The sequence below is a fragment of the Aythya marila genome (assembly GCF_965140915.1).
Source record: "Aythya marila genome assembly, chromosome: 20".
In the NCBI taxonomy this organism is placed as follows: Eukaryota; Metazoa; Chordata; class Aves; order Anseriformes; family Anatidae; genus Aythya; species Aythya marila.
This window is the reverse complement of record NC_139061.1, coordinates 5,230,234-5,510,441: the sequence shown is the minus strand read 5'-3', so window position 1 is coordinate 5,510,441 and position 280,208 is coordinate 5,230,234. Positions and strand designations below refer to the sequence as shown.

General features: G+C 49.0%; 9 protein-coding genes across 23 annotated transcripts; 4 read left to right on the top strand and 5 right to left on the bottom strand.

Annotated features, from left to right (window-relative positions):
* The first annotated feature begins 83,853 nt into the window (after positions 1-83,853).
* On the top strand, positions 83,854-99,108 carry LIG3 (DNA ligase 3). Of its 2 annotated transcripts, XM_082776116.1 has the most exons (19): positions 83,854-84,508; positions 85,008-85,145; positions 86,004-86,201; positions 86,644-86,795; positions 87,640-87,806; positions 88,466-88,543; positions 88,658-88,826; positions 89,483-89,638; positions 90,118-90,249; positions 91,046-91,125; positions 91,563-91,650; positions 91,830-91,907; positions 92,565-92,688; positions 93,091-93,233; positions 94,079-94,153; positions 94,803-94,949; positions 96,030-96,204; positions 97,100-97,191; positions 98,052-99,108. In XM_082776116.1, exons 1-19 carry the CDS (start codon positions 83,992-83,994, stop codon positions 98,283-98,285), a joined length of 2,943 nt encoding a protein of 980 aa, XP_082632242.1. In that variant the 5' UTR covers positions 83,854-83,991; the 3' UTR covers positions 98,286-99,108. The 2 variants fall into 2 exon arrangements, 1 of the variants encoding a protein (XP_082632242.1); XR_014318850.1 differs by lacking the exons at positions 97,100-97,191; positions 98,052-99,108 and adding an exon at positions 95,568-95,664 and having other exon boundaries at positions 96,030-96,162.
* Positions 99,109-101,285: 2,177 nt separating this feature from the next.
* Positions 101,286-132,122, bottom strand: RFFL (ring finger and FYVE like domain containing E3 ubiquitin protein ligase). 7 transcript variants are annotated; one of them, XM_082776123.1, is made up of 7 exons: positions 132,036-132,122; positions 112,196-112,386; positions 106,453-106,857; positions 104,410-104,493; positions 103,775-103,982; positions 102,430-102,453; positions 101,286-102,152 (listed from the first exon to the last, which is right to left on the bottom strand). In XM_082776123.1, exons 2-7 carry the CDS (start codon positions 112,379-112,381, stop codon positions 101,971-101,973), a joined length of 1,089 nt encoding a protein of 362 aa, XP_082632249.1. In that variant the 5' UTR covers positions 112,382-112,386; positions 132,036-132,122; the 3' UTR covers positions 101,286-101,970. The 7 variants fall into 7 exon arrangements, with proteins under 7 accessions (XP_082632249.1, XP_082632250.1, XP_082632251.1 ...); XM_082776124.1 differs by lacking the exon at positions 132,036-132,122 and adding an exon at positions 131,494-131,517; XM_082776125.1 differs by lacking the exon at positions 132,036-132,122 and adding an exon at positions 131,442-131,457.
* A 595-nt stretch (positions 132,123-132,717) lies between these two features.
* RAD51D (RAD51 paralog D) lies at positions 132,718-139,325 on the bottom strand. Of its 2 annotated transcripts, XM_082776142.1 has the most exons (11): positions 139,219-139,325; positions 138,943-139,057; positions 138,733-138,794; positions 138,472-138,590; positions 137,678-137,759; positions 137,108-137,242; positions 136,579-136,674; positions 136,373-136,463; positions 135,406-135,476; positions 134,337-134,504; positions 132,718-133,678 (listed from the first exon to the last, which is right to left on the bottom strand). In XM_082776142.1, exons 2-11 carry the CDS (start codon positions 139,022-139,024, stop codon positions 133,595-133,597), a joined length of 990 nt encoding a protein of 329 aa, XP_082632268.1. In that variant the 5' UTR covers positions 139,025-139,057; positions 139,219-139,325; the 3' UTR covers positions 132,718-133,594. The 2 variants fall into 2 exon arrangements, with proteins under 2 accessions (XP_082632268.1, XP_082632267.1); XM_082776141.1 differs by lacking the exons at positions 137,678-137,759; positions 139,219-139,325 and having other exon boundaries at positions 138,943-139,212.
* Positions 139,326-141,330: 2,005 nt separating this feature from the next.
* On the top strand, positions 141,331-152,816 carry UNC45B (unc-45 myosin chaperone B). The gene is made up of 20 exons (XM_082776094.1): positions 141,331-141,514; positions 141,754-141,915; positions 142,448-142,484; positions 142,634-142,809; positions 143,336-143,425; positions 143,681-143,848; positions 145,005-145,173; positions 145,333-145,503; positions 146,314-146,485; positions 147,016-147,316; positions 147,711-147,805; positions 148,218-148,359; positions 148,790-148,930; positions 149,117-149,244; positions 149,528-149,594; positions 149,963-150,076; positions 150,183-150,298; positions 150,704-150,821; positions 150,930-151,085; positions 151,989-152,816. Exons 2-20 carry the CDS (start codon positions 141,754-141,756, stop codon positions 152,253-152,255), a joined length of 2,790 nt encoding a protein of 929 aa, XP_082632220.1. The 5' UTR covers positions 141,331-141,514; the 3' UTR covers positions 152,256-152,816.
* Positions 152,817-153,178: 362 nt separating this feature from the next.
* LOC309885753 (schlafen family member 13-like) lies at positions 153,179-161,077 on the bottom strand. 2 transcript variants are annotated; one of them, XM_082776022.1, is made up of 6 exons: positions 160,947-161,077; positions 160,023-160,201; positions 157,628-158,727; positions 156,644-156,772; positions 155,159-155,885; positions 153,179-154,872 (listed from the first exon to the last, which is right to left on the bottom strand). In XM_082776022.1, the coding sequence occupies exons 3-6, from the start codon at positions 158,718-158,720 to the stop codon at positions 154,041-154,043; spliced, it is 2,781 nt and encodes a 926-aa protein (XP_082632148.1). In that variant the 5' UTR covers positions 158,721-158,727; positions 160,023-160,201; positions 160,947-161,077; the 3' UTR covers positions 153,179-154,040. The 2 variants fall into 2 exon arrangements, with proteins under 2 accessions (XP_082632148.1, XP_082632147.1); XM_082776021.1 differs by having other exon boundaries at positions 160,080-160,201.
* Positions 161,078-164,769: 3,692 nt separating this feature from the next.
* AP2B1 (adaptor related protein complex 2 subunit beta 1) lies at positions 164,770-243,349 on the top strand. Of its 4 annotated transcripts, none has more exons than XM_082776287.1 (22): positions 164,770-164,830; positions 173,660-173,717; positions 175,815-175,920; positions 176,680-176,815; positions 178,533-178,778; positions 190,211-190,401; positions 192,540-192,761; positions 193,681-193,801; positions 195,993-196,088; positions 200,381-200,496; positions 201,626-201,791; positions 202,328-202,426; positions 205,412-205,671; positions 209,654-209,846; positions 219,167-219,208; positions 221,021-221,167; positions 222,438-222,583; positions 225,210-225,339; positions 233,390-233,474; positions 234,239-234,325; positions 241,623-241,777; positions 242,848-243,349. In XM_082776287.1, exons 2-22 carry the CDS (start codon positions 173,681-173,683, stop codon positions 242,920-242,922), a joined length of 2,856 nt encoding a protein of 951 aa, XP_082632413.1. In that variant the 5' UTR covers positions 164,770-164,830; positions 173,660-173,680; the 3' UTR covers positions 242,923-243,349. The 4 variants fall into 4 exon arrangements, with proteins under 4 accessions (XP_082632413.1, XP_082632412.1, XP_082632415.1 ...); XM_082776286.1 differs by lacking the exon at positions 164,770-164,830 and adding an exon at positions 170,594-170,618; XM_082776288.1 differs by lacking the exon at positions 164,770-164,830 and adding an exon at positions 172,913-172,931.
* PEX12 (peroxisomal biogenesis factor 12) lies at positions 166,913-170,462 on the bottom strand. The gene is made up of 3 exons (XM_082776338.1): positions 170,303-170,462; positions 168,872-169,416; positions 166,913-168,277 (listed from the first exon to the last, which is right to left on the bottom strand). Exons 1-3 carry the CDS (start codon positions 170,435-170,437, stop codon positions 167,878-167,880), a joined length of 1,080 nt encoding a protein of 359 aa, XP_082632464.1. The 5' UTR covers positions 170,438-170,462; the 3' UTR covers positions 166,913-167,877.
* A 4,469-nt stretch (positions 243,350-247,818) lies between the features above and the next one.
* Positions 247,819-254,892, top strand: RASL10B (RAS like family 10 member B). Of its 3 annotated transcripts, none has more exons than XM_082776011.1 (4): positions 247,819-248,069; positions 250,214-250,546; positions 252,969-253,013; positions 253,252-254,892. In XM_082776011.1, the coding sequence occupies exons 2-4, from the start codon at positions 250,331-250,333 to the stop codon at positions 253,645-253,647; spliced, it is 657 nt and encodes a 218-aa protein (XP_082632137.1). In that variant the 5' UTR covers positions 247,819-248,069; positions 250,214-250,330; the 3' UTR covers positions 253,648-254,892. The 3 variants fall into 3 exon arrangements, with proteins under 3 accessions (XP_082632137.1, XP_082632139.1, XP_082632138.1); XM_082776013.1 differs by having other exon boundaries at positions 252,889-253,013; positions 253,252-253,649; XM_082776012.1 differs by lacking the exon at positions 247,819-248,069 and adding an exon at positions 249,683-250,003.
* Positions 254,893-262,666: 7,774 nt separating this feature from the next.
* MMP28 (matrix metallopeptidase 28) lies at positions 262,667-274,953 on the bottom strand. Its single transcript, XM_082776602.1, has 8 exons — positions 274,826-274,953; positions 269,776-269,855; positions 269,251-269,399; positions 266,922-267,143; positions 266,255-266,500; positions 265,754-265,903; positions 265,335-265,502; positions 262,667-264,140 (listed from the first exon to the last, which is right to left on the bottom strand). The coding sequence occupies exons 1-8, from the start codon at positions 274,913-274,915 to the stop codon at positions 263,746-263,748; spliced, it is 1,500 nt and encodes a 499-aa protein (XP_082632728.1). The 5' UTR covers positions 274,916-274,953; the 3' UTR covers positions 262,667-263,745.
* Between the last annotated feature and the right edge of the window lie 5,255 nt (positions 274,954-280,208).

Genomic DNA, 280,208 nt, shown 5'->3' with positions numbered 1-280,208 from the left:
AGGGATTGCAGTGGGATGCAAGCAGCTCGTTGCAGGGTGAGTGCTGAGGCTGGAAACCACGTGCGTGTCAGTGACCCGAGGACAGGGAAACACATCATCATTTTGCAAAGGTGTACCTGGGGCAAAGGGGGCACTAGGTCTGGCTGCGTGGTCTGACAGAGGGATGGGAAGGGTTTTTAATCAGACCTCAGCACACAGAAAGCAGAAATGGACCATATTTTTGGAAGAAAGAGAAAAGCTGTAGAAAGCCAGATCTTTGGGGATACTACCCCTCTCCCAGGTGTGAGAAAGGTCATTTCTTTTTGTTTCTGAAATGTCAAACCTTTTTATTGCAGCAGTTCCTAAAAACACCTCAGTGCTTCACTTTGAGGCAGCCATCCTCAGTGTTCCTGAACTGCCCAAGGAAGGTTCCATGGAGAGAAATCTTCTTAAGACTTCCGATCTTGGCTCAAATGAAAGGTTTGTGCTTTGAACCCCAAACAAAAAGTGTTGCTCTCCTTGTGTCCAACAGGAGCCAGTTCCTTTATTATTATTTTTTGACTCCTGAAGTACCTCCTAACCCCGTTGCAAAGGTAAAAGCAAAGACAGAGATCGGGATTTAGTGGAAACTTGGCTCTGTGGCCTCTAATGCAAATCATACATGCGATGAGGAGCAGCAGCTGAGCGCTCAGGCCAGGTGGCCAGCAGATACCACCACTTTCCACAGGCTGAAATTTCCCTGCCCCCTGTATGTGATTCATCCTCCTGGAGCCACCCCTCTAACTCCCTGCCTTCCACTCCTGCACTCCAGGAGCCAGCCCCCAGCTGACCACCGGGACCCCTGCACCCCTGGGGCTGGGTGGCACAAAGCCCTCCCGCTGGAGCGAGTTGAGTGAACCAACCTGCACAGGCAGCCTTCAGGATACTGGGATTTAATATTTTTGTTCTTTTTATAATCATGCCCTCGGTTTATTCACTTGAGAAACACGGAAAGACAAAGCAATAAGACAAGCTGCTTGGGGAACCGGTCACATCCTGACTTGTTACGTTGTCCTGCTTTGGCTTTTATGCACTGCAGCTCTGCTCTTTCATGTCCATCTTAAAATGCTTGTGCTGAATCTCTATTAAAAAGCATCAGCTCTAAATGGAGCATTAGGAGAAAAGCTGCTGCCTGCAGCTGGCAGGGACTGCAGCCCGGCTTGTTTCTGCCTGCAGGGTCTGTGCCTGCTCCTCTGGTGGACAGAAATCCCTGCAGCCTGGCATGGAAGAGCTTCTGGAAGGGAGCAGGTGGATGGCAGTCTGGGATGAGCTGGCACCCAGAAGTCAAAGGAGGTGGACCAGATAAATGCAGCATCTAACGAGGGAGAAGTGAAGGACGGAAGGCAACTCGAGTGCATCTCACCTCCAGCAACTTGGGGAAGGCTCTTCCAGACCTCCACTTCCCTTGCTGGTAATGGAAGGGAACGGTAATTCTCCTGCCTTCTCAGGAGGTTACGGGAAAGCTATCTTGCATCACGATAGTGGAATTGGTTTCAGTTCCTGCTTTTATATCTCCCCTGCAGGAAGGGCGTTCTGCACTGTTTTTTGCAATATTCACACCACATAACTTTCCATGAAAAGGGTGGTTTTTTTGCTCAAGGCTCCTTTTAAGTCATTAAATCGATCAGCAGGAGCTGAATTTAAGAGCTCCACATCATTCCCTGAAGAAATCTCTCTCTAGCCTAGATGTCAAACACCTATGGTGAGTGGTACAAACACCCCTTCCCTCTAAGAGCCACCCATCTGCTTCAGGTGGAAGGAGAACACAGAGCAGAAATGCCGAGCCGTTCTGCAGACCCATGCTGCATGGCGGGATGGGTTTCCCCACACAAGGATTATTTCTCCCAAGACAAAAGAGTTGGGGAAGCAGCCCCATGATCTGGTAAGAAACGAGAATCAGCCCTGCCTGCTTGGACTGGGATTGCTCTTCACAAGCACCGTAGGGGCCTGGCAATTACACCTAAAGGCAAATCCCCTAGCGTGGGCAAGGCTTTGCACGCTGCCCAACGATGCCAGCAGGGCAGGGCCAGCCCTGGTGTTCAACTGGTCCTTCCCCGTGCTGCAGAGGAGGCTGCTGGCTGCTGCTGGCATGCAGCAGGCACCCAGGGAGGCTGTTGCAGCTGCTTGGCAAGGCAGAGCCACACCACATCCAAGCTCAGGACGGACGTGAGGAAAGAAACTGTCTCCTGCTGCAGCAGCAGTAAAAGTCCTTCGTAATTGTTAAAGCCAGACGGAAACTAATTTTTCTCTCTAATTTTTTTTTTTTTTTTTTTTTTTACAGCCTCTCATCCTCTCCCTTCCTTCCCTGGCTGGTAAAAGACTACAAGGCTGAGAAAAGCCAATTGCAATTAAATGTTTCACTCCTAAATGAACGGCTTGGTTTGTAAACAACAATAGCGACAAAAAAAAAAAAAAAATGCAGCTCTCAGCAAAAGCAGCCCAGCTTTCTTTGCAAAATATCCCAGGTCTCCAATGAGAAAATTGCTCATCCCAACATCATTCTGAACTCTCCGGGGGTGCTCCTTTGCCCCTCCAAACCCTCATCACCCCAGATTTAGAGCCTGTCAAAGGTAGTATGAAGAAGTGGATGAGGCACGGAGACACACTAGCCTGGAAGCTGTTCTTCTGTAAAAGCACTGCAAACCTGCTCCTTTAGATAAATAAATAGCACGTCCCCTGTGAGACATCATCTGCAAAGCACTATCGTACGATGCCTCCACAGTCATAATTCCCCATGTCCTTATTGCCCGACAGCCTCCATAAAGAGCCGGCAGGTTTATGTGCCACTTAAAACCAACCTATTACCAGCAGCAAACTTCTTTCAACAAGTTCCTGTGTGCTTTGACTCAAAAGCAAAAGAATCGCATCCCAGTGTGACGAGTCAGCACTGCTCAGGCACCCTGCTAGGTCCCCTGAGACAGGGGGTTACCGGTCCCCGAAGGCAGCATGAGCCTCCAGCGCTGTGGCTTGGGGCAGTCACACAGAGCTGAGTACAGTTACACTGGAAGATTGAACCCAGCACGCACAATTTATATACTGCAAGACATAAATGATGCTTCCCTATAGGCTATGCATGAAGGGAAGCAGGTTTTCTGGAGATGGAAACAGACACTGCTATCAATGCGGTAAATGGATGTTGCATCCCTCCAGGATTTGATTCAGTGGGCACGTTCAGGGACTGCTGTGTCTGAGGGCCACGAGGGATGCCTGTGTGGCTTGCAGCCCTACAGACGCAGGTTTCAACCTTTGGCTGGGATGAAAGTGGAGGAGCTGAACTGATTTTCATGGTTCTTTGCAGCAGCTGGCAAATACAAGCAGGTCCTGCAATATGCAGGGATCTCTGAACAGGAAGGGGAAAAGGAACCTCGAATCTCCTGAACCTTTCCAGCCTTCCCATATAGGTCTGCAGTCAAACACAGTGGTTTTTATTTTAAGGTACTGAGATATGTTTTTTTCCTAACAAATGAAATTAAAACACAAAACACAGGGGCAAGCCAGTCGCCCCAAACTGCCCCATCTGCTTCATGATCAGATTTTATGTGACAAAGGCTAACATACTTGTTTCATTTTTAAAGAGCATATGGTTTGATTTTTAAAAGCTCAGCCACTCACCACCAGGGCCAGCCTTCCAGGAAAGCCTGATGCACAGCAGCTCCTCTGGTGACACATGGGAGTTTTTGAAAGAGCTCAGCACCCAAGCTGCCCATCTGAAGTCCCTGGAAAAGCTGTCCTTGTTTGGGAGAGCTGAACAGCAGAGAAGCAAGCTGCCTCAAGCTGTGGGAATGTAATCCATCTACCTAAAAGCAAGGAAGATTTTAAACCACAAGAAAAAAAAAAGTCAAAAATACAATAAAACACAAAGGGGAGGAAAAAGAAAGGCATGAAAGGGTTGAATAAATTTCCCCTTTGGTTTTAGACTACTAACACCATAAACGCTACTGAATAAATCACCAACAGACCAGAGAGCTGAAATAATGCAGGGGAAAACCTGACTTCCCATTCATCACACTCCCCCTGACATATAATAAATGCTTCTCATTCAACCAAAATGAATTAGCATAGTCGACACAGCACGCTTACATACCCATGCCCACAGATTACTCTGTTCTTTGCTCTCTGACTGAAGCCTCCTTTCCCATTGCCTCCTGCCTTTTGCCACTTTCCTGCAGGGAAAGCAAAACAGCCTCACCTAGACCGAGGGGTCCTCGCTGCCACCAGTCCCCAGGACACCAGGGGCTCACTGCTTGTGTCTGGAGCACCTGTAAGCCCCAGTGAGTAGGATCTATAAAGTCAAGTATGAAAATATAGGCCACGAGAGATGCTCGTCACCTCTTCCCCTCCCACCCTTTCTCAGGGATCTGTCAGCTTAGCAGCAGAACTGGCAATGGCATTTCAGAGTACCATGACAGCATTTCAGCCCCCAGGTGGTGATGGCTCTCTGGCACACTACCTTGCAAGAGCCAAAGATGAGGCCCTCACTTGGCACCACAATTTACAGGTCTAAGAGAGCCCTGAGAGGCGTGAGTGTGCATTTGTGGGGTGGCATTGCCACCACACAACCCACAGGGATCCCTTCAGACTGACTGCACGCAAGCTGCAGTCCTGGCACCAGCCTGGAAGGACGTTCAGGAGCTTGGGACACAGCAGGAGAGTTACAGGAAGCCACGTTTATCCAACAGGATGGCACCTGCATGGATGTTATCACAGAAACATTGCTATTCTGTGATGGAAACTGGCTCCAGTCAGCATGGATCTAACTTTGGCTACAGAAGGGCAGACACCGGGGGGCAACACTGGGGCTGAGACACGATGGGCAACCTCTGTCGGCAGAGGCTCTGTCCCTGGACCACCCGTGTGCAGGCACAGGGGGTAGGGGTGCACTGGGAAGTGTCCCTCTGGTCTCTGCATGGCCAGAGCCAAAGGAGAGAGCCTGTGCTGGGAAATGAGCCCAGTCCACAGCAAACTGCACGTGGCAGGGGCAGGTGGGGGGCAGCCGTGGGCTGAAGTCACAGGGCCACGGTAAAGCCAAGTGGGAACAACCTTTGGCAACGCTTTTTAGGTTTGATAACACCACTGGAGGATTAAAGCCACTTCAGGAGGAAATATCATGCCAGGTCTGAGTGATTGCCCAGAGTAAGGCTAGAGTGATGTGAAAATGGGTGATAAATATTAAGAGACGGAGATGAGAGATGTATAATGGAACGTCTGACAAAACCTTAATTAGAGTCTTGTATATACTCTGAGAAAATATATTTAGCCGATAGCAGCACTGGGGGTTTGAAGCTTTCTACAATGTGCTTAGGTTTAAAATAAACATTTATTTTAAGCACAAGTAAGTCATTCAACTAGCTAGTTTAAAGTCAAGGTAGGTGAACAGCTAACAGTAAATGATCTACTACATGCATTTATTCAAGCTTCTTTTTAGCCTGGATTTCCTAAGGGGGGGAAAAAAGAAGAAAAAGAAAAAAAGAAAGCAGTCTGTTATTGCTTTGTGTTAGTCATTTCCTCCTAATAACTCTTGAATCTCCTGGCCAATTTCTCAGATTCACCACAGGAATAAAGGGCTTGGAAATGCTACATTCCTCCAAGAGTGCTGGAAACGAGTGGCTGATGATCCCCACTCATGGAACAGCTGCTAGAAAATCCAGATCAGACGCTCGCAGGTTTCTTACTCATCTTTGCTTGTTTATAACTCTCCTGAATCCTAACACAAATAGCTGCTCCCACAGAAAGGCCAGCACTGATCCTAGATGAATTGGGTCAAGATGTTATTTTCATGACGGTTTCTCGTGGCTCCTTCTCCCCCTCGCGCTTGAATATTTAAAGCCAGCAGCTCCTAGGAGTGATCCTTGACTCCAATATTTCCCACATACCCAAATACTTTCCCCCAACAACCTTTGCTGTAAATTATCCATACCGCTAGCTCTCCCCATCACAGCCTCTGCAGACAAAAAGGAGGGAGCTCTGCGTGTAACTGGTCCCTGCTCTGAATCACGGGGTCGGATTTGTCTCTTCAATATCAGACAGCAGCATCAAATGGTTCGTATAATGGCTTCAACAGCTCCTCACCCATCCCTGCCTCTGAAATGACCCACAGTGCGGTCCATGTCACGACAGTGGATGTGGGATCTCCCTCAAAGAGCAGTCAGCCAAAGGAGCCAGGCTCCACTCTGGGCAAAAAAAAAAAAAATACCCTCAATAGTTTATTGCCCTGGATGAATTCATCTCCCGGAGGGATGAGCAAGGGCTTTGGGGTGCAAGTGCCCACTCCTGCAATGCTGAGCATGGGCAGGAAGTGCTGGGTAGGACTTGAGAGACATCTTGTCCGTTCCCCTTGCTCCAAGGCAGGAGTCTAACACCTCGCTTGTTTCTGTCAGAGCTGTCTATTCTGTTCTAAAATACCTCTGGTGACAGAGCTGCCACAGCGCCCTTACGTGTCCTCGTCCTGTCATTCACGGTGTCACCTGCTGCCAGGGTCCTGTAAGACTAACGGTGTTTGTCCTAGGGAATGAGTCAATCCATGATGGGGTTTTCAGTCCTCTAGTTTGTCAGGAAAGGTCACACTCAATTTGCCTGCCCATGCTGCTCCACCTATGATTTCCTCCAGGCTATGAGCTCTCAGAGCCCAACCATGTCCACCATGGGCCCCAACTACTCCTTTTGAGTTCCCTCCAGACTTTCAGGACTTTTATGGATGCCTGGAGAGACCACCGTGCTCCTCTGCACACCACCAAAGCAGCTAAGGCAGGGAATTCCCTTCTCTCCTTCCCCACAAAGCCTCTCACCCAGCCCCTTGATGCAACAGGTTTTGCAAGAGGTCCTCCCAAAGCTCGGGGCCTGGGGAGATGCCCAGGGCACTCAGCCACACGCTGGTGTTCAGCGGGGCCACCAGCAGCACAGGCAGCTCGGGAGTGCGGAGAGCTTGGGATTGATTGCGTTGTCACCTTTGCCTACTGCTCCTTGGTTGCCAACCAGCAGAAGGGATGTCCTGCTTTGCATAATGCTTGTACTGCGAATATTATTAACCTCATATATCACCGGGGAGTGCGCACAGCTCCCGTTCGCAGGGAGCACTAGGGCCAGCCCTATTCAATCTACTTCCATAAACAGTAACAAGGACCATTTAATAAGCAGGAGGCAGCTGGTGTCTTCAGAGGTTAGGCTTTTGTGTTGATTTTTTTCTCTTTTACGAAAGACAAATAGGCCCAGGAAATTTTTTGCTCTGGATTTACATCTTGTCGACCTCTCATAAACTAAGCAGGGTCAAGCATTGGTCAGTACTTGGGCGGGAGATCTCAAGGGAAAACAAAATCCACAGTACATTAGGAAGAGAAATGCTTGTGACTTGGCTTTTCAGTGAGTAATGCTACGCTCCTTGAGCCAACGCTGAATCCCCATCGCAGGCAGGGTTAAGAAGGCAATCACAGCTGCAGAAGGCTCCTTCTTCCTATGGGACGTGAGGGCGGGCTGGGCTGGCACCTTCAAAGGAACCAAAGGGAGGAACCAGAATTACACAACAGTCGAGCCTCCTTTGAGGGCCTGTATGAAAATACCAGCCCCGATCATAAACCCTCCTGTCTCTTTCCAACAGCAGGTATTAGCTGAGGGATAACTGTTTAATACCTCAAGCAAAAGGCATTCTAGCCCGCTTCCTCCTCTAAATCCGGGCAGCAAATCTGTTTGAATTCAGTATGTTTGCTCCCCCTACTGAACTGTCCCACACGCTCAATGTATGTTTTTCAACAGTTCCCCAACTACCTCTCCTGCACTGGCTGCATTTCCCTGGTGAGTAAAACGATTTCTATGTTCAGTAGCCTGTAAAGCACTTCAAAATCTTTCAGATGAAAGGCCCTCATTGAAAAGTGTATAATAAGATTTCATTATTGTATCATTTATTCTCATTATCGCTAATAGCAGTGGTTGTATAAAATGTTCTTCCTGTGATCAGGACTGACTACCTAGCAAACAGCCCAGCCTGCAGAAGCTAAGGACAAAGAAGGCATTGGGGAATAGGCATCCAGAGTTCACTTGGCTGTTTGCAGCCCATACATCCTCTCCGCTTCTTTGAAGATTTTAATTAGAAACCTACAGAACAGTGTTGCTGGACCTGGGAGAGATCCAGAGGTATAAAGGACAACAAGCAAACTGCGAGCCTCCCTTCGTCACAGGCGTAAGGCTTTTTAGAACTGAAACGCACGAGGTGCTCACAAAGGGGGCTAGAGACCAAGCAGTGCTGAGGTCTGGGGACACACGGTGTGCTTGGCAAGGAAAAGGGGAAGGTTTGGATAAAGCAGACTCTGTTTTCAGGGGACAGGTTGCCAACAGGCCCTGCAATGAGCAAACAGGCTATCTACCCTCTCGGGGGGCTGGGAAGGCGGGGGGGACAGCGTTTCAGTGGGAACTTGAGGGTGTACGAAAAAGAAGATTCCTGATTTAGCATCTCAAACAGACCAGAAAGAAAACTGGGGAACAAAGCGTGGAGAGGAAATGCAAAAAGAAAAGAGGTGTGAAAGAGAATGAAAAGCACTGCTAACTCGCTCTGACCTAGGCAGCAGTGTTCAAAGCTGTAGAACTCATTGCCCTAAATAAATAAATGAACTAAGGGCAGGATTTATAAGCAAGAGAGATACAAGGAACAGCTGGTCGAAAGGCGTTCAGATGGGTAATGGAAAGTATTTACAATGTTGGCCAAGCAACTTGACAGGCAAGAGAAGCCTAGTCATCAGTTAGGGCAAGAAATAAAAGAGGTGACAGCTGTAAGATCTCCTACTGCCTAGAGAGCTTGAGAATGAGGGATTTCTGCACCACTCCTGCTCTTCCCCTGCGTGCCCCAGATGCTGTAACTTTGGTGACCTGTATTTCCATTCAGACACTCGGAGCCTTACACGTCAAATGGTGCAGTGACAAAGAAGGGAACTTCTTCATCCAGGGGCTGCAGAAACAGATGGGCAGGACGGCATCTCGGACCTTTGTCATTGCAGGATGATGAAGTAAAATTGCAGGATGATGACCAGTAAAAAGCAATTAGGGCTGGATTTGATGCTGAAGCCTGGGGACCCTTCAGGCAGTTAAAATGTTTGGAGATAATCCAGTATGAATGGAGAAGCCAGTCTTCAGATTGAAGGGTAAAAAAGACAGGAGAAGTGACAGCATGTCCAAGGGCACAATAAACGGACAAGAGCAGTTCTGTGGAACAGCATATTTAGTGAGATCAACAGGAAAACTAATATCCAATTTCACTAGTTGCTGAAAATTTGTTTTACTTGAAAATTAAGTGGTAGCAAAGAGCATGGGTTGTGTTTTTGTTCCAGGTCACTGATGATCTCCAAATGAAAGAGGAAACCATCAGACTTAGGCTTGGGTGATACAGGGATTTCTTATCAATTTCCCCTTCACCAGAATCATTCAAAGAAAACCCACTTTCAAGGCTTAGCTCCAGCTCAAGTAGCCAGATGAAAGGCACCATTTACAAGGCATCCCCACCATTACCCAGATAAGATCTGGTTCTCAGGGACTCGGAGAAAGTGGAGGATGCTGGCAGGTGTCCTCCTTCCAGCGTGACAGATCTGAGCACCCCAACGGAAATATAATAAAAAATATTCTCAAGGTGTCAGAGCTGTTCATCAGAACTGCTCTGATTATCTAGCATTACTGAACAGCAGCTACTTTGTCCCTTTGATCACGGCTGGTCTTCAAGTCATGGATGAATTAAATTTTTAACAGCCTGTGTGACAGCTCAGGACAGCTGTTGTGTCAAAATGGTCCTGAAGGCCCCCATATACCTCGGAGCAGTCAGCAGATACAGGGCTGCAGCAGTGGGGAGTTAGCAGCATCCTTGGCTCATCTCCAGAGAACTGCAGCCAAAAGCTGTGCGGCTGGAAGAAGCACGACCTTGCAGCCCCAGAGATGGATCTAAGCAGAACAGGAAGATTTTAACCCCAGGACTTGTGTTTTTCCAGAATGCACAGTATTATTTTCTGGACTGATACACTGCCAAAAGAAGTTCTTGCAGGACTCACCCAGTATTTCTTCCATCGTGCGTGTCTCCATACAGTCCTGGACCATGTGAGCTCAGGGCCACCAGAAACAATTTCAAGGCTGTAAGTCACATGGAAGAACTAGCACGGTGCCTAAATCCCTACTCACACATGAAGAAACGCTGCACTGCACAAGCAAAAAAACACCCTGCTTTGTGCAAGCAAGGAGTTGTCTGGCTTATACTGCTAACTCTGCTCCATAGGCACACCACACGTTGGAAATGTCTGGTGCTGAACGTTCGATGTTGAGCCTTGGGGTGCTGAGCTTTGGAGAAGTCCAAGGGAAGGAAGCACAGGTGGTTGGGGAGGATTTGTGAAGCTGACAATCTCCTGAAATCCCTTCAGTACCTGCTGCTTGACAGCTCTGCGATTCTGAATATGGTTTTCTGGCTCACCCTCAAAAACTGAACAAATGACAGTGACTTTGGTTACAAAACAGCAGCTCTTTAATTGCAACAAGGGCCCCTGCTAATTTAGCAGAAACCTTTTTAGCTCATATAACTGCTCTGCTAATGAAATCACAGACATCACCACTTCTGGCTCCCCATGGTAAAACCTCTGTCCTTTCCAGGGAGTGAATCTCACCATAGCTTCAGACGGAAGTTTTAATGGGCTTTAGCAGCCTTCGAGAGAAAGCGCTTGAAGGACAAAATAAATCATCTGTCTTACTGTACTGTCATAAAATCCCCCTTCCCCTTAATATTCTTCTTGCATCACCTTCTAGTTCTGCCACCATCCCTCCTTCAAAGCTCAGACTTAACTTGGAAAAGCATCTCTATCCAAGCGGAACAATAAAGATCCCCAAAGTTTCCGTATTTCAGGTGCAGGATTCAGGAGATCAAAATAACCCCAAAGCTCTAATCAACAAACTCATCTTTCCTAATACCACGAGGTGTGTTTAGCAAAACCCTCTTCCTCTCCTCATCTTAAAGCTCTGATGCTTGGGTGGCACACTGGGTTATTTTGAATTGGCTTTGCAAAGGTTGCAGACTTTCATGACGGAGGAAGGAAGGTCTCCAGCCAACACAGAGTCAGCACAGCCAGGTGTTTAACAGTGTTCTGCACAGGTCCTCTTCAGGACAAGTCTTCAGAAGGATCTCACTGGGCTGCTCCTAGACCTCGAGTGTTGCAAGGCAAAGGAAAAGCTGCAGATATCCTGGGTGGTCCCTGCCAGACTGTAGCAAAGGCAAGAATAAGGCAGCAAAGCCGCCTCTGCTTCCCAGCTTTTCTTCCAGCACCAACAACAGAGTTAAACTGGATCCTAAGTGTTGATTCATATTTCCAAACACTTTCTAACCATTGCAAAGAAGTGCTTAAGGGCTTGGCTGTATTTATGCTTTTGCTTGTCTTTAATAAAAGCTGTATTTATAATGCATGATTAATTATTTTGCACAAGCCTCCCTTTTATGGGAACCTGTGAAATGTAAGTGATTTTTAATACCACCTCGCAGACATGACGCCTTCTTCCCACCCCCATTACCATTAATCCACGTTGTAGAAAGATGTAACATTTGTCACTGGTTTATTATGAAGTGCAATGTTGCGAGTTATTTATGAGCTTGCTATTTATTGAAATATTTGCGGGTAGTTTTAGCACTTCAACTCTAGGGTGAGAATCAGCCATGTTTTACCCACTGCCTGGCAAAACCCGCTCCTGTTTAACCACTTCACTGCCACTCTCTGGCCGAGCCATCACAGCACATCTCCCAGGGCTGTGTTTTAGGGCAGCCTCTCAGCCTTGTGACTGCCAAGGGACTGGACAAGCAAGCTCAGTTATGTCTTGTTCTCATTAGGTGGAAGGGGATGGTTGAGAAGGTCCCAGGGGCCATAATGGACAGAAACAGGCAAGGAACGGACATATTACTGGACTGGAAAGAAGGCAGTCTGGGTGTCTAGCAGCATAGAAGTGAAGCAGCTGGCCAGACAGATCAAGCCAGTCCACTACTCAGTGTCTAATAGCCAACAAACCCAAGGAAGAGCACTAGAACATGACAAACACGCAGCGACCCTTCCCCAGAGCATTGCCCTGCTCTCAGCAACCTGCCACACAGGAACTTTCCAGGTGAGAGTTTTGCATCTGTCTTTAACAGCTCCAAGAGATTCTTCTTCCTTGGCTTTGCCCAATTCCTCCCCAAATCCACATAAGATTTTTTTTGTACCACAATGCCCTGATGGCTAGGAGTACTGCAGCTTAAATTCCACATTGCATAAATATTTCCTTTTGCTTGGTTTGACCCTACCATCACCTCTTTTCACTTGAAGCCTCCCTGTATATCTCAAAGTGCCTCTGTACCCTAAGTCCAACAGGACAATCCTCACCTCCATTCAAGCCTAAAGCTGCTGGATATGTCAAACAGATGAAGAAGGAGGGTATGATGTGATGATTAGGAGACAGCAGTAACAGCAGTCAAAGAGCATCTGTAGGCCCCAGTGTTCCTGTCACTGTAGATCAACTCTCTCCCAGCTCATGCTCTGTTCTGACCTGGGTGTGCTTTGTGCCTAATCGCAAGAGAGCCCCTAAAACTGCTGTGACTTGTCTCTCATGCCTAGCTGGGATCTCTGTCAGCTCCTGGCTAGCACAACCCAGGAGATCAAGAGGCCAGGAAGCCCTAAGTGGTCTGTACAGAGCCACTCTCAGGAGAATGTCAGTGTTGCTTGGCCTTGCAAGTTGCTGTGTCTGTCTCTGTTGGGAGCAGTACAATGTGGGGAACCAAATTTAAGCAAAAACCTGGAATAAAATTGTTCTGTGGCAGCCTAGCCCCATGTCTGAAAGTACACACTGAATTTAACTAGATGTGAACGCAGTGTCATTGCTGGGGGCCTTGGTTAAAGTAGCTGGCCTCTATGTTTTCAGCTACTGCTTCTTAAAAGCTTAGGGTAGCTTGACTATGCCAGCAGTGAGCATGCTCATATAGCCATATGGCCATAGTCTTAACCTCTGTTGCCCTTCTCAGCTTCCCACTTGAGCACAAAAATGAAAAGTGCAAGACCTAGAGCGCTTACCCCACCCCAACCAGTCCCATGAGAGCAGATGTGAACAAGAAGAACCAAAAACGTACTTCTGACACCTTGTGAAACTCTGTCTTCTGCTCTGAACGTGCTCTGCTGTCTTTCATCACCCATCTGACCTTAGCATTGAAGGATTAACACTTTAGGAAAATGGCCACATAGGAAAATCAAGAGCAACACTAATCACTGCTTCTTTTCAATAGCCCAAATAATACATAACTGTAGTGTATAGCAAACAGCTGCTTCAGCCAGAACAGCTAGTCCTAGGAAGGCAGTCCCTGTTTTTTTTCCTCTATACTGCATATTGTTTCAATAAGAGAAAAGAGAGAACAGGAACCAGCACACAGCACTATGGCTGTTCATAAAGGAATACAAATGAATCCCTTTCATGTAAAAGTGCAGAGAAAAAAAAAAAGAAAAAGAAAAAAACATATAGAAGTGTTTGGCTGCTGGGTTTAGACATGCGAGCCCTGGACAATTAACCAGTCAGTTACCCTGCACCATCCAAGCCACACTCATCATCTACAGAGACACCCCTAGACCATGACAAACAGGGAACGAACTCCTGTTACTCCATGACGAATGGAAGAAATTCATCAAATCTCGCACTGCCAACAAAGTGTGCTGAGCAAAGAGACCTCATGCTTACGGCTGAATGCTCAAAAGACAACTGTCAACTTACGGACAAGGCTCTGAGACAGACCACGAGCTCAGGTCCCCAGTCACACAGCAGATGGTGGTCAGCCAGAAGCAGCTCAGCAGAAAACGTCATGGAAAGCAGAACATTGCCTTTACCGAGCTCAGGGACAGGGCTTCTGGTTTGCCGTTTGCTTTTTAGCAATTGCAGCTACCAAAGTTGTCAGTTTGCAGCACCTGAAATGTCTCGCTGAAAACTGTTTACAACACTTAGCACTTTGTGCTGAGATCACTTGCTGCAATGAAAGCCTGTATTTCATTGAAAAGAGCAGCACTTTGCAGGCACAGATTTATTTTGCTCCAACACTCGGAGCTCCCTGGTGCTAGCTGGATACAGAGATGCTGCACAGGTACGCAGTTTGCTGCAGGTAGAGCATTTGAAGAGTGTGAATTAGAGGCACACGAAGTATATTTGAAATGTTTAGCAGCCAGATGGAAGGCATTTCCTCTTGTTCCATACATTTTTATTCTAATCCTGCTCTCTGTGTACGTGTTTCTGTTGTGCTAGCTACAGTCAGATTTCCATACAACATCTTTTCCAGCAGAAAACACTATTTCATCAGAATAAGCCAACTTGATTTTGACAAAATTTCCATGTTTTATGAGCAGTCTGCTCACTGAAAGCATTTTCTAAAATCAAAACAAATCTTGGAACTTTGAAGTTTGCCTTACAACTCTTTATTATAAATAACTTGTGGGGTAAGGAACCACACTCCTACTGCATTTTGAGAGCAAAGCACAGTCACCTGTAATTTCTGAACACTAAATGCTCCGAAATGCTGTGGCAGGGCATTTTGATATGGCTCAGTGATTGCTCCAAAAAGAAAGTGAGACAGAAAATCACTCAAGGTCTTTTAACTAGCTTTTAGCAGACCTGTTCCCACTTGATCCAGCTGTTTCCAAGACCCCCTTCAAAGGGTCGAACAGGATGAAGCCTTCACTCACTAGTATTTTATACTGCACCACACACCAGGCCTGATTCTGCTGATGTAAAGCCAGGGTAACTTTAAATCATCAGAGCTAGTACAGATCTACCAAGGCATGAATGCAGAAAGAAGACTTTTGATTCTGGCTCTGACAGCAGAGCCTCCAGTTGGGGTTGAGTGAAGCAAGGGTTTTCTACGGTGAAAGTAAGGGTCAGCTTCTCTGCACCAAAAGGTGGGTGTCAGTTCTGCTTCCGCTGTTCCATCCCAGTCACTTTTCCTGTCACACCGTGTCTCAGTTTCCCTCCACATCACAGCTCACTGCCCCAGCTTGCTGGTGTAGCCGAGGTCCCAAGCCAAACCACCAGCTCCAGGGGCTCTTTCCCCATTTCTCCTAGGAGCCCAAGTGGAGAGGCAGGACAGGGAGCCAGGCACACTGCCACACTTCAGAGCTTCTGAGACATTTTTTTGCCAGCCAAGGACAGACTGTATTATTTAGGAGCTGGTCAGACTGGGGTGATGGGGTGAACAGCTTTGCAAAGAACAAACAGGATAATAAACCCATCTTAATGCCTATAAAGGAACACAATCTGACCTTATCTATATGCAAATTGTGGTGCCTTCTTCCTTCTCTTTGAGGGCGGGTAAGCTGGCTATAATGTGCCTGGTAACACCAGTGCATTTGCATTCCACCAGATGCTGTTAGGAACTTCTCTCTGCTTTGTTCAGTGACTTAGGCTGTACTTAAAAAAAAACATAGAAAAAAAAATCACAAAACAGTCCCTTCTGATTAGAAAGCAGTTCCATTTGGCTGCCACCTGTTACAGATTCACCAGAGCCTCAGGAAACTTTCAGACACCAGCAGTTCCCATACCCTTTATCAGCAGCATTTGCCTCCTTGTTCTTTGTCACCGAGCTGTATTTGCAGGGAAACCAGCCTCTGGTGCTGAGGAATCCATCTGTTCCTGCTGTTCCCTCCTCACCTGAAAAGTCAGACAGCCCTGCTTACAGTGTTTTGGGTGCCTGTGAGTTAAAAACACCTGAGAAGTTAGAGACTGGGAGGGAAAAAAAAAAAAAAAAAAAAGAAAAAAAGAAAAAAGCAAAAGCGAACACTGGATCTGCCCGTACCAACTACTATTTTTTCCATGATTCTGCAGAAATCAGCCTGTTCACATAGGCATATGCTTATCAACCCACAGTAAAATCCATTTCCTTCATAACTCTGCATAGCTCCCTTGTACACCACCACTTTCCTAATTTATCTGAAGCTACTCAAGCTCCTGCTGAGGACCCACTGCCCTGTCCCAAACGCCACCAGGGCTGTAATCGTGCTTGCTCCTATCTCAAGCAGCCTGCAGTTACACGAAGTTTGGATGAACTTCCAAATCCGAGGCATTCTGCTCCTCCAGTGCCTGACACCAGTCTTAGGCACCGGTCCACAGTTTTCAGGGGAAGAAATTAAAGACAAAGAGTAGCTACATTTTTGTAAGAAAAAAAAATAATAATAATATTGTTTTTATGCAAATAGCCTTAAACTTCGGATAGGAGCAAGAGAAAAAAAAGGGGGAAAAATCCATTTAAAAACCTTTCTGCCTCTATTCTTTTTTCCTCTTTATGTTTTCAATGTGGCTTTAGTGGCTCTTTAAAGATGTACTACAAAGCTTTTAATAAAAGCCAGAATGAAAGGCAGAATCCTCTTTAAGATCCTAAATCAGTCTTGCAATACGTGTCTAGACTCACACGTTGCTAATACATTAACTTTTTAGGAGTGAGATATTGTAACACCCAGTAATCCCTTCAGCTTCTGCTAAATTCCCTGTCAAGAAAGCTGTGTGTTTCTGTTTAGATGGGAAGCAGCAACATTAACAATGACCCCTTCCAGAGAACATTTAATAGGCAAGTAGATCACTCAAAGTACATTTCATTTCTGCCTCTCATTCATTTAGCAGTCCTTTCCACCACTCTGTGAGCACTGAGGGTATGATTGCCTTGCATCAAGCAACCACTGCGCTTGCTGAACAAAATATACAGGAGTTTGGTCCTAACGTTGGGAGCAATATGCTGGTTTTGGCATTGATCCCACCAAATCTAGGGTTACACGTTTCCAGCAATAGCTGCTCCATCTCCACCAAGCACTAACAATTTCCTCTGGTCACAACTACCCAGTTTCTCTTCCCCAGGAATTCAATTTTCCGTGCTGTTGGCTTCAAAAACGTGAGAGCAAGCAAGCTCCTGTCAGCCACAGTAAGCATGTGCTTCTACAGCTTGCAGTTATGAGTCACAGATTTTTGCGTGAGACAGAAATTGGTGGTTTGCTTCCTGGCCTAAATGTGGCATCTACAAGTTGTCTGCTGAGCAAAGGTAACAAGCAAGCTCTAAGTGAAGTGGGGATTTTTTTCTTAAAAAATCCAACGTTCCTTAGTCCCAAGCAGTGGCCTTACTGCATCTATTTTCGGTGGAAACGCTAACCCGCTGATTCTTTGACTGGAGAATGCCAAGGGCAAAAACAACAGGTCATTGAAAAATCACCTGGTTTGTCTGGAGCTACAAAAATAAGCCGGTTTTGAACTCAGATCTCCTGAGACCCAGCTCCGTGCCCTGCCTCCCCATCTCCTGCGCAACCACAGGCAAATCACTTCATCTCACCCAGCTGCGAAGTGAGGATAAGAAGTGCTTTGTTCACCCAGGCTTGTTTGACTTTGCCGTGCAGACTGCAGGCCCTGCAGGGCACGAGCTCTCTGTCTTCCCACGTATGTAGAACAGCCATTTTTTGAAATAACCAGCCAATGCACCACATGAATTTGTGAGCCCCAAAGATGTGAGAGAGAGGTATTTGGAAACACAACAGAGCAAGTGTGTTGCTATCCTGTGATGCTTGCAGCCTTTGGATGCAGAATCAGCTTCTAACCTGCACAATGCTGCGAGCAACTGCCCCAGCAGTCACAAACCTCAGGAGCCTCAGGCAAGCTGCAGCTAAATTTAGATCCTCTCTTCCGTGCTTCAGCTGGAGTTTTCACAGATAGATTATATTCCCCCAGTGCAGTCAGTGTGCTCAGAGGGATCCCTTGTTTCTCTAGTTAGTTATTACCCTCCTGCAGGGAGAAGGGGCCCTGTTTGCACTAGGAATGCCAGACAAGCTGTTCTGAGCAAAACGCTGAATGCCAAGTCTCTTCATCAATGTGTCAAGGCTAGAAACTCCTCTGAGTGACAGGGACTCTGAGGAACCACACACAGCGGTCACCTCTGCTGCCGCTGCTGAGAGAAGCCTTTGCAGGGCAAAGGGAAGGGCCCAGGAGAGCAGAAATCCTGATCCAGCAATGGGAGAACTCCCCAGGCCCTCTGGGGTGTTGTGGAAAATTGCCTTCCCTCCCCAGGGTCACTCCAGCCATTCGTAATCCACACACACACACAACCCAATCCTTTCCTCAAGGTCTGCCAGCAGCGTTGCTTTCTGGAGGACTCAAAATTATCAAACAAAATACTTGTCCCTTACCAGATCAAGAAGAGCTCGATGATACTGAAACATCTTTGCCCTGGGGCCACTTGATGCTTGCTTTAACTGTGTTACCCCATTAAGGATGATATGATTTAAGTCTGACTGTCTGGTTTGCATGGTGATTAATAGCAGCTGGTTAGCCATATTCCTTGGATATTAGCGGCAGAGCTTTCCTCTGTTGATTTCTCACTGCTCCTAACAAGACGAAGGACTCCAGTCTCAGCTAACAGAGAAGTCTGACTATTAGCAGAGATGAAACGGTCAAAAAAGGAAAAAGATAACCCTGAATCATGGCTAAGCAGCCAGACACCAATTAGATGCATTGCTTCTCAGGATCACCATGCACATCACTTTACCCAGGTTTGAACCTAAGCTGTGAAACAACATTTCAAAGACAATTAAAACATCATAAGCAATCATGTGTGAATACTCCTAAATGCAGCTACTAAATAAGATACAACGACAGATCAGCAACAGGAGAAATCATAGTTTAATCTAACCCTTAATGGTTGTTTATTATCTAAATGATTACCCCAATTTAGAACTAGCCACTTGTTACAGGCTGGAACTATATCACAGCTTTTTCCACGTTGAATTCAAGGCTCAGTGGAGACGGTATTCCACAAGTTCATGGTCAGTGAACATAGGATGGAGACTTACAGACTGAACACACTTGATCCTACTAGACCCTCCTATGCCCACTAAGTGATTTGGATGGAAGGCCACTGGTGTATCCTGAAAACTGGTTAATATCAGAGCCTCAGAGTGAAAAAGCTTCATCTGGCCCCAGGACTGCTGCAGAACTGACAGAAGCATGTAAACAAGCACTACCCAGAGGCAGAAGGGTGGCTGTCTCTGAGAAAGGACCGAAGGAGCCCAGGTTCTGTGGGATGCTGGCAATGGGTTCAAGAAGGTAGAGTAGTAGAGGAACTGCTGGATGGGAGCGAGGCACATTTGGTGAAGAAACAGTGAAAAACATTCACCGGGATAGTCAGGGTACCATCAGTACAAGCTAGTACAAGCTCTCCACTCCCGGCTGGCAGATGGAAGCCCATGCAGCTGTCAGACATCTCCAACCAGTCCTACAGCCCCTGGGACAACCAGGGTGGCTTCTCTGCCCTCAGACGTATACACACAAGGCCCTACTCAGTGATGGAGTTCATTAGCTTCAATTTAGCTGCAACAAAGACATAAGCAGAGAAGCACAGCAATGGCTCTAGCAGGTCTGGCCAGTTCTGGAGTCTTGCTCTCTAATTATGGCCACGAGCACCGGCCTGGGAGGGGCTATATGGCAGTGCCTCATTTTATATTAGAGCAGGTAAGGGCAAAATAGCAAAGGGTCTGATCTTACATCCAGACCCCCCAGTAATAGGAGAGTAATTCAGTGGAAAAAAAAGGGCGGTGTTCACCCACCTTTCACCCTCCTCTAATATTCTCTGTCTTCCCAGACAACTCATTCTGTTCTCTCAGGGATAAGTCAACATCTTGTTCAGCTATTTTTTCTCATATTCAGCTGCCAGGGTGGACTCCTGTATTTGCAGCTAGTTCCCCTGACGGTCTGAAACTTACTCAATTACCAAATCCTTAGGTCTTGGACTCTGCTGCTTGCTTCTTCAGAGGGAACCCCATCGTTCTTCCCTCAGGGCCCCTGACCTGACACACATTTCTTCTTAGTGAAGCTCACTTCATTAACCGAGCGGTACCTAACTCCCACTTTATTGCTTCCATCCGCTTTATTGCTTCCGTCTTTGCTTCTTTGGCTTTAAGGTTTTCTAACGCAAAGGGTTTTATCAAAGCAGATAGTCTGCAGCTGATGTTAGTGCTGCAACAAAACGGTCGACTAATTGCCCAGCCATGTGGAATTAAGCTTTCCAGCTCAGACCTGTCCAGCAGTGTCTCTGCACAAAGCAAAGTCAGCTCCTCCATGTCATTGTCTTGATGTTGGCCTGAGTCTGAGATGGGGGGGGCTGAGCACTGTTGTCTGTTGGTGGAAGAGAGGTAGAAGGCAGACGCATCTCATTTGCATGAGTAACCACCCACCATGCCAGGCCAAATATTGTCATTGTTTCCATTAAAATATTCATTTGTGCTTGGAAAGAAAAGATTAAATTGAGTTGCCTTTACTGCGCAGATAGAGGGAGAAGCAAATTATATTTGTTGTGTCTTCTGCAATGGATTCATGCTCCCCATGCCACAGTGGTACACCACTAACTCATTGTTCTTGGACACAGACAGGACAAGCTGGGATGCCAAACAGTCCCAGCCGGTCTGTTTTTGCAATATACCTCACAACAGAAGTCAATGGATTGTTTTCCACTCAGGTTTGTCTCCCCAAAGGAAAACAGTTAAAATGTAATATTCTGGTTTTGTTTTGTTTTTTAATGTCAAGAGTGATTTATATTAGGGAATAAGTCTGGAAAGGCACTGGTTTCTTTTTTATGGTCATACATCCAGGGAGCTGAGCAAGCACTGGTGCAGGCAGTGGTTGAGGCAGTGAGGTTGCTCCCACAGCCAGCAGTCCTGCAGCATGGCAGACACCTGGAGCTGCTTCCAGGCCACTCCAGCCTGAGGCAGTCACTGTGGGGTTCGTGTATGCTGCCTTTATCCTCTCAAGCAAGTGGGTGGCATACACATTAAAATCTCTGTCCCCATCTCCTGTTTCAGAAAGTTAAGGTACAGATGTGTGGAGGAATGGAAACTAATGTCTTGTATTTAGCACTAACTACCAGGGAGGGCTACCCATGTATGTTTTCATTTTGTTTCCCCTCCCTTGTTAATACAGAATCCCAGTAGTCGTATACTACCTACAGGGATACTCCAGACCCTAAACTGATCTAATCCATGCATCCTACATCAGTCAAGATGACCTCAGGAGGTCTCAATGGTTTGTTTCAGCCCCCTGAATTCCAAAGCCCCTTCCATGGAGCTGATCACCACTACAAAAGTTGTTCAGCCTCTGCTTCCTTCCGAGAGGGAAGGTAGGTGATCTGTGTGTTTATTTGGAGTCAGAGGTTGTTTTTTTTTGGTAGGTACATCTGACAGGATCCAAGAGACATTCTCACTACTCAGCACAGAAGGTGGAGAACTTTCCATCAATCTTTTGGTTGTGGGGGAGTTCAGCATAAATCCTAGCTTATGGCATGAGCTGTAAGATGCTCCACCTCAAGGCCAGTGTCACATGTGGCACTGTGACCCCTGCCCTTACTGTGCATATTAGCATGTCCTGCGTTGCCTTTCTAAATGGCTACTAAGAACTAAAGGACATCTGAAACTGCTGTACAGCAAGAAGCACAAGTTTGCCGGTACGTGACTTGCAATGCATTCTGACAATCACATAATTATAGCTACAATCCATTCACCCAGCCAGAGACAAGAGGTGGAATTGTTTAAGAGAATTCTCTTGCTGAGGATTGTTGCAGCCACCCGTGATACCACAACGCGACTCCCGGTGCCAGCAGAGGGCCTGGGGGTGCTCAGGAATAGCTGCTGGTGTTCACAAACAACTAAAACATCACCAAGCACAAGTGAGGGGCAGATGCCCATGGATGAGACCCTCTCTGATGGCACTGGGCTGTCAGAGGAATGTCTCTGAGCTAAGTCCTCAACCTAGGTACCTCTTAGGAAAATAGAAGGAAAACCAGCACTTAATATGAGCTTCTAGGAGCTAAATGTCAGGTTTATTGCCAATTGTTTTTCTTGGTCTCATGCTTTCCTTCCTGCTGCACTCCCAGTATTGCTGGGAGAACTGTAACCCTTTCACTTACTGGAAAAGGTTGCTTTGCCCTTTTCCCCAGCAACTGCAGCAAGAACAAGGCAATGTAAAGCCCATATAACTCTCTGGGCAGCCTCAGCCCATGGCCAGTTTGGAACGCTCAAGATTCAGAAGATGCTTTCAATGAAGGGAGCCAGGTGAGTTGAAAGATAGGCAGGATCAACCGTCAGGACATAGGGAGAAGTGACACACACCTCTATTCTGGAAGTATGAAGAACAGCGTGCTGCAGTCTCTACTGGCAGAGCAGACAGACAGACTTCTGCAGTGCAGCGTGAAATGGGAAAGCTGAATATTAACATGTAGCATTTGGACACTGAGGGGACAGGATCTTCAGTTTGTCTCATCAGAAGGTTCTTAAAAGCTAAAATCTGCTTTGCAAATGACACACAAGTACAAATTGTAGACAGGGTGACAGTCTATTGCACAGACTCCTGTGGTGCCAAAGGATCTTAGCCACTTCTCAGGGTCTTCGTTTTTTTAGATGTGTTCTAGATACCCCAGGTGTGAGCTCAGACAACAACAAGAAGACCGGGACTGATATGAACTTGAACATGATTCAAACTGCATGGGAGGCCAGCCTGGAAAGTAAGGGGAGAGAAAGCTGCTGAGCTGATGAACTCTGAGTAGCCCATGTTGCTAAGGAGACGCATTACAGCATCCTTTAGCTGGAATTTCCTAAGTGATGAAGGGCTCCATGCCCAGGAACATCACTGCAGCTCAGCCCAGAAGGGATATAGATACCAATAACCAAGGTCAGATCATCATCTGCCAGGCTGGAGCAGAATCTCCCAGCCAACTGGACACAGCAGAGCAAGCCTTCAGATGGCATCAAACCCAATCAAGAACACCAGTTTGTTACGGTCCCTCTGCTAGATGGCTTCAGAGCAGAATGTAGTCATATGGCATCTTCTTTAGTGCTGAAGGTCACAAGTTCAAGTCCTTGGCAGCTTGGTTATCACTCCTGGAGATAGGATGGAGATGATGGTAGAAGGGGTGTGCACAAGGCAGCACTGGCCAGATGGTGGGGCAGTTTTATGTGACATTTCCACTGGCACAGCACACTGTGAATCTGTAAGGCTTCTTCCACCTCCTTCATGGCTGTACACAGCTGGTTACTAATGCTGCTGCCAGATCAGCTTCTCAGAGGATTTGCTTATCTCCTGCAGTGGATGCTTTGTGAAAGGCTGACAGCTTTTAGGATTGCAAATGGAGACTTCCAGGATGAAGACAAAAGGTAGAATCAGGCTGAAATGTTCCCCTCTTTACACAGCAACTTCAGATCTCCCCCATCAGAAGCAGGAGATTATGGATTGACGGACAACACCCCCCTCACAAGCTTCAGTGGTGCCTCAGAGGGCAATTCTCCCAGGGGACACACCACACCTATGACCAAAGTCTGCCTCAATTGCCCCTCAGCCTGTAGTCAATATGCTCATGATTGAAAAGAAAAGCACTGGGGGACAGGGCTACTGTGTGCAACAAGTCAGCCATGAGGACATGTAGCAAAGGCTGCCTCCCATCTGACCTGTGCCACCCTGGGCTCTCCCAGGTGAAAAACTTCTGGGCCACACTGCCTCTCTGCAGCAGTACCCAACAGCCCTGGAGAGGGGCTGGACCCCTCGTGGAGCTGCACAAACACAACAAACAGGCATCTCTCCAAGCTGGTGGTTGCCAAACTCTGCCTCACGACTCCAAGCAGGAGACTAAACTGCCATCCGCTTTTCCTGGGCTTAGTTGGGTGCTACAGATCACTCGCACTTCATCTCACCCCGAGGTGATGCTTCAGTACACCCAGCATGGAGGCTTTGCCAGCCAAAGGGCATGAGGACTTCATCCCTACCAATCCCAGCCCCCTCCCAGATGCCTCAATCACTGACTTCCACAAGCAGAGAAGCCAACAAACCACAGGTGGGCCACAGGTAAAGTGCTCTGGAACTTGGCAGCTGCTAGGAAAGGAGGGTTCCCCTGGATGTCTTTAAAAAGTACTCTTAATGAGGACGGCCTCAGCATTACAAAATGCAGTATTTTCGTGTTGTTGGTTCCTATTTCATCTATTATTTACAGGAAAAGACCTATCTGAGAAAAGAAAAAAAAAAAAGCACTCTTCTGAACTCTTTCCATGACTGACTCAGCAATTCAGTTTTTGTGCTGGCTACTTTTTTTGCTTCTCTTCTTTTTATTGCTAATTTCTTCAATTTTCCACTTAAAATCCTTAAGCAGATTTTTCCTGTCTTTGACTTTTATCTCATTTTCTTTTCTTTTCTTTTCTTTTCTTTTTTTTTTTTTTTTTTTTTTTAATTAAAACCAGCTTTTTTTTAATTAAAACCAGGTCAAGGAAACATTCTTTCCCCCATCTTCCTCTCCCTCCACAGAGCTTCTCCCACTGTAATCCTGCTGGACCCTCTGTCAGTCTCGGCATACTGCCACCACGAGAGCAAGCCTTCAGCATGGAAAAGGTGATCCTGATGCACCCCTGGGTGTTGGCTGCTGACAGATCCCAAAGCAGATCCTAGCTGCACAGGGGTGTCTTACGCTGGTCACTCCCAGAGGAACTCTGCTTTGGCTGTGACCCCGCTCCAGGTCTCATCTGAGCTGGATGGTAGCTGTAACGTGTTGGAGTAAATCTCTTTAACACGTAACAGCATAAACGCTTCGTGCTCCTTTTTCACATCTGCAGGACTAGACAGAATCAAACCCTTGTGGGAGAGACCTCCTAGTCCAAAAGGATGTCTATACTTCGTGGAAGGACAAATTTAACACGAGGCATGAGCCTTTCCATTTCCACTACCCATTCTGCCCTGGCACAGCCATTTAGATGACTGGGAGGAAAGCAAAATCACTGTCAGGATGGCTCAGCTGGCATTTGCTACGATCCTAATGAGGCCCAGTTTCACGCCTACTCTGACACGGCCTAAAGTGTTGCTGCAGAGACTGTTAGCGGAAGGGAGAGTGCAAATGCCTCAGGAAAACATGTGCAAGCTGAGATGCCAGTAGCTACAAATCAAACTGGCACAAATCTGGGTAATGATACTAATTTCAAGTGAGTTGCTCCCTGTTCACATTAGAATGAGCCAGCTCATGGTAAGACTTTTTACAGGTAGTTGCAGAAAAATGAAGAAAGAATCTACATTGGTAATTACCTTCTTTGCCTAATCCTGGCCTGCTGTAGAGACCCACCACATCTTGGGAAAGGAGGGAACAAAGGGTTACACAGTTCATTTATAAACTGAAGTATCAGTGGTGTTCATTCACTTGTTCCCACTACTGAATTAGCTACTGTTTCACAGCAAGACCCATATTTTTCAGCTCCATTTAATGCTTAGCAGGATCACGTTGCATTGAGGTCACAGAAACGACTGCCATGTGTTGGAGAGGGAGACCCATGTTAGTTTTAGTTGGCTGTCGTGTGTACCTGTATCATCCTAGCTGCTGCAGTGGAGAAAGCCACACAGACTAAAATTGATCTTGCTTTTCCTAACATCTCTGAAATCCTGCTGCTGCTGCAGTGAGATTACTACCGCTAGAACATTGGAACAGGAAAACATACAGGCAGAAAGAGCAGTTAGGTCAGCACAAACATCTATGTAGCTATCTCTGACAGCAGCCCAAAATAGGTACATGGAAAAACTGTAAGAATTAATAGCAAGTATATATATTTTTTCCCCAGATAGTCTCTCAGACCCCAACCTTTTTGTCTCAGGGACGTTCAGAGTTGGATATCACTTCCACATGTTTAGTATTCCCGAGCAGACTTCTCTTCCATTAATCAGCCTCATATCCCCTCTGCATTGTGTAAATCAGGCCACAGCAAGGAGTTTCTCAGTTAAACTACCAGTGCAAGGAACAACCTCCTCTTGTTTCTTTTGATCCTGTGACCCACAACTGGATGCTTCACTTGGTGTTTTCTTGTTCAGGAAGCAGTAGTGCACATTCAGTCCCTCCCCATCCTCTCAGGCCTCTCAGGACTTCCCAGACCTTTCTCTTACATGCCTGCAATCAGCAGTCTTTCGGATGAAGGTGTCCCGTCACTCCTTACCCTGAGGCCATCACAGACTTTTGATCATTTCTGTCACCCTCCTCTGAACCTCTCCCAGTTTTGCTAGATCCTTTGTGAAACTAGAAGACCAAAAATGCACAGTGCAGGTGGGCTGCCAAAGTTAACTCAGCAGTAGTTGCCACATCCCTGCTGTGTACTGCAATCATTTCTAGCACAGCTCCTGATGTGTCTTTACTGAGAAGAGAAGGTATGAAAGTGGAGGATCTCTGCCAACTGCTGCTATTCGGGAAAAGGGGATGAGCGAGATCTTCCTAAGCAAAGGCTGAAAAATCAGTGTCCCAGACACAAAATGTTCCCGTGCAGTCCTGGGCCCATCCCCAGACTCCATCATTTGGTGGCAGGAGAGAAAAAAAGGAGACAGAAAAGGATTAGCTATGCTCCACAGAGTAACCAGTGTGATCCAATTAGTGGCCTGTGCTACAAACATGGCCACAGCTAAGATGTGAAGCCAATTGAACCCTGTCATCGCTCGCTTTTCCTAACAGCTGCCAGGTCTGGACTCCTCAGCACAGCTGTCCATCACTTAGTTCCCCACCAGGCACAACTGAGCGTAAAATCCTGGCCAGAAAGAGAAGCACAATCATTCAGCAGGCACCACAAGCAGCAAGGAGCAGATGGACAAAACCAAGCCTTTCCTCCCACCCCCTTTCCACAGCAGACAAGTGCACACACACTGACAGGCGGCCGTGCAACAGCGGTGCAGAGCAGGCACTTGGCTACCAGTCTCCTGTGTAGCCCACTGCCTTCAGCTCCCCCTCTCACCCTACCGCCTCTGCAGCACTTGGTGGGAAGTTGGTGTTCGGCCAGATGCGAGAGGCTCTCAGAAGAGAATCAGACACACAGCATTATCAGCTGACATCCGCAGGCTTATCTAGTCGCTTTGTAAAGCTCCTCAACTCAGGGCAACCTCCACCTTTTTGATTTCTAAAAGCCTGATGCTAAGTAATTGTTTAATATCTCCACAGCATTCGCTCCCCTTTATCTTGGAATCCCTGCTGTAATTCACTGACGGAGCTGTCTTTTCTCTTTTCTCTTTCTCTATTCCATCGTGTATGTACTTGAATATGCTTTCATTGTAAGCAGAGATACTTGCTGCTAATTGATGCTTATTATTCCTTTTAAGCCTGTAATTGCTTTTGTCTAAATTTATTTCTTTCTCTCCCCCCACCTCCCCCAAATGCCTAAAATTTGGTTTTCTCTTCTGATCAGCCCAAATCTTGGTGTTAGAAAGATTATTTGAACGTGTGCCAAAGGTTTTACTGTTGGTTTGACATACTGGCTTTTCACATCTGTGGAGTTTACTTCAACTTCTTGAATGTTTACAGGCAAACTGGGTGGCCTGCAACTGGTAATCTCTCAACTGTCTTCATGAGGACAGATTTTAGGTGTCAGCTTCCACGCAGACTTTAGATTAGAAAGCTACAAAGGCTCCTTAGATTATCTCATTTCTTTCTTACACAGCAAAGGATTCTGAGTCAATTCTCTCAGTGGATGACAAAACAAATGGAATAAAACACAGTTCTGTTCAGAACTGACAGAGCACCAGTTCTTTCTGATGATCTCTGTTACTTCTTCCGCAAGCGTTGCTGGACTGACCCAAAGGAGTTTCCAGCCCATCACTCCCTGCAGGACTGCTCTCCCCTTCATACACACCTTTCCAGAGCTCACCACGAAGACTATTCATATCCACCCTCACATGAGACAGGGCCACAGGCTTGTTTGGGCACCAACTCTGCACAGGGAAGAAACCTGATCAGACAGGCAACACACCACGGTTTGCCATCTCAGACTTATGCTGTTCTTGGCAGCTGATTCAAGTACCATGAGAAATGAACCCTGCCAGCTGGCATTCACCTCTGCTGGGTAAGGGCAGTCCTCTTACCTTCCTTTGCTCATCACCAAGCAGCAAGGACTTGCACCCAGGATGCTGTCCTAGAGTCACAAGGGAAAACAGGACTTCTATTTGGGCTGCTGAAAACATGAGAGATCTTCTCACCTCCATCACCCAGTGATGTCCAGAAAGGCCAAACAGTTTTGGGAGGCAGTGCTTGTAATGCCAGCTTGAGGACTGACCACCTTGTGCCATTTTTAGGAAGCTTATGTGCCTTTGTTTTCTCTTCCCCTTCACTTCAGCTGTGACTGCTCCAGCTGTGTTTATGCTATCTTACTCCTATAAAGTTCTACAAACCCTATGGAGGTCTCCAGATTTGCTCCTTAGCACAGCTACCATGCTGTATGTACTTGTTATTTAGGGGGTAAACCTCACCAGATGCTTTGAAGCACACAAGTCATTCTTCCCAGCCTATTCGATTCCCTGCAGCCAGCATGAGAGCTACCCCGACTGCCTGGACGGGATGTGAAGTAAAGCCTTCCCAGCAGTAAGACTCCACTCTCCATCTGGGCTTGCCTCCAGTAACTGAAAATAAGAGGAAGGGCTGCAGAAGTTCTGGAAGGAATGGTGGAGATGATGTGCATGGTAAATCTTCGACTGGCTTTATAGGGTTGAGCTCTGACTGAACATCTCCCATTGGGAAAGAGGGACACGGCTGAACTCAGACCCATTCAGCAGCACTCCTATCTACAGCAGAGGTTTGCCATCAGAATGGTTTACTGCAGTGCTTTAAATACTTCCCTCCTGGGAACACCATCTACCTGATTTTGCTATCTCAGCACCAGGACAACACAGCCCACCCAGATCTCCATGGGAAGGAAGCAGGAGTAACCACGATTGTGCCTGGACTTGGGTAGAACCTGTTGAGCAGCTGAATCTATGCCATTTTAGACAATCAGCCACCAGCACAGACATCACGTAAATATTCCCCACATCTCAAAGTACCAAGGAGGAACAAGAGCACTTACTATCACACAAGAACATTTACTGCAGAGAGTTTGCTGCATTTCATTTTAAACAAGTTTCTTTTGCAGCTCTAGTGACCTGGGGAGCCCAGAATATGAACATTAACAAAAGAAACAAATAAATAACGCATTCCAATTACACCTTTAATAAGATGCAATGTGCTAGAAGTCTATGTGGATGCAACAGCAATTTCTAATTAAAAACATGTAATTAATTATTAACATGAAAAAGTTCTAGTATTATTCCAGTGCGTTCAAATCCAAGTGTGCTATCAGTGTATTCAAGATAATGACTGCTAATGCTTTGGGGTGTTTTCCTGTTTATTACTATTCTTATCAAGGGAAAAGGTTATTTTTTCAGACAGCTACACTGCCATCAATAGGAGGCCATTAGGAGTTGCTCTGATGGCAAATCACCCCCACTTGCTAAAATGACCTCCTGCACAACAACCTCATCCTTTTTTAAAGGACTGTGTCTGCCCTCTGTTCCGAGTGATACCTCCTTCAAACCCTCTCAGACTCCTTCGTGGGCTGCAGTCAACAGACCAAGGACCCTGCAGGTGGAGGAAGCCCTTTCAGCCAGCAGCATCCACTGAACAGCTCAGAGGAGTCCAAGAGTGGCTGGGGGACAGGAGCTCTCCCAGCCAGCTGGTGAGACTATCACCAGCCCAAGACCAGCATGAGTCATGCTGAGTGAGAATTTGCTTCTTATCAGCTACCTTTTCATGGAAAGAAGACACCAAATTTAAACCAAGCCAAACCCAGTAAGATACAGACACCAGAGGTAAGGAAGAAGATTGGTCATGTAATCAGTAAAGAAATCTGCAATTTAGGCCCGTCCACAAAGCTCCACTACCTGGCAGTAATTAGGATGTTTACCCTTGGAGTATGAATCTGGGAGCAGAGAGTCAAGTAGATTCTTCTGACTTGTATAAAATGTGTATGAAAAAATAAATATGGTGGGTTTAGGATGCTAGAACAGAAAACTGCCTCAGGAGAGGCCTGAGGCAATGAAAGTTTGGAGTAAGACATCAAGAGCTTTACGTTTAATTGTAGGGGGGCAGATTTGGCCCTCGTGGAAGTGAGCAATTTCAAACCAAAAAAGAGCATAGCTTGGTGGATCAAAGATTGCGTTGAGCTTAGGAAACCAAAGCTGATTTTTCAGCTCTCACGAGTAATCTGGCTTCTCTCTCTGCTTTTGCTCCAAGTGTAATGGAACAATGTTCTCCCTCACTATTCACACAGCACAGTGCCTGGCAGCTTGGTCCATAACATAGAGGGTATTAATAGAGGAACTACACTTCTGTATTTAGCTCCCAGTTTTGGATGGAGATGAAAATGAGCTGAACTATGAATCCAGCTAACAATGGACAAAAACTCCCTGGGTGGAAGTCTGAGGGATGACAATCCTCAAAATGCCTGAAGAGTTTTCCTGCCAGCTGAACGGCTTTTCTGAAAGAAAAAGGATAGCTTTAGGGAAAAAAAAAAAAAAAAAAAAAAAAAAAAAAAAAGAGAGAGAAACGTAAGCAGAAAGAAAGGCTGTGAGTAAAGAAGCTGAAAAAAAAAGCTGAGGGAGTCTCTTCTCCCCTTTCCTATCTAGCCTTCTAGACCAACACACACCACTAAAGAGCAAGGCAAAACTGTAGCAGCTTGCCTGGGAAAGATCAGTTGGCATAATAATACTTGGAAGCCACTAAGAAGCCTGTCAAAACTATACACAGTAAAAAAGCAGAAGTAAAGGAGGAAACTCAACGTGCCCTTTATTGATTATGGTTCTGTTCATCCTGTATCTCTACTTTTGGGGTCAGGTGGACACGTGATCTGGAGAACTCCTGGAAATGCCTTAAGCTGAGAGCTTGAGCTCACGAGGCATAAACGAGCCATCCCGAGCCTCCTTCCTTTCCTTCGGCTACGGAGGAATAACAAATCATTTGTTTTCCAGTATTTGGGTCTGAGTCTCTGGGCCAGGTTTAGCAGTGATTAATGTGAGAGTGTACGTGACAACCAAAGTGCTAATGAGTAGGACTTCTAATGAATTAGCTACCCTAGCAAGCAAGCGGAGGAAAATTAAAAAGCAAATGACAGGAATACGTAAGACAAAAAAAATGCAATCTCTGAAAAAAGCTTCCGTATCTCCTCTCCTGTGATGAAGAAATATGCACAGCAGAAACGCACCAAAAAAAAAAAAAAGAGAGATACCTGAAGGTACCCCCAAAGGAACATTACTTTAGGTAAGAACATGTTTTCTATAGCAGTTCGGTATTAAGTTCATAGAAATCCAAGCATTTAAACCTTTACACGTTTGCCCTCCCTAGACACTGCCAAACATATCACAAGCCTAGGTGAGCTCGATGCCCCCCCTAGGGAGCTTGCAGGGCTCACCAGTGTGCTCTAGCTCCCCGAGAAGTCTCCTAGGAAACTCTTGAGGCCTCCCAAGGGGCCCTGGACCACCCTTGTATGAACTGCAACATTCCTGGAAATCCCCAGTGCACCACTGGGTGCGCTATGGGCCTCCAGCTCACACCTAGAGGCTGCACACTGAATGCCAGCTCAGTATGGGTCATCCTATAAATTCGTAGGGCTCACCAGTGAGACTGAATAAAACATAGGGGCACTGCCGGGCTCTCCAGTGTCTCCTATCAAAAAGTGCTCTCAATGGAAGCCTTTGGGTAAACCTGAACTCCCCTGGGGAGCCTTTACACAACCTAACACTCAACAGGACTCTGTACTTTCTCTCTCTCAAGTCTTAACCTTCACCCCAATTATCAGCCTCTTCAGCCAGAGTCCACAGAATTCTCTGATTCTATGCACTGAACACTCCCCAGTGCACACTACAGGCCTCCCATCGCCCCCTGCTCTATTCTGTTGCCTCCAAAGTTGTACCAGCCCCCCCCCCAGTGCCCTCTAGTTCCACCTGAACAGCTTCCAGTGCTCCCCTGTATCTTCCAGCATGTCCTGGAGTTTTCCCAGTGTAGCCTTGAGGCTTCTCACGGCCCTCTTGTGTGCTCTACCTTCTGGAAGCCTCACACGGCCTCCTTCTGTATTCTAGAGCCCCCTGAATGCTTCCCAGGACTCTCTGGTGCTCTCTAGAGTACCCTACAGACATCTTAATGACCCTTGGTGTGCTCTTGTACTCCCTTGAGGTCTCCCAATCCTCCCAGTGCACTCCCAGGCACAGAAACTGCAGGAGAGCAAGGCTAGCTTTACACCAGCAGAAAATACAGCCAGGAACAGAGTCCAAGCCACGGTAGTGGGTGTTTACAGCACGGCTACCTTTGGCTTGCTAGTGGCACTTAAACTGCAACCAGTTTGGTTTGCTTGTATTTTTGAACCTGTACATAATCACCTTCACCTCTGCTGCCTGGTACCTGTCATTCAATTTTGGCACATGAGATAAATCCGAATGTTTCATCATTGTAAAAAGGGAACGCACAAAGCAAAGCATGAACTGGTTTAAATAAATACTTCTCTTAGATGCCTCAGATCTACTTGTTTTTAAGAAGCTTTACTTATTTCGAAAGCAAGGTTCCTTCTCCCCATCTTCTCTTACCACATGTGGCAACCACTCAAAAACACAAGGAGAAAAAAAGCAGCTATGTTTAACAGAACATAAACAAGCAGTTGCCAGTTCCCCCTGTGCAAACTAAAGTCTGTGAGGGATTTCAGAGGGAAGCAGGGATGTACGGGGTCGGCAGGTGCTCAGAGCAGCACTAACACGTTCTGACACCCTCGCTTCTGTCTCCCATATGACTGTCTTGCTTTACACTGAGATTTAAACCACTCAGGCCATTCCCCACATGAAGAGACACTAACATGCGTGGCTCTCAAGCTTTCCAAAGGGCCCTGAGCTTCTGTGCAGAGGCACCTCACCACAAAGAGCTCATTTGGGATCTATCACCTTGATCGAGACAGGATGGGCTCGATGGAAAGCATCCCCATGTGCCTTGAGGGAGATGCAAACCGATGAGCTTTGCTGGGGTCCCACTACCTTTGGGGATAAACCAAGGAGAAAGGGATGAGGAGATGGTAAGTAAAAGGAGATTTCTGCTCATCCTTCTCATTTTTGTCCCTGAATAAGACTGAGTGGCTATGAAGGAAGCAGTCATCACAAGCCGCATACATTACAGCAAGAACACGCAAGTCCACGGTATGTTCATTATAACAACCCATATCACAAGCAGCAGTAGAGTTTATTAGTGCAGGTACATAGATACATGAAAGAAAAGCCTTTCTTCATACCCATGGGCCTCACCATCCAAACAATTCCCCCTTTTCCGAGTACAGTGTTCTTAAGACGATTTAAACCCTTGTCATTTGTTATGCACCATTATAATCCGCTTCTTTAACTCTGCATTATTGGCAGGGATTTGAAGTCTGAGCATGCAGCACAGACTGCAATCCCTTGCTAAGAGACCTGGCTATGTATTGAGTAAAGACAGCAGAGCTGCTTGGCCCACGCGTGGCTACGAAGAGCCCAGTTTGGTGACCTGGACCAGGAGATAGAGAGCTGGGACCATGCACGGTCCCCAAAGGAAGCAGCAGCTCCACACTGCTGGAGCCAGCCCTTCCCATGGCACTGTGGTGTCACAGCTCCTGGGAGACAGCGTGGGCCCAGCTCGTTAAAAAGTCCTGTTTGATTACTTCTGAAAATGAATAATTTTTTTCCCAAGAAAAAAAAAAAAAAAAAACACAAACTGACAGCAGTACAGTGTCCATGCCTTGCTGCTGGGCTTGCAGCAGGGAAGGAAGGACAAATGCAAAAAGTATCTTCGTGCATTCCTGTCCGTCCTGATTTGGCTTAGAAATCAGTCCAAGTCATTAAGGGCCAAGCAGCAGTACTTAGTCTACCTGTGCTACTCGGATAGGTACTCACCAGAGGTAAGAGAGCAGTATATTGTTTCTTTTTAGCAGTTGTTTTTATTTCCTTTTAATGAAAGCAAATTTTTAACACACACAAGCCCAAAGTTTCCTATGCAAACAAACAAAACACTGGGCTCTGAGTCTACAGACGCTTGTGTGTACAATGAGGCTCGCACTGTTGACAAAGGTGTTGGAAGGGGAGTTTCCCAAAGAAGCTATGCATGCTGTCTTTGATTCTGCATTTATGATTTATACTCAAGCTATCTAGATGCTTTCCTGGAAAGATCTCAAGCAACACACTACTGGTCATTTCCTGTTACCGCAATACTGTGATATGAGTGGATCTGACTTTGTAATCTCAGCACTGTTAATACTGATTAAAAACAAATTATTTCATATTTATATCAACACTGGCAGCAGAGTCTCTCTTGTCCTTCAGTATTAGCAAGCAAAGCTCTGAAGCAGCTGATGGCCAGAGAAGCAGATGATCTCCCTGGAGAAGATAAAGCAAAGAAGCCCCCTACGAAGGAGGTCTGGTAGGAGGGCAGAATTGCTCCTGAAGACATCAGTTTTTCAGGGCGGACAGTATTTGAACTCCTGCAGAGCTTATCTGTGCCTGTTGCTCACTCCTCTCCCAAGGTGCCTTATCCTTTGGATGCAGTCATCACTGTAACACCCCGGTACCACGCGCAGCGGATTACAGTAATTAAAAAGTCTGCCACGCTCTTTGCTGGACTAGGTAGCAAGGCACAGAGATGCTGTCACATACAATTCAGTCTAGAGCGAAGTGATTGCTGTCTACAAAACTAACACAACAATATGAAAGGTGCTTTGTGCAGGCTAGGGATTATCTCCTACTACTCAAATCCAGCGCAATTTGTTCAAATCCCCAGACCTTCTCTTCTTAGCATATCCTGGGCTATTTACATTATATTTAGGAAAACAAAAATTGTCCTGCAAAAGCCAAATAAAATCCCAATTCCAGTGTAATTACAATACCAGGTTAAAAACAAAACAAGGGATTTTATACCAGCATTGGTGTATGCTACTCTTGATTGCAGCCCTGTCGTGTTAGATGCTAAACAAATGTGGAGTAAGACATCCCTTGTCTCAGCGGCACAGACATCTCCTAGATCTTTTAATCCTCCCTTTGACGAGACACAATGCAGCTTGACTGGAAGCCCTGGGATTTAAAGTCCTGCAGAGGGGCCTAGCCAGTAAGAGCAACAGAAGGGCCCAGATACCACCTATAAAGCAATTCATTACTGAGGAAATACTTTTAAATTGCTTGGTTGAACTGGTTTAGGATATTTCAAGTTTACAGAAGAAAAATAATTTTCAGAGAATAAAACTGCTGGGAAGTGATATCATTTTACCAACCAGGAGAAGTCCAGCAAAACATCCAGTCAAATAGATTCCTAAAGAGAATCGTAATTTTTTCAGAGCTGTCATTTTTCTCCTTAGAAAGCAGATTATGGATGAAAAAAATACGCGAGCATGTTTCTAATTATACGAAAGACGGAAAGGCTGTATTTTGACCATTCTGAGATTTAACATTCCCTGAGAAGTCACTATCTCCTGTCATCGCTGCTTCACCGGTAACAGTGAGAGCTAACTAAAATGTAAGAATTGTGTTTCTGAAAGAGTTATCATTTCTTCCACTGAAATTTTGATTTAAAAAGATATTACACATTTCAAAGCTGGGAACAGTTCTAATAACCTTTCCCCTACTCTATTTTGTTAAATAGATAATTCTTCAAGCCAGTGACTTCTGTCTATGTACAGACTTTAGCACAAGAGAATTCCAATTTCCAATAGCAAATTAATGTTCCAGAAGTAATTAGAAAAAGTTTTGTTTTTTTAAATCCTGATTTAGGATTGTATGCTGCTAGAGAAGCTTCAACACAATCAAGAACAAACTGCATCTTATTCCTCAAAAGAAGCCCAACAGCAGAATTTTTGTCCACCCCAAGGTCAGTGGCTCTCTAATTACAAAAGGCTGCCTGTACTACAGACAGCCCAGTAAGCCAGCTAACCCAGCCTAACCCCCAAACAGCCTGAACTCTGCCCAGGGTGACGGCAGTCCCTTGCTTTCTGTAGCTGTGGAGGGAACTGAAACGCAGATCACAAAGATCTGCTGCATGCTTCTCTGGGACACAAGCACAAGGCCCTCGGGGGACACTGCTCTTTCCATGCTGTGCCCACCCCACACCTTCCCCTCCCAGAGAGGGTCCTGCATCACTTGAAACCCAACCTCTGCTCCCAGTGACCAGGGAGGCCCTGTGCCCAGGGTGGGACAAGAGCCAGCCTTCAGAAGGTTGGCATTTCACCAGGCCCTAGTAAGTGGCTGTTTTCCTCAGGTGGCAGAGGAAGCTAAGGTACACACAAGCAAAACGGATAACCGAGCAAAATACACAGACCACTCTGCGGGAAGGGGAGCTGAAGGGATTACTTTGTCTCCTTGTTCCCAGCCGTTGTCAGCTCAGCTTTGGTCTGGGGGTAAAGAGAGGTTGTTCCAATCCCATTAGGTGGTGTTTTGCTCAGCTCGGTGCTGGTAGGTTTCCTTACGCTCAGCACTCAGTGGCAGTCACATCATCACAAGCCAGAACACCGTGGAGCTCGAAACCAAGGAAAAGGGCAGGGAGATCTAGGAGAAATGAAGAGGTCTGATGAGGTGCAACATTATCAACTCCTGTTGTGCACACTCCAGACAGAACAGTCTTTGACATACGATCTCCGGGCACCTCACTTGGTTGACTTGACAAATGACTCTCTCCGATTCTTAGAGGGGAAGAAAAATAATAAAAAAAACTACCCTTGGGTCATGCTACCCATCCAACTTATAGAAATCATTTATCATTTATCTGATAGCTTAAGCATATCTGCATAATAAGTTAAACGCAACCAGAGAAGCTCTCTATATTTCACAAATCCTTAGCAATGCATTTTTTAATAGAAAACATCAATCCCAAGTAGCCTGAAGGAACAATCCCTCTTTAATCATCCACCACACTAAGGACTAATTTTAGACAAAGGCTTGATGCTCCAAGTCACCTATACCATGTAATAATGCAGATTTCCCTAAATTCACAGGGAAAGGTTCAGTCGCCTTTTGAAAGCGGGATTGCAGATCCTGCATTAATTACTACAGGAAATTATATCTACAGTAATACTCAGCGAGGCTTTACAATAAATGCCGTCTGATCTATTCCTGCTCAGCCTTGAACTCTTTGTGGAATATTTGTAAATGTAATGGGTACTTCATTTCCACCACTCCTCCTGAATAATTCATACAGTGGAAGATCCTTGCATGGTTCCGTGAATCAAGAGACTTGGGGTATTTTGTTCTCTATAGTTAATGGATTAAAACAGTTTTCTTCAGCTATGAAACCAGGTAATTTATCACTACAGAAAGAAGCGTAGTTCATACATCGCTGGCTCAACCTAGAAACTCATCTGAGTGTACAGATAGCAGAACCTAACAACCAACAATTTTTAAATCATCCTACTTTGTCCGAAAAGCCAGAGAAGTTGCGAAATTCAATGCTGAAGAACTGCCTTGGATCAGTCAAAACATTTGATTTCCTTTTTTTCAGGCATTTCATTCAGACTTATCCAGACTCAAGACTTTTTTCCCCCCTCATTAAACAGTGCATTTTGAAACATCATTCTGAAAAGAGAAAAAGAAATAAATCAAAACTCTGTTCCATTCAGGAAATGTCACAACTGCGAGCTCCGGCACTTTCAAGATATTCCTCTCCAGCTCCCTTCCAAGCAGGATTGTCAAAATCAGTAAGATTTCCTGAGCAATTTCTATTTTATCAAAATGACATTTTTCAAGAGAAAACTGTTGTGACACGAAGAAAACCAAACCCTAAACCCAACAAAACCAAACAACTCTGATCCAATTGTCTCTGACAAAAGGAGATGTCTTAAAGATGCAAACCCTTTGTTTGGGGGAGTCCCAGAACGTTGGCATGACACATCCAGGTTGAGCATGTAAGCTCCTCTTAGGTAATATCAAAAGAGAAATGAAAACAGCCTGAAGCCCAGAGTCCAAAGATACCTTCGAAGATGTTCAGAGCCAAGCAGGGGCTTTCGTAGAACACAGCTCTTACGCCTTCTAACTTGGGAAATTCCAGGTTCCAGCTTTAAATTGCATGGACAGTAATACTGACACCTTGTCAGCGTCCCTCTCTGGAGCTGTGCAGTGACCTGCACTGATGCAGGATTTGGTGTTGCAGCTCCTTCTGTGGGTGTTTGTGTAATCTGCATTTAAATCTCGGGGTCCCTGCCTGCTCTCATGACAGCAGTTTTATACCTCACCAGGCACTAACTCTCAGTCCCCAACAGATCACTTCAATTAGGAGCGAGGAGATGTGCCCAGCCATAAAAACAGCTGCATTGCTTCTTGCAAATGAAGCCAATTCATCAGAAGAAAGTTTAGAGCTGTCACATGTTGCTGGAGTCTTTCAAAGTTATGTTTCCAAAGTTTCATTGTGAGGCACCACCTCCATTTTCTCAGTATCAGCAACACATCTCAAATTGTACGTTAAAAATGGCTCCTCATGCCACTCTGCCATGTGAAAATGTCCATGAACTCATCTGGTGAGATCGAGTCATGTTCTCTTTGGCTCAGTCATCATCGGCAGCTGTGAAAAGATTCCCTGGGGCCAAATGCTGCTTGTGTTGGACACTTCCACAACCCTTCCTCTGTAAAAGGATTGCAGAGCTGTAGCTCAGGGCACAGGCAAAGTTACTCAGGATATGGACACAGCCCTCAGTTGGAGGAAAGTTCATAGTTCTTTGGATTCACAAGGCAAAGGCTGCTGTGCTCTCCCAGAGCAAAGTTGATTCTGCAGGGTAAGAGCAGTAAAAATAGTGGAAACCACCTCTTATTTTTCTTTCCTCCAGCAAAGCAGATATGACTCAGATGCTCACTGCCTGTTTTCAGAGGAATGAAGTGTCATTTCTATGCAGTCACTCCACTGACCTTCATCTCTCCAATGGTACGACCTGGGCTTGGGTTTTAAAAGCGATGCTGTGCATGCTGGTGCAGGACGGATGCTTGACCACCAAATCTCAGTTCAAGGAGGAAGCTCAGAAATAACTGGCATATCACTGCAAAAGGCCTGTCAAGGCAAAAGGTGCTGCAGAGAGCATATTTTCTACACTGAGCTGGAGAGGTCACCAGTATCACAGGTACCTGTGATCAAGTGAAACAGCCACAGGTTGATTTTACCCTTTTAACCAAATTCAAAGCACTGATCTTTGCCAAGAAAAAAAAAATATCTTTTTTTTGTCCCACGCACGCGGAGTTCAGGGGCAAAGTGGGGCCTGCTGTAGTATCAAACTTCATTCCTTCATATCACAGACACCACATTTTTCTTGCTAAGCCCTGAGACAATCCTTCCCCAAACTGATGCAGCAGGTCCTTAATTCACGGCACCCAGCCTGAGCAGCGTGTCTGTGAGCAGCCATCTTCCCATCAGAAGAGAACATCCTTGCAAATCCCAAAGCCTGTGCAGAAAACACCCAATTTTGTCAGTGCTAAACAGCATAACACCTTCCCAGCAGAAACAAGACCCTTACTGAGACAGACAGCCCTGAAAAATTGAGTGCTCTGCTACAATTTTAATTAAAAAGGTGTTCGGGAAAATGATAAGTGCATCATGGAGCTCAGTACTACCTGCGGTAGACATGGAGCTTTGCAAGCTTTAAAAAGCAATTAAGACAAGACAAAAATCACCATCAGCCTAGAGGCCAACACATCGGAAGGAAAAGAGAAAAAAAAAAAAAAAAGAAAAACAACTCAAGACATTTTCAGCCTGCAGGCAAGAAAAACAGAAGAGAAATGCCACCCTTCCACCCAGCAGTCAGAGCAGCTGCCGGAGCATCCTCCTCTTTGAAGCTCAGGCTTAGCCTGCATCCTCCAAGGCAGAGCTGCTTAATGCACAGGAACATGCACAGGGACCGGCTTTTTAGGATCAAGCTCAGTCATGCTCTGCTCTCCGTGGACAACTCAGTCCATTGTGTGCTGGGAATGTGATTTATTTACACAGCCTTGAAATTCCAGGGCCTGAAGTGAATGAATGCAGAAACAGGTTGCTTGAAAAAAGCCAGCAAACAGCAGGGCCTCCCTCCTCTGCCAGCCTCATCAGATGTCTCCAACTCACCGATTCATTTACCAGGAAGGGATGTGCATGAAGAAGGACATGCCAGCCCTCTCTCGGAGGCACCAAAGATGACTTCTGTGTGGCTCCACTCCAGAAGCAGGAATCCGACTTCCCAGCCCATTCTGCTTCAGTCAGCAAGGACACAAGGTACATGGGGTGCTCTGCACTGGTTGCCCCCTTTGCCCGAGAACTGTTTAACAGGTAGAGGGAAGATACTATTTTCCTTTTGTTTCACTCCTTTTCTGCTTTCCCCTCACATAATTTCACCTTTGCTGCTCTTTTCCCTCCAGGTGGGAACTTCGAATTAGGCAGCAAAATCATCAGACCAATCTGGAAATAGAGGTTTCCCAAGAGGTCTGCCCCACTGCCCCACCACCCGCCCACCTGAGCAACCCAGTTCACAGTCTGGGTGTTCACTTCAAACAAGAGGTCAGGAGGTTATTGCAGTCCAGGCCCCAGACTAAGCACACCTCTGCCCATAAAAAAGGAAGAGAAGATCCTTCAGCTGGTACAGTCTATCCCACTCCAGGCTTTTGCACCAAAGCTACTACCATTGCTGGAGCTGCCCTCCCAGGCTGTAGGGACAGCAACCTCTTTTGGACAGAGACCAGAGTACAGCATGAGATCCCAGACCGCTGGACAAAAAGGCAGAACCATGGGCACAATCAGATCAGACTCGCTTAACAAACCAATGGCAAAAGGAACTGCAAAGTCCAACATCCTGTGTTCGTTTCAGCAATGTTTTCACAACAGCCTTTCTGCTTGGCTGGAAAGACCTAAGAACAGTGGTGGTTAAGGTTATCATCAATTCTGAGGAGCAAAACGTGCCATGCTTGGCTGTGGCAACTTAACCCAGCCATTGCAGAGCTGGCAGGCAGAAGAGAAGGACAAAGTGTTCCCCCTCTCTCAAGGAAAGACACAAGCTCGAGGTGGAACCAGAGGACTGATCTGCCACACCAAGATGCCAGAGTCATTACTTGACTCTTGTTTGCACCCCCGTGCCTTTGTTTTGGACCATCACTTAAACCTTTGGCTTAATATTTGGTTGTTCAGAATACACTTGAATATTGCAAAATACTCTCCACTTATAATAAAGTGAATTTTGGCTTTCGGCTTTCTATCTTACCACCATTAAAGACCCTGAGCAGCCTAAAGCAGACTAAGATGACCCCTCCACATGTTCCACACAATGAGGCTGCAGCTGAAAAAAACAGCTAACGGCCAGAGGCAAGAATCTGAAACATTTTTACCTGTGGGTAGCTCTGGCCATACATCCACATCTGCTTTCCCCATGAACAAGAAATTGAAAATTTCTGAATAGAAATGCCAAGAATTCACTTTGGAAGCCTGCAGTTCCTGGCTTCTGATAATTATCCAAAAAGCAGAGACATAAATAAAAATACAGTAAATGTGGTTTTTCCTTACTGCAATATAAGTAAAAATTATAAGCATCTCACTAAAATCAAAATAAAAGCATTTGTTTTGACACATTCCAGTTTTAAATGATGCTGGAAGAGACATGTTTCCATGCAATGTTTTGATTTTGATAAAATTGGTTTTTTAAACATAAAAGTTTTCCTACATATTTTCCACCAGCTCCCAGAGGGATCAGTCAAAGCCTCCGAAGCTCAGAGTCATTAGCAAGCTGTCACATAGCTGAGACCCTAAAATGCATTTGACACATCAGATCACAGTTCTATCAACCCTGGCAAGCGTGCCAGTGCTGGATTGTCGCGTCTAACTCTTGGATCAGAGTCCATTAAGATTCACTCTCTTTCCTGACAGAGAAAGAGCAAGGAAATTAGTCTAGTTCATCCCACCCAGCAAAAAACACAGGCTCCTCTGCTCTGCAAGAGAATAACTTTATGGATGATCCCAAGGCATTCCCATTGCACAAAAAGCACAGTCAGGCCCAGATATTCAAGCCTTTAAGGCAAGGGAGAGCAGCAGTACACAAGACCTCAAAAAAAAAAGAGAGAAAGAGAGCAAATTGTTACCTTTATAAGCATGAGGCTTCTAAAGACACGGACTCTTGGGGATCTAGAGGGCACACTGCACCAAAAGGGCATCTACCTGATAACGTCATATCCCAACAATCCCATGGAAAAGCCACAGAGTGCAAAACATACTGGTCCTGGCAGAGCAAAGGGAGTTGACCCATCTGGAAGTTGACCTCAGGTTTCCTACGGAGCCGAGTTACTTTCATGTTGGCTACTTAGATCACAAACCTCTCCGGCTGCTCTCTCTGAGTACCAAGACAATGACTTTCTGGGGAGAAGATTGTTCCTGCTCCAGTAAGCAAACCAAGGCCTTAACAACATGACCCCGCACTGAGTTTTCTTGCTGTAATCGAAATAAACAAACAGCACTGAGGCAAGGCTAAGTCCAGGTGGTCATCCAGAGCTGTTGGTGTAGGCAGATGTCCCCCTTTATACACAAGTAGTTTTAGGGTCTGGCCTGTTTGCCTTTTTCAGACAGATAATCCCATTCGTGCTTTGTGTGGATTTCTTGCTGCTCTCATGGCCACAATATGGAGCTTTTCTGTACGCTGTGGAAAATTTGCTTATATCCACCCCAGAACAACATGTGCCTTTTTCTGGCTTTTCCTTCCCTGATGGGCTTTGGGACCCTTTCAAATGACAGCGCTCTCACAGAGCTCCCAGTGATGTCCGAAAGTGAGAGCCTTACAACAGTGAAATGGCAGGGCTTCCATGCCATATGGCAGTGTTCAGGAGCACTGGGAGCCCAGCAGGATTGAAAATGCAATCTCTTATTATTACCACTATGATTGCCCCCCCAAAAAAAGAGGTTACATTCTCCTCAGGCAGGAAGCAGCACAAGGAGCAGAATGCTCTGCACCTCAGAAATTAGACTAAGAGCTCAGAGTTCCAGCTCCTCACATTGATCTTGCACTCAATGATCTGCAGAAACTTTGGCTTTTCAGCATGTTGACTTCTGCGTCCTCTCTGGGAACACCCAGCCTTCTTCTGTCCCAGCTTCAGCTGAGACTGGGGTTTTATTAACACGTCTCAGATCTGACTAAAGCTCTCTTTTTCCATGCAGTGTCATTTACTTTTCTCTCACTCCCTATGGAAACTTGCTCCCTATGAAGAAAAAATGGAGTAAAACACAAATGAGGAATTGACGTTCACTAGCTTACCTAGCAATGGAAGAACTTACAGTTGCATCACCCAGATCCTCTGGATCATCATTAGATAGCAGGGTATTTCAGTCAAGTTTGCAGCATGCTTTATATCCACCAGGAGAGACTTTCTAATCAACGAACACAGTTTAAAGTATTTTGGATGGGGAAGCACGTACGTAGGAACGTGAGCCCGAGCACAGATGTATAAAATTGTAGGTGATCAAAGGTAGTGCATCCAAGGCAGGATTAAAAGACGTTTAATACAGCTTTTCCGAATAAGCCTGAGAGATGAAAGAACTGCCACAAGGCCTTGCTGGAGGCTTAGAAATTGCTCTGTGAAATCAGCTGCAATTGGTAATTAAATGGAAACCTTGGGGGTGTTCTGAAGACTCTTTTCATAGCCTGGCATAAGGGAACTCATCTTTAAATTACGCAGACTTTTACCTTCCATGGAGAGGTGAAGGTAAAACACTGTCCTGCTGTTCCTACATGTCTTGCTTCAGAGCAGCTGGCTTCACTCACAAGTAGAGGCGGCTCCTCTGACTTCTTTCCAAGAGGATTGGGGTGCACGATCCAACAGTCCAAGCCCTTCAGAAGACCCTTGTCTTACCAGTGCCTGCTCTCAACCTACCTAGCTGGAAAATGGGTAATTGCCATTCACTCTGAGTCTGCAGGTGCGGGCAGGTGCCCCAGCAGCTGTGACCCTGCGGCATGCAACACCAGCCACAGAATAACGGCGGTGCTCTGGAGGTCTCCCAGCAGGCCCCTGAGAACTTCCTCCTTCTTGGAAGTGCGCACAACTCCAATTCAATTTGTTCTGCTACAGGGACAGCCCAAGGCAGGCAGGAGACCCCCCTTGGTTGACTGAGATGTGGGGAAGAAAAGGGAAGTCCTGGTCCTGATAAGAGACGGGGAAGATTGTTTTATTTGAGTATGATAGATGGGAAGTTCTGAGCGTGCACAGGAAGTCCAGGGAGGAAGAACAGATCAAAGCAGAAAGCACAGCCTTGTGGCTGGAGTACCCAACCGGACCTCAGGAGACTTCGGCCCAACTCTCAGCAATGCTAATAGCTTTCCTCAGCACAGCCCTCAACATGGCCCATTTCCCTTCTCTTTTCAATAAAAGGTGCCGCTCTTTTTCTCTCTGCTTACAAGAACGGATTATTTGCTGTGTGCTTGCAAAGCTCCTAGGCTAATAAGGGCCATACACAAAGCAAACCTACTACTTTGCATTGCAGCTCTACATGTTTAAAATGCCTGATTGATGCAAAGTGCTTTGTTTCTCATTGCAGCCTTTCATTTCTAGATGCCAAGACACTTGTACTCTGTGGCAAAGTGCTCCTTTAGAGAAAGCTGAATCTGCCAAAAGGTAGCACTGGATACCTCATTTCCAGCAGAACAACAAGTATTCAGCAGGTGCAGCCTACACCTGGACAGCTCATCAGCTGCTGAAAAACAAACTAAGACCCAAAAAATGTGAAAAAATTTAAAAGGAGGTTCAATTAAAAAAAAAAAGAAAAGTGCTAAATCTCCACTGAATACAAGACAGGTAGCCAGAAATAGCTGCCCACTGGGAGAGATCAGCAGCTGATATAAATAGGAGTGACTTATGGTGCAACAGGGATTCAGTCCGGGGAACAAATTTCTATCACTTGCTCAGACAAAGCCTCCTACAGCAAATGCCTCTGAGCAGTGCAGGTCTAAATACCCCTAGGGATCTGGAAATCCCAAAGTTGGGATAATACCACTGCTGTGGGTGACTTTGGTTTGTGGCCCTGGACAGAAGGATTTATGCAGAGCATAAGGATACTTTCTCAGACAGATGTCAGAAAAAATCTCTATGCATCAACCGTACTCAGCTGTGTTCTCTCCCAGGAGCTCCTCCTTGAGGGCCTCACACTCACACACACATTCTTTAAGGTGAATATGACCACAGATGCACGCAGGGTTTGGGAAACAGGTACATTTCCTTTAATTTACCCATCTTACAGCTGTTAGCACAATTGTGCGCAACCACTACAAGACTTTTGCCAGCTGTATTTGGCCCTGTAAGCTGGTGGAGACTGAAGTTCTCCAGCACACGTCACGCAGCCCCCAGTGTTCAGTGCTCAGCATTCCCAGAGAAAGGAGGTGGCCATCACACACACACAGTGATCCTTGCTGCTGCCTGCCTGCTGTCAGCCTGCAGGCAAAGCCAAACTGACCAGAGAGGAAGGGAGAGATGGAGTTAGTGACCATGGGCAGACATCCACTGACAGCTAGAAGCATCCCTGGGATGGCAGGTGAAATGTGGACTATCTGGTACTTGTAAATCCTTTGACTTCCTTTTGTTTTTAGAGTCCTGATAGCTAGCCCTGGAGGAGACACCAGCTCTTGCATCCCGCACATCCAGGCACTGAAACCACTTCCTGCCCTGTGCTGATGAAGCCAATCCCAGAGGCAGAGCAAGTCTGAGAAATAAAGAAGCATGAGCCAGCATGGGCAGGCCAGCAGCTGGGATATTGCATGGATATGGCAGTCTCTCCAACACAGGGATGCTTTTCTTTCAACTGTTTTAATATTTTTGCCCCATCCATATAATTCTCTAATAATCACCCTATTAACAATGTTCCATTTGCCACACAACTCAGGATATTAATCCTATTAGTTGGTGCTAATCCTCTGCAAAACAAAATAGAAATATTCACTCCGTCATTTTCTCAGGGTAAAAAAAAAAGGAAAGAGGTGGGGAAAAAAAAAGACAAAGATGCTTTCAGAGGTTTGCCGTTTTGTACGTTAATTGAATGGAACTGGGTCTCCTGCGGTCTCTATATAGGATTCCATTATCAAGTAATGGGGTGTCACATACTGCCTGTTGATAAGAGAGACTCTGTCAGATTAAGCATTAACTATCATATTTGGAAATCGTGCGTTTTTCTACCTTTTGGGGCATCAAAACACAATATTCCATTTCCCTTTTCTTCCCCCAACACCTTCTTCCTTTACTACACACTAATTAAAGAGAGTCGGGGGACAGGGGGAACTGGTCTGTGCTGCAGAGCCCAAGAGAAACTTTGCTGAGTAGGGAGAAAGAAATGAAGCGAGCATCCCAGAGAACAGAGGTCTTTCCTATAGGCTTTCCTTTTTTCTCTCACCCCCTCTTTTACTGTATTTTTCTTACTTCTGTGAAGAATTGCTAGCAGTTTCCATTCTCCCCTGCTCCACAAGGTGAGACTGGCACCTACTGGAACCTGCCTGGAAAGGCTGAGACTGAGAAGGAAAAAAACCTGTTCTCAGCCTACTTTCATCTCCAGCTTCACATTGGCTTATTTTTCCCCCTTCATTAGACAAACAAACAGCTCAGCAGACACAGCAACACTGATTTGAGACAGTGACACACTGTAGTAACAAACTGACAAAGCTCCATTTTTTTTTAAAGCTGCTCAGTTTTTAAGCTGTTTTGTGGTAACTGGGGGTAACCAACATTAGTCACTTCGTTTCTGTCAGCCCCTAAGGAGTGAACCACAATCACAGGTCCTGCTAAAGCTCTCAAGGTTATTCTGGGTCTTTGAGGCTATTCACTCTTCTCAGATGTCTGAGTACCTAATGGAAACAAGAGCAAACATCCCTCCAGGTACAACATCTATCTTCATTAGTTTCATCTCTCCCATACACACTAGGCTGAAGCAACAAGACTTGTGAACACATGTGATGTGTTCGTATGCTGGTCCGTTCTCTAGGATCTAGATTTAGACCCCAAAACTCTGCTCCTCCATGCTCTTCCCCTGGCCTCATTCTTTGCTGTCTGTCTCTGAAACCCACTGGCTGACTTCAGTCAAGCAGCAGCTTGGCTTCATTCTGCCTCTCTCCCTCCTCACACCTCCCCTCCCAGCCCCTCTCCCAGCTGTGCCAGCAGCCCTGGGCCTGCTCGGGGCCAGCTCCCAGACTTCCAGCAAAGCCCAGGCACCCGCTGCTGGACTCCGAGCTTGTGGGAGCCCTGGGAACACACCCCAAAGCCATCACCATCTGATCTCCTAAGAGAGCAGCTCTTTCACAGAGATTCCCTGACAGTTTTGCTCTGTACCACGCTGTGTATTTTACCATTAAGTTGAATACACAAAGCAACAAGCCTCCCAGCTCAGAGGTCATCACGCCAAAAGCCACGGCAGATTAAGTGTAGGCAGATAAAACAGGGGAGAGAAAGGGCTACATGTCACAGCATGCTGTGGAAATATCAAGGGAGGATCAGAGAAGGAAAGGCAGAGAACAAAGCAAATCCAGCAGATTTTTAGCTGAACAAAGTGCAGCTGCAGGCTGGGAACATCTCATGGAGTGGAGCTGCCTCGATTATAGGGCTGCACCTCTTTATTAAGGGGAAGTCTTCTCTCTATTTACACTCTGCCTGCCCCCGAGGCTGCTAACCTGAATGCATATGACTCATCGTTATGGCTAAAGCTGTCCCAACACAGGGCACCAGACAACTCCTGATTAGCAAGTCTAATGCTCCCTCTCCCAAGCACTCCTTTAAGGAGCTCTGGCTCAGCAGACTCCCCCTCAGCCTGAGGAGCTTGTCAGAGACCTGGCAGCAACAACAGACGAGGCCTGCTGGACGAGCTGACTCCCTTCCCCTGGCCGGGTTTGTTTCAAGCAGCTCTCTGTCCTCTGGAGCAGCACGCCCCTGCTTCGAAAAATACGGAGTTGAGCATGTCGCAACTGCAACGGCTGCACAAACAAACAGAGGTTTGTTTGCACAACAGCTCTCCAGAGCAGCCTCGGCAGCTCTGCATGCGCAAGGTGGGGTGAGAAATTCTTCTCCATCTCCCAGACTGAGCCGCTCTCAGCCAGGAAGGAAGCAGAGAGCTCAGCAGGCTGCCCTCGCTGCACGTGTCTGGGGGTGGCAGAAGGCAGCGGAGCCTCAGCCTTCCAACTGAGCTTCAAGATGTCCTGCTGCCTTAAGGAGCACACTGATAATGACCAGGAATTGCATGTACTCAACAGAAAAGGGGGCTCCATTACACTGATGAGAGCCTGAAAGGGCTGTTAGAGCATCTGCGAAACTGCCCTGGATTTGCACTGGGGTAAAATGGGGTAAATGGTGTAGATTCACCACTCAGCTGGACTGAGTGATAGCACCTATGCACATTGATGGCAACTGGGATTGGGGAGAGGAATTGGGTCCAGGGGGGTATGTAAGGGTTCAGGGACCAGCCAGCTCATTGCCTGGCAGCAATTCGTAGCCTGGTTCTGAAATCAATAGAGGCTGAGTGCACTCAGCAGACAGACTAAGCCAGGTCTGTAATTTACTGTAATTCTGAGCTGCTACATTACTTTCTTCAGGTTTTCCAGGAGGAACAGTTAGTCACAGTGGCAACTTACCCCCCTTTGTAGGCTCCACCTCCCATTTTCCCCCTTCCTAATTGTCACCCCAACTTCCTTTCAAGTACTGGGGAGCAAAGAGGTTCCAGCCTCACGTTATGGCCTGAGCTGTCTTTCTGGGGGAGAAGAGAAAGAAGGCTTTGCCAGTTTGAAGGATGTCATTCCTGACCCCTCCAGGAGCTACACAGATATCTGAAAAGGAGCCAGCTCTACTGATGCTTCCAGGAACAACTACATCACAACCACCACTAGTCTTCTTGCGAGATCCCTGCAGGTTCAGTCAAGGAGGACTGAGTGCTCTAGTAGAGCATTTAGTGTCTTGGAGCATTGCCTCACATCTGTTTGACAGCGCACGCTTAGGAGACCCACCTATAGGCAGCAAACAAATAAGAGCTGCTCTGCAGAAGCCTAAGACAGACTTGATGGGACACTGGGATCCCCCCTTGTGATTGACATTCGGGATTTGTTGCTCCAAATACCAACACAGGCTACGGGCTCTCCCTTTCTGCAAAAATGACATACATGAGGGTAGAAGACTCCAACCAGCCACCAGTACTGAGTTCTGTCATCGCTCAAAGGGAACAACCTGTGTAGCTGGTGACAGAGTCCACTTAGGCTTCTGTTAGGAAGGAGAACTATCCCCAGCACAGTTCTGGATTTGCACTGCCAGCAAACAGTAGCTAGCTATCTCGCTGCTAGGAACAGCCTGGGAAAGAAAGATTTTGACCTCTTTCATCTTGACTGGGTCAAGGGAACACTGACTCCGGTGATGGATGGTTGACTGTAATTCCTGCCTACTCATTTAATCAGCGTGAACAGACAGAAGCATGAGCATGCTCGAAAGAGAAAGCAGCAGTGGTGGAAATCCCAGAGGCACTGCAGAGCAGGGAGGTGTGAAGGGGAGATGCTGAGGGTAGAGCTCTGATATGAGGGACCACAGGGAGGAACCTGGGGCGCATCCTTGGATGAGAGCTGAAAAACTAAAATTACCTCTGCTAGCTGTGCCATTTCAGAGGCTGAAACCATGCTGCATGAAAAAACAGCCCCTGGAGTAGCATAAACCACAGCATGTGCCGCATCCTGCTTGCCTGCTCACCGGCAGCCTGCCTGCCGGCCATAAACACATCGGGGCGTTCAGGCATGGAGGAGGAAGGAGGGGGTCCCGCCATACCCAAAGCTACTCTGACAGCCTCACAACACAAAAGCCAAACAAATCTGCTCTTAAGGGAGCCTCCTGTGCACCAACAGCCAACACCGGCTGAGTTTCAGGCCAGAATAGTTGGCTTTGTCTGACCTCCTGCCTTAAAATAGTGGCCAGTAAAATTTCCCCATTTCTTGACCCCAGTAACATGCTCCAAACACAGCAGCACCCACACTCTACCCCTCAGCTCAGCAGCCGTCCTGTTTCCACAGAACCACACAGCCATTAAGGGCGTTTTCAAATCCAAACCTGGTAGCGTGGCGTACACTAACCTTGCCCTAACTTAAAGCAAACTATTTCAGCTCCCAGAGGAACAGAGTGTTGTATAGCCAACAGGCTGGAAACACAGGAGGCCAGAATAGGCAGTACAGCATCTCCGGGCCCCTGCACAACTAACAACAAGGCAGCTCCACAGCTGCTGAAGCAGAGAAGCAGCACGGCTGAACACATCCAGGTTGTGCTGCCAATGAACAGCCTGCTCCAAAGAAGAGGGGAGCAGTGCGAACCGAGTGCAGGCCCAAATGCCTATTTCTGATGTAGCAGGAGTACCCCCTAGTGGGAAAATGGCTTGGAGAAAGCCTTTAAAATCGTAACATACACACACAAACACAGGATTTTACATCTCCCAGAAAATGCAGAGGGTGAGCTTGAAAATGCTACAGAATGTTCTTGAAAACAGAGAGAACCATCACATCGTGGGGAAATAGAGGAATAAAGTCTGATCATCGCTTAGACTGTTAGTTTTTACTTTTCCAATAAATCCATCTAAAAACATAGTCAAATCCACTGTTTCAGGTATTTCTGTGCAGAGAGAGTGCTGGATTGGAAACCAAATAGAGCTCTGCTCGTATTCATGAAGCCAGGCCAAGACTGTTTAAATACCCAAAGGTCACAGAAAAGCCTGCGGCTGTGTGTCTTAATCCTGCTTACTGCTTGAAAGCTTCTGGGTGTGGAAGGAGTCTCTGTACTCGTGGCAGAAGCCCAACACATTTCCTGAGGACATCAGAGCTGGTGAAACCATTTTGCTTTGGCTCACGGATTAAAGATTTTGCTGTTAGGGGAGGGGGGAAAACTGGGCAAGGACTTGATGCGCTGGACATAAAGGATGCTGAGGATGCTGTAAACTGTATACAGATGGGATCAATACGCTCTCCCCAGTGACCCGCTCTAATATCACACTGACACCGCAGTGACAGGTGCAGTATTAGAACCTCAATAGAGTGGAATTATGTAGTACCTTCGGGACCCTTCCGTGCAAAAGCCTATCTAACCTGAATGTTATATATAGATCCCTTCATCCACTATTGAAATGCACCAACCTCTAGGGAAACGTTTGTGGTGTCTAAGCCTCCAACCCTTCTGATTTGGGCAAAGATAAATACAGTTAGGGAGTCTGAGCTCTTTTGTTTTCAGATTAAAGATCTAAGCACTGTTTCCTGAAAAACAGCAAAGCAGGGAGAGGATTTAAAGAAACACAGTCGACTTGTGCATCTGGGGATTTGACTAAAAAAAATTCATGCCAGACTCAAGGTGATCTTTTCTATAGAGACGTAGCCCAGTGAAGCATCTCCGAGAAATCCATGCTGGTAGTCACGCAATCAAGGTGAAGCAGCAGTGAGGGTAGGAATGCTTTGCAGATCAATTTAGAAAAGGCAGGAGAGGTGACAGGCAGAGGAAAATGGTGGGTTAAGCCCAGCATCTTTTGTGAGAGATGGCATAGTGCTTCCTCTGAATAACTATCAGGCGCAACCCACAAATTCCCTACTTTCAGAAAGTGCCAGTTACTCCTCATAAATTTGTCTAGGGCCTCAGTCATGGTTCCTGCTCATAAGCATTGAACTCCCCTTTGATCCCACCTCCAGTGCAAACATCCTTCCCAAAAGGGGATGTTGACCGCAGCAGAGCTCACTGCAACCTTCCTGGCTCACTCTCCATCTGGCTGCTTCAGTCTGTGCAGATTTCCCAGCCAAGCACTGACCCAGCAAGGCGCAACGTGAAAATCACAGTAAGATAAAAAGATGCCAGTCCTAGGCACTGATTCCACCCCAGATCCTGCTTATTTCACTGGGAAGCCTCCTGAAAAAATATTTGCTCACCGTGCAGAAGGGAGGAGCCTGGCCCAAGGTGACTGGGCTGCAGAACTGGACCAGAGCCCAGACCTCTCCCAGAGGTTTTCCTCTACCACAGGCATGGGAGGGAGGGAGGCCTTGGCTCTTTGGAGAGCAGAAGGCTGCAAATTCCCCTTCCCTAGTCTGTACACTCAGTTAAACTGACAGATGACTGTATGTGTGCACGAGCCTCCGTCACTGCTGAAAGGATGGTATAGATGATGTCTTGGAGACAAAGAAGTACAGGGGGACAAAAAAAATGAAGAGGAGAGAAATTTGAAGTAGATGAGAAAAGAAGGAAGGAGAGATTCTCCAGATATGAAACATGCCACTGCAGAACCAGTGACATGCCTAGGGAAATTTTAAAAAAGTTTAAAGGAAAAGCAAAGCACAAAAATAAAAGAAAAAGGATCCTATTAAGATTAATGCTTTTTGGCTTACCATCTCCCTCCAGCATGGCTCTTCCATTTCCATAAACCCATTATCCTCACTGCTGTTTCACTTAATTGGAAAATGTCTATTGCAACCTAGCTTGTTCCAAGACAAACCTTGGATGTATATATAACAGGCACTTAAAAGCTTTCAAATATTTCAAATTTGCTCAACACAATTATGTTAACAAAAACCCTGTGGGACTTTTTTTTTTTTTAACAAAACAAAAAAATACCAGAAAAACAAAACGCACAAGAATCGTAAAGCATGTGTTCACAGGGCTAGAAATGCCGTTACATTTATCCTGATTAGCATTCACTAAGCTTTTATGTGCACACGCAGTTATTGCCAGGGTAGGGAAGAGGGGAGAGTGGGAAATGACAGTAAATTATTTGGCTAGTGAAGGTCAGAGAACTGAAACAAGGATATCGGTTTCACTGCAGTTGCACAGCGACAGCAGGCTGAACACAGAGGTTGTGCCAAGCCCCATGAGCAGCACCCTTGGGGGAAGCCCGAGCTGTGCTTGGGGAGGGCTGGAGGGAACAGAGGAGTCGTAAGGGCGGCAAGCAGAGCCCCAAGCTCAGGAACTGACTCAGAGGAATGGGACTTCTGGTGGGTCCTGTTGGTTCTACAGCACAGAGCAGCAGAGGGGCTCCTTTGCACCCACTTCTCTCACTCCTCCTTCCCCTCGCCCCCTCTGACATCCCACAGAGCAGCTGGGAGCACTGCTCTGAGGTGACCAAGGCATCAAAACAACTTCTATGTATTCAGATGCTCACTGTGAGAACTGCCTTGGTGCTGGGCACATCAGCCCAACAAGCACTCCAGGACCTGGCTTCCATCAGTAGTTGGCTACAGGACAGCAGGCGTTGTGGGAAGCAGAGCAGGAATCAGTTTTCTATCCTGAGAAGTGATAGCTCTACTGGCTTTTAGCTGCTCGTATGATCTCGATAATGAATAAACTCTGCTATTCTTGTCTTATACACTAATCTCCATTCCATCACACCAATACCACACATCAATATTAAAACAGAGTGACAAAGATTTCCGTGAGCTTTATTAAGCACTTTGGGAATGAACCCCGCTGTACTCAAGGTAAGCGCCAGCCCTGGCCCTGAGAAGCTGTGTCAGGGCACAAATCTCTCAAATGTTTGCTCTGTTCTCCTTTCCAGCATCACTGTCCTGCTGACCTGCCCACTGTGTAATGACACCACACCACTTACAAACACCAGATTTCCCCTTGCTATCTGTGCATCTGGCTCAGACCAGAAATGCCTGTGAGAGGAATGCCAGAAATGCTTCCCATCTGCAAGAAATGCAGGAAAATCCCCTTGACAGTACCTTGAATGCATCAAGAGAACTGCCAGCGGTGTTCCTGGCCCCGTGCCTTCACCCTGCCTGTTCCGTGAAGGATAAAGAACTGAACAAATGCACCAGGACGTGTATCAAGTATATCATCACAGCGTCTTCCCCTCCAAACTCCTCCTCTCTACTCAACACCTCTCCTCGGACTTGCCTTTCTGGGGGAATCCTGAGAGCATGCAATCTACAGCACAGGCTGAAAGTAAGAGGCAAACTGCCCTCAGGCAGCAGTAACCAAGCTGTCTCCTGCAGAATGGCATTGCCTGTGCCAGGCTGGGCTCTGTGTCCTCAGCTGGACATTTTCTGAGATGGCTAGCTGAGCCTCTTCCAGCACTGTTCAATAGGCACTAACCCTGCATGTACAAAGTGCCTGTGCTGCCTACCGGGCCTCGTAACACATGGGGTAACTGCTAGCTCCTGAAGTCTTTCTGCATGAAGAATCATTAAGGCCTGATCAAAGAAAAAGCAGCTACAGCAGTGGAGATAGTAGTGGATAGTGGCTGCTGCTTGCAGACAGATCTGGGCATCCAAAGGAGTGTCTGGACTTTGATGATGGCTCCTGCGGGGGAGTGAAATGACCGTATACCTTGGGCTCGCTGCATTGCAATCGAGTGGGAAGGCTGAGGTGGGGAGGTGGCTACCCACACTCAGGGTGTCCAGGCTGAACTGAGAATCCCTCTGCTGTAAGAGAACAAAGAACAAGAGAGCTGTCAGAGGCAGCTGTTACCCCAGACTGACTATTTCCAAAGCAGCACAGCACCTACAGTCTGGCCTTGGGTGGTACATCTGGCAGCTGGAGCTGAAAGGAAAAGTCTGTGCTGAAGTTAAGTGTGATGCAGTCCTAAAGCAGGCTGTGGAGCATTAGCAAAATCTGACTGCGGGGCCAAATTTCACGTGAGAAACCCATGATTAGCAAGCAGCCTGTTGCTCTGTGTCAAAGGAAAGCATACATGAGATGTGGAAGATGGCACGTGGAAATGTAGTGTGAACAGAGCCTGAAACACCATCACGTTCTTTCTCCTCCCCAAGCATCAGGTGCCAGCTGCAGCCTCCTCCAGACAGTGGAGACACAGGGAAAAGTCACTTCTGTTTTATTGGTAATTCACACTGGGAAGAAGAGGTTCAAATCCCAGTGACTACCCAAAAGCCAGGCAGGGAGCCGTAGTGAAGAGCAAATGAGGAGAAGACAAACAGAAATATCTCCCAAGAATTCACAAACTCACTGTTCCTTCCCCCCACAGCGGTTCTGCTTAACCCACAAGACAAATTTATTGCTCTGCACAGATGTCCAGACAGCGCAATTCATTTTTTCAAGACAGAGGCCAAAGATGATAGGTCACTACACCTAGATATTTTTTTCAAGTGCCAAGTCAAAGGGTTACAATATGGCCATGTTGGGAACATGAGGAATGAGCAGGAAAAGACAGAAATTTTGGAACATAACTGGAGAAAGCAGCAACTTAAGTGACATCTGTTTTGGTAGCACAAGTGCTTTGCAGGGCTTTGGACTACAGAAGCAACAAATTTATTCATTTAAACCAGGACTAATTCTTAGGTGTACCTTCTCACCTGCTAGTTTTAAGATTACTGTCCCATCTACATGGATTTCAAACATCTGTTAATCTACTATTCCAAAAACAAGCCTAAGTCTTTTTAAGTCCAGCACTTTGTTTCCAGGGGAGAGCTCATGTACCCAAAGCAACAGGGTACTTTTCCAGTCCTGTAGAAGAGCAAAAGAAGTTGAGGGCTGACCTGCCTTGCCCCTGTATAGTGCAACGTGCCTGTGGGGTGTGGATGTCCCAGCTCAGTTGTGTATCTCGTTTTTTTTGCACTGCCTGCTCTTACCCTGCTGGTCCATCCCGCTGGCAGAGCAGTGACTCCAGGATCTATTGCCCTAGGACCGTTCTTCCCTTCCCCACCCTGCTCAGGGTTCAAACACTATTTCCCAACATGACTTCCCCCTTCCCCATCAAAAGAAGAAAAAAGCTTCTCTGCTTTCTCCTCTAATGGAGGCTGCACTTGAGGAAGCAGCACCATTATTAGGGGAATGGGCTGTTAACAGCACTTGGGCATTTCTTAGTAATGAGGGCAGTGAGATGGAAGGGGGGAAGTAATCAAAAGGCACGGACCAGATGGGCTATTTCAGACACATTTTTCTCCCTTAGCACCTGTGAAGGGCATTGGCTTTCAGCAGGGACACTTTTTGTAATGAAGTTAAACCCATGGAGCATGGTGGGACAATTTGTATCTGCTCACACACATGAGGAGGGAGGGAAAAGCTTTGTCATCAGAGTTTTCTGGCACTAGAAGGATTCTGGCCTGGCTTGGCCCAGGGGAGGGAGCTGAGAGCCCCATTTCTCTACCTGCCTCACCACAAGCAAAGGCTGATTCAGAGTCCACCAGCTTGTCAATTCTTTCTCTGTTACAAGGGCAACAATGAAGGGGGACAGAGAACAGATGGAGAACCTTGAGGCAGCTGCAATTGCAGATAGCATGACACCGTCACACTGTTTCTCAGGCCGAGATGCCAAAACCTGTACAGAGCTCTACCACCGTGATGTTAACTGCTGTGTTACCTCAAACTTCGTTCCCTCGAACTCCACAGTGGTGAAACATCCTTAGGAAACAACTCTTTCACTTCAGAGAAATCCAGAAATGCCAAACACAGGCCAGAATGAACCCCTCTCCAGGTCCCTAGGAAGAGCAGCCGCTGCTCTGGCAAAGCCATGACTCCAGCCAGTTGTAGAGGACTGACTGCTCTGAGAAGGAGCTGCTTTAAGGCACTGCTTTAGACAGGGAGAAAAGATGGCAGAACAGCACTGAGCATCTCCGAATAGAGAGAAGCTTTGTAAAAAAATGTCTGCAAAAGGATGAAAAGGTTAAGTCTTGTGGTGGGCTACGGGCTTGGAGAGTGGCTTGTATCTCATCACTGAATCAGTGCATCCTTGGGTAAACCAGGTAACTCAGCCAAAGGCCACCGTACAAACCCATCTCCACTAAATTCGGCAGCATCTGCCTCAGTGCCGGGCACCACAGTGCTGTATTTGTCTGCTGCACAGATCAGGAAAATACTGTGTGCAGATTTAGCACAACTGCCAGGACTGAGGCAGGAACCGTAACGAGCTCACCAATGTCGGCTTTCTCCCAGACAACTTGAAGGTTTCGATGCCACAAGTTCGCAGCTTTCCATTACTTGTTGAACTGAGTGCATCTTCAGCCTTCAAAAAGGAAGGGCTATAATTCCAACTCTTGCTGCTGAGAGCAGAGCATAATAAGATGGTAATCCTACCATTAGCATATGAGCTTTATTTACCAAGCTGCTACCTGCAGAAATGACAAGTAACTAAAGGGAGCAGGGTGGAACATGCAGAGCTCAGGGATGTCAGCATGAGAAGATGTTTTATTATCTTCAAAGCCAACACAGTGCAAATGAAGCTTTTACATTTGTCTTCCAGACTCTGCTGCAAAGGCACCCCCCCCTCACCTGATGTTTGAAAAGCACCTCTTAGACAACAGGTGCTCTGAAGTAAAATAACAAAAGCCAGCTATCAACATACCGTTTGTATGAAACAGGCAGCAGGAAATTGTGGCTAACACCTTCCTGAGGCATTTGGCTTTGCAGGACAGCAAAAAAGGAAACTTGCATGCATTCAAAGAGAAGGACCCGAAGCCACAGGGCTGCCAACAACACAACAGATCACCAGAGGACTGTTTAGTGCTCAGCTTGTTTTGCATTTATGCTGTGATAAAGTAGCAGGAGTTCCTCAAGCAGGAAATGGCAGCATCAGATTCAGCTTTTCTTAAAAGGGAATTTGAGGTGAGGCTCAGGAAAAGGTTGGTGCTTGCTTTATTTATTTGAATCCCCTTTCTGGTCCTGTTTGCTTTCCAGTCAAGAACTCTATGCTTCTTCAGTGTGCATTCAGTATTAAATTGCCTCTTAATGTACTAACAGCCAGACTTCTCTTGAAGAATAAGCTCCAGCACAGAGAATTCATAGCATTTGTCAAGGAGAAAAGGATTAAGTGAATAGGGACTCCAGCCAAGTTTTCTTGGTATTCTTTTTTTCAGGTACTGGTAGGTAAAAAAAATTACAAAACTTCCTAGGTTATTTATTTATTTTTCCTATGCCTACATAAGCATTTTCGTTGATGGAAATGTCTTGAGCTCTCATCTCAGCCACCCCCATCACAAGCACGTCTTACCCAAGGTCAGAGTCACTGGCAGAGCAGGGAACCAGACTCCACCTCTCGAATTCTTGCAAATCTGGCAGCTGCCAGATTCTTTTTGTCAGCAATAATAACCATATCCCTCAACTCACTACCCAAGAGATGATTTGGAAAGAGTCTGAAATACCACCGTGATGTTCAGAAGGAGCTCTGAGCCCTGAATTTCATTGCAAGCACTTTCCCTGAGGAAGACGCCTCACTGAAGGGGCTGGCACAGGCACTGGAAGGCAGCGGTTCCCTGCCAGCAGCAGCTCCAGTGCTGAGTGTTGCGAAGACGTTTCTCCTCATGGAGGAAATGAAGGACCTCACCGTTGCTGCTGATAGGGAAGGGGCCTATTTTCCACGACTACAAGGAATGTCACCTCCAGGCTCATCTTGTGGCAGAGGAGATATTTTCCTCCCTCTATGCCAGAGGCAGCAGTTGGGAAAAGCTACCTTTAAACTCAGTTTTTGAACACACGTGAGCAGCACCCAGGGGAGGGATGACGTGCACATTCAGAAACATGGCACATCCTTTGCAATCTACTCTGCACGGCCTTGACTCCTTAAAACACCATGGGCCCCAGCAGCACTTCACAGACAGTTCAGGTGCTTGCATGTAGCACTCCAACTCCCGCTTCCTGGAATCTGGAGGGCTTTGGCTACATTTCTGATGAGAACCACATCAGCTGGTTCAGCAAATGTGGCTGTAAGGTTCCACATTAACATTACTTGGTGCTGCCAGAGGTCAAGATACTCAGACTGAGAGCAGGAGAGCATGAAGCCCCTCTCAGACAAGCTCACGGTAAAGGTCTGGCTAGCTAGATCCTAGATGTCTCAGCAGAAACGGCAAAATGAGCTCCCTGATCTATAGATGATGTGGTGGAGGCCTTCTGCAAAGCAAAGCTCCTGCCTCCCATCCATCTCTGCAGGAAGTGAGGAAAGTTACTGCGGTGGCTGCAGCCCTCCTCCAAGATGCTGGAGCAGTCTGGAGAGGGAGGAAGATGGGTATTATCAATACAAAGTTTCTGTTTAAAGCAAACATCTGACACCCTGACTGCCTCTCTGAACTAGGGCCCCTCTTATGGCACTCTGCAACAGGGAAAAAAAGATTGAGAGGGCTCAATCTGGAAACCCAAGAACTGCCTGCAAAGAAAATGGGGCTGGGAAGTGCAGGTATGCTTACCCTCCCACGTGTCACACGGCTGCCCCGCAGGTGAGACAACAGCTTATCCTAGGGAATGAAGTCCACCCGTCCACTGATCAAACAACACCGTGGCAAAAGCCTTCCCCATTCCTATCCTCACAGTCAGGAAAGCTTTAATCACATTTAAAAGCCCTTCAGGGCAGCCTGGTTTCCCACCAGCTTTTCCAGCAGCAAGGCAAATCCCAAGTGCTTTTAACTCCATTGCACTGCAAACATGCAAGCACTAAAGACTCCTCAGAAGCACATTTCTGAGCAAGCTTCAGGGACATTGGGAAGAGTAAATAAAGTAGCGGAAAGCCTTTCTAGAGGCTTCACACTCTCTAATTTCCTCACCCAAGAGTCACAAGTGCAGCAGCTGTCAAGTAAGGCCCTCAGCAATTCACACATGCCAATCCAGCTCTTGCTGTTCAATGTTTAGAGAAACATTCAAAGCCACCTCCTCAATTTTCCCCAGAGTAAATAAAGTTCAAGGCAGTGTGACAAGAAAATTAGAGGCTGCAAGGTCTCAAGAAGCAGTTGTAAGGTAAACTGTCTTGCCCAGTGCAAGGTGCAGTAACTTACAGCCCCTTGTAAGTCATTTCTCCCTGCCCTGAGCTCTCTCAGAACAGCTCACTACTCTCCAGTAAGACAGCCAGCTGAGCAAACCCAAGCAGGCAGTGCCACCCTGCTGGGTGGGCACTCAAAGGACAGAGAGCTTGGGTGTCCATCAGGGGGATTTCTCTAGCTCTAAGAGGAGAGCAGAGGTGGCTCAGAGGATGGCCAAAAACCATCAAGGTTGTTCTGTGGTGCCCAGGGGTTGCACGCAGTTGTCACAATGCAGAAAGGGCTGAAATAACTGAGTGACCTTGAACACCAGAGATGCAGAAGAAAGACTGAACGCCCTAGAACTGAAGAGTTTTTGTCATGCATTCACTGCCTGCAAATGACCCAGGATCTAGACAAGTTTGGTGCCTCAGTCCTTCAAAGAGCAGCTACATGAGCTAACAGTGACAGCAGCGTGTCCTCCAGAGCATGGAAGTGAGACATCCCACCAGAGAATCGGATCTCCTACAGCACACACCACACAGGCAGAGGACCACCACGAGGCCGTTCAGTGGCACGGAAGGTTTAATGACTGGAGGGTGCGATTTGCAATACCCCCGCGTAGATGCGTGCAGAGCCCCCAGCTTCTCCCCTCTCTTCCCAGCAAGGCTGCCCAGGAGCTGGCAAGCTGCCCTGGCACGGCACGAGGCCTGGCTTAACACATCTCCCCAGCAAACAGCCAAGAGGCTGAACTTGCTGTAACCTTGGCAAGAGAGCTCTGCCTTTAATCATGCTTTGCGGCTCAGCTTCTGGGCTCCCTCCCTGATGCAGAGACACGGCAGAAAAAATTGCAGCCCAAAAGTTGAGCTTTTAAAGGAAAAAAGCTTTCTCTGCTATAGACATCATTACCCAACAATACAGAGTACCTACTTTGAGTATCTCTACATTCCTTGAGTAAGAGACCTGATTTTAAAAGCCAGCAGCTTTATCCATGGAGTAATGTATCAAGTGCAAGCTGAATTGACACTTATGCAAGTCAAAGCAAATGTTTTTAAGATGTGACAGCAGAGCCATTACCAGCTTCATATATTTCATTCTACTTTTGTGCACACAACCAAGCATATTATTGGCTTTTTATTTCCCTTCGTGTTTGCTTCAGGATTCTGATTAAAGGAAGGAAATATTTCATGAACTGCCAGGTTGTGCTTAAACCATTAGGTACATCTATGAGAAATATTTATTGTTTTAGGAAATGTGAGAAAAGGGAAATGGGAGCGCTGGTGATACATCTCTTCCACTTAGAAAACCGAACAAATGCTTCTCAGATTCTCGCTAGCCAGAGCTGTGATTCGTGAGAGGCTGAAGCTGGCTCTGTGTCAAAAGCTGTAATGGCCAGATGATACAGAGCCCTGATCTGGTCTAAAGCTCCTGGATCTGTTCAGCTTTGTTCTGAAAATGTTAATGATAGTAGCAGAATATATGCTTGGCTAATGTCTCATTGTACTGAAATCCCAAAGGCCTTTGCAACAATCCTTTTTTTGCACTCTCCCACCCGCTAATGCTGTTCGAGGTCACCGTGCGTGACTGCACAGCCCCCTTAGCCATAAGACTGAAGCACTGAATCCCCTTTGGCACGAACCAGTGGGCTTTCTTGGCTAGGATTCCTGAAAAAAACGCTTGTTTTACCTGACACGAGATGGCAGAAAGGCAAGAAGCGAGGCTGAGTGCTGTTTATAGCACGGTCAAGGAGACTTGGGCGTAAATGCTTCACTTAGAGTCACAGAATCACAAAATACCCCGAGTTGGAAGGGACCCACAAGGATCATCGAGTCCAACTCCTGGCTCTGCACAGGACCACCCATAAATCAGACTGTGTCTGAGAGCATGCTCCAAATGCTTCTTGAACACTCCAGCAGGCTCGGTGCCGTGACTACTGCCCTGGGGAGCTTGTTTCAGTGCCTGACAACCTTCTCGGTGAAGAGCTTTATCCTAACACCCAGCCTGAACCTCCCCTGACACAGCCTCATGCTGTTCTCTCAGGTCCTACTGCTTGGTCTCCTGTGAAAAAAAAAAAAAGACCAGAGAGTGCAGCAGCCCTGCATGGGAATACAAGGGGATGGTGCCCCATGACACTGCAGCACTGACCATCCCACGGTCTGGGATTGTGTGCAGAGCAGTGCTGTGGTGAAGCTCCGAAAAGGGCTCACCAGAGGGCCAGGGATTGCCAGCAGGCACTCAGCAATACCTGTGCCAGGCATTCGAACTCCAAACACGCAGCTGCAGGGAGTCACGACTGAATGTGAGAGCAGAAAGCAGGGCCAGCAGATACTTGTCTCCAGAAGTCCCACTAGGCAACACCATCCAGTAAAATACAACAACAAGTAAGATGCACACGGCAGCACGGCGTCACTGCTGTGCCACCTTGGTGACCTGCCTGCACAATTCTGTTTGCACCCAGACCCAGAGCAACTCTGTGACATCACAAACAGAAAGACCTGTCCTACAGACAACTTAGCTAAATAGATGGGGGGGCATGCACGTTCTCTCATTACCCGGTATGAAATGAAGCAGAGACAGGAGGCACATTGTTTCTAGACTTGCTTGGAATAACAAGACACTCTGGGGTAATTAGGGCACTTTTCCAACCATGTTGGAACGAGAACCTGCACAGTTTCACTGTATCTTAAAGCTGGAGGCAATCTGAAAGCCTGAATAGCCACAATTAACATACCCAGCTCAAGGGCAGACAAAAGCCAACCTTCACAATGGGAACACATTGTCTTCCCTTTTCATTCTGCGGTGAAAGATGGCACAACAGGAGCTGATCTGCAATGGAGCCAATACACACCAGCACGTAAAGTTGTTGCTGTTCAAGCTTCTACAGAGGTGTGGGGAGGCACAGCTGAGATCAGGGCGGTGCACAATGCCCCATCCCCAGCTCCAGGGCAGGTACAGAGCTGAATGAGTAATGGGCAGGGGGACAGAAAGAGGTGATTTATTTAAGAGGCTCCTAAATCAGTTCACCGAGACAGCTGACCTTCTGACAGTGACTTAATCAGCACAAAACATTTTCTTGATTTGTCACCAGGGAACAGCAAAATATTCTCGGAAGAGCTTCATCTTTTATCTTAAGAACTATTTACATCAAGGAGGTTAAGACACAGCCTTAACCACACATATAGCATAACCTTTGGAGCACAATCAGATTTGCTGTTCTTAAGAAACACTATTTGGGAACACAGTCTTTCTTGTCTTGACTTATATCTGCTTATCCACAAAAGAAAGAGCTCTGCGTCGCATCATTTTTATTCATGAAGATAAATCCATTGTGTATTATTCTAATGATCTCTTAAGTCTGCAATCTGTGCTATTTTATGGCACTAAAAGTTAGAGAGGCAGTAAGCCATGTATTTAAGCCTGGTAACTTAACGGGAACAGCATTAACAACTATTTCAGAATTTTAGTTATGTCCCCCTCCTCATCCTATGTAATTACCTTGTTACTTAACAGCAGCATCAGCAATTTTATTGATGTGCTTTTAGCACAGGCCACTACTAGAGGACAAGTGTGCTGGAGCATGCTACGGACTCCAGAGTAAATTTTATCTCCCACTTTGTTTTGTGAAAAGTGTGAGAGAATTATCACCTCTCTCCACCCTTAAATAGCTGCATGCATCAGCAAGGCCTGTTCCACAGACAATTTTAGCTAGCCATCTTTTAAAACATGAAAGATCACTTTCAGCCCCCAAATCAGAACCTCTGTTACTCTAAGAGGCCACATTTTCTTCCCTCTAATAAGCTTGAATTTCATGTTTCTCTTATATCCTTTTTGGGGTGAAGGGATGGGGGGAACCCTGCAAGACTATTATGATGAAGTCCAATTTACGATGGAAATCCTTTTGAATAGGTAAACAGAACGAAAAAGAAATTAAAAAAAAAATATATCACTGCAATCTTCCACTTCTTTCTGACCAGGGTGACACTTGCCTGTGAACATGCACACAGACCCTGCTTGCCCTGCCTCTTGTTCCTCAAACAAAGCAGCACCTGACTCTGTGGGACCCCCATGAGCATCCCTCCCAGTCAGTCAAGCTTTCCAGGAGCCTGAAAACACCATGCTTACTGAGGCAACACACTGTGCTCTCAGCCAGCTGGTGTTGGCGCTTGGCAGCTCTCCTGCCCTGCTCATCTGCCTCTCACCCTGTCGAGGTTGCCTTACACAGCACATCATTCCACGTAGGGCAGTGTCCAACCACCCTCTTCACTACTGAATTTCTGTACATCCCCACAGCTGCTGGGGAGAACGAGCACTGCCTGGTATCAGCGGTTATATGGCTGGCAGTGGATCTGGGGAGTTGTATCCACTATTTCATCATGCACTGTGTCCTGTACACATGCACCAGAAGAAGACAAAAGGACTAGCACAGAGCTTATCAGCACGTGGCAGGCATGTTAAGCCATCTAGCAAAGAAAAAGCATGTTCTGCATGTAAGAGAAAGAAATCCCTAATTGGAAACACAATTGTCGCATAAGAAAGGCACCAAAATCAACAGCCACTCCAATTTATATGGTGTTTTATCAAGCCAAATAGCACCCAGGAGCCTTCCACATGAAACTCTAATCAGGCTTATAAAACTAGCCCTCTACAATAGAGGCTAGGGAAGGGGGGAGGAAGTAAAAGGCCTTTAAGCGTGTCAATTGTAAAAGAAATGGAAGCCTGTCCATCTTCAGCTAATAGAGGAAGCTCAGAGGGGATCTGCAGGAGCACAGCTGGCATCCAGCCACCCAGACCAGGCAGGGCAGACCTGTGTGAAACTAGGCAGCACCCTGCTCTGTGACTTGTCACTCTGCCCAGGGGACACAGCTTCGGTGCATCAGCTCAGGTGACCACGCACGTCCCCAGATGTTGATCCCAGCTTTCCTGTCTCACCAACACCAGACTTCAATGGGGTTTTGAGAAGAAAGCTGTGTGCTTCCATCCTATGACATAATGCAGCAAAATACAGTGCTAAGGCTTTTTGATTTCTTTTTTGCCCCTCCAACCAGATAAGAAGACAGATTGAAGGAAAAACAGAAGGGCATTCTGATTCTAGCCTTTATGGTGCATCTGGAAGACCCTGAGATGCCACAGCGATGAGCGTGTGATAAAAAACCTGAACAGGATGGAGAGCACTGGTTCTGAAATGTGCACGTAACATCACCTGCAGGAGTCTGTCCTTTGGGTGCCGTCACTCCAGCATCACTGCCTATCCGAGTGATAATACACAAGTCAAGGAAAGCAAAACCAGGCTGCATACAAGCCACACTTCACTGCACAGCTCTGCAAATTGCACTGAAAAACCCTCAGAGGAAAGAACAGTTGCTACAACTAGTTTCAAACCTATTTTGAGCAACACTGAACTTTTCAATACCTTCATTCTGGCAGTTCTACGGTAGTTTTAAAAGACAGAAATTAACCATGGAAAACTCCAAACATAAATGTGCTGGAGAAAGAAACTTCTTCCTTTTGAAACAAAGAGAGCAAGTGCTATAATAAGGTTAATATTTTCTGTTTTGCACTATTTTGTAAGCAAGTCCACGATGGCAGATCTGTATTTTGTGGTGAGGACTCCAAAAGGATGTACCCTGCCTTGCTGTGCAGTGGAAGGCTGCACAGTCCCATTTTTTTTAACCACCACATGCGTATCTATCAGTGAGGTGACATATTAAGTAAGACTGTTACTGGTTTCAACATCTTTATGATCATCTTGCTGAAGTCTGGGTTAAAAAAAAATCTTAACATTTTCTTAGACTTATAAATAAGCATCACATGAAAGTCATCATAGTTCCAAGGCTACAAAGGACACCCACAGCAAAGAAAAGCATAATTTAGGTTAAGCAGCTCTACACCGTGGGATCTGCTGTAAGCATTGAGCTCCCGCAGTCCCCTGCTGCACCTCCAGCAGGCTGCTGGGAGACACAGCCCGGGAATCCCTAAAGGGCACAGCCCTGGGGACAGCACAGCACGCACACCTCAGCACCTGCCTCTGCCCAAACATGACCTGCAGACGTAACCTCCTGGCTTGGCCTGGGCCCAGCCTTGGCACTGCGAACTCGCTGAGCAATTGCCGGGCTGCAGCTCACCCTGGTTTCTGCCCACGGACCTGCTCTGCTCCTCTTGCGAGGGTACCGTGGGATTGCTGCTCATATCAGCAAGGCCACGGCCTCTGCTCGTCCTGCTGTCAGCCCCGTCGCCCTCGCTGCGGGCTGACAACATCAGCCTACAATGATGCCTGGAGTCAGCAACCCTGCTGCTACAGAGGAAGAGAAGCAGCCAGACAGGCAAGTAACCGGCCTAAGTAAGAGACAGATTCCTCTGAAAAACACAACTCAGGTATGACTAATGCACAGCAGAAAGCTCATGTCTCAAGTAATCCCCTGCTCAAGACTTTATCAATAATGCAAAATTGGATTGTGGAATACAAAACCCCTGAAACTTAATAAAAGAACTAGCTTAAGCACCACGTTAACATCATTGAAATTGATGAGTAAGGAAGGACAGCTTCAAACAAATTACACCTCCAAGTCAGATAAGACCCGTCTCCAGGGGCTGGAGGGAAGACAAGGAGCTCCGAGTAGCTTCCATCACATCCACAGTGAAGAGGCTCTGAGTGGAAAACAGCGGGTGTAAGAATTAAACACACTCTCCAAGCAGATTCTTCAGAACCAAAGAGTCATAAATCAGGTCTGACCTCTGCCCCGGGGGGGCTGTCTAAGGCTGTTTTAGACATCCTAGCACTTGGCAAAAATTCATCCAAACACGGGGATGGGGATGTCGGTGCTATGCTTATAGTTTGAACGTCACCCCAAAGGGCCACAAATTCAGCTAACACACAATTCAGTTTTTCCCATCTGTAGATACTCGTGCTGCCCAAACGTCCCATGTCACAGGCATGTGCTCAATGTCATCCTGCAGGCAGTAGCAGTGCCAGCCACAGCCCTGCACACTGACCCCAGACTTAGTTTGGCCCTGGAGCAAGCACAAGAGGGAAACTGGATGAGAACAGCACAATGTAGCCTACACAGAGGAAACTTCAGAGGCAGCAGGCATGAGCTGAGAGAATGGGGAATGTACACTGGGTAGGGGTGGAATGGAGCCAGGGCTGGAAGAGGTAATGTTTGAAACTGAGGGTGGTGCAGGAAGAGGGGAAGAAAATCTAAAAGTGAGTACTTAAGAAAAGCTGAGAATTTGAGGTGAACACGCAACATCACTTTACACAGACTGTGCAAAATGGCAAACTGCGGGTGTAAAGCATGCACAGCACAGCCCAGAGAGCTGACACCCACACCCCACTTTCTGAGGCTTATGGATGGAGCACACAGCATGAGATTCCTCCTTTGGATTAAGGCTATGCATGATCTCTGTTAGCGAGTCTGTGAGAGGCCCCTTCAGTGGTTATGACCCTCCCTGGTTAGCTGAACACCAAGGCTGGTGTTCAGGTTGCACAGTCCTCATAGGATCCACCCCTCACCATGCCTCCCACTCACTGAACCTACTCTGAGGTTGCAAAACTGTTCTGCAGTGACCTCTAAAGACAGTGAAGGCATCAGCACTTCACAGCAGTTCCACCCACCCTGCACTCAGCACCCACAATCAGGCGCAGCAGGCTCCAAAGGTGCAAGCATCAGCAGAGCACCACAGGGGCTTGTCGAGAGGAATTAACCCCGTCCCTCTCCCCGTGATGCTAGCACAAGCTAACTGAATAGCACGGCTGAGCCTGGCACTTCTCAAGAATGTTATATACGTTGCAATTCAGGGTGAGAACTGGTCTGGAGCCAGGCTCCAATCCAGCTGTGAGTACCAACTGCAGGGAGACTGCTGAAATGAGAAGAACGTAATTTCAATATCCTCACAGAGGTAAATGTGCTCAGTTGCCTCAAGGCCTCTGTAATCATTAATTATTAACTTAATGTCTGTCTTCCCTGAGGTATCCATTATCCAGTGTATTAATGGCCCTTCCAATAAGGCAGGGGGTAAACAGCTTGCAGATTACCTGATAGTATTAATGAAAGTTTGCAAATTGATTTGGTTGGATTAGAAAGCGCTTGGCAGTTAACTGATTTCAGAATTTGGAAAAACAGCAGTATACGATGAAAAATGTTTTCCTTCCTTTCAGCTTTATCTGCTCAGAAAAGAAGAGGAGCCAGGAATGGTAGCGCTGTTCTTTTGGATGCTTCTTCCCTGTCTCCCATCCAAAGTGTAATTAAGGAAAGCCTCGGGCAGAAAACACAGTTGTAGCATGAGGTAACACTAACGCTGCCATGTTCCAAATGCCCTTTCAAAACAGTTAAGCCAACCCTATTCCTAAAACCTGGACGTATTCTCCAGGCTTCCATATTTTCATTGCCAAGCTATGGGATAAGCCCGAGGAGTCATATTCACAAAATGATCTCAGTGAACAAACTCCAATCCAATCCACCACTGAGATCCTCTGAGCTGCCTGCCTAATCCGTTAAATACCTCCAGATCTGCAACCACAGAGCACCTGGTGAGGGAAGGGTGAACGTACAGGCGGAATGTACAGACATTTACAAATTGTGCTTTCTTCTTGCATAAGCTGCTGCTCAGCTTATTTTCTGACTCCCAGAAAGCTTTTATAACCCTCCGAAACATCTCATTTAACCGACAGAGTATTTGCTCATTAGCGTTACTTGCAGCAGGATGCACATGTCAGTGTGGGAGTTCAGTCCCCGAGGAAATGACAAGACAATTCATACCACAACACACAGACTCCAGAGATGTTTCTGCTCGGAGTTTGCAGCTCAGCTTTCACTCCCACCCCACTGGTGGCCATCTCCACCCAGGCCAAAGTATCACGGTCAGTTCTCAAGCAGGACGACCACATCCGCAGGCTGTTCAGGAGAAGACTGATCAATTTTAAAAGGCAGCATCTCGCCCTTCTGAAGATAAGGCAAGCTGGAGCAGATTAATATTTGTCACCCAGAATACCGCATGCTTTTAATAGCTGCATGCACAACAAGCAGCAGTCACGTTTCCAATTTGCCGTGCACTTTGCTGGGCCTCTTGTGCTCGCACAGAGATCTCTATCCTCTGATTCTATCGGAATCGGAATGGCAGAGAGGGATTTAAAGTGAGGCCAAGTAACAGTCTTTTCTTGATAGATTTTTGGATACGCTGCAGTTTGCTGTTTAGTCAGGTAGCATCTGTTCTTTAAGCAGAGCAACACGATAATGCTCTTTTATGTAAATTTATGGAAGAAGTGATGATTTTATCCTATATCCTAATACGGACTCAGACTCAGCTTTTAAAAGGAAAGCCTTCCCCATGCTGGAATTTTGTGCCTGTTATTTTATCATAATTTAAAATCTAACTCGTCAGACACCAAATTATTTCCTGCTGAGAAATGTGTAAAAGCTCTCTTTATTCCTATATCCTCTTTACCGCTGGCATCTTGTATTTATAGAGTGTAGATGGAGAACTTAACATCCATGTTTTCTCCTTTTAAAGTCTGTCCTTTGATCTAGTCCTCCTTCCAGGAGATTGCTTTGATCCTCTCAGTTTTGCTAATTCCAAATATGCAATTATGCTTATCTAGTCCTGGAGGATCTGAATGTTTCAAGCTGTCCCTCACACACTCTCGGTTTACCAACACACCGCAGTTTTAATCAAAAATAACTTGTTCTTGCCTACAGCCCTAGAGGCTACAGACTCCTCACGGGCCATCCTGAAAAATGCAGGAGAGCTCCTTGCTCCCTGCCTGGCCGTGTTACAGGACAGCAGGGCCCTGCACAGGAGGCATGACAGAGAAGAAGCTGACCTAGTGCCTGCAAAAGATGGGCATCTCATCATGGGCATCTCATCAGCAGGGAGCCTGTAAGGTCACCTGGTCTGACCGTCATCCCACCTCTATCCCCACTTCAGTCATTCAAAAAAGCCATTGCTTACAGAACTGGCATTTGCTGCCAGGAACCAAGGGGTTATGACAAACTGTCCTTCGTGGCCCATGAAGGGACTGAAGTTAGTAGGGAAGGCAGCAAAATGTCACGGGCAGCACCTCCCCAAAAAGGCAACCATATCCCCCCTCCCACCAACCACAAGGAGGGTGGGCTGAGGCTGACTCCAGGCCTGTTTGGGGCTTGTTTTTAAATATCTTCTCTCTTGTAATGTCATTATGCCACATGAATGAAGGCTCTGGTTATCCAAAGCTGCCTGATGTCTCCCCGGGGGGACGGAGAGGGAGGCAGAAGAGGAGGAAGGAGGGCATGATGCCGTTATTTCATGATAGGATCTGAAGTAGTAGATTTCCTTCTGGGTTCTAGAGGACTGAAACAAATTGAGATGCATCACCCCAATGCTTCATTGCTTGGTATTTTGACACCACATTATTGCTTGGCACCTGAAACTGATTTGATGGAAGACGTGACCACAGCCGTGTTTTCCTCTCTACTACTAACCTTCTACTTGCCTGCCCCCCTTCTCATACTCAGAAAGAAATAAGAATGTTTTCTAGCATGAAAGGAGTGACAGGAAAAATAAAAAAGGAGAGAGATAAGACGAGAAGCTGGTGAGACAGCAAGTGGCCACAATCATGGTACAGCATTTACATAATTTTCCACTTACATGAGTCCAGACAAGCTTTCTGGAGGTGCAGATCTCTGCCCTCAAAAGATAAGAGCAGGTTCCCTTCCCTCCCTGTGTAAAGGCTACAATTTCTGTTCTTACAAATTGAAGGTCAGAGCGGCACTTTCCGTACAAAAGCTTCTCCTGCCAACAAGACAAGGAAGAAAAATTATCTACTATGGTTTAGCACCACCCTGGTGCTACCAGCAGCTTTTCAAGTGGCAGATTACCACGGAAGGTAGGGAGCTGAGCCGTTAAATCACCACTCTCAATCCAGCACCCCCGTCAGCAGCAAGGCAAAGCACATTTTTCATGCTTTGCATCAAAACTAGACTGACAACACCAGAGCAGCCCCAACAACACCTTGTATTTAATAAGCCAGCTGACAGATTAAAGAGGACTTGATTTTGTGGTCTGCCCTAATGAGACCTGCTTTTGAGGAGCTTTCAGTAGTTCAGACAGGTACATGACTGAGGCTTAGCGTCTGCCCTCGCTGAGTGGATCTCGATGCCACAAGGGGGTGCAAAAATGAGGCCTGCAGCTGGGAAAAGGCAATTGTTACATGATGCTGTGCACAAAATCCCATTACCCTGCTTTAGTGAAAACCCTTCCAGGGCTGTTATATCAGTGAAAAATGAAATTAGGAGCCTGAGATGCAGCTTTCGTGAAGTCAGCCTTCCCTGCCATACCGCAGAGCAGTCATGCAGGCAGGGTTTGCTTCCTTAAAGAACTTCAGTGGCCACCATTTCCTCAAGTTTCAGGTTGGGGCCGCTGAAATCTCCGCAGAGTTGTGCTTTGCTTCAAAGCTGCAGCTTCTGAACCAGCTTTTCCAAGTTGAATTATTTGCCTTACATCTGATAAATCCCAGTTAACTCCCTTTCTTTGCAAGGCAGTGCCTCTAAAATCCCTTCCTTTTTGTATTAAAGGAATTCCCAGCTTGTCTTCCTCCTGAAAAGCTTAATACTCTGCTTATGCTGCAACACAACTTCCTGCCCCAATAGATTTTAGAGTAGCAGTCCTAAAAATCAGATACTCCTGTTACAGCTTTCTCAGCTTTACATATCACAAGTGTTTTGCCTGAAAGAGGCTGGTTAATCACAAGACTGTGTGTTAATTTGGGGTGTTGTGGGGGGAGAGGTGTGAGGTACCAAAATTATTAAGCACTTCAGAAAGCTTTCTAGTAGTTTTAAAATAGAGATTCAGTAACAAAGTTACACTTTGTGACTGCCAGTTCAAAAAATCCTCATATCAACCCACTACTTGTACCTTCAATCTCAAAAATATTTGTTCTACTCTAACACCTGGCCTCAGTGGGTGAGGGCAGATGTATGCCACTCTTTGCTAAAAAAGAGGCTCAACTTTCTCTGGAGAAAGATGACTCACGAGGTAATTCAACAGACATTGAACTGAAACATGTTTAAAACTTGGAATTACAGTAATTCACCTTCCTGTCCTCAAAGAAGCTTTTCTCTGCATAGGTGGTGTAACCTTAGGCAGCTTGGGGTAGAAACAGAAGGAAAAGGGGAGTATATAGGGACCCTATCTTAGAAAGCAAAGAGGAAAAAAAACAAAGGAAAAAAAACAGTACCATGGGAACACCAATTGTTCATATCTCATTCCTTGTGCATAAAGTATAAGCATCAGACGTACGTAACACAGTCCAACCTAACACAAGCCCCTACCACACCGGCTGCACAAGCAGTAAACAACCCAAGCATATTTGGAATGACAGAAGTGAGACTGGCAAATATTAACCACTTATCTAGAGATTTGACCGTCAGGTAAGTGAGGAAGTGGTTAAACAGGATCTGCCTCACAGCCCAGAAATCCAGAAGCTCATACTCTTCAGGTTGCCCAGATTCACAAACCGCTAGATTTGACTTCCGTGCTTGCTTTCCCCTCAGAAGATAGATGGCTCGAAGTCACCTGACGTTTGCTCTAGGAAGCCAGAGCAAACAGAGCAAGCTGGATAACGGCTTCCCTGCTCCGTGTGCTAACAAAGAGATGGACAAACATGTCAAACCAAAAGCCAGAGGCTCTGGGAAGCATGTTCAGCAAGGCTGCAGCTCTTAATAGATCTGGAGAGAGGCTATAAGCACTTCAGTGTGGACTGCGGCACTGGAGGTGAAGCTAATTATCATCCTACGTGGGTGCAGTTGGCATTGGTTGTTTAAGAAGCCTCCTATCACCTGAGGGACAGCCCCAGAGGTAAAGGAAGGAAGAGGAATAGAGGAAAAACTGGAAACTTGGCCTGCCATAGCATCTAACTGCCTCACGAAGATGTGACATGATCTACAGGGCCGCTACATGCGCAGTTACCCTCTTACAAATCAGCAGCTCCCAAGCTTGATTAGACTGCAGAGCTGGATAACATAGGGTTTATATTAGAGATCAGAGACTTCTCGCAGCTGTTTTTTAAAATGCAGTCTGACCTCTGTTCTAAAGCACTTTAGGGAATCTTTGTCCCAGAGCTTGAGGAAAAGGTAGAGCTATAAATTAAAATTGCATTAGAAGTTTCTTCAGTGGTCTAAAGAACAGGAAGGGGAGCAGCGGGGAATTTTTGTGGCATTCGTAAGAAGTTATGCCCCAAAATTATACACAGGGCTTTAGCATGAAAACACAGACCTACTACAAAGAAAAAAAGAAAGTTTAAGAACTATGTAGCACAACAGAAAGGAAATGGCATTACTGAAAGCCCTAGTACATTAATTGCTGTTTCTAGCAGTCTCATAACCCTGTACGTCTTTGTAATATCTACATATAGTTGCCTGATATAACCTTTTCTGTGCAGTTTCATATACATGAAATGGATGAAATTTGGACACTTTTATTTGCAGTTGGCACTACTTTAGGTGATTTCTTGTTAGCGCTTAGAGAACTTTGATCCAGTTTTACCTAAAAATCAAGCTATATTCCACACATTGGTTTTTATACTTAAAGGGTAGACTGAAATTAATCCACAGACATACTGTTTTATTGCTTTTGCACTGTTTTAATGCTAGATCTTTTGATGGAAGGTAGCAATCATTTAAACATTAAGAACAGTCATCTTGGGGACATAGTTGTCAGATTTAAAGATCAGAAATTATACAGGCAGCTATAAAAGGATAGGAAGTGAATAGATCAATATTATGAGGTCCAGTAACTCTTTGAAGTATTAAAATGAAATGGAAGAACTGTTTGCAAGAATAACTTGGTGATTTAAGTTATGCAGCAACTCCAGGGGCAGGTTAGAAAGTAACTAGCAACCTCCGTACCGGCGTCTGAAAGAGTTAAGGACGTGCTTGTCAACAAGGTTTTCATTCTGAAGCAAGTGCAGGTTAAGCAGGATTTGCAGCACGACTATATTCTAAAGGCTGGCAAACAGAAAGCCTTGACAATTCCAGTGCACAGCACAGCACCGGCAGCCACTTCATCTGTAGGAAGTGGCTGGGGGAGCATTTGTATTGAACAGATCTGTCTACAATACACGATCCCTTTAGAGGGTCCTGTCAGCACCCTCCAGTTCCCTATTTACATGCAGAAAGGGAGCAACCACTCACTGAATTAAGCATCCATTTCCATTACACAGAAGGTTAAACATGTTTATGAGCGAAGCCCTGAGAGGAGAGTAGTAATATACTGATTCATGGCATCAATCCTAAGAGAATCCAGCATCGTTTGGAAGCACTGGGTTGGTGACTTTTCGGTGCTCGTTCTGCATGCAGAGGACGAAGGACTGTCCCATCACATTAGCTACAACATGGGTTCCCCATAAGGATGTGGGTATGTGAAAGCAAGCCCAGGACGCAGCAATCCCGCCCATTTGAATATCCACTCAGAATTCACATTAATTCAGGAAGAGGTACTCAGCTCACATGAAAACGCAGCAAGTCAGAGCAAGGCTCAGCTAAAAAAGGAGAGGATGAAGCTGAGTATCCTATTCCACTCTGAATTTCAGACAGATATATGTGCTACTTGTTGTGTGGGAAAAGTGATCCAGAGCATGTCACTATTCATCCCATCTGACACTAAGCATGCAGTAAAGGTGAGTTGAACTCTTAATCTAAGATGACTTTATGCATTTCGCTGGGATTTCAAAATTCAGCCTGTAGACCTAAGCACTTCAGACAGGCCCAAAAAGCAGCTACTTGGTTTAGTGATTTTTCCAGGACACTGATGTTAAAAGTTGCAGCATGAAAATTTGGAACCTTTAATATTTTGGCACTTCTTTGAACATGACAAAATTCCCCCCTGCCATGCAGGTCCAAACCAACAATTCTAGTTTCTCCTCCAGTCCCATTTGAGGATAAACCTAGCTGGAAACTCCCTCTTATCCAATTTTGTAGGTAACTTTTTATCAGAAAAAAAAAAAAAATAGTAAGTTTATTTAATTCTGATTTTGGTTCATTTTCCCGGTCCTATTATTTCCCATCCTTTGTCAAATAAGCCTTTGCTGACAGACCCTTACAGGCTTTAGCTGTTTAGAAGAATCCAAGCAAAGCTTCATTCTGAGCAACACACTTCTAGCAAAACAGCCACCCTGGTTATCTCACTGAACTCCAGAGGCAGGATCATTCGCTCTATTTGTTTAGGCATAACGACTTTCAGTGCTCAAGTGCCTTGGGGACATCTGAGATTCACACTGGAAGCCTCTGATTTCAAAGTTTTGTCAGTCTTGGTCTGATTCTCAGCAGTGATATTAGCTCACGTCATATTTAAGCTACTATTAGCAATTCAAAGCATCTCAAAGCAAGGACATAATCCTTACAAGGAATGGAAACCTGCTTTTCCTCCATTTTCTAGCAGCAAGAAGTAGAACCCTAAATGAGAAAAATAGGACAAGTTGCGGAAGGTTCCCGTGAGAGAGAGGTTAACCCACTTGTTTCAAATTTCAGGTAGGAGGTTTCAGTGCCTGGGCTTTTTATGTAGTGAACACAACAAGCATATCTCAGCAACTGGCTTACAGTAATAACTCCACACACACATTGCATAATGAAGTCTCATCTATAGCCCCAGAAGTTGTTTAACCCTCAAAAGTGACTTATTCCAGGCTATCAGCCAAGTGAATGCTTAAGTAGAATATATGTAGCTATGATCTTCACAGGCTGGTATTCATCTTGTCTCAGAAATTGTTTAGGGCAAAGAGGTTAAGAAGAATAGAGTGCAGGTTTAAAAAAGATTTGTTTCTAAGAGACACTTCAGTAGATTCATTCAATTTAGTAAAGAAACTAAGGTTAGGGAATGCCTTTTAGAAACTATTGTCTCATAGTAGTTTAATACATAGGTTTTCAAAAGAAGGCAGAAAGCAGTTAGGAAACATTGCAGTTCAGTTAGATAAGAAGCTATCTCATTAGTATGGATTAGATCTAAACACCTTTAAACACCTTAGGAATAGCTGGCAGCCTCCTTGCAAGGCAAATCCCCTTCCCTTTTAGACTTTACAAGCCGAGCTTCCCAGAGCTTTAAGGGGTCCTGTCATATCACAGACTTACTGACTAGTCTAAAAATATCCCTGAAATTAAGGAGGAAAAGACACAGATCTAGATAAGGCAATTAGACCTGGTTTAAAGAAAATTTCCTTATCACACAGGCAACATTCTCTAACACTGCTATTCAGCACTACATCTCCTATCACAAGAGGAAGGAGTCTTCAGAAAGACATATGAGAGTAAAACTCCTAGCTCTGAGCCTGAACACAGCCCACACATCTCTCTCCCCAGGCAAAGACCAGAAGAGCTGTTGCTTGGGGTTTTTATAACAGCATGAGGCCAGTTAATTGGGTTTCATCTGCAGCAGGTGGGTGTTTCTAACACTGTCAGCATCTGCTCAAACAGTTAACATGACCTTGCACGTAAAGGTAATGGTGTAACTGCAAGCAGGCTGGCTTTCTCCAAAATACCAAGGACAGATGATAAGCAAGATGGAAAAGGTTTTTTTAACGTTGTTCGAAATGTACTTGCTTCAATGCACAGGTGTTTTCACTCATGCATGTTTATTTCAATGAGACCCCAGGTTTGGGATGATGAATGGCAATAATTGGGAGCCAGGAAGGAATGAGCAGAGAAGCCAGATGGACAGAACAACCTGAACTTTACCGAGGGCCTACAACTAGCTGCAGAAAGGGGCCAGCAGGAACCTCATGAATTCAGCACAGAGATGCAAAGCTCCTCTGCCTGGGACAGCTGAGCCCCCATGCATTGGTACAGGTTGGGGCCCAGCTCCCTGAGCAGCAGCCTGGCAAGGAAGGAGCTGGTAGCACCAAAGGCAACGCGTAGTTATTGGCTGCAGATACACAGAAGGAAACTGGCAGCTCCTCAGTTCATCTTAAGTCATCTGCAGAGCCCTTAAGATAGGCAAAAGCAGTTGCATTTTACTGAGAGCAAAGCAGTTAGATAGCCCAGGCAGGAATAAACCAGCACCCCACCATGTGCTCTGAAGATACACAGAAACAAATAGTCCCAAATGCAACATCTGAAGATGGGTCAGATATTTTGCATTTGCTTTGGCTTTGTTTTTATGCTGTTCTCGTGCCCCAGGGTGCTGCAAGTGAGATAGAGGAATTGTGACAACCCACCCGCTCTCCAGAGAGCAGAACGAGGCACTTTGCAACCCTCAGGAGAGCACGCTGTTCAGACAGGAAACCCCAAATGCCTGGTTCCAGGGCTGGAATCTAGGTGTGGGGTCTTTGGAGCAAAAGCAGCAGCAAATACCCATCCCTGGTGAGCTATTCTCTGCATAAACAGCTGCATAAACAGCTCTGCAGTGAAAGTCACAAGGAGACTTTTATGTCTCCAGATCCTAATGAGGATCAGTTTAAATTATTTTTTTAACATCCTGTCTCCCTAATAAAAGTCAGTTTCAATGTGGAACCAGCTCTAAGAATTGCAGTCTTCAGGTCATAAATGCTTTCAAGAAATGTGGCAGGGTGATCAGTGCAAAGGATGGATTAAGGTTTAGACTGCAGCTTTTGGGAGCCATACAAGTCACTAATTACACATACAGCCCTTAGCACAGCAACGTGTAACACTTCATACTACTTTGGGGGAGATGCAAAGAGAAATAACTCAGTTTGGCTCTAAAGTTAAAAAAAAAAAAGTTCCCTGCAACATTAAACAGCAGAACTTCCCTCCAAGCAGAGGTTTTGTCTATGCCTCCTTAGCAGGTGGCACCCCGAGGCTCTGTTAAAGCCCAACTTGTACATGTGCTGAATGTGACGGGACAAGAGCTGGGGTCTCCAGAAGACACCTTGCACCTGAATTTCCATCCGCCTTCTCAAAGACGGTCTTGGCTGTGGAAAGCCTAAGGAGTGTTAATATTTCGTACAGCTAAAGGCACCTCACAGCCTACTTGGGCAGGACGAAATGGAGCAACTGTCGTTATTACTGCTCAGGTATCACAGTGAGATTAAAAGTGATAGATCTCCAGATCAGACGTACCTCAACCCACGATCTATACTTAATTTATTTAGGAGTTTCTTTTATTTAACTCTCTGTTCTTTGAATGTACAACACCCATGCAGACCAGCTGCTGAGTAAAGATTTGACAGATGCAGCTTGAAAGAACACGGGAAAGTGTGCAGCAGCCTCAGGACTACTTTGTATTAAAGCAGAGAACACAGACTACCTGAAACACAAAGAGAAGTTAAAACTGCCTCAGCCCTGTCTGCTCTGTAATGGTGCACAACTCCCACTTAGTGTAATGAAGAAACACAGAAGAGAAATTGGGAATTTGAAACCTGCAAGATTCCTGGCTGTTGAGATAACGAGCAATGCTTTGCACGCATGTGCTTTTAACACAACCAACCGCAGATCTGACGAGGACAATGAAAGGTAGGCACTGATTAAATTGCACCATTTTCTTTCTGGTCACAAGTGTTACTTTGCAGGAGAGCTGGTCAAAGTGTTTCAATAAAAGGCTGTTTGCATTCAAAAATAGGCTTTTTATCAGAAAATGTTTAAAAGGACTTTTTCAAAAGACAAAAAAGCTTGAATTTTTATAGCCATTCTTGAAAGTGTTCAAGTATTTCCTGAAATTAATTTTAGATGTCTCTAAGAATGGTATCAAAATGATCTCTAGGCTTTAGCAGCAGTTATACCCTAACAAGATCAATTAATGAAAACTTCAGCCATGCTTTCAATCTTCCTCTCAAGGATTTTAAAAACTTAATTTACAATAAAAATTTTGATAAAAAAATCTTTTCCAAGCATGCAGAAATGCACATGACAAATGAATTTGGTAAATGCTTTGAAACAAATCCAAAAAATTGCCAAGCTTTTATTCTAGCTTTCCTTTGTTTTCCAAAAGTAGGTGTCATCTTTCAACCAGCTCCAACATATAGTACAAGAGATTTGTGTTCACTATACTTGCATGTGTAATGATGCTGGTATAATTTGCAGCAGATGTACATTTGGGGAGAAATTATTTTCTTCAGAATCTATTTGTGTGGGAGGATGAAGTATGGTTATAAGGAAGGTGCTGTGGGAGCTGAATGACTTTGCATCTCAAGTACAGGTGCATTTGGGTGTAACTTAAACATAGTTTGCAATCTCTGTAAACGGAGCATTTAGAGCCAATTACACTTGTCATTCACCTTGCAAATACGTCTATCTAATTTAACAGCATATGCAGTAAGCAGAAAAATAAAGGATATTACATTAGCTGACAGCAGAATAGAGGTGTGGATATCAGCATCTGTATCTATTGCACATTTGGCAGACTTCTGAACCAAAATACAATGAATTCAAATAGCGGCCTCCAATGCCCTTCCTCCCGCTGCATCAGAAGCCTCCTGTCAGATGTAATTTTCTCCAGGAAGAAATGCATCTAGCTGAGACTTTCCCAAACCCGTCCAAGTGATTTGGACACTCACTTCTCATTAGCATTAACAGCAAATGGGCATCAGCATCTCCTAAATGCCTTTGGAAATATCTGACACATTTTTCATGGCTGTTAAATGACTCTTTGGGCAACCCACACTAGAAATGACAAATTTCATATTTTTTTCCCCATACTCAGATATTCATACTGTCCATGTAACAAACATGATGATTTTCCCTCAAAAAGACAGCCGAGATGTGGTAAGGAGAGACAGGCTTTGGCTATGTTTGGATTAAAGGACAAAGTTCACATTCCAAAACTGTCTCCTCAGCAGAGGGCTGTATATACGGATTTCAGGATAATACCACATTCGTTGTCATCTTTTTGTCACAGCTCTAGGCAGACATGTCACTGCGATGGGAACAGGGATGCAGAGGAGTTACGTGGCTCTGTGTGTCATATGCACTGAATCACTCACGTTGTCCTGGAGAGCGCTAACATGCAGGGAAAGGAAAGGTGAACTTCTGTCCATACACCTGATAACATGCCCTACGGAAGGGAACAGCAATTCTTTTGAGATCAAAATTCTCAGCATTATATCTTGGATCATGCTTGGTCCACTTACGTTTCCAGAAAATACACTTCCAGTCCATAAGAAGAAAACATGAGCTGAAGACGAGCACACTTTTATAAACTGACAACGGATTATATTTTCCCCTCTCCCCCCCAAACTGAGGGCCTGAAAGAGGCTTCTAAGAGATTTCATTCCTGCTCCATCCAGTATCAAGTGAAACGTAAGTGGTGTGCAACCACTGGGGCACTTGACCGGTACATGGAAAATTGCATCCGTGTGAATCTGACCACGAAAATAAGTCAGTCAGGTAGAAACTCTTCAAACCTTAACAAGGCAGAAAGCCTTGTAAGCCACTTCTCAAACCAAAGGCATTGTGAATCCTTTCAGACTGAGCTGCCATCTACAACTCTGGCTGACTTCACCATTACGCCTGCAGCAGCTTCTCCTTTTGAAGCCCTAACAAAGTCAGTCTCACCAACAAATACATATGCAAATAAATCATATTGAGATCTGTAACTTCCTTACACGGCTTCTCGATCTGTTATTTAACTGACATCACTTCCCTTTTCTTCAAATACATTTCATGTATATATGCCTGTTTTCTATAATCTTCTCCATTTCTCTTATCTCTTATATTTTAATAAACCACATGTCCAGATTCAGTATCTTCTTTAGCAGCCATATGGGAAGATATACTTGTTCATTGCAGTTATTAAAATTCTAAACCTCTTCCTCTCTTTATTTGATTTCAGTGCGATTTTGGATATTTTCTCAATACCAAGAAGATTAGATTCATTGGAATGTAACTCTGAAAGTCTTGCATCAAGACTTTTATTTCAGTTCAAAACCACATCAATTTAAGGTATCCCCGTAAGATCTGGATAAGGTGAGCCTTTTTTCATGAACTATTTTCAACACTGGTTTAAGATGGAACAACTAAAAGTGATTTTTTCTTCTTAACATTAAGAAAAAAAAATAAAAAAAAAACATAACCTCGAGACCATTAATTCACTTTCACATAGAATTTTGGCTCCCGACAAGACTCCTGATGGCCACTTTGCTTAAGCAAGGGCAGACTTCAACTTTTATATCCTGCTTTTTTGGCATTATCTTCCCTGTATGAATGGAATAAACTACTAATAACAGAGTTCTACTCTCCTAGGGTTTCTCTACTAGTCTCTCATTGATGACTGACACACAGAGGCTCATCTGAGCAATTTCAGTATTAGCTACCAAGAGAGACAGGCAGTGATTCCTCACTGGTCCTTTGAGAAACAGCACTCATTTGTCTCCCGGTTTTCTCTGGGCTTCCTGTGAAATCAGTGTCGTGTAGTTCTGTGGAAAGGTGCTCACCAGATATATTGCTCTATTCACAGCCGTTTAAAAATACATCTTAGCCAAACTGGGAGTTGGAGTTTATTCAAATAAACTGTAAAACCAAAAGTAATTTTAATTCTTCCCCCGGCAAAAGTACTTTCCCGCTCAGAAGAACAGCAGATGCACATTGCAACTTCAGGGAAATAAAGTTTCTACATGGAAAACTTAAGAGCAGCGACCAAAACGAGACACCTTCAGTACCATGCCAGTTTAAATGTTTCTTCCACCTCCTAATGTCATCCCATGCCCGCCAGTCCCAAGCAGCTCAGAAGACACAGTTTCAGCTTTTCATGGATTCCTTTGGTGACAATGCAGATGAACACCAAAACTTCAGCAACACTGTTCCGGAGAAAGAGAGCTGGAAATAAGAGTATTCTGGCTTTGCTACTGTTATTCCCAGGCATTTCAAAAGCAACCAAACATCAGTTGTGCTGGCTTCCCACCGAAGAAATTAATATGAAGCTCACACTTTGTCCCTGCAGCATTCTGCCACCTACCTGTGCTTACTGCTTTTCATCATGCACTGGGGCATCCATCTTCTGTCTCAGCACGGCGCCCTGGAGGGGAGCCCTCCTCCTTCACTTACCTGTCCGCAACGCCACCTGAACCCCTGCAGACTGAGGAGAGCCAGAAGGCAATTCATCTCACCCTAACGCATGTCTCTGAAATGCCCTCTGCAGGTTCCTATACTGATCAGAGACACGGCTTATTTTAGATCATATTGCTGACTTTTAAACAGTAAAAGTTAGGGAAGCAAATCCTACCGCTGAGAGGTTGCTCAGCAGCCTTATTTAAACCAGATAATGATGCACTGCAATTATTGGGGGCCCAAATTCATCTTCTTTCCATCTCTTTTACCAGGCTCAAAACCACAGTGACTGAGAGAGGACACCAAAGGGAACGATGCCATGAACACCACATTGTGCTTTGGGCTCCCTGCAAGCTCTCTCAGAACAGCGTACCCATGTGTCTTCCAGAGCTTGATGTGTTTCTTCACTGATAAGAGATCACTGTTATGCAAACTGTTACACCAAACACCATTGATTCTGTAAATCATTTCTCAATGGCACATCTTTTCACAAAACAATTTGAACAATTAAAAAATTAACTACATTAAACTTCCACAAATACCTTTAATCCAAGTCTGCCGAATGCACGGTCCTGAAGTCGAACATTTGCAGCCTTTTGTTCAGCACTTTAAAGCTGATGCATAGCGCTGTATGGACACCGTCTATGTAAAGTCAGTAGCAGTTCTGTGAGCAAAGCTTTTGTCCCCATCCACAGCTCCAAAAAGCTAGGTTGGTATAGCGGGAGGTTGCTGTGTTAAGAAACTGAGGAAGACTGCTTGTAGCTTATCTCTTGACTAGCTGGAGGCTGGCAAAAAGACTGGCACAAGCCTGAAGTCAGTTCTATGCCCTGCACCCCATACTTTGCCTCAGCCATGAGGAACAATAGAACAGATAGAGGTTGGCCCAGCCACGACAGGCAGCACAGTGTCCTTTTCCTGGACGGCAACAGGAATCTTGTTGGTGGTGTGCTTGGTATCCACAGCAGCTGCCTCAGCAGCCTCCTGGCACTGCCCAACAGAACTTTCACCACAGACACGGGGATGTCTGCCACCAGCAGAGAGCCAGCAGGCAGACCACGGGCACATGCCGCTCTGCACTGACATAAGGGCCGCTTTTGAGGAGCTGAGGGGATAGTGCAGTACCTCAGGGCCCGGGCAAACGTGGGAGAGTGCTCCGTGTGGGGAAGGCAGGCAGGGGGCAGCGCCCCAGCCCCACACAGCCACAGCGTGGTGCTCCTGGAAGGCCGGTTTCACCAGGCCAGGAGGTTCAGCAGCGCTTCAGGCTAGTACAGACACGGCACAGCACAGCACGGGTCCCCTTCTGAAGGCGAACTCACACAGCAGCACCTCAAACCCCACAAACACCGTATAATGCTCTAGGGGGATGAATACTGCGAGGCCCAGGACAGGGCAGTGCCTCAGACCCACGCTGAGGCAGCGCAGCGCTCTGAGGGGCAGTTCCGACAGCCGGGCGTTGCAGCAGCACCTCAGAGCCGCGTACCCCTGTCGTGGTTTAACCCGGCCGGCAGCTAAACACCACGCAGCCCTTCGCTCACCCTCCCCCCTCCCTCTCTGGGACGGGGGAGAGAAATGGGAAGTGAAGCCCGTGAGTTGAGATAAAGACAGTTTAATAAGACAGGAAAATAATCATAACAAAAATAATAATAACAATAATAATAATAATAATAATAATACAATGGTGATAATAGGAAAGTAATGTGTACAAACAAGTGATGCACAATGCAATTGCTCACCACCCGCTGACCGATGCCCAGCCTAACCCCGAGCAGTCCGGCCCCCTCCCCCCGGCTAGCCACCCCTATATATTGTTTAGCCTGACGTCAGATGGTATGGAATACCCCTTTGGCTAGTTCGGGTCACCTGTCCTGGGTCTGTCCCCTCCCAGCTCTTACTGCACCCCCAGCCTGCCTGTTGGCAGGACAGAGCAAGAAGCTGAGATGTCCTTGGCTTGGTATAAGCACTGCTCTGCAACAATTAAAACATCGGGGTGTTATCAGCACTCTTCTCATCCTAAGCCAAAACACAGCATTCCACCAGCTACTAGGAAGAAAAATAATTCTGTTCTAACTGAAACCAGGACAACCCCAAACACCAAAACCCTCCCAGGGGACCCGTTTAGGAGCCCCGGCGACCCGGCAGCACCTCAGAACCGGCACGAAGGCGGCGCAGCGCTCTCGGCAGGCTCAGCGGGCCGGGGGGCATCGCCTCAGACCCGCACCAAGATGGCTCCGAGCCCCCGCCAGCCGCCCGCGTGGCGGCATCGCCTCAGCGCCAGCAGGGGCGGGAACCGCGAGGCGGCGCGAGGCGGGGCCGAGGGCGGGAACGGGCGCGAGGCGGGGCCGGAGGCGGGAAGCGGCGCGAGGCGGAGGGGCGGGGCCCGCTGCTGGGGGGCGTGGCCAAGCGCCGGGAGCCTCTCAGGGGCTGTCGGTAGCGGCAGGGCGCATGCGCGCTGCGCCCTACGGAAGCCCGGCGGCGGCGGCGGCGGTTGCGGGGCTCTGAGGCGCGGCGGGTGCGGGGCCCGTGAGGGGAGCGCCGGGCACCGAGCTCGGCCCCGGGCGCCCCCCGCCCCTCGCAGCGCCGCCGGCGGGGCCCGGATGCCCGTTGGCGGCAGGGCTCTGGCCCAGGCTGCCCGGCTGCTCGGTCGCGGCGCGGCCCTCGGCCTCTGCCGGCCGCCGCTCTCCTCAGCCGGCAGCCCCCGAGGCTGGTTAGCGGCGAGCGGGGCCTCCGGAGGCCTCCCGGGGGCCGAGAGGGGTGGTGGGGCCCGAGGGGGGCTCCCGGCGGTGGTCGAGGGGCCGACGGGGGGCTGGCCGGCCCCGGGGGGGGGGATGGCGGAGCAGCGGTACTGCGTGGACTACGCCAAGCGAGGCACGGCCGGCTGCAAGAAGTGCAAGGAGAAGCTGGTGAAGGGCACGGTGCGCATCGGGAAGATCGTGCCCAACCCCTTCACCGAGTCCGGCGGGGAGATGAAGGAGTGGTACCACGTCAGGTGCATGTTCGAGAAGCTGGAGAAGGCCCGCGCCACCACCAAGAAGATCGAGGACATCACGGACCTGGAGGGCTGGGAGGAGCTGCAGGACGAGGAGAAGGAGCTGATCCAGAAGCACATCGCAGGTGAGGCACGAGGCAGGGCCTGCGCCGCTTTTCAGCCCTGCTCGGTTTTAAAACGTGCCACCGACTGCCACACGGCCGTGCATTTACCCTGTAATCCTTGCTGATTTGCTGGTATGATCTTATAAAAAGGTGGGTAGTGCGCTGTGTCTGATCTGTGCCTTACCCCAAAGCAAAGAAGTAGACACTTCTAGAATCGCACTTTGTAATTTCTTTTGTCACAACTGACTGTGCAGAAAGTCTCAGTGACTTATTCCACATATAGATGCTTAAAGGTTCAGGTAAACGTCACAAGAAAGCATCAGTTTTGCTCCAGTTTTATCTTTTTTCATCTTTTTAGTAAGTTATGTAGTTTTTTAACTTCGTCTGTGAAATGCTCCTCCATCCCCAGTTGTTTTAGGACGTGTTTATACTCGTTATACAAGTATATCTTGTATAGGTTGAGGGATGTACGAGATTATTTCTGACTGCTGGATCAAACCCTTACATTGCTGTTTTACAGAAGCTACTTCTAAGGCTGCAACTACACCGAAGAAAAAAGCAACAGTCCAAGCTAAGCTCACTCCCACAGGACAAATAACCAGTCCCTCAAAGGATCCATTAGCTGCTGTCAATCCGAAGAAGTTCTCTGGCTTCACAGGTAGGACTTAAAAGAAACTGACTCTGAGAAATATTTTTCTTCCAATACCAGTGTCAGAAGTTTTTTAACTTGACTTAGTTCAGTCACTTTTTGCTTTGTAGAAGGTGGTTTAGTTTTAAATGTTTTTTATCAAGTTTGCCAAAAATTCTGACTGCCTTTGTAGGCTGTCAGATTTAAAAGGACCGATGCTTGCATTTCTAATATTCCCAAGGAAACACAGTTAATGCAATAACCCACATCATCAGACTGACTCCAGCACTATTTCTGCACTGGCTAATTTCAGTCAAATTGTGAGGGTACAGACTAAAGATAGCCCAGGTAGAAGAAGAGTTGGAGGTATGGGGAATATAAACCTGTGGGGAACCAGGCTCAGCTCTATTGCTAGTGGACTAAATTGTTTTGCGATTGTTTATTTTGATCACTAGCTTATTTTTGACAAGTGCTTGACAGATGTCAACAAAAGAGTTCTTGAAATTTTTTCCTGCGTTTTAGCAGTGATCTTAGGCAAACATGCTTCTGTGAAGGGGGAAGACCTATAAGATAGAAATCAAATAGAAGCGTCTGCTAGCAGGAATTCCTTTTCACCAAGGCCTAATAGTGTTTGGTAGAATTAAGGTCCAGAAAAGTCTGGTGTACTGTGAAGAGTATGAACAGTGGGGAAAAAAAATGTGGATTTTTTAACATAAATAAAATTTAAGGTCACAAATTTTGATGCAGCACCTCATTATTCAGTTCCAAAGCTTTGTCACCGTATTGGGATAGTTCTTTTCAGATTGCCTGGCATAGGTGCCCTCATCTTCAAAGTCCTCCCCATGTACATTTTAAAAAAAAATAAAATAAAATTTGTCTTTCGTCCAGCCAAGCCAAAGAATTCAGAAGATGTCCCCGCAAACTCTTCCCACAAGTCTAGCCTGTCTGCAAAAAAAAGTGATCCGAAGCACAAGGATTGCTTGCTGCGAGAGTTCAGGAAGCTCTGCGCCATGGTTGCTGACAAGCCTAGCTACAATGTGAAAACACAGATCATCCAGGACTTCCTGCGGAAGGGAACTGGAGGAGGTATGATTATTGCGTGTCATTTTCCGCATCTGAAAGCCCTCTCAAAATTAAACTTCCAAGTATTATTGCAAAAGCAAGGGTGAATTAAAATCTGATTACTCTGTAGTCCAAGCTGTTAGCTGTGATGACTTCTGAACTGATGCGGATTAAGTTTTCAACATGAACTGTTTTTTGAAAAACAAATTCAGATCAGATAAGAATGACTCAGGCCAGGACAGTGGCAAATGTTTGTAAGTGCCATCAAATTTAGTGCTGAAATCAGATTTGGAGGGAAACTGTGGGTGTTTCTCCTGAGAAATGACCTTTCATGTAAAGCAGAACAACGTGGTGGAACAGGTAAGCCCCAGCTGTGTTGTTTTTTCCCCAGACGTGCTAATGAGCACAACCAACTGTAGATGAATATAAATTGTGACAGTTTCTAATGGTGTGTGCTTTTTTCCAGATGGTTTTCATGGTGACGTGTACCTGACCATTAAGCTGCTGTTACCAGGCGTCATTAAAATTGTTTACAACTTGAACGATAAGCAGATTGTAAAGCTGTTTAGTAGGATTTTTAACTGCAGCCAAGAGGAAATGATCCGGGACCTGGAGCAGGTGAGTACAGACAGCAGTTCTCTTCATTTGTGCTGTTCAGTCCCCTGGTTTGGAAATTGTATTCTTCCCCCCCTCCCCCACATGAAAGATTGTTAGCTTAACTGCTAGAGTGGGAGACAGTAAATCTTTTCCGGTTTGTTTGTTTTAGCAGTTTTCATAGAGCTTTCTGCCACCTGGAAGCTTTAGAAAATAACATTTGAACAGAAAGCAAGACTTGAACTCACCTGCAAGTTCTTTAAAAAGCAAGACTAAAAAATCTAGGCAAATCAGGCTGCACCTGCTTTGTCTAGTATATTTCTCTTTTTAAATGTTTTATATTGCTTTTTTTTATCACAGATATCAAAAACTGACTCAATTAACAGACCTGTTCCTATGAGCTCAAGTTGGCTTATGGGATTAGGCTAGGTTTGTACTATCGCCAGTGCTTGGATGTGTGCATTTAATTCCCGAGCATAGGAATTGGTAATTGATTATACATGCTTCTGATTCCATTGCAAGATGAAAAAAGTTGGTTAATTAGCTAATGAATATAATTTTTTCTCTTATCTTTATTGCCTTGGTATATACCGCCTTCTAGAGACTTCACTAGACTGATAGAGATTCTTTGCTTTACAAGAGGAAAAAAAAAAAAAAAAAAAAGGCAGCAATGAGGTGATACTGGTGCTCTTACGTAACTTTTTTTGCAAGTGAAATAGCTGAAAAGATGTACCCTGTGTTGTGGCAACGGTTACAATTCCTTCATGCAATTGGAGCGTCATGTACGTGCCCTTTTCTACTTACTGGTGGTGTCTTAACTGTTCTCTACGTGTAGACCCTCTGACCCTCATTTTCTTTTTGGAGATAGGGAGATGTCTCCGAGACCATACGCCTCTTCTTTGAACAGAGCAAGTCTTGTCCTCCAGCAGCTAAAAGTCTCCTGACTATCCAAGAGGTAGATGAGTTCCTAATCCAGCTATCAAAGCTTACTAAGGAAGATGACCAGCAAAGTGTGCTGCACGATATCACTCGCAGGTAAGGAAAATAAACAGCCTCTGAAGGTTTAGACTAAAACTAGTAGTGGTTATCAATACATCACAGACTAGAACAGATGAAAAACTAGTCATAACCCACAGAAACTGAACTTCACATCTGTAAGCCACTATCTGTGGTTTGATTGACTCCTTGATCTCTGAACAGCATGGAGAAACTTGTATGGCTCCTGTTCATCACAGAGAGAATTTCATCCTTGTCTCTCAAGACATTGTATCGGTACTAAACAAATGGCTTGCAAAACTGCCTTAATGGTACTTAGCTGTAAATTAAATTGCTGTTCCTAAGTAAGTTGGGAAAAGTCTCTGAGCCATTTAGACAGGTTGAAGATTCTTGGTCTGACATAGCTTGTGTTGATTTGAAGCTGAGGGTATTACTAAACTTACTCTTGATGCGTTAACTAACAACTTTGGAAAGCATTTCAACACAGAGGCAAAATTAATATTGGCATTCAAATGTGAAGATGCCTTTTGTGTACTCCTGTGCCTCTGTGTCACTAATAAAATACTTACTCCTTTGAGCTTAAACTCTGCAGAAGGGAAGGACCTCTTTTTATGGAGGCCTTGCCCAGTTTCCTTTTTTCAGCTGGAAAGTAGTGCAGATGAATGTCTACTATGTCTGAATCTTCTCTCTCACTTCAGATGTACTGGCAACGACCTGAAATGCATCATCAGGCTAATTAAGCATGACCTGAAAATGAATGCTGGTGCAAAGCACGTGTAAGTCCCACCTTTTGTTGTGAGATAAAAAGCAGAAGTGGGCATCAGCCTCATAAGCCATGAGCAGCAGACCTAAGATTGATATGTTTTGTTCCTGTCCTTGATTTGTTAAAGGTTGGATGCTTTGGATCCAAATGCTTACGAGGCATTCAAAGCATCACGCAACCTCCAGGATGTGGTAGAGCGAGTCCTGAAGAACCAGCAGGAGGCTGAGAAGATGCCAGGCCTGAAGCGAACCCTCAGTGTGCAGGCCTCCCTGATGACCCCAGTGCAGCCCATGCTGGTAATGTTGGCTCCCCCGCAATGGTGACCTACTGCAGAGGAAGAGATGGAGTTCTCATAGACTCTGTCAGAGACTGTCACCTTTGGGAATCAGTAGACAAGTGATTAAGTGTAGCGCGAGCTAATGGTGTATTGCTGATTTTTAGGGATAATGACATTTTTAAAGTGTTTTCTACCATGGAGCCAGTATTTAGTGCAGTTTCAGTGATGCTGCAGAAGCTAAATCTTGACTTGATTTCAGTCCACAAGTGACTTTCCTTTGTTGGTTTCTTTGCTATCATCTCAGAAGTTGGTCCTTTCTTCTGAAATGCTGTAAGCTTTTTGTTGGATTGGAGATTTGTTTATTTTTTGTTTGAACAAATAGGAGTTGAATATTCTACTTCTGAGCTAAGCACACTCCTACCTAAAGGTGCAAGTTCTGTGCCTTTCTTATCTGGAGGAGATAAACACTGAAAAGCTATAATTACTGAGCATATTCAGACAATGTAAAGTAAATGACTAATTAAGAAAAGGAAAATCTGGACTGGATATCAGAAACCCTGAACAGAAAGATGTAAAAAGGACTTGACCGTTCATTCATGAAATTAGGTAAGAATTGCTTTGTTTCTAAACATGTCAGCCAAATTTATTTTGAACTTCTCTCTCCATATTTCTAAGGCTGAAGCCTGCAAGTCAATTGAGTACGCCATGAAGAAGTGCCCAAATGGCATGTATGCGGAGATCAAATACGATGGAGAGCGAGTGCAGGTCCATAAAAATGGAGATCACTTCAGCTACTTCAGCCGGAGCCTCAAACCTGTCCTTCCTCACAAAGTAAGCACCTATAAATTGCCCCATCTTTTGTGCCAGATTTTACCCTTCTCCTCCATAAACATGACTGAATTTCACAAGTACCTATAGGCAAGGAAGATACCTTTTGTTGTAGGATTTCTTGTTTAATTTCTGCAGATACTTGAATCTGGAAAAGTAACATTTAATAGAACTGTAATCAATTTGTTTTGGTGGCCGTTAAGCCTTGAAACTACAGTTAACTTACCTGCTTTCAAGTCCTCTTTGTGCAGTGCATTTGGGTTGACTTGATGCCAGCTGAGTGACTTTGTTATATTTGTTCGTCTCCTTTTTCTATTTATAGACTGCGCTAGTAGTCCGTGCTGTAGTAGAAAGTAAAGTTAGTGCAGATATGCATACACATGCTTCAGACACTTCTGGAGAGAACATCTGCATTGGAGTGAGTCCATCTCTTCAGTCAGTAGACATTTTTTTTTTTTTTCTCTCTCTTTTTCTCCCTCAAGGTAGCACATTTTAAGGACTTCATCCCCCAGGCTTTCCCTGGCGGGCAAAGTATGATCCTGGATTCGGAAGTTCTTCTAATTGATAACAAAACTGGCAAGCCACTTCCTTTTGGGACTCTTGGTGTGCATAAGGTAAAAAATAAATATAAAATGAATCCTTTTATAAGGATTAATTCATTAATATAAAATGAATTTTTTGTAGTTGGAGGCTGTAAGGCTGTTATTCTGCTGACTTAAACACACTAGCATGTGTTCTGTTATCACAGGCTAATTTAAGAGATCTGGTGCTTACTAGAGAATTTGGAAAAAAATAAGATCCCTGAGAAGCCTGATATTAAAGAAAAGGTACTGTTATAATACAATAGATTTGATATTAACTTAATCACAAGCAAGATAGCAAGAAACTTCAGCTCAAGATTTAAAAAAAGAAAAAAATAAATTAAAAAAACTTGGAAGATCTTGCAATTCTGTCATTGTTTATAGTTGCCCGTAGCAATATATAGCAGATGAGAGGACAGAACGATGCAGATATATGTGTAGTCCATATAAGAACGTCTAGATTAAATAGCATTTAGGATGAGGACAGTAAAGTGACAATTAAACTGTAAGTATTTCAAGTTAAAGGAGACATTAATCTGAAGTCTCTGGAATGCTTGTTTTGTTGTTATTGTTATTGCAGCAGTAGTGATGGATGTTAGCTTGCCCGAAGTCATTCGTATTTGTTTTCTCTGTCAATAGGAGATTAATATGTTTTATTTTCTTTGTGCTCTAATGCATTTGGTCTAAATCTGAAGCCTATGCTTATTATAAATAAAAGATTATAAGATTATGGGGATAAAAATACATCTTTTTTTGTTTCTGTGATTTTTTAAAACTCCATGCTGCTACGAGTGCAGATTTCTTTTAATTGATCTTAATTGTCTTGCAGAAAGCTGCTTTCCAAGACGCCAATGTTTGCTTGTTTGTATTTGACTGCATCTATTTCAATGACATCAGCCTGATGGACAGGTACGTGTCTGGCACAGTGTGAGAGTAAGTAGCCTGACAAGTTTCCCAGCATGAACTTGCTGGAATATGCTACCACTGCAGAAGCAGCAGTTCACTTCATGTGTTAAGGCTGCCCATTTACCCCTGTAAATTCAAGACAGCATGGGGTAATCCTTGCTGTGCTAAGGAACATCGCTATAGTAACTGTATTTCAGCTGAGCTCAGTGGGGTTCAGTACTCAGCTCATCTCATGTCCTCCAAAACTAAGCACACTCTTCTTATAGATTTCTATTTTTATATTTTTTCCTGGAGGAATGTTAAAAGAATTGATTGTCTGTTCTAGAACTCTGCAGGATAAATCATTTAGTTATTTAAATAACGTTTCTCACTGTTCATGCGACTGATACTTCATGTTGAAATTCATTGAATATCCTTAATTATCTATCTCTGTGTTCTAGGCCTCTGCGCGAGCGTCGCAAGTTTCTACATGATAACATGGTTGAAATCCCCAACCGGATCCTCTTCTCAGAGATGAAGCATGTCACAGTGAGTCTGTTAATTAAGACAGTACATATGGTGATCTCATAGGCTGTAGTCTTAGTACTTCACTGCCTATCAGTACAGAGTATTTTCTGTTCATGCATCTTCACATTTTCCAAGTAGAAAGCCTGATGACCACAGCAATTTGACGGTCTTGGTCTTTCCATAATTCCTTTCCTTTATAGAAAGCTTCGGATCTGGCAGATATGATCACCCGAGTCATCCGTGAAGGACTGGAAGGACTGGTGTTGAAAGATATAAAGGCAAGAGCCTATTTATTCTTTACTGGTGTATGCTGGGAATCGGGGAGTAAAAACAGAGTGCTCTGTACTTAAGTTAGGTTTGATCTGAGCCTTTTTCTGCTTTTAAGAGGTTTTAAACAATGCTTGAGGGAACATGCAGTAACTTTACCTGAATCTCAGTTAATGTCATTTCTTTCCTGAATTTTGGTATTGCTTTTTCTTTGTTCTTCTATTGGCTGTCTTCTGTCATTAGACAGAACTCCACCTCTCTGAATTTCCTGATGTCCCTGAAATTTCTTGAAGCATCATGTCTGTTTGTATGCACCTGTAGTGATATGGTCCAGCAGGCAGATCACTGAGCTGGTAAACAGAACTGCATTTTAACTACAGCTCTGCTACTAGTCCCTCATGTGACTGCACTGAGCAAAGCAGAGAATCACCACTTCTGTGAAGTGCTTGGAGGTCTATGGATGAATCATACAAGGCTGGGCATCCTTGAAACATTTCTGGATACTTGCATGTGCTGACATCCAGTCCAAGTTGCTCCTTATATATCTGAGCACTTCAGTGCTCTGGTACTGCTGAGTTGAATAAAAGCAGGGGCCATCTGAGGAGACAGGACATCATTGTTTGATGGGTAGCTTTCTGAGTGAGGGGTTCTTGCCTTGTTTTGCACAGGGTAATTATGAACCAGGAAAACGGCACTGGCTGAAAGTGAAAAAGGACTACCTAAACGAGGGTGCAATGGCTGACACAGCAGACTTGGTGGTGCTGGGAGCTTTCTATGGGCAAGGCAGTAAAGGTAAGTCTCTGGAGTTAGTTAGAGTCAGAGATCTGTCAGTTCAGAAGAATCTCTTGCTTTTTCCTACTCCAGGCTTCCCGTAGCATTTGGACTCCTACCATAAGACTGGTTCTCACAGTTACTGTCTGCCACAGCCCATCGTGTCCCAGGGTACTGCAAGCTGCCTGACTTCATTGTGGCATAGTTTGCACAGAAAAGCATTAGGTCTTGGGTTGGTCTTTTATGCAGCGTGAAGTCTCTCTGTTCAGCTTTGCGTATGTGCTGATGCTGTGAAGCCATCACAAACCCAAGGTCCTTCAGCTCCCAAAGATGAAAAACAGTTTTGGTTCTTTACTTTTCTCTTTAAAAAGCTGTGGCTTATCCTGTAGAAGATATGAACTCCTGTGCTTTCCCCTCCTACAGGTGGGATGATGTCCATTTTCCTCATGGGCTGTTATGATCCCAAGAGTGAGAAGTGGTGTACTGTGACCAAGTGTGCTGGTGGCCATGACGATGCCACCTTGGCCCGTCTGCAAACAGAGCTGGATATGGTGAAGATCAGCAAGGTGAGATGGTCTCTGGCATGGAGGCGATCAAAGGCATGCTCAGCAAGGGACTTAGTGAAAACCTTCCTCCTGCAGAGTTGCAATTGAGGTGCTGATTAAATGCAGAACTGAAGTGCTCTGCCAGGACTGAATGGTGTCTCAATTACAGCTCAACTGGGTAAATTGCTCTAAAAACCTCCATGAGAACTGAGATGTAGGTGCAGCCATCTCCTGAAGATGATGCACTGCCTGAGATTTGTACTCAGACACTGAGTGGGAAGCCAGGCACCATCTGGTTCCTGCCCAAAGTTTTATTGGGAAGAGTAGTGCAAGTACCATTTTTTTGGCATACTGCAATCGGTGAAGACAGTCACTAGATGGGGCTGCAAGTGAGAGATGCTTGTCAGGCTGTTGTCTTGCAGCTAGATAACCTGAAACGTTGGAGTTAGACTTCTTTTGTGAGTGACTGATAAAGGTGACAAATCTTATTTGTCAAGACCAGACATACAAACAGATTAATTTTAATATTTATTTGACATGTTGAAGGCCATTTGCATCAAGGTTGTAGAATTCTGAAAATGTCTGGTTTTATATGAATTACAATTGGAGAGTAACGTGATAGTGGTTTTATGTTTGGGATGACAGTAGCTGACAGATGTGTTGCAAGAAATTTTTGTGATCCTCTAGATGAAAGGAACTACTGCAGCTCCATGCACCTTGCACTGCAAGCTACAGCAAGTTTCATCCATACAAAAGCAATGAAATACGTATTTGCCAATTTGCTATCACATTTTCTTTCAGGAACCTCCTCTGTAGGACTAGGTTCGTACATGATCATAAGTGCTATCATTTTGTGTTCTTAATAGGATCCCAGTAAAATTCCAAGCTGGCTAAAAATTAACAAAATCTACTACCCAGACTTCATTGTCCCAGATCCAAAGGTAAGTGCTGACATTAAATGACTGTTTTCCAGCCCTGATATATCAACTTACTTTTTGTAAGTGTACAGATTGTCACTGTGAGACTTCAAGCTTGGAACAGGAAATTAAGTACAACTTTTTATCTGAATCTTGCATGTGCATTTGAGGCTAAGAGCTTCATGAGGAAATCATACCTCCAGCACCTCTGGGAAACACTTGTGCATCAAATCCTTCCCAGAAGTGAACTAACTTACTTTAAATAAGCAATTAAAGCACAGTTAAAATGCATGAAGCACAATTGTAACCCAGAAGTTGCTATTGTTTTGTTTTTTGTTTTTTACTAAATTTACCAGTATGCTTTGGGCTGTGTATGTCTGACAGAAAACGTGCTATTTATAAATTGGATTATGTATTGGCTGAGGATCTCTGAGTCATTGGAAGAAAGAAAATAGAAGTTTTTCTAAACAAGGTGCCCAGAGGGTGCTTAAAGAACTCTGTTGTTTTGGGAGGGGAGTAAAACCTTTTTGGGGGGGGAAGAGGGTTGTTTTTTTTTGTTGTTGTTGTTGTTGTTTTTTTGTTTGTTTTTTTTGTTTTTTGGAAGTATTGGAACACAAATTCATGAGAGAGCGCAAGAATGTGACATGACTTTCTTCCTTAATACTGTGTTTAGAAAGCCCCAGTATGGGAGATCACAGGAGCTGAATTCTCTAAAGCAGAAGCCCACACTGCAGATGGGATCTCCATTCGTTTCCCTCGCTGCACCCGCATTCGAGATGACAAGGACTGGAAGACAGCCACCAACCTCCCGCAGCTTAAGGTGAGTTAATGTGGTGTGCTTGTCTGCAGCATGTCCACAAATAAGTTCCGGCAACAGTCTGTATTTTAAAAGACAAATTCTGATAGGACATGTCATGAAAATACCTGTTAACTAGTGTCTCCAAAGGCATGGTACATTTTCTTATTTGTTCTAGGCTCAGCCTGCTTCCTGGACTATTTTGATGTGAATCTTATATTTTCATGGGGCCTCTTGAGTCTCTTGAGCTGTTGGGTTGTGTTGTGCACTTTCAGGAAAGTTGTGCTGGCAGATAGTTGTATCAGCTCTTATAACAGCCTTCATGGTGAGGAATTTCCTTCCTGAAAGAGGTGACCTTACTCTCTGAAGTGGTTATGGTCATTCCATTTCCCATTAATTGCCTACACTGGGGGAGGCACCTGGGAAGTGACTAAGGGTAGCCTGGCCCAGTTCCATGGCAGAGGGGCCAAATGGCAGCCTGCCTGGATCCCTGCTGCAGCACCCACCCCACACGGCTCCTGTACCTCCTTTAGTGATAGGAATCGGTTGGCTTGTTGCCATCCCCAGCAGTAAGTCAGCTGTTGATGAGCTCTGTTCTCAGTCTAGTTATTGTCATTTGGGCTGTCTTCACACTGCCTACAGGGATACTGACAGCAGATGCAAGTGCTTGTTACGCCACTGAAGGAAGGAGTGATTCAGCCCATCTGCTGTCCAGCAATCTTTTTGGCTCTCTGTGCAGGTAGGGGAGAGAAAGGTAAAATACCCTCAGCCAGACTGTTGCCTGAGTGTTGGGCAATGGGTGTTGTGTGTTTTTCAGTACAGGGAGCCAGGCACTGAAGAGTTAGTCTGACTTGCTCTGTAACAGGTGGTGAAAGTATGTATGGCTTCCCTTAATGGCAAGTAGCTGGGTGGAAAGCAGAGAGTTTGAACATAGTTGACAGAAAAATGGCTACAAAGAGGTGCTGGAAGAAAAAAACATAAGCACAAACACTTCAGGGGGGTAAAAAAAAAAAGGGAAACAAGAGGATCAGATGCATTACTGCTCGTGTCCAGTATCAGATTTCACTATGGCTTAAAGGTAATGCTTTGTTTCTGGTGGGACAGGAGCTGTACCAACTCTCCAAAGAAAAGGCTGACTTCAGTGTTGTTGCTGGGGAGGAAGAAGAGTCCACGGCTGGCAGCAGTGGAGAGAATGAGGGAAATTCCAGGTCTTCCACACCACACAAGACTACTAAAACTCCCCCAAGCAAGTCACCTGCAAAAGCCAAGAAGCCAGAAGGTAAGACAGTACTCCCCAGGGAGAGGAGCCTCAGGATATATTATTTGCCTTCTGTGAGATGCTTGCGGATCCCACGGCAGCTTTTACGTGCATGTCAGGGTTAATAAGCAAAGCTGATTCGACCCCTGGTTTGGCCGGTGTTATTCATAGCATGGGCTGAATAGCCACAGCTTTGAGTTGTGCTGAGACTGGGAAAAGATGCAACAGGACTGATAGGACTGATGATGCTGTTTAAAAGGTTGGTGCTCAGGCAACTCATTCAGACAATTAAAGCTCTCTGAAATAATGCTGTAAAGAAAAGGTATCTTGACCTTTGTAGAGCCTCAGTTATAGTTAGTATCAGAATTACTTTGGTGTAATTTCTTTAGGACTGCAGTCCCTTTTAATCTTTAGATCAAGGTCCTTAACAGAATGTATAAGACTGGTCTGAACAGCAAACCTGCTGCTCCTGTTCCTGCAGATCACGTGCCTTTTGGTTAGACATTTTTGGCCAAGAAACAGTATTTAATTTTATTTGAAGTTCATACATATAACAGGACACCTGGAGGGGATTTCCAGGTATTAGACTGCAAAGACATGAAACGAATTTGCTTCACCAGTGTGCTCACTGGGGAATAACTTGTATCAAATTTATGAGCAGTCTCAGAAAGAAAGTGTGGTGACAGCAAGACAGAAAGCTGAACAACAGTGTAGTCTTTTGGTGCTGAGGGCAGGAAGGTGCCCTGGGCAATTTGCAGCAGATAAACATGTCTTACTAGCTATGGTTTAATTCACAGATTTCCCAGAAAGGGGGGGAAATTTGCCTTTTATGTTTTTCTATCCTCGTTCTTTTCTGCCTACTGTTAATATACAGACAGTATCTAAGCAAGATCACAAGACAATTTTTTGTTTTTAGGCACTAAAGCAATCACTGAATCCCCTCAAAAGCCAGAGGAGAAACGAGGAGAGAAGCGAAAAGCATCTGAGATGGATGACAATGGAAAGAAGGTAGGGACAGCTAGGAAGCAAACACGTTGGGGTGGGAAGAAGTTGAAGCTGTTTCGATTGTCTGTTCACTTTTGCCTTCCATCTGGCAAGTCTGAAATCTTTCCAAAGCAGCACCCTAAATTAAAAGGAAACGTTAAGGCAGAAATAGCAACAATGCACCCTCTTGTAGAGGAAAGCGATTTCTGCAGCTGTTTTTCCCTACCTGCAAAGTTGACACAACTGGGTTTGTTACGCTAAAGGCTCTGTTCATCACCCAACAATGTCCTGCTCTACAAAGGCAATGTGCTGTGATTGCTGAGTGGCTGCTCTAGAGTACTACATATAGAAGAGATGGGAGCTGTAAAGGGAGAGAACCATCCTTTCTAGCTCATTGTGCAGCAAATGGTGGGAGTGGATTAAGAATCACAAGAGCTGTAATTATCTGATAAGCTTGGAGTAGCTATTTGCTACTTGATGTAAACAGCAAGTCCACTCCCAGGGTTGTTAACGTTCTCCCACTTTAACTAAGAAGCATCAGCTTGTAAGGGCAAAGGCATTAAGATCATGCTTACTGGACCACATCAACATCATCAGTAAAGGCAGCATTTGCAAGGCCTGCTAATGGGATAATAATTCCCCTTTGCAAGGGAAGCACTACTCAGTTGCAGCATCCAGCTTTCAGAGGAGCTGTATGGGTGTTTAGTCTTCTGTATGATTCAACAGCAGGCCAAAGTCTAATTTATAGACATCGTTCTAATCCCAGGCCTGTCCTTGGGGACTGCAAGTGGACTTCTTCATGCCTCAAAGAACTCAGTGTAACTTCCAGACCAATCTAGTGTTTTATCAACCTTTGTTTCTCCATCCTCTTCCCCAATACACAGACACTGCTGGACATATTCACTGGTGTGAAGCTGTACCTATCGCCCTCGGTGAAGGATTTCAACAAAATCCGTCGCTACTTCATAGCCTACGATGGTGATCTTGTGCCAGAGTTTGACACAGCCTCAGCAACGCATGTTATAGGGGACATTGATGAGAATCCTGGTGCTAAGCGTGTATCTCCCAAATGGATCTGGGAATGCATCCGCAAACGGAGACTGGTAGCCCCATGCTAGCAATCTGGGGCAGCTGACTGGTCTTAACACTGCTACACTTCAGGAACTCCCTGAAGGGAACAGCTGAGAACTAGGTAGGTGGAAGAAAGGGTGAGATTCCTCTGTGGGGATGTAATGGAAATGAAATGCTCAAGTCCATCAGAGGTAATTCTCAAGATCCATAGCAGCTATATGGAATTAATTAAAACAACTCTGAGGGACACTACTGCTGAGTCCATTTTTCTGCCCATAATGTAGACCAATGCACTTAATATCTAGGTGCTGGTTTCATTTCCGTGGGTTTTTAAAGTTTGGGTATTTTTATAAATAAAGCAATAAAACTGAAATAGCTTCTCCTTTGCTGTCAGGACATCTTTTCTAAAGGTTCTCCTCTTATCAGGACAGGATACCAGACCACCAAATATTTGAAACTGTACGTTGTAGTGCCAGGATAGTTGTGCTGCATGGCTACAACTTACACAAAGGACACATCCTTCAGCTGGTCTGACTTTTATTTTTCCCCGTCTTGTAACATTCAGCACAGATCTATAATACAGTAGCAGTTTATACTTCTGCATGGGTTTCGTATTAAAAAATGAGGTACCAAATAAGCTTTCCTTACAACACTTGGTGCAACGTTATCTGATCATCCTCTTGGAGTATTTGTTTTTTAGAACAAGTTACTTGAATTTTGCTCTTCAAGTTTCAATTAATAAAATTGAGACAGGAATTCTACCATCTGGATGTCAGAATAGTTGAGACCTTCTTAACTGAAGCTGTTTAGAACTACTCTAAGTACTTGAATATTAATTATCAATAAATTAAAATCAATTTTTAAAGCCTGTTTTGCATATGATGATGTGTACTTGCTGGATAAATATGCATGAGCTCCGAAGATGTAGGCTCAGACTGCGTGTGTATGTATAGTAGATGCAAGTTGACCAGCTTATTTCCTCTCCATTGCCTTAGTTTTGAGGGTTCAGAGACAACTTTATGAATATTACAAAAGAGAAAGCAAAGATGAAGTTAGGGTTCTCAGTTATTTTTCTCCCCTTCAATATCTACGTACTTGTTTGTATCCCACTCTATAATGGTATTTAATCATAGTGTATCCCAAGCTTTTTCTGGTTAAGAATCAGAAGTAACTCTGCTTTGTCCTAGCTTGTTGGCAAGAGAAGCAGAAAACAAAGTTAACTAAATCACATTTCAAGTTTATTATAAAATTATAAAGCAAACTTCTGTACCAAAACTAGTAGGTTTAACCATTGTAGTACCAAGAGGATTTTTTTTTAATAGAGAAAAACATGCCATTTCAAGTAGCATATTAACTTTAAAATATTTAAACCATGTACAGTGTACATAAAGGACATAAATATTTCCATTTACTTTATTAGTTTAGATCATTATATTCCTTTGGATTATTAATCACTTTCTTCCAGATTTTGATTTCCCTTTAAAAACAAGTCAGTCATATCCATGAAATAGAAAGCATTTTTGCAAGGGAAAGAATGTAGTCCAAAAAAAAAAAGTTTTTCCCTTCAGAAAGCACACTTCAGACTCAGGGTGGGTATATCTTATCTTCTCATTGCTAAAATTTCAACCACTGATGTGCAACTTGATTTATCTGTTGTAGAAAATAAACCTACTCTCTACAATAAAAGTAGATCTGTCCACAGGAGAATAATCTTCCTGTTAAATACCCCCCAGTCCTGAGTTTATTGAAAAAGGACGTGAATCTTCACAGTGAATTTACTAATGAGGCTGTTCAAAGCTTTGTATGTATATTACTGTACCTCTTAAAGAGTAAATACAGTTAATGCTTACCTGCATTTTTTTTTTAAACCATGATGCATTGAACTGTATCAGTTCTCTTCTCATGCTGGAAGCTGTTAAACCTTAAGCCAAAGGTTAGAGAACAACCTGAACAGGGGAAGAGGTAAAACTCAGCATTTTCATTTAAATAAGCCTCAGCAGCTCTTATTTTTATCAAGTTTAGAGGCCACCTCAATAGTGCAGAGGTTCTGTTAACTACTGAGTGACAGACTTCTTTGTCTTAAGTGCTTAACTTCTACTTGCAAAGTAGAGACCCTCCACTCTGTGCCTGTTGAGAAGTGAGTTGCTACTCCTGTGATATTCATGTTAAATATTACAACAGTTTAATTTACTGTTAACTCATTCCCACTTACTGCAAAAGTAGAGGGCTTTGGTGATTATTTCTATAACTGCACTTCCCAGGATTCCAGAGGCTTTAAGTCAACACTTGTTTTTATGCTCTGTTGACACCCATGCAGTGTGTTTGAATGCTCAATGATCATCAGAGCATAAAGGGGAAAGTTGGATAGGAAAGAACTGCAGCAGAAGGTACTCAACTTCACACATTGCTTGAACTGAGTATGTAGTGCCACAGTGGCTGAAAAATTAAGGCATCAAGATTCTGAAACTTACACATTACCAGCCACAGGGACAGGCTACTTGCACTGAGGGAAAATAGGTTAGTTACAGTTTGCTTTAGTAAGGCTTCCAAAGAAACATGCTTTTCACGCGGATAGCTCTAATATTTTGTGATTGTCACCTGTCAGACCACAAAGTCTCTTATCCACCCTCACAAACAAAGATCACAAAATAAATTGTTCTTACTAAGCAGGCTTAATGCAAGAGAACTAAAACTGAAAAAAGGGAAACTGATTAATACACAGAAGCCTCTGCAGTTCACTTCTGCTCATTTTATTGACTCAGGGAAAATAAAGTTTGCCTCTGCTTTCTTCCAGGTCTCTTCTAAAAAGAAAGTCACCTGTACTTAAATATGATTGTGTAGCAATAGAACTCATACACTTCAGCTGTATGTTTTCCTCACAAAACCAGAAAGACATAAGCCTTAGCTTCTTAACTCCTTAATCACAGGAATTCAGTTCAATTTTAAAGCAACTACTGGCATATATTGTAAGGAAGCCTATGAATCCAACAAATCAACAGCAGGCAAACGAGATATTCCCATCCTAGTGGCACAGAAAAAAAAAAAAAAAAAAAAAAAATACAACACCAGGCAAGATAAGGCTGTATGTTTCACAGTCTCAGTCCCCTTACATTTTTCAGTAATACAGAGCCCACCTTCAAATAAAATGGTACATTTTTCCACAATCCCACTAGGCTGGAATTAAGTTCATTCTGAATACGGAAATTGGAGGCAGGCTGCCTGTCCTGCAAGCATAAGTTAAATTGAAAAAAAATGTATTCATTGAAAATTAAATTGACAGTGAATAGTATGTTGCATAAACACAACATGGGGGAAGTAGAATCGGAATTCAGTAGCAGCTGAACACATCACTTTTTGAGTCCCCAGTCTATTTTGTTTATTATTCAGGGGGAAAATCAGAAGCTTCAGTATCTAATATTTGTGGTGGAAAGACAGGCATCTGTTTATCTCCCACCAGTGGATCACGTTACTCTAGAATGTTGGTTGTTAATTATTTCTGTCTGCTGCTGGCAATAACGTCCAGGGAGTCCAGGCACTGTGGTGTAAAACGGTACAGTGGAAAGGGCACAGCCAAACATAGCTTGAGTAAGAGCAATTTTCCCCAAGCTTCATTCATCCCTCACTTCAGCTTCCAGAACAGTCCACATCCTAATCTCTGACCTAACTATTTGTCATAGTTTTGACCATTTCCCTAACAGCAGATGAGGCTTTAAGGCATCACCAGTCTTCCACTTAGGACCTAAAGACATGAACAGCCCTTACAACGTACTGCCTGCATATGGGACATTCGCTCATTCGCTTTCCACACTTGGTGCAGGTGACCAAGTGGCCGCATTCTAGCAGGACACAGTCAGCGGGTAAGTCCATGCAGATTTTGCAGAGGTTGTCCTCCGTGCCAGAGCGCCCAGCACCACCTAAGTAAACAAGAGACCACAGTTTGCATGAGACAAAGAAAGGTATGTCATTGTGCAATCTGTGAGTTGTCTTTAGCAAAGGGCTTCTAATGTACTTTGCACGCTGAAGATTTGGAAAAAGTCCCCTTTGCATCTGCATTAATGTAGGTATACCTGCTCCATCAAATGGCAAGGAGTAGAAGGCTTTAGCTTTTACACAGTACTTTCTGTATGATGAAAAGTACCACTGAGATTCTTAGCAATGACAAAACAACGCAACATTAAGAATATCACTTACCCGTTTGATCGTCAGTGTCAGAAACTGCAACATAAAAAGAAAAAGTTATTTGGTGGGAATAAGAGAAGCTGGGAAAAAAATTGCTCCAGCAGTACTATTAAGCAGAGGGTGAAAGCCTTGAAGGGAGATTACTAAACCAAAACAAACAAGGCTCCTTTTTCCTGATCCCCATGCAGAGGTTCACACATTCTGTGATTAGGACAGGTTGTTCAACGAGCAAGAAACTTTCTCTTCTACTGAGCTTACGTAACAGCTACTGCTTCACAGAGATAAGCGACTATCTAGAGTGATATCTCAATCTTTAAGACAGTCGGAATTTATGCAATGTAGCTTCCTAGAGCTACTCTTTCAGTAGCCCCTTCTGCCAGTTTCTTTGATGTTACACAAGCTCACCAATATTGTTGAACACAGCTGAGACACATGCACACACTGGGTAACTAATCAAGAAAAATATAAATTCTATCAAAAGCGTGAAATGCAACGAAAGAAGAATACAAAAATGAGGTGGTTGTCTTGAATCTTTTATCATATGTGTAGGACAAAGCTTGGCGAGATGTTTAAAAAACAGCACTGCTTTGGACAACAGCAAGAAACAAACCTCTCTCTAAAGTCAGAGCATTAAAATACACTTCTAAATGTACTTCTGTAAACAACTTGCAAATCGGGGGGGAAGAGGGAGGGGTGTTTTTTAAACTAATAATCAAGAATTGCACACTGGGACCTGAAAGTCAAGCAAGATGCATCCTCTCTGCACTTCTGGCACACCACTATCTCTTCATCAGTCAACCGTGCAGGCGCAGCAGGTGCAGGTCATGCACAGGAAGGTTCCCCTTGTGATTAAAAGGACAGAACCAAGGGACAGATAACCATAGCTGTTCAGAAGCGGAAGCCACAGTCACTGACTATACGTCTCTTCTCTACAGACCAGCTACTAGTCATTGCCTTAGCTAAGGCATTTTCTGGCTCACTTTTTGCCAGTTACCACAAGTCAAGTGATGAAAGCTCACTCTAGCTCTTGCAGTTCTGTCTGTAGCCATACATCATCTGTTCTGTGGGTGATGCAGCAACCAGCACGATCTGCCACAGCTGTACAAAGTCCTTAGTTGGATGGCACATGGTTCTCCTTTATTGCTACTATGGGGAAGTCACTCTCCACAGCTTGCATAATGCTCTCCTCTTAAACACATACAAACAGTGACAAATGGTGTACTACTTTCACTCTAATTCGAGCTTGATACAGTACCTCTACTCTCACGTGCAAGAAAAAGAAACAAGGTAAGTTCTACTCCCTTCTGCAACTGTCTGCAGAAAGGGAGAACAGGTACATGCTTGCTAAATTTCTTACCTAGATGCTGAAGGTCTTTCTCTTTGTAAAGACGAGCCACCCTCTCTAACAGCTCCCACTTTTCACAGCAGCCTTTGTAGTTGACAAAATTGCGAGCAAGAATTTCCTTCAGCTGTCGCACAGACAGTGCATTGATGTCTCCAATGCTTGTTAGATCAGAAAGAGAAGCCTTCCTCCCCAGCACCAGGTTATCTCCCGAGTGAGTAGACTGAAAGGGAACAAAGACGGAACAATTCTTGCTCTCAGCAACCACCAATGTAATTTAAGTAAGCTTTCAACACAGGAATTATCAGGAATTAGTGTTTGGACGTACACGTAACTTCAATTATTCTGTGAATCCCTCCATTTATCCATTTATCCCTCCATTTATACAAATATAAAAAATATACAAAAATCCCTCCATTTATACAAATCCTAAGATGGAAATAAATCATTCCTATAGTGTCCAAGTGACACCAGTTCTTTCTGTATGTGGAGGACAGGATGATGCTATAGAAGGGGGTTGGTTGCGTCTGCAGGTGGTCAGGCTGAACTACTGTTCAGTCACCCATCTCTGTAGTAACGATTCTGTGGTGGCAAATACAGCATAGGAAACTTGGTGTTCCTTGTTATCTGTCTAATTCCAGGTCACAAACCTGTGTCTCCTCCTCTGTCGGTGCTTCTGGTGTATTCTCAACTCCTGTCATATCAGCTTGGCTTGGAGACACATACCCAGTTGCCTAAAAGAGGGAATAAAGCTTTCACCAACAGCGTATCTCTGTCCAGAGGGAAATAAGCTTGATAGTTCAGTTCAACCGCAAACCCCACCCACTGGAATGGCAAACTGCAGCACGAGGTAAAAGCTAGGCACACTGGCAGAAGATACCTCCTGTGCAGCGCTTAAAAACAATTTTAAAATGAGTAAAACAATTTTTAAAAATGGAAGTGCAGCATCTGACCCTCTGAAGTCCCACTTAATTTAAACCCTGGTAGAGTGCTTTTACAATCAGCTCCCACATGATGTTCTTGTGAGGCTGGGTCAGCAAGAGAACAAAATCTACATGGACATAAGACAGTAGCAGGGCCCCCGACAAGGTCACGGTGCAAGTCCTGGCACTGCTGTGCAATCCTTCAGTATGAAGTGGCTGCAGCATGTGACCCCTGTGATATCACAGCCTGACTGCACACCAAGTATCAGTGCAAGACTCCTTATAAGACCCCTCCACAAAAATACTCAGAGACATCATCAAAGGTCACCTTCAGAGTAACCACACAGAAGTACCTCCTCGGCTGGGTGCTGGATTGGACAAACAGGAGACACTACGTGAAGGACCAGCAGAACCAAAGCTGGAAAAGGGGCAGTTGCTCAGAGCACTCAATAAAGTGAAAGGAACTGCAGTGTAATTCCAGCTGACTACCCTCAGCAGCTATCCTCCCCCTCTGGTTTCCCTACTGAGGAAGGAGACTGCAGCATTACCATCCTAGAGAGGTGATAACTGGTTGATATTTACAAAATTGAGGAATAAAAATGAAAGGAAATGAATAGTAGAGTGTCCTGTGAGTTGAGAAAAGAATCTGTAATATATTACAGGACAGTATGGGAAGACTACAGAACTGAATGTGCAGGTAAAAAATTGGGATGACAATATCCAGAAAACAAAAAGGCCCTTAAGCGATAATGTAAATAATAACAATAATGTAAATAATAATGTAGAATAAAAAAGGAGAAAAAAAAAAATGAACTTCTTTATTTTGCATTAGATATATTTGCTGAGGAAGCAGAAGGTACAGACACTTCCACAGCTCCAGTCCACAAGGAACTAAACATACCTATTAACTTATGTAATAGGACTGGGAGCAGATGTCAGACACTGAGTAAACTTCCCATACGAGATAGCAGAAAGACAAACAAAGCAAAATCAATAAAAACAATTCAATTCAAATGCCCTTTACAAGGTTCCTCATAACAGCATTCATCGTCAACTGAAGACTGACAACAGACTTGGGGTTTTGTTTTCTATTGATCTGGGTGCAGGAGGTACCAAAAACTTTGCCCAAATCCCAGTAGGCTTTCCCAGCAGTTTCAGTTGCAGGATTGCTTTAAACTGTGCTCGCTGTCTCGCACATGAATTCAAAAGTAACAACAACTAATACCTACGTACAGTTGTCAACATCAACACACAAAGATCTGTGCACCAACACAGACATCGCATGCCAAAGGAACCATTAGTGACAGGAAGTAGCTAGTGGCAAAAAAAACATATGTCTCAAAGGACTTCAAAATCTTGCTGTTCCCAGAGTGAGTGCTCACTATACCACTATACTTAGCCCTGCCCACCAAATTAAATGCCGCTAGTGCAGAAATTCCACAGAAGCAGCACATTCCACTTCAGTGCAGCAGCATGGCAGTGTAAAACAACTCTAATTATTCTGTAAAAAAAAAACAAAAACGAACTCCTCACTCCAAGTTTATTAATATAAAAAAAACACCACAACTGAGAAAGACATGTATAAAATGCAATTGAAGCATTTTGTCAGCTGCTCTAAACAGAAGCCCTCTTGCTTTTTAAGCACGCATCCATAGTGTTAAACTTGTATGGCACGTTACCTACTTGGAAACCTCATGCAGCATCTTAGTAGTTAATCCAAAAATAGAGATGGACAAGTGTGCGAAAGATGCTTCTGGTTAAAGACCGTACCTGTTGATGTTCCTGAGCTCGTGAACTTGAGATGGAATCTGCAGACGCTGGAGACGCATCATGTGAGGTAGATGATGTCGTGCTGGTTGACGGGTGAGTCACAAAGTCTTGCTGTCCAGAGGCACTAGTATTAAATGGGCTTGTTCTTATTTGATCTTCCTGGTTAATTACTGGATGCTGGCTAAGAATCAGAAATACCAGGTCCTCCTTTTCACGACACAACTCTGTGGAAATCTCATGGAGTGCCAAATAGTCTCGCAGTTCCTTCACCTTCATCTTTATCAGCTCTTCCCGCTGAAAACCTGTGGCTCGGAAACGCTGGCAGAGGTGGCAGAGGAGGGGACCATCTTCAGTCTGGTTTGAGCAGGACGTACAAAAATGTTTCTTACAGTCCACGCAGATATGCTGGGGAAGAGAAGGGAACAGAATTAAACTGGAGCATGATGAGACAGCAGGGCACAGCAGCCACAGGCAGCGCTCCCACGGCACCTGGAAGCCAAGGTAAGCCATGATCCCTATTAGGGCATAATCAAAACCTTCTAATTTACAAAAAAGAGCCAAGTATGTACACACGCTCCTAGGTAAGGTAAAGGACTGACCCTAGGAGCAGGCCACTAGATTCCTCACAGATGTTAGAGAAGCACTACGTACACTAGAGAGCTACCCAGAATGAAATATATCCGGAAACAATTCCCTCAAGTGACAGGAGATTTCTGCCCCACAGTCTGGACCCGTTCACCCAGTTTAAGCCACAGATGAAACCAAGAGAGATTTAGGAGGCAGCAGACTGCAGAGTGCATCACAGCCAGCTGTACGTTGCTTCATAAAACAGCAAAGCACTGCTCTGTGCAGTCAGAAAGTTCCAGCATCAAAGGGAACCACTTACAAACATTTCTTTTTTGCTTCTTATATGCTACAAGCAACCCCCCCCTTTTTTTCCTCTCCAGATTGCTGCAGTCACTAAATGAATCTTCTTTTCACCATAAGAGCAACTGCACGACAAACAGGAAAAAAAATTAGCATTTATTCATCAAAACCAACTACTTGATTTTAAAAATAACATGAACACTGTGTGGCGATGAGGTACTAGACAGAAAGTGTTGGAAGTTTTGGAAATATTAGGCCCCAGATGTTTTAAAACTTTTCAGATCAAGTTCCGTTATTTAATGTTTGTATTTTATTCTGTTCTGATATCACTCAGGGCTCGATTTTCAGAAGTTCCAAGCACTCACAGTCCATGTTGACTTCTGCAGAAAGTGTTCAACACTTGGGGAAGTCAAATCCTGCACTTTCCAATAGGAAGAGCAGCACAGCAGCCACATTACGCACCCTTAAAAAAGTCCTGAGGGGAAAAAAAAAGAACTGGATTATTTCAGTGCTGGTTAAGGAATGCTAACTCACAGTCTCAGAGACCAGCAGCCCTATGAAACGGAGCTCAACAGGCAGCACCTACAGATGGCATTTCCTTTCTTGTCCTGACAGGGCACATCATTTCTACCCTGAAACTGTCACCTCTGGAATGAGCCAAGTAGGCTCGCGTTTTCTTTCCTTTGAGATTCCTCGTTCTGAAAGGGTTTGTGTGTATGTTTGCTTGTCCCAGCAGGAGCTGGAGCAAAATCAAAAAGGCTTCAGAAAGACCAGTCAGCAACAGTCACCTTGTATCACTGGAGTTTTAGGCTGTGGTTAGATATTTATGATTTATACCCTTCTACATCTGCTTGGGGGAGAGAAAGAGTTTTCCCTGTTTGATTTATGAGTCACCATAAATTTGCCTAGTTATCCTAACATCCCAATCTTTCAGAGCTGTGTGAGGAAAAATACCCGTGAAGACTTGGAGAAGCAACAAATACGAACTCATAGACAAAAAAAGCTTCATGAATTGCTCCTGGTGATTAAAGAACATTTCTAATTTCACAGTTCAAAGAAAGTAGATGTTTCTCATGTTTTAAAGGTGTAATACACTACTTGCTTACATAAGTTCCTTTTGACCCCTTTATAGCCTGGCAGCCCCCTTGCCCACACCACCCATACAATTATAACCACCAGACTCCTCATTTAGCCCCTGTGATAGACTTAAATTGACAGTTAGTGGGGAAGGTCCCAGCTTCCTGCCTAAGCACATTAAGACATGAACATTTTTACCACAGAGAGAATCTCATGCGGACTTGAAACCTCATCTCAAAATTGCTGTTTATTTGGGGGCACGCCACGTAGAAGTGCCTTTCCTGTCTTGCTCTGTTGCCGATGGAAGTCAATCTCCATATACTTTTGAAAAGTTTTCCATAACTTGGCCATTATTGAAAGAAGCACTGGTGACTTCTTTGACCCCAAGACCGTAGGAACAATTCATTAATTTGAAAAGTTTTGGGGCAGGCACATCTCGCTGGCACATCTCGCTGGCACGTGCCTGGAGTGGGGACACAAACACTCCACAAAGGCAGATTAATGGAAAATAACCACATGAACACCACTTTCCTTCTGTCAATTGCCATCCTGTCTCCTGACAGGAGAGCAACCAGAAAAACTGAGAAAAAAAAACATATACATATGTGTGTGTATATATTCTGCTTTACTCTGGCTGTAGGGTAGCCTTCCCTGAGCTCTGCAGACTGCCACTTCGGCTCCCAAGGGAACTGTATGGCCAAGGACCTCCTAACCCAGAAAACGCCTACTTGAGTGCTTCTGTGTTCAGATATCACATGAGCGAGCACAGCACAAGGGCTGCATTATCCAGCGTACTTTTTGCAAGCCATTAACAGCAATAACACAAGTTTGCTTTAGTTATCAAATGATACACTCGAGAAGTCAAAATAAAAGCAGGCTGATAAGTCTCTGACTTATCGGCTCGCCACTAGGATTCATCTTCATTCCCAGCCTGTATCAAAGTGTCAGGTATTTGAACACACACACAAGCTGCTTGCTGCACCTTAGTATTAAGCAGCTTTTACAGCTTTTGATACATTTGTTGAGCTCTGAAAAGGCAGTGACTGAAGACCACGTTCTTTTCAGAACGATGCATTTCAGACGTGGCAGTAAATTAAAGCCTGTTACTAAAAGGTCAGACCACGTCTGAACACTGCTTACTATTTCTAACTGGTAGCACAATCACAGGGTGGTCAAGCAGAAGCAAAATACTTTAAATCAGAAGTCTGTCCTGAACGTAAGCTGCTGCGGGTGGTGTGCTCTGACAGCTACTCTCCCTGAGATACCAGGATGGGGCTTTGATACACTTGGCTCTTCTCCGTATGCAGGATAAAAGGAAGAAATGCCAATATTCAAGCTTTCAGCACAGCTAGTGTTTTTTTTTTTTTTTTTTCCCCCCCTCAGATCTTACACTCCAGCTTGCCAGGAGCTTTTTCTGGAAGTATGCAAAGAAAAGCATCTTCCTGAAATGTCAGCCAATTTAAGCCACTGAAATCAGAAAACAGGGAAGGAACAACAATCTGACATATCCCCCAGAAACGCCTGCCATAGCTTTCCATTGGTGGAGAAGGAAATTAAGAATGCTTGTTTCAAATTTAAAAGATTGTGGGGATTTTGCTGCAGAACACCAAGATCAAAGAAGTCAGCTAAGTACGAAAAACAAAAACAAAACAAAAAATTGAGATTATTTTTGCTTCCAAAATTAAGCTTTACATCTTTTAAAGATGCTCCAACAGTTACTTAAAAGCATTTTACAAGTCCATGCTCATTCATATGTTCCTTACCCCAGTCCTTTTAGTTGGTGCCATGTTATATGAAAATTAAAAATACAATTATGATGAAAATTCAAGAACTTAAAATACAATCTTTCTGCCTTTGTGTTTGAAGGCAAATTAAGTTATCCATACGGTCTGCAATGTGGAAAGAATTTGTTTTAATCCACTATATTTCAATATAAACATCAGCTGGAGTTTAGAGTTCAAAGGTACTGCCTCTCCTGGGACAAAACACAGTTTTCTGGGGTCTTGTTGCATCAAAGTAAGATTTCCTGCCTTTCTCCATCCACATCAACAGAATTAAAGAATTAACATGGCTTACAAACATGTCAGTTTTTCTATAACTGATGTATGCAGTTCTTTACATCAAATCCCCCTCTGGAGGCCAAGGGCTGATGGCTGAGCTCTAGCAGACCTTCCTGCAGCTGTTTAAGCTTTACCACCTGTAGCCACCCAGCTCCTGTCAGTCCCAGGGACTGCAGTGGTTGCGGTGGCAGAAGAAAGGTGGCCTGTGAGTTAGGAACCCCCCTTCACAATACAGAACATAAGCCTCAAACTCATCTTCATTGATAGTCTGCACTGAATGGGAGCAGCTGAGACAGAAGCACGCATTGTACTCCGCTGTCCCAGTTACGCAGCCAGCCAGCTCCAGCAGGAAAACAGGGAAATCTGCTGGGGGCAGAAACATCTTACACTGCTGCAGCAGATCCTCTACAACTTGCACACCGGAGCTGTACCTAGCCCCCATCAGTTTCTGAGTTCTCAGATACCTGGACAGGCATCAATAACTCATACACAAGACACTGCTTTGAAAGCAGCTTACACTGGAACGTGCATTTTAGAAGATAACAGGGGAAAATAGGCCTAGCGCTGGGTATAGTGTAACTCACACATACCTTCATGATTTATTTACATTTCAGAGCAGAATCACTTCTGCATACTAGCAAGTAGTGGATGCAGGAGTTAACATTGGATTCAGAATAATTCTTTTTGCAAGTATTTGCAAAGACTCTGCAGTGTAAAGACAATACTATGCACAATCACACGCAGTGATTGTACCATTTATTCCCAGCTGACCCGGAATCTGCCTGCTGTCAAAAGACATCTAAGCATATTTACATACCCAAACCTACACTAAGGGGAGTAACACCTCAATACATATTACCAAAATTCCAATTTGTAAGGATTTCTGGAGCAGTAACTCTTCTCAGTGCAAAAGTAAACATCCCTGTTGTTCAATGAGTAGAAAGCAACAGCTCTACCAAGACTTACCCTTTCTCAGCAAAAATACCTCAAAAAATATCTCCAAGATATTTGCCAACAGGCATAAATATATCAGACACTTCTTAAGCCATGGAGTTTGGACTCTGAACAGCTTTCCTCACAAGATTTTAAAAGCAGCATTATAGGAACCACCACGCCTAAATAATGTCCCAGGCAGGGTTTACTGTCTAATTGAAGATCTCACAGCAGCAATTATTTTGGCATCTATATGCTTGCAAGTGAAGTCTATAGACAAGATAAAATGGATTTGTTTTCCGGTTGGCTTGTTATTTGTTTTGGCACCAAGCTTCAGCAATTCAACACGCCCTCAATAAACTTGTATGGCTTTTTAGTTTGCAAGAGATAAGTAGATCTTCCTTTCCTGGAAGCACAGATAGACTACTAAACTTCTTACCACGACTTTTTGTTAAAGAGCATTAGACATTTTAAAATAACAAATGAAAAAAATAATGTTCAAGTTAATGCTCCTTTAAATGGTTATAAGCAGTTCAGCCACCTTCTTTTAGCATCTGGGAGAGCCAAGTCTAAGGCTAACTACCACATCTCTAATCATCTTTAACTGCGCCTGCTAATTGCGAAAGAATGACTAAGGGATACAGAAGCAAAGGCAAGCTGTCTTACTCCATATGGTATCCTCAAATCAGATGCCTCTAACGTGCACCCCTTTCTCTTCAAATCAGCTCTTGGTAATTAAGCAGACATCAGGCAGCACGCTGCGAAGTGAGCAGTCAGTGGCACCAGGGCAGATGTTCACAACTCACCTTTCTGGAGGAATTGTCGAAGTGTGCCCCACACGCTTTACAGCTCTCCTCAGAAGCAGTGGGAGAGGGGTAGGAGCTGTACCCAGGGTTGGAGTAGGCCTGGGCTCTGGCTCCCTGCTCTGGCTGCGACTGCATCTCTTCAGCTGAGCCATCCAGGCAAAACCAGTTACAACAGCCTGCCCACATAGTAACTGGAAAGGGAAAAAAATATACATTAGACATGGCACAAGGAGCAACCTGTCAGGTAAAGCAAGGACAAATCATACAACGCACATTTAAATTTCCCACCATCAATTCACTTTCTGGCAGCGTTTGTAAGCTTTGAGCTCTCCTTTAAATTAAATGTGCACACACAAAAACCATGCATCCAGTCGTATGTGTTTGATGAGAAAGGCCAAAGTTCGGGACTGCTGTTAGTGGAATTTCTTAAGTGTCAAGAGATCCCAGTGATAAGATAAAATTTATGTTCCAGTTGGCTGAAACTCTATGATTAGTTTGCTGTAACAGTCTGTCTCTACTCCATGTAAGCATAACACACTTTCTTTCTTTGTGTATCAGGAAAAGATAACAAGCTTGCTTTTTATTTAAGTAATACATAAAAGACGTAATTAACACCTAGATTGCAGACGAATATTCTTCAACTGCATTCTTAAACCCTCCACAAATTTACAGGTACAAACCTAAGAGGACAAGGAGAGAGGAGCCACTGATCTCACATTGCCAGTTCTCAATCAAATCTGCAGCATTTAAACACTAAATCATCACGCAGCAAGTAATGTTAGTCATTCAAGAGAATTCAGATACTAGCTCCCACTAAGTAACTTGGGAAAACAATTGCATATGAGACACATAATCGCTTGTTTATTTTCTTGTGAGCCAAACAGTGACGTATACACACGTAACCTAAAATCCCAGCAGCCCAGCACAAAATGCAGTCTTGTATTCTAAGACCACCCATGCAGAAGTATTCCAGAAACACACTGCTATAAACTGGCTTTGGGGAGTTTACAAAGAAACCTGAATTCATCTGGGCATTCAGTTTCTAGAGCACACACCACGTGTCATCACTTAATGGTAAACAGAATACAAATTGCCTCCTCTGCATTTCTGCATTCACGCTGTAGCTCCTGGACTGTGTTTCTTTTATGTCTTAACAATCAGGTCCATCACTGGCAGCGTTCGGCAACTGCTCAGTTTTATAATCTGGAAAAAAAAACATCTCCCAGCTATGCAGCCAATTCATTTATTTCACCACAGTAATTTTTGCCACTGTAAAAACCCAGATTCCCACAGGAAGGGGACTGGTATGAGCCTTAAGGGTTATTTGGTACAACAAACTGGGGGTTGGTTTGTTCTGAAGCTGTGTTGTGTCTTTGGGGCTGATGTACTTGAATCGGAAAGCTTCTGCAGTTTGGTGCAGCTCCAGTATCTGTAGTTTTAGTGGTATCTTCACTCCTTTTGAAGTCTGAACGTGGCTTGTCAAAGTGGCCGCTGTCACCGCAGTGGACGCGCGCCTTTCAGGATTCACAATGGTGAGCTTACCGACGGGTTTACCCTGGCAGCTCAGCAGATTGCAGTGTTTGTGTGAAGAGCTGCGGATTCGTGACTGACAAACAATTTGTGGAGTAACCGATGTTCACAGTGCTGAGATCTCTGCTAGCAGGATAGTAACAGAAAGGAGCACCAGGCGGCTGATAGAAGGACAGGGTGACCAAGAGCATGGCACAGACACAGGGCACGGGACTATTATTACAGATATTTGGGATATTAAAATTTTTAAAAGCTGATGCTACTGAACCCCGAAAATCACACAGTGTGATCCTATCAGTGCGTGTTGACAGAAAGTGTTGTAGGTGCCTGGACCACCCTCCTCCCACGTCACTTGGAGCCACCCTCAGACACAACAAGCAGGCTACTGTGCTTGCCCAGCGGCTCCAGAGAGCAAACCACCTCAGCAGGAGCACGCACGTCCCGCACAGAAAGCACACGGGATGGTCACAGCAAAACAGTGAGGGCCTTCAGGCCCCCGGCTACTTGGATTCGTGTTGCATCTCTGCGTACAAAACTCGGTGTCAGAAGATGAGCTTGAATGCAGTTGGTATTTATAACCATAAACAAGAACCGAGGGAAAAGCAGAGCGAGTTCTCACCGACACACAGGGAGCTGAGGTCTGCACACGGCAGCGGTACAGCTCCAGTGTCTCAGCCTAACATTTGGTTTCACATGCCAGGGTTGTCATCCTGTGTAAGCAAAGGTAATTATCCCTTGATAAATACACAGGGAGATGTTCCACGAACAGAAATAACACATCATCCACTTGCATTAGCGCTGCACTGCAATCAAAACACATACTTCACATATCATACAGGAAAAAACAGTTACTCTTTCTTTCTGCACACTCATTTTCAAGCAGTCAGTCCTTCTCACACATTAACAGATCCTATATATTTAGGAAACACTGAGTTTGTATTTTAAACTATGCTGTTTGGAGGTTTCTTCCTAGGAATTGCAAATCTAAACAACACGAGAGACTTCTGCACAGTGAAACTTGTATTCACAGGCTCTGCAGCAGGGGAAAACTGCGTCCATCGTAAGCTCTCTTCTCTTCCTGCTCCAAAGACCCCTGCAAATCAAAGGCCACCCACGACAGTGGAATATACAAATGCTACTGTCTGCCCTCAAAAACTTTGTTCTCCTAAAGAGCCAGTCCAGTAATTCACTCCGGAACACTGTAACACATCAAACTTCGTGAAGAAAAACACAAGGGAGTGCACAAACAGGGATAAAATAAGACAGAACTCCACATTCAGCCAAAATTGTAGATTTGTGCTATTGCTAGGAAATGAAAAGACTGACAAAAGGCTCAGATGTTGTTTCAGAAGAACCTTAATCCTGCTCATCTGTGCGAGTATGAATGCAAACATCCACAAGCAGCCAGCTACAGCCAGGCCTGCCCTCCGGTCTGCACAGCTTTTCCCAAATGCACCTCCTGTCTTTAAGAGGAAGGAGCACACGGAGGTACAACAGCCACATTACCGCAGCCTGTAATAGCGTATGTCAGGTTTTAATTATTTCAGAACCTTGGTGTGTAAGTTTAGGCTTGTCAGCAAGCAGGATTTACATTGACAGAGGTGCCTCACTGAAACTTCATGCTGCCATTTGCTAGGTGCACGGAAACGAACAGCTTGGAGTTTTTGGGAGGCTGGAGAGTTCCTCTTGAACACACACTTGCCCTGTGAGCAGGCACCCCACACCTCCGTGCTGTCACCAGCCCTTGGACAAGGCTTCTGCAGGCACACGGTGCCATACCAGCCAGCCAGCAGCCTGTCCTCCTGCCCCAGCCCAGCCCGACAGCTCCACAGGCAAGAGAAGGAGCTCACAAACCTCCGCCCGTGCAGCTGCCTTCATGCTCTGCATCTCAGGAGTCCACACCAGCCCACATCATTTCCTAGATACTTGCTACTAGTTTCACATTCCCACGGGCCCACGGTGGCTGAAAAGCAATAATTAAGCTGCTAATGGCTGGAAAGGCAGCAGCTGCTCCATGGGAACTTCAAACTGCCACCAGTTGGGTGAAGCTTTGCTAACCAGTGGCTGCACTGCCAAGCAGACTGGACTGAGATTGAAGGTACTACAATTTCTGTGTCTGCCTACAGCTGAAGGAAGATGACAGAAAGCAGAGGTAAGGCTCAGCACCTGCTTCAAAAAGGGGTTTTCCTTTGCTCTGCACAGCACCACTTGCAGACCTGAGGAGGAGGACTGGGAGCAGCAGCTGTACTTCAGGGTGAGATTTCAAGCTAGCAATTTCTTAGATTGCTCTACAATGTTTTCTATAGCCTAATTACTCCCTTATCTATCTCATTACCCATTCGAAGGCACATGGTCAGCACCACCCAGAAGCTGATGATTTCTGTAAGCAGTGCTTTGGAAGGACAGGTTTGTGGTGCAGCTGTGGCAGTTCGAGTACTGTACCTAGCAAGCACTGCTCCACGTAAAGCCCGTCAAACCTCTGCAGACAAGCGGCTGTTTTCCATGCAGGGAGCACCCCAGCTGCAACAAACAACTGCCCTGCCACATTTACCAGCAAAAAACGCTGCTGCTTTGTTGTGCTTGGCACACCCCTCCAGTAACCTGACCAATATTAGCACATCCATGTGGCAATGCCTACAACACCGCAGTCTTCTGGAGTTCTCAAGCAATTTCTTGAATAGAAGAGGTCGACTTGCTGGCGTGAGTAACACCACAGGCATTACTGATAGCAGCAGGCATCGTTATTCTTGGACATCCTGCTCACACTGACTGACGGGAGAAAATAAATGTTTTAGCTACACAGCTGCAGGATGAGAGCAGATCATGCTTTAGGGAAACTGAAGCTGTGTTGCAGGCAATCACCAGAGAACTCCTGGTGGCCACGCAGACCTGCCCTGCACCCTAAGCGCGTGTTGCGCTCGGAGTGCCTGCAATAGCAGGGGCTGGAGGTGCAAGATCAAAGACAGCCTAACCTGGCCATGCAAACACATCCACCCACCTGCAATTATCACTCTGGGCGTGTTCCTGGCAGGGTGGGGGTGCTCTTCTACCTTCTTTCTTGAGTTCCTTTAATGAAAAGCCAGAAGGCATCCAGTAAATCGCGGATGAGGCAGGGAGTTGCTTGCCACACTACCACGCTCCGATGGATTGCTTGGATTGCTTTTTTTCCCCCCCCTCAAATATGAAGTTGTGAATGCTGAGACTCTTTTCACTGATTTTAAACAGCAGGCTGAAATTCATTTCACCAGCAGTTCATTAACATCTTCTGTGCATCTCCATGGGTTTCGTATAAATCTGAGAGCGTTATTCCATTCCAGAGGCAGCATCACTGATGTCAGAAGCTTTCCTCACATCCCCTGTTGAAGATAGCATTCATAATGCATTCCTGGGATTTTATGCTTTCCATATTCATTAAAAAAAAAAAAAAAAAAAAAAAAGCAAGCATTTGAACTCAGACTCTCACGATACCTCTTACTGCAGAGGCAATATTAATGCCATAACCCTTCTGGCTGGAATATCAGAGACTACTGTCTACACACAGCATTTATTACACATGCTTTGTGGATTTCTATCAAAGGGTAGGCTTTGTCTGTATAGGAGACCTTAGGTTGATGTTTGAACAGGAACATAAAGGGAATTTTTATAAGAGTGCAAACAGTAAGAGACCAGAGCAAGCAAAACCAACATTTCTCAGTATCTTTGAGCTTTTGGCTCAACAGAATAAAGTTGTCCATGAGTGTGCTTGGCTGCTCAGGAATTTGGGAGCTGAAATACAATAGCACAAACAAGACACTTGAGTTAAGAGATCAAAAGGAACTGCGCTCCCACGAGCAGCAGATTTTGCTCCCACATGAGCAGAGGCCGCAGCACCAAGTCCTCCTCCTCCTCCTCCCCGGAGTCCTTCAGCCGCTGGAGCACCAAGGCCAACGACCCTTGAGGCTACTGCAGATACAGAAGGATGCCAAAAAGGGAGGGAGATGCACAATAAAACAGCAGCCTTGCCAGGTCATGCTTTCCAACAATCACACTTGCTCGTTAGCTCCATCAGCTGCCCTCACACCTCCTGCTTTAGTGGCTCAGCTCGGCACACCGAGCTTCTCTTCTATCAGCTCCAAGCTCCCCGGTCCATCTCGTGCATCACTCAGAGGCCACCCTCCTTGACTTTCTTACTCCCTGCCAGCAGCGCCCCGTGCTCCTGAACTGCCTTCTCCCACCTCTCAGAGGTTTCCATGAGATCACCGCAGGGTCTCAGCCTCCTTTTTCCCCCTTCCCCTCACTCTTTGCCACGTAGCAGCCAACTGCCGAGCCGCACAATCCACTGAGGTCTGTGCTTCAAGTACAGGCACTGGACAAAAACACACATCTGACCTGCTCTCCACTGCGCAGCATCCACAGCAACGCCACACTCACTGGTAAGGCATCGCTTCCAGTGGGACAGAAGACAACTGGGATTAATTTTATTCAAAAAACAAACAAACAAACAAAAAAAACACTACTACCCACTATTTCCAGGGCCTTAAAGATCACTGAAGACTGCTCAGGAAGCCAGAACAAAGCAGTGTGACTTCAAAATACTCATGTCCTGCCACAGCACTTTTAGAATTTTTATTTTTATGTTACTATTCCATGCAGTAATCCCTGCAAAATTCACCAGATGCCACTTTCATGAATGCTGTTTTGCAATGACTTAAGTGTTTAATGAATTAACCATATTTTTTTGCCCAATTAATAGCACTGTATGGTTGTTCATTGCTGTAATTCCTCATTTTTTAATAAAAGTAAACCTCCACTGATAAGGAATGCCTTGCTAAAATTAGTTCCACTAATAACCTGCCACTTAAAAGCTGAAATCACTGCTTCCCTCATCACAAATTAGTGTTTACTTGATAACAAGGCTATAATCTGCTCAAATGACATTTATTCATTAAGTTTTATTTTAATCAGTCTGTGTCACAGGCACACAGACCTGAATTATGGTAAATGGAAGAAGCCACGTGTTGGGGCTGGGGGAAAACTCAGCAAACAGGATATTTGCAAGAGGCACAAGGCAAGGAGGCAGGCTGTCAGTACATTTGCAGAGCTGGTGTCTTAACTAGCACGAAGAAGAAATTGAAGATTGGGCACCAGCTAGCAGGAAGCAAGGAAATCCAGTTCATTGTATGTAACAACTGGTTTAAGCACCTTAGGTTTTTACCTAGGGAAAGGAAAAATGCATTTAGGAGCAAAGATAGGAGTCCACATCGGGTCCAGGATGACAACACGCACATCTTGCAGAAATACACGAGCACACATCAGAGCTGTACCACAGCTAGAAACGGGAGGGTTTGAGGGCAGAGAGACTGAAATGTTCTGGAGGGACTAGGTGTCATCTCTAGGCACTTAAGCATGCAACACCGACAATCTTTATGAAGACAAATACACGACAGCTCACCAGTCTGAGTGGCGACTTTGATGTCCGTCTCAGAAACTGTCCAGCTACACGGAGGATGAGGCATTCGGCTCAATCCGTGATGAGCTTAGTCAGAACCAAGCATCCCAGTTATTTTCTGTGGTGTCTCAGCGAGGCGTTGGAGCACCGGGGAGCGCAGCACGCCTGCCGTGAGGGCCAGCAGCTGCCCCTGAGCAGCCCTGGCACACTCGCATGCCCTGGCCACCACCGGCTGATAGAGCTGCCTAGACCTTCCCCATCAGGTGCATTACCACAGGGCTGGAAGCTCAGCTTGTAGACTCCAGTAAACCATCTTCAGGCCCTCCTTAACGCAGCCACGATGCCTTCCAAAGCCTCCAGGTAGGCAGCAGAGGCACGGAGCATCCCAACGTGCCCAGCCAGGTGACGGAGAGCAGCACACAGCCGCGTCCGACAGCGCGTTTGTGAGGTGCACTGCTTCCCCGAGCCCAAAGGACGGGAATTTGGCCACACACCAGCATTTTAATCAAGGAAGTGACATCCGTTTACCACAGAGCAGAAAGTAAACAGCGCAGCCCGTTGGGGCAGGGCGCAGAGCAGCACAGGAAAAAGCTGGAGCTGCACAGACACAACCCCACACAGCTCTGCTGAAACGCTATCGCCTTAAATCATTGCAGATTCCACAAGAAGTGAAAATACCAAAGCAATTTCCTAGTTATATTGTACAAAGGAAACCATCACGCAGACAAAGATCCCTTTATACTGCTATAACCTGTTTTACAGTGGAGTTAAGTCCTCTGCAACGTAAGCCTTTGGAAAACGTGCTTAAAGAGAGGAAGATTAAGAATCAGAGACCTCAAATACATTAAAAAACACAGCGGGTAATCCAAGAACATTTTACAGCTCTCTCAGTGTTTATCAGCATTCAGTGTTACTTTGCAAGCATACTGTGTGCCAAGCTTGCTGATGCTGTGTGTGTATCAGCGCACACACCTATGGCCATCAGCAAATCCCCCCGTGCTGTTATGAGCGCACAGGATCTGCGCTTCAACAGCTCTTTGAAACCAGAGACCCGTCATTTTCATTTGGAAACTGAAAAAATGCTTTTAGAAAGCTGTGCTATTTATACAGCATTGCAGAATAAGCCAATACCAAAGTCACAAAAAGGAAACCATCACTTGACTCCCAGGCTCTGCACCTGAATTGCAAACAGCACTCACCCGTTTTCTTCCTTCTCAGAAGCATAAATGATGTCAAATGGTTTTTCCCAGCAAGAGAACCTTGGAAATCCTGTTTTCTTTTAAAGGGAACTGGGTACCTGGGGGGTGTATTATTGCAATGTAAACTGTTTATTTTGACCTAAAGTTGCACTGCATATTTTGAAAAAATATTTAGATTAAAAGTTCTTCTTGCTATTACACATAATTAGGTTTCAAGACATCTGCCAAAATGGAAATTCAGCAACAGCTTGCTTTTTCCCTTGCAAAAAGTCGGTGACGTTCTTTCAGCAAGCTAACAAACAAAACAACAAAAAACCCTAGCGATTAATGAAATCACATTACTGACTAGTTTTGGACAAGTATTTGTCTTACCCAGTTTACCTTAATTACTTAGTCCCATACCTCTTCCCCAGTAATTTTTTGTAACCTCAGATCGACCATCTCCCTTCCACTACCTTGCTATCCTGAAAAACAGCAACAAGAAATCTGGTGCATACTTTCACCCTAGCAGGACACACTCATCACCAAACCAGAATTCAGTCAGCTGTACTAAATAAAGTCAGAAAAATAAGAAAAAACTCTGGAGAAGTTCAATTCTGAAGCACTGCATTTTGTTACCACACCTGCCTAGCATCCTGCATGTGTGAACCTCTCTCTCCATCACACATAAAAGTGACTGCAAAAACAGAAGCTCTCTGTCAAAAGCTCTGCAATCACAACAGCCCAGGAATCCGAGATCGTTGTGTACCACTTCAATCTGTACTTTTCATTATGGGAAAAAGATTGATCCTGGCTCGTATTCTGAAGTTTTTTCTCTTTTCATTCACATCATCACAAGTCTTTTCCTGGATTTAGTTTCAGCCAGCTATCTTTTTTTCAAGCAGTTGAGTAGCTGCTAAAATAATTGCAATATATAGCAATGAATTGCTAGATGAAAACCTGATGACTTAAATAACTGCACGGCTTCCCTAGCCAGCTGTATTCAAGGGAAGTTGTTCCATCCCCAAACCCACCTGGACTACCTCTGTGGCAGTCGTGTGGCAATAGTTGGGGCAGGCTAGCTGGGTGTGTGCCCACCTGAAAGCCAGAAATGGTCCCCAGAGACACAATGTAATCAATTCAGGGAATCCTCCTGCTGCTACCACCACAAACCCCTTACCTCCTTTGAAAATTCTACAGTTCCTGTAATAAAAATCACTCAAACTGCGTTTCTGCTGCAGAACACTGCTGTGAGCTGAGTGACTCCAACATTCAGATATTACAAACAACCAACAGCAGCTCCCCGATTTAAGCCAGTACTGCAGAGGAACAGTTTCAAGTCACCTCTGCTTTCAAGAAGGAAAAAGCTAATCTGTGCTGAAGGGCTTTAAGGATGCTCGTCTGAGCAGGGGGATCACAGGGAGCTGGATGAAAATGGGAAGCTCTCTCTCCAGCTCAATAAGTTACGTGTTCATCAACAGCTAATTGCTGGAACTAAGCACATCTGTACAGTGGCAGCTGAGCAGAGAAGGAGGCATTATCCAGCCACTGCTCCTCCGGCTCCTAGAAGCAGGATAGGAGCACAGACCATAAGATGCATCTCGCCACAAATTGCAGTGATGTGTACACAAACTCCCTGTCCCACCTCGTGTATCAGGCCTAAGGTTTTGGAGAGATGGAGTACTCTGGAGCGGCTGTTCCCAAAACAGAAGTCGTTACAAGTGCAATCTCAAGCCTTGCAGTGCTATTCATGCAACAGCTGAGCTTGTGTTGGAGGTGGTGCTGTCTCAGCACTCAGAATTGCATCAAAAGTGTCTGAAATTGGGATTGCAATTGGCACTAATGCTCTGTAGGCTCTGTGCTGTCACTGTTTCAGACACCAAGGGTCAAGAGCGTTTAATGATGAGCTAGAGTGCCAGTTGGAAAGCCCCTAAATTACTTTTCATGGCAAGCTTGAGATTTATTATTTAAATAGCACACTTCTAAGTCTTTTTTTAGAATCAGAAGATAGCCTCAAAACTCCTCGCACACAAAGCCTTCTCTCCCACTGCCTCTTTTTCACAAACTGGTAGTAGAAAATGAACATAAAACCCAAGGAATTCATACATGTGGGGGAAAACACATTCAGGTGGATGATTCTGCAGTAAAATAGCTTGCAACAAAGATCTGTGCAGACTGGTAGGCAACCTCTAACCCGTTTAACTGTAGCCAGAAAAAAAAGACCACTTACTTGGCGAGGCCGAAGAAGATCTGAATGCATGTAATTTAGGCACATCATAACAAGTACCAACACTGCAAACTCATTTCTTAGCTATGCTTATTCCAAATTAACCTGAATTCAAATCCAGGCTAGGTGCTGAAATCGAGAAAAAAAAATGCAACTGCAAATTATGTCCTGCAATAGACGAGGACAAAGACCAGCAGGCACATCACAGCTGATATAGCATGAAAGCTCAGTTCTCCTCGAGCTCTGGAGTACCTCTAGGTTTGTCAGCAGTTAAAGAAAGGCGGGTCCAGGATACTGAGCCCTGCGAACCTGAGTACCAGTATTGTTATTCAGACAACAAAGGATATTGGAACCCAGAAGTCAGTTCATTTACAGCTTAGTCACCACATCTGTAGGCAACAGAAAATACCCACCCTCACTTGTGGTAAGCTAGTACAGGTGAAAGTTTGAGAGAGGCTTTGAAGCTGCACTCCTGAAGTACTTTCATAAATACTAACGATTGCTTTGTGCCAAAAAATCTCCAATTAGCACTGAAGCATTTGAAATTCAAATTTGCTTACGTGCAGGTCTGTATAAGAGCTTAAAAACTGAAGGAAAGAGCAAGCCTTACCATCCAGTGTCTGCCAGTAGAGCAACAGGAACTACTTGCAACATTCGTGGGACAGATGTTGTGAAAAAAAGACCATTTCCAACCGCCTACAGTATCTAGTGCTGAAAGATTCTAAGTCAGTTACTTTACCACTGCTCTTGTTTGACTGCCGTGCCTGTCTTCCTTCATGTTGTCTTCCTTCAGCCTCAATTTCTGCAGAACGCTAAGGATTAGTAACCCCAAAACATTACAGACTGAGAACTGTGCTTTACTCAAACTGAAACATTAAAAAAAAAAAAAGCAACCATATTGTCCAGGATTTTTGGATAGTGCGGTGAAGGGTAACATCCCAAGGAGATGCTGCAAGAGCTCACAGAGGAGCTTACCTACACTGTCAGTACAGCTTATTTCCATACAAGTAAACACTTCTCTCTTGCAACTAAAGCCATGACAAAGCAGAAAGCCACCCACCTGCCGTTACTGTCACGTCTCTACGCACACATTCCAGTAGAACAGTAAAACTGTGTGCCAAGCACTGTAAGCACCCCTGCAAACTGCCAACAGAAGCAGGAGAACACACCATCCTAAGGCACAGCTCACCTCAACGTGCTGGCATTTATGTTTATCCAAGCAGGAACTCAGGATTGCTGAACATGAAACCAATGCTGGATCGTACCTGCAGAAAATATTTTCAAAAGACTTCAAAGATGCTAGGTAATGAAAGCTCCAAGCAGCCTTTAAGGACCTGCATCCTCTGGACTCCGCACCTTCGTCACAAAGAGGAAATTTCCCATATATGGCCCAGGCAGCCTGGGTTCACATTTCAGTGCACAGCTTTTGGCAAGCCCAAGACATTCAGACACTATGAGTCAGTGCTCCAGAAACCGTTGGGCTTTATAAACCAATAAATCTGATTTTTGTTTGTTTGTTTTTTTAATTTGCTGCCTTTTTTTTTCCCAACCTTTGCAGTACACAGGCACGGTCCCATTTTCATTTTGCTTCTCAGTTACTGGGAGGAGTGCCTTTTTCCATTCTGGATTTGTTTGCTTTGTAAAACAACAGACCAGACTTTTGTAATAGACTAAATACTGATGGTGGGGCATTAAGAAAAAACATACTGGCTATCACGGAAGCTGGGAACAGATATATGCCTCTTGTACTTTCACACAGCTTTTTAACAACAAGGAACTCTTTTTTCTAAAAGAAAAAAAAATAACACCTCCAAACATCTCCACTGCTGTTCTCAGATCCCAACAACTTACCCAGCGTTCCAGCTCAAGCAGGACTCCTGCAGCAAGGAAGCTCCCCACAACCCAGCCTTTTCCACCAGCTGCCTTGCAACACCACCGTGAACTTCCTTCCATTTTGAGTTCTTCTTTTCTCAGTTCAGCAGGCCAGCAGAGATTGCCCCATTTTTGATTACATACACAAAAATCACACATCACTTACTCCTATTTTTAAAAGAGACCTAAAGTTCAACAAATGCCGTTGGGAAATTACTTCCAGATTCGTAATGGGGTAAATAATAAGGCACAACTGTGGATGAGGATTTTTGGTTTCAGTTTCTAGCTCTGCCCTGGACAACCTGTGCATCTGATCAGATCAATTCTCCATGCCTCAGTTTCCCCTACATAATACACAAATGATACCCCCTTAGGGAACAGAACCAAGTTAATATCTTGCTCCTCCAAGGCAGTGCTATATTCATAATGGAGGTAAACACTTTCAGAGAGCTGTCACAGCTCAGCGAGGCGCTTCTGGGAAGAAATGCTTAGAGCGAAAATGTATTTATGACTGTCTTGCACTTTTACAGAGCATCCTAACGATGTAACGTCATACCAAAACACAGCAGAAGAAAAAGCAGACAACAGGAGGTTATTTTAAGGCTGACTTTGTTTCAGGCAAGTGCCAAAGACAACACAAGTCCAATTAGTTTTCTGGTCTTTTTAGTTGAGGCTTAACTCCATACCATTTCACAGCCAAAATTACGGTAACGTGCAGAACAAAATATTGTTCAAAAAGTTTGGTTTTGCTTAGTGGAGCGTTTTTACTTTAAAAAGAGCTTCACTAACATATTTGGCTATGCCAAAAAATGACATGATTGGTACTTAAAGAGAAGTGTCAGGAGGCAGTACACTATTCAATTGCTGTTTAGAAAAACATCTCGGATTTTAGACTTCAAACATTTTGTGGATGTTGTAAAAATCCCCTTTTATTTATAAGTTCAGAAGGTTTGCTAAATGCTTGTAGGCTATTTCCTTCATATTTAGGGATTACAGCAGATCAGTCAAAGTATGCAGTAGACAGGAAGAGTTTAGATCCTTTCCTTCACCTTTGCTTTTAACAGGAGAATTTTTAGGAACTATTACCACACACTCCAGACTTAATTTCAAGCTTGCATCTCTTAATCCTTGAAGAGCAATAAAAGCATTAGCTTGCATTATTATGAGTCATATCCAGAAGTAAAAAGTAAGTTGAGGCTTCCATAACAGTACCTTACCAAGCTACTTAGGTTTTCACCAGATCACCACTTGTAAAACACTGTTGAGGAGGCAGGACTCATTTTAAGTATGATTGTAGAATGGTTACTTAATAACATTTAATTAAATAATGTATTAAATGTAATTTAGTATCTGTAAGAATATACACAGTCTGAAAATCCTTAAATAGGTTTTCACCGATGAAAGGGTTCAGAGATGGTATCAGCACCACTCAGGACTATCAGATAAGCCCATGTGCAGATTTCAGATGTCTCTCAAGGCAGACGTTGGCAGATAAAAGCAACTGCGAGTACTTTGTTTTTAAATGCATTGCTTTGCTCTGCACAAGTAGTCATTTACTGGCGCTTTGAATTCCAACTGCATTCCCTATGCACATTTCGTAGGCACTGCAATTCGCTTCTGAGACTCCAGCAGCAAGCTAAACAACATTTTAATTCTTTTCAGGAATTTCTTACTTCCCTCGGAACGACATTCTTGCTTCAGCTATTTCCATTGCAGAAATCAGCCTGCGATCTCCCCTCGACTCAGAGAAGCAAGCAGAAGAAACGACGACAGGAAAAGAGAGAACAAGAAGGCTGAGGTTTCTGAGTTTATTTTCATCAGATGCCTGCATCAACTCCTCCTCGCTCCTTTTCTGAAGAAGAGAGGATCTTACTCATCTTACCTGGGAGCCCCGCGCACAGGCAGACGCACGACGAGCTGCTAGATTTGACTAACCCCACATGGAAAGGCATGATTGCATGCGACCACTGATAAGATTTTCAAGCTGAGAGACAGAAGGCATGAATTACGCACGTATCAGCCTCTGCTGGGAAGAAACCTGCACTCGGAGCTCCCGGAGCATAAATCAGCCTCTGTAAACACCGGCTTCAATTTCAACTTTTTTTGATTATACACTCAAAAGGGACTTAGAGATCTACACTTGATTTGGAATCTGAAAAATAAACTGTTTCCAAACTATTTTGTAATGCTTGTGCAATGGCCTCAAGACAGCCAGTAATTTAGACAGCTGTGTGACCAGCCACAGAAGCTGCATTTTAGAAATAGCCCTTCCTGGGAACAATTGAAACTTTCTCCGGGACGAAGTCCGCACACAGAGAGCAGTGTTTCCCTGCAACCATATAACAGTTTCATTATTGTTTAACCACCAAAAAACAGCTCCAACCATCTATCAAGCCTGACATCTCATCCGTCTCTGCTGCTAGCTCAGAGCACTAGGCATATGTAGGAAGAAGTTTGAGGATTCAAAAGGAAAAATTATTTTTTCTAAACAGAGGAACCATTTCTCTTTTTTTAATGGTTAGTTCGCCATCTTAAAAACCTGTTCTGGATACTAAAGGCTTGCATGTCCACTGAGTGGTCATATACAAGGACCTAGAAAGAAAACTACTCCATCAGATGAATAAAAGCCCCAATTTAAGAGAAGTATAGCACAAACTGTAAGGCAATCCTATAGAGAAGGGATTCACCACGACACAGCAGCACTGCCCAGCGTGGCTCCATCCCCACCGTGGTTATTGCATTGAGCACCAGCCTGCCCATCCTAACAGCACTGCTGCTCAGCACGTCCGTGTCACCGCAGCAGTCCTCAGCAGCCTCAACACAGTCCTGGAACAAAACCATCAATGCCTGCCACAACCCCACACATCGTCCTGCACAAATTTCCAGAAGTTGCTCGTCTGAGGGGCTCTGCCAGCTCCCCAGAGCAGCAGGGTGAGCGAAATGTGCAAGTCACCAGTGACTGCCTTCTGAGCAAGGTGCTCTGACATCAGCGGGCAGTGGTGACACACCAGTTTTAGGCCGGACTTCCCCAGGATGCAAATTACGGTTTGTGAGTCATCTGGGGACCAAGCCAAACCAATATAAACTCATGGACACAGTAAGTGGCATTGATTCAGCAACGACCTTTGTGACACTGCAATGTCAAATTATCCAGGGGTATATATAGAATATATAACGCCCAAGGAAGCTGGCTTCTGCAGTAGAGGTTACTGCACGAGCCACTCCCCAAAGAGAGCATTTTAAATTCACCTGTTTAAAAATCTCACTTAACATCAGTCTAGAGGCTAAAGATTCAAAACAAAGTGCTTACAAACATTCTTTTAAGCATATCCCACAACCCTCTGAATATAAAAGAAGGTGTCAAGAAAAAAATGCCAATACTAATATTTCTTTCTACATGGAAATACAACGTGAGATTTCGTATTCTGGCATTATTTGGCAGAGCAGCCAGAGGGCAGGTCTGTTAGAGAAAGAAGCCTAACTAAAATTTTAGACAGAAGTGAAAACCTCCAGGGCAATTAAAGTGAAAAACCCATAGATTTTACAGATCCTGAGAAGAATAAACAGTGTCTCTGAAAGGAACAATTCTTTTTAAAGAAAGCACCTCACGGGAACATAAATTAAAGAATCCAAGAAGGGTTTTCAGAAGTGAGAATAAGCTCTCAGCTCTGAGGAAACTGGCTGAGAAAGAGGGGAAAAGCTAATAAAAAAAATATGAATTACTGATCTGAAAGTCATACTCCATTTCTTAAAGAAAAATGTAATTTTTCAACCTTGCAATGTTCTCTGAAGACTGAATAACCGACTTCAGAGGCATGTACCATCTGGTTAGAAAACCTGGCGTGCAGACAAGTTCTGCTTCTGACATCGACTCGGTGGTGCTGCGATTCTCCCACTCTGGCTCTCCCCACCTGTGAAACGGAGACTTCATTTATTCATCCTGCAGCGTTCTGTGCTCCCTGAACGCCAGCTGGTGCAGGTTCAAAGTACTCATTTCTGGCTTCTTGCAATGACCGTCCCCGGGAAGCGAAGGAAAACAAGCACGATACCGGAGATACTGATAGGCGCTATCAAGGCTAATGACTGGAAGGAATATCGGGGAGCAGGGGATGGGCTGGGGTTTTGCAATGGAAACAGGTGATCAGAGGAGGGGTAAAACATTTGCTGGATAAACATTTGCACCAGACAAACATGGCAAAGCGGAGAGCACGATATGCAAGGAGGCGAGCATCAAAGTCATCCCACAGCACAGACCTTACTGCAGCATCAGCTGTAACGCTTCCCTGTGGTGTTAGATCAAGCACACAGTCCCCACCAGGCTGTTAGCAATATGCAGAAATTTAAAGTCAGGCCGTGCTTGTAGCCAGAGCTCTGACCACAGAGAAGTGCCAAGTTCCCTCATGCTCACTACCACCCACCAGCACAGATCCTCTGCCCCGGGTCAGGAGCAGTTCATACCAGCTGCACCCAAACAAGGGTGGCACACACACAGCTATTTGCATCTCACAAGCCTTCTTCCAGCAAACTATTTTATTCGTCCCTCCCTTCCCTTTCACTCCTAAGCACTAAGCAGCTGGTTCAAAGGCACAGGTCTTCCTAACTTCTCATCTTTGGATCAGGCTCTGTATTCCTCAGGACTGGTCAAAGGCTTTGGAAAACAGCCACTGAGATACTCTATATGCATTTGAAAATGAGCTCTAAGAGACTGAAAGCTAACCTAAACTGGTCTAAACATATTTTTTTCCTCCACATGTTACAGGGAAGCCAACACGCGCTGGACGAGGGCAGCATTTTACCCGGCTGGAGGCGAGGACATGAAGCTGGGTGCTGGATCAGACGGACAGGCTGCCCGCAGCACAGCTCCAGGTGAGCCAGCGGGCAGCAAGCAGGCACAACAAGACGCAGCAGACAACTGTGTGAAAATCTGCTTATGCCCTTCCACCACGCAAAAGCTGGTTCAAAGTCTAAAGCGCAAGTTTTAATAACCCTTCTATATATAGCACTGTAGATTCAACACGAATCACACTCCAGCCTGACTGAAGAGTTTACAGTCTCTGTAATTTCTTATAAACAGACCGTGGCACGAACATGCACAAGTGAGAACTACACATTTATATACCATTTAAAAAAAAAAAAAAAAAGTCATACTGAAATCAACCACAATAAATCCAAAAATGAAGGCCTGGAGAAACGAAGACAGATTCTGGTTATAAGTACAAATTCAGCTAGTGACCACCAACCTCAAAAAAAACAGTTTATCTATTTCATTGCTTTGTATGCTGACTGCAGAATATTGCATTCTCTCTTATTTTAAATCCTAAAAGCCCAGTTCCATGTACCTCCCAATGAGAAAGCCTAAACCTCACAGCCTATTTTTACTACCCTGCGCTTAAATACAGTATTTAAATTATGACTTTAAAGCTATTTCAAGTCAACTGAAAACTTGAGCAATTAAGCAGTTATCCATGAACACCAATGTCATGGCAATCAGCTTTTAATTAAAGTCCAATTGCTACCAGCTGAGGGGACAAGGAAACCACAGAGCACTACAGCTGGGTAACTCTCTGCAACAGGATTCACACAAGCAAAGAGAATTACCCATAATAGAAAACACAACAATAGCCTAAGTCAATCGTTTTGTTTCATTAGACCCAATTGTTCTTCTGACAGTAATTATGTTTACAGAAGCAAAGGTTCCTAAGATTGAGTACAAGTTATTCCTCCCCACCACTATGAATACAGAAAACATTAAAGAGACAACAGTATTTGATGGAGCAGTGGTAGGTAAACGCGAAGATCTAGAAATCACAAAAAAAAGTATATTTTAAGCTAACAGCTTGGCATTCTTCCTCTCAGGTCTGGATAAACAAGGTAGCAGTGGAAATGATGACAAGATGTAAATACTGAATTTGGTTTTGTTCCATGCCACCGCATATATGCCTTAATCATTACTTATCTTGAAATATAACCTTCAATTTTTTTAAAAATACCGCCTGCTATGTTATTAAGAATGCCAACTTGCACTGCACCTGTCATTTCCCATCCAATTGAAACAGAGAACTAAAAAAGCATTTTGCAAATCCAGCAAGCTCTCCACCGGTACCACCGTGGGGTCAGCAAGCAGAGAAACCTGCCCTCGGTCCCTCCTCTGCTCCCAGACAGCTCCCCAGAAGCGGGGTCCGAGGCCTCCCATGGAAGACGCGTTGTGTCAGAGAGGAGAAGGCGACATAAAGAGCTCAAACAAAACACCCAAACAAAACATTTTTACGCCTCAGGAAGTTAAACATTACCTCGGATGTATCTCGAGCAAAGAAGCACAGAGCCAGAACATCCCTACCGGCGCGTTAACGTTACACTCGTCCCTACGGCACCCAGGCAAGCCTGGCTGCCCTCGCCGTGTCTGAAAACACGAGACTCCAGCACAACAGCTCGTTCATCACCCCGCTGTCCCATCCAGCGCCTTCATCCCCAGCTGTTTGGCCAAGCCCCTGACCCGTAAAGGCTTAGGCCGCCGAGGACTTGTGTTTATTAACCCACAATCAGATGGACGCTGCTGGTAAGGAACCGAGCGGGCGATACGTCAACGCGCTGGGCAGGAAGCACCTTGACCGGCTTACGGGAACGGGCTGTTCTGAGCGGCTGCTTTTATTTTCCGAGCTCCTTCTGAGGCGCCTCGCACAGCTCTCGCCCTGCTGCTGGCACCCAGGCGAGGCAGGGCTCCCCTCAGGAGGACAACGCGTCCCCCTCACGGAGCCATCCCCCCAGGTGCGCTTCCACCGCGCCCAGCCAGCTCCCCCACCGCCACCACACGCGGAGGGGACCACATTTTTCCACAAATCGCTGCAGGAAAGCTCGGCGCTTACCCCCCCCACAGCCGCTCAGCTCCCATATGAAACCCTCACAGCCCCCTCTGGGGTCGGACACAGCAGCGCGGCGCCGCCAGACGCCTCCTCCCCCGCAGCCTCCCCCTCAGCCCCCGACCCTCAGCAGCTCCCCCCGGACCCCCCTCACCCGTCAGGGCAGCACCCCCCGGCTTCCCTCCGGCCCTCAGCCGCCTCCTCACCTGCCCCGTCCCGCCGCGAGCTCTGGGCCGGGCCAGGCCGCGGCTCCGCCCCGGGCCCTGCGCTCCTTGAGGCGGCGGCGGCGGCGCTATGGCAACTGCCCCCCACACCCCCCCTCCGCCGCGGCCGCCATAACGCGGCCGGCCCCGAGGCTCCGCTGGCGCCCTCAGGAGGCTGAGGGGGGGGCAGCGCCGTCTGCAAGGACCCCGGTTCGAGACCCCGGCCCGGCACCTGGCGGTTTTTGTTATCTTTTTTTTTTTTTTTTTTTTTTTTAAGGGTGGGTTTGGATAGGTTGTGGCTTGCTTTGAACCCCGCTGCCCGAGCGGTCTAACTCCTTACGGGTTCAATGATTTTCTACTTTGCTGTGGAAATTTAAGGCAAATCAGCACAAGGTTTTCCAGGGTTGGTACCTGATCGCTGTAACCTCCACCCGCCCGCTATCAGGGTCCCCAACCGGGTGATAACCAACGCTCACAGCCAGAAATTCAGGGCCTCACCGTCCCCTCACACACACAGCCCGCACCCCACCACCCCCCCAACCTACCCCGTCCTTCCCCAGGCGGGCACGGCGCTCCTGCAGCTGCCTCCAGCCGAGTGCCAAGGGGAGAAAATCCTCCCGGGGTCACAGCTGTGCCCAAAACCTCCAGAGGAGCGCAGCCCAGACGCTTTGCCGCCTTCCCCCGTCCCCTCCGGATCACCATCCCCTTTGAATCACCGTCCCATGACCGTGACCGAGTTTCTGCTGTCACTTCCCAGGAACCGGAGCTGTGGCCCCCGAAGACGCCGACCGGGCGCGCGCCTGGCTCCAGGCCGAGGCTGACGCAGGGTGTGAGGCGAGCCCTTCGCCTCCACCACCTCCTGCGAGTTCGGGGAAGGAGGCAGAGGGAAAACCCCTCTGGGTTTAGGTGAAACCGAAGATGTTTGTTTGTTTGGCTTTTCCTCCCCTGCAAGCAGTTTGCTCTCCCTGCAGAAGAGGGACCTCGGGCAGAGAGAGAAAATTGTAGCACCGAGGTTACAGCTGAAATGTTTGCATGTTTGTTCCAGGCTTCAAGGGATGTAACGGGACGGGTTTTCTGCTTGTAAGGACCAGCACAAGCCTCCCACAGACAGGAAAAACACACCGCTCCCCACCCCTGCCAGCCCAGCTGCATAACCAGCCCCACTCGTCTTCCAAGCCTGGGAATCCCAGAAACGCAAGTAAATGGCTTCAAAATACATCTATTTTCACTGCCATTAGTTTAATCAGGATGCCCTGCCGAGTCCCAGCCATCACAACCTGCATCAGCAGCCTCAAAGCTGTAACTCAGCTCACTTACTGAAGGTTTCCTATACCCCTCTTGAGCATAAAGAGGATGAGGACCTAGAAATTTGGAGTCAAGAGGAGAGGCCACACTCCATCCCGGCCTCTCATCTCCTCCCCAGCTCTGCACAAGCCCCAAGAGGTTGCCTACAGCAGGAACTGAGCAGTACAGCAATGCCCCAGAAACACTGATGGTTCCCTTCAGGGATCTGCTGTTGCTGTGGGGTCAGATCAAGCACCCGATCGATCCCTGCTCAGCAACAGCCCTTCCCACCCCACTCTTTCTAGGGACTAATCAGAAATTTGAAGTTTAACAGAAGTTACCATTAACTGATTTCCAGCTCTTGAATGCCACAGCAGCATGCAATGCCTTTTTTAATTTCCCAACCAAGGCCACCATGGGCTGCCTGAGGAAGAGGACAGCTCCAGGACCAGAGGACAGCAAGTGATGGGAGCAATGAAGCCGCTGTGACAAGCCACAGGTCTGCACAGGGACATGCCAGCTGGTCCCAAGCCAGCAGCTGAGGACAGGGCAGCTCTGCTGGCTGCAGACAAAACCTGCAGAGGAGGTGACCTGTTTGCCGTGCTGCCCACAGGGCCCAGCCACTGCAGCCTGTATGTGCTGAGCAAGGTCTCCAGAGAACCCCACGCACATTTTCTCCCAGGTGCAGAAGAACAGGAGCTGCTTGGTGTTGGTCCTTCCTGGGGCTGCAGGACTCAGATGGGCTGAATGTAAAACATTCAACATTTGTATGTTTTTTTTGTAGCTCTCCTGGACCATGACATTTGCTTTTCCGCCCACATCAGAGCCCCTCTGTGGGTGTCGCTGGGCTCGGCTCCTGCACGTCACTGTTTCCAATATCCAGCTCCACCTGCATCCCTGTTGGCTGCAAGGAGAAACAGAGAGGAGCTTAACCTCGCCGTGCTGGGACAAAGGACAAGCCTGCACATCACTCCGTCACCTACCCCAGAGCCAAAATCCCCAGATCCATCCCCTTGAGGACTTTTCTGCCCTCATTTTAACTGGGTCTGCTGAACACAAATAGAGGATGCAATTTAGTAAAGAAAGATGTCCCCAGATGTACTGTTATTACTCTCGTTCAGCACATCCTGGATGTGTGTCGCTGCCCAGCACACCACCGCATCCAAAGCCGTTTGGATCAGGAGGCAGAGAGGGCTCAGAGCCAGGGGGCTGAGGCAGCGCTGCCCCATGTGTAGGCAGGATCAGGCCAGGGTCACCTCTGCAGGTGTCCGAGCTGGTTCCGCAGCATCTCAAGAGCGAGATGAGCACGAGGAACAAGGTGACCTAGATTGCAAGCAGTGCCTTTCATTTAACTTGCCTATAAATACGAGCTCAGGCTGCGGGGAGCAGGTGCTCTTTTCTTCTGTAGCACGCAGCCTGGCTGCATCTGTTCCTCTCCCATTGCACTGGGTCCCCTCGTGGGGCATGATCCTGCCCTACCCCATAAGGAGCCTCCCTCTGCTCTGAGGCCAGGTCCGAGTCACTTCTCCATCGCAGAGGTGCTGGCCGGGCAGGAGCCTTACCTGCCGTGGTGACTTTGCCAAGGAAGCGCTGCGCCGCGTGGTGGCCTCCTCCCAGGGGGCTCCTTTGCTCTCCAGCAGCACCCGGGTGCTGGGCACGAAGCTCCAGGAGCGGCCGAGGGCTGGCTTCAACAGGCCGGTGCTGCTGTCCCTTGTCACCTGGTTAGTCACCTGCCGCACAGACACACTCATCATGCCCAAGGAAAAGTGGTGCCACTCAGTGGAACACCAGAGATCGCCAGGAGATGATGGCCAAGCTGCTACTTGTGTGAAGTTTCTTTCTTCTCCTTCCTGTGCTCTCCTCCTTAGCATGACCGTGCCATCCCCTTGAAAAACAGCTCGTGCAACTGCACCAGATACGTACTCAGACACGAGTTCACTCCTATCTGCAAGCTGCAGCAGCTCCAGGTGCTGAAGCCACCCAGAAGTCTAGTTTGGAACTTCCAAGTGTCCCTGAAGACATTTTGTCCTCCTTGGTTGCTAATCAGAGCAAAGGGCAGGACTATCTCAATGCTTTCCCATGCCAGGTTCAGCACACCACCACTTTCTGTTGTGGCTTTTCCAAACCAAACCCATTATTTGTGGTCACTGCAACCTGCCTGGGAGCATCAAAGCAAACACAATTGCTTGGCCAAGAGCTGGGGGAAGAACACAGCAAGGCCCTTCCCAGCCCCCAGCTCTGTGCAATGCAGTGCCCTGCAATTCCTCCATGGAAACTAAGCACGAGGTTACTTAAGAAGCTAGCCAGCCTCTTAAATCAATGGTGCGTAATCAAAAATAAATACAAACAGCCTTTCGGTCTGCCTGTACTTAACACTACCTTGCTCAATCAAGTGAATGACTTGCTGGCTGAGGACAGCAAGAAAAGCAGGCAGCAAACCAGCCCTGTCCTTGCTCCACACTTGCTGGAACAAGATATCTGCAGGCTGCTACATGGGGGAGCAGAGCACTCCGAGCACTGAGTGACAGCCTCCTGCTCGGCTGGGAATGGGGTCACCCCTCACAAGTGCTCCAAAATCTCTCCTGGGCTCCTTGCCGTGGCACATGAAGGTCAAGGCGCAGCAACACTCACCACCACCGCAAGGCTGAACTCCTTGGCCAGCATCTTCAGCTCCCTGGCCAGCTGCATCATGACGGCCAAGCCTGGAGGAGGACAAGGCATGGGGCTGCTGGGGTTCCAACTGAAACAAGGAACAGCCCCAAAGGTGCACCTTGAAGGCAGGTGACACCTAGACCTGTGGGAGCCCTGGCTACAGTGCTGATGGGCACCTTCACCCCATTTCCAGCACCCCGCTGTACCCTTTGCACCCACAGATCCCTGCTGTACACCAGCACGACCCAGGGACCTCTGCTGGGAGCCCAGGCAAATGGATTTGGCATGGACAGGCCAAACCCTGAGCCGTCCCACTCTTTTGTCTTCCACCTTGGAAGCCCTAAGGCCAAAAACCCCTATGAAAGCACCAAGAGCTCCAGAAAAACTCAGCCAGGTTGATTTAGGAGGCACAGGACCCCTCTTACCAGCTCACAGCTTCATTTTCCATGGCTGCAAGGGGAACTGCTGCTATAGCACTGACTGCTATCCAGGTGTGAGATGCTCTGGAAGGTGTCTGAGGGTCTTCTCAGCATCTCAGCCAGCAGAAAGCCCCTCAACTCCTGATCTTTGAGCCTCCATGGCAAAAAGAGCCTATGGGGAGCTTTACAAACTATGCTAGCTACTACAATACGACACCACAAGCAGAGGTTTTACTCGTTAAGCAAACAGCTTGGTGCATCCCTTGTCTCCCAGCAAAGTTTCAGACCCCCGGCATAAGCCTGCATGGCCACAGCTAGCTTGAAGTTTTGCAAATAATGCTACAAATAATACTATAAACAGCCCCCCCTTTTATCCAGGCGCAAAGGACAAGCCAGGAGCAGCCACGCTCCCATCAGTCCTGCCCCAGCCCCAGGCACAGCACGCACAGGAGGACGAGGCTCCTCTGGAAGAGCCTTGCACCCACAGTGTTTTGCCATCAGCCTCGTGCCCCAGCGACGTGTCTCACCCTCTGACTGCCTGCCGCCCAGCAGCGGGTGGATCACGGCCGAGACCGAGTCGATCAGCACCGTCTTCAAAGGTCCTGTGCAGCTCACCGCCTGCAGGACGAACGCACCCCGTGCAGTGCCGAGCAGTATTTTTCAAAGTCCCAAAGTTACAGGGAGGATGTCTCCAGGACGGGGTGAGGAGAGGGACCTGGAGCCAGGCTCCTACCTGCTGGGAGAGGCGGTCCCGCACCTCCTGCAGGGCGCTCAGCATTTCATAGACGTCGAACACACGGGCCACCTGGATCCGCTGCAGAGCCTCCAGCTGTGGCAAGGCAGTGTCACCAACAGCCCCCAGGACCTGCACAGCTGCCTGCAGGCACCAGGGGCTCCCCGGCACAACAGGGCTGTGTCCCTCCCACCCTGGTTGCTCCCAGATGCTTTTATACCACGCCACAGAGACACAGACACTAATTTCTTCCCCATTTATCCCACCCATAAACGTTGTCCTCCTTGTGCTGATGGAAGAAGCAAAGCAGAGCAACCTCAAGGAGCAAGAGCATGAGTGACTGCAGCGAGCTCTCCCCTTCTCCCCAAGAAAAAACAAAGTGGCCCCAGGAGGAAGAGTTTGAACCCAGAAGAGCCCATGGGGATACAGACGACAGCTGAGCCACCTCTGGGGCTGTCGGCAGGCGAAAGCCAAGGCAGTTTTAGCACAAGTGGTGGAGGAGCAGCGGGACGGGCTCCACAGAACTTGCCTGCTCTTCCTCATCCTCTGCCTGGGCCTGAAGCATCTGGTAGAGGCGGGAGGCAGTGAACCCCCCCGTGGAGTCCAGGAACAGGACGTGCTGCTTGAGGCCGAGGGACACGCTGGCCGCGATGCTGAGGCACACCTGGAGAGGCAGGGATGTGGCAGCAGCAAACCCCCAAAGGACAAGGGGAGCCCTCAGGGTCCCCTGACCTTGGTGGCAGCCCCAGAGCCACCAGGGATGGCCAGAAACCTGGTCCCAACCTCCTACTGGGGATGCCTTGTGCTCTGGGAAAGGCTGGAGACCACTGGAGATGCAACCAGTGCCTGAGCAATGCCTGTTTCACCCAGCACTTCATTTTTCCTCACACCCAAGGAAAAATGACAAGAGCAACGATTGCCAGTGACAAAATCCCTCTGATGGCCTCGGCCTGAGAGCCACCGAGACTGCCAAGCTGTGAAGGAAGTCTCCCCTCTTTGAGAAGTCCAAAGGCTCTCGGTTTGGGGCAGGCCATGTTTTGCATGCCTGAAGGCACCATGTCCCCCCCACTGCCACTTTTCTCTCCTCCATCCCACTCACCTGCGTCTTCCCGCTGCCCGGCGCACCCATCAGCTCCGTCACCTCCCCCGTGTACAGCCCCGAGTCCAGCAGCTGGTCCAGGCTGTGGGTGCAACACAAGGTGGGACCACCAACGCGCCCCCGGCCACAAAGGCTGGGATGTGGGAAGCAGCAGCACCCAGACACCCGTCCCTACAGCCCCCTTCCCAAACGCAGACGCACACTTCGGGCTCTGCTCCTTCCCTCCTACCCCCGTCTCTCTCCACAAAAGGCTGCAGCAGATCTGCAGTGAGGGGGGGGCAAGGGGACTGTCCTGGGCTGGAAGGGAGCTGCAGGGCTGAGAGCCGTGTCTGAACACCCAGGGCTTTCTCTGCATCCTCCCTGCTACAGCCCAGCAAGGAGACTGGGGAAGGAGAGAAATAAGCACAGGGAATAGAGAGCAACTCATTCCCATGCCCAATCTTGGGCTTCACGACTCCAAAGCCCTCCCAGATCCACAGCCCTCTTCCCTGGAGCCCTCAAGGCAAAGGCTTGAAAGGCTGAAGGCAGTGTGTTACCCAGCCTAAAAGTGAGATGTGCAAACATTTCCCCATACACGTGCGGGCTCTTGCAAGGACAACATCAGCATCATTCCCTCCAGGGACAGAAACCAGCTGACTTTGCAGCCACAGGATCAAAAACCAAATCTCTCCTCTCAAAGCCTGAGCCAGGTGGCAGCTGCTCGGGATGGTTCAGACACCACTGAGCCTGCTCAGGGCACCACCACCACCCCACAAGCAGGGTGGCCACGGCCTTTCCCCCGGTGCTGTCCTCACCTGGGGCTCCCGGTGGGCAGGATGGCCGTGGAGCTCTTGAGCTCCTCGTAGAGATCTGCCCCGTTGGCAGGGAAGGCCGAGAACTGGGCCAGCAGCACTCGTCTCACCGCAACCAGCGCCTGGAGGGGGGAGAGACACCACTAGAAGGGACCGGGGAAATTCGGGGACACTGATGCTCGCTGTGGGCTCACCCCCCAAAAAAGAAAGCCCACCCAAGCTGGGAGCTGAGCTCTGAGCCGGGACGTGGGGGCACCCCGTTACCTTGTAGGACAGGGAGCACTTCTGGGACACATCCTCCAGGTCTGACGACACAAAGTCCACCACTGCAAACAGCAGGAGGGACGAGGAGCTGGGGGCCAAGCCCAGGCAGCCCAAAACCACGGCAGGCAGCCCCTGTGTGGGGACAGAGCACGGTGCCCCCCCGGGAGGCACCGGGGCTGACGTTCCCCACCCCGATGCCCCCCATTTTACCCGTCCTGACGCCGTTTGCCCGGAGGACCTGGATCATCTCCTCGGTGAGGCCGGGGCAGAGGCCGGCTCGCAGGACCACCATGTCCCTGACCCCCCCAGGACAGGGAGCGGAGCCCTGTGGAGCACACGGAGCGTGGGTCGGGCACCAGCCTCCCGTGGGACCCCGCAGCCTCCCCACGGCGTGGCAAGACACCACCGAGACCCCGTCCCATGCTGTGGGCGATGGGGGTCTCCATTTATCCCCTAATTTACCACCAGGCAGCCCCCAAACCCTACCAGGCTGAGGCTGGCAGCCTCACCCACGCGGCGCACGCCGAGCCCTGCTCCTGCCTCCCTCCGGGAGGGGACCTCCAGGGACCCCAAGGGCTGTGCCCCAGCCCCACACCGACCCCCCCCCCGGCACCCCACGGCCCCCCAGCTCCCCACGGACCCCCCAGCTCCCCACGGTCCCTTCCTGTTCCTGCGGAAGGGCCGGGCCCGGCCCCGCACCCCCCCCTAGCGGCAGCCGTGGGCGAGGGGTCTCGCGTGGGGGGGGGGGGTCCCTGGAGCCTTCTCCCCTCTCCCCCCTGGCTGCTGGCACCTAGGGGTGCTCTGGGGGCAGCTGGTGGGGGTGATGGGGGTGATGGGGGTGGTGGCTGTGTTAGCGGTTGGGGGTGCAGGTAAATTGATAAATTTTAAAGTGGGAAAATAGAAATTAGCCAAAACACTCGGGAAATGAGGGGTTGGGGGGGGGGGGGTAGTGAAGCCTTACAGAGCTCCCCGTGCCCCCAAGCAGGGTTTTTGTCCCTTTTATCAAAGGAGGGTGCTGCGTCCAGGGCTGCCCCCAGGTGCCATTGGGGTGCCCTGCAGCTGGGGGGGGGGCACGGTCTCCCTGAAGAGCTGCTGGGGCACCCCCCCCCCCCAGAGCAGCTGATGAGAGGAAAAAAAAAAAAAAAAAAAGAAAAATAATAATAAGAAGAAGACCTGTTGTGACTTCTGAAGCTCTTTCAGGCAGGTTTGTGGGGTGGAAGATGAAGGTGCATGGGGGGGGGCTTCTTGCTGTCCCCACAGGGACTTGCTGCAGGGGACTGGGGGCTGCCTCCCTCCCTGTTCCCCTGGGATTTCATCTCCCCAGGAAAAGCTTCCCTTGGCTTTCTCACCCGGAGCCTCAAGAGGGCCCCCAGCACCCACTGAGATGTGTGAGGCCACAGCTGCCCTTTTGGTGCTGAACTGGGGTTACTGGGGGCTCTCCCAGTGCTGCTGCTGCTCCTGGAAGCGGAGCTGCTGGTGTGGGGGGCTCGGGCCAGGCAGGAGGGGAGCTGGCAGGGCTGAGCTGACCTTTCTTGTATCAAAAGCAACGTGGGAAGGCGTTTCTGACCCATTTGCCCAAGCACGGCCTGGAAAAGCCACCACACCAGGTCCGCCTGAGGCAGAGCAAACCTCTTACACCCTGCTGAGCTGCCTCTGGACCTGGAGGCGTAAGATCCCCAGGCTGGGACACAGCTCAGCAGGGCGACAAGATAACAAATTCCTCCTGGCAGAGCCTCAGCAGGGGCTTGCACTGCCTGTTGCACTGCCTGCTGCGGCTCAGCCTCACAGCATGAGCTGGTTGGGGCAACTAAGCGGGTGTTTTGGGGGGAGAGAACCTGCAAGGCAGAATTCCCGGAGCTGTGACCCCGTGAAATGTTGTGGGGGCTGAGAGGCTGAGCGCTGGTGTCCCTCGAGCTGAGAGCTGGGGCTCTCATCACAGCAGTGGGCTGCTGGGCTCCGATACAGACTTAGGTGTTAGACCGTGCCTGGGGGGCTGCGGGAGCACGGGACACGGGTGGGATTCCCATCATGGTGGGATTCCCATCAGGGTGGGATTTCCATTAGGGTGGGATTCCCAGCAGGATGGGATTTCCATCAGGGTGGGATTTCCAGCAGTTTGGGCTCCCCAAAGCCCTGCAGGGAGGTGGCAGTGCCGGATGCTTCCCCCCCGAGGGCCTTCTGGAAGGTGCTGGGCACTGCTGCAGCTGCCGGCACGGGGCCACTTGTCCCTGTGCAGCTGTCTCGTGCGTCCCTAAATAGAAAGGGAGACGGGTCTGAGCACTGGGACAGGGGTCAGCCAGCCCAGCCATGGGCTTTTTTTGGCACAAAGCCCTCCCATTCCTGCTCCCCCTGCCCTGTGCAGCTCCCCAGGTTGAGGAAAGCTGAGATCCATCCTGGCGGGTGGGAGAGCATCCCCTCTCTCTGCGGGGAGCCGCGTCCCCGTGCACAGTGTGTCCCCCCCAAGCTGGGCTGGCTGCTGGCGCCCTGGCTCGCCGCCCTCCCCGGGCACTATATAGCACGGGAAGGGGACAGGCTGTGGTGACAGGTGACACTGACACGCACCAGGAGCTGCCAGGTCCTGCCCAAACTTGGAGTGGAAGGCGAGCTCTTTCCTGAGCCGTACGGACCCTACGCAGTGCTGGCGGACTTCTCGAGCTGCTTTTTGTTATTTTATTTTTTTTTCCATTTATTAATTGGCCCTTAAGGATCGACAACTGTAGGAAAAGCTTCTGGGGAGCCACAGCTTTGAGGAGCAGTTTGATTTTCCAAACACTTCATCCCGGTAATCTGCTTTTATTCATGTGTGTGGTAATTACACGCTGGGCTCATGGTGAAGCTCAGCTCGGCGGCGTGGGCGGGTGACCCTGCTGGCATGGGCAGCAGAAAACAGAACGGGCACAAAATCCATATTTTTCCTTAAAACTCCCAAACAGCCTAAAACATGCATCTTTTTTTTTTCTTCTTCTTTTTTTTTTTTTTCTTTTTTTTTTTTTTCTTTTTTTTTTTCCCTCTGCCCCCTAGATGGAGGATCCCATCCAGCTGAAAGAGGAAGGCAATAAATACTTCCAGGCCAGTGACTACGAGAAAGCCGCTCAGAGCTACACGCAGGCCATCAAGCTCAGCAAGGACAAGGCGCTGCAGGCAGTGCTGTACCGCAACAGGGCGGCGTGCTTCCTGAAGAAGGTGAGGAAAGCTCCCCCTTTCCATCCCCGCAGGGCTGAGCACACCAGTTTAGCTCAGCGATGGTCCCATTTAACCATTTCAGAGTGCAAGCTTTCGGCAGCCACCCTGCCCCATCTTATGGGGGCTCTGTGAGCCCTGCCTGGGGGTGCAGGAGCATCGCTCGCTGCCTGTCTCAGCACAAAACAGGCACGGATCTGCAGCAAAACGAGTTGCTAGCTCTGTAACAAAACTGTCTCAGCTGCCCGCAAGGTTTTAGCAGGTTGTTTGCGTCCCCTCTTCCACTGCTGCCTGCTGTTTGTTGCTGCAGCAGTGTCTGCTGTCTCACCCATCCCGCAGACCTTTTCCTCTTTTCTCTCCATCAGTGATGAGAAATGAACTAAACCTCCTCCAGAGCTCTCTCTCCCACCCTCCCTAGGCTCCTACTGTTTTCACTGGGGTGTCCAGTTAGCGGGAGCAGAGGCCACAGTTGCCTCAGCAGCGGGGACGTTCCCTGCTGTTCCGCTGCTAACAAATTGCCATTCTGGTTTGACAGGAGGAATATGCCAAGGCAGCCTCGGATGCATCGAGAGGTAAGGAGGGGGCAGATTTTAGAAAGTAGAGCTGTTTTTCACACTCACTGCTCTCAGGAGCTGCAGTTGCTGTGAAGCAGATCATGATTTACATGGGGGGATCCTGAGAAGCAAACTGTGATGCCTGGTCTTTCGGATCCCTTTCCCAGCCATCGACATCAATTCTTCGGATATCAAGGCCTTGTACCGGCGCAGCCAAGCTCTGGAAAAATTGGGGAAATTGGACCAAGCGTTCAAAGATGCTCAGAAATGTGCTACCATCGAGCCCCGCAACAAAAACTTCCAGGAGACCCTGAGGCGGCTGGGGGCCGACATCCAGGAGAAGGTAAATCTGGGGGGAGCAGTCCCAGGCTCACAGCCCAGAGGTGGGAAGTCCAAGGGCACTCCTTGCTCTGGGATCTTGCTGGATCATTGGTCATACCGAAAATTTACAGCAGTGTAGGGGGATAAACAGGCTCTGGAACTGCAAGTTCCTACCTGAAGCATGGAAATCTGAGGATCAGATTGAATGGGTAAATTAAAAAGCATCACAGCTGGCTCCTGAGGCTGGGCTGGCCCTGAACATCTCGGTAAGGTCCTGGTGAGGAGCTGGACTGGCTTCAGACAGGGCCTGGCAGTCCCCACGTGGACTGGGCCCTCCACGGAGGAGCTGGTCCCTTCCCTGCCCCTCAAAGCACCACGAGGTCTCAGATGATGGCTCAGGGTTTGGGCCCCTGTGTCTGTTTCTGAGACGTTACACTTGCTTTGTTGTTCAGCTCATTGCTTGCTAGCCTGTGGTTGTCTTGAAGGGAAAAGGAAAAATTGTCTCTTGATTTTCTGCCTCTGACGCTCCGTGCTCTCTGTTGGCACAGCTGCGCATTCAGTTCTCCACGGACCTGAGGGTGCAGAAGATGTTTGAGATCCTGCTGGATGAGAACAGCGAGAAGGAGAAACGAGAGAAGGTGAGAAGTGCCCCGGCCTTGCCCGAATTGCTGTTGTTTAACACCAGAGGCCCCTGTGAGGAGCTGAAGGCCGCCTTCCCTTCCCCTGATGTGATTTCTTGGAGAAACCTCTCGGTGGGGTCAGAGCTGTGCACTTCTCCTGCCAGCTGGGCGCCCCCAGCTCCCACCAGCACATCCCAGGTCTGGGAGTTTGGTGGAGGAGTTTTGGAGGCCGGGGTCGTGCTGCTAACGTGTCCTCTTGCCTCCCCCCAACAGGCTGCGAACAACCTCATAGTCCTGGGGCGGGAGGAAGCGGGCGCCGAGAGGATTTTCCAGAACAATGGGGTCAGCTTGCTGCTGCAGCTGATAGAAACCAAAAATGCTGAGCTGATCCTGGCAGCCGTGAGGACACTTTCGGGCATGTGCACGGGACATAAGGCTCGGGTAAGCAGCGGGGTGCTCGGGACCTTCACTGCTCTTGTCTTGCACCTGGGGAGTGGAAAATCAATCGCTGGCAATGTTTGTGAGCAGCGGGGATTTATTCTCCTTCCGCTTCTTGCAGGGAAAAAAATGAAATCCTACAAATGGCTTTTTTAACTCTGGGGAAGACGAGACAAATAAGGAAGTGGGTTAACACAGACCAAAGAAACTGATCCTATCACTGTGCTCCTGACCCCTGAGGTCAAAGCTGTGCTCCTCGTGGTGCCTTTCTGTGTGCTGGTGAAGCAAAATTTAGGATGTCATCACCACTAGTGGTGGTGGGCAGGGCTGGGTCAAGCCCCGGTCCTTTGCCACAGGTCTCAAGAAAGCAACAAATGACTTGGTCTCTACAGGAAAGTTTTGCCCGAGACTTCTGTTAGAGGAAGGAAAGCAGGGAGGATCTGCAAGACAGTTCAGATTCCTGGAAGGGGTCGCAAGGGAAGTCCCAGCAGTCTGAGCCAGCTAGTGTCTAGCTTGAAATCAAGTTTTTGTCGTGCAAAATGGCCCATGAGAGGTCCTGTCTGCTACACGTGTGTGTCCACCTCCTGCTTCCAGCCAACGTGAGCATGGATGTCCGTGCAGTGGTGTGAAGGAGGAGGGGGGGGAACTATAACATGACAGAAGATGGATAACACCTTGGATAAAAATCCAGTGCTGTGGACACCTATTTGCTTTCTGAAACCTTAACTGTTGTCCCCTGCACAAAGGCTGTGCTGTGAAACCCACTAGGTCAGAGTCGTCCTGAACACACTTCCCCTGACTTGCTGGTGTCACCATGCATGGGGACACTGTGTGATGACACGGGGTTTGCTGGCAGCCAGGACAGGTTCCTGCACTAAACTGTCTCCTTGTTATCCACCTGGTGTGGGGACCAGCCCCAGCTGTGCTCATCTCACCATCCTCAGTGTAAATAGCCCATCATTTCTGACAACTCTGGATTTTTAGGAGTTGTTTTATAAATGAATATAAGGCTGAAAAGCAAAACTGCCCTGTGCAGACTCAGGATTCACCCAAGAAAATTCTTTTTTATGAGCCAAGCCTGACTTTTCTAAAGCATGCAGGAAGGACAGGCTCTTCCCCTTTGCTGACTGCTGCTTGGTTTTCTCCTTTCTGGGGCCAGGCCACTGCGATTCTGCACTACCTGGGCATCGACAGCATCTGTATGTGGATGTCGGTGGACAACGAGGAGATCTCCCTGGCTGTCTGCAACCTCCTGCAGACCATCACTGACTGCCTGCTGGGCCAGGGCAAAGAGGAGCACCACGGGAAGGAGGAGGCTCTGGTGCTAGGTAATGTGCAGTCCCTTGGTCTATCTGGAGAAACAGGTGCTTTCTGCTCTGCCTTAAACACCTACATTGCAGCCATGTGGTGGCTTTGAGTGGTTTTCACTGGATTCGCCAGCTTTCAGAGAAAACTTCTAACTGGCTGCTACTGCCTTGCTTCTGTAGATACTAAAAAAGACTTGAGGATGATCACAACACGTTTGCTGGATATGTTGGTCAGTAAGAAAGTGTCTGGGCAAGGACGAGACCGAGCTCTCAACCTCCTCAACAAGAACATACCGAGGAAAGACCTGAAAGACCACGATAACAGCAGGACCATCTTTGTCATTGACAACGGTGAGTCCTTCCCCTCTGTTCCTGCTCTGGCCTGGGAGGCACGGAGCTGCCTATTGCTTGAATAGCTGGAAAACTGTTCCTCTCTACAAAATGAATTCACTCGTTTTTTTTTTATTTGGTGCATGCAAGCCTGGAGCAAATTCAGAGCTTATTAGCAGGAAACAGTTTTAAGGTTAAGAGGAAAAAAAAGCATGTATGACAACAAGATCTCTTCAGTTTCCAGAGAATTGGTTTAAGCTTCTCCAGTTAGTTTATTCCAGTGTATTTGCTGATGCTTGTAATGTTAGGGCAATTTGGCTTGCATAAATTGGGTGCCTTAGGCAGGAGGAGATGAAAAACCGCTGCGTTTCCTGGATGCTTGAATTTAATTTCTAAAGGGGGGAGGGTTAATGTGTGGGCTGTTTTATATCAATTCCAATGTGTGCGTGTTACCATTTTGGTGAAAGTTATTTAATAATGCTTCTAGCAAAAGGAGGGTTGAGACACCCAGAGTCACTTGAAGGTCATGACTTCTCCCCAGTAAGAGCCTCCAGCCTGGGAGGTCAGGGGGCTCAACGCCTCCTGACCCAGCTGGGGCCCCACTGCACAGTTCTGCTTCTCCGAGAGCTGGATAAATGCTCCATGCTGCAAACCCACAACCCACCAGCAGAAAGTCCCAGTAAATATCTCAATAACTTCTTTGTCTGCAGCTTATGTGATTAGGCTATGAAAAACTAAGATGGTTGTTTTGTTGCAAGAACCCAGCAAACTATCCCAAATGCTGTCCAGGCCCTCTCTGCTCTAGCAACCCTATCACTTCATTGTTCCCAGGCTTAAAAAAGATACTGAAAGTGGTGGGCCAGATTCCTGAGATGCCTGACTGCCTGCCACTGACAGAGAACACCCAGCTGACTGCGTCCATCCTCCTCAATAAGCTGTACGACGACCTGCGCTGCGACCCGGAGCGTGACAACTACCGGGTGATCTGCGAGGAGTACATCAAGTGAGTCGGGTGGGCTCGGGGCGCAGGAGGGCTAAAGAAAGCGACGGGCTCTGGCAGTGCAGCTAGATGCCAGACTAAGGCCCTGGGGGATTATTTGCTTGAGATCCTGCACGATTCCTCAGCATGGGTCCTCAAATCCTCGCGTACTCGTACCTGCTGGATCACGACCTTTGCATGGATTTGGGCTCGGCTGTGTCCCAGATACCTACATATTTCACCAGCGGAGTCAAATCCAGCAGAGAAATGAAGGACCTGTTATCCTCTTGAAACAAAACTGCTCTCTATGTCCCTGCTTCCCCTGCCAGAGTGCGGCAGGGGGGATCCCTCAGGCAACCTGAACATCTCTCCATGCCGCACCCCACCATTCCTGGTGCCCTAGCTCTCCCATGGGGTGCAGTAGCAGTGGGTCTAGCTTTCCAACTGCCCCCAATCTGGTGGAGGACATTCCCTGTCCCACAAAGAGCTATCCAAGGGAATGAGAACAGTGAGCAGCCACTGAGCCATGTGCTGACTCCCTCTGTCCCATGCAGGAGCAAAATCGACCCCCAGAACATGGACAAGACACTCCACGCCATCCAGATGGTGTCTGGGGTTCTGCAAGGGCCCTTCGACTTAGGCAACAAGCTGCTGGGCATGAAGGGAGTCATGGAGATGATGGTTGCCCTGTGTGGGTCCGAGAGGGAGATTGACCAGCTGGTGGCTGTGGAAGCCCTCATCCACGCCTCCACCAAGCTGAGCCGGGCCACTTTCATCATCTCTAATGGAGTGACGCTCCTGAAGGAGATCTACAAGAAGACCAAGAATGAGAAAATCAAAATCCGAGCTCTGGTGGTAAGGATGTCAGCCCCCTGCCTCTTCTCCACCTGACCTGCTCCCCACCGTGCCCCTGGACTTGGGAGAGGGAGGAGGTCCTGGGAACGTGCTGGGTCACCCCTCGCAGCTGGGGGATGGCTTCTGGTGCTTCCCCTGCAAGACAGGGGGAGAGAGCAGACCAGAAAAGCACAGGGTTTTTTGGCAACATTGAAGGCAAAACTGGTTAAAGACATCCCATAAGAGCACAGAATTGGACCACTGTGCTACGAGCTGAAAAAATCTCCTGGGTATTGGGATGTTTCCTCTTAGACCTGACTTCAAATTTTAGATATGGGATTAGGCTGATTCTGGGCAGCACCACTGGAGGATTAGTGAACCTTTCTCCCTGGTGTATTTTCTTCTTCCTCCTCAGGGTCTCTGCAAGCTGGGCTCAGCAGGAGGGACAGATTATGGACTGCGACAATTTGCTGAGGGGTCCACCGAGAAGCTGGCCAAGCAGTGCCGAAAGTGAGTTTTACCTTGTCTTTTCTCCTGTTATTCCATACTTTCTCAAAATGCAATTTGCTCCTTCCCCTTGAGATCCTGCCCACACATTGCCTTCATTTCTTGTTGCTGCTTGACAGCTGATAATGCCCGTGGGGCCATTGCTCCAGGACCTGGAGCTCTTCAAAGCCTCAAGCAGCTGGTGTTCCCCCTGCCTCAGTGCTGTGTAGCTGTCCTAATCTGTTCTTCCCTGCGGCCTTTAGGTCCCTTGCGTTGGGCCATGGGAGGAGGTCCTGTCTCAAGGGACCCAGAAGGGAGTTGCAGCAGGACCTACGTACAGGTTCAGGCCTGACGCAGTTCTCAGCCCATCTTAGTTTTTTCCTCTCAAATAAATCAGTGCTGGCTCCTGAGATAAATTCGGATTTCTCTCTTCCAGGTGGTTGTGCAACACCACCATTGATGCCCGCACCAGGAAGTGGGCCGTGGAAGGACTGGCATACCTGACCCTTGATGCAGATGTGAAAGATGACTTCGTGGAAGACGAGCAAGCTCTGCAAGCTATGTTTGAATTAGCCAAGGTGCTTTCCCCTTACCTTGTTCTCTCACTCCTTTGGTAGCATCGAGCTCTCCAGAGTAACGCTGTCTCCCCAAGCCAGCAAAGTTGTGACCCCAAAGTCTCATCTGTATCTAGCCTAGCAAAATTTCAGTTTTTCAGCAGCTGAGACACCTCAAGCTTGTTCTCATCCTGGTCTTCTCCCAGGAGTGTGGAAAGTCACTCTTACCTTTACTATCAGTAGGTGTTCCTGCACAAAAACCAAAGGCATCAAGATTTGGACAGCATCTGATGAGACCACATCCTGTTTAACCTTAATTTCCATTTTTCCCTGACCTGGGGATAAGCCAATGGGCACTTAGCTAGGACTGCCACCATGGTGGCTTGCAGTCTGGGGACACGTTTCCCTGCCATGTTCTCTTCACCCTCACATGAACTTCTATGTTTCTGTGCAGATGAGTGACAAGACTATCCTGTATTCTGTGGCTTCTGCGCTGGTGAACTGCACCAACAGCTACGACACCAAGGAGCTGGTCCCGGAGCTGGTACAACTGGCAAAATTCTCCAAGCAGCACGTGCCTGAGGAGCATCCAAAGGTAGGTTGGAGGAGATGCTCAGATCTGAAGATTTTCTTCAGTGTATTCCTTGTCACAGACCTCAGGCCTCCTGGCTCCCAGGCTACGAGGCTGCAATCTCTGTGCTCTCCAGCCAGGCTTGGCTGTAGTCGAGCAGGATGGGGGCTGCTGAGGGGCTGACCCCTTTCCAATGTCTCCCCCTGCCAGGACAAGAAAGATTTCGTTGTGAAGAGAGTGAAGCGGTTGCTGAAAGCCGGCGTCGTCTCTGCTTTGGCCTGCATGGTGAAGGCAGACAGTGCCATCCTGACAGACCAGAGCAAGGAGCTCATAGCCAGGTGCCTGCCTTCTGTCCTGGGAGCCAGGGGTGCTGGCCTGAGATGGGTGCCTGGGCGGGCTCCTTGTTTGCAGGGTGGTGCCTATGGGGGCAGGATGAAAAGGGGGTGGAGAAAAGGCTTAAGCACAAAGCCTTTCTTAACCTATTTCATAAAAATGCTCGTGCTGGCATCGAAGCTGGCTTACGGGGCTGTCTTGCAAGGTTGCGTTGTGAATTTCTAGTCACCCGTACTGGTTATTGCCATCTGGCATGGCTGTTTCACTGAGCGATGCTGTGCTTTGCAGGGTGTTTCTTGCATTGTGTGAGGACCCCAAGGACCGCGGGACCATCGTCGCTCAAGGTGGTGGAAAGGTGATGACTCTTATCTGCCTGATGTGCATCTAATGTCTGTCAGGAGCCTACAGTGAGGGAAGGTGGCAGAAAAGCCTCAGCTGTCCTGGTAGCCCCTGGGGCACAGACTGACTGCAGTCTTACCTCTGCAAGCCTCTAATGAAGCTTGCAATGAACCTCTAATGAACCTTGAAATAACTGTTTGTCAGCTTCCAGCTCTGGCATGGTGCATGTATGAGAGCAAATGGAAAACATCACTGTAGGCTACTGTCCAGACCCATTTCTCCAAGAGACAAATCTTTAGGATATTTTAAACTTATCTTAGCATACATCAAGGCCATCCCATGAATCTTCTCAGGGGCATTTAATGCTTTCCTCTGTGTCACTAGGCCCTGATACCTCTGGCTCTGGAAGGTACAGATGTTGGCAAGATAAAGGCTTCTCATGCTCTGGCAAAAATTGCTGCTATTTCCAATCCAGATATAGCATTCCCAGGAGAGAGGGTAAGTTAAAAAATATATATATAATAATTAACTCCATTAGCAAATGGAAATTGCCAAGATCTGAAAGCTGGAAAAGCGGTGACATGTGTGACATGCTCTGTCATAGGTGTATGAAGTGGTGAGGCCTCTTGTCAGCCTGCTGAACACAGAGAGAGATGGCCTCCAGAATTATGAGGCTCTGTTAGGTCTCACTAACTTCTCAGGAAGAAGTGACAAACTTAGGTGAGTGTACCTGCTTTTTGACCTACCTTTCTTTCCCATACACTTTATCAGGAGTGATTTTTCTTTTTTTTTTATCAGGAGTGAATTTCAGTTCAATGCTTTTCTTACAGGACTGCAAAGACTGATTAATTTGAGCTACCTTTGGCAGAGATAAAAAGGTCTTAGAACAGAAACATTAATATAATAATAATCAGTAAGAATAAGTGCATGTTTTCCCCTAGAAAAATGAAAAACAATGTGAATTCAATTGGAATTAGATAAGGGATGAAGCATGTGTCATGAGTTTCATGAGCCGTGGGCACAGATTTATGTCAAGCCCTTCCCTGCCTCCCCTCTGTCTGCAGTTAATATTTTAGTGTGACTATGGCATGTCCCATAATCTATTCTGACTCCTCTTCAACACAGGATGAAGATAGTCAAGGAGAAGGCATTGCCAGACATTGAAAACTACATGTTTGAGAACCATGACCAACTTCGACAGGCAGCCACAGAGTGCATGTGCAACCTGGTGGTCAACAAGGAGGTAACTCCCTCTGCATCTCAGACTTGACTCCATGCACCAGCTCGTGAGCCACCTCAGTGATGCATGCATAACTGTGTTGTCTCTGGATATCATGTGTTTTTTTTTCAGGTACAGGAGCGGTTTGTGGCTGATGGAAATGACCGGCTGAAGTTGGTGGTGTTACTGTGTGGTGAGGATGATGAGAAAGTGCAGAGGGCAGCAGCAGGAGCCCTGGCCATGCTTACAGCAGCACAAAAGAAACTCTGCTCTAAGATGACTGAAGTGGTAAGACCATCAGTAGAATCGCTGGCAGTGTAGAGGTAACCTTGAAAAGGGCCTGGCTCAGTGAAAATGCTCATAAGGAAGATGTAGTCTACCAGATGGCTAACAAGGAGCTTAGTGGTGAAGCTGAGACCCAGGTGTGCATGCTCCTAGTTCACTCAGGCACAAAGTAAAACAGTCTTGTTTATATCAGCCTCCAAGACTTCATCTCAGATGAAACATTTTTATGTAGCTATTCCTCAAGTGAGGTCCAGCATACTAACAGTCAAACAAGGTTAGGAATGCAGAATGGCATTCAATAGAGATCCTTAAAACCTGCCATACGTAACCTGAAATCCAAACCTTGCTTCATTCAGAAATTAAAAGAGCTTGATCAGTAATGTATTGGGCTTCACAGGTACCAAAACATCTCTGCTTCCTGCAGAGATCTCTAGTCCTGAGTGCAGACCCTGCATAACAATAGCTGAGGCTGACAAACCCTCTGTTAGTGGCACACATGCTGATGTTGGACACTGGGGTTTGTTCGAATACAAATCATCAATCAAGCCAAAGGAGGGGCTCAGGAGAATTACTGGGGGGAGTGGACTGCTTCCAGTCACCTCAGCTGTGTTGCTTCTCTAGCAAGATTCTCTGCTCAGAGATTATGCAGCAGCATAAATGTGGAACATCTGTTTTATGTGGTGCTAGGGTCACGAAAACTCCTGATGGGGAGGGGGGCGGGCAATATGTGAAGGGGTTCACAATTTTGGAGTCAGGTTTCCTTAGATACAGAACCAACTAACCATACCTGACGTAAGTATGAAGAGGCGAGTCCCTGTTCTTCCACTGGGACATGCCTCGCCAAACTTGTGTTCTTGGTTGAGGTATTCTTCAAACCAGTACTAATGCTATCTCCCTTCCTTGAAGACCACCCAGTGGCTTGAAATCCTGCAGAGGCTCTGCTTGCACGATAACATGGAAGTGCAGCACCGTGGACTGGTCATCACTTTCAATTTAATCAGCGCCGACAAAGAGCTAGCAAAGAAGGTGGTGGAGACAGAGCTCCTAGAGATCCTGACCTTCATCGGCAAGCAAGAAGATGATCCCAAGAAGCAGCACATCATTAATGTAGCACGTGATTGCCTCACAAAATGCATGGATTATGGACTGATCAAACCTCTCTCTCGAGCATGAGGAAATGAAAAGTACTGAAAAAGGCTGAGTGGGGAGAAAAAAAAAAGCTACTGGGAAACGAGGAGAACAGAGCCATGAAGAAAACTTATTCCCATTGTCAAGGCATAGACTAGAGCTGGGGGACAGTTTAAGAAGATCAGAAACTGTATTAGGGAAAGGATGACATTTGCATCAGGAATTTGGAAGATGTCCATCTGAGTAGTTTCTGGATGGTGTAAATTATTTCCTTGTCCCCATTCAGCTGATAATACTTAAAAGTTTCAAGGCCTAGCTATGGAAAGAGTTGGTTGTTTGGGAATGTGCCAGGGGCTGTTGAAGAAGACTCAACTGAAATTGGTTCTGCAGCCATCCACAGCTCCTGGTACTTCAGTAATTGCTACCAATGATGGAACTAGGAGGAGGTTTAATTGCATCCCATCCTGCATTCAGAAAAGAAGTTGGCTGTTAGTTGTGTGCTTTTTTTTTTGTGTTGTTCATTTATGGTATTTTTAAATGTTTTTAAGTGGTGTGCCAGAGTTTGAGGCTGGAGGATGAACTTTTAATAAATTTATTACTTCGTTCCATGTGGAATTTCTAATGTTCTGCTTCAATTAAGCAAATGGAGGATCTAGGGCAATTCCCAATCTCAAGTTTGCTTCATATCCAGCAATGTGAGCACAAGCTGAATTTACACCACTTGCAAAATAATCTAATGCTGCTCAAAAGAACGTGTGAAGGCACTGTGAATATAGGCTATCTGAAGAGGCAGCACTAACGGGATAAGCTGGCATTCATATCAGGGCACGCAGTGGGCTCAACATGGAATTTTGAAACTATCTCACTTAGGAAAGAAGAATGAGAAGAACACCAGGTGATCAAATTAAATTTTTACTTTATAGAAGTTTACAATCAAGTACAGATTCTTTACGCATACTATGCACACTGATCACAGACTTTAAAGACTTTTGCTTTAATTAGCAGAGGGGAACAGAAATCTGAGTATACAGTAACTACAATCAACAATGATCTAAAAATGAAGTACATTCAACCATTTCTGATCATAATAATTGTCAGTGATCCTTGTCTGATAGGCACGGCGTGATTAAGTGATTGAAGTGTGGGGATCATGAAAGAAACCACATGGGTAGTCTTTCCTAGTTGCTGACTGAAGAAAAAAGTGGAAGGTGCCTCTACCTTCCAGAAGTTAGAGAAGCAAGAATGTTTAAGCTAATAGGTTTGACAGTTTAGAGGCAAATTTACTTGAAGAATGGATTCCAGCTGTCTACAATGTCTTGTTTTTGCACACACACATGATAATATTGTTGGTGCTTTATGCTAGCTGGGTAATCAGAGTGTTTTCCCAAACCAGATGAACCGTAGGTCATTCTGTAGTGGAAAACAATATGAAGGTTCATGGGTTGCTCTCAACTAGCCTTCAGTTTTATATGCTCAGTTTTAGGAATTTGAGATCTGTCCTTTGCAAGTACTTCGCACCTAACTACAGAGTTTTACATAACCAGCATGTCTGAAACCAAGACAAAAATCCTATTGGTACATAAAGGCAGTTAAGCAAACCTTTTCTTGTCCCACTAAAACTACTTTGGCATAACTGGGTGGTTCTAACCCATACTGACTTGCTGAAGTTGAGTGGGAAGCTACTCCTGTAAAAGCTATTTATTTGTACGCTAGTTAAAACATGGACAGAAGACCTCAATTTTACTTTTCTGGCTATCTGAATGAAAGCTCTTCTTAAAAATGGCTTCTGACACTGGATGCCTGTGCTGTTTGGTGCTGTTCTGAGCAGTACTATACATGTAGGTACAGGAGTGATTTCTTTTCCTTTTCCCGGTACTCATGTAACAGGTGTAGATTTAAATTAGCTCTGGATGCCACACATACTAATACATTTTGAAAAATTTCATCCTGGGATGGAAGGGGATTAGGAACAATACCAAACACAATAGGTCTTTCTAAACCAGAGAAACGACGGAAGCTGTCAAGAATCATGTGACTCTCTAGTCCTCCGTCCATTTTTCCTAGGAATATTTTTAACTTCCTCTTCTTCATTTTTAATGTCAGTATTTCACGGTATTCTTCCACTTTGTCATCTCTGTAGCACAGAATAGCGATATCTTTCTCAGAGTAACCTCTCTTAAGGTACGTGCAGCAACACTTTGCCACATACTCTGCTATTTTATTTTTGTCCATTTCCTCTACTATTTTACAAGAGCCAGGCACAGCGGAAGCACATGCGGCTGTATGTAACAACTTCTGTAAATATTTTTGTGGAATATTTATAGCAGGGTCCTCTACAATCTTCTCCATTATGGTTTTTAGATAGCGAAAGATGCTGTTAGCATTACGAACCACTTTGTTTAGTGACTCAACAGGATCATGCCATCTTGGTTCTGGAAGACCAGTTGAGAAGCTGTGACTTGTCTGCATGTAGTCCAAGAAAATCCAGAGAAAGCCAGGCTCGGGGAGGTGTGGTGATGAAGTCAGGTCCAAGGCCTTTTGATACCAGTCACCATCCCCAACTTGGAAATTCTGTGCTTCATCAATTATTATGTGCTTCACATCATTAAAGGTTTTCTCCAAAAAGGCCACTCTCGTCACAGCTTGGCAAATATTTTTCTGTCTACAGAAGAAATACAAGCAGATTAAAAACAATGTCTTTGTGTTGTAAACTACTAGTTACTTGACCAGAAGGAAGTGAATGCCAATGATATTTAAATCATATTTATTACTAGATGCTCAGGACGTCAAGAAAAAAACAAAAATCAAGCCTTACTCAAAATGCATCCCAAATACACACTTCAAACACTATACCCACCATACCAAATATGCTAATCAGTACCCAGCTATTTTAAAAATGAAGGTCAAATAATAACATGTTGAAATGAATAACTGGAGGAAGGACTTACCTCACAAAATCTCTCAGAGGCTGGTTCTCACATATGTAAAGAACCTCCTGTTGTCTGCACTGAAACATATTTCTTATTTTCTCTATGATGTTCAGCGCCACGATAGTCTTTCCTGTTCCTGGTAGACCATGAACAAACAGCTTCTTAGTTTTGTGGAGGTTTTCTGACAACAGCTGGTATTGTTTCATGGTCAGGACGTTCAAAACCTCAGAACCAACACGATCACTTAAAAAGGATTTGAAAGTCAACAAAGCTATCGTGAGAGAACGCAAGAGGTCTTTCAAGTTTATTCCCTTGATTAGGCTGTAGTTTTGGGGATACATTTCTTGAATGTTCAGATCCCATTCTTCTCCATGGTTAAATACGGGAGGCAAAATCAGTAGCTTTGGTATTATACACAGCTTGTGAATATAGCCCCCAGTGTTGACTAATTTCTCCTTCAGCTTCCTGGCTGTGCATTTTGAGTATTCAAACAAATCCTTAGAGATCTGATGCTTACAGACCGTGTAGAGGATAGGTGGCCAATCCTTGGCTAGTACAAGAATGTCACAAATTATGTCTCGGTTTTCTGGCAAACCAACATCAACAGCCCAGCTTCTGGAAGATATCACAATTCCCTCAGATATCTGCCTCAATTGTTCTTCCATTAAAATCTGCAACTCTGGATGCTCTTGAAAAAGGTCTTCAGTGAGTTTTTCTGGAGTATATATTATGCTGCGGGATTTTACTATCAATACAGAGCAAAAGAAATAGTTGGTGTTAGTTTAAAATATGCAAATCTAGCCCTCCGAAATGATGCTGTGGGAATTAATAGTGCTGAAAGGTTACAAATTCAGACCGTCACTGCCTGAAAGCCCTTTTCTGCTTCTTCAAAATTTTCCTCACCCACTCCACGTATTTCTAGTTTCTTTTGCAAAGACTGCATCCTCGGGGAACTTAATCCTTTTTTCTAGCCAGATATCAGTCCCTTTGCTAAAAACATTAGCACATGGCCAGCTTATGCCAACCTTTCTCAGTGTATTGGCCTAGCAGACAGAGAAATGAAGATTAACAAAGAAATCAGAAAAAAAGCCTCTGGACACCTGGCTGATCTCGCAATGCCACAGAAACACTGGATTGTAACTGGGAGCAGACACTCCACTCTGTTCCCAGCCCCAGTCACCTCTCCTATTTTAGGCTGATTCCACATAAACTTTCCCGTTTTCACTGGATTGTGAAAAGACGTTGGCATGGCTGTGTACAGTCCCCAGAGAAGTTCAGCTAGCTGAGCTCTGTCATGTATACACAGCAATGTCCTGCAGAATACCAGTACTTGAGGAAGGGCACACCAGACATTTGAATGCAACACTGCTGTCAGAGCTGCAAAACATTTCCAGCTTTTTCACCTGTTTAAAGAATGTTTTCAAACTCATCTTTGACCTCGACCACGGCCTTGAGATTCATCATGTAAACCTATCAGACAGTGAAAGCAATGTGTACACCTACCTGGAAACAGTTTTCTACAGAGATCATCAACATTGTCAAGGCCCTGGTGTGAATAAACTGGCTTGGCAAGGGGTGGCCCCTCTGACAGACTCAGTGCTAATGTAAAGGTCTGAGACAACCCTGAAAGATCTGGAAAAGAGAAATAAAAATGTGATATAGTGTGAGCTTTTGCTGCCCCATACTGCAAGGGGCACAAGCAGTCGTCATGCTGGTTTTAAAACTTTCACTCTTCTTAAAAAAAAAAAAAAAAAAAAAAAAGTGATGAACAAACAGAAACTTTGGAACTCATGTGGGCAGCAGCTGATTGGCAACAGAATGGGCCCTGGCCATCGATTATGGAGCTGCTCTTGGTTTTCTTGCCTCATTAGTTGCCCCTGTGACCTCTAACTCCATTAGTGATACCCCTTTCACTGCCCAAGAACTGGCCAATGAACGATTTCTCCATCCACAGCTCTCTGCCTACTAGACTGGCAGCAGCATCAGAGAATGTCACAAAAAGTAAAGAAAAGTAAAGAAAAGGAGGAAAAGTAAAGATACAGCCCTAAACCAAAAACTGAACTCCGGCCGTTATGTACAATAACACAGGTACTGGGGTCTAACCTCCAAAGCAGTCCTTGTCACCTTGAGGCATAGAGACCTGCAAAGGCAGTCGATAGCATTGGTATTAGCAAGCTGCTGGTCACCACGCCTAGTCACTGCAGCCTGAAACCAGCATTACAAAAGGTAACAGAAAGGCAGGTATTTACCAAGGACATGAAGTCAAAATTGACCATGAGTGGTCAAAATTTTAGTTTGGTTAGGCCCACAAAGAACACTGAATAGCAAGTAAGATTACCTAAGGAAAACAACAAGATGAGGAACAAGAATCATAAAATCATTGAACAGCCCAGGTTAGAAGGGACCTAGAAAGATCACCAGGCTCAACTTTAAGAAAATAAAAGGGAATATGGAGAACAGAAGGGGATTGTCTCGGGTCTTTTGGACCTGGATCAGCAGAGATCATCCACGCGGCCCATTCTTCTGCGTTCAGCTTCCTGATAGTGGTACCTTCCACTTGCCACGACTCTGGGTCTTTTGCAAACACTGCACAAGTAAATGGCTCAATCTTCACAGCGCAGACATAGCCACGGTGCTTTCCAGCCTCATCATATACTTTGAAGATTTTGTGTTCGCACATTATGCTGTGTTCATATCCTCTATTACAAAAATGGAAGACCTTTAATTTGTACTCTTTGTTTTTGATTAGTTGGCTTAATGCTTCAAGGTCCTTATCATCACATCTGAATCCCTGTACTCTCCTGTCGTCATCTACACCGATCCATAAATACCCGCCACGTGCATTTGCAAATCCAGAGATATACTGAGGCAGTATTTCTTTAACACGCTTCAAGAAGTTGTCAGTAGAATAGTGCTTGAATTCCACATCTGCTGACTCCGTGAAATTCAGTGTCTCTCTGTATCGCAGTTGGTCCCTATTAAATAACTCTGCAACAGTGTCATTTACAATATCCATGTCTTCTTCAACATCACTTGCCTTACTTTTCTTGGCAGGTGTTCCTGGGCTAAGCTCTCTCCTGGCTTCATCTTGTTTTTCTTCAAGGAACAAAGTAGCTTCAGTAAGGGTCATGTGGGAAAGACAAGCACCACATTTTGAATACAACCCACTGCTCAGGGTACAGATACGTGGCTTTCTTTCTGGGGGTGCTTTTTCACTGCTCCATGTTTTAACAAAAATCAAAAGGTAATTATCTTGCTGTTTGAAGTCCAGGTATTTTGCCAAGTCTGCAGACAAAAGAAGAGATCGAAAAGTTTCATGCAAATCTAATCCGATCTCATCTCTCTGTAAGCTGTAGTCTTCATTTTCAATCTCTGCTTTTACCACACCTCCTCCAGAGTTTAGCAAGGCACACACTGCTGAGGCAAGGGTGTATTTTTGATCTTGTTTTGAGTTTTTTGGCATCTTTTTTCTTGCTTTTTCACCAAAACATATTTTTCCTACGTTCAAAACTACTTCAGGATACTTTGTTGCTGAATCAACCCAGACCCACTGCGTCGGTTGATGGCCCTCAAGAGCCATTCTGGACCTGAAACAATTGTACAAAAATTGCTTACCATTTATGTGAAAACATCAATCTTCCAAAGAGTTCCAAAAAAACATTAGCTAAACAGAGGCTATCCTTTGAACAATAAACGCACAATTACAGGGATAAGAGATGCAGAATAAATTGTAGTAATTTGTTCCAGCCCCAAATGTACTTGAAGCTTTGCTTTTGGGGAGTCCTTGTGTTTTCCCTATGCCACCTCCTGATAGAGCCAGAGCAGCAGCATTCTTCAGTAACCCACAGCTGCTAGTCTCTCTCACACACACTGGTGCTCCCTTTAGTGCTTACTGCACAACAACAAGGAGTCTCTTCCACTTCCAAAATAGAACGCTTGCCGAAAATCCAAAAGCCTCTCCGTGGAAATTTGGCCCCAGTGTCCACTTGTTTATATTTTTGTCCCTGAGAATGGGGGATTGTAGGTACCTTGCTGGTGTCAGTCCCTCTGAACGCAGAAACAGCCTCGAATATTTTTTCTACAGCTGGACTCATCACTGTCTTCAAATTCCCAGACTGCACAGCTCCTCCTCCTCCCATCTGTCACCTCTTGCCCAGCTAGCCCATGAGCACAGGCCAGGAGAGACAGCTGGGTCAGAGCTGTGTTTCACTGAAAAGCCTAAACTCAAAGCTGTTGCAGGTAAGATAAACCTGGAGACAGCAAAGCTGCCTCTGCCAGCTTTCTGATGGGGTAAAAGGAAGCAACTTGCTGTATGGTTGCCAGTCAGGGGGCTACAAAATGAGACTCAGCTGTGCCACAGCAGCCTTGGGGCTTAATCCATCTTTTCAGCTTTTCTGCATTGAAATTAACTGCAAACATTATCTTCAGAGGGACCAGAATGCCCAGGCAAAGGGACTCTGATGAAGACCATTCCTAACACTGGGAGGGCTACCAGAGAGCCGTACAGAGACCCTCTGTTCCCACCAGCCATGAACACATTTAATAAACCACCTGCAATAGGGATGCTGTGCAGAGCAGCTGCTTGAAGCCTCGGAGGGGACTGTTCTTCTCATACTCATCAAGTTTCCCTCCAGCTTCCTGCAGCAGGACAACCTGGCTGACTGGTGGGATCTCAGACTATCAGCAGTTTAACAGAGGAAAGGACTCACCACACCTCATTTTCGTAGTTCTGGGCTAAATCAACAAATCTCAAATATCAATTTTAAATCCATAAATAAGTTTCGCATGGCGGAAGCAAAGGACAAAGCATACAGTATATCTCATTTCTTTTCTCCTTCTCAATCTGCCCACTCCATTAAAATCTCAGAGAAGTTACGCTTACTTGTTTGCTGGTTGCGGTTCTTCTCTGCCGATTTTGGTTTCTTTTCCTTTGTGTTACCTGTGATCAAGCATGCACGGCGTCCACAGACTTCGGTGGAACTTTCTAGTTCTATCCAAAGTTCCTGAGCGGGTTTTGGTAAGAGTCTAGTCCTCCAGAGCTAGTTCCCGCCCTCTGCCACTCTTCCAATCAGAGCAAAGGAAAAATAAAAAAATAAAAAATAATTAAAAAAAGAATCTTAGAAGAAATCCCCCAACCTACAGCATTTACATATGGCATTGTTTGCTCAGCCTGAAAGGCTGACCTTTCATTAAACCTCAGAGCTGCAAAATCAGATAGCCATAGTTCTGGAAGCTGGGAAGCAGGATAGCAAGCTAGAAAGCCTCATGCAGAAAATACGATCTGCTTATCTACAGTCACAGTATTTGCAGTAGGAGATTCAATTATTTTACCTTTTTGTACTGATAGAGTACGCTAAAGCTAATAATTTTATACTGAAATCATGCCCATATACAATTTTCAGCAGAAGCTAAAAATCGGAATAGGTTAATTTGTTTTCAGAACTTGTCTCTGTGAAAGAGGGACAACTTTGGAGCATCCTCAGTGATACCTCCCTCCTCGGGTTGAAATGTCAGCAAAGACACTGAGATTGGGGTTATAGTGAGAAGACTGAAATCAAGGAAGGTAACAGCCTTGGTTCCAAAGCCTTGAGAAGGTTCATGCAGCAGTGGATGCATGTGCCCTGATTTGCTCAGCAAAGCTGTGGATTTTTTGAGACAGGAAGAGAGGAGACGGAGTAATGTGAAAAAAAGAGCAAGTTAGTGCAAGGCTGTGCAGAAACTTACTTCCAGGACAGAAAGGAAAATAGAAACAGTCTGACTGTGAGCAGACATACAGCTTCATTTACAGATTAAAAACGCTTTTTACCTCTTGCTTCCACAGAGGGTAAAAGAAACGCTGTATCCGGGATGATAACAAACACAGCAATAATACTTTCTGTTGCACAAAAGCTGACGCTGCTGTGCCGTGAAGCGAAAATGAAAGTCGCTGTGCTAAAATCGCTGCTAGCTTTCAGGAACGGGAGCCTGCCTGCCGCAGAAGAGTTTCTGAGAGCCATAAAATGGCCACTTTTAGAAGGAAAATTTGGGAGCAATATATCAGCTGCCCTCCATTGCTCTGCCACTTGTCTTCTCTTCTCCCTTCTCTATTTTTCCCCCTCCCCACTGCCTCGGGGAAATGACCAGGGGAGGGGGAGGCAGTCGCTAACAGAATGGGCTGCATTCTGGTGCCCCAGGCTCCTGTTCATTCATTGCAAAGTGTGGATTTTCCTGGTTAATTTTTTAATGGAGCCTGCCGCCAGTTCCTGGTGACTTCCTTACCTTCCTTGCAGGCGTATTTTTCTATGTGGGCACAGTGTCAGAATGAAACCAACAGATGTGTGGGCAGGCTAAAAAATATAATAATAATAATAAATAAATAAATAAATAAATATGCATTTTTAACTCCTGAATTTCTCTTTGTGCCTCCTTTCTACATCACAGAACTGTACTTACCCCTCTGGCCAGATCCTCTTCTTGATCCAGCGCAGAAAAGCCCAGAGCAAGGCTAGAACCCTCCTCTCAGTGTGAAACACTAAGGTGCAGGCTGCTCGGCAGGAATTTCTGGCAAATTGGTGCTCACCAGAGGGACAGACCGACTGACTGGCTGCCGGCCTGCCCGAGCACCTTACAGCAAATGCCATCCACCCCGCTGGCCTTAACCATTCAAACAACTGCTTTGACTCCTCTAGTAATCCATGGTAGGACTATTCTTTTCAAAGCTCCTTTTGTTCAATTGGTGGAATATTTTTATTTATTGTACCACTCGTGGTTGTTTTTTTTTTTTTCTTTTCCCTAAATGTTTTTCCCAGCGATCCCCAAGCCCATCGTTCCCCCTTCTGCTGGAGCAGTTGCAGCCCTTAGAAGGGAGCCTTCAGGGCTGGAAAGGATTAGGGGCATATGTCACTATATGGCTGAGGAGGCAGGAGGGCAAGGTTGGAAATTAAGAAAATTTGAGAAATTTCTTCTCAGAAAGAGCAGTCAGGCATTGGGACAGGTTTCCCAGGGAGGTGGTGGTGTCACCATCCCTCGGGGTGTTTAAGGGAACGTTGGACGTGGTGCTTAGGGGTTTAGTGGGTGACATTGGCAGTAGGGTGATGGTTGGACCAGATGCTCTTGAAGGACTTTTCCAACCTAAATGATTATACGAAAGCGAACAACTCCCAGCAGGGCCCGCCGCCAGCTATGGCCGCGCCGCGCCGCGCCGCGCCCCCCCCCCTCCACCATCGCCTCAGGCCTCTCGAGGCGGGAAACGCTGCCTCCACCCCGAGCTCCCCGAGCTCGCTTTCTATTGGCGGCCTCCCGCGTCCGTCGGTAGAATCCCGCGTCTCTATTGGCTGTTGGCCGCCGCGGGGGGCGGGACGAGGCGGGGAGCTCCGCCTGGGCGCGGCTGTGCCTGGGTGAGCGGGGCCGTGAGGGGAGCGGGGCCGGGAGGGGAGCGGGGCCGGGAGGGCGGGCGCGGGGGCCGGGAGGGCGGGCGCGGGGGCCGGGAGCGGGGCCGCTGCGGGGTCCGGAGGCGATGGCGGGGCCGGGAGGGGCGGTGGAAGCACGGGACGAGGTCGTGAGGGGAAGGGGACGGCGCCCGGCTGGCATCGAGGGGCTCCTCCTCGCCGCTGTGCCCGCTGCTGGCTCCCCTCGGCCTCCTGGGGTCCCAGCTGCTGGGCTGCGCGCCCAGGCTCCAGCCCGGCCCCCCTCAGCTCCCCTCAGCCCCCCTCAGCCCCCCTCAGCTCCCCTCAGCCCCCCTCAGCTCTCCTCAGCTTCTTTCCTCCCTCCCTCCCCTCATTGCTAAGGGTGCTGCAGCCCCATGTTATCCCACACTAGGGGTTTTGGGGGGAGAAAAAATGCTCTATGGCCGTGGACGAGTATTAAACACAAGCCAGGGCCTGCTGTGTGTGTGCTGGCAGGTCAGGGTTTGGGTTAATGCCCGCTCTGTTAACTGGTGGGGCGGAGGTGAACAGAAATGTAAAGGTGTGTCGGGGAGAAAGGGCTTCTGCTGGGCCAGCTAACCCTTTGGGAAGGAGAAACGGTGCTAACAAGGTGGCACAGGCCGTTTGTGGAGAGGAGCACAGAGCCGTGCTGGTGGCACTAAGCACCACTGTGGAGCTGGGTGCAGGAGGCAGAGGTACCAAGCAGGGGATGGGTTTGTCGGTCGTGGAACAGCTGCTGCTGTCTCACCTCCTGGGGATGTCGGTAATTTGTCCGAAATTCTGCCCTGTAGAAAGCCATGTGTTCCTGAAAATAAATCCAGAAGTTGTGTGTGTGTTGCTGTTTCTTTGTTCTCTCCAGGAAAAAAAAAATCCCCACACCTGGAACTGGAACTTCGCTGTTCTAGTTCCTGACCTGGAAGCGAGCTCCTTGCTGAATGGAAATAGATTTGCCCGAAGCAATGATGAGCGAAGTATTCTCTGAACTGGTATTGCCGAGACTTTGCGTCTTTGCTCTGACCAGGGCATGATCACGTAATCTTCTCTCTGAGCTTGTTTAGGCAAAGCTCATCTGGAGCAAGCAATTTTGCTGCTGCCTGAGATGTTTTGATGCACCCTAAAAAAACAGTGGAAAAATATTACAATTTGTTAGCAGTGGTGTTTAGCAGTGCAAAAACAATGTTGATTTGAAGAGTGAGCAGTGCAAATACTTGTTCGGATTCATGCATCCTACTGCAACACCAGATTTAGCACAGAGCTTGCAGTGAGAGGGGTTTCTCGGTGTTTCTACCATGTGTGCCACGGCTTATAAACCTCCAGACACTCTGCCTCTGTGTTTTCTCCATATTGGGGAAAAAAAGGCATAATGAGGCATTCCCTGGAACTCTTCACTGGAGATGGGTTTTGTTGCATGTGATGCACATGGATTTTCTGAGAGAAGGATCCTGGGAACACTTCTTCCTTTACACCCTCAGAAGGGGCTAGGCAGGGATCCCACAGCCGAGTGCAGCTCAGTACAATTTCTGGCTGTTTCACAATGATTGATCTAGTGTATGCAAGATGTTTCTTTTCCTTAAGCTGTGCTACAGACACCAATCTTTAGTTCTACATTGGAAACAGAATAATGCGACTCAGCTTTCAAGGTTTTTAAAACTAAATGCTGTGAAGCAGAGCAGATTCTCCAGCTGTAAGAAGTGGTGTATATCTCTACTCGGAAAGCCCAGGAACAGTTTTGCCGCAGCAAACATGCAGATAGTGTAATGAGTTAAACTGAATTGTGATCTTCTTGCCTTGATGGACCATTCAGATATCTTTAGTCTATGCTTTACTTTCAAATGACTCCTTTGATTATAGAGCGGATTGGGTTGGAAAGGACTTTAAAGATCATCTAATTGCAGCCCCCTGCCATAGGCAGGGATGCCACCCACTAGTTCAGGCTGGTCAAGGCCTCCTTGATGTCACGAGACTCGCTAAAAAGTACCTGAAAAGGTCGCCAGGAACAGAAACACACAGACTGCATGGGCAGACACAGGGAATTTTAGATTCTGCTGTTTTTTGAAATACGGCAACCTTACACCGACATCTGACTCAATAGTCAGAAGTTAGTGAGGGCTGGGTTAACCCAAACCCGTGGGACTGCATGGGGATGAAGTGCAGGAAGAAAGACAGGGCTAACTGAGCAAGTGCAGATATGGAGCTACTCTAATGCAATTTTTTATTCTCTTCCAGGTTTTGGTGACAACTTTACATCCATTTCTCTCTGCCTGTGGAGAAGGAAGCGTCTGTGGGGGTATGTACCCAGGAGTAGAGTTACAGTGAGAAGCCAAGTGCTTTCTGTTGAGGAAGTGGGGAAGCCAACTCAGTTGCTAATGTACCTGTTTTGAAGTGTCTAGGTGAGAAGTGAATGTGGCTAGAGGGTCTTGAAAAGATTTGCCAAGTCAAGTTCTGACAAAGATGTATTTGGCAACTCCAGGGCTACTGTTAACGTTGCTGTAATTGTATTAAGCAATAGTATCATGGATTGAGGATGCTTTGTTCATGACCACAGAACTCACAATTAATATGTAAACCCAAGGGTTGGTTTAATAAAGCTGGTGGTCCTTTACAAATCTTTTTCTCGTTGATCTTTAGACCATCATTGCGTTGATAATGCAGTTAAAAAGCAGATAAAAGAGAATGATTTTGTAACCTGAATCAGCTTCAGAGCTTTGTTGTACAGCAACAAACCTGAAAAACTGATACTTAATTGACTACTGAAGACAGCCCAGTTAGAAGAAGCAGTCAAATTCAAGCTGGTATTCTGCAGCCATCTGCAGGAGCACTAAAAATCTGCCAGGTAACTGCTGAGCCTGGCACCATCTTGGGGTTAATGCCTGATAGTCAGATAGGCATTAAAGAGCAATTTAACATTCAAAAGAGTAATTACAGCAGTTCAGAACTGTGAGGCTCAGACGTGGGTGGTTCTGCGCAGGTCTTGGAGCTGCTGTGGAGTTGGCCAGATCTCAGTTTGGCAGGGACGGCGTTGTGCAGCATGGTATGGGGGAGATGGAGGAGAAGGCTGCCAAGAGCTGACAGGAGGACATCCAGGGGCCATCTAGAGAGGGGAACAGGTATTAGTCCTGGGAGAAGGAGGGACAGAGGCCCTGGAGAAGTGTCTGTGCTGTTCTGTTAGTGAATCCTCCTGGATCACAGGGGAGGATGGCGCAGAACTTGCCGGGAGTTCTGCTCCACTGGCAGGTCAGGCTGCACCAGCCAGTATTCTGTGCCAGGTCTCTGCTCAGCTTCTCACTGAGCAACAGACAGGTAAATTGGAAAGGACAGGAAGGATCAAAGGAAAATAAACCTGTCCTGAAACTGAATTGTCAGTTTTATTTAAATGTATTTAAATGAGCATCGGTGTCAGTGGGACAACCAGGCCACATATGATCAGGCAGGGTAAGGCTGTGCAGCAGCAATGCAGCCTCTTAGTACGGGCTGTTCACAGGAGATCTCTGTGTATGAAGCAAAACTGAGGTAGTGGGTGATGTGAATTAATACCCAGCTGTATTAAAAGTGGTATGAAATGGCAGGAAATCTTGCACCTTGACATGGTTTCTTTTTCCAAAGAGATGTGTATGCTATTGCTGGTCTTCTAAGAGAAGAGGGGTGTCTGTGGATCCTGTAACTGCTGGAGAAAGGTGGCAGTTTTTATTATTGACCCACAGTGGCAAAGGTGGAAGGGTCTGGAAGTTGTAAAGATGATATGACAAGCATAGGGGACCCACATAATTTGTCACAGTAAGTGTTTTCCAGAGCATCTTTGGGTGGATGAAAACTACTGTATTTTTTAAGGCTCTTCAATAACCGTGCTATCTTGCTCACAGGTGAGGGAGGATATTATAGATTTGTATCTTCTGAAGCACAGCTAAAATAGGGAATATTAGATCACTGGTTCAGTGGATGAAATGTTAGAGCATATCTCTTAATCTGGGAAGACCATGTACTCTGCAGCAAGCTTTGCTTCATGTTCTGTGAGCAAGGAGACCGATGTCAGGAGTAGCTAACTGCTGCTCCCTAAAGCCAAGTCTGGAAAAAAGCAGCCTTCCATCTTACAAAATCATGTGTCAGGCCAGAACCAGCCATAACATCACATGCATTGGCTTTTTTCTTCTGTTCAATGAAAGATGCTTCACTGCGATATGAGTGTGCTACATGGTTGAGACTGGAACAATCGCGACATAATCCTTAATTCAAACACAGACATTAAAGGTTCCTACCCTGCAAAATGCTAATCTTTATCCATGGTCATCATCCGCAAAGGTGGAAGCAGCTTTAGTCTGTGTTATGTAAATAGAACCACTAGCAAGCTTTTCCCAGTATCAGAAAAGAAATAAATGCAGTTGGATTCTCAGTGAAGAAAGAATCTTGCTTTATAAAAGCAGACACCAACAGATTCAAAGACACATCTAACAGTTCATCAGTTGGCACAGCGCTGCTTTAATCAGGTTTGTCATTTTTCTCCCTTTGGAGAACACACACCCTCCCTCCTGCGTCCCTGTTTGTACGTACCAACCCCTGTTCCTTTAAAGAGTCAGAAGTCTTAATTTAGCACTGTTGGTAGGAATTAAGGGTGTGATGTTCTCATTAATTCAAAGGTGAGCAGCCTGAAAACGCAGGGTGACTCCTAAGAATAGCGCGATCAGCGGAGAGGTCTGAGCCTGGCTCTTGGACAAGCCTAGTGCCAGGGCTTGCCCCAGGCATCGCGAGTGCCCGGGGAGCAGCTGAGGGAGGACAAGCTCACCCAGACAGTTCTTCCTACCTAATTTTCCAGCTCATGCCCTCAAGCAGGACTTTCAACAGTGATGTTCTCTGATCTGCGTTCCTTCAGTTGGTGCACGAAGGCACTTCTGTGCCAGCTGACAGGCAGAGGCTGTCCAACCCCTCCGAAACCCTGCCACAGGAACCTTACTGAAGGTTCTGAGGGCAGCAAAGCTCCGTGCAGCCAAGTTCAGGGGAGCTTCAGAGCTGATGAGCTGTAGGGGTTCCCCTGCACTGCCTGGGGGGAGGAGGAAGAAGAGAGTGGACAGGGTAAAGGTGTTTTTAGCTTGCTTTTATAGCTCCCCACTGCTCTTGTCTGTTAGTAGCAGGCAATAAATATTAATCTCCCTACACTGAGAATGTTTTGCCCACGACAGTAACTGATGAGTGGTCCCAGTCCCAAAGAGCGATCCCCTTTTCCTATTTTCTCCCCCTCTTTGAGGAGGAGGAGGCGTGAGAGAGCGGCGCAGCGGGGTTCATCCACCGCCTTCCTTCCCAGCCAGTCCCCAGCGATGTCTCGGGCAGCACGGGGCAGTGCGTTCAGCTCTCGGGCGAGTACAGTTTGACCAGGTGCTGCAGCTCCGTGGCGTAGCCGGTGACGGGGCAGCGCTGGTGAGCCTTCACGTAGCCATATATGCAGCGGTAGCAGAAGACAAAGCCCGACGTGGACAGGGCGGTGGCGTTGACCCGGACTTTGCGGCACAGCGGGCACAACGTCTTCAGCTTGGGTAAAAGGACCGAGCCCTCCCCGTGGTTGAGATGCAGGGGGGGCGGTGGAGTGGGCAGCGCCGTCAGGGATTTGATGGTTTCCTGGTTTTCCGAGGAGTACCACCAGTCCAGGAACTGGAGGAAGAACACGCACACGGCCAGCCCGCTGGACAGGGAGAAGGCGATGCCACCCAGCGCTCGCCTCGCCGCTGACTGCACTCGTGTTGTGATGCTGGAGCAGGGACAGAAGATAGGGAGAAATCATTATTAGTAAGGCACATCGCTGCCTGCAAGCCATGGCAAAAAGGCTCGGGGAGTAGCAGGGCACTGCTTTCTACGGCTTCTTAACGCTAAGCTGTGACACCAGCGGATCCCTTGTTTGTAATGGAAACATCTAGGATGTCTCCGATTCTCTGTGTGATAAGAAAGCTTCAAGTCTTGTTCCAACTAAACGAGGAGAGTTTGGATTGAGGGGACCCGGACCAGAGATCATTTCAGCCCTGGATCATCCCTGTGCAGAACACTGGCTGTGGTAATGACTGTGTTGCTGCTCAGAAACATCTAGTACCCAGGTTCAGTCCTCTTAGCAACATGTTGCAGCCAGCTTCCCTTAGGTAAGGACTGAACAGATGGGGTGCCAAGAAAAAAAACCAAGGCACTTTTATTACCACAAAAGGCTGTGATGCTAATCTCTGCTACCTGTTTGCTTGTTTACACTAATCGTGTTCCCTTTTGGAGCGCAAGCAAGCTTTTCCCTGAAGAGTTTCTGCAGAACAAGACGCTTCCACCTGCAGAACCTCCTTGAACTCGACACCCCGTGCTGTACCTGTGTGCCTGCCCTGCGGTGGGCACGGGCACCTTCCTCTCCAGGCTCTGGATGTCTTCTGCAGTCAGCCTGACCAGGCGGACGCCGGCTAGCCGCAGCAGGGGCGAGTGGTGCTGCGCCTTCCCGAGGATGTAGCACAGCTGCTGGACCAGGAACCAGCCCTCCCAGCTCATGAGGACAAAGGGGTAGGCGGCGAGGAAGGCTCTGTAGAAACGCTTCCAGGAGGACGACGGGGGGTGGATGGAGTACTCGTCCTCCTCCCGGAGGCTGGCCACCAGCCTCTCCAGCTTCCCCTTCAGGTAAGGGACGAGGACGAGCAGCAGGAGGGACCGCCAGTGCTGCTTCTTGGGCAGCCCGGCGGCGGCCGGGGCTGGCCCTTGGCGGCCTCGCAGCGGTACCCGCTTCAAGCTGTAGAAGTTTTCGGAGAAGGAGGCGCTGCAGGTGGCCAGGTAGTGCTGCTGGAGCAGCAGGTCCAGGACGGCGTACGCCTCGTCGAACCAGCGCCACAGCCAGCCCAGCCGCCCGGGGTTGGACTCGGCCAGCACCTGCAGTGAGAACACGGGGCAGGGATGGAGCTGGAGGCAGCGCACGGAGTCACGGGCGCTACAGATAAATCACCGCTGTGGTTTGGGGCTGGGTGCCTCCAATTTGTGAAGCTGCCCCGCGAGTGGGGCAAAAAAAGTGAATTTTGGTGAAGGAAGGCTTGGCAGGGTGTCACACAGGGAGGCTCCAGCCTCAATATCTGTACAAGGTGATCACTCACTTTGCCTTCAGCACCCAGCACCTCTCCCTCCACATTTGGTTTGGGGCTGGGTGCCTCGAGGCTGTGAGGCTGCCTCATGAGTAGGGCAAAAAAAGTGAATTTTGGTGAAGGAGGGCTCAGCAGGGAGGCATGTAGGGAGGCTCCAACCTCGTTATCTGTACAAAGCGGTCACTCATGCTGCCCTCAGCACCCTTCAGCACCCAGCACCTCTCCTTTCACCTTTGGTTTGGTTCAGGGCTGGGTGCCTCCAGGCTGTGAGGCTGCCTCACAAGTGGGGCAAAAAAAGTGAATTTTGGTGAAGGAGGGCTCAGCAGGGTGTCGCACAGGGAGGCACCAGCCTCAAGTGACCACCCTCGCTGCCCTCAGCACCCCTCAGCACCCAGCACCTCTCCCTCCACCTTTGGTTCTGGGCTGGGTGCCTCCAATTTGTGAGGCTGCCCCGCGATTGGGGCAAAAAAAGTGAATTTTGGTGAAGGAAGGCTCGGCAGGGTGTCACACAGGGCAGCACCCAGCCTCAATACCCACACAAAGCGACCTCCCTCAGCCCCCCTCAGCACCCCCACCCCTCCCTCCATCCCTGCAGCCCCCCCCTCAGGCAGCACCCATGGGTGCCGGGGGCACCCAGCGCAGCCCCGGGGAGGATCCCCACGGACTGAGGGCGGCCTCACCTTGGCCAGGTGGCGCAGGGCAGGCCTCAGGGCGGCCGTCAGGCTCTCCTGGGCCACCGCCTCGAAGACGCTGGGCCGCTGCCCCCCGCCGCCATCGGCCGGGGGCGCCGTGAGGTGCGCGCCCAGCTCCGCCATGGCGCCCGCCCCGCCGCCGGCGGGAGGCGCTCTAGGCCCGCGCGCGGCTCCTCTCTATGGTTTTTGGGGGAGGGAGGGGGGGAGGGGGCTGCTTCTCGCGAGGCCGCCCCGCAGCTTCCGCATCCGCCCCGAGGCCACGCCCAGCACCCGCCCCCCCCCCCCCCGCAGAGTGAGCGGAGCGGTGAGTGGGGGAACTGGGGAGACTGGGGGGGACTGGGAGGGGTACAGGGAGGGGCTGGGGGCACTGGGGGCACTGGGTAGAGGGGCTGGGGGATACTGGGAGGGGCTGAGGGGACTGGGAGGTACTGGGAGGGGATACTGGGGGATACTGGGAGATACTGGGTAGGGGGACTGGGGGATACTGGGAGGGGTACAGGGAGGGGGTATAGGGAGGGGCCGGGGGCACTGGGTAGGGGTACTGGGAGGGACTGGGAAGGGATATTGGGGGGTACTGGGAGGAACTTGAGGGGGTATAGGGAGGGGCCGGGGGTACTGGGTAGGGGTACTGGGGGGTACTGGGAGGGGCTGATGGGACTGGGAGGTACTGGGAGACTTACTGGGAAGGGATGTTGGGGGGATACTGGGGGGAATGAGAGGGTACTGGGAGGAACTGGGAGGGGGTGCAGGGAGGGGCTGGGGACGTTGGATGGGTGGACTGGGGGATACTGGGAGGGGCTGAGGGTACTGGGAAGGGGTACTGGGGGATACTGAGGCGTACTGGGGGGGATGGAGAGGGTACAGGGAGGGGCTGGAGACACTGGATAGAGGTACTGGGGGATACTGGGAAGGCCTGAGGGGACTGGGAGGTACTGGAAGACTTACTGGGAAGGGGTATTGGGGGGATACTGGGGTGTACTGGGAAGGGACACAGGCAGGGGTTGGGGACGCTGGTGGGGGTATTAGGGAGAACTGGGGGGATACTGGGAGGGGTTGGGGTGAGGAGCTGGGGGGTGCTTGTGAGATACTGGGAGGGGGTGGGGTACGGGGGGATACTGGGAGGGGATACAGGGATAGGGTGGGGGCAAAATACCAGCAGGGGTTACTGGGAGTGGGTGGTGGCTCTGGGGAGGGACTGGGAGGGGATACTGGAATAGGGTGGGGCGATCACTGGTGGGGCACTGGGAGGGGGGTACTGGGATAGGGGGGCCATTGGGGGGGGACTGGGAGCAGGTGGAGGCACTGGGAGCGGGCACTGGGCAGGGACAGGGGATGTGCCTGCAACTGGGGGGTACTGGGAGAGCTGTGGGAGGTGCTGGGGGGGGGTGAGGGGGGGCAGGGGCAGGCGGGGGGCTTCTCCTCAGCTTCACCCCCGGGTCTGATGGGGCTGAGCAGGGGCCAGGACCCCCCCCCAGTGCTTGTTGGTGCTGTGGAGGGGAACGGGTCTGGTGAAGAGAGGGTAATTTGGGTCTGGATCTTCCCGAGGAGCTTCCCTTTTCCCTGCCGTGCCCTCGGTAGTTGGCTTCTGGGGCTAAATCTCCTCTGTCCCTCCGAAGAGAGGGGAGGTGGGCGCAGTGCGGCTTCAGGACCCCTCCTCCTGCCTGCAGGCAGGGGCAGCAGCCAGATGCTGCGGGTTTAAAGGTCGGCGCCGAGACCAGCAGGGCTTCTTCCTTGTAGCTGAACACGATTGGCACGAGGCATGTAGTGCTGTGCCCCTTTTTCCCTGGGTTTCTCAGTCACCTGCTCCTTTGGTCGCTGTGAAATGAATTCGGGGTGACCCAGGTGGGTGGCTCAGAGCCACCAGGAGCAGGAGGAACACCCCCAGAGCCTCCCCCAGGCGGTTTGCTCAGCCGGCATGGCAGGAAGAGAGGAAAAAAACGAGCAGAGAAGGAGAAGGGAGATAAAAACCCAGTCCTGGTGCCTGGTTAGGGGAGGTGAGGACCCAGGAGCTGCGGGGAGCTGGGCTCAGCCACAGCTTGCTTCTCCTCTGCCTGCTCAAGGAGGCCATGGGAGGTTTGCAGCATTCCCTCAGCTCCTGGGGGTTCAACTTCTGGTCAGGAAAAGGGTGGTGGTGGTGGCAGGGCTGGTAAAGGGATGGGGAAAGGAAGGGAAGCGCCAGGGAACAGCGAGCTGGTTGCGTGGCTGGGTGTCGGGGTTCACAGCCACACTTGTCCTTTGGGTGCTGAGCCAGCAAATCTGAGTGGTAAGCAGGGAAAAAATGACTCGCTGCTTTGCTGGTGGCATTTAAGGTTGTATAAGTACATATAAGAGGAAGGGAATTGGGCAAAAAGTAGAAAAAGAAGGGGAAAATAGGAAAAAGCCCCGTTTGGATGTGGTGAGGGTCGCGGGCCCGCGGCGCTCAGGCAGATTGTGGCGTGGGGAGCAGCACGCTGCACACCCCCTGCTTGTTTTTCAGGCAGCGCCTGAGAATTGTTTGAGTCATGTTTGTTAGGAGCTGGCAGCCGCCAGAAGAAGTGCTGGCTCGCCACATGCGTTTGGGTGTGATGCGCCCAGCGTTTGTTTTCGTGGAGCTGCTGGGGCCGATCTTGGAGCTCTGGTAAGCGCCCGCTGGCCCAGCGGTGTTTTTTGGTCCATAAATGTGCAGGGCAGCCCCGAAATCACAGGCTCGTGTGCCTGGCGGAGGTGGGATGGAAGGTCTTGGCAGAGGGATTTCAATTTCAAGCTCGAGAGAGCTGAAAAGTGAAGGCTTTGCTTCGCAACGAAACTGCCGGCTGTTCGGCAGGGTTTAGGAAGACCAAAAGTAGGAAATGAAATGAAGGAGCCTCGGGGGAGGCGTTGCAGAAGGGTTAATGGCTCTTCCCATCGAGGTGCAGCCTGGAGCTGTATGGTTAGGGGGAGTTGGCAGGTCCCTTTGTCTCAAACTTCCACTTCTGGCTTCAAATGGGCAGTGCTTTTTTTGGAAAACAAAATTGTGTACCTGGGGGAAAGACAAGCGCAGCGCATGTGAGATCTGCTGAGTACAAGCAGTTAAAAACTTCGTTTTCATCCTCAGATGGAGCATTTAAAAGCCTCTCACTGACTTTTCCAGCTTGTTGCATTGTGTTTTCACTGACATTGTCCGTGTGAGCCCTCCACGTCCCTGGGTTTGCCGAATAACCCCAGCAGCAGGTGCAGGATGAAGGCTGTGTGTGCGTGCACGTGGGGCGTTTGTTCCTTCCTACACATCGTTTTCTCGCCGATCCGTTGTTCCTCTGAGTTTCTGGGTTGCAAACTGGCTGCTGCCATCTCTGCTGTTTGACTCTTCCTTTACGCTTTTATTTTCAGGTGTCTCAAGGAGCTGGAACCATGACGGACTCCAAGTACTTCACGACCAATAAAAAAGGTGAGCGTGAGGCAGGAGCAGAGCACTGGAGGTGGTGGCTGGCTATTTTTTACTCGGCTCCTTTAACTGCGTGCAGAAGAACTTGTGCCTTTCTGTTAGCTCTGCCCCTGATTCTCGTCTTAATCACCCAGGGAGCAACTTCCGAAGTAGGTCACATGGTGGTAAAAGACAAAAGTGGTGTAATACACAGCTCTGTGATGCACCAAGTGACCCAAATTGTTGTTTTTTCAAGGATCAGAGAGCAAAACAGTGGGATATGTGTACAGGTATGGTCAGAAACAGGTTTGGTTGTAGGCTGAGAAGCTCAGGACTGAGGATGGTTGTTCAGATGGGCATCATGGGATAAAGGTGATGGAGAGAGATTAATATTTCAGGTGAAAGCATGATTCTCTGCATCAAGCTGACGCAGATAATGGAGGTTTTCTGCTGCTTCTTCCTTCAAAGTTGCAGTGAAATACGTTTGTTTTCCATGTGCTCCATTTAACACTCACTGGGCTTTGCTGTGTGCGTGGTGGTCACCTCTCCTCTGGGCAAACAGCAGCAGTTAAAAACTGGAAGGGATCCCTGGGGCTGTTTCACCCATTCACCTCCCCAGGGCAGGACTTTGTTTGCTGGAACAGTCCCAGGCAGATGCTTTTTTTTTTTTTTTTTTTCCTTTTCCCGACACGTTCTCAAACAAAACATTGTTTATCCTAGCTCTGCCTGGCTGCAATTTAAGCCTGATGTTGCTCATCCCTTCTCTGGGAGATGTGGAAATGGTTCACATTAACCTCTCCTTTCCGGAACGGCTGAGTGTTTCTAGTGAATGCTCGCTAGTGAAAAAACCACAGTGCTGATCCGTTTCTGAGCTCATACCGAAGCGTAATGAAACATAAAATAAGCAAATGCAGTTCGCTTCGTTCTGAGGAGCGCCTCTAGCTGTAAGTTCAGCGCTGAAGCATCAGCTGTGTTTTTCTGAGATGCCTGCAAGAGGCCAGGGCACACCGGGTGAGCTCTGGTGAGCAAGCTGCTGCTCAGCTCCGGGGCGTGATCTCGGTGTGAGTGATGCTGGCGTCTCATGCTCAGGCAGGAGATGCTACAAGTGGTCACTGCCCTCTTCACACAAAGCAGTAACTTCTGTTCGGTGTGAAGTACACGTTGGTCTTCTTGTGCCAGGCTCTTTAGTAATTAGTGCTGCTGCTCTGACAGAATGGCACTGGTGTGTAGGAATCGAAGGCTAGGGGCTAGGAGGTATTTTGTCAGAGATGTTTTGATATTTGTAGTGAACGTGCCCTCCTCAGCCTGTAATTTCTAGTGGCAGTGCTGCTCGCTGTCCTTGCTGGGAAAGGAGCGTTACCCGTCTCGCACCGCTTGCTGTGTCTGGAGCAGGCCTGATAAGCTGCTTTCTGCATGCATTACCCTGTTTTGCAAACTTGCTGTGCTGCTTTGGTGATCCAGCCTGAGCTGCCTCCCCATGCAGCGCTATCTGGAAGAACTGCCATCATGCCAAGGCTGCTCTGGTGACCTCGGCATTGGGGCAGGCTGTACTTACTTGCTGCTTTTCTTAGCAAGAGCTCTGTCCTTCTTGCCCAGGAGGAATTTATTCCACTGGACTAAATTTGTGCTTTCCCATCTCTGTGTATCATGGCAGTTGTGCTACACTGCAATCTTGTTCTGCTCTTTTCTCACTGCCCCTGCAGGAAGCAAGTGCTGATGGGCAAAACTTAAAAAGTCTGGGCTAAATTCCTAGCTAAGTTTGTTTTTTCTTGCAGGCACGATTCTGGCGTCTCCAAATATCTTCTCATTCTGGTTATATAATGGTTGTTTCTGAGAAACAGATGCTACAGGGATGTGATTTCATGTTCTGAAAGTGGGAGAGCTGCAACGTGCAGTGTGGTTCTTGTTAACGGCTTTCTCATTAGCAAGGTGTAGCCCGTGTCATTCTGAGTGTTGCAGGTTGTTTCTTGTTGCATCGTGTTCCCCATGAAGTCTGACAGCTTCCACGTGCGTTGGGTTTATGGGAACAACAGGCCAGAAGAATAAAAAGTCACTCTCAGGCTCTCTCTAAAGCCAACCCTCTTTCTTCTCCCAAGAACCTCAATCGGTTTTTTTTCCCAGGAGAGATCTTTGAACTGAAGGCTGAACTCAATAATGAAAAGAAAGAGAAGAGGAAAGAAGCTGTAAAGAAGGTTATTGCAGCCATGACTGTGGGGAAGGATGTCAGGTAACAGCAAACTTCACCTGTAGCAGCTCTGGGTCTGCTGGACCTCAGTCAGGAGCACCAGGCACACATCTCTGTCAGAGGCTTCATGGCAGTGTGGTGTGTTGCCACAGAAATTAAGATAAGATTGCAAATGTAGAGCTATGACTTCATCTAAGGATGGAGGAACAGATAAACCGGAGGGAATAAAAAGTAATCTTTTTGTCCGCAACACTTGACCTTCATGTTTAGATCTCTACATCATCCTTAGAGCTGCAGATGTCCTTGTGTAACTTTCTGCTTTCTTCTGCAGTGCTGTTTAGAGGCTGACACTTGATATTTGAGTGAAACTCAGCTTATCGGTGTTTAATCTCCTAACCTCTTAAGGGTTTACCAGCTTCTTTGTAAATGTCTTGCATTACCAAAACATTTTACCAAAGCATCCGTTTTTCTTGTTGGTTAATTCCCAGGCCTGGCATGGTAAAGTCTTCTTGTTTGGTGAAATCCCTAATTAAAACACTTGAAAACTGATGCCTTTTTTTTTTTTTTTTTTTTTTTTTAAACCTGTTCCAGACACTGATCTATGTTAAAACCCATAAAAAAAAAAAAAAAAGATTAAACTGTTATAAAACTGTCTTGGGAGGGACGTGACCTGTCATTAGACTGCACAATAATTAGAGTTGAACTTGTTTTCTTGGCTTCCTTGGTGTTGTTGCTATCCCTTTGCATACTGTGTGATCTCACTGCTTATTCTCTGTTCTTGCTTATCTCTTGTCTATCCAGCTCGCTCTTTCCCGACGTTGTGAACTGCATGCAGACTGACAACTTGGAGTTAAAGAAGCTGGTGTACCTGTACCTGATGAACTATGCCAAAAGTCAGCCAGATATGGCCATTATGGCTGTCAACAGCTTTGTGAAGGTAACTTGTTCCCACAGCTCATCAGAAAGGAGCTCAGCACAGCGGTTGTCACCGTTTCTCCTTCGCCCTTTAGCCTTTCTGAGCTGTTGTTGACCTCAGCTTTTGGACCAGAGTCTCTGCTTGGGGAGGTACACATAGGGTAGTAGGAAATAAGGAGTTGACAAATCTGGGGCCTTTCACTTGCTGCCTCTACTTATTGCAGAGGAGATGGTTTAAGTGCTGCAGAAAGTGGCTATGAGGGAGCAAGCTCCAGGAAAAGCTGCTTCTATCATTTTGCTAATCATCATTGAAGACCACCTGCTGTCACTGGATGGCAGGATAGATATTTTTCATCTTCCAGCCTTTGTAGTAGCTCTGTCATACAGATATGTATTTTTTTTGTATGTCTCAGCTGTGCGCTGTATAGAAAACCGTTATCTGTGGTGAAAATGAAAGGCAGTTCAATGGAAAATAACAGCCTGATTGTAGTGTTGCCTTTAGTTCTGTTGTCAAGTTGCCTCTCCTTATCTAGGAAATGTTATTTCAGTCTCATGTTATGTAAGTTAAAACCTGGCGCTTAGAAAAACTTTGAGGCTCCTCCTGAAGCATTACAAAATTCCAGAAACTGGGGAATCTGGTGGTGGTTTGAGTTTCTAGTATGTGTGAGGCTGAAAGGTGAGAGGAGCTAGGCTGAGAGCAGGCCTGTTCTGGCCAGGGATGATGTCCCTACCTCCCTCTGCAGGCTCTTGGAAAGAATGTTGTTGTCTGGCATACCCTGAAAGCGTAATTCTGTTAGAACAGGCTAACAAACATATCTGATGTCTATTTTGGCAAGCTGAGGGACAAGTGTTTGTAAAGAGAAAGTGTTGTGCTAGTCTGCCCTAGTTCAGTGATTCGCGTCAGGTTCCCAGTTCAGGGTGGTAAGAGATGTCACTTCTCTTGTGTGCTTTGAAACTGATGCCTCTGGATATGTTTCAGCTACAGGATGTTAAAACAGTGAAAGGTAAGTTTGCCTTGCTCTTTTGTAGGTCATTTTGCATCCATCCTATTATAAGGTGAATATGGAGTAGTGTTGCTCAGAGATGTGGATGGATTGGGTGGGGTAGGCTAAGAGATTAGCTGTAAAACCTACTGAATTTTTAAAGTTGTGTGGAAAACTATGCAGGTTTGAAATTCAGTCGTCTCATCAGAAAAGTGCTTCTAGCCTAGCCTTTGCCTGGTGCTTCTTTCCTTGCAAATGTAAGGGATGCTTACGTCTAAGCCTGATGGCTTGTGAAAAACAGGCCTTGCTGACTGTTCTGTTAAGTTTCATTGTTGACTTTTCCCATTATATTATCTTGCTCCTTTAAAACAGTAAGGCTGGAAACCAATATTGTATTTTATTCTGAAAGAAGCCTGTGGATGGTGAGAGATCCCTTTCCAGCACAGCTGGACTTTAGATTTGGCTGTTAAATCATGTTGAAGGAGGCTTTGCCTGGGGAGAAACAAGGGACACAGATCACAATTTTACTTTTTTGCAAGCTATCATAGCCTGAAAACATTCTGAGATGGTACAGAACATTTCTGTGAACCAGTAAGTTCCACCTTTTGTCCCCGCACTGAATTCACTGCCTTTTTTAGCACTTAATCAGAGAGAATGGCTTTTGTTTGAAATAAGAACAGCACGGTTCTGACCAGAGGTAAGACATTAGTGGCTAGTGGCACAGATTTGATGACTTTGTGTTCTGCCTGCCTGCAGGACTGTGAAGACCCAAACCCTCTCATCCGTGCCCTGGCTGTCCGTACGATGGGATGCATCAGGGTGGACAAGATCACAGAGTATTTGTGCGAGCCTCTTCGCAAGTGTCTGAAGGATGAAGACCCTTACGTTCGAAAGACTGCCGCTGTCTGCGTGGCGAAGCTGCATGACATCAATGCCCAGATGGTGGAGGACCAGGGCTTTCTGGATTCTCTGCGTGACCTGATTGCAGACTCCAATCCCATGGTAATGTACCCGTACTTCCCATGCACTGCCTGAGTTTGGAACAGGCAGATAATCAGGAGTGTGAAGGCTTTTTAATTGCAGCTGATGCACCGTGAGGAATGCATTGATTAGAGAAACACTGCTTAGGAAAATAGGACGTGGCTTCTGTTCTTAGGTCTGTTGGGGCTTTTGTCTGTTTTACCTGTCTTAAGTACTGCAGCAAGTTTAACCTCCTGGTAAAATGACTCAGAAAAACAGGGTGAGAAATATTCTTTTGGAGGCTGCTACTTTGGCTACAGCCCCTGGCTGTTGCCTTCTGCAGGCTTTGGCTCTTGGATTGAGAGAGTAGATGAATTCACTCACTAATCCAGATAAATCCACTGGCCTGTAATGAGTGAAGGGAATTGCTGCTTATGTTTTCAATGAAGTTAAATGAATTGCCAGAGAAGAGGTGGAGGTCAAGACCAAGAATTTCACAGGGGTAACTTACCAGCTAAATCTTGTTTTCACGGATAAGTGTCTATTTGCATATAAGCATTTTACGCTTATTTTGCAATTAAAAGATGGTGGACAATGGACTGAAGTGCCCCGATGCATAATCCTTTCATTCAGTGTGTTTTTCCTGTGATTTGCCAGAATTCAGTGAGCATACTGCTAACATTCTGATTCTACCAAGAGGGAAAACTTCTAAGATTTGGTTTAACTCAGAGTTTTAGGAAGTGACTGCTTTTTTAAGCTCTTCTAGAGTACAGATCTGATGGTCTCTGCTTAAAGACATCATTTCACATCATGAGGGTGGGTCTAACAACTCATTCTATGCTGCATGAATCAAACCATGTAAAGCAACGTGCTGTCTTGCTATAGCTATCTTTGGGCAGCTCTGGCTGAATCCAGTGTGGGTGGTGAGGTACCACCCCCTGCAGTAGAGAGCGAAGGCTGCTGTCTGCGTTTCTTATGGCTTCTTAGAAATAAAACCAAAGGTGTCTGGCTTTCACAGGCACAAGTCCGTGAGCAGTGGTGCATACCAGAAGATAGAGGTGCCTATTACTGCTGGTATCAGTCTCTTTTACAAGCTCTTCTCTTTTCATGCCTCCCCGAATTTATTATGCCAGGCTTCTGCGTGAATACTGATGACTACTTGAAGATGCTCTCTCTGTCTTGGTAATTTTGAGCCATAAGGAGAACACCTGCTTTTTATGAATTTGATATTGAGAGTGCCTTACAGCCTCTGAAGGTACTTGATTGGGCTGCTTTAACTCCACTTAAATACTGGCCCCGACCTTTACTGGTTCACGGGCCGTGATGGAGAGCTGTGGGCAGGCATACAACCTGCTTGTTTCCTAGCCTTGGTTCCAGCTTTCTAATTTCCTTCTCCTGATTCCAGCCACATGGATGTGAGTTGAGGAGCTCAGACTGAAGTGCTGCAGTCCTTAAGGAGAAATGAATAAGGTTTTGCTTGCCCTTTCTGCTCGTTGATCTCTGTGGAACTGTTTTGGTAAATGAAGCAGTGGCTGTTAGGAGAGAACCGATGTATATTTCGCAAGCACATTAACTGAACGCTGACTGAAATGAATGGAGAGAAAGGGAGAAATACCAAAGGGCAGTATATGCTTCATTTGATAAATAAACCAGCAAAAGTAGCGTAGGGATTCCTAATCAAACATCAGTACAACTAATGAGCTCCCTGGTGGTAATGAAGATGGTCTGGGACAGAAAATCTTTGCAGCTGGAACTCTGCAGGACCTGTATCATACCTACCTGCTTGCCCTGAAGCTGAGGATTCACAGCAGGAGAACACAATTTGGAGGAGCGATGGTGAGGAAGGAGGGAGGCCTGTGCTGTGTTTTCAGATCTTCCCATGCACTGGGAAGATTGTGTGACCAGCTTCCCAGGCAGACAGGGCATTCATTATGCTCTCGCTTTTTAAGCGTGCATGGGGAGAGATTTTTATCAGTTTTGGGGCCATTATAGATGCTGACTTAACACAGTATTTAATTTGGTTACAACTTTTAGTAGATACAGATATTCCTTCGAGTTAAATTTGCTGCTTTGGTCTCCTTTGTGCCTCTAGCACAGTTGCTCCCCCAAGCGCAGGAGTTATCCATGCCTAATTAAGTTCATCTTCTTAGTCAAGCTATCCAGCTCATTCCTGCTTTCTCCATGTGAAACTCAAGTGGGGGTTTGCTTGCCAAATAAATTATGTTTATGTGCAAGCTGGTATTTATCAAGGTATTACTCCATGTGGAAATCAGGTGGAATGCAGCCCTGCTTGGAGGCTTCTGTTAAGTAAAAAATGTATCAGTATCAGATCTCAAAAGAAAGATTAATGAAAAGAATGGTACAGATACATCCATCCTTGTGGCATATTCGTCTGTAAATGATGCCTCTCATTTATTGCAAGTTGTTAGCTAAACTCATTCATGTTTTTGTTATTTTAAATGCTTCTCTTCTTTGACATCTGGTGGAAACAGGCACATCAGACGTTTAATGAAGCAGAATGTTTTTAGACGGGAAATCCACACTTGCTCTGTCCTCTGAAAAATGAGGGTTTTTAGTAGGAGCTAAAAAAACCTCCTGTTGAAAAATAGTCCTCAAGAAGGTTTTTAGTCCTCTCCTGTAACTGGCTGCCTCTAGCACGTGAGCAGGCACTCGCTGCTCAAGCTGGGTGCTGTGCAGAATAACAGCTCCATCTGTGGCTTGTGATTGTGCAGGGATCAGTGTGTGAGCTCAAATCACCCTCCTCACAGAGGTGGCTGATGCTATGTTGGAGGTGACCTTGTCAGAAACACTCTTTTCATGTTTTTGGAACTAGCAGTTTATTATCACAGAATCACACAAAAAAAAAGGGACTGGGGATATTCAGGGCTGTCGAGGTGCTTCCTTGAAGAGGTGCAGGGCCAAATCCTTGCAGATGAGCTTGCTGTAGCTGTGATTCAAGGACTGGCACCTGAGCCTGGTAGTTCACTGCCTGCTTCTGCAGCATCCCTGTGGTAGCTTTGCTGCTTCTCCTGAGTGAATTAATGCAGACTCTAATCACGTCTGTATGCTATGGGTATATATGGCGAGCTACCATATGGGTTGGTGGCTTACTGCGTTTCAGCTGAGTACCCGAGATGTCTCTTTCTGTGGGCAGTGGGCCAGGAACACGTACAGTGACGTGGTTCAGTTACTGCGTGGTTACACTGCAGAAGTCTGATTAGGGATGGAGTCTTTAATCTCATTTTGCATGTGGGCCTAAATTGGTGGGGGCTGCCCTTTGTCACTTGGCATCCTGCTGAAGAGTTTCCCTTCACAGGGTGAATCCTTGCTTCTTCCAGATGTGTCTCAGGGCAAACACCTTCCCTTCACTGCTCAGTGTCTCCTCGTGTGAAGCTCAGCAGAACCAGGTCGGAAAGAATATAAAGCTAGGGCCTGGACTTAAGTGCTCTTGGACTTGCTCCATCCTAAGGGCTTTTCTTGCTGGTGGCTTTGGTATAGTTCAATCCGGACAGCCTGTGCTTCCCCTGATCCTCACGTTGCTCTAACAGAACAGTTTGAGGAGGACACCCCAGGATTTGTGTGTTCTCACACAGGATGGCAGATTTCTGCCCAATGCTGTTCACACCCAGCGTTAGCAGATGATAGTGAAGTGAGAGGGGTAGCTCTCTGATGTGGCTGTTTATGGCCAGGGGCTCTCTGAAGTATTTTGGAAGACAAACTTATTTTTTTTCATCCTGGTGTTTTGTTCTGACACTTGTGCATCGGACCCAGTGACTGATTGCCTGTCGTTAGAACACTGCGAGCTCTGAGCCCTGGTGATGGAGAACAGGACCACGAGATGGCAGCAGCTTAAAACAGAACCCAAGCTGTTTATAGTTGGACACCTTATTTTGTAACTAGTTCCCTTCTGGCTTTTATCACTGTGCTTCTTGTTTTTGCCCAGGAATGTAAATATTAGCAGAGAAACATAAGAGGAAATCCATCTTAAGCCTTACTGGTCTTTTAATATCTGAATGGAACAACATTTCCCTCTCCAAACACTTTAAATCCTTGACCTCCTAGGGTAACTATTAACCCGTGGAATGATTTTCTTGTCAATCTGTGTTCTCCATGAGGCTTCAGTTTGGTTGGTGTCACCTTCTCCCAGTTCTCTGGGTGCTATTGGATTTCTAATTCCTTGTTGCATTTCTTCTCATATTCTGCCTTGTCACCGTGATGCCCTGGATCGCAGCTTTCACAGGTGTGGCTGTTCTGCTCCTGTGTTTTCCTGGGCTGTGTGGACACACCACTTACTCGTTGTCCAGGAGCATGTCATGTTTTCCACCATCTGTGCATCCCCCCAGCTTATTGGCGAAACGCTGCTGTGAATCCATACGAAGTAAACTGAGATCACAAAACAAGCTGATTAGCAGAGGCACCGTGTGTGTAGAATACACTTGCTCTTTTGTTGTGCTTCTCTTTTTGCCTTTAGCGTTTAATAACACGCAGCAAGAAGGGAATCTATCGAGCCCTGGCAACCAGAGGAGACGAGGTTCCTCTTGATTTAGTCACAATCCCCTCTAGCAGCATCAAGTTTTGGACTAGGCTGAAAACCCATTGATCTGTATCACGGTGTTCTCTTCCTCTCCTGCTGTGACTGCAAGCCCTGTAGGTTCCTGCTCTGCCAACCAGAACTTCAGGTGTACGCTTGGGCTTCCTGGAAGACTTTATGGAGGAAGAGTTCTTTCTCCTGCTGTTTATATTCTTTCTTTTCTCCTGTTACTGGCAAGCTGCGTGTCCCTCTGGGGCCGGGTCTGAGGTATGGGCCTGTTCAGGAACAGAGGCAGCTTTTACCTCCTGGGCTGTCCTCTGCTGTGTGCTTTGCAGGAATTTTATTCCTCTTTTTGTGATAAAGCTGAGAAATGAACCCCTTGCCAAGAAGCTGGTGGTGGTCCTCTGAGTCCCAACAGGGTTTTGTGGGAAGCAGAGTTTGGGATGTGGGACTCTTCTTGTCCGACTGGGGGTGGAACACCACCTTTTTCACGGGTACAGGAGAGCTTTTGTCTCTTGGGGAAACTTGGACTTCTCACAGCTCTATTTTTTTCCCTCTTCAGCTGATGTTTTATGTAGTGCCAAGAGTGAACCGCTGCTCCCAGATGACTTTGAGATCCCTGCTTGTGCGAGCTGTAAGGACTGGAAAATTCACACTAGTGTGGAGCTGAACCCTGCTGGGAGCTGTGGGCTGTGCAGCGTGTCAGCAGCCTGGGGCTGCCCCCAGGACACCCTGCCTGCCTCACTGGGTGCAGCGTTTCTCTTCTTTTCAGCCTGGGTGTTGCAGTGAGGGCTGTCTCCTGGTGCCGCTCCTATGTGTAGGTTGTGGTGTGGTTTTTAAACATTTGTGGTGCTAGTGGAGCTAATATTTCCTTCTGGGAGACACCTCACGGTGTTGGCAGGCATCAGTAGGTGCAATTGTTGACCCAGTGTTGCGTGTACTAGTCGATGAGAACACTGCTTAGGGGCTAATTAAGTTGAGTGGCTCCACACTGGGGCTTTTTATAGGGTGCTCCTGCTGTTTACCTGAGGCTACTTGGGAGGGAGAGTAACGCTTTCTGCAGAGAAGCCAGACAGTAGCAAGCTGGAAATGAAATAGGGCCGGGTTGCAGAGCAGCGTGTACAAAACAGTGTTTTTCTCTTCCTTTTGGGTGCCCTCGCTCTGGCAGAGATGCGACAACGTTGTGTAATAACGCATGAATTTCCATGACTGCACCGAGTCTGTCCTCACAGACCCCTCGTTTATAAAGCCTAATTGACAAACTCATCCCTCACAGCTTGTCTCCTTGCAGTTGCTGCTGCCAGTGTGTCTAACTTCCAAAGTGTTAGTCCTGCTGATTAGACCCTTCCAGGATTTCTGGTATCAGTTAGGGTGCTGGGAAATTCTGTCAATGTGTGCCTAGATGTTAGGTTTTCCGTCAGAACAGACACTCCTAGCTATTGACAAGCACAAAGCACTGCAGCTATGATGTTTTGTTACCCCCCAGTTCTCCCTCCTTTCATGGCTAATTAAAGTTTTTGTTGATGTTGGGCTGGTGGCTCCCTTCTAAGAAGGCTGCTTGGTTGAGAGGGACCCCTGTTTGCCACTGGATGGTGCCAGTGAGAACCTCTGCAAGGGAAATTGCCAAAGGACTGACTAAAAAGCTGTAAAAGAAATGCTTCTGGTGTGTGATAGGTGCTTGGTCCTACAGTGGGTGGGAGAAGGTTGAAGCCAGGCTGGGGTCAGACCCCAGTGCTTTCTGGAAGAGGCTGAGGGGGTTGCAGATCCTCAGTGGCTTCCTGCAGAGCTTGGTTTCCTGCACTAGGATGCTCGATTGCACCAAGGAGAAACCCTTGGTGTTGAAGACATCCTTGAGCACCTTCCCACCCACCCACCATAAGGGGTTCGACAGCTGGGGGAGCGTGGCTTCCCATCTCACAGCTGACACATCCTGATCTTGCAAGGACAAGAGCAGGAGCAGTGTTTTAGCCTGCCACCAAGTAGTGTTCTTCTGCAGTGCTTTGTACGAAGTGCAGAAACCAGTTAGGGCAAGCACGCCATGAGAAACACATCACTTTGCCTTCCCTGCCATCGCCACCTCCAGAAAAATTCATCCCACTTGTGAAAAGCAAGCAGGAGGCCTTCCCCACCCCACCCAGGCAATTTCTGGCTCCCTGGGCAGGAGCTGATTGCTTTCCAGCAATATGTTTCCAGAGTTTTAGGCACTGAAGCACAGCCTGCTGGAACGAAAGCTGTGGAAGACGAACGACTTCCTGAGAACCCTGTCACAATTGGAGCTGGACAGGTGAGCTGTTCCTTCCCAACACTATGCAGAGACTGGAGATGTTTTAGTCTCCCAGATGTAATGCTCTACACACGTTACATGCATTGTGAGATATTCATGCAGGCTCTCTGACTTGCCTGCTTGGGCCATTTAAATGAAAGGTGGTGCCTGGCTTTCTTGAGGATGGGAGCCTCCAGCGAGGTGGGGAAGGCTGCCTTTCCTCAGCATCTTTTCGAAGCCCCTTGATTTTTCTTCCTTCCTTTCCTTTCCTCCTTCCTTTAACAGAGCAGTGAGCTGAAGGTTCCTGCTATGCAGCAGAACGTTGTATTTCATTAACCACATTACACACTTGGTTTAATTTCCAATTAGCCTGGGCTGCTAGTGAAATAATCTGATTGCTTGGGCTGTTCGGTGTTCTAGAGCTGCCGAGCATCCTTCCTGCCCCCCGAGCCCCTTTTCCATGTGGGTTGATAGGCAGACACTCAGGTTTTCACCCACCCCCTTTCCTCCTTGTCGATGTTTTTGATGCCATTTGCTCTGAGCTAAAGGTTTGAGCTGCCAGAAGGAATAACTGGCAAACGAGAGCTCCTACCTCTGCAGCGCTGCGCGAGGTCGGATCCGGTCTCCTGGGCTGCGGAGGGGGGAGTTGTCTGTACGTGGGTTTAAGTTGGGTTCTCGCTGAAACTGTAATGCAGTTTTAAGTGCAGGCTTTCATTTTTAATAAGAGCCTGCGAGATTTAGTTATCCTGCTCCCAGTGACACTGCTCCGAGAGTCTTAAGTTTGGTGGGAGATTGGAGCCAAGAAGCAGGGTGATTGTCATTCGGCTCAGCTGTGCTCCGAAGGGATGGTGCTGTGACTGCCTCTGAATAATGCTGAAATGTACCCGGGGTGGATGGATATAAATCAGCAAGCCAGCGAGCTCTGATGGTGATTGTTATTACTATTTAATCTTCAATCTGTTCTGCATTTGTACTTTCGGGTTATTTTTTAGGCTGGTTCTTATTGAAAGACTGTATTTGTAGTGAGTCAGGTGAGGCGTTCTGCCATGCACATCCCTGTATACGTGGTCTTATTTCAGCTTTTATAAGACACGGCTTATTTGTCCCATTTTTCTACATTTTATTATTTTCTAAAACAGTGCTTTTCAGTGTTTTTACTCCATTAATCTTTCCCTCAGACTTGTTACGCATTTGGATTAAAAAATTGCAGTTAACTTACAAGCTTTAGCCTTTAAAAATGATGATTTCTATTTATTCATTGTCTTGGGCCCCACTTCTGTGACTAGTGGCCTGTTTTTTCATGGCTTTTGAGAACTAGAACACTACACTGGATGTTAGGTTGTCCTTTGAGTTTGCTTCCAATATGTGGAATAAGTCTTCTAGCTCTCAGCTGGTTTCTCATCAACTGAACTCGTTGAGTGTTTTGAGAAGCAGAGGATGCCCTGCAAGGAGCTTAGGGCTGGCTCTTTCTCCTCAGCCAAGGTATGGCATCTGCTGTGAAACGTCTCCAGTTCAGTGGTCTGACTCTTGTTGTTCTATACCAAAAGTAAAGCTCCAGCTTTATTTATAATTTGTCTCTCAGTATCACCATCTTTGCTACTTATTTTCAAGGTGTCAGCCTTGAAAACCTATTTTTCAACTGACACGTCGCTCGTTTTATCACCTTGTTCTTTGCACTTGCTGTTTGGTGCAGCTGGACTTCGTTATCTTGCGTTGCTGTGCTCAAGACGGGGGATCAGCAGAGCTGAAGACAAACCTACAGCTTCGAGGCTGAACCTTTCTTTGGCTAAGTCCTGCTGAAGTTGGTGGGGTGCTGGTAATGTTGCTACTTACAGAACACTTTTTTTCTGAATATTTCCAGTAACATGGACGTGTTTGCCAGAGCATACCAGTTAGTTCCCCAGGTGATGTAATTGTTGTAATTCATGAAGCCAGCGGCAGTGCCAGTGAGGAGAGGTGAGCGTGTCTACTTGAACCAGTGTTTATGTTGGACCGCTTCCTGAAATCTGTTTTCGTTTCAGCTGTGCTGTGGCTGTGTAAAAAGCCTTGAAGATGCTAATTATTTTTGTTGGCATACCATAACATATCAATATGTTCAGTGTGAATCGCCAGCAAGTATTTATTTATTTATTTTTAAATCAGCGTTGCTTAAAGTTTGTTGAAGACACTCCCCATCCCCTTCCACCTCCTCTTTAGGTTCATTATCTTGTCACCATGCTGACAGCGGCGCTGTCCTGCTCAGGTAGGAGGTGAGGACAGCGGTGGTTGTGGACTATGAGATTGTATCTGCCAGCCAGTCTGGCAGAACCGAGCTGCCACCAAATGTTTCAGTCCCTCCCAGTCCTTTTTCTAGCACGTTTTAGGGTGCAGCCTGGGGTCTTCTTGGGCATCATGCAGTCTGATGTTCCTTCTTTTGGATGCTTTTAATGAAAATCTGACACACTTGATCCAGCGGGTTGCCATTTAGTGTCCCATCCTCAGCTGGATTTGGATACTTGCGTTCATACTGCCCTGCTAGTTCCTGAAAAGAGACCCAAAAATCCTAAAAGCAGGACGTTGGTTGAGGTCCCTGCGGTGCAGGCGACCCAAGAAGCAGCATTTCTGTTCAGCTTGTGCCTGTGGCAAACCCCAAGGGACAGACTTGGCTTAGCCTGCCAGGGAGGAGACAAGTGCAGCTGCTTTGACTTGTACTTGCCCCAGGGCTTGGGATATCCACGAGGCCTAATTACTGCCATGAAGTTAGTGCTTGGCAGCATGAGTTCATTTGCAGAAGCGCAGCCCTGTGCCTTAGTGCAGCTGGCAGGTAGCTTTCTGCAGTGCTTTCATTCTGTCCCTTCCTTTTTTTTTTCCCCCCTAAGTCCTCATTTTGTTTTATAAGTGCTTTTTCATAATGGTTTTGAATTTTTAAGTTGCTTTTGTGGTTTGTTTTCACTTGCAAATTTCTGAAGTTTAATGAAATTAGAGCTGTCTCTTCAGTTTTATGCTGCGTCACATTAACCATTCAGGAATTAGGCAAATTAAATAATGGCAATATCTTAATAAGTAACAGCAGCATATCTTAATAAGTAACTCATTAAAACAGCACAGGAAGACAGCAGTTCTGATTGCTAATGCTTTTGGTGACAGAAGGCTCATTCAGCTAATGAAATTCATAAAATCTTGGATCAGAATCCTATCTGTGACCTCTAGGTGTGAAATGCAAAACAATCAACATTGCTGTGCCTGCGCGATGACTTTGGAATAGATTCGCTTAATGACAATGCAGCCTCTCTTCTGGTCGCACTGTTCTTGTGTTGTGTGCTGCATCAAAAACCTCTTCAGTCATCCGAGAAACACGAGATTTTTAATAACATCTCTGCCTTAATTCCGTGGAAAATCCTACAAGGCTTCATCTGAGCAGGTTTGCCTTTTGAGTTGGGGATGACATGGTATATACACCGTAGAATATCCTAACAATGCCTCTTCATTGGGTATATCAGTTCTGTGTGTCAGACTCAGGTTTAAATCCCTGTTCTAGTTAAACAAATGAAACGTTTATTCTCGAAGGGAACAAATAGAAAAATCTTCTATTTTTGTGTATGAATTCTGCAACTCTTCTATTTTAAAGGTCTTCGTGTGGCATCTGTTAAAATAACTTCAGAGCTTGAGCATGGAAGTAGGAATCAGAAGCTTGTATTGCTTCAGACTGTGCCCTGGACCTCCTCAAGGAAGCACATTCCTTTCACCCATGCGAAGAACAGGGAAGACTTTATAGTGTCTTAAGTACAGCAAGAACGTTTTCAATGCTGAGTTGTGCTTTAGCAGGACTCCATAAAGTGCCTCGCAGCCTGTTGGGTTCTATGGAGACTATTTGCGATTGAAAGATGCCTTATTAAAAATATAATGGGAGCTGGCCATCGTAGGGAAATTGTGGGTTTGCTTTCCAACGGAGTGACCTGGCAGAATTGCTGCAGGGCTAAAGGCCACCTGGCACCTGCCTTCTCTTACAGGGGAGGTGGTTCTCATTTCTTGGATTGCATTAAGCCGTGTGTCACAGGGCTGCCAAGGGGAAATCAGGCAAGAGGCATCCCTCCCTGAATGAAAGCAATGAAAGGTTTTGAGACCTTGGCTGTGTCAGTTGAGCATCTGGTGGAAGAGGGGGGAGATGAAGCTTCCAAGGTGGAAGCCTGGAGCCTGCAGAAGGTGAGATGTTCTGCTCCATCCCTGTGGGCATCCTGATGCCATCTCTGGCTCCTTCTGCTGCGAGGTCTCCTGTGAAGTCATGGTCCCAAGTCCCCGTTCTGTCCAGGGACATCTTTATCTTTTGCCTGTGATAGACGAAACCATTTTCAGGCTGTAACTTCTCTAGCAAAATGCTCTTTACACCTGCGCTGACTGTCCATGTTTCCCGTGTTTGTCAGCAGCCCCCTCCTGCTGTGCTGCTGTTCTTTCACTTCTTCCCCAAGAGACTTCACATTTTGGCAAAGAGTAAGGCTGCAGTCGAGCTGTGGGCTCTCCAAGTTTTTGGAGGTTGTACTGGGTCTCTGAAGGCTCTGATGACTGACATGGTGGCTGCTGCGAGCAGGCACCAGGATCTCCGTGTTTTCCCCGTGAAACCCATGCTAAGCTCAAGCTAATCCCCATCAAGCCTCTGAAGACATGCTAGCAGGGAACACATCTCCTTGTCTCCTCTCCTCCCAGGTGGTAGCGAACGCCGTCGCTGCTTTGTCGGAAATCAGCGAATCGCATCCCAACAGCAACCTGCTGGATCTCAACCCTCAGAACATTAACAAGCTGCTGACAGCTTTAAATGAGTGCACGGAGTGGGGCCAGATCTTCATCCTGGACTGTCTGTCCAACTACAACCCCAAGGATGATCGTGAAGCTCAGAGGTATGTTGGATCCCGCTCTCTGCGCGGGCCACCTGGGGTTATTTGGTAGAAGAGCACTTGCAGACTTGTGGCAGTGTCACCTCTCTGAAGAGGGCTTGTGTTAACAGGGTCTCTGTGTTCAGGGCTGTAGCAGCACAAATAACACTTGAAGTACAAGTAGCTTAAGGAGGCAAGTTTGGGGAATTTGGGCTGATGCTGGAAACCTGCCTCTTCCCTTTGCAGAACCAATTTCTTTTGTTGGCTGACTTTTTTTCTCCTCTCCCTTTAAACGGCCAGACCTTACTGAAATTGACCCTACGAAGAAAGCACCAGCCCAAGACCAACACTATAACAATGTTAGACCCATCTGGAAGCACTATTTGGGGGGTTTCCTGCTCTAAAGCAGAGCTTTCAAGTCTTTTCTGCTAATTTGAGAGGCAAAAAACCCTTAGGTTTGGGGGCTTCCATACTACTGCAGGTCTGAGGCTGGAAGGTTTTTCTTTTTTCCCCACTAAAAGCTAGTCTGTGATAAAAACTAAAGGTAATTTTTAAAAAAAATACTTATCTCTCCAAATTCTCCCTTGTGCTTCTACTTTTAGTTCTAATGACTAAAGCTATATACAGAGACCTTAGGTTTACCTAGTATTAATTCACACACTTCAAGCCTCCTCCTGATCTGTGTCCAAAATTGCAAAAAGTCAGATTTTGTACCCAAGAAAACAAGGAACAAGCAAGGAAAGTTACTTGGAATCAGGGAATTCTCAGACTTGATTTCATGTAAAAAGTGGGATGGAGGGGAAGGAAGGGGCACGAGCCCACAGGAAAAATGTGATCGGGCCGTCTGTGATTTGCTGGGTTTCTTTGGTAACTGCTTTTTTGAAAGGCACATCAGATAATCCACTTTTTTAAAAAGGCCTGCCAGTAGCCTTGCTGATTTTTCCACCTCCCTCCCCCTTGTGCTCGAAGAGGCAGTGCCAGAAAGCAGATATTAATGAGTGCTAGAAACCTGCAGAGATCTCCGGGGTGCCAGGCTGGTATTGTCCTAGCTCTGTCAGAAAGGGACCACTAGTCTGAGCAGCTGTGAACATGTCCCAGTTCCTCAGCCTTAATTCAGCTACAGTGGAGTGTAAAACTGGCTGGGCAGTAACAACTTCTCCTCCTTTCTGTGGAGTTTGACTCCTAGAGCCTGTCTTACTGCAGACAGGAGAACGGCAGCACCTGCTTTCTTATAGTGCTCTCGTTTACAGCACAGCCCGTGCCACTGCCCCTGTGCATGGAGAAACTGAGGCACGGAGCAAGGAAGCAGCTTTGGCTTGCAAGACCTCAAGCAGTGGAAGTTGGGGATGGCCTCTGGCTCACTTCCAGCCTCTTGTGCTCTTCTCTTAGCCCTGCTGCTTCCTTTCCAGAGCAGCTGAAAGCAAATCTTTCAGATGAAGAAACTTTAGGGAGGCACAGATGGGAAGAAGATTGTTCTGGGTTAGCAATATGCAGGAGGGGGTGGGAAGAAACTTGACAGATGCTGTAAGAAAGACCATATGAACCCAAACTTCCTTTCTGCTTGGCTTGGGTTGTTTAGGATGCTGTTGACTATAGGATCTACTGAGGCAAGTAGTGAAGCTGAGACTTGGGAGGATATTTAGGTCACTCTTTGCCTGTATCTCCAGAGCGATGGAAATCTTCTTTTTTTGCAGAAACAAATGGCTGAAATGACAGCAACCTCCCCCCAAGCAAGCCAGAAGCGTGTATCACCTCTGAGTGATTCTATGGGGGCTGAAGTGTTTTTTCTGGTAGCGGTTCTGTTAAAGTTGTGCTTGTAAGTGACAGACAAGATCACAGAAATAGGAAAGAATACCACGAGGCAAAGGAAGAGAAAGCTAATAACTGAATGTGCGTTGGGACTTCAGTGCTGAGAACTGGAAGAGTTTCTGAGCTAGCTGTAGCAGGAGAGAAACCTGGAGCTGTGAAAGAAGTCGTTCTTGTTTGCTTCCCGCTGTGTTCAGGAAAGCAAGGCTGCCTGTTCTTGGTAAACAAAACCGAGGCAAAGAAGGGTCTGAGGAAGCTGTCTTCAGCCATGCACGATCTCCTAAGTTCAGATAAGATCTGAAATATTTGACATTTCTGAAATAACTTCAAACCCTCTCTTACTCCTCTGTTTCCAGTATTTGTGAACGGGTGACCCCTCGGCTGTCTCACGCCAACTCGGCAGTGGTGCTGTCAGCAGTGAAAGTGTTGATGAAGTTCCTGGAACTTCTGCCCAAGGATTCTGACTATTACAACATGCTGCTAAAGAAACTTGCCCCTCCGCTGGTTACCCTGCTGTCTGGAGAGCCTGAAGTTCAGTATGTTGCCCTGAGGAACATCAACTTGATTGTGCAAAAAAGGTAAAACCTTGAAGGAGTGTTACTCCTGGGTGTGTTATCTCAGGCCTTCAGGTATTTCCACATACACCGAACTGCATTTAATCCAGTTTCAGCCCTTTCAAGGGATGGATTAAGCAGTCTTGTGACTCTGGTGGCTTACATAAGTTGTCTTTGCAGCGCACTCGTGATACCAGTGTCATACAGTGCTTTTTTACCTGCCTCTCTCTTTGCTGCCTTTTTAAGCACAGCGAGAAGTGTCCTCCTACTACACTGTAAATCAGATTTCATAGAGGGAGGAGGGTGTAACTGCAGAGGTTGTAGTGACCTGTAGAAACTCAACGTCCTTTATGCTATTTGCTCTTGAGCATAGAACCAGACTTGTGATATAATGATGTACAGTGGGTTGGTTTTTTAACCAGTTTACCTCCACTCACATGCCTGGGTACTGTTGGTCCCTACTGGAAAGGTGGGATGACACCTTTTTACCTTTAACTTTTTACCTGTTTTTTTCCTATTTTTTTTTTTTTACCTGATAACATTCATGGAAGAGCTATTGTGCAGTGGCACCAGTATCTTCTAAGTGAAAGCAGACAATGAGTTTGTCAGTCAGCAGGTTCTGCCTTAAGATAAGGGTGTTACACTTTCACTGAAAACACTGATGTCCACTGACTGCCCAAAATGCTTGGCTCAGCAATTCAAATGGACGTGGAGACATAGATATGGTTAGATACACTTAAATTCTGTATTTTGTATTTAAATAATTTTCTCTAGCCTGCTAACTTCCTTCATATTGTTGTTTGGTGTGTGTCTCAGACAAAATGACACCATTCTGCTTTAAAGTGAAAGTCTAGGTAGATTTCTAAACCGAAGGTACCTTTAGTTAGGATAGAGCCCACTGTTTGTACCAGTCTTGGGTGAGACAACATTTTGTTTCCTTCAGGCCTGAAATCCTGAAGCAGGAAATCAAGGTGTTCTTCGTGAAGTACAACGACCCCATCTATGTCAAGCTGGAGAAACTGGACATCATGATCCGCCTGGCTTCTCAAGCCAACATCGCCCAGGTCAGCTGAAATTATAATGAATCCTGCATCTGTTCTGGGGAAGGTCCTGGGCAGAGGATGTGTGCGGCTATTGCCAGTGTCCTGGCTGTTAGACATCACTGTCCCTCTGCTCTTTGCAGCTGCTTAATGGAAAGTATTGCCTAAATTACGGAGTTGCCTCCGTAATGTAACTGGAGGTACCAGGAGTCGTGACAATTAGGCAGATCATCTCAGAGATTACATTTCCAGGAGAGCTGATGTCTCCTGTCAAATGAGTCACTGCTAGAGCTGAGGTTAGAACGAGAGGCTTGTTTCAAGTGAGAGAGGTGTGCCTGTAATGGAGGCATTCAAAAAGGTCAAACATTACTGAAGTGTGACTTTCAAGTGTATTAGTTAAATTATTACACCCTTGTACAGGCATTCTTCAGAGCTACAATAACCTTTATTTTAACTTAACTTGCTTCCAGGGTGGAAACTTCCCAAAGCTAGAGATAAACTAAGTTGAGACCACTTTACAGTACAGATTCTTTTGGTTTTAATGTAGTTTAATTCAAATTCTGAAAAGAAAGGAAGCATTCTCAAATGCCACCCTGGTTGCAAGGCCTAATGGTAATGCAGAATGAGTAATGCATCTGGCTAATGCTCTTATTGTCCTATCATAATTGTCAAAAAGCAACTTCATTTAATGTGACGTTTTTAAGCAGCTCTCTACAGCTCTCTCCTCTGTTCTTTGGGATTATTTTTTTTGTTTCCCTTGTTTGTTTTGGAACAGAGCAAGGTAATTCATGCCCCTTTTGTGATGGGTACATGGAAAACATTTTAAAAATCAGTTTGCATGAGAATGTATTCAGAATTTTCTATGTGTTCTTGGTAGGCTCCGTACCAATTTTAATGCATAATGTTTAGATAATGCAAGTTGTTTGGATGAAAGGCAGTAGTGTCTGGGGGGCACAGTCTGGAACTGGGATCTGCAGAGTAATAAATAAATCCTTTCCTGGTTCTAAAGAGGCATTCCCAAAAACAACCTAAGCTTTGTCAGAAATACGCCCTGAAATGAGACCCACTGAGAGCAGGCTTCCACTCTCTTCCTCCCCATGCAGCTTGTCAAGACGCTTAATCTGCATGCCTGCACTAGACCAAGGCAGCAGAGTACTTGTGTCTGAGGTGCTCAGACTCGAGCAGCATTTGGACAGCATAAACTACCAAACCTGGGTGCTAAGTACTGTGCAGTGTAGATCATCCAAGGCAATAATAAAGCTTCAAAACACAGATGTCCCGTCTACTCCTTGTAGATTTATTTGTCTGCAGTCTGGCCCTTCAAGGCCTCTTTATCTTGTCATTGTTCTGAGGAATTGGCATTTGCTATAGATTTTTCAAACAACTGTCTTGCTTTGTGCTGTTCGGTTCTCCCTTGCAATCTATTGGTGACATCAGCGTGAAGTCCCTGATGTCATGTGTGAGAAACTGAAACACGGGATTTTGAGAGGGTATAAATTGCATAGGGTCTTTTTTTGTAATCGTGTTTAAAGTGATTTTATTTAAGATAAATTGGGTTTTTATTTAGAGGTGTGTAAGACCCCAGTAGGTCTTGGTTTAAGCCCTTGTTCAGTTTCCATTAGTCTCCAACCACCAGAAGAAATCTTACCGGGGAGAAAATCTTTACATTGTTTTTAAATCTGTAGAGATGTTTCAGGATGTCTTTGGATCTCCTCCTCCTCCTCTTTCCTGATCCAGCAGGGATCCAGGGATTCATCTCAGCACAGAAAAGGAGAGACCAGAACTTGTTGCTTAGAGCTTTGCATACGGTAGCTGTAGAACATGAAGTACAATAAGCTGTACATAAACTCTATGTGCATGGACATGGTGAACCCTACTTCACTATAGCATCACCGTAAGGAGGAATTTGCAATATTAAAGCCTGGTGGGACTGGTCTTGTCCCCAGTTCTTGGTCAGGGGATCTTGATGGAGCCATGTTTTGGCTTCAGCCAGCCTGAACCAAGCCTGGCTGCCTACTCCAAGCCATTTTTCCTCCCAGCGGTGTTGATTTCAGAGGTAGACATCGACTGCAGGGTTTGAGTGCTTGCTTTGAATGTGTGGCTAGCTGTGGAAGAATTCATCCTGCGTGTATTCTGTTGTTCAGGTGGCATCGTTTGTTGGGTGGATGTTCTCCCAGTGTGACCCCAGCCTCACATTGGTGTGCTTGCTTTGCAGGTCCTGGCAGAGCTGAAGGAATACGCTACTGAGGTGGATGTTGACTTTGTTCGCAAGGCTGTCCGAGCAATCGGTCGCTGTGCCATCAAGGTTGAGGCAAGTACCTGAAACTCGGGGTTTTCCATGCTTCTCAGACTTCAAAAACAATATTAGGCTTTTCCATCTACTTCCCGTATTATGCAAAATTTCTTTGCTGCAGTGCTGGTGACAGTGACCTGGATACATCGTGCCCCAGCTGAACAGCTTAGCTGTGAGCTCTGGCTGAGTACATTGCAAGAGGGTGGTGTGCTTCTCTCAGACCTCAGCTTGCAGGCAGGGCAAGGCAGCAAAATCAGTCCTGATGGAATATTTGACTGTGTTGGCACCAGTGGAACAATGACCACTTATTCACGAGGTCCTCCTTTAACAGCTGTGGTCTGACCTTTTGAAGGGGGGAAGGAAAAGAGATTGTGCAGAGGAACTCAGTACTACATGTTTTGTATCCCCCCTCCTCCCCTCAGCTGAACAGAGAGAGTTCAGCTAAGAGTTAGGGGGTCTGGGGTCACTTAAGAACAACTTGCACAAACACAACTAACTCCCTCTGCTTATCTAGTTTTGAAGGTGCACGTATCCTGTGGCTTCATTTGGGGTGTGCTCTCTTTAACCTAGCTGCTTATGCAAATAAGTTCCCAAGAACCCTTGTAGTTATCCAAAACAACAGTTTGAAATGTCCTCTGCCAGTTGAACATCCACCAAATGCTCGTAATAGAACAGCTTTTAATTTGTTAAACTCCCTGCAATTAAATCCAGCGTGCCTGACAGGAGCTCAGAAAGGCTGCAAAGAGAGAGATGACTTATGCTGTGGTGTTGATACTTTTCAGTAAACTGATAAACGACTGTAAAATGTCACATAAGTGGTCTAATTTCAGCTGAGCTTATTTAGCTTTTGCTAAAGTGTATTCCCATGAGCACTGACTGGCAGCAGATTTAAATAACCTAATCATGCCTGGCTGAGTACAGTGTCAGTGCACAGGTTTCCCTTGTTGCTAAACCACGGTAAGTCTGCACAAAGAGGGCACCAACTTTGTCCTCTTGAGAGAATCGACAGCCTCTTCCTGTGCAGCTTCCTCTTCCCTCCTTTGGCTTGTAAAGGCTTATCTCTGCAGTGGGCTTCCTTTTAAGTGGGGCCAACAGACAGGTGATCACTGCCTCTGTGTCAAGTCTTTGTTTCAAAATACAGAGTGCTCCCTCCACGTTGCCTGCAGGCAGGAGGCTGTTTGGGAGAAGCCACAGCAGTGACGGTAGGAAATGCTTTTGAGCATGAAAGAGGGCGACTGAGAAGTTAAAAGGAGCTGGTGGCAGCCCTTTTTGTTGGGGTCTTTGTGCTGTGGAGCACAAGCTTGCTTTACTGCCCAGCAGGGACTGCTCAGCAGGACTTGGCCCTGCGTCTGCCCTGGTTTCACATGACAGGTGGTGTGTTCTTGCAGCATCAAGATGGTTTAGAAGTTTTCACCCTTTCTCACCCTCATCTTCTCCACTCTTCATTCCCATCCTGGATGCCATGCCAGAGTTGCATTCAATACACACGGTACTGATGATAATGCCCCAGCAAATTTGCAGTGACCCTCTAACTGTATAATTGGGAATTTCTCAATAAGCAGAGTTAACCTTGATTTTTTTCAGCAGCGCTCCTTTGAAGACACTGCTGCTAGAGATGAGGTCTGTTTACTCCTCTGACAAGAGCCAAATTTAAGAGGGCAAATATAGAACAACTCATTACAGTGTCCTCATCTCTGGGTTAATCCCTGTCCCCTGCGCATCTGTGTTTACTAGAGGCTGTTTGTTCTGTGAGTTATGACTAATGGAAGAGCATTTTCACAGCCATCAGTGTCCAGGTTCCCAAGGCTTAGAAATCTGCTTTTTGACATAGGACGCAGCCGGCAGGAGCTGTTGATGAATGAGTGTTCACAGGGAACCTCAGCTCTGCCTCCAAGGATCCTACCTTTTGTCTAATTATCTCTCCTAGAAGAGTAAGACAGTAAAATAAATTTGTCTGCTGTGACTTGAGCCGTAGAGCAAGCGTGGCAGTACCTTTGTTGTGAAGCAGTGCACAGTGCTAAGAGTAGCAGAGGTGCTTATTTTGGAAATGTAAGCAATACGCATGCTGAACAGCAAGGCTGGTGGATTTTGTCCAGGTTTAAGTTGTCTTGTGGGTTTGGGGGACATCAGATTGTTTTGCACAGATAGACTAGCTAGGGTCAGAGGTAGCTTGGGTGCGTCTGCAGCAGACTGTGTGGTTTAGCATGAGGTAAAGGTATCTCTGGGGTATCTGGGGGTTGTCTGTTGGTTTGTTCCACGGGCAGCAGTAGATGGAGAAGCCATCTGCCCCGTAGATTGTAAGGAAACAAAGCCCTGCTCCTGTTCCCCTCCGAGGAAAAGGAAATGACACGGATGTCGTAAGAACAGTGATTATTCTAGAGCAAAGGAGAAACAGCAGGCACCGTGTTAGAGGGGGATTTGTCTTAGTTCCAGGACTTTCTGCTAGCAGACGAGCTCTTAGAAATCTTTGAGGCTTATGACTGAGTGTGGTAATTCAGTCATCTTGCAGGCTTTTGTTCGGTTCCTGCAGAACACCAAAGCAAGTTGGGCTGGTTGGTTGTTCTTTCTCATGCCAACTCAAGAGCTCTTTTGGGGGCACTCTTTCATCAGTTTGCAGAGCACTGTGGCCCCCGGGGACACCCACCTTCAAACAGCAGTGTGTTTACAAAGGATGGGGTGAGCTGGGATGTGTTTTGTTGCAGGGACTTGAGGACTGCTCTACTGAGCATGTGCCCACGTGATGGCTTGCCTTCCAAGGGACTTTTGGGCTCGAAATCAATACTGTGTATTTCAAAGTGGATGTTGTACTCTTCCTGGAAAAATCATGCTTCAAAGCATCTAAAGAAAAGAAAAATAAGCCTTAATTTGCTTTTCCTTGAAATCTTCATCTCTTGAAACTTTGCTGCTTGCAAGCTCTGAGAGGGCTGCATTTGCTTGAGCTGTAAACAGCAAATGATGCTGTAGATGCTGTAAAGAGGATTTGGCTTAGAACAGATTTACCCCAGGTAAATCTTAAGGTCAGTTGATAAATTGCAAGAGATGAAATTACAAGCTCTGGAGCATCTAGCCTGTAAGGACTTCGAGTGAGGTTCCTGCTGTGAGTGACATTGGTCTGTGTTGAGCCAGGGCCCTTGGTCAGTCTCCAGGAAACTGAAGAGTCGTCCAGTTCCCAGGCTCAAATCTCCTCCTGACCAAGAGAAGAGATCAGAGCAGGATGTTGTCAGGCTGTCTTTTTGCTGCCTCTGTAGCAGTGTAGTGCATATGAAGTCATGCTAAGGAGGGAGAGGTATTGTATCAAAACCAGAGGAGTTTAAATATTTGTATTTGGTGTGGATTTCAGGGCAGAGTCTCACGGTACCAGTTTGCAAAGATGGTGCAAATGCTGGTTTATAAAGTGCCTCCTTGGTTGATCCCTGTGCTGGCATTACCACTGTTTGTGCTTGTAGGCTGTGTTTGTAAGATATCACTGCAACAGTCACGGGGGCAGAAAAATATCACAGTGAGGTTTTTAGTCTTTGCTTGTCCTAAATTTAGCCATACAAGTCATTGGGTTTGTCCTTGAGATTTTTGCCCATTCTCAAAGAACGGATTCCTGCAACTTACTCAAATGCCATTTCATTCCTCTGCCTCCTGCCCAGCCTTCGAGAGCTGTGAAAGCGGAGGGGACTATTAGCTCACTTGAATTGAAAAATCCACCTACGATGCTATTGTTTGTGCCCTACGACATCTGTCTTGATCCTGAATGCTTTATGAATGTGCTGATGGTGACTGCCTAGGCAGTGTCATGAGCAGTCTGCTTCTCACATTAATCACCAGCTGTGTAATGAGGCTTCATATGTGCTCTGCTAATAGCCAAATCACTATCCTTATTTCAGGCTCTCTAGTGCTGGAGTTTTTTGCTCCTGTGTTGTCCTGCCTTGCTGCTATTTGGGAGCAGACCTCACTGAATTGTTTGCCTCTAATTCCAGTTCTTGTTCCTGGAGCATGCCAGCGACCAGTCCTTGTTATCCTACAGGGTCTGTGGCTGGGAATTAGGAACTTAGTGTGAAAGCTGCATTGGCAACAGCTGGCTTTCTGTTTATGGCTGTGTTTTCACACATTGCTAGTGACCTCAGCCCCAGCCCTGATTGCCATGGCTTCAAGTCCAAGAGAGCTCATTCAGTGACATGTTTCACCTGCTAGCCAGCGTAAGGGTGGTGTAAGTAGTAATGCAGGCAATTTTCTTAATGCCAGATTCCTCAGCATCTGCTGTGGCAGAAGTAGTTCTTCAGCTTGTTTTAATTGTGGTGTTTGTGTTCTTCCCCCCCCAGCAATCTGCAGAGCGCTGTGTGAGCACGCTGCTGGACCTCATCCAGACCAAGGTCAACTATGTGGTCCAGGAGGCCATCGTGGTAATCAGGGACATCTTCCGCAAGTACCCCAACAAGTAGGTGAAAGTACTGCAACATTTTTGGAAGCTTTTGTCTTTTAGCATCACAGTACAGCAATGCAAACCCCAGTCAGTGTAGCTTACCAGGCCGCTGAAGCCAAGGTGGTTTTCTTTCTGAAAAGCAGTGTCCGTTCTGGTCCTAGCTGCTAGTGTGGCAGGAATGAGATGTCAGCTCCAGACAAGATACCAGCCTGACAGAAATAATTTGAGTGGAAAGCTTTTCCTTCCCCCAGCTCTGTATGCATGCTAGGTATAAGACTTCATCAAAAGCAAGTAAAAATCTCGCAGAGGATGCCAAAAGAAAAATTTGACCAAGTTTGCAGCATTAGGCTTCTGTTTTTCCTCATCTCTTTTAGAAGGCTTGCATACAATCTCCTGGAAGTTCATGGCTTTCATGGTCTGAAATTCCAGGCAGATTGTGCTGAACAGAATGATGCTGGCTTTCTCCATCGAGTGTTCTCTCTGGCTTGGGCAGTATTCAGCTTATTTTAAGCAGTTTCTGCAATAAAACACTGCCTCTTCAGCTAGAGAATAGTGCAGTAGTCTCTTTCAGCAGAGACTTCATGATCACCTTAAAAAGTAATATGGGACATGTGCAGGTCTCTCTGGCAATTTCTGCTGTCAGTTAGAAGATAGATTGCATGCTTATGACAGGGATACCCACTCATGGGGATCGAGGAAGCTAAATAACTAGTGTGGGATATTGTCTGTTTAACAGCAAAGCCTCTGGGGAAGTGTGATATCCAATTTTAGAGCTGAAGTCTGAAGATGCCAGTGAAGCTGCAGGGTCAGGCACAGATTCATGGTTTGACCTGTTTGGATAAAACATCCCTTTAGCAAAAATGAAAGGGAGGCAGCTTTGTCTGGAATTCTATATCTGGGTGGTCTTGCTGATTACAGAAACTGCGAAGCTCTTGAGAACCCAGTGAGATCTTAGCACTCAGCCTGGGGAAAGAAAAACCCTAGGAATATGGTCAGTTGAGTGAAAATGCTGTTTATTTTGTGTTGCGTAGAAATACTAGACATTGTAATTCAGTGCAGGATTCTCTGCAGAGTGATGTGGGCAAAGATGGAGTAATGCAAGTTGAATTCACCCTAGTAACCCACCTGTATTTTGATAAATCAGGTACGAAAGCATCATCGCCACCCTCTGTGAGAACCTGGATTCCCTGGATGAGCCAGATGCCAGAGCTGCCATGATCTGGATAGTGGGTGAATATGCAGAAAGGATTGACAATGCAGATGAGCTGTTGGAGAGTTTCCTGGAGGGCTTTCATGATGAAAGTACTCAGGTAAAAATTGTGTTATACATCCTGTCTGTAGTGCTTCATGCAGTGTGTCTGTGGGACCAATTGTAAGCATTACTGTAGTGGTCAGAAATACCTCCCAATGAAAACTTAAGTATTTAGCTAAAATAAAACTCTTGGGACTCTGCAGACTTGTTTTGGGGTCTTAACTCCCAAACATTATTTTCCTTTTTCTTTTGTGGGTGGATAAGACAGAGCAGTAGGGCTTTCTCCATGTTGGATACTTCGTGGGGAATAGCCCTACTACCGACCAGAACATACAGAAGAATGGTGATGAGGTGCATCACAATATTACATAAATCTCAGTGTACTGATCAGGGATTTGTTTGCAAAAGTATTTTACAACGGGCAAAAGTCTGAGTTTCATCATACTGAGTTTTCCTGACAAAGAATAGTGTAATGCATGGGATAGTTAGAAAGCAAGGGATGTGAATTTCATACTAGTAAAGGATGTTGAGACCTGGGACGCAGAGCTAAAGCAAAGCTGACTCTAATCTCTCTCCTGTGTACCTTTCTCTTAGGTGCAGCTCACCCTGCTGACTGCTATAGTGAAGCTGTTCTTAAAAAAGCCTTCTGAGACCCAGGAGCTGGTTCAGCAGGTCCTCAGCCTGGCCACGCAGGTAAGCCAAGATGCACAGTGAAGCAGAGTCCTCCAGCCCATGTGCTGGCCTGCACTGTGGTGTGTCCCATCTGCTAGGCTGATCAGCCTCTCTGGTAGATAGGGTTCAGGCATGTTTTCCTCTCTCCCAGAGAGGAGGGGTTTGACTCCATTAAGAGCTGCTCTGTGCCTGTTACCATGCCATCTGGCGTCTGCTCTCTACTTCTTAGCTCTTGCTTCATCCTAAATCCTTCCACATTCCCCCACCAAATTAAATGTTAGGCACAGGGTAGAGTTCTGAAGAAACCAAAATACCTTCTCTTTGAAAGGTGGCTTGCAGTTAAAACATCTGCTGCTCTGACAGAGGGATAGGCCCAAGCAAAGACTTTTTTCTGTGAACAGCAAAGCTTAAACGGTGCTACAAAAACAAAAGAAATAAGGTTTATTTTTTTCCTTTGTACTTGGATACTGTCAACCAGCGTGGCAGCTTTGTTGGAGGCTGTAACAGTGGGTTAGGATTCCAGATTCATTATGCATGAGGAGCTGAGTTGTGAGCTCAGATCACTGCAGGTAGGGCTGGGCTCGAACTGGAAGAAAGGAGTGCTGTAGTTCTGGAGGACAGAAGCAAAGATATGGTGGTGGTAGGAGTGAGACCTCAGCTGAACCTCCTGCACTCCCTGTGCAGTGATGTAGCCCAAAAAGAGCATTTCCTCTCCGGGCCTACTGCACCAACCGAGGAAAATACTCCTGACTGCACTGAATGGGCAGAGATTGAGTCCAGGTTTTCTGCTCAGAAGCAGTCATCAGCTAGCCTTTTGGGCCCTCTTTTGCTGGAAGAAGTCGTGGCTATGGACTTCTTGGTACTTCTGTTCATCCAGCTGGGGGTGGTGCATCGGGCAAGGACGAGAAACCAAGCCTGCTCTTCTTGCTTCCGAGTGTTTAAAATCCGCTATTATCTTGGCTCCTCTTTAGAGAGGGCTGGGCTAGGGGCCGGGTATATCATTTGTCTAAGCCAACAGAGGAAAGGTACTAAGTGTTAAAACCCACTCTGCTGAGTCATAAAACACTTAATGGCACCCTAGGAATATAATAGGCGTCTGTTTTTTCTCTGTTTGTCACAAATGTTGATTCAGTCTGGCTTTTTTGTATTTTATATGAATAATAAGTCAGGACAACCAGCTGAAAAACACTAAAAAGCCTTATGCTTCAAGGTCTGATTTCTAGGTAGCGATACTGTTTTTCACTTGAGTGGGAGAGTAATTACACGTGTGTTTCTTTCCCCAGCTCAGGTATTGTTGCACTTTGAGTGCCTCTTAGGGTATGTCTGCACAGCAAACTGCAGGTGTGATTGTAGCAGGAGCCAGTGTAATCCAGCCAACACTGGTAAAAATAGCACTGAAGCAGCTGGGGATGGGAGGGACACAGATGTGGAGCAGTGATCGAGGTCCCTAGCAAGCCTGTAACCTAACGGATGGCTCGGAGCCTCTACATCTTCATTGCTGTTGTCTGTCTGGCATGGGTGGGTAACTGAGCTAGCATGGCTTCATTGGTATGCTCTGCAGGTGTGCATGCAGGCCCTGGAGACTGGAGAATTAGGAGCAATGTGGAAAGGAAAGATCTGAGCCTCTTGTTCCAGTAGATTTACTAAAGTTTCAAGTCTGTTTATTTGGCTGTAAGAAGAAACAGTCAGTCCTGAATCTGGATGTGCCTGGAAGTAGGTAGGAGCGCGTGGTCTTTCATGTCTGCCCTCGCAAAGGCCCTGTCTGATCTTGAACTGCCTGCTGAAGGCAGGATGAGGACATCCTGGTAGGGATTGCTAAGGGCAACGGGTGTAAAGGGTTCACAACTCCGCCATCAAACTGAAAAACAGCACTGCAGAGAAATCTGTCAGTTGACCCAGACGATGTATCTAGGTCCTTGTGAGCAAAACGAGTTTAGCGCGCCCAGCCTCATTACAAGCAGAGGTTTTGCTGTGTGCCTGAGAATGTCTTGAGACAGAGGGCAGAGAGGCAGGTTACAGCAGGTCAGCAGCAATGTGAATGAGATCACAGAAGAGCAGAAGAAATGCCAAGGAGGAAGGCTAATGAGGTGTAGGATATATTGCCAGAATTTTGCAGGGGAAAAAAAAAATCTCAGTAGCATCTACCCTGTTATTCTCCTGATGTGGGGTTTAGAAATCCCAGCTCTTTCTTCAGTGAACAGTTTGAACGTGTTACGCTACAGCGTAAAACCCCAGCACCTCTCTATCCCTAGAATGCTAGCTGCCAGCTATCACCACTTACTTTGCTGTTCTGGGCAGAGCTGTTTGAAAAGGAGAGACTAATTCATGCAGTGGCAGGAAAACAAGGATATTATTGACAGCTGGAGAACTGATGAGGTGTCTTTACCACATACCATTAGTGTCTCCCCATACTTCATTAGACAACTAAGGTGGAGGATAAATAAGGGCTCTTCCGTTGTGAAGAACGCTCCTTATTAAGATCCCTCCTGTAGCTCTGCAGGGTCTCTTTGTCCAGTGAATGCCCTTGGTATGTCGTATATTTCTGGGAATCCTGGATCTTTCTGTTGCAATACAGAACATAGCATGTTTATTCTTAGTGTGTGATTGTCATTTTCATTCACTCTTTTCTCCTGTCCACAACCTCTTGGAGTTCTCCTGATTTCTTTTAAGTGGCAGGAGAAGTTGGAAAGCAATTGATAGTTTTGTGGGATGGAGCAGCTGGGGGATGTGTAAATCCAGGGACGTTTTGCTCCCTGACCAGATGGGCCAACTCTTTGGTTAGGAAGCCAGGCATTAATGCTTCGGGATTTATTTTTAATTTTGTAATGTTCATCACAACAGTTTATAACTTCATTCTGAAATTGATGACTCTCACTACTGGATGGTTGTTTCATGTTTTATTTTTTTTCATCCACTAGAACCACTGCTAGAAAAATTAAGTGATTTTAAGTGATTTTAGGAGTTAGTCCCCTTTAGAACCGTGACTGATGCATTGCTTTGCCGTAGGACTCTGACAACCCAGACCTGCGGGACCGTGGCTACATCTACTGGCGCCTTCTTTCCACGGACCCAGTGACTGCCAAAGAAGTGGTCCTGTCAGAAAAGCCCCTGATTTCTGAGGAGACCGATCTGATTGAACCAACTCTGCTGGACGAGCTGATCTGTCATATTGGATCTCTGGCTTCGGTGTACCACAAGCCACCCAACGCTTTTGTGGAGGGCAGCCACGGTATCCACCGCAAGCACTTGCCAATTCACCACGGGAGGTAAGCTGGGGCAATGCTGGTGGTAATGAGCAGGATTGGTTGTTTCTTCCTAGCACAGTCCTAAAGATGCATGGGTCTCCTAAAATACTCGTTTTTGTTTTTGTTTTTGTTTTTTTACCGATTGTGTAGAGGCTTGTGGATCATTCAAGGAGCCATTCATTGTAGGATTTAATTCTGGGTGTGTGGTTTCTGAGTTCCTGGATCAAAAGGCAGGGAAAGTATCATATAACTTCTCACACAAGAACTTTAATGTTTTTGGGGAAGACACTGGCTATAAGGCCTTTGGCTTGAGAGCTGGGCTAACAAAGCAGAAGGTGGTTAGGTGGTGAAAGGGCATACTTCAGGAGGAGGAGCAGTGAAAACAAGTATCTTACAGAAGGGTACACTTTGGTTGTGTAAGACTTTTTGCTTCAGTGATGGGACAGCTTTGCAAGCCTCAGTTGCATAGAATAATACCAGATTCCTGGAACTGGCAAGAACAGGGATCTTCTGTGGTTAGAATGTGAAATGGGGAAGGGTGAACAAGGCTACCTCTCTTACTCGGTGCCTGTAAAGCAAGGGGAGCGTAAAAGCAGTCTAGGTCTTGCCACTAAAAACTGCTCAGGCTTAAAACAAAATGCCTGGACGGACGTTGTTCTGTCTAACCTTTGGGGAAAAAATGCTTTGGCTTATTATCTGGAGCTTTAATGTTTCCCCATAATCACAGTCCTGAAAGTGGGTTAGGTCTGCAAGAGCAGGCATTGCAGCAGTCCCAGGCTGTGGTGGTGCTGCTGTTGAGCCTGTTCCCATGGTTCCTTGTTCAGGTAAGCAGTGCTATTTGCTAATGGTATTAATTACAAATATAAGTGTGCTTTACAGCAGGAGGCAAAGTATCCAGGCTTACCTTTTAATAATATTCCCAAAGTGACATTTGGAGTGCTATTTTTTGCCGTTGCACCAATAAATCAGCGTGCGATGCTGCTTCTTTTCTATTTTCTGATACCACTTCTCTTGCTATTCTTAGCAACTAAAGCTATTTCTGTCATATGACTAGCTTTGAGAAGCTGAGTTGTTTTCTCCCTGCCTATGAAATCAAGTCTGGCTGCACTGACCCAGGACCAGCAAGCACGAGTCTACCAGTCAGGCAAGAAAAGCAGTGGATGCTTCGCTCAGCTTCAAGATTTGCCTCAACAGCAAAATAAGCTGGGTTGGGTGTAGATTTGGCCTCCCATGTTAGCACCCTTCCCATGCACTTGTTTCAGTACAGAAATGAACAGAGGGGTTTAATTAACTCAAGGAATTCAGCTACTGCAGGGAGCAATCTTTCTACTGGCTTCTGTATATAACACACTCGAAGCTAGTGCCCAGGCAGTCAACTTTCCTCATTTTTTTCTGCTTATAGCAGTGTTGTACATTGCCCTTGTGTTGCTTACTACTGAATTACTCATTACTTCAAGAGAAAGCCTTCAGGGCTTAATCACCAGTGGTAAGGTGAAGAAGCCAGAGCTGGGGGACAGTGTAAAGGGCTGAATGCTGATGCAGCTTTAGCCTGCTTGGTAAATTAAAAAAACAAAAACGTGTTGTTGTTAGTGACATGCCAAGCTTCTCCAAAGCGAGGTCACCCATAAAGAGGCCCCGTTATTGTGACTTTCTGCTTTCCTGTTAGCAGGACAGATTGATCAGGCTGATGCCAAGGTCTCCTTGCACTGTGTTCCAGTGTACCCAGTGGCCGCTTGCAGCCCTGAAAGCATAGAGAGCTGCTCCCCGGGTGCAGGCTGTGGCAAGCCTGAATCTGCAGCCAGATTTTTACTGAACGCTGAGAAACCAGTTTGCCTTTTCCTAGTGCTGAGGGTGTGTGAGAAAAGATGCACAAAGAGGTACAGGAAAATTTGTCATCTTCAAGAAGTTTAAGGGTGTCCAGCAGCAGATAACATCAGCCAGCTGTTTGGGGTCGTCTTTGCTACTTCTGTACTCTGGCGATGACTGTTCTGGTGGCTGACCTGTCCACTGCAGACCGAGGTTTTCCTTCAGATTGTGCAGTGAGATAGAGGTGGGAGTGTGGGGATGTCTGCAATGAATGTGGCTTAAGAGAGTAAAGATAGCTTTTCCTTGAGTAGATGGGCAGAATTAGCTGTTTGGTGCTTTTCTGGGTACAGACGTAGGAGGAGGTGGTTGTGGTTGGCAGAATACACTCCCTTGCAGTGGATGCAGAGGTGTGTTTCCATACAAAGCACTGTAGGACAGGAAACCCAACTGCTTGCCACTGTCCAACACTTTAAGCAAGAAAACCTTTATCGAGTCTTTTGGCCCTTTATAACCCTCATAGTCTTAATTCCTTTTTTTTTCTTACCAAGAAAATACAAAGATGCATATACAAATCTCCTTAAAAAGATCTGTTCTGTACAGCAAATAGAAGGCTCAGTTGGTTTTTGTTATTTTTTTAATACAAACTGACTTAGCTTCGTCCCTTCCTCATTTCTTCCTGGGCTTTGGGGCAACTGCAGTTAAACAAGACCTTGAAGGATTGCTTTATCTCCATCAGAAGAAGGATGAGTAAGTGTTGAAGAGGTGTAGTGTTAGAGGGATTATATACTGGGAACGAACCAAGTGTGTGCACTACCAGCTTGTGATGTGCCTCTGCTCATACATGCTGTTCTTTCCCGTGCTCAGCTTGGGGGTGGGAGTAGATCACGGTAACCACTCGCTCCTCAGAAATGTTTTAGCTAGCTGGTCGGCATCCTCAGAAGTCTCCCTGCTGAAGGCAGAAGCAGAGAGGACAGCTAATATTAGTGCTATTAGAGGTCTAAAGCTCTTAATGCAAAGAAGCTTTCGATCCTTTCTGTCGCTGCTTGGTAACTAATTCATTCAGCAGCCCTTATGCTGCCTCTCTCCCTCTTGGCACCAAGTTGGTAGCGGCTTACGCTGTGGTGCTAAAGCTTTCCCCTCAGCAGCTGAGTAGGGATAAGGAAGAGGATCGTGGCTACTCAAAACCAGCAGCTGCAATCCTTAGAAAAGAGCCCAGTGTTAAAACACCTTGTCAGTACACTAATTCCCGTGGCATTTCTTTGCAATTACCTGTTGGCTGCATCCGCAGAAATACGAGCTGGAAATAATTCTGTCAGTTTCTGTTGGCAGCAGGACACAGAATAGACTTGAAGTTATCTAAAACATTCGTGTGTCTGGATTTAAAGAATAAATATGTTGTAATGAGCTCTCCAGGAGCGACAGTGAGTGTTACTGTGTTTTTTCCCCTCGTAAAACTCAGTGGCAAATGGGTATAAAAGATAGCCAGACTGCTTATGGTGAGAAACTTTTGGAATATGTTTAAGAGTCATTTCTAGACTAGCAATTAGTAAGTGCACTAACGCAGAGAAGAGGATGTTATTGGTGGAAGGGAGGTACTAGTTTTAGATTGAGGTCTTTAATTAGGAAAGTGGTGGACCTTGGTGCAGGTCAGTAGAAGGTGTTAAATCTGGATCTGTGGGGAGCAGGTGAGTTTGTCCTGGTTAGAGTAAGGGCTTAAGGGTTAATATCAGTGTTAGGTCTCAGGAAATTGGGATTTTTTTCAGGTTTACATGTAGCTCTCCAGGTCCTGTGGGCTAAAAATCACCTTCTTTGGCTTCTTCTGAGTTGGGAAATATTTGAGTTGGGAAGTATTTGTTTTCAGTGCTGTAGTCTGTGTAGCACATAGGGCTCATGATTTGCGAGAGGTCTGTGATTCTGCTAGGGAGCAGGATTTCAGACCTGAAAATTCCCTTCTCTGAACTGCAAATCGTGCACAGTGCATGGCAGGTCCCTGTGCCCAAAGCATGTGGTGAAGGGCCACTTGCCAGAGCAGAGCACCTCGTACATGGCAATGGGTAGGTCAGCTGCTAGGATAATCCTTGAGCTGCCTCCTGCTTGTGGGCCACCTCTTGCTGCGTTTCCCCATGCTGACAATCTGAAGCTGGAGGCTGAAGGCACCCAACATCTCTCTTCTCTGCCTCTTGTTCCTCCCACCCAGCACTGATGCAGGAGATAGCCCCGTGGGCACAACAGCCACCACGAACCTGGAGCAGCCCCAGGTCATCCCGTCGCAGGGCGACCTTCTGGGAGACCTCCTCAACCTGGACCTGGGACCCCCCGTCAACGTCCCCCAAGTGTCCTCCATGCAGATGGGCGCCGTGGACCTCCTGGGAGGAGGGCTGGACAGCCTGGTAAGCAGCGTGCTCTTTACCTTCAGCTGATGTGAAATAATTGGAGCCGTGCTCACGTCTGCAGAGCCTTCCCTTGTGCTTGTAATGCTCGGATCCTTAAGCTCCCCAGTGCTGACACCTCATACTCCAACAGGATTTAAGCAGTAGCAATTTTCGGCAGGTTTTCCTGCTGTAAAATGAATGGTGCTGCATGCAGTAGGATCCCCGTGGTAGCGGGCATGTTTGTTTTCATGCTTTTTTTGCCTGTAGGAAAAAAAAAAACCTAGAAAGTTGTTTTAAAGACGTAAAGTGCCGCACTGTTTTGTAATTAATTCTGACTCCCATTCAGGAGGGCGTTTGTTCCACCCCCTTCCCACCCCTGTTGAATTTCAATGCAAAGCTCAGGGCTGCAGGCCATAGCCCTGGGTCACCCCGTTTATATATTCTCCAGAGAGTGTCGTGGTTTAGTATCAGTAATGTCTTAATTGCAGTTAGGTCGAGAGGGAAGCGCTCTGCACAGCCCTCCCCTTGCTGCAGCAGCCACAGGGGGAGCATTCAGGGCCTGCAAGGGTCAGGCCCCGAGCATGAATAATCACACGTTGCATCTGCTCTGGGGTGAGAGCTGAGGAGGAGCTGCAGTGAGACAATCTGCTGGCGAGGAGACCGCTGCAGCGCAGAGGAGCTGGGGGCTGTGGCCTGACACTGGTGGCAGCCAGGCAGGGAGAAGTGGGCAATGCCAGCCCGGGGTGTGTTCAGCCTCGTGGCTCACCAGTGGGATAAGAAGCAGGCTAGCTGGATTTGGCACCATGTAACCTGAATAAGACCACCCCGGTGAGCACAGCTGCGTGGGTTGCAGACCTGCAGTGGGTTTGTTTCGCTTTGGTGCGAGGTTTGGCTTCCAGGGAGCTGGGCAGAGTTGTCTGTGTGCCTGTTCAGGTGTCCTTTGCTTCTGAGAAGCAGGAGCAGCTGTAGGAACCCCACTGCACTGGATTCCTGTTTGCCAAAGATATTTTCTTAAGCTGCCACAACCTTATTCAAGCAGACATTAAACACCTCTCCAGCTCTGGTGTTTCATGAGCTAATGAACTGGAAACGGGCTAACCCATGCTGGTGTTCGTGGAGGTCAGCCTGTGCCAGCTGGGGGTCAGATGGCAGCTGGGGAATCTGCTTTCCTCCCAGGGATAGGGGACGAGGGCAGGTTTCAGCCCGTGTTGCTGGGAATGCACAGCGCAGGGCAGTGACCTTGGCAGCCTTTGCTCTGCATTGCAAGAGCTGAAACTAAGCAGCAATTCAAGATGACCAGGAGTTAAATTTCTCTGTTCGTGCTGTCTCCCAGCCCCCTCGCAGCCCTCCTTCCACCTCTTGTAGCCCTCTGTTCCCTGTTAGTATCAGAGGCAAATAAAGGGACACAGCAGAAGGACTAGAGCTTAGTTGGGGGAAAATATTGCAGTTGGCATGAATGGGCTTAATTCAGTGACCCACTTGGGCAGGAGAGCTGTTAGTTGACGTGACGGCAGGCTTTTACTTCACATTTTTCTTGAGCCTTAAATAAATGGATGGGCTGTGGGGTGGTGTCTAACCAAGTGACTGTTTCTGGACAGGGGAGAAATGGTGCCTGGGGCTGTGAGTGCCAGCGGGCGCTGTCTCAGCTGCGTTATTTAGATGGAGAGAGCACTAAACAAAACCCTGAATGATGATTTTCCCCCAGAATGCTTTCTGCTGGAGCTCTCTTGGATCAAATGTCCCGTCTTCTCCTTATCCCTCACATGTGCAGGCGAATTTTGGCCTGGTAAAGCTCTGTGTTTCTCTGGCTTTTCATTCCCTAATGAGCCTGCTCTGTGTGCAAGTGAGTGAGATCTGCCTTTGTTTATTGCTGTGGACATGTGTTTAAAAAGAGCCCAGCTGAGTTACCCTGAGCTGGAATTAACTAAATTGCTCGGCAGCGTCTCTGCACTGCTTGGCCAGCCAAGGGGATCGGCACTTGGGTCTTAGGCAGGGTTGTGCCGGGCCAAGAAGAGAGGCTCAGGATGCAGGGACACATGTGCCTGACTTGTAAACGTGGTGAGTGGGTGAGAGGTGTCCCCAGGAGCCTCCTGGAAGAAGGGCTGAGCTCCTCGCCCTTCCCTGGGAACTGGAAATGGCCGGGGACGATGGGCACCTGCATTGTCAGGCAGTCAATCAGCAGAGCTGGAGCTTGAGATAAGATCATCTGCCCCTGTCCTTACTGTGTTGCTTTCAGGGTCCTGCTGGGGCAGTCCTTTTCTCTCTTCCAGACAGCTTAGCTGCACGCTTTGTGTGTTTTATCACTGCCTGACTCCCCCAGCATTGGAGTCTCCTTCTCTGTTACTCCTCAAGTATTTTTTCAAACCCATTTCATTCCTCTGCTTGGCTGGGAAGATCGAACACGGCACCCATTCCCTTGCGTGCAGCGGTGTGAGCAGTCTGTCTCTCTTTGCTCACACCAGAAAGACTTTATTTCACTTCAGCTCCTTGTGCTGCAAGAAAGTAAGCCTGTCTGGTGCTGGGTGGCGAGGCAGAGTCTCTCTCCGTGTGCACACTGCTTTGGTCTCTTTTCCCATCCCTCTTATCACCTTAGGGGTCTGAAGAAGGGTACTGGAACATGGGAGGGGGCTGATCTCGGGCAGCCCCGAGTGTTTCCAACAGGACTTTGCCCGCAGTCCTTTTTACGACTCCCAGCGAAGGAGTTTCTCTCACCCCTGCTGTCAGTCTTGGTTTTCTGCTCATCACAAGCAGATCCCTTCTGGATCTCAGCTGACCTGCGAGGAACACGAGGTATTCAAATGCAGCAGATTTTCTGCATTATGCCTCTGGCACCATCTCTGCATAGCCTGAGTGGGGCCGTACCTCGGGTGACCTGTCAGAGCAGAGCAGTCTCACGCCCTGCTTCCATTTTGCACGCAACTGCTTGGAAACCAACTTAAGCCTCTCTGCTGCAGAGGAAGCAAATGGTTTGGGATGCGCTCGAGTTGATGTATGAAATCACGGGCTGCTCCTGCCACGGGGAGGTGGTGTCGGTACTGCGAGTGTCGCAAAGGCAGCTGAAGGGCTGGAAGAGGCTGCTGGCAGGCTCTCAGCCAGCGCGTCACATCCACTCCGTGTCACGGGTTGAGCCCTTTGGATGCTCCGCAGAATGGGTTGGGTTGGAAGGGACCTCAAAGATCATCTCGTTCCAAGCCCCTGCCATGGGCAGGGACACCTCTCACTCGATCAGGTTGCTCGTTGAAGGTCTTGTATATTTGGTAGTGCCTTCTTTTTGGGGAGAGGGTGTCTGTCTGCAGAAGGGTGCTCTTGCAGCCAAAGTCCCGACAGGACTAACCCAGGAAGATAACAGAAGTGTCAACTTCCACGGCAGATGCCATGCAGCATTTGTTTCTTCAGCTGTAGCGTTGTTTTCTTGCAGGCATTTGAAAGGAGGCAGCATGCTGGAAAACTGGATGAACACCAGATTAACATTGTTTGCTTGAATTTTCCTCGGTATTGCTAGGTTCTTATTCCTATGGCCAGTGAGACTCCAGCTGCTTGAGAGGTTAATTTCTTTAGGGAATAACCCATATTTTATCTCCATAGTGATTCCTGTAATTGGTATTAAACGTAACATGCATACCGTGCGTGCACAGATGCTGAGCATGTGTTAATAATTTTTTTTTAAAAAAGGGCTTTAGTACAAGAACAAGATATGCTTTGCCAGAACTGAGTATGCTCCGCAGTGTGCCCCTCTCAACCCCACACAGCTCTTCTCCTCCTCGCTTCTGCTTGCTTTTCTGTAAAATGCTGACCAAGGTCACAGTTACCAAGGTTGAGATCTGCAGCTCTGAAGTGTTACTCACTGATAGCAGCCACTGATGTGGGAGAAGCAAAATTTGCTCGGACAGCAAGTTGCAGGATGCTGAGAGCTGGCCTTTGGTGCTCTCCCCGTGCAGCAGCATCCCAGTGGCTACGCTCCGTGCCGACCACAGGCAGCTCTCCAGCTCCTCATTTACTCCTGATGCAGTCCTACAAAGAGCACGGTAATAAGCCAGGGTCGTTTTGTCTTTTAAACCCTTTTGTGTGCTCATTTGCTCTGAAAATCCCAGGGCACGAGAGCTCTGCTGCCCGGCACACCGCGTGGCTCGCCGTGAGCTGAGCGTTCAACGGGAGCTGGGCGCCGTGGCAGGGAGCCAAAGGGGCTGGCTCGAAACTCGGAGGCAGAGCAGTAAATCTGTAGGAATGGACGGGCTTGGATTGTCTGTTATGTAAGGATTTTATTTAATACTCTACCCACTCATCTACAAGAGTATTATTGATTCAGGGCTGGCAGCTCGTGAGATTGATTTATGTCCCAAATTGTAAGGCTGTTTGATAAACACTGGATATCCACGCTCCCTGATAGCCCCGTGGTCTGCAATACCTGTGCTGCCGTGATCGCCGCGGGCTGTTCTCGCTGGAGCTGCTGCCCTCTGTGTAACCAGGTTGGATGTTGGAGCTGACCCCAGCTGTCTCCCCTGCACGATTCAGGGCTGTGTCCCAGCACTGCTAGCCGTGAAGTGTGATTTGGTGCTGGGAGCTGAGCACCACCTCGCCCTCTCCTGCAAGACATCCTGGGCTCCAGGCTTGGCAGCGAGAAAGAAATCCTTGCTCCTCCAGTCCCGAGTGCCTGCTGATCCCAGCGGCTGGGGAGCAGAGGCTGCTGGTGTGATCCTTCCCAGTCCAACCTCTTTCAAGTGGAGAGGCCAAAGCTTGGCCTCATTGAACAATGACCTGGCTCGTTCAGTTTTATTAGGGCCTCAGCAGTGTTTTATTCTGAAAACATGCTGCTAAGTTATTTCACCTGCTCAGAGCAGGGAGCCTCACTTGGCTGTGGAAGCCCAACAGCAGCCCCCAGTCTGCCCTGGGTGCCAAATCCTTCTGCTGGCTCTGCAAGTGACTTGCTGTGTATAATCCTAAGAAAGTTGCTTCATTTCCCTTTTCCTGGAACTACAGTGTGATCGTGGCTATGGTAGCTCAGGCCTAAAATCCATTTATGCAGCGGATGTGATGCTTCCCCAGGGCTCTCCTCCAGCCTCCCACAATGATCTGAGCGTCTCCTTTCATCCAGGCTGTTCTGGTTTGATGAGCTACAAAGGACATCTGTTAGGATTTCTGACAAAGGGCACATGGCCGTTGCTGGAGCAGTGCTGATAGGGAAAAGGAGCTCTTCTGGTGGGTCGCTCATTCATGTCTTATTAAAGGCTACTCAGGCTGTTACCGCAGTAGGACTGCTAGGGCTTTGGGGAGTTGCTTTTTTACACTTCAGAAAACCAAAATGGTTAGTACTTAATTTCATTTGCTGATGGAAATCATTCAGCGAGGCAAAGCATTAGCAGCAAGTGCTCCTGAAGCAGGTGGCCGCAGCACCAGCAGTGTGACCTGTCCTCCACCACCTTTGGCACAGCTGTCCTTGGTCTGGGCAGCTGTCCTGCTCTGCGAGCCTGCCTTGGCGGCCCGAAAACAGACAAGAGGCAGCAAGGAAGGTACTGAAAATGTCTGTGTGAGAGCCACAGCTGAGTCTGCAATAAGATACCTGCAGCCCCCCAGGAGGTCAGCCTGTGCACGGTCAGGCCTGCAGTTAAGATGTCCTGAGCAGGATTAGCCCAGATCAAGCGTCCTGCTAGCAGCTCTGCTCTCAGCTCCGCTCAGCCCTGCACCTGATCTTTGTTCAGTAAGTGCCTGGTGTGCCTCGCTGCGATGTTCCTAAGTGCATGCCCTCAGCCAGCTCCTTGAGCTTAACTCTTGGTTTGGGGAGCGAGAGAGGGGGGAGGCAGCAAATGTCTCCTTTTCACCTGTGAATTCTCGCTCCATGACATGTGTAGCTGCTCAGAAAGCTCTGGCTGTGCTGCAGATGCAAGGCAACCTGGTTGCTGAGCCATGCTGGTTGCACTGTCAGTCCCTGGCTCCTCCTTCCCGTTATTTCTTGAAGCTCCAAATATCTCACGTCATGTTGCAGAAGTGATCGTAACCCCTCCGGATCACATGAACACTTCAGCAGAGTCACTTCATTACAAGCTACTGTTAAAATGCAAATAAAGCCTGCTGATGCAGTAACTCCAGCAGTGCTGGAGTTCATAAGTCAGGACAACTGCAAATCCACGTGGCCGCTCGAGCACTGTCCTAGCAGGGTGGTTTTGGTGGGACGAAAAATGCCCTGTAGAAGGGCTTTGTGTCGGGTGGCCGGGGCTCCGTGCTCATCCCTTGCTTATCACCGCAGACAGAGGCTCTGTGCTCTTTACCAGCTTTGGGCTCAGGATTGGGGTTTTGTGGTGCTGCAAGCTCCCAACCCCAAGCTGCCCGTCAGCTCTGGAGCATCCCGAGCTGGAGCACAGCCCTTCATCGCCCCGCATCGCTGCGAGCGCTCAGCCTGGCAGGGCTCACAGCAGCAGTGGTCCTGTCCCCGTGGCAATCTGCTCTCGTGGCAGGCAGGATCACAGCCTCCCTCCCTCCCTCGGGAGCGGCTGCCTGGCCGCCAGATGAATGGAAATGGTTAAGCAGAGCCCTTGGGAATTGGTTCAGCATCGCCTCACGCCTGACTAATATCTGCTGCTTCCCTTCTGCCTCTCACTACAGATGGGAGAAGACGCTCAGTGGGTAATTGGTTCCTGTCCCCTCTCTTCCTCCTTCCCTCGTACTCGCGTTGCTGCTACCATCTCTTCACCTCTGGTGGCTGGAGGAAAGTTATCTCTGAGGTGTCTCAGGTGGACTGGGTGCTCGGGACCTGTAGTTTCTGAACCAGGTGCTGTGGGAGGGTGACAGGCAAGAAAAATGGGGAAAGAAGCTTGTGTGCTGCTGTGATGGGCAGCATGCCCCAGACTTGGTGTGGAACATGCTGTATTTGTTATTTTCCCCCTTTAAATCTCTATGTAGACATGTTGTCACTTCTTTCACTGCCCAGGCAGAGCCAGCTCTGCCCGCAGGGACGTGCTGAAGCTGCCCACCCCTTGGAGCTCGCTGTGCAGCCTCGTGCCACCCATCAGCATCACCCACCGGCAGCGCTCGGTCCTGAGCACAGGAGCCACGAGGGTGGCAGACCCCTGTGTGCAGACCCCTGAGGAGCAGAGCTGGGCTGCAGCAGCAGCAGGTCAGATCCTGGCATTGCCAAGAGCTCTTCTTACCACGAAGCAAAGATGCTGGGTGTGATCTAGGGAGGTAAGGAGGCTCGTGATAAATTCTCCGAGCCAATGAGTTTTTCCTTCTCCTTGTAAGGGGTGAGAGCTGGAGACTTGACTCAGAGCAAGCAACAAATCCAGATTCTACTCTTACCCCAAGGCCTGACAGCCAGGGAAAACAGAAGATAGACAGCTTGAGGAACCCCAGAGGTCCCTCCTCCCCTTGCTCACAGCAAGCACACGGAGATACCAGTGTAGAGGTTTCTTCCAGGCTGGATTCCTAACCTGCAGCCTCTTGTGAGAGTGTAGTAGGAAATGGTAGCACAGTTAACATCTGGCTCGATTATGCAGAATTATTCCCTCATTTCCATAATACCCTTTGTAAAATGCTTGCTGCTTGATAAACCAGTCTTCCTCCTGCCTCAAACAACAGTACCAGAAATCCTCCGTGCATACAGTCAGCTGGAAATGAACTGGATTATTTACAGTTTTTTTTTCCTCTGGACTTCACTGCCTGTCAGCAGAAAGTGTGAAGTTCATCTGTGTGCAAGACTGTGAATAGAGATGAGGTGTAATAGATGCATTTATTACTCCTTAGTGAGCCAGTAACAAGGTGTAAATGATCTGATCTATTCATCTAAAAACATCTTTGGCTGAAGAGCAGTCTGTAGAACAGAACTGTGCTCTGCCAGGCTGTCTCAGTCAGAGACCTGACAGTGTAATCAGTGCTATTTTATACGCTCGGTATTAATTGGATTTGAATCTTCTGGCTGGCTTTCTCTGGTCCGATTGATCCTTTTTTTGACTTTGCAATCGCTCTATTCTCTCTCATCTGAGTAAGTAAAGAAAAATTGGACTCGTGCACTGTCCACAGGCAGCGAGGGGCTGGGGCAGTGTGTGGAGAGGCAGCTGTTGCAGATGGTGAGGGACCTCCTATAAAATTCCCCAGGACCTCAGGTAGGGATAAACTGAGATTCAGAGGGGGAAAAGGGAAAAAAAACGATCTCACTTCTTCCTACACACATGTCATCAGGGCATGATCCATGTCTGAACATGACAAAAAGCCGCGCTAGGCAAAAAGCACGGCGGTCTTCTGAGCAAGAGCCTAGGACACAGCCCTGGAGATGTCTCTGTAGTGAGCAACTGCTGCGGGTCTGTGCCTGCTCTCCTGGCTCTCAGTCACCTGTTGAGTGCCTTATAAATATTCACGGGAGTGATGATGTACCTGCCAGCAGCACTTGTAGCCAGGTTTGGCGTCTGCCCTGAGCGCTGAAATCTCTCGAGTGCATGGAACAGTGCGGATGTTTAAAAATGGGTTTTGTCATGGAGAAAGTGGTTCAGGTCCTTCACAAAGAGAGTTCCTGGTAGGACAGCTGCAGGATGCCCTGGGAGACGGGCTCTGGGGAGGTTATAGTGTTCATGGAGGGTGTACGAGTGGGTACAGCAGCTATTCCAGTTGCCTCCAGTTGTGTCTGTACCTCGGCAGAGACCATTACCGAAACACCCAGTGTGCTGCCAGCTCTCCACTATTCAAGTGGCCCATTAGGTTAGGAAGCTGCTTTTGCCTCCCCCAAGGGAGGGGCAGCAGTCTTCAAAGGGAAAATAAAGCTCATCTAAACGGGCTTCGGTGAGAGCAGCTACCTTCCCTTCCTTTCCCTTTGTTCCTGCTCATTGAGAAGGAGCAGCGTGGCAGCACGGCGCGTTGTGGTTTTGCCGTCCTTCAGAGCTGTTCCCTCGAAAACTAAAGTGCTCAGGAAGCGAGCTTCCTGTCAGGTTTATTTTTATTCCCTTTCACAGTTACCCCACTGGGTTTTGCAGAGCTGCTCGGGCCCGCTGGCAGCCAGCATTGTGGGCTGAAGGAGAAGCAGTGGTGCGTGAAACGTGGCGGATTGCGCAGGCTGTGGGGCAGGTGACAGGCGCACGAGGGAGCGAGGTTTGGGGTTTTATTAACCTGACAAAACGCTCCTTTCTGCAAATAGGTGTAGGGGGTACTTCTCCAAACAGCTCTGCTCACAAAATAGCTTAAAAAAAGCCCCTCTGTTCCCTGTGCTTTCCCATCATTGCATTTCTGTCTGTCCTGTACGTGGCCAGCGAGGGAGATGTGCTCGCAGCGGTGCAGCCGAGCGAGCTCTTCCCTGGCTGTCTGATCCTCGGCTTAAATGAACTCGGTCTTTCTCTCCTCTCTCTCCTTCTCTCTTTCAGCTTGGCAGTGACCTTGGCGGGGGCATTGGAGGAAGTCCGGCAGTAAGTGCCATTCCGTTTTTTTCCCCACCTTAAAAAGCTGCTCAGAGCTCGGGGCTTTTAAACACAGCCTTGCCCATTATGTGCGGGAAGATGCTCAAATCCCTGGAGAGGTTTGAAAATGGACGACTGGAGCCAAAACCCAAAGGTCCCAACCTACGTTGCTTTGAGTCAAGCTGTCACCTGGGCTCTCCTAAGAGCGGCCAGGGCCAGAACTGTTGACTCTGCTTAGCTCTTCTCTCTCAGAGCTTCTAGTTTGAGCACCAGCATTAACATTTCAGTACCACGTGCAACTGCTTTGGCAGCTGAAAGGCCAAAGGTGCTAACCTGTCTGCTGGTAACCCAAAGCCAGTGTCACCAGGGGCTTGTCAGAACTGAGTAGCTTTTCTCCTCCCAAAAGCTACGTACAACTTTTCCTGGTAGTCTGGATCCTGTAGAGGTGCTCTGAGCTTTCCTACTAAGCGCAGTCAGCGCTGCGCTCTGCCTGCCCCTGGCTTCCTTTTCTGTGCCTGTGCTCTGAGAGTGTCCTAGTGCCTCGAGCGCTTGCCCAGGATATGGGAGACTTTCAGGCTGCTTCAAAGCACCCTTGGCTTCAAATGCGTACCAGCTTCTTTCAGGAAAGCATTGGAAAATGATGCAAAATGGCTTGGAGACACAGCAGGCAGGAGGGAGTGTGCCTCCAACCCATTGTCAAAAGCAAGCTCCCGGAGAAAGCTCCAGTCCCTCCTCCTAGCACTGCGTAGCCAGTAATTCAATGACAAAAGCATACTCAGTTCTGGAAGGAGGGCCCTTGAAACACTTCTTGTGGCTGCAGTCATTCTCTCTGCTCCTTTCCCTGTGACTCTTGCATTCCTGTCTAACTTCGGCATGAGGGCAGAGGAGAGCCTGTGGCACGGTTTGCCTGTAGCCCCCAGGCAGCACGCTCCAGAACATGGCAGATGTTTATTCTGCAGAGATCACACCTCCAAAGTCAGGTTTCTGCTTACCTGGGCCAGCATAAACCCACCACCCAGTTCCATAAAACCACCACTGCTCCCTGTCCAAAGGGTTGGATGTAAAACGCCCCATCTCAGGTAGGTTCCCGAGCACAGAATAGTGGTGAGATCTCAGACCCAGCACCAGTATTTCCTGCTGCCTGCCTCGGTCATTCTGCCTGTTATGGGCTGCTGACTGGTGAATCCTAGCCTCAAGCACTTAATTCTTCCTGCTCACAGTAAGACAACTTGGAAGTGTAAATTGGGTGGGACTGTTCCCCTAGGAGCTGGACATCTGAGGCTTAATGCCCCAAGTTCGATGTCCTCTGAAGTCCAGGGGGAAGGATTGCCCTTGTTGCAGAAATGTTGTCCCCAGGCAACAGAGCTCTTGCTTTGGGTGGGAGTACACGATACAGTTTGCCTCCCTTGCTATCTCTGGATATGCAAAATCTTGCAGATTCCTGAAGACTGGTACAATTGAGGGAAGATTTGAAGCATCTTGTCTTTTCCCCGGGCTTACGTAGGGTAGCTCCAGAAAGCACGCTGTCTTTTTAGGAAGGAGCAATGGAGAAGAAAGATTCCTCTATGGTGGGAATAGATTACTGAAACTATAAAAATGATGTGAAAGCTATTGCATGGTTGAGGTGACAGCCGAGTGTAGGGATTAGTTGCCAAGAGCTTTCGAATTCAAATGCATTATTTAGCACTATTGATAATTCTGCAGGGAAGCTGCAAACGGCTTTAAAATATTTAGGATTTTGCCCAAGTTCATGCTTTATTTAATAAATAGCATTCTTCGTATGAGATACTAATCAGTGCCTGTTCTTTTTAACCCCTCCAGGTGGGGCAGACCTACATTCCCTCTTCTGTGCCAGCCACCTTTGCCCCTTCGCCCACCCCAGCGGTGGTGAGCAGTGGACTCAACGATCTCTTCGAACTCTCATCTGGTATAGGCATGGCTCCTGGAGGATATGTGGCTCCAAAGTCTGTACGTAAGGGAAAAGAACAACCTCAGTATGTTGCCATACCTTGTGCTACAGGGACTGAAACAGCTCATGTGTCCCCTCTGTTGTTGGTCTTAGGTGCTGTCGGGGCATCTTTGTTCAATTCTTTTGCATTATGTTTGCCCTAGGTTTTTCCTGGACAGAGTAGTGGTTTGTAAGAGACAGTAACATGCTTCTGGTTTGGTTTTTTTTGTTGTTATTTTTGATTTAGTTTTCTTTAGCAGCTCCTTCGTTTTTCATGTGACAATATTACTGTAAAGAATAGCATATAGCAGCTGTGCAAATTTCAATTTTATTGGACAGGTGTTTTTGGAGACCTACTTTCTCAGCATGCTTCCCCAGGACACTGAGGGCAGGATACCATTAGCTACAGTTTTCCTGGAAGACTCATTTATCTGAAGGAATTGAACATGACGCTGAAGATAAGCTCGTGCTTGGGATGAGCACTCCACAATGTAATGCAGATAAATGCTCTGTTAGTGACAGAGGTCTGCAGCGTTCATTAGATACACAGTGTGTGATTTTGGTAGCAGGCTGTGGAGCAACCACAGGGAGTTCAGGGTTAGCTTTCCATGCCTCAAAGGGAATAAACAAAAATTTGCACTCTTATTAAATCGTCAGTGGGCATATAAACTAAAATCGGCCAGAGATCCTAGATTTCATAGGATACTGCAAAGCATACTCAAAACTTCTGGTCTGTGGCTGCTTGATTATGTACTGTATAAGACAAGGACAAAAGAACCCACTAATTCTGAGCAAAGTACTTCTATCTGAACCACTCAAATTTGATTTATTTTTTTTTCCACAAATATTATTTGGGAATCCAGAATACAAACAGCTAATAGTATTGGCCCTGTGGTTTTATTTGGTACAACTTTAGTACTGTCCTGCCTCTAATAGCCCGACAAATCCTTGGAGAAGCCCGTCTGTTGGTAGACATGGTAAGTCTCCCGTTAGTGTGATGGACACAAGCTTTCAGTGTTTCTTGTGCACGCCAATGTTATAATATATTTAAATTCCTACATGACTGCTTTGAACAAATATGCATTAGGAGCAGCGAGCTAATTTCTTGTTGGTGAGCTCGATCCTTTCAGCACCCCACATTGTATCTTCCTTGTAGTTTCTTTAGCATCTGTGGGCTTAATGTGCCAAGGTAGCAGGATTTCCTAACTGAAGACTTTCCTGTTAGGAAAACTGTGCTTGTTTGTCTCCAGGCTACACTTCTCATGCTGAGTGAGATCTCTCGTGTTCCAGGTTTGGCTGCCTGCAGTGAAAGCTAAAGGATTGGAGATCTCTGGCACGTTCAGTCACAGGCAGGGACACATCTACATGGAGATGAACTTCACCAACAAGGCTTTGCAGCACATGACCGACTTTGCCATTCAGTTCAACAAGAACAGGTGAGAAAGCAATAGACTTTGTCTGTGATCTTAAAAAGCTTGCACGTTCCTATGACAGGAGTCTGTCTGCACTGCTAGATACTCCTACCTTTTACGTGGGTGTGTAATACAGTCCTGAAAACAGCTGGGTGATACAGCCTGAACTCTCCATCACACCACAGTTCTGTGAGAGAGATGAAAACACGAACTGATAAATCCATGATGTTTTTCAGTTGTCCTGGTACTGCAGCCTTCTTCCATTGAGGAAACAGGCAGGAGATGGTCCCATCATTCTCCTGGCTTTGAAGCAGCATCTTCCCCATTTCATCTCTGCAGAGTTTTAAAGCCACCTCTTGAGTTGTTAGGCAGGTTAGTGGTTTTATAACCAGTAAGTGCCCTAAGGAAAGTGAGAGCATAAACAGGAAAGCATTTGAGCTGCACAAGTACTAATCCCAAATGACTTTACCTCCTGACTTAATTGCTGTGCTGCCCCTCAAACTGTCTGGAAGTACAGGTCTCATTAATAAAGCTATTTGTCAATGAAAAAGTTGCAAGGTAAGTGCCTACGGCACATGTTTTCCCAGTAATTGGCAGCCAAATGACTTTGTCAGAAGGAACAGCCACTTCAGTGTTTAGAATATACAAATTGTTCTCAGAAACGCATCCTAGCCAAGAGATGTGACATGGCAGTGTAACCCATGTCTTCCCGTAAGTATCCTTCCCAGTTACAGAGCACGTAGCATGCTTTGTCGTGAATTGTGAGCAGTGCATCGAGGATTGGGCTGATTCTTACCAAGGCTGTAAGGAGTATCTTGTGACTGAAGTGCCTCACTGATTTCTTAAGATCCCTTCACAGGAAAAGGGTTCTCTCTAACAAAAGTCCACTGAAACCATCTCTTTAATATCACTGTTAGCCTTGCAAATTTGGGATTTCTTGGGACGAATAATATTTACTTACAAAAGACATTATGCTACGTAACTCTTAGTAAATGTTCTCCCTGGACTGCTATATTTTCTGGAGAGTTTTTGTTAAGCTGCTATATGCAAATGTTTCATGCAAATTGGACTGGGGAAAAAAAGGCATTTTGTGTTTGATTTTTTCCCCATACATCAAGCTGTGTTCTAACCACACCTACATGGTGCTTCTCAAGGATGTAAGTTTAAATACTGTACGGTAAAACAGCAGGTCCTCCTTTTGCAGCGTATCAGCACATGCTTTGTATATAATCTACTACTATTTACTCTTCTACAAATACTTTTCTTGTGTCACCATTTTCCACTGTGTCTATGTTGGAAAGAGCTGCGGTGGGCTGGCTCTGGGTTTAAACGTTAAGGCTTGTGGTTGGGAAGCTTCTGTTCCTGATGCTACTAATCGCCTTCACTGCAGTCTTGGGATAAAGCACGGGGGGGGAAAAAAAAAGCTAGAGCTCTAGTGTGCCATAATATCAAGGCCACTTAGGAAAATACAACTTTCTTTCCCCTCGGAGAATGAGGAAAAACACCAGGGCTTTTGTCCCCCAAGGTGAAACAGCTGCAGAAAGCAAATCACATGGCTAGGCCCTTGCTGACAGTGTTCTCTTTTCAGCTCCAAAGAGCTGAAAACAGGAGAACCAAGAATGGTGCATTTACTGGTTTCAGAAAGAGTGACACAACCAGTACACGTGCAGCTGGCTTTGTGCAAAGACACAATCAGTTTTCAGTGCCTGAAATAAAAATCCACACCTATACATCTTTGTTCCTATAAGTGCTCTCTCACCTCTGAGTTAATGTGAGTACTGCTAAAGAGAAACACGATCAGAAGTAGGCACCCAAAGTATCTCACGCATCTGCACTTCCACGTGCTTTTGAAAAGAAGCCCTGACATTGTGCAGAAGTGTTAAGCTAGATGTTAGCTACTTTACCTCTTCTCTACGCTAAGCAGAGGTGCCTGTGGAATTAAGTGCCACTTGGACTGAAGAGGCAAGCAAACATTTGCTTTGCTGTGGTGTGTGTCCCCAGCTGAAGAAGTCTCAAACTAAGCAATAGAGCCAGGATTAAGTCCAGGCACTGCCACTGGGGACCAGACAGCCGGCTCATTGATTTATTTGTTCTGCAGTGCTCTGTTACAAACCACATATTCCTCCTTGCTTATGTATTTGTTTCTGTATCAGCTTCAGTTCCTTCTTCCATAGCTCCCAATAATAAACAGCCACACGGTGTGTGATGTACTCCACTCCTAGTGCTCTGCAGCTCTCTTAAGAGTGAGCCCAGAGGCCTGAGCCTGCCTCCTCATTCTCCTAAGTTCAGGTGCTGCTCCTTGCTGTGCAGGCTGCTGCTCAGCACACAGTCTGTTGTTATGCAGCTGATTGAACTGTTTCCAGATGCTGATCCCCTGAGCAGGATGTGCACACTGTCAGGGAGACCGCCCTGGTTCACTTTTCTCTGCTTTGTCCTGCTTTGAGTATCTGCCATGGTGCAGTCAGCTGTGTTCCTTTTCCTGGAGTAACAGCAGGGGCAGCTCAGGAGAGGGCAGGTGAGCCAGCTCGTGCTTGGCAAAAAGGTGTAGAGGTGTTGGGACAGCATCTCTGGCTTTGGTTTCCCATAGAGTCAGATGGGGCTCCCAGATATGCAGTACTGCTGTCATCACCTCTGCTTTTCTCTTGCCCAGCTTCGGAGTCATCCCAAGCACCCCGTTGGCCATTCACACACCTCTGATGCCAAACCAAAGCATTGATGTCTCCCTGCCCCTCAATACCCTGGGACCAGTCATGAAAATGGAGCCTCTGAACAACCTCCAGGTAAGAATTGCCACTCCTGGGCTGGGGGAAGATCAGCTGCTTGGTCTGGTTTGTTTATCCCAACACAACGTGGTAGGACTGTAGTAACAAAATCCCATGCATATAGGGTAACCAGGCAAAGCCAGAAGGTTATACAGATGTGGGCTGTGAGTCTGGCCAAAACTTCTTCCTGTTCCTTCCTCTGAAGCAGATTTCTTGAATTTTGTTACTTGCCTTTTCAAATACTTCAAAGCCAGTGTTTATATCTGTGTAAGGTCTCTGTCTGCTCCAGCAATACCTTTGTGTTAACACATCATGAGGTTTGGTTGGGCTTATGAACTGGAGCTGGTGTGAACAGAGCGAGCACGTCTCTGTGGTGGAGCAGGCAGCGAGAAATACCAGCAAGGATTGAGGCAATTAAAGGAGTTGCAGGAAAGATGGAAACTGCCATGTGATCAGTATTTCTCTAGTGCTCTTCACTTCCAGGTGCTCTACAAAGGCATCGACACGTCCTTGCCTCCAGATAGATGAAGCCAAAGCAAACAAGATGTGTCCTATGAAAGGCAGGGCAGAAGTGACATGAGCAGTGAATGTCTCAATAACGAGGCTGTTGTGTGCACACCGGGGACAGCATTCCATAAAACAGGCTTATTGTCAGGTGGGGCTGCCGCAGGCAAGACAGACCAGGGAGTTATTCCCCCTGCTTGGACCTGGGGCTGTCTGCATCAGTACTGGCGTGCCTCAAGGGCAGTGGTCCTCACCTGGAAGGATTCTGTCCCTATTGCTATCACCTGCAGCTGTCCTGGACTCCGTGACTGTCCCTGCTCTGTGTAGCTGGGCCCTCCAAGATGCTTTTCCCAGTATCCAGTCAACGTGCACTGCAGCACGTCTCGCTTGCCTCATGCCTCCAGGAGAAGGGAACTAGGCTGGGTTCCTGTAACGTAGCAGTCCATAGAGGGGAATATTTTGAAGCAGCTCATTCTCTTTTTAGATTGAGAATGCAATGAAAGTTACTATTTATTCTGCCTGAGCAACTGTTTTTTTTCCCCTACTCTTGACTTCCATTCTGGGGCTTATGACTTATTGATGAGTCTTTGGGCAAACAGCTTGAAATAGCTTCTCTGGCGCTCAAACGAGCAGTCCTACACTCAACTCTGAGCTCAGTCATGCGACTGGGGGAGCATGCGGACAGGGAGGGAATTACATGTGCTTCCTTCCACTGGGCTCTTCTGCCTTGTAGAAAATCTGGATTCCCTTTGCATCCATGTCACGAGGACGTGTTGCATCACTGCCTCTGGGTCAGCTGGTGTGAACTCCACCACTTACTCTGAAGGGAGCAGAAGTCGTCTAGATGACGTGATCTGCCTCCGTAACACGAGAGACGCTCTCGACGAGGCATTCTCAAGTTGCTGCTTCCTTTGATCAGGAAGGAAGTGAAGTATTTGGGTTATTAAATCTCTAAAGGAATCAGAACACAGTTTCTTGTAGCTTCTTCTGCTAGAACAAAGCGGAGAGAAAACATGCGAGGAAACCTCCAGCTACCTTGTATTGAGACAGCAGAGCATTCATTAGTGCCAGACTTAGCTGCTAATTTGCTAGCGCTCTCATTGCCATAGAAGTTGGCTGCCCTTTTACAATTAGGGAAGCTGCCATATGGAGTAATAGTATATTTCTCTGCAAAGAGTTGAATCATGATAGCAGATGCCAAGTTAAAAAGAGCACTCCCCTTACTTTCCTGACAGCAGTGGGTTTGATGGAGATCTGTCATTGCCCTGACAGCCAAGGCTCTGGGTTTGTTTTGTGAGTTCATGTAAAAATTATCTGTCTTGAAACATTCAGAAATCATTTTGGTGACCTACTTAGGGAACAATTTATAGCACAATATAGGAGTAGAGAATACAAATGTCCCTGTATTCATTGAAGAACCAAAACACTCATCAAGCTGAATTTGCTTAATGCAGTTTTTTCTGAGCTGGGGAACGTTGAAGTAGATTCAGGGCTGGTTTGAACCTGAGGACCTTCTGTCCATCTCCTATTCCGGCAGGGCTTTTTCTCTTTTAGTAACAAGAAAAATAAGTCCTCAAGTAACCAAACCGATAGCTTTCAACTTTTTGTCATGTTAATTAAGAACTTCAAAGGCTAGTTGTACGTTCCTTAGGCAACTATTTCGGAAGTAATGAACTCAAGTCTTGTTCAGGTTATTTTTATTACCATTTCTAATCTTTCACCCGGTACAGCTGGCTTAATCTTAACACTTGTAATTAAGGGAAGGTACTAAAATATTTGACAAGTTAACAAAAAGCCCTTTTTACAAGAAGATGAAAGCTGAAATATTTTCGGGAGTTTACGTAGGTAAAATATAACTACAGCTCCCAACTAAACAGTCATCTGCGTGCCAGTTGTCTTGCATCCTGTGCTAACGAAGAGCAGACTGCTCCCGCCCATCCCAACACAGTGATGCTAATTTTATTGACCTGTTGAGATTCAGGTTTGACACCCAGTCAAGCAATGATTTATTCAAAGGATAAGGCCAAAGTTGGACTGGGCACAGCACTGTAGGGCTGAATTCTCAAAGAGGAAAAAGGTGTTCTGAAATTGGATTTTGCATTGGTGAGGAACTGTAATTCTTTCTGGATGGTTCTTGGTCTTAAGGCAAAATTTGGAATAAGAAAATGCCTGGAATTAGAGCCCTCCTATGCTACCGTTGTTCCTAATAAATGGCCTTTCAAGGGCTGTGAAATGCTATGAAATCAGAATACTCTGTTTGTTCATCTGCGTACACAAAAATTGCTCCCATAACCGTGGGAAAGGGTGAAGTGGAGCCAGCCTGCTGAGTTTCCGAGACCAAGCCTGGCTGTCATGTCACAAGGCTGATAATCTCTTTTGTGAGATGGTAACTACTTGCAGGAGTCGATACAATCAAAAACAAGCTGCGGGGACTCCCGGAGCTGTAGAGAGGCTGAGCCTGGAGCATTGCTGTTCTCTGGGGATAAACATTCAAAATTGACAATCAGTGCGTTGCCTTCCCCGGTGTTACCTGCTGTCAGCTTCCAGGGCTGGTAGTTGCAGCTACCAAACACACAGCTGAAAGAAGCACAGCTTCAGTTTTCCACAACGCCCATAAAATGTTTTGGACTGGACTGGCAAGCACAGAAAGGGATGATCTGCCAGCTGCATTTCTTCCTGGAAAGTGACACTTGGAAATAGAGACTTCTCCCTTGCTGCAAAGCAGTGTGAGGTGCAGAACGTTTGTATTTCTTCCAGTGACTTTGGCAAAGCATTATTTCCGTAAAGGCAGATGAAGGTACAACTTTTCTCAATGAGAAAAGATCAGCCAGGCTAACACACCAGATCGTACCTACCCTTCCAGGCTCAGCCCTGCTCTAACTCCTCACCCGTGCTCCTCCCCGCCGCGGTTTCTCACTGGCAGTGCAGAGCTGTCGGAGCTCTCATTCAGGAGAAGTGTTAATGCATCCTGGGTCACAAATGCAGAGCCCTCAGCACTTGGCAACAGATTTCACAGTATCACCTCTCCACAAAAACAAGGCTGAGAATTGGCATGAGCAGCGAGTCCAGGCAGATGTCATTGCCTTTGGAGCCAGCTCGATAAATGGCACGGTACCGGCCTGCGTGAGCTGTGTCAAGCTCACTGGACCAACCATCAACAGCCTTGGGTAGTTAAAAGTGCAAGGTGTTTTTTTGGGTTTGTTACCTGGATTATTTTTTTTCAACAGCCTTTACAAACGAGTTTTATTCCAGCATAGAGGAGAAACCCCAGCAGTCTCTCTGAAGTAACGCTCACATCATGGCTCGACATCTGCGGCCGGCTCCTAGCTCAGCTGTGCGAAGCTGTTGGTTGCTGAATGAGGACAGGTCTGGCACATGGTGCAGCACGTTTTACCAAATGTGTGTTTGGAATTTCTCATCCAGCCAGGCGAATGTGAGCGTGCAGCCCTCCCCCAGTAACTCGCTGTTCTGACCATTGACGTAAGCGATGTGCCTGCAGCCGGCCAAGGGCGCAGCACCCAGCCTGGCCCTGCACGCACAGCTCCGCTGCCCGGGCTCGGGACTTGTGCCTGTAGGTACAGCATGAGGCTGGCAGCGCCTGTCAGGCACCCATAGATCCTGAGAACCCAACCTGTCAAAGAGAATGAAGCGAAACAGTGAGCACTCCCTGGAGGCATCTGACAGCCAGAGCAGCAGACTGTCACAGAATAGACCATGACCTTGTGCTGGCAGAGGTAAAAAAAAGACTCTGCAGAGTAGAGTTCTCGCTTTAACAGTTTGGCTGTTACCAGGCTCTAAAGCAAAACCAAACTCGAAGTAAATCCTTAATTTAGTGTAGGTGCTAATGGGATTCCAAGTGGGTATGTTGTGTACTTGCTGCTGATGGGAAGCATCTGTGTTGCTTTCAGACTTGACTTTGAAAGTTGGTTCTTACGCTCAAGCCTGGGATTTAAAGCATCAGAAACCCATGCTATTGAAGAAAATAACTTAGCGTTGTTCTTACGAGGTATCTCTTCCCCAAAATACCATATGTTGGCCATCAGAGCGTTGCACTACAAGGAAGGATGCCAGAAAGGTAGGGAGGTCATGCTGCAAGGTGAGCAAATATATTCCATAGGTTACTTCTGCGAGTACTGCTTCCTCTAGTCAGATGGTCACAAACAAGATATAACTAATTGGGAGCCCTGTGCCAATTTCTAGTGTTTTCAGACCTTTTCAGCAGCGAAGCATCACATGAAAATCTGGCACCTTTTGACTTCTATCCCTCAGAAGCTTTGTAGTCTGCTTGACTAAATTCGCAAGGTAGTAATTTTTTTCTCCTTTCAAAAAGATTGCAGATGGAAAGCCATTTTGATTCAAAATGCTTCTGTTTAAACTCAAATGTCTGAGGCTGGAGGTCTTGTTAAAGATTTAATAGTTCAAGTGCGGGTCGACAGGTTAAAGCTGCGAAGCCCCAGGCAGAGTTAGCCTGGACCGGAGAATTTATTGAACGCGAGTGGAGGTTCCTTTCAAGCATGTCAAACCTGGAGAGACTTCTCAGCTACTGATACCACTTCAAATGTCATTGATTGTCTTAGGCCTGTGCTCTCACCTAAGGAGCACTGATTTTTTTGGCACGTGGCTGCTGTTAGCTGCTCGGTTTCTCACAGGCACTGCTCTGGATCTGCTTTCTGCATGAGGTTGCTTTTGCAGCCCGTCAAGTGGCACTGGATGCTCCTGGGGCTGAGGTATGACCCTGGACAGCTGTTAGCAGCCGGCAGAGCCTCTTAGCTGCTTCTTGGTCTGTGTTCCCCTGCCCACGTGTCTGCAGGTTGCTGTGCCTGGACCTCATCTGGGGACCACGGTGCGTGCCTGGCTGCTCTGAGAAGTGCGTGGTGTTTGGTGCTGGAAGCTAGTCTTGGAGAGCTTGCCCATCTTGTCCCAGCGCTATAGGTTTTGGGAGGCTGCATTGTTTTGCTTTCCTCCTTGCAAAAATTATTTGTAACAGCTGATTCCTGCATCGTTACAGATGCCTGCGAGGCGACATGGGATGTTGTTGCTCAATCCGGCGATGCAGTTTGGGGGGGAAGGCTGATGTGTGGCTTGCTGTGCTTTGCTGGGAAGAAATTACACTTCAGAGCATCTTAATTGTGTAGCTCTCCAGAGCACAGCCAAAGCAGCTTACTCAGTATGTTTCTGCAGAGTTGAGAAGCAGGTCAGCAGATACCTTTTTATAGCATTTTTGGAACTGCAGGGACAGGGTTAGCATATTAATTTGGTGCGAGCCTCTAGAACCGTGACTGGAGAGAAGGCGCTGCTTCCCAGCCCCTCTTGTAAGGAACCTCTGTTGTATGGCAACAACAATTAGCTCCAAAAGCTAAGTAATCCCTGTTGTTCTAAGGCAAGGCAATTAATCATGAAATCAGATTTGGGAGAGATCTTAGGTCACGCAGCATAGACCCTGCTCTGCTTTGTTGTTTTGCTACAGTACCTCTTACTGCGAGCGTTGTCAAGGCTCGTTTTAAATACTTCAGGCACACTGGAGCTTCTCTCTTCATCAGGAGAATTTTGTGCTGCTTAATAATGCTCACTATCAAATTTTCCCAGACGTTTAGCTTCAATTTTCACTCTTCTGGCTTATCTCCATGTCTGTTGTGTCCCAGCAGAGCATCTCGAATGGCCACGCTGCTGTCCTTTCCCAGGCTCCCCTCCCAGACTCAGAGGTGCATTTTTGGCTGCTCACCCAGTATTTTTTAATCACATTTTGCAGAGGTGAATCACTTCGGCCCAGCCACCAATCTGCTTTTACCCCTCTGGGTCCTGGAGCCTCTAGCTCGAACATCAGGTGCTCCAGCTCCCAAGTATGATGCCAGCGATGGAAGCGTGAGACAGCTCCCTGCTCAGAGGGCCAGTTCAGTATTTTTTTTTCTAGGTTGCACCATAATTTACATGGTTTCAGTAGGCTTTAAACTAATCCCATCTTAAGCTGATTTGGGCTGGGGAATTAAATATAAGCTACTACCTTTAGTGATGGCTGAGAGCAGAAAGCCTCACAGGCTGTCATGTCTGCCTTTCTGCTGTTCTTTGCACTTCTGGGACCTTCCCAACTGCTGGAAGAGTTCGTATGGGGTGTTCATCTCCTACCCCTTGTCCTCTGGCTTGTGTGCTGACTTGGGTTTGAATTCTCTGGTTTATTCCCCTCCCTTGTCTACCCTCAGCTATTTTTACAGACATTTGGGGGTGTCTTTCTAAACCTGCCACTGTGGCACAATAGATTTGCTCAGCAGAACACTAATGTATGTAATTATTTAATGTGAATGGAGGTTGCCTTGGCATAAACCTTTGTAGCAGCAAATTTATTGCTTTGGCCTAGCATTCAGCATGGTCTGGTTTGTGTTTCAGCCGGGTGACAAATTGGAGAACTCCTTCTGGGATTTTTCAGAGGAAATGGGAGCTCAAATGGCTCCTGAAAGTCAAGGCTCCTCCCCACGCAACCTCAGTTCCAGGTCTCTCTTCCAGGCTACGTTGCCTTCACTGCAAGCGATGGCAGGTGTCTGCTGAACTGTATTCCCGTGACAGGCTATCGCTGTGCAGGATGATGCAAGGAGAGCGTGAGAGGCATAGGAATAAAGCCCAGAGCCACGTTTTCTCTGCTATGTTATGACAGTGCACTTTCTCAGGCCTCCCGTTTGCTCCTGCTGTACCGTCAGCTCTCAGCCTGGGGAAAACTGAAAGTGAGGTTGCTCTCGGTGTTGGCAGAGTTCAGTTGGTAACGTGGCAAGCTTGTGTGATAAAAGGCAGTGCAGTGCATCTCCCTGGCTGGCAGAGTTTAACGACACTGAGAATTAAGTCTTTTGTCAAATGATCCTTTTTTTTTCTTTTTTTTTTTAACCTCCCTGATTGCTCCACAGCAGAGCTTCCTTCCAGGAATCAAGACCCAGCACATGTTTTCTATACACGTTCATTCTCTACACAGCTTTAATTAAGGCAGGAGGCTTGGAAAATGCTAGGAGGAAGGTGCAGTGAGTGGATCAGCTTCAGGCTTTCTAGGGAATGACCAGGCTGTGAGACGTCAAGGATGTTCAGATGTGACTGAGAGCTGGGGTTAAGGAACAAGGAATACACAGGAGGGTGGAGCTGGGGAATTGCAAGAATTAGATGAAAAAGAGGGGTGATGGAGAAGCTCCTGTGCAACATCACAGACGTGCTAGGAGCTGTGTGTGGCCAGGACAGAGGAATTTGCCTTGGGAGGTGGAAGAAGTGAGGGAAGGGAGAGGAGAAGAGAGTGAGGATGCTGGCGGTGACCCCGTCAGTGCAATTGGCTCTGAAGCAGCACAGTGAAATGCTCCCAGGAGAAGATTGAGCAGCTTTTAGTGAAAATGGAGTGGGCACCAAGGGGTGGGACTGATCTGTCTGAAACTCCACTCAGCAACATCTCTCCAGGTGGTCTCGTGTTCAGAGCTGCCCTGTGCTAGGAGAGCACTGCAAGGGCGCGGGCAGGCGGCGAGACTGTGTAAAATCTTGGGACCCCTTTGGACTTCCAGGCAATACAGATGCTTTAACCCCCCTGTTTCTTCTGTAACAGGTGGCTGTGAAAAACAACATTGATGTCTTTTACTTCAGCTGCCTAATTCCTCTCAACGTGCTTTTCGTAGAGGATGGCAAAATGGGTGAGTGCTTTCAGGTCTGCGGGCCGCCTCCCTGAGCCAGACTGCACTAACAGCGCCCAGCCGGGCACAAATGTCCCGTGGCTGAGGTTCACGTGTGCCTGGCCATGGCAGCACAGCTCCACAGCCCAAACTGATCACTGGAGGTTTGACAGCTCTTCCCTGTCATCCTGCGACTCCAATAGCTGTGCTTCCAGGACCCACATCCTCTGCTCTGATCCTGTCAGATGAGGAGTGGGTCTGTTTTCTTTGAGACTGGTTTCTGTTTTGTTTGTTTTTCTCAGTTTTTGTTTGTTTGTTTGTTTTTTGGTTTGATTCACTCAAATGGGTGCAGGATTTGTCCCAGCAGCACTTTCACACGTAGCACTATTCACTGTAGCACTTAGCTGCCTGTTCTCCGTTATGAAATTGTTGTTTGAATTGGATGGGAGGCTGCTTGAAAAGCAGCATCTTAACTTTGACAGTAACATAATCCTAAATGTGTAGGTCTCCTTCCTTCTTGTCAAATCCCCCATGTTCTTGGTTTGTAAGCAGCTCACAGACTGTCTTTGATTTGGGGGGAGGAGGGGTCTGAAAACCACCAAAGCTTTGCTGCTTTTGCAGTGCAATTGAGGTCATTTAGAAGCAAATCCTGGATCTGACCACACCAGGGCAAAATGTGACCAAGAAGTCTTTTGTGTCCTTACCTTGTATCGTTCTGCAATGATTTAATTAATGCCCTAATCCTGCGAGGGGCCGGGGGTGCTGATTGTCTTTCTCGTTTGTAGAGCGCCAGGTCTTCCTCGCGACATGGAAGGACATTCCAAACGAGAACGAGCTGCAGTTCCAGATTAAAGACTGCCACCTGAATGCCGGTGAGTAGCTTAATCCTGCCACGGTACGAGCTCTGAGACCCACCTTTGATCCTCACCAGACGTCTCCTTGTGACTAGCAGTGCGTATGGGCAGCAGGGCGCTGGGCATTGTGCTTAGGAACACAGCAGCCTGTGAGCCCTGGATCCCAGGGCTATAAAAGCACAGGTCCGTAGCTAGGTCCATGAAAGCACATCTGAAGCCCCACATCTTCGATTTCACCCGTCTGTGTCTTCCTTTCAGTCTGCATCTTGTATTCTTTTATTCTCTTTATAACTCTGCTTCTCTGTAAAGCTGCTCTTTTAGATAGAGCCAGACGCTGCGTTGGGGCTGTGCTTAATCCTGTCCTGCTGCTGTTTGTGCCAGGCAGTGTCGTACAGCCCTGCCTTTACCCTAGCTACATAATCCCAGTCTGGACTTTTCACCTTTCAGCATCTGCTTTCACCTTTCTCTTGTGGCAGAGCAATCCTACATGCCACTGCAAAAATACGTGCCACGTACGGAGGACAGGCCGTGTGAGAGAAGAGTTTTGAGCTGCTGTAGTTAGCTGCTGCCTGGATGTGCCCTGATCGTGATCCATCCCGTTTCGTTCTGCCTTCAGGTGTCTAGCTGCCCCTGCTTGCGAGCCTTCTCCTTGCAGGTGTGACCTTACTACTGCAGGATGAGGGAGAGTAGAGAGTGAAACGTGGCCAGCTTAGCAGCTCTGCTCCGTATCGAGAGGTTCTGGATGGGAGCCAAGTGATTCTACCAAAAGCTGCTGTGTTTCACAGAGGAAAAAAGTGTCCCTATTGATTACAAACCCCGTAACCTTTTTATTCTCTCGTGTCTGCTATTACACAATGAGCACCCTCTTGCCTCAATTGCAGAAAGAAACCATGGGTCTCTTTGTACTCATAATTATTACTATTTTTGAATATAAAAGATGGAGCACGCAAGAGGGGGGAAAAAATAGCAGCTGTTGAACCTTCTGACTTGATTTCACTGTGGGGTTTCAGACGAGAACAACCTCTGCACCTCCCCCAGCCCTCCCTCTGCTCCCCACCACGCTTGGCACTGCCTCCCCCTGCACTGCAGCGCTGCCGTCCCTGATGCCTTCTGCTCCAGCCATGCCCTATCTGCGCCATCCCCAGCTCTTTGTACGTCAGATCAAAAATGCTGGTAGCTTCTCTGGGTCGGCAATGGGGTGTCATGGTCCTGGCTTGCAGAGGATGTGGCTGGGAGGAGATGTGCAAGGCTGGGAGCTCTGGCAGGGTGGTGGCCAGGTGATCCCACAGCCTGGTCCATGCACCCGTCTCCCTCCAGAAGGAAGTGGTAAAAAACATGGGGTGGCAGGGCTGAGACAAGGGGGCTTTGCCATTCAGAGGGCAGATGTTGCCCAGCCTGCTCTAGTCGGTGATGCTCAGTGGAGACCACATTAGTGGCTCACAGAGCACGGCCACACCAGGAGGTTTCTCTGCAGAGCTGTCTGTGCTGGAGCTAGCACCCTGGAAGTGGGGCTTCTCCTGAGCAGGGCCAAGCACTTGGAGGCTCTAGAGCTCTCAGGGTCTGCCAGCCTCTCGCTTACGTGCGGGAGAAAATGGGTCATGTCTCACGAACAGATTTCAGACGCTTCCATCAGCTGAAGTTTCTGTTCCTGTACTTCCACTGCAGACACCTCCTCCCTCTTGCAGCTCTGTGGGCTGTTTCCTTCCTTGACCACCTGGGCTTTGGCAGGGAGCAGGCCAAGAGCTTGCAGGAGGGAAAGCTGGGAGGATCGTGTGTGCTTGTCTTAGTCCTCGTGTTCAGCTGCTGGTGCAACCCTGACGCAGTCTGCTGCTCACCTTCCACCTAAGCAGTGACCTCCTTTGGCACAGACCGTCTGAAGAGCACCACGCCTGTCTTTGCAATGATCAGGCGTGCCCAAAAACTCGTGAGGGCTGGGCTTCCAGCACCCTGAGGGACAGAGGCTTCTTGTACCGTGGGAAGTGTCCCCTGGTGCACACCAGGGTGGAGGCAAAGTAAACGGGGTGAGCTCTGACGAAAGCTGAATCCAGCTGGCTGCTGGGCTGTGCCAGAGCAACGCTGCCTGCTTGGTCACACACTGCAGTAGGGCGGTAATCTTGGAAGATTCACAATCTTGAATTCTTGATCCCTTGTTTCAAATCACCTTCTTTCAAGGCACCTTGTTTCTTTCTTCTGCGAATAGCAAATTGGTGTGGGACATAAAATCCTTGGGAACTTGTTCCTTGTGGAGGAGAGGGATTTGTGTTCCGAAGCCTTCCTTGTGGGAGATGCCAAAGCAGAACGAAGCTCTCGGCCAGGGCAGTTGGCAGGTTTGGTGCATTGAAATAATCACACGTAGCTTTCGTACCACCGCATAAAATAAGGTACACAACAGCTGCTGGAGCAGAGCTGTGCGGAATAAAGTCTGCAGCTTGCAATGACTCCCAGATGAAATTTAGAAGGTGCTGGGTCTCGTAGCCCAATGGGGAAACTGAAGTTTTAAGTAACTAAAAAAATAATAATTAAAAATAGAAAATGAGCTTGGAACAGGGATTTTATGGAGCTGGGCTTTCTCTGTCAAGAAAGCAGCTCACGAATTTCATGTACATCCAGGGCTGTCTGTCTGTCACGCTGCAGCAGCCACCTTACAACACCTCCTGTGTGAACGGCAGCACTTCCCCAGGTTCCTTCCTTTGTTCCTGCAGACAAAAAGGAGATGGGCACGCGGTCTGCCGGTGGAGGTGCTTCTGTGTTAGCCTGCTCCGAGGCCTTTGTGGGCAGAAGACTCATCCTGTGCCCATGAGGCAAGCCAAATAGGATTGACCAGAGCTTTGATGGTTTGGAACGGGGGTGGCAGAGAAGGCTCGTGGCCCTGGCAGCTCACCCCATGCCAGGGCACGGAGCAGCTGGGAAATCTTGGCTGCTGCGGGCAGCAGTGTGCAGCACCGCCAGCTGAAGTCTACAGCAAGATGCCAGGCTGCGGGGCGAGGAGCAGGAGCCCTGAAAAAGTCCCAGCTTGCTGCTTCCATCCCTTCCCCAGCATCTTTGTTCCAAAAAATACGCAAGCCCTGGATCCTTGGAGGTATCCCCACGATCTCCAGCGACTCAGTGAGGGATGAGCGCTTAATTTTGGGTGAGGGATTTGGGCTCGGGTTCCCAGCAGTGATAGCTGGTGTGGTCCTGAGGCTGCTCTTTGGGGCTGGGGCTGTATGGAGGAGTGAGTGTCTGGAGCTGTACTGTGGGGCCAGGGTGTACTTGGGATGCTCTGCACATCCTGAATCGATTAGAGCTCCGTTTCATGCATCTGCCTCTTTAGGAAGAGCTTATGATAGTGCTGTGGAGAAAGCTGTATTCAGAGATACAACTTGCAATGAAAACGCAAGGTCATGGTTATACCCCTGCAATCTCATCTATTACGAGTCCAGAGCTAACTTAATTGTTCTGCCTTAAACAAAAAGACAAGGATCTAGTGCTAGAAGCAGGCAGTGGCGTCCCCCTCGATGGCGGGGAGCACAAGCAGCAGACCCTGGTAGCGTTTGGGAAGGGCCCTAAAACTGCAACATCCTCAGCACTTTCCTTTGCAAATCATCCTAATGACTGCTAACGAGTCCTGCTCGTACTGTGACAGTTTTACCCGGCGCTCGTGTCATTCGTGCCTGAAAATAGATTCAGAGACTGCTACGGCTCCGATAATCCGGGTGCTGCTGGTGCAGCTGCATCGAGTGAGGTTTCCCTGCAACCGAACACGCGCTCAGGCTCCGTTTGCTGCCTCTCCATTGCTTTTCAACGTGCTCGGTTTGATTAAATTTTGAAGGACCACTACATTAGGCTAAGATATGCAAATCAGATTAGCTGGATGATTTTCTTTTTTTAAATTTTGCTTACTCAAGCGCACTGAGTGAAAGAGCACAAGCTGACTTGCACATGGAGCCTGAATGCCATTAAACAGGAGCTAATTAGTCGCTGTGCTGTTCAGCAGTTCTAGCAACTTTGGGTTTTGCTGCCTTATTGCTGGTCCTTAATTTGGTGTGAAATGACAAATTCGGTACTTGGAGCTGAATGGGGCTTTATCGGTGCGCGGCGGTCATTCGTTTATTCCCAAGTGATGCTCCAAGGCTAGGGCTGCAAGAAATTGGATTTTCTTGCTGGAACAAACGGGGAGACGATCGTGTGCAAGTCGCTCAGGTGTGTTTAGGTATGTGGGGATCTAGTACCCTGATCATTTGGTAAAGAACCCTATTACCTGGGAAATGGAGGTGCTGTCGTAATATTGACCCAAGTGTCTCCCCACTGGATCTGAGTCTCCAGATCCCTCTGGTGTTTGGATGCAGCCTCAGCTGGCTGCTCAGAACCATTCAGGTGCTGCTAGGAATGGAGCAGGGATGTTTCCAGCCGCCACAGCACAAGATGCAAGGGTCAAGCTTTCCTCCCTGCCAGCCAGTGCTCGTTGCAGAGTGCCGTGGAGGAAGGTCCGTGTTCAGAGAAGGTGTCCCGTTGGTGTTAAGCTGGGTATCTCGGGTGGTTGGGTGGGAAGGGAACCTCTTCTGAGGCAGGGTAATCAGAAGTGCTGTTCAAAAAGAAAACCAACACTGAAAGATGAACTGATGTCATCAGCTTCTCTGGCAATGGTGATGGGGAAATGTTTCTGTATCCTCCAAATGTGACAAGGAGCGCTGAACCAGAAGAAAAAGCCCTGCAGAAAGTTGCAAAGAGAGGCTGGATGCAGACTGCCGGCCTGCAGAAGGGCTCGCGTGGCTCTGGGGTGCTTCACAGTCCCCGAGCACTGCGGGATGGGTCTGTGTGTGCCTGGCAGCACCACCCAGCCCTAACCCTGCCTGCTCCGGGGCCTCGCTGAGCACCGTGCTCTCGATGGGGAGCCACAGCCCCGTCCAGAGCCGGGCACAGCTCTCCGCTCCCAGCAGCTCTCTGCCTTCAAGGGCTGCGCTGTCGCACGGCATTAGCGGCCCTGCCTTCAGCCAGGCACAGCCTGGCACTGTTGCTTAGCAACTCTGCCCGATTTCCAAAATCCCAAATCCCCACACTCGCTAGCACAGGAGGGATGGGAGCTGCTGCTGCAGCTTCCTGGGGCGAGAGGCAATAGGAACGGCTCTCGGCTCGCACCCATCCCCAAATCTGTGCTGGGAGGAGGGGGCAGGAGGTGCTGGGCACCCCGAGCATCATCACAGCATTGCTGCAGGCACCTGGCTGAAACGGGGTGTGTTTGGTGAGATTTCATGCGCTCTGCTGGGGATAACTGAGGTCAGGCAGGGAAGCAGAAACAGGCTGTCCTAGGAGTCGACCCGCCTCGGTTTCCCTCCCTGTACCCCCACAGGCAGGGTGCAGCCCGCAGGGGGCTCTGAGGAGGAGCTGGGGAGAAATCACCTCCGTTTGGAGCCTGAAGAGCCCCTGTACGAGGAGCTGCCCCCAGCAGAAGCAGCGGCTGCCTGAATGGCACGAGGTGCTGGCACACAGTGGAAGGCTTTGGCATAAAGCAGCTGCTCCGTGGCCCTGTCTCACATCCTGCACTCCTCGTGGTGGGCTAGCAGCCCCACAGCTGCCCAAATTTCACTTCCCCACTTGCAGCCTTGCTTCCGACCCCGTGCCCACGCTCCCCAGGGATGAGACTCCTCTGCTCGGGGATGAAGATCGCTGGAGGGAGGGTGCTGAACCCTTGCCAGCAGCTCCGCTTCCCAGATAGGTGTCCAGAGGGGCTCCGAGCGGTGAGGTTTAACCACAGCCCCTTGAAATTGGACAAACAGCAAATCCCCTTGAATACTGCTGTCCCTCGCAAAGAAGGATGCGCTCTGTGAGCCAGCACTCGGGTGGCACGCCCTGCTTTCCCAGAGCCCCGGTGGCAGCTCTTGCTGGCTGGGGTGGCCCAAGGAGATGGGATTTGGCCTCCTCCCTGATGGATGAGATGCCTCCAGCATGTATCTTTCCTGGGTTGTGGCTCCCTGCGAGCAGAGGGCTCCACGGTGCCCGCTCCCCTGATCTGGCAGAGTTTGTTGTGGGGAGGAGGAGTAGAGGTGGGAGGAGGAGACAGAGGGAATGAGGGTTTTTAAGCAAAGGATCTCATTAGTTCCTTATATCTGCCAGTTTCCATAGTAACTGGGGAAGAGAGGAAACCTAAATCTGAGCGTGTCTGGGTAGCTGGATGCCTGAACCCGACCCGCACGCAGCTGCCCTGCAGCTCGGGGAGCACAGGGGGTCACAGGCTGCCCACGGAGCCACCCCATGGCCCGGGGTATTGGGGCTGCCCGGGGAGGAGCAGGTCTCTGCACCACCCTATGGATTCATGGGGCCTTTTGCTGCTTTTACCCTTCCATGGTGTGTGAGCAGACCTAGCTGCTCCTTCTCTAATCCCTCCGTACAGCCTCACAGGCTTGCATCCATTCTCAGGAATGGGAATTTACTGGAGCAGTGCTATGTGGGTCCCTGAGCCTCCCACCCAAGCCTGTAACCTCTCCCCTTGCTAGCACCCAAAGGCTGAGGCTCACCTTGCCCTGCACCATCCCAAGAGCCAGAGGCTGCTGGGCTGGGGCTTTGTGTTCTGTGCATTTGCTTCTGTTCTGGCTTCTCCGTGATGCCCCTTGGAAGTAGGTGAGTTGTGGTCGTGTCCATGCAGTTCTGCAGGTGAAATCGCACATCTGCGAGTGCTGAGGTCACACAAACTGTGTCACAGCCCTGTGCTGGAGCAGATGGGCAGTGGGGTTCTGCTCTGATTACTTTAAAAAAAATATATATATATATAAAATGGGGGTAATGGGGGACAGGGGAAGGATTTTAATTACTTTATAAGATTTTGGATTGACCAGAAATGTTGCTCTGTGAGTGAGAGGGGGAAGCAGGAGGGAGCTGCTGTGGTTGGCACAGGACCTTGGAACCAGGCAGCCAGGTGCACCTCAAGCAGGGATCTGCCTTCTCTGCCCTCGTCTTCTGGCTGCCTCTGGGGCAGCCTGCCTGGGGCTGCTGGGGGCTGTAGGTACAGCAGAGCCCTCGTACCCTCCGAGCTGCTGAATCTCGGCCTTGTCAAGGTGCTGAGTTCTCCTGATCCCTGCCCAGGATCACATAAGTGAAAGCCCTGCGAGATCGGCGAATACAAAGGATCACAGCCTGAAAAGAAAGAGGTGGCTCCACGGAAGCAAACAGGACTTTTTTCTTTGTCATAGCTGCTCCTGTCCCCAGAGAAATCTCCGGGACAGAAGTCAGCATTTCCTTGTGTGCTTGCATCCTGGGAACGCTCCTCTGGGCTCTCCTGTCTCCACTGATGATGAATCTGAATTAACAGATGTGTTTTTCTTCCTTTTTCCCTCTGAAGACACCGTCTCCAGCAAGCTGCAGAACAACAACGTGTACACCATTGCCAAGAGGAACGTGGAGGGCCAGGACATGCTCTACCAGTCTCTGAAGCTCACCAACGGCATCTGGATCTTGGCTGAGCTTCGCATTCAGCCGGGCAACCCCAACTACACGGTGAGGTCGCGGGGACGTGGCACAGGCTGGGATCCTTCTCCCTCACCTAGCACTGAGCGGTTTCTCCCTGCTGTGCCTCGTGTGCTTGTTCTCAGGCAGATGCTGTTAATTTGACCGGGGGGGGGCTAGGAATTCCTACTGGACTGGAAAAAAGTGAGATACAACAGAATTGCTCTGTTACCGGCAGGTTGGGATAATGCCCACTCAGCAACGAGCTTTTATTTGCCAAGGTTACCCAGAGATAAAGCCAAGAGACATTAGCGAGAAAGCTTTGCCAGGACACCCTTCCCCCTCTAGTAAACAAGAAGAAATTTATGCCCTGCTGGCTCCTGCGGCGGAGCCTGGCTGTCTGGGCGTCGGAGGCGCTTTGGGCTCGTGCTGGCATCAGCTGGGGCTGGTGGGAAGGTGCTGTCTGGCTGGCATCGCGCACCCCTGTAGCCCTTCCCTTTCCTTTTACTCCTGTTCTGAGGATCTGCATCCCGTTATTAAAGCATTTCTCACCTGGTGGAATTCCCACCAGGAATCTTAAGAGAAATCCCCGGTCTGGGGAGCTGGAGGGGGAAAGCAGGCGATGGCAAGTGCTTAAACATGTTTACGACGAGGATCGATGCCACCACAGTGATCTTGGCCCAGTCCTCGCTTTCCAGAGGGGTGACATCCAAGTTTTCTGCTCAGTCCTGACAGATGCAATGTTGTAAGCAAACACACCCTCAGGCATGGCGCTGTGATTTACAGCGTGAGGGCACGTCCCTTGTCACAGAGCCGGGCACGGCGGCCCCTTCCTTTGTGCCCACAGAGCTGTCTGCATTTGGTAAGGAATTTGGGAACCCCGAAGTGGGCGTTTGCATCCATGCACTTCCTCCTGCTCGCAGCAAGCTCTGAAAAAAGGCATTTAGATGGTAGTGATGAAGCAAGCAGTTCCCAGAAAAAATATTTGGGGTGACTGTGACTGCTCACATACATGGTGTTTCCCCCCTGTGGTGTAGGTCAGTTGTCTTCGTGGGCTCAGCAGAAAGCTCCTGCCTTCCTCAGCACCACCCCTAACCTCTGCTCCCCTCCTCTCTCCACAGCTCTCCCTGAAATGCCGAGCTCCCGAGGTGTCCCAGTACATCTACCAGGCCTACGATGCCATCCTGAAGAACTGACGGGGGCCAGCCCGTGCCTCACCCTGCAGGAGGAGGAGGGAGAAAGGGGCCCCCGGTCCTCCTCTGCCGCCGGTGCAGGGAAAAAGCACTCGTAACTGGAAGCAGCTGTATTCATGTGTAGGATTTCAGTCAAAGGCACTGATTAAACAAGGTAGCAATTAGTATCCACGTGCTAACGATGATAGGGAACAACCCCTTTGGTATTTTTAGCGTCCATTGAGTTTGTAACCACTGCTTCGACTACTCCCACACCCCCTGCCCATCACTCCTTGTCCGTTCTTGTGGGCTTCTCCATTTTGTGCCAATGTTCAGTGTTTTCTAAATGGCTTTAGGTGTAGTTATGATTTTGTAAAATACTGCTCACTGGAGGAAAAAAAAAAAAAGCAAAAACCACGTCGGCTCATTAAAGCAAGGCAAAATTGTCAAAAACATACACTGCACTTTATTTTATATTTTTTATACATTTTTGATTTTTTTTTTATTGTAATTGGGTTAAAGGGAAAGTGATTCCAAGGAAGTTTTGGGAGCCCCCGAGGGCTGTTAGGCTCTCGCAGGGTGAGAAGGGCCTCGGGGAACTAGGAACAGAGCCATCCGCCTGGTCCGTGGAGACGGACGCGGCCCTAAAGCAAGGGGTTTTTATTACACTTGCTCCTCAGACTCAGCTCTGCTCTTGGTGGTGTGTTTTCACTCCAGCCATCTCCCTGGCTCGTGATCTGCTGATTTAAGAAGCAAGGCTCTCCTTGGGTGGGGAGGAGCTGCGGACCTACACCTGTAACGGGGCAGCAGGGTTGAAAAAAGGGAAACGAGCCTGCTTTTAGAGCAAAGGGCCCTGTGCAGAGCATGAGGTGTGGTCTGTCCTCACCCTCTGCAGCTCTTCTTCTCGCTCGCTCTGTGCCTGCTGCAGCCGAGCTGCCTTCCCGGCCGTCCCTTGAGCTGTGCCGCTTTCACCGGGCCCTCCCCTAGGCTGCTGTAACCCTGAGCGTGGCAGTGCTGCTTTCCCCCCAGGCACAAGGGCCTGGCAGGACCCTGGGGTGCTTGGCTGCTGCTGGCCCCATCCCGGGGGGCTGAGCAGCTCTCCCTGTTCCTCTGCTGTCCCCCAAAACCCAGACGCTGGCACACTGGGGGGACGCTTTGGGCTTGGTGGTGTTTGCACCCCGTTTGCCAAGTTGAGCAGACCTTGGAAGCGTTTCTTCAGTTTGCAGCTCCCGGAGCTGGGGCTCGGTTCTCCGTGCCCCCAGGCCCTTGGTGACAGATCCCTCGGGTTCCTGCTCAGCCCCTGCCCTGGCCCCTCTGTTCCTACCCGTCCTCACGGCCAGGACCGCTTCCCTTTCCCATCCACAGCCGTGGCCTCACCACGTTGCCACTCACCCGCTAAGTGCTGCAGCAACAGCAGTGAAAGCAAAGCCTTTGCATGCCCTCGCTCCGTCCATAGCTTGTCCTGCTTTTAAACCAAGCCCCTGCCCAGCGTGGCTTCGCCCTCCCCAGCATGCTTTGACGCCGCCGCCCCCCCAGCAAAGCTCTTCTGCACAGCAACCCCCCCGGAGTCACTAATTGCCACATTCAAGGTCAATAAATGCTTTATGGTGGGAGGTGGTTCGTTAGGACTCTGGCACTGTCCGCAGCCAAGAAGCCAATGCTGGGAAGAGGTCAAACTGCCCCATTTATCCAGCCCTCAGCCCCTATAAAGAGAGGAGGAGACCCCAGCAGGGCACGGGAGCTGCAGGACCTCGGCAGAGGTGGTGTCCCTGGGTAGGAAGCCCTGTGCTCTGCCGAGGCAAAAAGTGGGGCAGAGCTGAAGCAATCCAGCCCTCGAGCCCTGCCTGCGTGTGCTGGGAGGTGAAGTGCTCCAACGCCCGCAGGGACACCGCAGAAATCGTTATTAGAGCAATTAACGAAGCACCGGCAGCACCGAGTGCAGTGCTGTGTCGGGGCAGGGAGATGGCAGAGGGTCAGAACTGCACTCAGCCTCGCTCTGCTGAACAGCCGGGGCAGCTTTGATGCGGGGAGGGGATGCTCAGCACCCCTTCCTCCTGCCAAATTTCTTCCCAGCTTTTGGGGCACGGGGGTGTCTCCGTGCCGCAGGGCAGAGCCCGGGCTCGGTCGGTGGCGTTTCGCCCTCCTCTCCCGCCGTGCCGCTCGGTTGTTCGCCGTGTAGCTGTGTTGCTCCTCGGGCTTTACCTGGTGTCCGTGTCAATAAACTCATTTCCACAAAGCCGTGGCTGTGGTGTGGCTCTGTGGGGCTGGGGACAGGGTCTGCTTCCCCCAGCTGCTGCCTGCTGGGGCTGGATCAGGTGCGAGGCAGCCGCGTGTGCGCCCCGGGAGCCCCTCATCCCGCTCCCTGCACACAGCAGACTCCACAAAATAATTTCTGGAGCTTGCACGAGGCTGTACCGAGTGTCCTCAGTGCTGCTCCTCTGCCTCTGCCTGCTGCTCTCTTCCCATCTCAGAGGGCAGCGAGCGGTGCAGGGGGCACCAGCTCCTCGGCACAGGCAGCCGAGGAGGAGCAGGAGGGAGATGGATGTGCCCGTCCGGCCCTTTCTGGTCCCCAGATGGGCTCTGTGTTCCCTGACCCGCTTTTCCCAAGGGGAAATGATAAAAGCACGTGAGATGCTGATGCATTCAGAGTGCTTTTGGCCCATGCTGGCGTCTTGCAGAGGGTTTTGCCCGTCTCTGGTGCTGTCTGAGGCAGGAAGGGTTGGGCTGCAAAACCTCTGCGGTGGCAGCCAGCCCCAAATGAAGCCATCGAAGGGGCTGGGAAAGCAGGATGAGGGGTTCCCTCCTGCAGCACAGCCCTTTCCTTCGCCCCTAACCAGCTCTGGATTAGCAGCACATGGAGGTGAAGTGACTCAGGACTGGGAGGGAAGGGAGAGCATCAGCCCACCGTGCCCTGCATGGGATGGGGGCAGCGTTCAGTGGGAACCCACAGTGCCATGAGCCCCCGGGGCTGCCACCGTCCCTGTCACATCCCATGGCGAGGGGAAGGGTTTGTCCCTCCCCACAGTTCTGCCAGGGGCTCCTCGGGGAGAACTCGGTCTTTGCTGCTGCTCTGGATTTACCGGCACGCTCGTGCCCTGCAAACGGGGACACGGCGACCCTGGGCTGTGCCGTTCCCTGCAAACTGGGTTTGCTTCCTTAGCACCGTCAGTCCTCAGTGCCGAGAGCTCAGGTGGCCGTCCCCAGGCTCGGAGCTGCTGCAGGGGGACCACACCACGGGGCAGGAACCTCCCCGGCTGCTCCAGGTTGCTCTGGCTGAGATGGGGCCAGCCAAAACCACTGGGCGGGCTGCCCAAAACCACTGCGGCTCCCAACAGCCTCGCGCATCCTGCTCCGTGTGTGTGTAAGGGGTGACAGCAGGTCCCCAAGCCCATGGGGCAGAACGTGGAGAAGCTGTCACAGCCCCCGAGCCCTCAGCCTCGCTCGTCCCCTGCTGCCACCCGCGTGCCAGGATGTGGGAGCAATTTGGTGGCTGGTTTTAGGTTCGCATCCGTCTCCCGTGGCTGGGGCTGGGCAAAGCCTCCGCGCCGGCGGGGACGCGCCGGGATCCGTCCCTGCTCCCTTCCCCCCGCCACCGTATATTAAATTTCACAAATAAAACTGCAAGTGAAGAGCATCTCGGAGGGAACTGCTAAAAATAGCCCCCAGGCTGGAGCCTGGATTGTGCAGGCGAGTTGGTTTGGTGTGCAGCCGCGATCCCTGCCCTTTCCCAGAAACGTCTCAGGCTGAGCGCAGCTCCTCGGCGATGCCAGGAAGGGCTGCTGGGGGGCCGGGGGGAGAGGAGCAGCACCTGGGGCTGGTAGCAGCCCGCAGGGACACCCGAATATTTCCCTAGATGTGAGCACCAGGCAGCTTTGCAGGAAAACAAGCCCCACGTCTCTGAAAGCCTGGGGTTGAGATGCAGGGAAGGGCTCTGCCTGCCTTTGCCCAGCCGTGGCGCAGAGCAGCACCGAGGCTTTGCTGGCTCCCCGTGTCCCCCCCAGTTGTGGGGCCGTGCCTGCTGTCCCATTTTCCTCTGGGAAGGAAGAGGGATGCTGTGGCTGTGTGCTGATGCTGGCACCCTCCTCACCCTGGGGACGAGCCCCTCTGGATGATTTTTTCCCAGCAAAAGGTGTCAGCGAGGCTGGGGGGGCCCGGCTGTGCCATGGTCGATGCTTGGGCTCTGCCAAGCCCCACGGGGGTGTCCCGGTGCTCGCTGGAGTCCTGGGGAGCAGGAGCAGGGCTTGGGGGGCACTTGGAGAAGCAGAGATGCTGGGGGAGTCCTTGGGGGGGGGGGGAAGTGGGTCCCTGCCTGGATCCACAGGCACCCCTTTCATCGCCATCGGGTAACAGCTCAATGTGGGGTGTCCCAAAAATACAGCTTCTGTTCCCAAAACGCCCCTTCCTCCATCCGGCCTCACCCCACACCGAAGTGGGAGCACCCCCCCGGGACAGGGGGGCTCGGAGAAGCCCCCACGGAGGGGCCCAGGAGCACCGAGCCCCAAAGCGAGCGGGGTGGTGGGGTCGGGGCGGGCGAGGGTCCTGCCATGGGAGAGGGGGGGGAGGAAAGGCTGAGGGCACCGGGCCCCCCCCCCCCCCCCCCCTCCACGGGTGCTGGGCAGCCAGGGGGTGCCCGATCCGCGCTGCGGGGGCCATGGGAGGGTCCTCTGCCAGCGGCACCTCCCCAGAGCCCCGGGAGGAGAAGCCGGTGCCCTTCGCGGCTCCCTGCGGAGCGCAGCGGGCCGGGCATTCCCCGCAGCATCTCCCGGGCGCTGCCTCCATCCCCGCCTGCCTCCCTCCGCGGGCAGTCCCCGCACATCCCCGCCCGGCCACAGCCTCCTTCCCTCCCCGGGCAGAGCCCGCAGCGCTCCGGGCACTGCCCGCCCCCTCCCCGGCCTCCTCCAGCCCCCCCTGCTCGGGCATCCCCAGCCTCAACCCCCCCCCGGGGGGCTCAGCCTCCAGCCCCGGCCGCCTCCCGTTTGCTCCCCCCCCCGGCCCCCCGGCAGCCCCATCCCGGCCGTGCCCGGGTTCCCCCCTTCCCCTTTATCCCCCCCCAGCCCTCCCCGTGTCCCCCCCCCGCCCCCAGCCCCCGCCGCCTCCCGGTCCCCGCACCGGGCTCGCCGCATGGCTCCGCCGCCCGCCGGGGCGCCGCCGGCCCGGGCCGCCGCTGCAAGGTACCGGGAGGGGGGGGGCACGGAGGGAATGGGGGGGTGATGGGGAGGGGGCAAAGTTGCCGCTGGGAGGGGGGCAGCGGGGTGGGGGGACCCCGTAAAGTTGAGCAGTGGAGCTAAGATGCTCCCCCCCCCCCCTCCTCCTGCCTAGTTGGGTATGGGGGGGTCTGCGCCCCCCCCTCCAAGCATCCCTGTGGTGCTACAGCCCTTTAATGGGCACCCCGGGGGGCGACCCCAAAGCCCCCCCCGCTCCCCTCTGCAGGGCTCGGGCTTGGGGAGGTGATGCTGGCCCCGTGGGGAGCGGGACGGGGCCGGCTGGGTCCTACCCCCCCGGGGTGGGGGGGGGCAAATTGGGGTGCCCAAGGTCACGGTGCCCCGGGGCTGTACCTGCAGCTGGGGGTCACGTCCCGGCCCCACAGCCCGTGGGGTGCTGCCGGGCTCGGCCTCACCGCGGTCCCCCCGTGGCCACCGCCGCGTCCCCACTGCGCGCCTCAGTTTCCCCCGGTGGCCCCAAACTGCCAGCGGGCAGCTCCGGGTGTTTCGGGGGCAGAGCGGCTTCTTGGGGCCTGTGGGGTGGCTTTCCCTGTGTGTGGGTCCCCGTCTGCCGGCCGGGAGGGGGACAGGGTTTTGGGGACCCCCGGCAGGGTGTCAGGGCAGCGCTCAGCTCTGCAGCTCGGGCACCCCGCGGTGTCCTGCGGGGCTGGGGCTGCCCGGCTGCGTGCCCCCGGCCCCGGAGGGGAGCTGGGGTCGCTTTTGGGAAGGGGAAGGGGCTGTGGGGACGGGGCTGTCCCTGCAGAGGGGTGGCCTGGCCATGACAGTGCTTTCTGCTGGCAGAGTGAGGCCCTGGCGGGGCTGAGCCCCCCGCGTCCCCCACCCCAAGGCACGCGGCTTGGGAACACTCCGGGCACGGGGCTGGGGCGCACGGGTCCCCAGAGGCACTCGGCACCTGCGGGGTGGTCCCAGCCCCGTGCCATGGCCCCAGCCCCGGGCACAAACCCTCCCTGCTGCCCCTGGGCTGGATCAGGCCCTGCTGAAGGCCCCCAGCCCCGGTGCCAGCGCTGGCCCAGCCCGGCCGCTCAGCACCCGCAGTGGGGATGTCCAGGGCCGGGATCTCCCTGGGGTGAAGAACCCCATGGGAACGGGGCGGCTGGAGCCCGCTGCCTTCTGGCAGCTCAGGGAGCGCTGCCCTGTGCTTTGGGGATGTTTTTCAGGGAAAGCAGACGAGAGCAGCAGGAATTGGTAAAAGCATCCATGCCCCGGGAGAAAGCACGAGCAGGTTCCTAAGGATGGGGGCCAGAGCAGGACCCATCCCATTGCCCCTGCTGCTTCCATCAAACCCCCATTGCCAGCGGGCGTTCGGGACCCTCAGACCCAGCTCCTGCACCCGTGTGTGTGGGTTATTGCCCCCCGTGCCCCCTCCATGCCCAGCCCTACCCTAGGGCCCCCTCCTGCCTCGCCACGTGTGCCCGTGGCTTGCGGGCTCGCCCCGTCAGCTGGCTCGGAAATTAGCCTCCATCAAGTTAATTGCCAAACCGCTCAAAGCCTGAAATTAAACATTAAAGCTGTCGCTCGCAGGCACAGAGCGATCCCCTCCCCAGCAAGAGGCAGTTCTGGCTGTCCAAGCGGAGGGAAGATGGATTCCCCAGCTCGGGGCGGCACCGGAGCCGCTGGGGGTGCCAGGGGACGTGTCCCCTGCTCTGCCAGGCCCGGGGGGACCCTGAGTTGCTGGTCCCTCCCCGGGAGGTTTCCTTGCTCTGGTGCCAGAGGGGCTGAATGTGCCTCCCGTGGGGCTTTGGAAAGGGCAGGAGCCAAAAGGAAACCCAAAGGAGAAGAGGAGCGGTGGTGAAATGGGAGCAGGAGATCCCCAGGGTGCGGCGGGAGGGAGGCGATGGGCACAGGATGGTCTCCAGGGTTCTGCTGCCTTTTAGGAAACCCAGGTGAGACCCTTCCTGGGGCAGGGCTTGCCCAAATCCTGGCTTTTTTGGGATGGGGGACCCTTGGCTCTCGCAGTGTCCATGCTGGGTGCATAGCCCAGCTCCCAGGGGACAGCCATAACCCTTTATCCATCTCCGAAAACCCCAACCCGCAGCACCAGCGGGGTCTGCGGGGCATCCCCAGCACCTGACCTCTTCCCCCCGGCCTTGCAGTGACGGGCTGTCCCGGCGGGGACACGCATCCTGAATGGGGCTGAGGCCCCCTGCGCGGGAATATGCAGCCTCGGAGCCGCGGGGGCAGCACCGGGGCAGCGGCCGGCGCGCGGCGGCATGGTGGCGACCTTCAAGATCGCCGTGCTGGGAGCCCAGGGCGTGGGCAAGAGCGCCATAGTCCGGCAGTTCCTCTACAACGAGTTCAGCGAGGTCTGCGTGCCCACCACGGCCCGCCGCGTCTACCTGCCCGCCGTTGTGATGAACGGCCACGTCCACGACCTGCAGATCATGGACTTCCCCCCCATCAGCGCCTTCCCCGTCAACACGCTGCAGGTAGGGGCGCCGGGGGAGAGCCGAGCAAGCCCCCGCTCGGGGTTTGGCTTACCTAAACGCCGAGGACGGCGGCTTCAGAGCGGCAGGATGGGATAAGGTGGTTGGTTTTGTTGGTTTTTTAATTAATTTTTATTTTTTTTAATTTATTTTTTAATTGCAGCTTATTCGCCTAAAATGATTTCCAGCCCTGGAGGGGCGGTTTCCCTCTCTGTTTCCCACCCAAGGGGGTGCCCGTGGCTCCTCTGGGTCTCCTTGTCCATCTGGGTGCTGGGGCAGGGCACTGGGATCCGTTCCCATCACTGTCCTGGACCAGCAAAGGGCTCGGGGAGCGCGGCCAAAACCCTTGGGTGAAAATCTCAGAGGTCCTGGAGAGCCAAAGCACGGCGCACCCCTTGCCTGAAGGCCACCCCTGTTGTGGGTTTGGGGTTTTGCTGTGTTTCTCTGTGGTTCCTCTAAGCCTGCTCCTCTTTTCCCTATGGGAAAGGCCGTTTTCCTCGCTATGGGCTCGTGTTTACCCCAATGAGGGGTTCCTTACACCCCTCACCCCACAGCGGTGCCTGGATCGATCCCAGCAGCGCCGACCCCGCTGCTCCCCAGCCCCGCAGCTGCCACCACCACTGCCTGCGGGGTCCAGCGGGGGAAAAGGGGATTTTAACCCCGTGCCGCTGGCAGGGACGGGCTGTCTTGTATTTTTAATCAGTGTAATTACACTGCTCCTGCTCCCCGTGGGGACAGGGTCAGGGGGGCTCTGCAGGGCCCCGCGCTTGCCCGAAGCTGCGGGGCAGGAGGTGAAGGGAGCGCCGGGGGGGGGGGTTAAAAATTAAATGGCGTGTGCAGGGAACGAAAGGTCAGCGAGAGACACGGCCCGAAATAGCAAAGGGTAATTTATTGACATGGCAGACGACGCTCACATACTCAATTAACTCCGTGCCTCGCTGTGCTCAAGGGGAGGTGGGCGGTGGGAACAGATGGAGGCTCCCAGGGCAGGGGCTGGTCGGAGGGGCTCCCGGAGGGGAAGGGGGCACCACGGCGGGGGCAGACAGCGGCCGGGGCTGCTGGAGGCATCGCTGGGCTCCGCTCCTTGCCCAGGAGCAGCCTCCCTGCGGAGATGGCCTGGGAGAGGAGCACGGCCCCAGCTCCCCGATGTCCCACTCTGGCCTCGAGCATCCCCAGGAATCCAAACGTGGATGTGCTCGGAGTAAGCCGAGACACTGGCACTGCACCTGCCCTCCTCGTAACGTGGCCGGGAGCATCTCCTCCTCCCCAGGGACCTGAGCAGGGGTCGGGGTGCTCCCTGCTCCCTCCCGTGCCCAGCTCTGGCTGCTGGGGTCTGCACGAGGCAGTGAACCACGCCGTGAAACTTTCCTCTCCGCGATTTCCTCCGGTCCTCGGTCTCATTTAGCCTCGTTCCCGGAGATCATAAACCCAGAAGGGATGATTCACCGTGTGCTCGGGCTTTGCCTGGGGAGCATCGGAGCCTTTTCTGCTCCGTGCGTCCCTCTCCTTCCCAGCCCAACCTCGGGAGGGATCCTCGCGGAGCCGCCTGCACGCGCCGTAACCCTGGGTCACGGCAGCCTCAGCACAGCCCAGAGGCATCCCCCAGAACATAACCCCATGGACACCTCGGGGGGGATGGCTCCATCCCACAGCGGGGACGTGCTGGGGATCCAGTGGGATCCACTGGGAAGCGGGGACGGGCTGCACTGGGGACGCTGTGCTTTGGGGCCGGTTACTGGTGTTACTTGTCCTCAGCAGACCCCGCTCCCGAGCAGCCGCTGCTCCCTGCCTGTCCCCAGGTCCCCTTTGCTGTCACCTTCCTGCTGCCACCTGCAGTGCTGCCGTGCTGCAGAGCTGCTGGTCTGGGACCCCGCAGCCTCCCCTGCCCCAAACCTGGGCTCCATCACCCCTAAACAGCCCAATGAGCAGCTCTGGAGGGAGGGAAGCTTTACACCCAGGCTTTCAGCCCCCTTCACCCAGCTCCAGTAAGGCTGCCCCTGGGCGGAGGTGCAGAGAAAGGCTTTAATCCTCGCTCCGGAGAGGAACTGGGGCTGGCAAATCCCCTTATCCTTCCTCTGGGTTACGTGATCCTGGGGGGAGCTGCCAAAGGGGGGAGATGGAGGCGTTGCAGGGACAGGGGGCAGAGCAGAGGTGCGATGGGTGCTGTGCTTTGGGGCTGGGGAAACGTGCGGTGAAACGCTCCCATCCAGGACCCCACACACCTGCAACGTGCCCAGGGGCCGGATCCTACAAACATCTTTCCCCCTACAAACGCGTCCGGCCCCCAGGCGGTGCGGGGCGTCCCCCGGGGCACGCCAGGATTGATCCCTCTCTGCACCTTGCAGGAGTGGGCGGACGTGTGTTGCAGGGGGCTCCGGAGCGTCCATGCCTACATCCTGGTCTATGACATCTGTTGCTTTGACAGCTTCGAGTACATCAAAACCATCCGCCAGCAGATCCTGGAGACGAGGTAGGGGCCGTTTGCCGGCGGGGGCATGCCAAGAGTGGGGTGGTATCGTGGTGGGGATGGGATCCTATAACCCCCTGCTGAGCCTCTTACATCCCAGGGCAGATATTCCTGGGGAAAAGCACCTTGGGGTGACACGGGGCCCCCTTGGTGGCCACAGAGAGGGACAAGGGGACAGGACAGGCTGGGGCTGGGTTGTGGCTCCGTGTCTCTGCCCTCCCTCACCGCCCTCCCGCCCCAGGGTCATCGGCACGTCGGAGACGCCCATCATCATCGTGGGCAACAAGCGGGACCTGCAGCGGGGCCGGGTGATCCCGCGCTGGAACGTCTCCAACCTGGTGAAGAAGACGTGGAAGTGCGGCTACATCGAGTGCTCGGCCAAGTACAACTGGCACATCCTGCTGCTCTTCAGCGAGCTCCTGAAGAGCGTGGGCTGCGCCCGCTGCAAGCACGTCCACACCACCATCCGCTTCCAGGGCGCCCTGCGCAGGAACCGATGCACCATCATGTGAGCCCCCCCGACCCCCACGGACCCCTCCCCGGGGCCGTGTCCCCGCAGGACCCCCAGCCCTGCCGGGGTGATGCTTTGCTGGGAGCTACACCGGAGGCACCCCGGGTGTTGCTTCCCCTGCGGTGACATTTGGGGACACGGCGCGCACGGCACGGGGCCGGGCAGGGCGATGTGGTGGCCGCCAGGGGGTCGGGTCAGGCTGGGCCAGGGGGTCCCAGAGGCGAGGGGTGAGGGAGGACCTCAGCTGGATCCTCACTTCTCTGCATGAAGGAGCCACTTGGGGAGAGCCCCGCGGTCCCACCGACCTCCAATTCCCACCTCAGGGCTGAGCGCTGCCTCCCTGCGCCGCCACGGCCCGAGCTGGTCACCTCCGTGGGCTCTTGCTGCTCTGTGCCTGAGCCGGGCAGCCTGGTTTGGTTCCCCTGCCCCAAAAAGTGCTATTCCCACCCCCACCAGCTCCCTTTCCTCAAGCCTCGTCCTCCCCGTATGCACCAGCCCCGCAGAGGCTTCGCCAGCCCCCGGGTTTTTAGGGCCAAAGCTGCTGCCATTAAACGCTGGGCACAGCTCAGCACCCCGACCCAAAACCCAGCATCCTGACCCAAAAAGCAGGGGTTCCTGGCTAGGCAGGCAGCACTTCCAGGTGGATCCAACCCCTGCGGGGCTTTTCCCAGGGGAAGCTCACGCCCATCCATCCATCCAAGACGGGGACGGTGCCTGCACAAAGGCAGCCTCCGAAGCAATAGGGAGCTGGGGTTGCATTGCCACTTTCATTTCTTAATTCTGTGCACATTCCTAATGGGAAAATGAGCCCCTCCTTATTTTTCTTTCTTTCTTTCTTCTTTTTAAATTAATCTTTTGGCTGGTTTCCGCTCCGGACTGCCAGCTCATCTGCAGCTTGTCCTGGAGCCCGGGAGGTAAAGTGCAGCCCGAGCTCGTAAATGGGGCCGGGTGCGAGGGGTGCAGGTCTGGGCTTTGTCCCCGTGTGACACAGGGACGCTGTGAAACAGCCAACACCAAAACCCACTGCCTCTGCCCCACCGACAGGCTCCATTTCCCAGAACTGCTGCTGTCCTGGTAACTCTTGCTGTTAAGAGTCCTTGCCACTGAGCTCTAGCCCACTGCATTCAGCCTGGCCTCGCATCCTGGCCATCGGTCAGTCCCTGCATCCCTGCTCCATCCCTGCCGTCAGTCCCTGCTTCATCCCCACCATCAATTCCTGCTCCATCCCCACCATCAATACCTCCTCCATCCCTGCCATAATTCCCTGCCATAAATCCCTCCATCCCCACCACCAATTCCTGCTCCATCCCTGCCATCAGTTCTGCTCCATCCCTGCTGCCCCCACCACCTGCTTTAGGAACCAAAACCCCATCTTCTTACCCCAAACAAAATAAGGAATAAATCACACAGAAAAGTCGATGGGAAGGCGCACAGGGCCCAGGGCTGGGGGAGAGCAGCTCCCATCCTCCATCCCTCACCTTCACGGCAAGCCCACCGCGCCGCGCCGCCGGCCCAGACCCATCTCACCAGGATTGATCAGCCCACGTTATCGGTCTCTCGCTAGCTTTACCCCTCCAAATTGTTTGAGAAGGAAACTCCTCGGTAAATGCTACTAATAAAGCATTTATACAGTGCTCCGACGTGCACATGTCAGCGACTAAGCCAATACATTGTTTGTTATAACCCTGTAGCCTGCAGTTTATAGCACAATTAGTTACAGGTTTTTATAGCATCTATTTAGTATTTTGGAAAAAAAATGGTTATAAATATAATTGTTATATTCTATTGTACTTTATAGACAGAAGTTATATTAGTATTAACAACCCTCCCTGCTCTGGCAGCAGTGCCCAGCTCCCGGACCACTGCGAGGAGAGCGGGATTGGGGCCGGGACCCCGGGCACAGCGGGGCTGGGGGCTGGGATGGCAGAGGATCAGCACATCCCCTGACCCCTGCAGCACTTGGGATCAAACTGCCTTGCCCCCCTGCCCATAAATATGCCCTCATCCCAAAGTGTAACCGCTCTGCCACCACCTCCTCGTCCCGCTCTGTGTTTCCTCGCTCGGCCCTACGTCTACACAGAGATAACCTGCTGCTGAGCTGGGGGGAGGCTGAGGATGTCCCCAGCTGTCCCCAGGGGCAGAAAGGTGGAAAAAAAAATATCATTTTCTGCCCCGTGTGTGTGTGTGCTGAGCCAGGAGGTGTCACACAGCCCGAGGTGGGCTCGGTGCAGCCCCGATGAGGATGCTCGCCCTCTCCTCCTCCTGGAGGTGCATCACGGTTTCCAGGACATGGCTCCCCTTTCCCCCCTGGACTTCTCGTTGGAGATTCCCAAGACGTCTCCACCTCCTGAAATGCCCTGCACCCCTTTACTTGAACCCGAATTAAAATCAGGTCTGTCCCCCTTGTTCTGTACCCGCCTCGCTGCTCCTTGCTCGCGGCGCCGGACCGCTCGCAGCCCCGCCGCGGCGCTGGAAGCCCCCTGGGGACGCCGAGTTCCCCCTGGCAGGATCCTTCCCACCAGCAGGGCTCACTGCCCACGGAACCGGTCACCGGGGACTTCTCCCTCCCTGCCCACACAGAAAAGCTGCTGGGAGAGAAGAGGCTTTGGTACAGCTCTTATTGCACAAGCACCGACCGCCGCTGCCGCCCCGTGACACCCCTGCGGATGCGTCCTTGCTGGAGCAGCCTTAATGCAGGGGGGCTGCTCCAAACCAGGGCCCGCAGCGAAATGCCAGCAGAGCATCAGGAAAATCGTGTCACCCTGCCCTGAGCTCACCAGGCTGTGCGTGCTGGAAGGCTCAGGCATCCTTGGTTCCATTGCGCAGATGGGGAAGACCGAGGCACGCGGTGGTGTCCCCAGAAGCAAACGCATCGCGCTGCCTGCGCCGACCTCCTGGGGCTCAGCCCCCAATTTGGGCACTGTGGCTCCCACAAGCAAGCGGTCTCCCAAAACCCAAGGGGCAGGGGGTCAGACCCACGCCTCCTCATCGTCCTCGGTGAGCCAGGCGCCGCTGTCAGCCGGCGAGGGCTTGGCTGCGGGGTGCGCGCCCCCGGGCTGCGGGCGTCGCGTCGGGGCTGGGGGGCGATGCTGGCCCCGGGCACGGGGCAGGCGCTGCCCCAGCGGGGTGGGGATGCGTGAGGGGCCCTTCCCGGGCCGGTGGTCCCGCCGGGGACGCACTTTGGGCCGCAGCTTCAGCTTGTAGATGGAGGGCACGCGCTCGGGTTTCTTCAGGCACCGCCGGGGTTTCAGCAAGGTGGCCGCCCTCGTGCCCTGCGGGGTCTGGGACCCCGCTGCCAGCTCCTCCGTGGTCCCCCCAGCTGGGAGGGTGGCACGCTGCGGGGTGGCCATGGGGGGTTTTGGGGCCACCCAGCTCTCCATCTCCACGGGGCGCAGGGGCTGCCGGTTGTGGGCGAGCTCCTCCAGCACCCTGTCGTAGCCCGGGGACTGTGAGTGTGCCCAGCACCCCCGGAGCCCCGAGCCCCCCCTGCCATGGCCACAGGTTCCCCCCGGTTCATCCGCTGGCACCCCGGGGCTCTCAGCATCCTTGGCTGGTGGGCTCGTGGCTGGGTGGCACCGCTGGGGACCCTCCCCAGCAGCACAGCCCTTGCACCCGTTTGCGATAGGGGACAGAGGGGTCGGGGGCCGGCAGCCAGCCGGGCTGGCTTTGCTGAGGGGTTTAACACTTCTGTCCCCTTTTGGCGCTTGGCTCAAAGAGTTTTGGGGTGGTGCTGGATGGCCACGTCCACAGGCTGCCCGGTTCCCTTCCCGGGGGCTTTTCCTGCTCTGTGATGCCCCCCGGGCATCGCGGTGCGGGGAGGAAGAACTGACCTTGATGGGGCTGTGGGCACGGGGCACGGCGGCAGCGGGGACCCCTGCTTGCTGCAGCCTGGCAGCCCCCACGGACGAGCTCCCCCCTTGCTGGGTGGTTTTTGGAGGCGGCGGTGCCCGACTCTGGGCGCTGGGGGCCCTGCCCCTGCCCTGTGCTGCTGCAGAACGGGGGGTCCCCAGGATGCTCCCAGGTGGCACCTCGGGGACCCCCGCACTGCCCCGCGTGCCGGGGGCCAGCCGGGACGGGGTGGGTGCCCGCTGCGTGGCCCCACAGCCGGGGGTGCTGGGTCGAGCGGGGGACCTCGGTGGTGGCTCCCGTGTCCTGCAAGGAGAGAGAGACAGAGGGGGGTGCACAGAGCCACCGTGTCCCCCTGCATCCAGGGATGGCACAAAAAGCACCCCAAAAAGTGGCGGTTTTGGGGTACGAAGCCGCTCTGCACCTCACCTGCCCGAAGGGACCCTCCGGGGCTGCGCTGGCTCCCGGCGAGGGCTGGCACCCGGCGAGGGGGTGGCGGGGCGCAGGGGGCCGGGGCGGGGGGCGTGGGGGGCGCGGGGTCCCCACGCGACGGGGGGCAGCGGGCTCTGCGAGCGGCTGACCAGCAGCGAGGGCTGCCCGCGGCCGGGGGCCGGGGGGGCTTTGCAGAGCTGGACCTCGTGCTGCACCTGCTGGGGGGGCCTGCTCCGGGGGTGCTGCTTGTGAGCTGCGGGGGAAGACGGGGCTCAGCCACCGCCACCCCATCACCTTCACAGACCCCAACCCTGGGGAGGGGTTTTCAGGACCCCCACCCCCCCCATGCTGTCAGCCAGGGATGCTCCCCGCAGCCCCCAGCACCTTGCAGAAGGGATTTGGGCCTCGCAAAGGGTCTCTTTCCTTCCCAAAGTCTGCCGTGACCTCTAGCGGCCACCCAGCAAGAGCTATACCCCAAAGCAATGATTTCCCAGCGCAGCATTGGGGTTGGGGGGCCTCCTGCTCCTGAAAACCCCCACGAGCAGCAGCATGCACCCCATAAGCAGCAGCAGGCACCCCATAAGCAGCGATGAGCCCCCCCCCTTCTCCCCTCCCAGCAGCACGGGCACTCACAGAGCGAGGTGCAGCGGCACGGGTCGTGCTTGTCCAGGTAGTGCTGCAGCGTGTCCCAGCCGCCCCCGACCCGCACCATGACGTGTTCCCGCAGGATCTGCGCGAGGAGCAGCACCATCAGCCCCGCTTCACCCAGCACCATCGATTTGGGGGGGGTCTCGTCTCCCTCTGATGTCCCACTGCGTGTTTTGTCACCCCAAATGACAAAATGGGGCTGGGGTGGGAGGCTTTTGGGAAGCTCCCTGCTCCACCAGTGGATGCTGAGCCCTTTGGGAAGGCCTTCAGACCCAGGCAGGGGTTGAGCATCAGCCCCAAACAGGGTTCCCATCACCTGTAGGGCCAGCTTAGCCCCAAACAGGAGGTTTTGTCCCACACCCACAGGTGGTTACATCCATGCAAACCCACACCACGGGCCCCAGCTGCCCTATTTTGTGGATAATTGTCAAAAACCCCATGTTGGCCCTGTTGGGGGATGGATTTAGGGAGCTAAACTGGGAGCTGAGGCAGGATTGCTGGTGCCCACACCCTGAAAGCAAGGCCCAAAGCGGGCTCACCCGGACAAAGATGAGGGTGTCGGAGTCGCCCACGCGGTATTTCCCGTCCGATATCTTAATCATGGGGAACTGCACGGGGCAGGTGCAGCGGCTCACCAGGTGCTGGACCTGCAGGCAGCAGGGATGGCTCTCATCCTCATCATCCTCGTCATCCCATCATCCCCATCATCCCCACCATCCCCATCATCCCATCCCCATTATCCCCATCCCAATCATCCCCACCATCTCCATCCCCATCCCCCCCATCCCCCCCCCACCCTACCATCTGGTCGAGGTTTCGAAGGTCCCGGGGTTCCCTGGGGGGCCGTGGCAGGGGGGTGTCCTTGGGGGGCAGGTGCAGCTCCTGCCGCAGCTCCTCCTCGATCTCCTCCTCCATCTGCACCAGGGTGGGGGCGCGCATGCCGAAGCGGGCGGCGCGGCGCGCCAGCTCCAGCAGGCACAGCACGAAGTTCTTCTCGTTCTTCCGCAGCACCAGGTCCTCCGTCTCGAACATCAGGACGTCTGGGGCAGGTGCACCAGGGGACGGGGACAAAGGGGTTGTGGGGGGGGCACGGGCGTAGAGAAAACCCACCCGAGGGGGTGTTGTTTCCCCGAGGAGCGGCTCTGCCCGCCTCGCTGTGCCATCCCATGGATGCTAGGAGCGTGGCTGGGTGCAGAAAGGGTTGGGATAAATTCACAGGGGGGATGTTCTCCCTTGGCCATCTCCATGCGGAGATGCTGAGGCTGTTTTGAGCCATCCCAGAGCCACACACAGCTGGGTGTGCTGAGGACCTTTCACTCCATGCCCGTGGCACTTCCCAGGCACCGCTGCTGGTGGGGACACGGGGACAGCGCCCTGCCCCAAGTCAGGGTGCTCCCAGTCCTTATGGCCGAGATGGTGCCATGCGTGGCAGGGCCCTTGTGCCCTTCCCATGTGCCCTTCCCATTCCCATCCCCATTTTTCCACCCGAGCAAACACATCCACCGCGTGCCAGCACCCTGCAAAGCCACCACCAAGCCAGGAGGAGTTTGTGTGAGCCCAGCTTGGTGCAGAAATCCCAGCTCGGGCACTGCCCAGCGCTGGGGTGGCACCGGCCTTGGGCACACACGGGAAAACACCGAGGGCGATGCCAGGAGCAGCTGGAGGGGAACTGCACACCACATCCTGGGGCTGCTGGAGCCCGAGGCCTTACCTTTAATCCCCATCTCCTTCCTGCACCACTGGATGAAGTTGGAGACGTTGTCCCTGGCCTGGAAGGTGCCCGGCTGTGCCGCCAGGTTGCAGGCGACGCCGGCGGCGGGCAGGCGGAGGCGGCGGGCTGCGGCAGGGTAGGCACGGGCGAACTCCCCGGCAGCTTGGGCAACGTGGTTGGCGTGGGAGCAGAGCACGGCCCCCGTCTCCAGCACCTCCAGGAAGGTGCCCGCCTCGATGTCCAGGTCGTAGAGCTCCTTCAGCCACTCGGCCAGGTCCTCCTTCATGGCGCACAGGTACTGCTGGCTGGAGCGGTAGGGACGGATGCTCCTCTCCGCGGCACCCGGCGCCCCCCACATCGTGCCATAAGATCCCGGGCTGGGAGGAGGCAGAGGGAAAAGGGCGATGGGGACACGGGGAGCTGCCCCGGCCGTGTCCCCAGCCCACCTCCCCACTCACCCCGTGCTGCTCACTCTCTGCCACCAAGGCCACCAGGACGGGGACACCGCTCGTCCCCTCGAGGGCTGGCTGCCTGTGGGGTGCCGGAGCCCTTCTGGGGTCTCAGGGCTGTGCGAGGTAGCCCTGGGAAGGGAAATGTCCCTCCTGGGCAGTGGGTGTTTTGTTTCCTTCCCAAGTGCTGCTCCCTTCTCCTTGGTGACAAGGGACTGGCTGCAAACACTCCCCGTTAACCCTTCAGCGCCTGCTGCTCCTCCGGGAGCCCCGCTCCCTCTCTGCGCCCCAGGGGTGGGTTTGCCCACTAAATGCCCCCAGTTTGGGGCAGTAGAGGGCTAGAGGGCAGCTCCTCAGCACCCCAAGCCACTCAGAGCCCCAAAAGAGGGGGGATTGCCTCCTCCCCATCACCCTTACACCTGCTTGCACTGCAGGTGAAGTGACCTGGGGGCCCTGTGAGCCCTATCTTCAGGGCTCGGTGCCACCCGGCCACAGCTTTGTACCCATTTTACAGGCCCAGATGGGGGTCACTGAGATTCCCCCTTGCACACTCACCCTCCCCATGGCAAGGAGCCTGCACAGGCAGGGAGCACAGGTACAGAAAGGTACGAGGCCAATCTCAGTACAGGTACAGCATGAGGACCTTCGGGCACAGCATGGGGACGATGCTCAGACCAGCCTCTCCGCACCCTCCCCATGCACACCTTGGCAAAACCCCAGGGTTTTGCAAAGTTGTAGGGCTGGGGCAGAAATCCCACGGGAAGAGCTGGTCCTGCCAGCGGCTGGGCTCCCAAACCTTCCCGTGGGGTTTCTGTGTGACCAGGAAACGCAGCGGGTAGCAGCAGAGCCACCACGGCCACCGCCTGCTCCGGGCTTTGGCAGCGAGGTGAGGCCCCGAGCCCCAAGCTTTGCACCATGTTTTGAGGGCTCGGCCTGAAAAAAAAAAAAAAAAAAACCTCAATCCTCTCCCCCAGGCTTCTTCCTGAAAAAGCAAAATGAGCATGAGAGGGGTTTTATTCGTGTGTGTGCCGTTGGGGTTTCTTTGCCCTGTGCTCCCTTGAGATCTCTGTGCTGTGAGGCCCTGAACAAGAGCCAAGCTCCTCTGCAGAGGGCACGGCGCCAGGAGCTGGGGCTTCACAGCAATCACCACGGGGCACAGCAGCGAGTGGGCACTCCGGGAATCTGCAGCCTCGCAGGGCTCCAAACCAAAAGCTGTTGCAGAGCACCCCAGCTCCGAGGTGCTGGTGCAAAAAGCAGCTCTGCCAGTGATTTCTCCTCTTTGGGGCTGGAAGTCTCTGGGGAGCTCGGGGGGTTCCTGCTGCTCAGGGACTCCATCCTCTGCCTCCTGCTGCTCCCTTTGGTGCCATTTTGGGGGAGGCAATGCAGGAATCCCAGCTATTCCCCGGGGTGGGGAATGCGCGGCGGGCGCCTGGCGTGCCCTGCAAGCAGCCCAGGAGGAGAAAAGGAGCCTTGTGCCACAGAGGGGACGGTGACACGGCTCGGGGTGCACACTCACCCCCTGGCCCTGCACCCTGCGGGGTGCAGGAGCTGTGGAGAGGGGCTGGAGGCACCGACCGAGGTGTCCCGACCTCTGCAAACATCCCCACAGCACCTCCGCCGCCGCCTTCCCCTGCAGACAAAACACCGCCCGGTCAATGGGCAGCGCACGTGGGATGCCCGGCGTGTCACGGCATGAAGGAAAGCAAACAAGGGGAGCAAACAGCGCTGGCTTTCTCCTCCTGCAGCTCCTTGGCCAAGAGGCAGAGTCAGCACCCCGATGGCACGCACCCAACGCCTGCTTGGGGAAAAAACAGCCCAGCTGGGGCAGAGCACGACAGCTGCCTGTGGATAGGGGGGGACCCGTGGTCCACCACCCACCCTGGGAAAAAATAATATTATTAATGCATCACAAGGCGTGGAGGAACCCTCCATAGCTTGGGATGAAGCAGGGAGGAGAGGTTCCCTGTTTTCTTCAGCATCTTGTGCTTCACAGGGCTGCATTTTGGTGAGACCGAGCCCTTTCGCACAGAACCTTGGGGCAAATTGAGCCGTGCCCACCCCAGCCCCAAAGGCACACAGGTGCCTCTCAATTCATCCCTTGCAGGAAACACGAGATTGGATTTTTAAAAAAAATATGAAGGCATGGCATGAAAACAAATGGCAGCAAATCCAGAGGTTGGGTTTATTTGCCAGCAGGTCTGCGAGCCCTGGGGCTGGCTGCGAGCGATGCTGCAGCACTGCCACCCAGCCCAGCCCAAAACACGGCCCCGTCTCTTTGGCAACACTGAAAAATCCCCTGAGATTTTAAGCCGTGTGCGCACCCCGCATCTGCAGGAAGGGTTCATTCACAAACGTCACAGAAAACAACCCGAAATGCTCCAAAATCTCAAATCGGAGGAGGTTCCACAGCGCTCGGCCCCGTCCTGCCCAGGGAGGGGGTTGCTGGTGTTTGCACGCACGGAGGTTGAGCCCTGGGGACCCCACGTTCCCTGGGGGCTCTTGGGGACAATGCCTGTCCCGTTGGCAGTGGTGGGTGCAGTGGTTCAAGGTTTGTAAAAGGAACAAGGACTGTGTGGCCAGGCCGTCCTCATGAGCCTGTGTGCACGGACACGTCCATCTGTCCTGCTTGCCGTCTCTTGCACAGCTCAGCCTGGGCCCGTGGTTATGTCCAAATGTCTCTTTTCTTCTTGTTTTAACAGGAAAACATTCCCAGTCACTTGTTTAAAAAACACCCAAGTGTTACAGCACCCATGGGCAAGGCACTTCTCTGCCTGATCGCAGGAAAACAACAAATAAAGTAGCAACAAACAAGTCCTGGCTTGGAAGAAAGGCATAAAACAATCCTGAAAGTCATGAGAAACGGGCACAATTGCAGTCTCCATGTTTTCCCATGGGCTTTTCCTTTTTTTTTTTTAAAGAAACGCCTCCTCCCCAGCATCACAGCCCACCTGGCGAGGTCGGCCCTGCTGGGCTGGAGGCTGCCTGGTCCCAGCCACATCCCCGCAGCTCGGGGACGCCGCTTCGGGACCCCGAGAGCTGTCCTGAGACAGCAGGGCCCACGCTGAGGACCGAGATGGGGCTCAGCCCCCGTTTCATCCCAGCACACTCGGGAACGATGCTCGGCGGCGGCGGCGGGGCTCAGAAGAGGGCCTGCCCGCCGTTGGCGTCCCAGCAGCCCATCCACGGCAGCTGCGTGGCCCACTTGCCCGTGGCCACCACCCGCAGCTTGGCCTGGTCGAAGCGCCAGTACCGCTCGTCCCGAAAGAAGTAGACGGAGCCGTCGCGGTGCGCCAGGGCCCCCGTGGTGCCGGGGGGGACGCCGTCCCAGTCCCGCAGGCTGCGGGGGTAGTAGGGCTCCAGGGCGAGGCTCTCCTCGCTCGCCACGAAGTACTTGGCGCCCTTGAAGAGCACCAGGCGCCGGAGCCGCTGGAAGTAGAGGGCCGTGTCGGGGTGCCGGGGGAGGCCGCGGGCGCTGCACTTTTGGGGGAAGCCTGGCAGCAGGGTGGAGCCTTGGTAGCGCCAGCATCGGCCGCCTGGAAGAGAGGGGAGAGGGGGAAGAGCACAAAATGTGGTGAGGGGGACACGCCGGGGGCGGATCCGTCTGTCTCGGCCACAGAGGGGCCACCCAGCGCCCCGGTGACACGGCTGGCACCACCACGGGCACGTCCCCGTTGGGTTTCCCCATGGACCAGGCTGGGAAGAAGCAGCCCCCGGAGCATGAAGATGTGGTTGGGGGGGGACATGGGGCTCGCAGGGATGAAGTCGTTGTGCTGTGCTGCTGCCCTCGTGCTGGAGGAGGGATGGGGATGAAGGGTTTTGTCCATGGGTTGGGGAGAGGCTCCAGGTTTCTCCTGCCCTGTGCCCCCTCCATCCCATCCCACCCAAGGACACCTCCCTCCTGCTGCCACAGGCAGTGGGGTGGGGAAACTGAGGCAAGGTCACTCGGGGGGCTAAAGGGACAGCTGGGAACACAGCAGGGCCACCACGCTGTGCCCTAACCCTGGTGCAAACCTCACCCTCCTCCTGCAGAGCAGGACAGACAGCCCCACGTCCCTCCTGGGCTGGAAGAACCAAAACCCCCGCTGCAGCCAGAGGGATTGGGGCCAGCCCTGGCGCCCGGCCTCCCCGAGGAGCTGTGGCACTGCTCTGCCCCAAACAAAAGCCCCTTTCTGCTCACAGGCCGTGCCGGGTCAGGCCCCGCGGATGGGGGCTTTTGGCTCTCCCCCAGCCGGAGCAACAAAGCCCCCTTTCTGACGGGCTGGCGTGTGGTTTCCATGAAAAGCTCGGGCTGACCCCGGTGTCCTGGCTGCCTGGGCTGACCTTCCTCTGCCCCGCCAGCTGTGCCACCACCGGCAGCTTGCAGATGGCAGCAAGGCACCGGGCACGGGGCACGAATCACGGGCACCGTAACACTGTGCTCATCCAGCTGCCAGCAGCTGCGCATCTCCAGAGAGCATTTTCTCCCCAAAATGCATCTGCTTGGATTTTTAAACCTGTGCAAATGCTGCTCTCCAGAGGGGGGAAACTGAGGCACGGGGTGGCAGCACAGGCTGTGGGTGCTGTGTGGTTAACCTGTGACCAGCACAGCACCCAGGAGCCGGCACCCACAGCACCCAGCGACACCCAGCACCTCGGCACCACACCAGGCTTGGGGTGCAGGGGCAGACCCGGACGGACAGAGCAGCACAGGACAGACAGACACCGGCCACAGCCTGCGCCTCACTGACCTTTGAAGAAGTAGAAGCTGTGGCTGAGCGGGGAGCAGGCGCAGGCGTCGATGCCGGCGGGGAGGCCGGGCCAGCGGGCGTGCAGGGGCTGGGGCTGGCTGGCGTTGCCGCTGGCTGGCACCACCCAGAAGTGGCCGCCCTTGAAGATGTACAGGTTGTGGTCCACATCTGCTGGGCAAAGGGGGCCGTGAGGGCGAGAAGCACGGTGCCAAAATCCCAAATTCGGCCCCAGCCCGCTGCCCATCGCGTTCCGCATCGCCTCTCATCACCGCCACCACCCCCAGCCCTGTTGTGTTGGTGGTGCCCTCAGAGGGCTGAGGATCACACAAACCCTCCTGTCCCACCCTGTGGGCTTATCAGTGTGGGGAAAGGTCACTGGAGTGGTGTAGGGTTTTGGGATAGGGCTCACGAACACCCACCAGCAGTCACGGCGTCGAAGAAGGAGTGGCAGTAATAGGTGCTGGCGCCCTGCCGCTGCTGGTCCCCGCCGTACAGGTCCCCGCTCCAGTCCTGGAAGTGAGTGAAGACCCTTCCTGGCAGCTGGATGGCCGAGCCCCTGGAGGGCTTCCCTGGGATGGAGCAGGGTGAATCGTAGAGCAGGGCACAGAAGCAGGTTGCTCACAAGGCTGGCGAGCCATCAGAGGGCACCAGGTGCTCCGTGTCACACAGCCTGGCTCCTATCACCCTCCGTTTTGGTGGCAAAGACCCTTTGGTACCCCAAAAAATCACACACTGGCTTCTCCCTGGAGCATCCAGTACCCATCCTGCCCTCCTTGCAGCAGCCGTGAAGGGACAGGACCCATCCCCACCACGCACGGAGCCCTCACCCCCTGCACGGACCTGCTGCCATCCTGCTCCTCCCTCTCCACCCCGAGGAACGTCCCCAGGAGCAACCGACGTTTTGGGGAAGCGATGCTCACCGTACAAGTTCTGGATGGCCAAGATGTCATCCCAGCTGAGGACGAAGTCCTTGCTGAGCTTCTTGTAGTAGGGGGACATGAGGGCGCTCCGGGCGGGGGAGTGCTCCAGCCCCAGCGTGTGGCCGACCTCGTGCGCCACCACCACGAAGAGGTTGCGCCCCTTGCCGCTGCGCAGGGACCAGCGCTCGGCGCTGTCGAAGTGGGCTTCTCCACGGCGGGGGAAGAAGGCGTGGGCCAGGGCACCTCCTGGGGACGGGAGGGACGTCAGGGGGCTGTGGGGGCAGCACGCAGCCCCCGGTGTGAGCCCAGGGCAGGGGGGGCATGGGAGTGCTTAAATAGGCACCGATTTTGGCCCGGCAGCAGGGTTCCCAAAGGAAAACCAGCTTCCCGTGGCTATTTGTGCACCCACAAAACCAGTTGTGCTTGCTTGGAGGATGGGGTCAGTGCAGGGGGGGCTGCTTGGAGGCCACCAGCATGAGCACACCACGAGCATCCCAACCTGGGAGCTCCCAAGCTCTTGGGCCAGGACTCAGGACCCTCCATCCCCATCGCTCACAGCGTGGGCACCTCGGTAAGAGGGCCTGGGGGAACAAACCTGGCCTCCCCCCAGCCCCGGGAAGAGCCCCCGTTGTAAAAGAGAAGCTTACGAGGGGGGAGCGACCAGCACCTGGCCCATCGAAGGCGTTGCTGAGCCCGTCGTTGTGGTCCCCGTGGAAGAAGGTGAGGCGGATGTCGGCCGGGCCGTCGCGCGCTTCCCAAAAGACGAGCGAGGAGACGTTGCTCCAGAGCTCGAAGGCGGCCCGGACGGCCAGGCGCACCTCGTGCTGCGGCAGGTACGGCGGCCAGTTCACCACCCGGTACGTCAGGTGCCGCTTGTGCCACTTGCTGCCTGCGGGACGGGACGGGACGGGCTCAGCGCCACGGGAGGAGCTGGGCCACCCGGTTTGATCCCCCTGCCCTCGCCTTGTTGTGCTTCCCAGGGCTAAATCCAGCCCCTGCCCAGCTTCACGCCCAGAAGAGGCAGCCCAAGGATGGGCTTTCAGGGAGGCAAAACAAAGGCACCTCTGAAAACAGGAGGGGAAAGGGGAAAAGGATGGGGCGGATGCTGAAACCCAGGGGGAAATGAGGTGTCCGTGTACAGGGCTGGAGTTTCACCAGCCCCAAATCTCCCTGGCCTGCAGCAGCTCTTCCCTGCTTCCCCAAGCTCCCTCCCTGAACCTCAGCCTGTGCTTTTTTTATTATTATTATTATTTTTTTTTTTTTAAGGGAAATCTCCTTTCTTTTCCCTTTGCACATGCCATTTTAACACTCTGAGTATTGAGCTAAGGCAAGGGAAGCCAGGCCAGCCCTCCAGCAGACAGCGCTGTATTTCTGTATTTTCCCTGTTCCTAAAGGCACCTTGGCCACTCCGTTTCCTGCCAAAAATTTTGCCTGAATCCCACCCAGGGACACCCCTAAACCTTTGCTCACCATCTCCTTTCAAAGGACCATTTTCCCTGCACTGAAGCTCACCACTGTAAGCCTCCCACCATCCTCTGACCATGCATCGGGGCAGAGGCACATTCCTGCAGCTGCCATGCAGCATCCTGCCCCCCCAGGACCTCCAGCAGCTGGGCTGGGGGGGCTCACATCTGGCCGGGGGCGTGCAGGAGTGGGAGAGAAGCTGCGGGGCCACGCTGGGAATACGGGGGTGCCAGAGCTGGTGCCGAGGCGTGGGAGCAGCAACAGACCTCCAGCACCTGCGCCTGCTCCAGATGTGTGGGGAAGCCAAAGGATGAGGTTTCACAGCGCTCTGCAGACACCCGGGGGCAGCTCTGGCAGCCCCCTGCCAGCGTCCCCTTCTGTGGTCCGGAAGAACTGCTTGTTAGAGGCACGGCACCTCCATCCCAAAAGGGATGGGGCTGAGCTTTAAACTGGGACAGACCCCGCGTGGCAGGGGCCAGACACCTCCCTGGATGGTGGCAGCTCGGAGACAGCACCTGGACGTCCTGCCTGCCTGTCCCTCCACGGGCAGCCCCCCCAGACCATCGAGCAGGGACTTCCCCGGGAAGCCCAGCGCCGCCTGGCCCCGTCCCAGCAGCTCCCCGCCAGCTCTGGAGGCTTTCACAGCCCGGCAAGGCGGCCAGAACAAAGCCCTGCTACAGCACCGGGGTGTCCGAGCCCAGCAGGGTGCCGGACACGTGGCGGCGGTGCCGGTGACCTGGCCGAGGGTCCCGGCGCAGCTGGCAGCGGGCTGGCTCACAAAGCGCTTTGCTGGCTCAGCCGCGGCGGCTTCCTGCCCCTGGTCGGATAAACAGCCAGCTTAGCACAAAGCCTCCAGCCTTCCTGCCCGGCGCCGGGCTCCCCGGCCTCCCCTCCGCCCCGCCGGCACAGATGTGGTGCTGCTCCGTGCCTCTTGCCACCCTGTCAAGGAGCCTTTCGGGGCAGGGGCTGCTGGCCCCGCTCCTGCTCTGCCTCCAGCTCACTTGCTGTGGTCTCTCTGCCCACAATCACGTCCCGTGTGTCAGGGATTTGGATGGAAATCCAGGGGCACAGGGAGCACCAGGCTGTCCCCTGGGTCTGTCCCCCTGCGTCCGTCCCCCAGCACCAGCTGTGCCAGATGCAGAGGCAGCTTGGCACGGCGCTGAGCCCTGCCTTAATCTCACCCTCATTTTTCCCATGTCCCACGCACAGCTGGTCCCAGCCCTCTCGCTCTCTAGGAATCAGGCTATTCATCCACAAGAGCTCACGGGAGGCAAGAGGCCCAATCCTGCAGACCCATGAGCAAGAAAATCCGCTGGGAGCAGAGTCAGACCTCGTGTGCCTTTGCCCCGTGTCAGTCCTGATCCTCCGCACTGTGCCACCGGGGTCAGGGTGACCTGGAGGCACCGCAGAGCCATCAAGCTCTGCCTCCCGAATTGCTGAGCTTCCCCACGAGTGGGGCCTTGCTCCCCTTTCCACCACCGCCCTCGAGGCAGACTCCCCGAGCCCAGGCCCTGCGGGATGCCAACACTCACCGTGCTGTGCCGAGCGCCGGTGCCGCAGCGCAGCGGGGTGACCCCAGCTCTCCCCATCGCCCGTGCCGCACCGCGGGCGGCCCATCTGCCGCAGCGTGGGGGCGTCCAGGACCCCGCTGGGTGGGAGGTGGCTCACCCGCTGGAAATCCCTGCAAAGGAAGGGAGATGTCAGCACCCCGTATTTTAAAACAGCAGCGCCCCAGGTTCTGCGCCGGGCTCTGCCCTGCGAGCTTCGCGCCCTGCTGGAAGAAGAGCATTGGGGAGATAACGCCAGGCACTGCCAATCCCAAACCCTCTGAGCTCTTCCAGCCGGCCAGATCCTCGGCCTCGCTGCAGATATTATTGCAGCGGGGACAGCAGGCCATAAAAGGCAAATAACGCAGCGCCGTGAGGCTGCCAGCCAGCGGTGCTCCTCCGAAGGGCCGCTCGTGGGTTTGGCTCTGACAGCAGGCGAGCCCCGAGCGGCACAGAGCACCCCGCGGAGCAGTGCTGCAGAATGCTGGTGGTAAAACAAAAGGCTCCTACCTCAGCGCCGCCATGAACTCCACGGGGCTGTGCGGGCTGGGGCGTGCTGCTCCCAGGTAGCCGTACTTCTGCAGGAATTGCTGCGGGGAGACACAGGAGGATCACAGAGTTATTAGGGTTGGAAAAGAGCTCCCAGATATCTGGTCCAAGCATCCCCCTTCCACCAATGTCACCCACCAAACCCTGTCCACAAGCACCACGTCCAGCCTTCCCTTGAACACCCCCAGGGACGGTGACTCCACCACCTCCCCGTCCCAGTGCCTGACTGCTCTTTCTGAGAAGAAACATCTCCCAGTTTCCAACCTGAAATTAGAGGAGCAGCTCAGGGCGTGCGAGGGCGGAGGATAAAGATTCGGTGGGAAAGAGCGTGGCAAACCCAGGGCTGGGCAGAAATTCCTGCCTGTTGCTTCGTTAGACTTTTGTGATTCCCACGACATGAGCACACGTGCGCACGGCAGTGCTCAGACAGCTTTCTGTGCTTTTCACTCATTTTTGACGGCTCTTGGGTTTTTTGGCAATGACCCGACGCAGACAGAGCAGGGAACATTGCTGCCATGGATTCAAACCTGCTGCAACGGGGTTAGCAAAACCGCTTGCCCATCTCTAACAACCAGCAGCTCAACACACGGATTATAATCAGGGATTTCTGTGGATTTCACCAGGTCACCAGGGCCGGGTCGGGCAGGGTCAGGCCCCGAGGCTGTCCCCAAAAGGCTGCAGCCTCTCCCCGGCCGGGGCAGGATGTGCTGCTGAGCCGCAGACACACGCGGGGCGCGATGGGCTCTGCCAAACCATTCTTCTCCTTATCGTCCACTGAAATGGACGGAGATTGTCGGTCTGAACTTGCTCCAACACATAAACTGCATTTCAAAGAAAACAAGTGGCTGCCCCCGCTGCCCCCGGCTTGCTGAGGAGTTTAGCAGCAATATTCCCAGGAATGCTCCACGCCCGTCTTCCCCATCCCACCGGGGACGTTTGCTGCAGACCAACCCGCCTCCCCGCATCCTGTTAGCGCCGGGGCTAGGGGAAGGAGGAATGAAAAGGGCTGGGGATGAAAAGGGAAAGTGGCTCTGCTGCTTCCTTCATGCCGGCAGCACGGGGCAGCAGGGCTGCCTGCTTTGAACGCCTCCTCCCAGCCCATGCCATGGCAGGACAGAGGCAGGAGGAAGATGAGTGCTGGGTGCTCAGCGATGTCTGGAGGGGCAGAGACGTCTGCTCTTCTCTCTGGGGCTGGGTTTTTACAGCATTCCCCTCCAGAATTAGCAAACCACCAGCTACACCCATGGATGCACAGTGATAACCCCGAAAGGTCGCACCGCTGCTGGCAACTGAGGGCTGTGGAGCAGGAGGAAAAGTCCTGGGTCTCAAAAGCCCACCGTGGTGTAAGCTTCTCCTCCCACAGCTCTTTTTTCCCTCAGCACAACACGTCCGAGCTGTCTCCCCTCCTGTAACCTAACACAATCCCATCCTTGAAGCATGAAAATGGTTTTTCCCCGCCATGATCTCACGAAAACCCATCTGGCCGAGTCAGGGCGCGGGGCAGGAACGCAGCCCAGCAGCTGTGCTGTGCCGGCACCGAGCTGCTCGCATGCTGCTCACTGCTGTTACCATCCCCATTTCCTTGGGTGAGAAACTCAGCCCAAAGCGGGCCGTTTCCCTGCAGTTTCGGGACCGTTTCATGCTCAGGTTCTTGTGCACCATTATTTTACCACATTTTCTTCCACCTAACACCTGGCTCCTGGGATGCAGAGGTGTGCAGGCTCAAGACAAGTGGTTACTGTTATCCCCCGGTGATATCAGACCAGGAAAGAGCTAAAGGAAAGGGATGCACCGACCTCGCACTGTGTAAAGAAGGAATACAAAGTCCCCTGGAGCAGGGACTCCTGGGGGTGACAGAGGAACCGCAGAGCCCTGTGTCTCAGCACCTCTCACCCCAAGCAGTGCTCAGAGCCCCCCCGGCAGCTCCTGTGGCCCTGGTGCTGAGCCAGCAGCCGCGATGCTCAGCCCCGGCAAAACCCTCTCCCTCCTGCCCCGACGGGGAAGGGCTCCTCTCCATACAATGGGAGAAGAAAAACAGCAGGAAGCCAAGGGCTGAGCATTCCCGTGAAATATGCCCGGCTCCCCCTCCGCACGCGGGGAGGGAAACGAGAAGAGGAAAGGTCTGGCTGCCCGGGAGGCAGCGGAGCCTCGGGTCTGCAGGAGATGGAGGGGCCCTCCCCGGCCCCTGGCTCTCCACGGGGGCTGCTTACAGCCCTGGGAATGGGCTCTGCCGAGGGCTGCAGCCAAGGAAACACCTTGCCCTCGACCGCAGGCACCCCAGGTGGAAGCCGGCCAACAGCACGCACAAGCAGACCTCCCTCCTCGGAACCAGGATAACAACAGCTCAGAGACAGCAGGCTCCCGTCCCGCCCCCCCTCCGGACACATTTCTGGCCCGTTTCCACTGTTTAAGTACCAGAAACGCACGGACAAGCCTCTCCCCCTGCCTGGCAGGCAGCTCGTGCTGCCTGCGGTCCCTTCTGCTGCACCTGGACACAAAGCCCCTCTTCCCCCTCCGTTCCCCTGAGCACAGAGCGGTGTCCGAAGCGGATGGCTAACATTTTGTGCCTCGCTTTTGGAGGACATTGGCCACGTGGCGAAGCCAGCAGCATCCCAGCGAGGGATGCTGTGATCCCAGCCCAGGCTGAGCATCCCCAGCTCCATCCCGTAGCGTTTCACCACCAGGCATCACCACGAAGCTCTCCCTCGGTTCCCCCAATGCAGACACGATGGGGCCCGGCCCCGGGAGGCTGCAGCACGAGCAGGTTTTGGCAGGAGCGCCCGCAGGTCGCTGCCTGCCGGGATGCTGCAGCCTTCATCTCTCGCCGCTCTCTCTCGCCGCATTCCTGTCTGCGTTTGCAGCCCCTTAGGCAGAGCCCTCGCGTCTCTTTTGTTTAAGCGTGTGCGTAAGTGGATGTGTAAATATTATACACGCATACGTACAGAGACACACAAGAAGGGAAATTAGCAAGCACAGAGCTTGGCTTGCCTGCCATAGAAAGGGTGGGAGGCGGCGACCACACCAGCTAACCCCGTACGTCGACGAGGGGCTGATGAAACCCCCAGCCCTGCTGCTGTCACGCTCCCTGCTGTGCCTGATCCGGCCCCAAAGGCATCTCTTCTCCCACCCACACCCTTAAAACCTGCTTTAGCAGGGAATTATCCTCTTTCCCCTGAAGATGTGGAGCTGGGGAACGCCGTGTCCGGTGGGTTTTACGCTCCCTTACTCTTCCTTCACACTTGCCCTCCTCGAGTGGTGCAGCAGGGGTGCACCAAACACCCGGCTGCTTGGGCTGCTGAGCACCGAGAGTGCTCACCAGGGCAGCAGAGATGCTGTGGGACAGGACGAAATATTGCATCACCTAAGAGAAAACAAGCACCGGGGGCTGAAACACACCACGGCACAGAAGCTGACGGAAAATGACCCAAAGCACTCAGGGAAGTTTTTCCGAAGGTGAATAGCAGAGCGGCTGACAAACCAGTCTGAGCACGCAGACTGGTTGTGCTCTCCTGTCTGAGGGGACAACGAGAGAGAAAGGAAAGAAGACATTTGGTCTTTGCCATAACCAGGGTGGAAACAGGGAGCAGGAGTGCGGCACGCTCACACCGCACCGTGCCGTGAGGGCAGCGCCAGGAGAACCCCTCTGCTCCTCTGTTTGCACTGCTGAAGGTAGAAACCTGCTGAGGCCATAGTAGGACCACTCTGGGGAGGTTTTTCTTCCCCTTATGTCAATCAGAAGGAAAACGCGAGGTGCCCCTTTCAGGAGCATCCCACCTCCACACCCATGCCATGGAAGAGCTCGTCCAGATGCCAACACAGAAAGTGAGCCCCGGGTTTGCCAAGGTGGAAGGGAGAGCCTGAGGCTGTGCCACTGCAACACCACACAGGGAAGGAGAAAGGATAAAAAAAATCAAAATAAAAACCAGAAAGGAGAACGCCCCAGTCCCTTCTCGCTCTCCATTTCCATTCCCCACTTTTCTCAAATTTCACACCGATTTTTCCTCCGGCCACCACACACCTGTACCTTCAAACACAATCCCTGCAGGGACTTCATCGCCCTTGGCACCAAAACCACGGGGACACACGCTTTGCTCTGTGCCGGGACAGCACAAACACACACACACACCGTGTCTTTTAAAGACCTCTGGCATGGGAGCAGCTCGGGCACCGCGTACCTGCTGCCTCCCCATCCCAGCAGTGCTCCCGCACGAGCCAGGTCTGCCGAGCTACGTGCTGTCCAGCACCGGACCTCCTCCTGTCTGCGGTCTGCACATAACGAGACGGTTTAATATAAATGTGCTTCGAATTAAATATCCAAGCTATTTTTTTTTTTAAGCTGCCGTCGTAACAAATGCAATGAAAACAAGGGCACGAGCCAGGAACTTAACCCAACTGGATGCTTTCTGAGACATTCGCATCTAGGTTCACACAGCCCATTGTTGCTAGCACGGGCTATTTTAAAAGCTATGAAAAAAAAAAAAAAAAAGAGAGAAATAACTTTAGAAGTGAAGTCTGATGTTACACGAGAATTTCGGCTTCCACTGACGAGCCGGCTGAACAGCTCCGTGGATTTGGCCAAGCTTCCTTACCCCAGCCTCCAGGCGTTTATTTACCCAGCAGGTTTATCCCGGGGGCACCTCGCATCGCTGCGGGGCACGGAGGCACCGGGGCAGCTCCCCAAGCCCCCAGACACCACGGGTGGGGATCTATCAGCCCTGGCCTTACAATCTGTGGGGTTTACAGAGCTGGTTTCACTCCCTTCAGGCAGAGCTTCACCAGCTTTAGGATGTCCGTGCAGCAGGGACCACGAGCCAGCACCCCAAGGCTGAAACCCCCCAACCCCAAGGGGACGCCACGAGGGACACAAACACCCCCCAAAGACCCCATACACACACTCTCCACCCATATCCAGCCTCTCTGGAGCCGAAGCAGCCCCCAGCCCCCAGCCCCAGCTCCAGCAGCCCCAGCCCGGACCCCCCGGACCCCCCCCCGGCCGCCGCCGCCGCCCTACCTCCGCCTGCCGCCGCCGGCTGCCTCCCACCGCCGCCCTCCCGGCCGCCAGCAGCCCCAGCAGCAGCACTGCCCTCAGCACCACGGCCATGGCCGTGCCCCTTCTCCTGTCCCTGCTCCTGCCCGTGCCGCCGCCGCTGCTTCTCCCCCGGTGCCGGTCCCGGCTCCGCTTCTCCCCGGCCCGGCCCCGGGGGCGGCCCCGGCCCGCCCCTCCCGCAGGGCTGGGCTCCTCCGCACCCCCCCCCCTCCCTCCTACCTCCCCCGGGGTCCCCCCTCGTCTCCTTCATCCCTCCTGTAATCACCGAAGCCGTGGGGACCACAAAGAGACCCCCCCCAAACCCCCGGATCCCCTCACGCTGCAGGGTGTGGGGCTGAGGGGGGCGAGCCGTCACCACCGAAATTTTATAAATCAGCCTGGGGCAGGGGTCGTGCCCGTGGTTGGGGGGCACCGGGGGGCTCTAAGGGCACCCCTAAGGCACCGGCACTGCTCCCCCCTTCGCATCAATGCCCGTTTGTTCCCCTCACACCCTCCCAGCCTGGCTCCCCTTCGGTCAAGGCAGGGGACCCGCTCCCATGGGGGTCTCCAGCCCCATCTCCACGCTGTGCCACGGGGTGTAGGGCAGGGAGAGCTGCCCCATAGCCTCACCCAAAACCAAGCTCTCTCCACCAAGGCCGGATCCTTCTCCTTGGCCTCCCTGGTGCAGAACGGGACACACACTGGTGCCAATTTTGGCCAAAGTGACCCCCATGGCCTCAAGCCACACAAAATGGTGGCCAGGCCCTAACACCCGACCTGAGCACAGCCCGAGTTGCCACAGGTTCTGCTCCTCTCGTCTGGCTCCCCCACATCCATCCCTCTTTGGGGATTCTCCGCCAGAGCCCGGTGGTTCCCAGCGACGACAAGTTAACAGCTCTGTTTACTCCCCGCAGTATTTTGTTTGACTATTCTGTTTTAATATGACTAAAGCGAAAGGATGTTTTGATTGTGCTCTGGATCAGAAAAAAAATAATAGGATGTGACTTATATCTGCTTTTGTTTTCATGCCAGCTTCAACCACACACCTATTTGAAAGCTGCCGGGCCTCTTCCTCTTCTTTTGAAGCATGCCAAGCCCCGCAGCTCCTGCAGCATCTGCGGAGTGCAGCCTGAGGAGAGCCGCAGGGAGCCCGCAGCACGCGGCCTCTCACCGGGCCCAGAGCAGCAAAGGGAGGCTTTTCGGGACATGGGGTTTCGAGAAGGGGATCAGCATCACGGGGCAAAATATGGGGTGAAAGAAGGAAGCAGGGCATGGAGAGGCTGGCAGCAAAGCAGGGCTGGCAGACAGGGAGGGCAGCGGGGCGATAAGGAGCGCTTGCGCAGGTCAGAGCCGCGCTTCCTTTCAAAACAAGAACGGCCCTGTCTGCAAACGCATCCGTGTTTGGTTCGTCTCTAGGAAGCAACCGATCCATCTGCTGTTCCCCTTAAGAATATGGGCGACGAGAAAGTGCCTGGCTCAGGCCCAGCAGCAGCAGGAAGCTCCATCTCTGCTCGGTGTAAGGCAGGGAAGGGGCTGGGGGGCACCTGCATCCCATCTCCCTGACCTGGTGCTGTGTGACGCTGCCGCCTTGCTCCATACCCGATGTGGCACCCAGACGGGGAAGAATTCGGCCCTGGGGCGCTGGGTGCCGAGTCGCAGGTCTCAGCAGGTCCCGGTGCACAGCACAGAGATGTTTATCCAGCTGTGCTCAGGAGAGAGGCATCGGGAGCGGAAAAGCTGTCTGCCTTGTGGAAAGGTGGACGGCTTTCGGCATCTGGTGAAAGCTCAGAAGTGGGCTGGAAGAGAGCTTGAATCCTTACGGCTTCTGCCCTAAAACTGAAACTCCAGAAGTAAAGCCTGGAGTTAAGCCTTGGCAAACAGCTCTCCGAGTTTTACTAAAAAGCTCTCAGAAGAGCATGACCACTAGATCCAAACAAGCTCTGGTTGCCTAAACAGGCCGATTTCTTGAGTCTCTAAACATACAGCCTTCTCCTTTGCATTTAACACAAAAGATCAGCTCATTTGCTCAGCCATTTCAATTTCAAACCCCTTTCCCAAGCTCCTCATTTACCATTAATGGCTGAGGGGCTCATTTGCAAGGCTGGTGTGGCGCTGAGCTGAGTCCAGGCACAGCCACTGGCTGCTGGTGGAGGTGAGTGCTGGAGCAGCTCAGAAACGGGTGTTACGAAATAGCACCGCACCATGTGAAATTTCTGGGTAGCTTCAGTGTTTACCGTAACTGATAAGCAAATAGCAACAGCATTACTCCCCTCTGGCAGTTTCTACAGGGGATGGATGTGATGCACAAGAGCTGCCAGTTAAAACTTCCAGTGCTTCGCTCGAAGTGTGCATTCGCGTTGCTCCATTTCACCCACTCCAGCTGCCTCCTCTGCAGAGCGGTCGTTGCTCAGACATCTGCTGCTCAGCAGCAGCTGGAGAGCAGGAGGATGGGCTGCTGGATGCCACTTTTGGGGATGTTAGGAGCAAATCCTGCTGCTGCGGGGTGCTCAGCGCTGCAGCACATCAGGGCACGGCCACAGAAGTAGCCTCTGGTAGGGCAGCACCCCGAACCTGCGAGAGGCACAGGACTTCACAAAGCTGTGAGCCTGCCACAAGGGCAAAACTCTTCTGCTTGGATAATTTGATAGTTTTCTTGGGTGCTTCATCTGCACACTGTAAGTTCTTGCAAGTCTAAGGACTTCCTGTGCCTTTAACACGCAGGATACAGAGCGTGCCTAGTCCCGTACCCTGTCTTCAAGGCAGCCAGGAGCAGATGCTTATCACAGGGGAAAAAAAAAAAAAAAAAAAAAGGAAAATGCAGAATCTGTACATGCTTTCCTTGGCTTTACCCGCAGCGTGTGGAGCTACCGGGAAACTGGTGGGGTGAAGGGGGGCCGCATCCAGCCCTGCAGCTGGCACTGCTGCTCGGCACAACCCTTCCGTGCTCGGGAACACCAGCTGCCGTCCCACAAACACACCTGCACGGGTCGGGCTTCCTTTGCTGCGAGCAGTTTGACTGAATGCCACCAGCTCTTTGCCCAGAGGACTGCTGCAGCCACGTGCATCTCTTTGGGATCAGCACGTCACCTGTGCTCCAGCAGACATCATATCAGAAAACTTTGTGAAAAGCAGGCTCTTCTCAGCCCTTTTGCAAAAGCAAGTTCTCCAGCAGCATTAGCAACACAATCTACTGTGGATAATGTCTCACGAGCTCTTTGCTTCCCTGGGAATCCAAACTTTCATTTCTAGATCAGGCAAAGCAGCGAAGCCCACTGCTCTCCAGGCCCATGGAGTTTGAGCAGCTCACAAAGTCGTGTTACTTCTCAGGGTGAGGTGGGTTTGGCCATACAGAGACAGCTCTGAACGTATTTGGCTCTCTCTGAAATTGTTTAGCTATTTTTGTTGCATTTCAGCTCTGTAATGATCATATGCTTCTTCTACATTGGCATCCCCCCGCTACGCTTTTCTCTATAAAGTCATTGTTGAGCTTGGCAAGTGCAAGATGTATTTTTTATAAATAAACCGCCAGCATTCCATACAGTACTGATTTCCAAAACTAAAACCTCGCTGCTTAAAAAAAAAAAAGGAAACTAGATCATAAAAGAGATGGAGGAATCAGCACAGAGCTTTTCCCAGCTCAGCCCGAGCCTGTTTGCTCTGCGGAGACAGCCTCCCTGTTTTTTAGACAAGTAACTACTGGAGAGAAATTCTAAGTAGGATTTGTGAGATTTGCTTTTCATTTTCAGTTCAGCTGTTGGTCTGCTAAAACCAGAAAGTTACGCATTTGCAGATACCTTCCTCACCTGTTTAAAGAAGAAAAAAAAGCAGCAATTCTAGCATCTACAAAACTCTAAAGCCTTTTGATATCAAGCACTGGCCATTAGTAGAAGACTTTATTTGCATAGCAGCACAGAGCGATCTGCTTCACCAGAACAGATGTTACCATGTCAGGAAGAGCCAGGATTCATTCAACCCTCGAGATACTAACTACTGATTATTTTTTTTCTTTTAAGTTTTTTACTTTTCTTTTAACCTCATTAAAGCTTACCCTGCTGAACTTAAGGTAGTTGCTGAGAAAAACTGCAGGGCTATAAAGGACTTTGCAGAAACAGCTGGAGGCCATGACATGGTTAAATCATCATCTGGGTTTATGTCTCTTACAGAACGTATCTTCCCAGGCTTCTCCAAATTAATTTAACTCTCTCTACACCAAAAGCAACTGAAAACCATATGTGCCAGCAACTGAGTATCCCCGTTTCCCTGCCTGACTTGCAAGTTTTCTGTAAAACAAAACAGCTGGTGAAGAAGTTATTTTCACGGTCTTAAAAAGCATGCAAGAACACAGGTTGCCTTGCCCCAGTACAGAAGAGATCCTAAACAAACACCCTGCAGCATCACTGCCAGGCTGGGAAAGCTGTGAAGGTGGTGACAGCTCCAGCAGTCCCAGGGCTTACTTGAATACTGGTCTACTTGGTAATCCAGCCAGGGAGTGACTGTTTAAAGGCGTAAGTGCTCTTAGCCTGGGGGAGAAACAAGCTTGGGGGCTGAGAAGGTCCTAGAAGGAGCTAGAACTGTTGCCCCCAGTATTAAAAGCAGCAGCTTTTCCAACCACATCACTTTCCCCAGAGGGGCACAGGTGACAGCCACAATGTCACTAGGACACAGGTGTCTTAAAACTCTGCTGTATTAAGAACCAGCTGGCTGGAGCTTGTGATGAATGCCTCGTCTGACCAGACCCCTGCTTTCCAGGATAAACCTTAAAAAGGCTCAGCATGGTTATTACAGCTACAGCCAGGGGTAATGGCTGATTTGAGCTGTTACCATGACCATGAATGCACCCCCGAGCTGGGGAGCTGGGTTACAGATGTTAACACAAGCTATTTTTCTTCATTTCTTTGTAAGCTTTGAAAAACGTGGTCAGGGGGGCATGGAAATTGTGCAGCTGTATGCCCAATTACCTAGATTACGACTACACCCCCTCCCTGAAAACTTGCTTTTGTAGTATTTTGCACGCAGGAATTTTGCACGACCAGATTTTCGCTCTCAACAAATTGCTTGTGCTGAAAAGGCAGCGCTGGGCACAAGCTGACCGTGGCAGCTTCTCACTGACTCCCACCACACCAACACACTTCCACAGCGTGTGCAGTGACCTGGAACGAGGAGGAATGAGAATCGTTGCCTCTTCAAACCTTGGCTTCAGTGCTGAATCCCAAATGCTTGCAATGTGTCTATCTGGACCTCGCCCACATCTTTCCTCTGAGATGAAACTGCTGCACACAACTCGTTTGCTATCACCCACACATCAAAAGCAGCAATTAAAAGGTAATTTGTTACGTATCGCTGTACCTTTTTTTTTTTTTTTTTTTTT

What these genes read in the sequence shown, in the direction of transcription:
- AP2B1 (XM_082776287.1), top strand. Translation starts at nt 173,681, where the DNA reads ATGACGGACTCCAAGTACTTCACGACCAATAAAAAAG. An exon ending in TTCCGCAAGTACCCCAACAA is followed by an intron (nt 200,497 to 201,625) that starts GTAGGTGAAAGT and finishes TTGATAAATCAG; the next exon opens with GTACGAAAGCATCATCGCCA. An exon ending in GAGGAGGGCTGGACAGCCTG is followed by an intron (nt 209,847 to 219,166) that starts GTAAGCAGCGTG and finishes TCTCTCTTTCAG; the next exon opens with CTTGGCAGTGACCTTGGCGG.
- RAD51D (XM_082776141.1), bottom strand. Translation starts at nt 139,178, where the DNA reads ATGGAGACCCCCATCGCCCACAGCATGGGACGGGGTCTCGGTGGTGTC. An exon ending in AGTTCAGCCTTGCGGTGGTG is followed by an intron (nt 134,505 to 135,405) that starts GTGAGTGTTGCT and finishes TCTGTGCGGCAG; the next exon opens with GTGACTAACCAGGTGACAAG. An exon ending in TGGCAAAGTCACCACGGCAG is followed by an intron (nt 133,679 to 134,336) that starts GTAAGGCTCCTG and finishes TTCTCCTTGCAG; the next exon opens with CCAACAGGGATGCAGGTGGA.
- RASL10B (XM_082776011.1), top strand. Translation starts at nt 250,331, where the DNA reads ATGGTGGCGACCTTCAAGATCGCCGTGCTGGGAGCCCAGGGCGTGGGC. An exon ending in TCCCCGTCAACACGCTGCAG is followed by an intron (nt 250,547 to 252,968) that starts GTAGGGGCGCCG and finishes TTGCTTTGACAG; the next exon opens with CTTCGAGTACATCAAAACCA. An exon ending in CAGCAGATCCTGGAGACGAG is followed by an intron (nt 253,014 to 253,251) that starts GTAGGGGCCGTT and finishes CTCCCGCCCCAG; the next exon opens with GGTCATCGGCACGTCGGAGA.
- LOC309885753 (XM_082776021.1), bottom strand. An exon ending in GATGATCTCTGCTGATCCAG is followed by an intron (nt 156,773 to 157,627) that starts GTCCAAAAGACC and finishes TCTCTTTTCCAG; the next exon opens with ATCTTTCAGGGTTGTCTCAG. An exon ending in CTGTAGAAAACTGTTTCCAG is followed by an intron (nt 155,886 to 156,643) that starts GTAGGTGTACAC and finishes CTGTATTGATAG; the next exon opens with TAAAATCCCGCAGCATAATA.
- RFFL (XM_082776123.1), bottom strand. Translation starts at nt 112,381, where the DNA reads ATGTGGGCAGGCTGTTGTAACTGGTTTTGCCTGGATGGCTCAGCTGAA. An exon ending in TCGACAATTCCTCCAGAAAG is followed by an intron (nt 106,858 to 112,195) that starts GTGAGTTGTGAA and finishes TCTCTTCCCCAG; the next exon opens with CATATCTGCGTGGACTGTAA. An exon ending in TGACACTGACGATCAAACGG is followed by an intron (nt 102,153 to 102,429) that starts GTAAGTGATATT and finishes TTGTTTACTTAG; the next exon opens with GTGGTGCTGGGCGCTCTGGC.
- MMP28 (XM_082776602.1), bottom strand. Translation starts at nt 274,915, where the DNA reads ATGGCCGTGGTGCTGAGGGCAGTGCTGCTGCTGGGGCTGCTGGCGGCC. An exon ending in CCGGCGCTCGGCACAGCACG is followed by an intron (nt 267,144 to 269,250) that starts GTGAGTGTTGGC and finishes CCCGTCCCGCAG; the next exon opens with GCAGCAAGTGGCACAAGCGG. An exon ending in CAACGCCTTCGATGGGCCAG is followed by an intron (nt 266,501 to 266,921) that starts GTGCTGGTCGCT and finishes TCCCGTCCCCAG; the next exon opens with GAGGTGCCCTGGCCCACGCC.
- LIG3 (XM_082776116.1), top strand. Translation starts at nt 83,992, where the DNA reads ATGCCCGTTGGCGGCAGGGCTCTGGCCCAGGCTGCCCGGCTGCTCGGT. An exon ending in GATCCAGAAGCACATCGCAG is followed by an intron (nt 84,509 to 85,007) that starts GTGAGGCACGAG and finishes GCTGTTTTACAG; the next exon opens with AAGCTACTTCTAAGGCTGCA. An exon ending in CCCCAGTGCAGCCCATGCTG is followed by an intron (nt 88,827 to 89,482) that starts GTAATGTTGGCT and finishes CATATTTCTAAG; the next exon opens with GCTGAAGCCTGCAAGTCAAT.
- PEX12 (XM_082776338.1), bottom strand. Translation starts at nt 170,437, where the DNA reads ATGGCGGAGCTGGGCGCGCACCTCACGGCGCCCCCGGCCGATGGCGGC. An exon ending in CCCTGCGCCACCTGGCCAAG is followed by an intron (nt 169,417 to 170,302) that starts GTGAGGCCGCCC and finishes TTCTCACTGCAG; the next exon opens with GTGCTGGCCGAGTCCAACCC. An exon ending in ACCGCAGGGCAGGCACACAG is followed by an intron (nt 168,278 to 168,871) that starts GTACAGCACGGG and finishes TCCCTGCTCCAG; the next exon opens with CATCACAACACGAGTGCAGT.
- UNC45B (XM_082776094.1), top strand. Translation starts at nt 141,754, where the DNA reads ATGGAGGATCCCATCCAGCTGAAAGAGGAAGGCAATAAATACTTCCAG. An exon ending in TCGCTCAAGGTGGTGGAAAG is followed by an intron (nt 149,595 to 149,962) that starts GTGATGACTCTT and finishes CTGTGTCACTAG; the next exon opens with GCCCTGATACCTCTGGCTCT. An exon ending in GCTCTAAGATGACTGAAGTG is followed by an intron (nt 151,086 to 151,988) that starts GTAAGACCATCA and finishes CCTTCCTTGAAG; the next exon opens with ACCACCCAGTGGCTTGAAAT.